The 288358-nt window shown below is 39.4% G+C and overlaps 4 protein-coding genes and 1 long non-coding RNA gene across 15 annotated transcripts; 2 read left to right on the top strand and 3 right to left on the bottom strand.

Annotated features, from left to right (window-relative positions):
• Nucleotides 1–13141: 13141 nt before the first annotated feature.
• On the bottom strand, nucleotides 13142–14092 carry LOC129770952 (uncharacterized). Its single transcript, XR_008742243.1, has 4 exons — nucleotides 13964–14092; nucleotides 13573–13905; nucleotides 13377–13438; nucleotides 13142–13312 (listed from the first exon to the last, which is right to left on the bottom strand). It is a non-coding gene; the product is annotated as an uncharacterized LOC129770952 (long non-coding RNA).
• A 4863-nt stretch (nucleotides 14093–18955) lies between these two features.
• Nucleotides 18956–47693, bottom strand: LOC129764908 (uncharacterized). Of its 2 annotated transcripts, none has more exons than XM_055764543.1 (7): nucleotides 47538–47693; nucleotides 20802–20854; nucleotides 20231–20719; nucleotides 20011–20166; nucleotides 19524–19950; nucleotides 19294–19449; nucleotides 18956–19234 (listed from the first exon to the last, which is right to left on the bottom strand). In XM_055764543.1, exons 2-7 carry the CDS (start codon nucleotides 20835–20837, stop codon nucleotides 19095–19097), a joined length of 1404 nt encoding a protein of 467 aa, XP_055620518.1. In that variant the 5' UTR covers nucleotides 20838–20854; nucleotides 47538–47693; the 3' UTR covers nucleotides 18956–19094. The 2 variants fall into 2 exon arrangements, with proteins under 2 accessions (XP_055620518.1, XP_055620517.1); XM_055764542.1 differs by lacking the exon at nucleotides 47538–47693 and adding an exon at nucleotides 46680–47077.
• A 15971-nt stretch (nucleotides 47694–63664) lies between these two features.
• LOC129765348 (protein prickle-like) lies at nucleotides 63665–238641 on the top strand. Of its 10 annotated transcripts, none has more exons than XM_055765549.1 (10): nucleotides 63665–63919; nucleotides 79515–79784; nucleotides 110784–110825; nucleotides 196796–197363; nucleotides 225787–225900; nucleotides 226048–226176; nucleotides 226266–226469; nucleotides 226535–226632; nucleotides 226697–227661; nucleotides 237753–238641. In XM_055765549.1, the coding sequence occupies exons 4-10, from the start codon at nucleotides 196818–196820 to the stop codon at nucleotides 238250–238252; spliced, it is 2556 nt and encodes an 851-aa protein (XP_055621524.1). In that variant the 5' UTR covers nucleotides 63665–63919; nucleotides 79515–79784; nucleotides 110784–110825; nucleotides 196796–196817; the 3' UTR covers nucleotides 238253–238641. The 10 variants fall into 10 exon arrangements, with proteins under 10 accessions (XP_055621524.1, XP_055621527.1, XP_055621525.1 ...); XM_055765550.1 differs by lacking the exon at nucleotides 63665–63919 and adding an exon at nucleotides 70316–70334; XM_055765552.1 differs by lacking the exon at nucleotides 79515–79784 and having other exon boundaries at nucleotides 63665–64286.
• Nucleotides 238642–250807: 12166 nt separating this feature from the next.
• On the bottom strand, nucleotides 250808–252747 carry LOC129770527 (growth arrest and DNA damage-inducible protein GADD45 alpha-like). Its single transcript, XM_055773425.1, has 2 exons — nucleotides 251588–252747; nucleotides 250808–251513 (listed from the first exon to the last, which is right to left on the bottom strand). The coding sequence occupies exons 1-2, from the start codon at nucleotides 251858–251860 to the stop codon at nucleotides 251325–251327; spliced, it is 462 nt and encodes a 153-aa protein (XP_055629400.1). The 5' UTR covers nucleotides 251861–252747; the 3' UTR covers nucleotides 250808–251324.
• Nucleotides 252748–280724: 27977 nt separating this feature from the next.
• On the top strand, nucleotides 280725–284858 carry LOC129766996 (uncharacterized). The gene is made up of 2 exons (XM_055767596.1): nucleotides 280725–283615; nucleotides 284396–284858. The coding sequence occupies exons 1-2, from the start codon at nucleotides 280725–280727 to the stop codon at nucleotides 284856–284858; spliced, it is 3354 nt and encodes a 1117-aa protein (XP_055623571.1).
• Nucleotides 284859–288358: the final 3500 nt, after the last annotated feature.

Below are 288358 nucleotides of genomic sequence, written 5' to 3'. Positions count from 1 at the left end.
TGGCGACATCCCGGACCGAACTTCTCGGAGAACGTCTAAACTGCTTAACTACGCGCTTGTGATCTTTTTCACTAACGGAGCATCCATTTTTGCCGTTCTTCACCTTCTGGTCGATGGTTAGGTTCTCGAAGTATCGTTTTAGTACTCTGCTGACCGTGGATTGGACGATTCCCAGCATCTTACCGATGTCCCGATGTGACAACTCCGGATTCTCGAAATGAGTGCACAGGATTAATTCACGACGCTCTTTTTCGTTCGACGACATTTTTCCAAATTTACGAAAAATTGACAGTGAAGCATGGCCAACGTGATCTATACACTCTTATCTGATTATAAGCGAAAGCTGAAGATATAATTCCTAAAAATTAAATTTCTACAGCGTTTTTTTCGTGATGCTATTTGATGTGACACACCCTTTATTAATTCTTCGCCTCAACGAAGTTATTGATGGAAGCTGGTTTTTGGGCATTACAGTCGAACGTGGCATGAAGATGAGAAACTATGGTGTTTTGTATCATGCTCTAAGCTCCAGCGACCAACGTTTTGTTGAAATTTTAGAAAATTGGCTATAAACATTTCTTGAATCCAGCATGATTCCATCACGAGACCTTAGTTGTCAATGTTGTAGATAATTTCGTTAATAACGATGAACGAAACTAAAGTGCTGAAGGAAATATTCGAAACATACCGTCTCGAATCTTGTGTTGAGAAGCCTGGATTTTCCATTCGGGACGAGTAATTTAGATAAATCAGCAGCTGTTCTAACAGATGTTATGAAAACGTGTACCAATCGACTAGCTACGCAATAGTTTGTATGTGTAAAAAACTCGCTCAGCTGGTACAATTTAACGTAAGAGAAACAGACGGTACAACGAATTTCATAGAACTAATAATGAAAATCATTGGAATATGTACACAAACGCGCGCATTAGATATTCACAATCTATTAACAAAACTCGTTGTGAATATATTCAGAGGAAGATTGATCAGCATCAAAGCAACAGACAATCTTTACTAACTGAGCATATACTTCAGGTATGGAAGGAATCCCTGATAGTCCCTATTCGAAAGGTTGCTGGAACGATTAAACCCGAAGAGTTTCGTCAACATGTTGCACACATTTGAAAAAATATTGGAATTAGTTGTTAAAGGCCAGCTGTTGGAATATTTAAATCATAACACTTCGTTTATACCAGAACAATCGGGATATTGGGAAGGTCATACCTGTGAAACCGCAACCAAACAAAATGGAAAGAGATTTTAGAATGTAAAGATACCATCATTGCTGTTCTTGGTTCATGTTCTTGGATCTTGAACGCGCTTTCGAGACAATTTCTAGGCCCTTGTTGTTGAGCACGATGAAGCGCTTTGGGATTACGAGCACTGCATATAGATGGTTTGAAAGCTATTTGTATGACAGACCTCAACGGACTAATTTTAACGATTTCATTTCCAGTCCCGTAGGGAATGATCTTGTGGCTCCCGTGGCCGAGTGGTTAGCATTCCACATTATCATGCCGGCGGTTCGGGTTCGATTTCCGTTCTCTTCCGGTCAAAGAAAATTCTTCCGGCTTGCACTGTGGTCACGCGTATTCTAGAGCTTGCCACTCCAGAGTATATTCAAGGCGTTTTATTCGGAATAGAAATCTCAACCAAGTACTACTAATAAAAATGACGCAAGTAATGCTACGTTGAGAAGGCAAAAGTTTCACTGGAACGTTAGTGTCATCCAAGAAGGGAAGGAAGTGTAGTAGGGCTCATTTTATTTATTATGTACATTTATGACATGCGAGAAGTTTTATGATTTATGATCTATCAATCTTTTTGCAGATGATACTGTGTTATTCATTGCAGGTAATGATTTATATCAGGTCGTGTCACATTTAAATAAAGATTTGCATTCTTTAAGTGGATGGTTATAAAATTGGTATTGAACATAAGTAAAATTGAATATATGGCAATCTCACGAAATCGTTCAAATGAAAACATCTCTATTGTTATTGATGATGAGACTATTGAATTTCAGAAATCAAATATCTTGGCGTGAATTTTGATGACAAACTAAAGTTCAACACTCACATGGACAATGTCATCAAGAAAATTGACAAGAAGTATGTAATTTTATGCCGATTGAAAAACAATTTGCAACAAAAAACATCTCTCCTTATTTAGACTTTTGCTCTTCCAAGGAAACACAAATAACGAGAATACAGCGTTATATTACAAAATAATGCGGTTGATACTAAAATGTAACAGATTATCTTCCTCATTTTTAATATTGGACGCTCTGCAACGGTTATTCGTCAAGCAAAGAATTGTTTATTTAACTATGGTGTTCATTTTCAAAGTAGTTAACGGTTTGCTGCCTCGATATTTGTGCGATCGAGTTGAAAGAGGAAGTGAATTTCACAGTTACAACACAAGAAACGCGAATGAACTGAAAACATTCCTTTTCTTGACATGTACTTCACAAAATTCGTTATATTTCGAAGGTGTAAATGCCAAAGGCTTGATGCCAAAACGTATTGAACGTGCAACAACACTTACAGAATTGAAGAGGCACTGTATTTCACACGTGGAAGCTGTGTATCATTATATTTATATATTTTTTTTAATATTTTATGACGAAGATTGTTACTGACGAAGTACGAACGGATAATTTAATGTGGACAATTTTTGCAGTTTGTTTCAATATTTTCAATTAACCTGACGAAGTTTTTTTGAACGGATTATATTATGTAAACTATTAAATTTTTTAAGTTATCTTTTTTTAAATTTGTATTTATCTCTATTATGTCGGTCATGAACTTGGTAAATAAAATCATTGCGTTGTTTTTTTTTTGTTTACCTCACAGATTTCAATTCTGAAAAAAATAATGAATTATCGTTTAGATAACTCGTCTTGCTCAAACCTCTGTAGGGGAAGGAGGCGGTACCATCCTCATAATCATCATCGTCCCGCCCAAAATTGATTCTTTGATATGGATACTTTAAAACATTCTTATTTACTTACTAAGCGAACGTTCGTGGGTCCAAACGCAGCACACTTCATTGATTGATTACCCTTTGACCCTTTACAATTTCCTTTTACTTTAAAATTCCTAGTTCTTCTACTAAAACTCGTCATCAGTGTTGCCACACGTACAGATTTATCTGGAAAGATACAGATTTTTTCGTTTTTTGTGGTACAAATTCTTTACGGTACAGAGCTCAGATTTTCGTCAAAAGGTACAGATTGGTACAGATTTTTTCCGCGGATGATTTTTTTTACATTTGATCAAATCATCATTGAAGTACATAATTACTTTTACGCCGCAGTATCGCTTGATGCGGCAGCTCGAAACTTTTAATAAATCATAGTATGCAATCTAGATTCAGAAAAACTATGTAGGGGAGCGGTTAAAATGAACCTAAGACCCTAAGAAATATGCCCATTTACTGCATCCACATACTGCTACAATTTCCGTTCTTCGGAGAATATATATAGCTTAACTAACTGTTGTTCAAGATATCAAACGGTTTTAATTATAAAAAATAAAAATAGTACATTTTTCATTAAAAGAAAATAAGATGTAAAATCGAGCATTTTTTATCGTGCGGTTAAAACGATCACATGGTGGTGGTAAAATGAACAATTACAAATATAATGCTAAATGGGATAGATTTATGCGTTGTTCCTTATCTAAATTTGTTTGACAAATTATTGAAATAGTAGGTACATGTATGAATCAAGCTGAGCTTATTCACCTGGAGTAGTAATTAGAATTTACTCATACGTGCGAAAAAATAGTAAGAAACACATAACGCTTCACATATTGAGGTTTGATTTTCGTCGAGAAGGCATATTTTTTCAGGGTTAAATACACAAAGAGAATCCCTTGAAAAGCAACATTTGATGAGGTAGATTAGCTTTGGAAAACATGACATCGTTAGTCGTTATCCAGTGGTGGCTCATTTTACCCCAAACAACAAAGTAATTTCGAATTCGAATTAATCACTGAAACAAAACAAAATATCTGTTTACCTCTCATTGAATATGTCAACAGTTGTCCAAACTGATGATTTGTCGAAGATATAAGGTCGTATAATTTAAATTTCACGGGAAATGCCTTAAATACGATGCGCACAAAATTACATCAAAATGGCTACCATGAGATAAATTTCTGTTTTATTTATTATTTTCTACATTTCACAGTTTCTTGCATAACAAGGTGTCATGAACAGCTTCAAATGTTCTAAGAGTAGGATAATGAAGAAGTATCAATTTGTTTATAGTTATATTATCGAAGCTTGAGCAGTGGTTCATTTTACCAACCCTGTTCATTTTAACCTCATTTCCCCTATAACACGAATTTGATGCCAACTCGTCTTAGGAGTTGGCAGCACCATCTCAAATAGTAGAGAAACGTAAACGTAAAGACATCATTTAAGCAACTTTGCATACTTGAAATATTCGAAAAAGAATAAGACTACTTTTTGGAAAAGACATTTTTTTTTCTTAATTTTTTACAAAAATTTATAATTTAAAAACTATGATATCAACAAAATTCTTGTCAAAGGATGAAATGTAGGAAATTGTTCAAATTTTCACAAAAAAGGTCACAGGAGGGTTGTGTCTGAGGCCGCATAGTTGACGTAGGATTCCGTTAGGCTATCTGTTGTTTTTGATATGTTTGAAGAATTAAACTCTTTGATAATTATTTGGTGGCCCTGAAAAGCGCCGTTTTGTTTGGTTGTTGGGTATTGTTTGGTCACTCCACCAGTGTTTACAACCGAATAATGATGACAGATAGATGGTAATTAGTCGTTAGATGGTCCGTATAAGATAGTAGATGCCGAAGTGGAATGAGATATGATGAAAACCGCCCTCTGTGACCCTAGACGAGATGCCTCCTGTGTTATGTATGGATGAAATAAAGAGAAAAAAAAACTCAAAACTCAAGATAATTATCAATACCGAACACAATTATCAATTTTTCTCATCAGTAAAAACATGTTACTTTAATATAGAGAAAACATATTTGAAATGGAAAAGGTAATTTTCTTATATAATTTTTACTTTCTGAGTGTTTATTCAACCCAATGCGAATTTCTATTGAACTAACAACACCTAATACTATATGTGAAGCATATGGGAAATCACTTTTTCAAATATTTCTTCACTTTTCCAACTTTTCTCGCCGTATGAACTTTCCTTGCGAACGACGGGAACACACCTTGGTTTTTATTCATGAAAATTGAAATAAACCGTTTCATATATCAAGTCATTTAAAAACAACTTCTACCATATACAATTTCACACTTACACTTGTACTAAATTTTTCACAATACACGATCGGCCATTGATATAAAATTTCTGGTAGCAACCAACATTGAAGTTCCAAATTTAAATTTAATTTGCTAGAATTAATCCTATCACTCACCTTAGACGGCTCGCACACCGGAGCAATAAGCAACTAGCAACTATCAACATGCAATAAGCAATATTATCGCCAATGGGGTTTTCCACGTTATTTTTGTTGAACTCGCACACTAACGCAATACGATATCACTATCGCCTTCATAGAGCAACTCCTATCGCAACATAACGTGTCGGTTGAAGGGCAACTTATCGCACATAATTTGGCAAGTTTCGGCAAGTGAGCAGATTGTTTGCATAATGTCAGGCGTTTTCATTGCTTTGGTATGCGGAGCACAATAAAATATGTTGTCTGTTGCATATTGCTTTTTGCGTATTGCAGCTTGCTAGTTGCTTATTGCACGGTGTCGAGCCGCCTTACTTGCAATATAAAAATGCCCCCTACTTTCATGTATTTGCAATGCTGATTCCCCATAGGGGCTTTGTTTTGATGTCTCTGTTAGGGAACCACCGCATGTGTCGTCAATTTCGACCAATCAGAAGTGGGTGTTTCCGTTAGGATAGGGGTTGAGATTTTCCAATTGTTCGATGGTTAGTTTTATGACATATATTATTTTATTAAACACTAGCTGACACGGCAAACTTCGTCCCACCCAAAATTTATTTTTCGTTATCACATCCACGTTTTCTTACTAAGCGCTGTTCATGGGTCCAATCGCAGAATTATTCATTGACTGATCATCTAATCTACCCTAGTTACCTTTAACTATAAAATTCCTAATACTTCTACCAAAACTCGACATTATAATATTAAATTATTTTCAGATACAATTTTCGTTCAAGATTTTTCAAACACTTGCAAATAACATGTTTCTCCGTTACGTTACGTTCCAAATTTGGTTTTATTTGCTTGATTATTTCTCGAGTAACGGGTGTTAAATAAAAAATGAGAATTTTTTCAATCAAATATAAAAAAATTTTTTTTTCATCGATTTCAGTATTTTTTATTAATAACATAATGTATTTACTTAAAAAAAAATACAGGAGGTTGTGTCTAAGATACGACCGCATTGTTGACGTAGAACTACGCTATTATTTTATATAAGTCGCTTGTTTATATCTTCGGATATCATTCTATAACACTTTGGCGCACAATCTTAACGTCTGCTTCGCCATAACGTCAGGTTAATGCATTGATGCATCCTCAAAGGCACCAACGAAGCCCTTATGATGACGGAAAACAAACAATGTTAACTGCTTGGAAAAAGAGTGAATTATGCCACACAGCTTGTACCCTGCTGTAACACCCTTCGATGCGAATTCGCTGATGAGTTTGTCAAGAGCGACCGCCTTCACCACCAGCGGGGAGAGCTTGATTTGGTTGCTGCCTGGGTAAGGGTGTTTACATGTTCGACCGACGCGCCGAAATCGCCTACTTCGCTGTTGTTCGATGCGGTGTCACACTTGCGAAGGCTCGTTCAGTGCGAGCGCTTTTCATTGCACCAACATCGCGTTCATCATTAGATGACGCTTACCTCGAAATTTTATTGCCCCTGGCAATGCGTTCGTTTTTTTGCAGGGCTCGAGCCTGCCTTCCTCTTCTTCTTGCTCATCACACACTACGCGAAGTGTCCAATTTATGACGCGGAAAGAAAAACACACGATACGAATAACGCCAAAAACGAACAGAAAAAACCACACGACGATATCCAAGTTGGATTACCACTGGTGGGGTCCAATCTTAGATCGAAGCGCAGCGAAAGCAAAGTGAACTGGATTGCTCAACAGTCCGATGCCGAATGAAAGTTTGCCTCAGCGAGATCCACTGTTCATACTCTAAGCAAAAATTCCCCTTCATTCTTCTACTTTTTCTTTGTTCATGGAAACTTGAAATCCTACGACTTCCTCTCCGTTGGTCGTCGATAAGTTGCTCGTTACTGACTGCTCTGTTCGGGAAAGCACACAAATGTACAGAACAAATATATGGAAAAATGAAAACGCTAAAAGTTTTCATGAGTTTTAACCATTTACAAACCAGGGAATTCTAATGTATAGCATATTAAACAAATCTTACGGAATTTCCGATTCGTTTAGTATGCAAATCCAAAATCCGTTCGCGGCAAAAATAGTTATTAACGTTAACTTTATTTCATAAAAACGTGACCTGTTTTCTGATTTGGCACCCTTAATGAAAGACGTAGTTCTACGTTAAAATGTCAGTGAATGTTTGAGTAAGGGCCGTGGTCTGCTGTTCGACGCAACTTTGTCGCGATGCTCTCACAAGAACGTTGTACGGCAAATACGTCCATTTTCCGGATACAATTCCAGATTCTTGTAGTCATTTGCTTCGTGTCCTTGGCCCTCCATTTGTTTTTATACACTAGGGCACTGAGTGAGCCAAAGAAATCCTCTATTGGGCGGCACTGGGACAAGTTTGTTGGGTTACGACCTTTCGGCACGAACGGTATCTTTTTCTCCTCAAGATACGCCAGCGTCTTCTTGGCGTAATGGGAAGACGCCTTGTCCGGCCAGAAGACGTACTTCCCATCCGCGTGATGCTCGTTCAGGAACGGCAGTAGGATTTTATCGAGGCACTCTTCTCGATAGATTTGTTGGTTGATTGCCAGACCGCTCGGCTTAAACCAAGGCTTTGAAATGCCCCGGTCGGAAATGGCGATGTGCAACATAACCTTTTTTTCAAACTTGAGCTTGAACTTGTATTTCACTTCAGGCGGTGTGGATGACTTGTCGCTGGAGTAGTAATTATCATTTCCTGGAATATGCGTTTTGGACAGCGGAAAATAGCTTTCGTCGTCCAGAACGAAAGACGTGATTTTCCAGATTTAACCGTCTCAATCTGCTCCTCCGTGTACTCCGGCGACCTCGTCTTCTTCCTGCAGACGATTCCTTCCATCCCGATGGATCAATACGTGGGAGCAGCCATATTTCCGACCGGCGTCACGCAGGCTGGTTGCGTCCTTGTTGTCAAACAGCTTCTTTAACGATGTCTTCCTCTGCTTCGTCATTATCGTCACCGGACGACCACTTCCGACCTTCCGCTCTACGTTCAGCGAACCCAGGATACGATATACCGTACTGACAGGGACATTTTCTTCCTTAAAATGTGCCACCGTGAACTTTTTTCCTTGCTGGAAATGCATTTCGGTGAACCGTACAATGCGTTCGCGGAGTACGTGCTGTTTCGAGGCCATCTTTGCTTTGACTAAATTCAAACTAGCAAAACCAAACACGCCTACTGTTTCTAGGGAGCCCAAAGAGCAATTTTCTTGGAGAAAGAAAATTTTACGCTCTTTATTTGAGTTACTGAAAGGTATTGAAAAAATTCTCATTTTTTATTTAACACCCGTTAATGCGGAAATTTGTGTTTCATTTGTGTTGACAATTTTTGCCTTACGACTATGTTAGCAATATGTAACCGATTACTCGCGGTTGACTCGAGGTTAGTATTAGAAAGGTTCTCATAATTGGGATGTTGCAATCTCCAGTACTCTGTATGTGTGGCCGAAACGGGATACTTCCTATTGGGGTGCAGCTGACCATTAATCAGTGACGCCCCCCTAGTCTGTACCTCATATCAATCGTGTTGCATCTCTCTTGACTCGAGGAATCCACAGTAGAATGGTCACTGGCCGGTACAATCTTCAGCTCGTATAGAGTTGCCATAAGCGGTACACCCTTTGGTTCTTGGTGAATGATAAGTGGCCTGCACAACCTTCGACCTGTGTATCTGTAAAGAGTATGTGTATGTAAAAAAGCCTATGAAATAAAAAAAATATGTGATCTTTTCTACAGTATAACTTTGATAAAAGAACATCAATTTTGTTATCTGGGACAAAACCATATATTCGAGCCCCCAAAACAGCCGGGGAAATTGAGTGTTCGAAAAATCGAACGATAGCGATAACGAACATTTTTTTCTGTTGAATACCAATACATCTGACGCCGCAGCGCATTCTAGTTGCATTTGTGTCCGTGATAACCTTAGGTGATGACGGTCCGTATAATTTCATATGTAGACGAATTAGAGGAAATCAGTACGTGGAAAAATGATTCTAATGAGATTGCTGGGTGCACGTTCTTCCGCCGGATTAGGTGGGCGATCTCATCGATGAATAAAACCTAAATGATCATTCTATTCTGCAGAATAATAACCTCCCAGCCATTAATTTTTCGCAGCGTATTTGTACTTTGCAGATTTTGGAAAATGTTCGATTTTTCGGGAAATGGACAATCGGAAACAAATATTTGTTAAGCATTGACATTTCTCCATGGCTAACAATGAAAATGAAAGCAATACTGCCCATGTTTGTATAGGAGACGTAAGCGACAAAATGAACAAAATCGACTTTTTCGCCATTCTACGCCATTCTACGCATTGTAATACGTTTGCTCAACATGCAAACAACCATTTTTTGTTCGAAAACATTTGAGCAATTTTGAAAAAACGTTTCCGAAAAATCACTGTTTGTCTGCATAACAGACGTAGTTCCACACATCTTTCATACATCGTTCGAAAATCAACAATTATAAGTATTATGTGCTATAAGCTATATGAATATATGAAACCATTGAAACACTCCTCATATAATTACTATTTTCTGTACACTGCGATGAACAAAGAGGAGCAATTGTGTTTTTTTATGTTTCAAAAAGATTCAAATGCAAAAATTTAGGTAATTATAAATTTTTGCATTTGAATTTTCAAGTAGATGATGAAACAATCAGATAAGTAGCAAAATTAAAATAATATTGGTTCTTATCATTATAATTCCTCGGATTAGACATCGAATTATTCCACACACTCAGCATTTACTCATATCGTTGGTGTAAGTCACTACACATTTGATTGAAAAACACGAACCTGCTGTTCTTATCATATCCCAGAGTATTCAGGAAAAAGGACTACCATAGACTCGCAACAAATCCAGAGCACTTTTTCCAGATTTTTTTTTATCCAAAATATATATTTTTATTAAGGCTCATATGGCGTCAGCCTAACGGGGCCGGGAGTTCAATATTTCGACAATGTTTGCTTACAACTATGTTAGTAATATGTAATCGATTACTCGCGGTTGGCTCGAGGTTAGTATTACAAGTGTTCTCATAATTGGTATGTTGCTGTCTTCGATGCTCTGTACGTGTGCCCGACACGGGATACCTGCAATTGGGATGCAGCTGACCATTAATCAGCAACGCCCCCCTAGTCTGTACCCCATATCTAGCGTGGTGCGTCTTTCTCGACTCGAGGAATCCAGGATAGAATGGTCACTAGCCGGCGCAATCATCAGCTCGTGTAGAGTTGTCATCCCGTGGCCGAGTGGTTAGCGTCATAACTAACATGCCGGGGGTTCGGGTTCAATTCCCGTTCTGGTCGGGGGAATTTTTCGTCAAAGAAATTTCCTCCGACTTGCACTGTGATCACGCGTATTCTAGAGCTTGCCACTCAGAATGCATTCAAGGCGTGTTATTTGGCATAGAAATCTCAACTAAGTACTAATAAAAATGACGCAAGTAATACTACGTTGAGACGGCGAAGTTCCTCTAGGAACGTTAGTGCCATTGAAGAAGAAGAAGAAGAGTTGTCATGAGCGGTACAACCTTTAGCTCTTGTTGAATGATCAGTGGACTGCACAACCTTCGGCCCGTGCATCTGTAAAGAGTGTGTGTATGTATTGCCGCGACTAAGTAAAAGTTTATCGATCGGATAGGAGGGATATGAAACGGGGACACAACGAAGGAAACATCATTAAACGTTGACATCGGCGTTTCTGAGGAACAGGTATAGATGAAGCAGAAGATCAGGATCCCGGCTACCTAAGATATCCCGGACGGGGATCTCCGATTGTCTGCCTTGTGCTCTCAGTGCTCTAGAGAGCTGAGAGCGAGCAGCATGGAACCGGATACACGACCAGACAACATGCTCGATGTCGTGGTAGCCATCGCCACAATCACAAAGATTGTTTGCTGCGAGCCCAATGCGATAGAGATGCGCGTTTAGGTTGTAGTGATTGGACATAAGCCGAGATATCACGCGAATGAAATCACGACCTACATTCAATCCCTTGAACCATGCACTCGTCGAGACCTTAGGGATAATCGTGTGTAACCAACGACCGAACTCATCTTCACTCCACATGCGCTGCCAACTTACGAGCGTATACTGACGAGGAATGTGGAAAAAATCATTATACGCAATTTGCCTTTCAAAAAGTGTGCCTTCTAAAGCGCCCACCTTAGCTAGCGAGTCCGCTTTCTCATTCCCCGGAATCGAGCAATGAGAGGGAACCCATGCTAAGGTAATCTTGAATAAATTTTCGACCAAAACACTCAATAGTTGTCTTATTCTTGTTAGGAAATAAGATGAGCATTTATCAACTTTCATTGAGCGGATTGCCTCTATTGAGCTGAGACTGTCTGAAAAAATAAAATAGTGGTCGAGGGGCAATGTTTCAATGATCCCTAATGCGTAATATATCGCACCCAGTTCAGCGACATACACGGAACAAGGATCTTTGAGTTTGAAAGAGGCACTGGAATTTTCATTGAAGATGCCAAAGCCAGTGGACCCGTTTATGAATGAACCGTCAGTAAAGAACATTTTATCAGATCTAACTTTCCCATATTCTGCCGAAAATATCGGCGGAATAGAATCGGAGCGTAGGTGATCTGGGATTCCATGGATTTTTTGTCGCATGGACAGATAAAAAATGACAGAGGAATATATATATCACTGTATCACTTTTTCCAGATATTTCACTAAATTTTCTCCAAACCTTTTTGATTTTATCCGATAACAACTGAAACTACCGACAGAGACGTTTTAACTATTACCGGAAGTGTAAATACTCAATGCTTTTGTTATTGTTTCAGTTGCACTTCGTTTTGTTTTGTTTTGTTTTTAATTTTGATTTTTTGGGTGTTTTTGAGTTTTTTAAAATCACCTTTTTGCGTTCTGTTGAGCATTTAACGTCCAATATACCCTTGCATCTTGGAGTTTTTGTGAATTTCTTTTTTGGAGAAGGGGAATCGGTGGTGCGAGATGGAGGAGCGTTGTCATGCTTGTGCTATCACTATCACCGACGAAAGCGATGTAGTCTCTTGCCAAGGATTCTGCAAGTCTGCGTTTCATCTAAAATGCTCGCATCTAAGCGCAGATCTGTGGGCCCAGATCAGATCCAGCTCAATGATCTATTGGATGTGCCCATCTTGTAGGAAGTTGATGAGTAACACTCGCTTTCGCAGTGCTCTAAGCTCTTCCAATGATCTGTTACAAGCGGTAGTCGGTCAACACAGTCAAATGCTTGAAAGCTTACGAGGTGAGATAAAAGGAAATACAGACAAAATAAATGAAATCGTTGGAAAACAACAGCAGCAAAGTCTTTCAAATCGCTCGCCTTGGCCGACAGTTCAACCAAGATCAACAAAGCGTCCCCGCATCCAAATCGACCCGCCACAGGTCGAAGAGGATGCCACTCGTACGCTTTGTGGTAGCAAAGAGCCGGATCCTGCTTTGTCTGTTCCAATCGTGCACACCGCTGCACGGGAGTCTAAATTTTGGTTGTTTTTGTCAAGATTTTCTCCACACGCCACTGTGGAGGAAATCTCGAGTCTGGTACAACGTGATCTGGAAATGAATGAACCGGTTGACGTTATAAAGTTGGTCCGAAGAGGAGTTGATCTCAATCAACTCTCTTTCATATCTTTCAAAATCGGAATGGCAATGAAGTGGAAGGAAAAAGCAATGCTGCCATCAAGCTGGCAAAAGGGAATTTATTTCCGTGAGTTTGTGGGTGTCGAACGGGGCAATACAATTTTTCGTGACGAGCGACAGCGTGATAGTCCCTCTCAGCAGCGGGACTGTTTCTCCACTCCGCTCGCTGCTCCCTTCCAGCCAACGGTTGCGATGCAGCAGTGACATTTTGTGTGAAGAATCTGAAATGGGATATGTAGCGAATGTTACTCGTACTGTAAGTAATGATTTTATAAGTTTACCTACCCTATCCGCTATTAGCGATGGAATCGAGTCTCATTCTGTTAATCCGTTAAACGTGGGAAACCCTGTGAAACAAAATACAGTAATTAGCATATATTATCAAAATATGAACAGCATCAAAGGAGTCGAAAGACAGAAGCATTTATATTTATCATCGCTAGAACTAGACTACGATGCTTATGCATTTGTGGAAACTTACTTGGAATCCTCTATACAAAATAGTGTACTGTTCCCTTCGTGTTTTTCGGTCTACCGCTGCGACAGAGACACACTTAACAGCGATAAACTGTCCGGCGGCGGGGCGCTTATTGCGGTTCATCGTCGTATCGTCAGCACAGAGTTTGCTCGAGCTGAAAACAATGAAGCGATCTGTGTTAAGATGAAAACAATGAATGGACACTTATTTTTGTGCTGTGGATATATTCCACCTATCTCGAATTTAGCTCGCTACCACTCGTTCGTCGCGTTTGTTGACTCCGTCATCGACATAGTTCAGCCGGGTGACATGGTGCTCGTGTCAGGTGATTTCAACCTACCGAATTTGAGATGGAATCAGTATATTGAAGAGGGAAATGATTCTTTTCTCTTACCTGAGCGAATCGTTTCGCAGAGTGAAGTAGTCATTGTTGATGGTTTTTCGTCGTCTGGATTGATGCAAGTGTGTGATACACCGAATCAAAACAATAAATATTTGGATCTGGTTTTCACCACGGACACCGAAACCTGTCATGTTACTGTGACGGATCCGATCATTAAACATGAAATTCACCACTTTGCTATGCAAATGGCGAAATAGAAATTGGGCGATCCAGAAGGCACTTAAATCTTAACTTAATGGACGTGGCGTTGGTGAAAGAAGCACTACGGAATGTTTCGTGGAACGATATATTCATATCTTCAGATGACTTCGAACGTGATGAGGAAGCACATAAGCAACATGCCGCATCAATGTTCGAATTTCTTAATTCACTGGATGTTTTTCAGTGCGGACTAGATTCTTCTACTACTGTATGCAACAGTACAGACTTCAACGTTATGTCGTTGTATTTCGTGGTTTTCACTGTTTTCGCAAGGTTTGCCCCTACCAACAGGAACCGCTCGAGATCGAAAAAATCGTATCCGGAATGGTTTTCAACGGCTCTCATCCATACTCTCAAAGAAAAACGCAAAGCGCTGAAAAAAATGCAAAAGAATCGTACTCCGGAAAACGTTGTCTCTTACAAACAACTACTGCGATTGTTTAAAGCGTTACACAGAGAAGCGTATCAAGTGTACATCACTGGGATCCAGAATGAGATAAAGGAAAATCCGAAATCCTTTTGGAAATTTGTGAATAGTAGACGAAAGAACAGTGGAATTCCGGAGATAATAACCTATGGTAACCGATCTTCGACTTGTGGACAGGAGACCGCCGAGCTCTTTGCAGAGTATTTTATGAGCGTTTATCAGAACGACCATCCGAATACCGTCGACTCTTCAATCTACAGAACCGCTGACTTGCTGGAGTTATCGTATCGTGAAGTGGAACAAGGTCTACTGGATCTAGACTCGGGTAAGTCAGCAGGACCAGATATACTCCCCACAAAATCATTGAAAGAATTTAAGGATGAACTTGTCGAACCACTGACTATGCTATTCAATGCTTCGCTTTCGTCCGGCTACTTTCCGCAACTGTGGAAAATCTCACATTTTATTCCAATCCATAAAAAGGGCTCTCGTTCAGATGCTGAAAACTACCGGGGCGTCGCAATTCAATCTGCGATACCGAAACTGTTCGAGCGACTCGTTTACTTCCACATTTACGAGCGCATTATTGACCGAGTTTCAGAAACACAGCATGGTTTCTTAAAAGGAAAGTATGTTGTGACGAACCTTTGTGAATTTTCCTCGACCGTCACTGATTAAATATCAAAAGGGTGTCAAGTGGACTGTATTTATACAGACATGAGTAAGGCTTTTGACGTGGTAGGAATAAGCAGTGTAATGCGCGCGGTTGCTGATTTCGGCATTCATGGAAAAATGTTCGAATGGATCAAAACGTACCTAGAGAGTAGAACACAACACGTAAAAGTGCATAACAACGCATCTAGGTCCTTTGGTGTCCATTCCGGAGTTCCGCAAGGTAGTCATTTGGGGCCTATTCTATTCGTCATGGTTATGGATGAATTACCATCTTTCTTGACTAACGCAAATGTCCTCATATACGCTGATGACGTGAAAATATTTCTTCCCGTGAAAGACATCTATGACTGCCATCTGCTTCAGCAGGATTTGCACAATTTTGGAAGGTTCGTCGAGAGCAACGGATTGAGTGTGAACCCCAACAAATGCTCCGTCATGATCTACACAAGGAGAGTTCAGCCGATAACATTCAACTATAGGCTAGGATGTTCGAACCTACAACATGTAGAGAATGTTCGCGATTTAGGTGTGACGATGGATCGATCCCTTTCTTTTAACTGTCACATAGAACGAATAGTAAAAGAAGCACTAAAATTATTTGCACTCACTCGTCGCTTCGGGCAAGAATTCTCCGATTCGTATGCTATTCTTAAAATTTACACCACTCTTGTACGGTCCAAACTCGACTTTGCGAGTGTGGTGTGGCGACCGCAATATGATTTGCACATCCAAAGACTTGAGAATGTCCAGAAAAGGTTCCTGAAGTTTGCGCTGAGAAATCTAGGATGGAGAGGAGAACACCTGCCAGCATATGAAGATCTCTGCTGTTTGGTAGACCTGGATACTGTCAGCAGCAGACATAAGATCGCGGATATAACATTCTTTTGCATATACTGAGCGGACGGATCAGAAGTCCGTATCTCTACGACCGGATCTGCTTTAATAGCAGCCCCATTGCACTTCGTCGCCGGAGGGTGTTTAATCCACCCCTAAGACACAGGAACTACACACAGCACGAACCGACAACTAGATTCATGCGTGAGTTTAACGTGCTACAAGATGTGGTTTCCGTGAGTATGACAACGGATGAGATTCGAAGGAAATTAAGATTATTTTTTAGAAACCAACTAAATGTAAATGTGTTTTAAATTTTATGTTTTCATGTTAATTTTAAGAAGGGTAACGGGCTTACAGCCTATAATCCAATAATAATAATAATACTAGCGCTACAAGATCAACCTGGTGATTACGTCTAGCTATGCCAACAAATATTAATTGAAACAATTGATAGTCCGCATAAATAGACGCAAGCGTTTTTCAAATGAAAAAAATATGTTCTAATCCGCAAAATATCATAGGCCCTCTTTTTGCTGATAATATCCTCTTCAACTGGACAGATTATTTCATTGGAAATTTGGATAGTAACACTTGTAGGCAAAAAAAACAACAAAACTGCGTTTTCCCAACATTAATGCTGTTGGTGATTACGTCTTCTATGCAAACATGGGCAGAATAGTTTTCGTTTGAAAGAAAAAGTCTGCCAGTAATATGAAAGGTCTCATCATAGGTTGATTATGCTTAGAGTCATTTACCTGTCATCTGTCATTTAACAATGTTAAAAAATTCGTTTCGTTTGAAAAACGAATATTGTCCATATAAAAATTTTGAAATCGCGTTTTTAACCCTAATCGTTATTTAATATATGGCAAACGGTATCCTAGCAGTATCGTAAATAGTTTACATCCTATTCTCATGCCTACCATGTTTTGACGTAGGACTACGTCTTTCATTTCTATACCGGGGTGTAAAATCAAAGTTTCGAAAACGAAAGCGTTACGCCGGAGACCGAGATTTTGAGCGTTAATAGCTCCTAAACAACTGAACGAAATGGTATGATAAACACTTCATTCGAAAGATAAAATGTCTACGCGTTATATACTTGTTACTTTTTGATCCAAAAACTTGTTTCAATAGTCTTAAAATTGCTTTCAAAACAGGCTGTTGAAATCACCAATCGGTATATAAGCGAGCGCCGCTCGGAAATCCACTCAGTTCTAATTGAACAGCGATTGGAGCATGTTGTCGCTGTTGCGGTGAAGCTCTTTATTTATCATGAAAGCGCGGATGAACGGTGTCACCAAGAGCCTGTTTGTGCACCCTAGGCCAGAAGGGAATCTATCAGGAGGAGAGTGATGCCACAAACGGTTCCCTGGGAAGACATCGCTACACACATACACACGCGGCTATTAACAGGTGGTTATCGAGTTGGCATTAACCACTGGTGGGCTTCCAGTATCGAGGAAAATGTGGAAATATCTAATCGTTACTGAAAATAATCTGCCAGTTCCTTTGGGAATTTTCAAAATATATTCATGTTAAAGAGTTTATTTGAATGTTTTCTTTCCATGTAACACTGTGATCAAATACATTTGGTTTTGTGGTTTTTCAATCAATCGCAATTAACAGGATAGCTTCAGAAGATTATTCTTCCCCATCAGTAGGATATTTCCGTATCCAATATTGTATGCGCCCGCAATCGATTATTGCTCAGTCGCCGAAAGTTCCGAGCTCAGAGAGTTCATTCCCCTCTAGTTTGCCTTCCAAATTGCCATCGTAAACCACACCTTCTCTCGATTCAATCACGCACAAAAAGCATACTTAAGCGATATTCTGGTGGTGAGACACATTCATTTTTCGTGAGGACATCGACAAGACAACATCGTTGCCTAACGTGCTGGAGGAGGTGGACGGCGAAGGATCGACACATACACGCGCAGATTTCTTTCCGTTTGGATGCCATTCAGCATCGAGATAGTTCCGGAAAGATCTAATCATTGCTGGAAAATAATCTGCCAGTTCCTCTGGGAATTTAAAAATACATTCATGTGAAAGAGTTTATTTGAATGTTTTCTATCCATGTAACACTGTGACCAAATATTTTTCAATCAAGTGCTATTAACAGATGGTTATCGAGTTAGTATTAACCACTGGTGGGCTTCCAGTATCGAGGAAAATGTGGAAATATCTAATCGTTGCTGGAAAATAACCTGCCAGTTCCCCTTGGAATTGAAAATTACATTCAAGCGAAAGAGTTTATTTTAATGTTTTCTATCCATAAAATATCCATATAATACATTTGGTTTTGTAATTTGTCAATCAAGTGCAGTTAGCAGAAAAGCTTCTGAAGATTATTCTTCAGAACAAGGTTTTTCGTATCCTATATTGGATGCATAAAACCTTGTGCCTCCAACGTAACGCTCTCGTTTTCGAAGTCCCCCAAATATTCATTTATTCATTCATTCAGAATGGATTTTGATTCAACTTCAAACAAATGATCTCTAAATCAACGATAGTCCTACGTCACCCTTGCGGTTATACCATAGATATAACCCACTTCCTGTTTTTTGCGAATAATTTCATCAAAATCGGTCGAGCCGTTTTGGAGGAGTTCGGTAACAAAAACCGTGACACGAGATTTTTATATATGTAGAATATATAATCTCAAATGAAGTGAAGAAGTGAAAATTGTATCAGAATGAAATGCGAATGTAACGCTGAAGGCGATGATCATTTGAATAACGATTTGACTTGATCCAGAGAAGGAGCTCGCCATCCATTACATTAAAATTATATTCATTTGCAGACGATATAGAGTTCTTTCTTGAATAAACGAATCGACCTTTGAGCAACAGTACACATATATTTTTTAAAACATTGTTGCGGCTTTGAATAATAATAAGTATTAGTAGATATCATATCGAAACGTTCAAACAACACAGTTTACCCGATACAGAAAACAAATCACACATTAAACAATAGTTAGTAATAGTTGTGGCTCGGTCTGTTCCTGTTCTTCTTTCCAACGTTTCCGTTCGCTTGCTGGGAGTGATGCTGCTTGGTCTTCTGCGGCATGTTCGTCTTGACGTCGGTCAACGACACGTGGGCCGATTTCAGGGATTCTAAATACAAGACAAAATACAAGAGAAATGAAACAGTCAAAACAACACGACAATCTTACTGGAATCATCCTCCTTAACGACATAATCTAACTGCTCCTTGGTAGGCAGGACGTTTGCATTCATCGGTCTGTTCTCATTGTTTTCGTTTTCGGGTGAAGATAAGATCGGAACACTTTTGGAAGAATTGCTCGAGCAGTTCAACGCTTGTTCTTTTTCTATGCGTTTAAGGGAGGAATATAGTCATCATGAAGTAAGCAGCGTCAATAACAATATCGATTGTCCCACTTACCTAGGTTTCCCGCGGATTTGGAACGACTGGATCCGTAAACGTTTTTAGCCTCCTCGTGCTTACTCACTTCGGTCGATCCGTTCTCGACGAATCCATCGGCTAGAGTTCCACTGGTAGCTTCGTTGCCATTTGTGAAAGTATCCTTCTCTACACGGTCTGATTTGTTTGACTTTTCTACTTTATTGTGCTTCTCAGTCTGGGTAGGATCTGTTGCCTTTTCGGAACCCACCGATTCTTTGGTATCTTGGGACTTCTTGTGCTCTCCAACCGATTGTTTGCTGACAGCGCCCATCTCTTTCAACTCTGAAGTATCATTCGTAATTTGCCTGTCAGGCTGCACCGGAAGAGGAGATTTCTCCGCAATTGTTGGTTCCTCATTTTCTGATATATAACTGTCGGATGATGATTCTTGGGATGCATCCTCGACCTGTCAAATATTTTTTCCTAGAAAACATTTTCAATTGAAATATTTTTTCAACAAATTTACGTTGAAACTAGAATCTCCCGCTTTATCCGCGTATTTATCCAACAATTCCAGTACGCTTCCTTCCTCCGACGAATCGTCACTGTCTTCCGCGTCACGTTCCGCGGCGTTTCGTTTCTTCGCTGGTTCGTGATGATGATGGTGTTGGTGATGATGAACCTATAAAACATACGGTTCGTTTCAACTCAAGACTTTGAATGGATGATGAACACTATTCGCTCACCTCGGCGGAAGGTACGGCCGTTCGGAGAGGTAAAATGATCCGACTGAGCCACGTGGTGCGCAGTTTTCCCTCCACCTGTCGCTCAATCGAACTGATGCGATCCAGCTTTTGACCACGATACTTGAGAGCTCGCAATTTTCTGCGTCTGGTCTGGAGGAAAGTGACAACCGTCGAAGGATAGACCGGTTGCCTTCCGACCATCAATGCCAGCAGAGAGAGTGCGACGCGGACCAGTCTCAATGCTATCAGTGCCGGTAGAAAGAGTATCCATGGTAGGGGACGCACCAGGGGTGGGGCGGAAATACTCAACTTCCCGCTGCCGTCATCGATGGCCGGCGTTTGTGGGACACTCCATCGGGCTGTTTTCTCCATCTTTGAAAGTAGATTATCTACCCGACGGTATACGAACTGGCCAGCACGGGTTGACATTCCCCGGGCCGCAAAATCGTACAATAGCTCAAACAGAGAGTTTTGAGCTTCGGCTATCTCCTGAATGGGGGGAAAAAAACAACAATAATAATTATCGCCATGCTTGGCTGCACCAAAAATACATGTGGGATCACATTCTTACCAGCTCATCGCTCGTTTGAATCGGAGGATTGCTCATATTGTTATCACGCCGGGCTGCGAAAATGCAAAAAAACAGAAGTGGAAATAATTACAATCAACAAACTGACGGATTACTAATCATCAGTCGGGCTCATGACAAATATAACCCGCTGCGGGTGAAGTGCACTTTGATACGAGCAATCAAATATTAATGACTGTTGGTTTATGAATACGACGTAACGTCTGGAGCCACTTCGAATCACCCACTTCTGAGCGGCGATACGAGACAAGGATGCTCCTCAGCGATAACACGAAAGGTGAAAGTTATGCACTGATTGAGTTAGAACGTTTATATAAGAGATCCGCGCGAGCAGCCAGAACTCGCGGGGTTTGTCGATGGCGGGAGCAGAACGTTATGGACGTAACGTGAAAATTTTATCGTGGTATCATATTTTTGTTATTCCATTTATTGTGATAATAACGAATGTGATTAGACTCATTTTTCGAGGATTTGGAACGCATCAGTACTTAGTGCTCATCTCGACCAGGCTGAGTGAAAGTGGCTCACTGAAGTTCTGTTGGGGGTCTTTCAAATTTTGCAACCCGCCACGCCTTCTAGGCGTGTGAGTCCTTCCTAACCGGGACTCTGCGCTGTCAAGCAGTTGGCTTAAGCGCCACTCCCGTAAGGGAGGCCAACCGCCGTGTTTTTGGTTGCCCGGCCAATGAGAATCGAACTCCCAGGGCGGGTTTTTCTTTCTTCCCCCAAAACCCGGGTTGTTTCTCAATTTGATCTGCGCTGTAAAGTGAACCCGAACACCGCTTGTCCAGAGCACAAGATTAAAGCCCAACAACAACAAAAATTTACATCAAAAAAACTTATTTATTCAAATACAGGGAAACGAACTGCAGCATAACAACAACGAAACTATTTTAAATTTATTTACACATAACAAAAGGTTTAATCTACTCCAGGCTCGAACATCAAATCATTGGATTTGCAGAAATAGCAATTAGCTCACTACACTAAAGGCACATTCTAAAAGATTTGATAATGGCGGTTGACTTTCTAGTCATACTGCTATGGCTTCTTCATTCACCTTTCAATGGCTATTGTGTGTGTACTTTTGTGTGGTGTTGCTTCTGTTCTTGCGCTCTATAGCGCACCTCTCATTTATTAGCGTGTTGTGTATTTTTTCCTAACATGCGCATGTTAAAAGGAAAATAAAAATGGGTACTCACTACCATGGATTTACGTGGTACGGCGGCGAAGAGCGATGAACTTCCGCTGATGACGAGCCGCCGGGAGCGCGAGAATTTTGCTGGGGCCCTCGTGTTGACGGAGAGGGCCAATTACAACGTAGCCGTGGGGTCAGAAGTGGTGCCATCTCCAATTGAATTTGAACTTTACGCACTGGAGGAGTAATTTTTAAATTTAAAATTGAGCTAACTGCGCTCACTTTTGAACTACTCGCGATTTCACAAACGGAACTGCACACTGCTGCCTCTTCCACGCGCCAAGTTGAAATGGAAGAATATTTCTTCTAAGTCCTCAGATCAGCGCAATGATCAAAAGGACCGGAACTACGCAATTATTAACGATATTAATAATAAAGGGTGTGTCACATCAAATTGCATCACGGAAAAAACGCTGTAGAAATTTTATTTTTAGGAATTATATCTTCAGTTTTCGCTTATAATCAGATAAGAGTGTATAGATCACGTTGACCATGCTTCACTGTCATTTTTTCGTAAATTTGGAAAAATGTCGTCGAACGAAAAAGAGCGTCGTGAATTAATCCTGTGCACTCATTTCGAGAATCCGGAGTTCTCACATCGGGACATCGGTGAGATGCTGGGAATCGTTCAATCCACGGTCAGCAGAGTACTAAAACGATACTTCGAGAACCTAACCATCGACCGGAAGGTGAAGAACGGCAAAAATGGATGCTCCGTCAGTGAAAAAGATCACAAGCGCGTAGTTAAGCAGTTTAGGCGTGATCCGAGAAGTTCGGTCCGGGATGTCGCCAATAAGCTGAATTTGTCAAGTTCATTCGTCCAGCGGACCAAGCAGCGGGAGGGCCTGCGTACATACAAGGTTCAGAAGGCTCCTAACCGCGACGAAAGGCAAAACATGGTGGGGAAGACGCGAGCCCGGAAGCTGTACACCGAAATGCTGACGAAGCCGCATTGCCTGGTAATGGACGACGAAACCTACGTCAAAGCGGACTTTCGTCAGCTGCCGGGCCTGTTGTTCTTCTCCGCAGAGGACAAATTCAGCGTTCCGGAGGAGATTCGCAAGCAGAAACTATCCAAGTTTGCCAAAAAGTACATGGTGTGGCAAGCGATCTGCTCTTGCGGAAAGCGGAGCGCCCCCTTCGTGATGACCGGCACGGTAAACGGGCAGGTTTACCTTAAGGAGTGCCTACAGAAGCGCTTACTACCACTATTGAAGCAGCACGAGGGCCCGACCATCTTCTGGCCGGATCTCGCTTCGTGCCACTATTCAAAGGACGTGTTAGAGTGGTACGAAGCCAACGGGGTCACCTTCGTGCCAAAGGAAATGAACCCGCCCAACGCGCTGGAGCTTCACCCAATAGAGAAATATTGGGCGATTATGAAGCAGGCCCTCCGGAAGAACCCAAAAGTTGTCAAATCGGAGGCGGACTTCAAGAGAAAATGGATTTCTGTTAAAAAAAAGACGGGTGGGTAATGTCAGTGACATAACCGGAGTGACGTAGGACTATACAAAGGGGACAGCTTTTGCTAAATATATATTTCAAATATATTGTTTTATTTTCTTCTCCTACGTGAATTCCTACCTATCTACCTGAAAAATGGATTAGTTTACTGTTTACTCTTTATGAACATGTTGGGGGTTCTGAAAAGAACCTTTGGTGTTGTGTTTTTGTGTTTTTTTTTTACAAACTTGATTCTTGATTTTTTTCCGAAGGCTTTGTACTTATGAAATGTTCAACGCTGAAACTAGTTGTTGCCTTGATGAGCGCCGAACCGAACTGTTCTTGATGCGTGTTTTGTGATTGTTGTGAGCAGCTTTGCAAGCCAACTCGAGCACTCCGACGGTCGAAACTCTATAATCGCTGTTAGGTATACTGGTGCTCCGGCACCAATCTGTTCGGCCTAGTTACCCTTGCGGAGCAATCAGTGAATGCGACCAACAGGGAACTGGAGACCTGCACGGTTCGAGTGAGACTTTGCCTTTCCCTTAACTTGTCCTCCTTTGTTACGTCCACACGTCCACGTTGCAGCTTGTTTTCTTATTATGATGTATTGCGATGCGATGTTAAACGATGCCGTACAACCACACTGGTTTACGGTTTGAAAGAAAATGAGATATTTTTTTGGGATCCGCGCGTTTTGTACTTTAGCGGTACACGCTCACAGGATAGAGACAAATCGGCAGACTCAGCCAAAGGGGCGAGTCCAACGAGACGAACGAATGAGCGTTAAAAGGCAGCGACTACCACCTCCACCTTCACTACCACATCCACCTTCTTGCCTTGAGAAAGGCACTCGATTCCTCGCCGTCCAGCTCGTCCAGCAACGATGTTGTCCAGTCGGTGTCCACACAAAGAATGATCGTTACGGCATCGGAGCGGGGATTTTAAAGCAGACTGGCTGGCTCGAGAATTACGCATGTGTGAGACTGCGACCAATGTTTCGTTCATTTTTGTTCTTTTTCCTTTCCAATCGTGCTTCATTCTATTTCGCTGCTGCTCTGGTTGCCCGTTTTGGTCGGTACGATTTGAGGAGCACAAAATGGACCAATCAAAAATGGGCACATAGTGCATTTGGACAATGCTTGATATTTCACAATTATTCAATTATTTATCTCAAGAAAAATGAAATGTTATTCGTTATGATAGATGCGTAGATATATTTCCTATCAATTGATGCAAAAACCTTTGCGATCTATTGAGAAATGCTCGAGTTATAAGCGTTCCAAATCTTGCATTTTTTCCTACTTGTTCAGTGCCTAGATTTCCATTTCACCCCCTATATCTTCCGGTTAAACGTAGTCCTACGTCAAAAAAACTACAACCTGATGTTGTACAGAACCTTATGGACGGGGTAAAGAGGAAGGTGCGAGCATACGGGCTTGGGCTCGAAGTATGAATAAAAAGAAAATGCCAAAAGTTGTTTAATAGTTTTTATTTTACTGTCTAAAATTTTCAAAAGGATCGGTCTACTGGGCGAATTTCTACAGCGTTTTTTCCGTGATGCAATTTGACACACCCTTTACGTAGTCTTCCCTCAAGCCCCTTGCCTACATCTGTCCTCTTTTCAAACATTTTCGGGCGATTATCTTTAATCTCCCGAGCGCAGCTTAAATCGAGTCGCTCGCCGGATTCCGAATTCAAATACCAAGAAAACCCGCCAAAAACTCTCCCGCTTAAGGAAACGTGAATTTCTTAGAAAAAACTCACACGGGTCTCTAAGACATTTTCTGAGACGTGTCTTGGCTAAATTGAGCCGTCGAGTTACATCTGGCACTCATTTATAGCTAGCAGTGAAATCGGAAAGGGGAAAAGCACTCGCTTTGCAGTTCATCCGAAACATATACATATGAAAAGACACTCAGATTCCACACACGGGAGTTGTGTTGAAACTGACGTTCATACTCATAGAAACGAGGGGCTCAACAATACTAAAATCAGTGCAGCGCTACAATTTATATAAGGCGAATGCCATTTGGAATTTTATAAGAGATCGGTTGAAATTATGTGGGTAATATAATAACTATCTTCGTTCATAAGACTAGCCTTTATTGTTGTTAGGCCCGGGAACATTAAAATATACCAAAATGCACTAGTTGTAAACTTGTTACTACTATATAAAATTAACATCAATTTTAAATGAACTACATCGACATTCTTTCTTCCAACTAAGCTTCGACATATTGAAATTAGTACCTCGTTGAAGTTCAGAAGAAACTTCTCGTTCAAGTTCTTCAAACTTTTTATACTGTTTATAGTCTGCAGATACTTCACGTACAATCAACCCCTATAAGATAAAAAAAATTGGTTAGTTGGTTCTCAAATGGGGATCAACACTAAGGTAGGAGCCTGCCTGTTGGTCTCAAATGTTCCTATCTCACGCCTCCACGAAGATCATATGACGACATTTTTAGATCGGGCGTGAACTGGAAACACACACCTGGTCTTGGCTCCGAAAACGGGTTTCGAAAGTGGCTTAGTGAGGGGGTGCGAGCGAGTCAGAGCGCTATATCTCTCCCAGGGAAGGCCTCCCGGGTCACTGGAGGCTTAGGGGTGCGTCTGTTTCCCATGTTAGGGGCGGCGCCCCGAAAAGGTTCCTCTGGCAAGATGGGACTCTAATATACATTGCCAAACCCGCTGTCTCCCGGGCAAAGGAGATACACCCAGAAAATGGAGTTACGTTCACGAAAAATAGTTAGAATGCGATCGCCCGAGGAGGGTCCCCGAACTGGAGCTGATCCTGGAACGGGCGTAAGAGCGAGCGGCCAGCGGCTGGAGGGCGAGGTGCAAGAGCGGGCCACCAGCCGGGTTTAACCCGAAGAGCTACCACCACACGGAAACAGCAGCCATCGACATCACCCAAGAAACGCTGCGCCTACGAGACGTGTTGCGACTGCCAGACGACAGTCGTCCACTTCTGTGGGTACCACTAGGCGACGGATCATGTGGACACACGAAATGAACGAATTCGTGATCCGCACCTATTACATCTGCACTGCTTTGGAGACGGATATAAGCGGTCGCCCTCGAATATTAACAATGTTCGAGGAAGCATATCCAGAGTTCGTCGGGAGGCTTGATCAGAACGCGATGAACGCGAGTACGCAACAACATGCTCTCCCAAACGCAAATCGACGAGATCAAGCAGCAGGTGCAGAGAGAACTAAGCTCCAGAACGAACAGAGCAAGCGATGTGTCAAGACGAAGTTCAGTACGGCTGAGCAATTCATTCGCGAGTGGGGCACGCGAATCAACACCAGTGGAGGCCATAGCACAACAACCCCCTGATCCGGAAGACCCACAGCCAGATCAACAACTACTACGCGATCTGGTCTTCCACTACGACGAGGCGATCTCACAGTTTCGCGACACAGACCCTTTGTCGCGCCCCAGGATCCCGAAGTTTCAGCATTCCCGCAGGCTGACAAGTGCAGTAAGGCTTATGAACGAGCACGTTCTTCCGCTGCACTCGGTTGATGCTGAGAACATGGAGGAGCTGCAACTGAAAGTTTACTATGCTGCTGTGGCGACCGCCTCCCATCCGAGCTCCCGGAGCTTCTGGCGCGTCACCAAAGAAGTGTGTGGCCTGGCGTTGTCCTGATGGAAGACAATGCGGCCTCTGTTTATCAAAGATGGCCTTTTCTTCATGAGTGCTACCTTCAAGCGGTCCAGTTGTTGGCAGTACAGGTCCGAGTTGAGCGTTTTGGATTATTCCTTGACAATCCCACCAAACACACAGCAGAACCTTCCTGGCCGTTAATGAGGGCTTGGCCACCGTCTGAGCCGCTTCAACGGGCTTCGACCACGACCGTTTGCGCTTCACGTTGTCGTAAGTGACCCACTTTTCATCACCAGTCACCATCCGCTTCAGAAACGGGTCAATTTTGTTGCGATTCAGCAGCGATTCACATACGTCGATACGGTCAAAGATGTTTTTTTGCGTCAACGTGTGTGGCACCCATATATCGAGCTTCTTTGTGAATCCAAGCTTCTTCAAATGGTTAATAACGGTTTGATGACTTATCCCCAGCTCTTGGCCGATGCTACGGCTGCTACTATGCCGGTCTTTCTCGGTTAATTCAGCGATTTTGTCGCAATTTTCGACGACAGGCCTTCCGGAGCGTGGCGCATCTTCGACGACCTCTACACCAGAACTAAAACGTTGAAACCATCGTTGTGCGGTGGAAATGGAAACTGTATCGGGTCCATAAACTGCACAAATGCTATTGGCAGCTTGAGATGCATTTTTGCCTTTGTCATAGTACTACTGTAAAATTATCGGATTTTCTCTTTATTTTGCTCCATATTTGCGACACTATAACTCACGAACGACTTAACCAAACAAAACACTGTCAAGGACTATATTATAGCGCGCAAAAATACCTTTCCATCAAGCTATAGTATGACTCGATACAATGAATACAACTAGAACTACGCGCTTACAACGACACCTCGCGGAAATACCGCAGGACTTTTTTGACAGCCTAATATAAAGCTTCAATCTACCAAATATATCATAAAATAAAAGAGATGATTTTTGGACATTAAAATTTGATGCGGGTTGATTTGGACCGTCTGTGGGGTGATTTGGTCCAGTGTGTGTTTCATCGAAAAAGACATACTTATGTTTACGTAAAGTATTTTGGGATAATGTTACAATCAGTAACAATGTTTTGGTATCGATACCAGGTGTCTTGGCCAGATTCCAGACCAGAAATGTTGGATTGACACCATCTCCAATTCTGCATGTTTCTTCTCACTGTTGGTTGAGCATTTTCTTACACTTTTGATGATTGGTCAAAGAAAATCCGTTCTCGATGGCCTGCGTTGCTCCTTCAAGCTCCTCCTTCTTCCAACGTTGTCTGTCCATCCTCTTCTCGTAATTCAGCGGCATCTGGAATCAATTAGACCAAAGAAAAGTCTCAAACCTGTAGGACCAATTCACCCCACAGAAACGTGTCCATGTCACCCCACACAACACGCAAAAATTAAAATGCAATTAATTTCATTTATTGTTATCAAACTTACAGTTTCGCTACATCAAATTGTTCCTCTTCTGTAGGCGAACAGAACTTTACTGCACAATACACGAAAAGTTTGTTTAATCAGCGGGAAAAACCTTAAAACCACGATCGGAAAACTCACATTTTTTGACGCTCGAAGTACTTGATGTATTTATGATACCGTTTCCCTCTACTTGTGAAGTTCTACCAAAGTTTTTTCACTTGAGGTACATACGGTTCAACAATAGAAGGAAAGGACATTATAGAAAATCCAAGTTGAGCCGTAATTTTTGAGAAAAAGGGGTGGTCCAAATCACCCCATATGACCAAATCACCCCGTATTACCCTACAGCAATTGAGCGTCCGTACAAAATGGCTGAAACGTAACTCTGACTCCGCAAAGCGCCAGGAACAAACCCGGATGTTCAGAGATAACGAGAAAGCGTTCTACGATTACGAAGCCCGACTACCGCGAAGGTTTTCCAGATATTAGCGATGTGACGAACTTCTGGGCTAGTATTTGGGAGACCCCAGTACAACATCGCGACGGGCAAATGTGGTTAAGACGGGAGGAGGAGAGTTGTGGTGAAATTGTTCCGGAGGAACTGGGCCCCGATGGTGTCCAGAACTTTTGGCACAAGAAGCTGACCGTCGCACATCCAAAAATAGCTGAGTGCTTCAACAAGGTGCTACGTGACCCACACAACCTCCTTGAATTCACCACCCGTGGCGTCACCTTCCTCCTCCCAAAAGACAGCAACACATTGAACCCATCAAAGTACAGACCGATAACGTGCCTATCGAGTCTGTACAAAATACTGAGCAGTATCATAACCGCCAAAATTTCTGCCCACTGCGAAAAATACCACATCATCGCAGACGAGCAGAAAGGATGCAAAAAAAATACGCATGGCTGCAAAGACCAGGCCTGCAAAGACAGAGCTGCGAGAACAAGGTACGCGCAATCAACACATTCGCGGTTCCCCTGCTGACCTTCAGTTTTGGTGTAGTCATATGGAGCAAAACTGACCTAGAGGACCTTGAGAGGAGGATGAGGAAAGCATTTAAAGAGGCCGGAATGCACCATCCTCAATCGGCACTGGAGAGAGTTTCACTGCCACGCAAAGAAAAGGGGCTTGGAATAGTCGACATATCTGCACTGTGTGTTGCCCAGGTACAACAACTGGCGCTCCTATGTGCTCTACTGGAAGACAACGTACCAAACTACCGGTATCTGCCTGCACCTGTCCTGGAAAATGACCGTTTCAAGCTGTAGTGCGATCCCACTGTTCTGACCGACCTCTCGATCCACCACAACCGCCCAGATATAATGGTTTACGACAAGAGCGACCGCAAAGTCACCATCACCGATGTCGCTATTCCACTGAACCAGAATCTGGAGGAGACCCGCAAAATCTGCAAGTGCCGACCATTGGCCGTGGAACTCAAGGAACTGTGAGGGCTAAGGGAGGTCCCAAGAATTATTCCAGTCGTTCTCTCTGGAACTGGCATTGTCCCGAAGACACTTCTGGAAGCGCTAGAGGTGTTGAACATCGAGGAGGAATGCCGACATCCAAAAGTCGGTCATCCTTAGCACCTGCACGATTGTCCGACAATTCCTCAGTCAGGACTAAAACAGCACGAGCACGCAGATACGAGCATTCCGCAGAGCCTAGTCTCTCTTTGGCATTCAGAAGCCCGGGGGCAGGTGAAAATTCTGGCTAGGTTCGCCTAGTTAAGAAGTGAGATAAGTCTGCCAAAAAAAAAAGTTCTTGGTTAGGTTTTGATCTGGTGAACATGCTGGCTAGCCCTAAAGTTTTATCCACTGACCACTGGCACCATGACGGCTGAAAAAGATTCTGAAGTACTTCGATGCACTTCACACTATTCATTTGTGTTGATGGAAAAACAATCTACACCATTCAATTTTGAGAGAATCCTTCCAAAGTCCCAATCCCATCCTACAAAGTTGCGAATCGTAAAATTACGTGGCTCGTTCCGAAAGTCCCTTCTACAGGAAGCAATAACATCCAGGCTGATTTTTTCTCATAATAAAACATCACCTAAGAAAATAAGCGTTTCAAATTAGATTTTTTTAAGAACTCGTCCCTAGGTCTTTTGTTCTATTTCGTCAATTTTAATGCTTTCGAGCAAAACCAAAAAACAAGAAGTGGGTTATATCTGTGATATAACCGCAAGGCAGACGTAGGACTACCGTTGGCTCGTTAATCATTTATTTGAAATTGCATCTGAATCAATCCTCAATGAATGAATGAATGAATATTTTGAAAGATTGCTGGAAGTTTTTCTTGTTAGTGTGTGGTTTTTTGAGTCTAAGTATGGAATTGTTTTCAACATAAAATTAAACTCTTTCGAACTTGTTGGTGGTCCCGAAACAAACCGATGGAATTTGAGTGACCTTGTAAAAGCAACTGAAGATGTTTGATTTATGATTCGTTTTTGTTTTCGTGAGAATAACACGATATTATTCATGATCACTCCATACGCAGAATAGAAACTGAGGGCGCCATTTCACGGTGAAAACGAAATAAAGTCTATATAACCTTGCATAAAATTGATTTCGTTTTTATCGTGATGTGGCAAGTTTTCATTACTGTTCCATGCGAAATCAGAACAGAAACTGATGCTATTGACGAATTTACGTTAGATTTGCAATCAGCGCAGCGCAGCGAGTAAAGTAAAGATGTTTTGTTTTGTTGGTCGTTCAAGTTTTTTAGAAAAATAAAAATTTATCTTCAAATTTACCGGTTTCACGTATTCTTTCTACGCTAAAAAGGTTAGAAAATCGCCATTTTCACGTGGGACTACGTCTGACCGGAATATATGGAGGGTAAAATGAAAACATAAACACTGAACATGCAGGAAAAAATGCAAGATTTCGAATGTTTATAACTCGAACATTTTCTACTGAATCGGAAAGATGTTTGCATCAATTGATAGGGAATATTTCAACGCATCTATCGCAATTAGTAAAGTGTTATTTTCCATTAGGTAAATAATTGAATAACTGTAAAATGTTAAGCGTTATCTAAACGCCCTTACTGCCTCGTTTTGATTGGCCCGCTTTACGGTTTCCCCAACACAGACTTCAAAACCAAGCAGCCTTGGGGAAATCGAAATTGCAAATACATGAAAGTAGGGGGACTTTTGTTCTCTCCGAAATGTGTTCCCTAACACAGACTTCAAAACCAAGCAGCATTGGCGAAACCGACATTGCAAATACATGAAAGTAGGGGGAGCTTTTTTTCCCACCGAAATATGTTTCCCTAACACAGATTTCAAATCCAAGGAGCGTGGGGAAGTTGGCATTGCAAATACATGCAAGTCGGGGGTATTTTTGTTCCAACTGAAATGTGTTTCCTTAACAGACTTCAAATCCAAGGAGCTTGGGAAAATTTGCATTGCGAATTCATGCATTCGGGGACATTTTTGTTCCGACTGAAATTTGTTTCCCTAACACAGACTTCAAATCCATGGAGCGAGGGGAAATTGGCATTGCAAATACATGCAAGTCGAGGGCATTTTTGTTCCGACTAAAATATGTTTCCTTAACACAGGCTTAAAAACCAAGGTGTCTAGGAAAATTGGGATTGCAAATTCATGTAGGTCGGGAGTATTTTTGTTCCGACTGAAATCTGATTACCTATAAAGACTTCTAAACCAAGGTGTCTGGGGAAATCGGTATTGAAAAAACATGCAAACTGCGAGTACTTTTGTACTCGCTCACCTTTGTACAGACTAGAATGCGTTTCCCTAACACGGCCTTCTAAACTTAGGTACCTGGTAAGATCGTGCAGACGACACTAGAGACATTGCATTTGTTCAAATTTTTTCTCACAACATTGTTTTATTCAATCAAAAATTTAATCAATACAAACAAATGATTACTAAGCTAAGGTAGTCCCACGTCAACCTTGCGGTAATATCATAGATATAACCCACCCATTTTTCAATGTGATATGTATATTTTGAAGAATGGCTTGATATAGGTGTTTTGATTTTTTTCAACTAGATAAACGCTTGTGTTGCGCTAAAAATACTGCAAATCCTTCTTGTATCGGCCCTTACATTATAAATGATACAATTCATCGTAAAAATCAATTCAATCAATTTATCGTAAATATTTTTTTTTTTATCTGTATTATAGTGATTTTCAACTCATTTGGCTGGTTCGTCACTTGTACTTCCATTTTTGGAAGAATGTCGAGAGTGAGAATTGAACTCGTGACCTTCAGCGTGAGAGGCATGGATGTTACCACTACGCCAGATCGCCTCCTTATCGTAAATATACAAAGCCCTAACTTTCTTACCATATACTGAAGACATTTGGTGGTTGAAATGAATCTAAATAGAAATAAAATGAATAATCACGACCGAATCTTGCTTGTCAGTGCGTAGAATAAACATCATCACTTTTGTGGTTCTGAACTCTAATATAGGTGTCGCATGAGCTGATTCAGCTTTGCTTAAATTCGTCAATTGGATTGCATCACGGGAACACCAAGTCGAATGCGTAAATGCGAATATTCCTTCGCTTGGGCGCATTTAACGCAAACAATTTTCCATGACTGTTCCATGCGAAAGTAGAACAGAAACTGATGCCAGTAAAAGTACTCACGCCTTGCATGTGTCCGCTATGGTTTCCCAAACACTAATGCAAGCGAGAGAAAGAAGTCGCAGCTTGCATGTATTCGCTATGACGGTTTCTTCAGGTGCCTAGATTTTGTGTCCGTGTTCGGGAATACATTGCGATCACCAATCATCATCAATGAGCAATGATGATTTCAACAGCTTGCTTTCAAAGCAATTTTTAAGCTATTGAAACGATTTTTTGGACCAATAAGTAACAATCATATAACTCGTTGACATTTTATCTTTCGGATGAAGTGGTTATTATACTGTTCCATTCAGCCGGTAAATAGTTATTAACGTGCAAAACCTTGCACTCCAGCGTCACTCTCTCGTTTTCGAAACTTTGAACTTATACCAAGTTGGATTGAAACTTCGAACCGAACGTGCTGAAAATAGACCGAAGCAAGTACCTCCTGGTTTACACGGTTCTTCTACTAACCAGGGGTCCTCAGCACGTTCCGGAACAACACCCAATACGTCTGTTCCTTTTTCGCGGTCAAAGCAACAGTCACAACCTGGCTTGTTTGCGCTTTCTGACCTGGTGGACAACATTTTGAATGCTTTGAATATTAATGACTCTCTTAAAAGCATAGTATTATGTTTGCTTCCGGTAGTGATAACATTCTTGAGAGAAAAATGTGCCTTTTTAGCAGCGTTCATTTCCCTCGATGCCTGATTCAGTGCAAGAGGTCAAGGAATTGACCACTGTAATACAGTGGAATTGCAGAAGCATCATTCCTAAACTAGATCAATTTAAATTTTTAGTTCATAACTCTAACTGTGATGTATTTTCCCTCTGTGAAACATGGCTTTCTTCAGCCGACGAGCTGAATTTCCACGATTTCAACATTATTCGCCTCGATCGAAATGACTCGTTTGGTGGCGTACTATTGGGGATTAAAAAGTCACAGGAGGGTTGTGTCCGAGACACGACCGCAGAGTTGACGTAGGATTCCGTTAGGCTATCTGTTGAATTTGGATTTGTTTGAAGAATTACATCGTTAAACTCTTTGACAATGATTTGGTGGCCCTAAAAAGAGCCGTTTTGTTTGGTTGTTGGGTATTGTTTGTTCATTCCACCGGTGTTTACCGAGTGATGACGACAGTAATGATGACAGAAGGGTGGTAAACAATCGTTGGATGGTGCGTATCAGATAGAAGATCCCGAAGTGGAATGAGATATGATTAAAACCGCCCTCTGAGATGCCTCCTGTGTTATGTATGGATGGAATATAGAAAATATTAAAATAACATTACTCGAAAGATCTAGTGATGTTTGTTTACTTATTGGCCTTAAAAACTTGTTTCAAAAGCGCAAAGCGAAAACAAACTATTTGAATCATTATAAAAAGCCATAGCTTCTTGATATTTCATTTTAGTCTCGATTGGTCTACGGTTGATGCATGATGCATGATAAGTCTGCTGGCCAACCTATGTCCGTTTCTCTACTCCTGTTGTGATAAACCGACATGCAAAATCGTTTTCTTGTGGATACACCCAAGGGGTAGAATATGGCACATTTCGCCAGTTAGAAAAGTGTTTCCGTGAATTTTTTTATATCACGGAAAAGATATTTCTGATGTACGGAAGATTGAATAAACACGTCTTGTTCATTTGAGTGTCGAACATCAAAAAAACACCACAAGCGAAAGAGTTTCATCTGCCGAAGTGGAATAAGATATGATTAAAACCGCCCTCTGTGACCCTAGACGAGATGCCTCATGTGTTATGTATGGATGAAATATAGAAAAAAAAACTCACAAATATAATATAAGATAATTTTCACTACCAAACACAATTATCAATTTTTCTCATCAGTAAAAACACGTTACTTTAATATAGAGAAAACATATTTGAAATGGAAAAGGTAAATTTCTTTTATAACAAAAACAAAACACCCCCTACTTTCATGTATTTGCAATGTTCTTCTTCTTCTTTTTCTATGTTCGCTTGCAATGTCGATTTCCCCCAGGCAGCTTGGTTTTGATGTCTCTGTTAGGGAACCACGGCATGTGTCGTCAATTTCGGCCAATCAGAAATGGGTATTTCCGTTAAGATAGGGGATGAGATTTTCCAATTGTTCGATATTTAGTTTTATGATATATATTATTTTCTTCAATATAAAAAATTGTTATGGCGTGTCGAAATCGATTGACGCAAACATTTCATCAATGCATCATGAAATGAATGATCAATAAGCGTTTGAAATTGGACAATTTTCACGATGTGCTCGATTTTCGATTTTCAATTTGTACCCCAATATGTTCCCGAAAGACGTAATCCTACGTCAAAAAACAGTACGTTTTCCAATAAGAATTATGTGAATTACGTTGGGAATGAGTTTATTTTTCTATCGCCGCATGAATCATGATTTGTCAATATATTGGATCAAACTGAAAAACGATTTCATTGAAAATATAGTATTTAGCACTTCGATGTTTATTTAAAATTATATTCGACGTAACTTTTGTCGATGTCTGGTCAACGAATATTCGCTCGATTAATCGAATACTTATAGACATTTCCTCGAATGAATCGGTTATTGCAATATGCCCCTACGAAAATTTTAGACATTTCTAGACGTGATATGATGGTTCCCTGTTAGTTGTTAGTAGAAAATGTAAAAATAAACAGTATTTTTGATCATAGTTTTATATAGTTTTTGTGGTAAGTGGAAAACAGTAAAATAAACTCTTTTGTTTCAAAACAAGTTGATAGTCCTAAGAAGGACTGGAATGGTTTAATGGGTTGTACGGAATCTGCTGCGTTTCAGTCGGATGTAGCAGTTCAGTTTTGGGAGCGGTAGCTTTTACGGATTCGCTGATGTTTTCCTTGACTTTGGCGCCATCGGCTTCTGTGCTTCGATTTGCGAGGGTTTGATTGGCATCACCACGACGAGCTAAACGACGGATAGCGAGTGTGATACCATGCACTTCGCTCCTCTGCCTCCTTTGCCGCATCCAATTGTTGATGTGAAGAGGAGCGCACCAGCAATGCACACTAGATTTAATTTGATGCTCTCCGCTGCTTCCTCTTCTTTGCTCCCTTTGCTGCATCGCATCGATCGTTGGTTGCCGATGGCTTCCTCTCCTTTGCCGCACCGTATGGTGTTGGTTGATTTGTAGAGCACTGCACACTAGAAGCCCAGATGTTTGCCGATCTGAGCGTTGAACGAGAATGAGAAATCCAAAAATGCTACCGTCCTTTTATATCAGTTGGTATGTGAGAAATAGGCGCCCCCCACTCGCTCGCCATGCAAATATTTGACGTCAATTTCGACCAATCAGTACCGTTTGGATAGGGGTTGAAATTTTTCAATTGTTCGATAGTTAATTACATGATATCAATTATTTTATTCAAGGTGAAAAATTGTTATAGAGTGCCGCAATGTTTTGATGTAAAAATCTCATCAATGGAATTGGAATTCTCAATTGCCCTTCTCTCATGTAACAATTCAGCTCCGGGGTCGGACAAGATTAAATTCAACTTGTTGAAGAATCTTCCCGACTTGGCAAAACAGCGTTTGCTGAACTTGTTCAACAAGTTTCTGGAGCTGAATATTGTCCCGCATGACTGGAGACAAGTGAGAGTGATAGCCATACGGAAACCCAACAAGCCGGCTAGCGATCACAACTCGTATAGGCCGATTTCAATGTTATCCTGTATTCGTAAATTGTTAGAGAAAATGATTCTACTTCGTTTAGACAAGTGGGTCGAAACGAACAATTTGCTGTCAAATACGCAGTTTGGCTTCCGCCGAAGTAAAGGGACAAATGATTGTCTCGCGCTGCTATCTTCTGAAATCCAAATCGCATTTGCTCGCAAAGAACAAATGGCTCCCGTTTTTCTCGATATCAAAGGGGCATTTGATTCAGTTTCCATGGAAATTCTCTCAGAGAAGCTTCATAATCGTGGACTTTCACCAATTCTCAACAATTTCCTGTACAATTTACTGTCAGAAAAGCACATGATTTTCTCTCATGGCAGCTCGAAATCTTCTCGTTACAGTTTTATGGGCCTACCACAAGACTCCTGCCTAAGCCCCCTCTTGTACAGTTTTTACGTCAATGATATGGATGATTGTCTAACTAGAGACTGCACGCTGAGACAACTTGCAGACGATGGAGTTATTTCCATCACGGGTACTAATCCCGTCGTTCTGCAAAAGTCGTTGCAAGATACCCTGAACAATCTGTTCACGTGGGCCCTCAAGCTGGGTATCGAATTCTCTACGGAGAAAACTGAAATGGTCGTTTTTTCTAGGAAGCACGAACCCGCCCAATTTCAGCTTCACATATCCGGCAAAACGAGACAACACTCTATGTTTTTCAAATACCTGGGTGTATATTTTGATTCTAAGTGTACCTGGGGGAGACACATTGCGTATTTGAAACAGAAATGCCAGCAAAGAATCAATTTTCTCCAAACAATTACCGGAACATGGTGGGGTGCCCATCCAGGAGACCTCATCCAGTTGTACAAAACAACGATATTATCAGTGTTAGAATATGGCAGTTTTTGCTTCCGATCAGCTGCCAGGATTCATATTCTCAAGCTGGAGAGAATACGATATCGTTGCCTGCGTATAGCCATGGGGTGTTTGCATTCGACACATACGATGAGTCTCGAAGTTTTGGCAGGAGTACCCCCGCTTACTCTTCGGTTCACAGAATTATCCTACAGATTTCTCATCCGTTGCAAGATCATGAATCCATCGGTGATTGATAACTTCGGAAATCTACTCCAACTGACTCCTCAGTCAAGTTTTATGGCTTTATACCATGAGTACCTTACACACGACGTGTACCCTTCACCAGGCATCTCCAACCAAGTTTGCTTCCCATACCTCTGCAATTCCTCTGTCATTTTTTATCTGTCCATGCGACAAAAAATCCATGGAATCCCAGATCATCTACGAATATGGGAAAGTTAGATCTGATAAAATGTTCTTTACTGACGGTTCATTCATAAACGGGTCCACTGGCTTCGGCATCTTCAATGAAAATTCCAGTGCCTCTTTCAAACTCAAAGATCCTTGTTCCGTGTATGTCGCTGAACTGGGTGCGATATATTACGCATTAGGGATCATTGAAACATTGCCCATCGACCACTATTTTATTTTTTCAGACAGTCTCAGCTCGATAGAGGCAATCCGCTCAATGAAAGTTGATAAACGCTCATCTTATTTCCTAACAAGAATAAGACAACTATTGAGTGTTTTGATCGAAAAATTATTCAAGATTACCTTAGCATGGGTTCCCTCTCATTGCTCGATTCCGGGGAATGAGAAAGCGAACTCGCTAGCTAAGGTGGGCGCTTTAGAAGGCACACTTTTTGAAAGGCAAATTGCTTATAATGAATTTTTCCACATTCCTCGTCAGTATACGCTCGTAAGTTGGCAGCGCATGTGGAGTGGTGATGAGTTCGGTCGTTGGTTACACACGATTATCCCTAAGGTCTCGACGAGTGCATGGTTCAAGGAATTGAATGTAGGTTGTGATTTCATCCGCGTGATATCTCGGCTTATGTCCAATCACTACAACCTAAACGCGCATTTCTATCGCATTGGGCTCGCAGCAAACAATCTTTGTGATTGTGGCGATGGCTACCACGACATCGAGCATGTTGTCTGGTCGTGTATCCGGTTCCATGCTGCTCGCTCTCAGCTCTCTAGAGCACTGAGAGCACAAGGCAGACAATCGGAGATCCCCGTCCGGGATATCTTAGGTAGCCGGGATCCTGATCTTCTGCTTCATCTATACCTGTTCCTCAGAAACGCCGATGTCAACGTTTAATGATATTTCCTTCGTTGTGTCCCCGTTTCATATCCCTCCTATCCGATCGATAAACTTTTACTTAGTCGCGGCAATACATACACACACTCTTTACAGATGCACGGGCCGAAGGTTGTGCAGTCCACTGATCATTCAACAAGAGCTAAAGGTTGTACCGCTCATGACAACTCTACACGAGCTGATGATTGCGCCGGCTAGTGACCATTCTATCCTGGATTCCTCGAGTCGAGAAAAACGCACCACGCTAGATATGGGGTACAGACTAGGGGGGCGTTGCTGATTAATGGTCAGCTGCATCCCAATAGGAAGTATCCCGTGTCGGGCACACGTACAGAGCATCGAAGACTGCAACATACCAATTATGAGAACACTTGTAATATTAACCTCGAGCCAACCGCGAGTAATCGGTTACATATTACTAACATAGTTTTTTTTTTTTTTTTTTTATCCCATCCGTTTATTAGGCTCATTTAGCAATTCAGCTGTCACAGAGCCGAATTTATTCGTATACATTTTTATGTTAAACTACTAACATAATTGTAAGACAAAAATTGTCAAAATATTGGAGTCCCGGCCCCGTCAGGCTAACGCCACATGTGCCTTAATAAAATATATATTTTGGGAAAAAAAAATTTGACGATTTAATTGGGTATATTTTCTTTCGATTGTACTATCCACTCGCTTCCACCCCGACGCAACGAGCAATCTTTTTGCCTAAATTCGTGCGTTAGCTCATAATGTGAGTTGATGCGATGCGATTTTGATGAAAAATACAGATTGTGAACAATGAAAAATTCAATTTAAATGCAATTACTACACATAATCACAGTCCTATGTCAAGATCCCGTCCGTGCCCCTAGGCCCAGACCCATCAACTTTTTGACGTAGGACTACGTCTTTCATTTCTATACCGGGGTGTAAAATCAAAGTTTCGAAAACGAAAGCGTTACGCCGGAGACCGAGATTTTGAGCGTTAATAGCTCCTAAACAGTTGAACGAAATGGTATGATTAACACTTCATTCGAAAGATAAAATGTCTACGCGTTATATACCTGTTACTTTTTGATCCAAAAACTTGTTTCAATAGTCTTAAAATTGCTTTCAAAACAGGCTATTGAAATCACCAATCGGTATATAAGCGAGCGCCGCTCGGAAATCCACTCACTTAGAGGCGAATGAACTGAAAAGTTTAAACCCTCTTAAAGCCAAAAAGAAGAAGAAGAAATCCACTCAGTTCTAATTGAACAGCGATTGGAGCATGTTGTCGCTGTTGTGGTGAAGTTCTTCGTTTATCATGAAAGCGCGGATGAACGGTGTCACCAAGAGCCTGTTTGTGCACCTTAGGCCGAAAGGGAATCCATCAGGAGGAGAGTGATGCCACAAACGGTTCCGCTTGAAACATGCGAGCAGCCAACACACACACACATACACGCGCGGAACTATTTTCGTTTGGGTGCCATTCAGCATCGAGAAATTTCCGGAAAGATTCAATCGTTGTTGAAAAATAATCTGCCAGTTCCCCTGAAAACTGAAAAATATATTCATGCGAAAGAGTTCATTTTAATGTTTTCTATCCATGTAACACTGTGACCAAATATTTTTCAATTAAGTGCTATTAACAGGTGGTTATCGAGTTAGCATTAACCACTGGTGGGCTTCGAGTATCGAGGAAAATCGGGAAAGAACTAATCGTTGCTGAAAAATACTCTGTCAGTTCCCCTGGGAATTGAAAAATACATTGATGGGAAAGAGTTTATTTGAATGTTTTCTATCCATATCACAATGCAACCAAATACATTTGGTTTTGTGATTTTTCAATCGATCGCAATTAACAGGAAAGCTTCTGAAAATTATTCTTTTTCGGCGAGGAATCAAGGGATCGAGCGATTCATTACCTAGCCTGACCTAACCTGAAAGACATGCAGTTTGTTTGGAACTGTGAGGTAGGGCAGAAAAGTCAGGAGGCAGGAGAAGGTGACCAAGAGAGTATCAGCATCGATAAACGGTTCCCCGGGAAGACATCGAAGCAGCCGCCACACACACACATACACGCACGGATTTGTTTTCGTTTGGATGCCATTCAGCATCGAGAAAATTCCGGAAAGATTCAATCGTTGCTGAAAAATAATCTGCCAGTTTCCCTGGGAATTGAAAAATACATTCACGTGAAAAAGTTTATTTTAATGTTTCCTATCCATGTAAAACTGCAACCAAATACAGTTGGTTTTGTGATTTTACATTCAAGTGCAATTAACAGGTGGTTATCAAGTTAGCATTAACCACTGGTGGTGGACTTCGAGAAGAATCCGGAATGATGTCATCGTTACTGCTAAATAATCTGCCAGTTCCCTTGGAATTGAAAATTATGTTCAAGCGGAAGAGTTTATTTTAATGTTTTCTATCCACATAGTACTGCTGCGATCGAATACATTTGGTTTTGTGATTTTTCAATCAAGTGCAACTAATTAGCAGGAAAGCATCTGAAGATTATTCTCCCCCATCAGTAGAATATTTTCGTATCGAATACAGTTCGAAAATGTTTCGCATCGCGAAAATCATATAATTTTCAATTATTGCTCAGTCGCCGAAAGTTTCAAACTCAAAGAGTTCATTCGCCTCTAGTTTGCCTTCCAAATTTCCATCGTAAACCACACCTTCTTTCGATTCAGTCACGGACAAAAAGCATACTTAAGCGATATTGTGGTGGTGAAACGTATTCATTTTTCGTGAGGACATCGACAAGACAACATCGTTACTGAACGAGTTGAACGAGCTGGACGAGCTGGACGGCGAGGGATCAAGGGATTCATTATCATTAAGAGAAGAGGAAACGACCGAGAGAATACCAGCATCGAAAATTGGTTCCGCTTGAGACATCGGAGCAACCGTCACACACACACACACATACACATACACGCGCGCAACTCTTTACATTTGCTGATTATCGAGAAGAATCCGGAAAGATATCGCTGCTGCAAAATAATCTGCCAGTTCCTCTTGGCAGATATAAAAACATGCAAGCGAAAGAGCTCTCGTTTTCGAAGTGCCTCAAATATTCATTTAGTCATTCATTCAGAATGGATTCAGATTCAACTTCAAACAAATGATCACTGAATCAACGATAGTCCTACTTCACCATTGCGGTTATACCATAGATATAACCCACTTCCTGTTTTTTAATGTTTTCTAACATATAACGCTGCGACCAAATACATTTGATTTTGTGATTTTTCAATCGAGTGCAATTAACAATTGGTTATCAAGTTAGCATTACCCACTGGTGGTGGACTTCGAGAAGAATCGAGAAGAATCCGGAAAAATGTCATCGTTACTGCGAAATAATCTGCCAGTTCCCTTGGAATTGAAAATTACATTCAAGCGGAAGAGTTTATTTCAATGTTTTCTATCCACATAGTACTGCTGCGATCGAATACATTTGGTTTTGTGATTTTTCAACCAAGTGCAATTAGCAGGAAGCTTCTGAAGATTATTCTTCCGCATCAGTAGGATATTTTCGTATCCAATATTGGATGCATGAAACCTTGTACCTCCAACGTAACGCTCTCGTTTTCGAAGCCCCCCAAATATTCATTTATTCATTCATTCAGAATGGATTCAGATTCAACCTCAAACAAATAATGACTGAATCAACGATAGTCCTACGTCACCATTGCGGTTATACCATAGATATAACCCACTTCCTGTTTTTAACTTGTTTTTTATTGTGCGCTCGAAATCCCTTTTTTCTTCAATTATTGCCAACATTTATGCATTTTTTACTACTGAAAGAGGTAAAAAATAACGTGTTATATAAGGCAAATGATCATGGTTTGTTCACTGTTTTGAATGCTCTAATTCAGCACACCTTTGTCAAATCAGGTATTCGAATGTTACAAAACATAAAAATAAAATAGTCTTTTTCATGACATATTTTAAAGGATGATAAAATACACTTTCTATTGATGTCAATGTGCCCCACATCTGAGATAACTTTTAATCAATCACCAGATGATTCTTTGGCACGTATTCAGACCTTTTCTGGATTATAATACCCACAAATATTATAACACCCACAAAAATTGTAAACATTGCTTGCATACCATTTGTATCAAATTTTCATGGCTAAACCATTAAATTAACGCATTTTTATGATCTCAAGTCTGATTATGAGTTGTCCAGTTAATCAATGTGGTTTTGCCCATATGATTTCTATGGCAACTACTTGGCACGCTGCAGTTTGTTTATTGTGTGCATCGCGCACGGCAGAAATATAGTCTCTCTGTGTTGAGAGTGTTGAGGTGAACACTTTTGGAATGCCCAAGAAAAGGCAATATTCTGAAGAAAGCATAAATTATGAATGGATCAATATCATGGCAGTAAACTCAAGCAATGATAAAGGCAACATCTGCTTGAAAATTCGATTTTTTTTCATTTAAAAATAGTGATTTCTAAAGCTGGACAAACCATGATCATTTTTTGGACAATCCATGACTCGTATCGATTATATGTGATTTTCATGAAGAAAAATCGATTTGCATTTACTAGTTGCGCGAAAACACCTTAAATTGGACAAACCAAGATCATTTACCCTATCAAATTACGCAGAATTAATTTTCTTCCAAACTTATCGCAATCAAATAATCTTTTATGACTATAACTTTGTAATTTATGGTAAGAACTACAAACCATCCATAAACTCACATAGCAAAATTTAAAACCATCATCACTTTCACCGCAGCGTCGCCTAAGTGTGATTTGTACGATGGATTATTATAAAGTTGGATAGATTTATAGAGTTTCAGAGGATTGAATAAAAAAAGAAATATGATATTCTATCGAGAAAAACGTAAGTGAAGATGAAACCAGAGCGAAAGAATTATTAGATTTTTCTAAATTGCAACAATTGCAAGAATAAAAGAGAACTTGTAAAGCGGAGAAAATAATTGCAAAAGGAGTACAAAATAAGAAACCATACATGTGAGCTTAGAAAATCGTTTCTTGTGCGAAAATCTCGTTTGTATTTTCTAAAGTTATGAAATCCCTGCGAACGAAATCAAGAGAATTCTAGAAATGTAGAAAGCTCTTCTGGTTACTGTTATGAGTCTGCATTTCACTAGTAAAATTTGAAGTAGAAAATCTTCAGATCTCACTGTATTATAGTAATTCTAATCCGTTCCTTTTAAATTATGTGCAGAGCAGAGTAATATGGTGGTTTTGACGTAGGACTACGTCTTTCATTTCTATACCGGGGTGTAAAATCAAAGTTTCGAAAACGAAAGCGTTACGCCGGAGACCGAGATTTTGAGCGTTAATAGCTCCTAAACAACTGAACGAAATGGTATGATAAACACTTCATTCGAAAGATAAAATGTCTACGCGTTCTATACTTGTTACTTTTTGATCCAAAAACTTGTTTCAATAGTCTTAAAATTGCTTTCAAAACAGGCTGTTGAAATCACCAATCGGTATATAAGCGAGCGCCGCTCGGAAATCCACTCAGTTCTAATTGAATAGCGATTGGAGCATGTTGTCGCTGTTGTGGTGAAGCTCTTCGTTTATCATGAAAGCGCGGATGAAGGGTGTCACCAAGAGCCTGTTTGTTCACCTTAGGCCATTAGGAGGAGAGTGATGCCACAAACGGTTCCCCGGGAAGACATCGCTACACACAAATACACGCGCGGAATTCTTTCCGTTTGGATGCCATTCAGCATCGAGAAAGTTCCGGAAAGATCTAATCATTTCTGGAAAATAATTCCAGTTCCTCTGGGAATTTAAAAATACATTCATGTGAAAGAGTTTATTTGAATGTTTTCTATCCATGTAACACTGTGACCAAATATTTTTCAATCAAGTACTATTAACAGGTGGTTATCGAGCTAGTATTAACCACGGGTGGGCTTCCAGTATCGAGGAAAATGTGGAAATATCTAATCGTTACTGAAAATAATCTGCCAGTTCCTCTGGGAATTTATATTTAAATTCATGTGAAAGAGTTTATTTTAATGTTTTCTATCCATGTAACACTGTGACCAAATACATTTGGTTTTGTGGTTTTTCAATCAATCGCAATTAACAGGATAGCTTCTGAAGATTATTCTTCCCCATCAGTAGGATATTTCCGTATCCAATATTGTATGCGCCCGCAATCGATTATTGCTCAGTCGCCGAAAGTTCCGAGCTCAGAGAGTTCATTCCCCTCTAGTTTGCCTTCCAAATTGCCATCGTAAACCACACCTTCTCTCGATTCAATCACGCACAAAAAGCATACTTAAGCGATATTCTGGTGGTGAGACACATTCATTTTTCGTGAGGACATCGACAAGACAACATCGTTGCCTAACGTGCTGGAGGGGGTTGGACGTCGAAGGATCGACACATACACGCGCAGATTTCTTTCCGTTTGGATGCCATTCAGCATCGAGAAAGTTCCGGAAAGATCTAATCATTGCTGGAAAATAATCTGCCAGTTGCTCTGGGAATTTAAAAATACATTCATGTGAAAGAGTTTATTTGAATGTTTTCTATCCATGTAACACTGTGACCAAATATTTTTCAATCAAGTGCTATTAACAGATGGTTATCGAGTTAGTATTAACCACTGGTGGGCTTCCAGTATCGAGGAAAATGTGGAAATATCTAATCGTTGCTGGAAAATAATCTGCCAGTTCCCCTTGGAATTGAAAATTACATTCAAGCGAAAGAGTTTATTTTAATGTTTTCTATCCATAAAATATCCATATAATACATTTGGGTTTGTGATTTGTCAATCAAGTACAGTTAGCAGGTTAGCTTCTGAAGATTATTCTTCAGAACAAGGTTTTTCGTATCCTATATTGGATGCATAAAACCTTGTGCCTCCAACGTAACGCTCTCGTTTTCGAAGTCCCCCAAATATTCATTTTTTTTATTCATTCAGAATGGATTTAGATTCAACTTCAAACAAATGATCTCTAAATCAACGATATTCCTACGTCACCCTTGCGGTTATACCATAGATATAACCCACTTCCTGTTTTTTATAGTAATTTTTGAAAGGATGAAATCAAGAAACGCTAATAGATGTACATCATTTTAAAGCTATATATTTTTTTATGCTGATAGGCAAAAATATCGTGGGAACAAAACAAGCTTTTGTAAAGTAATCGATCCAACGACAAATTAGTTTAGTCTAGTCATTTTGATTTCATTTCCAGTAAGTTCCAGTACTACGGAGATATCCTTGATTGACGAACACAACGTTTATCACGAAATAACAATCTTTCAAACGCTTCTAAACATATTGATGTTGCACCCTGCTCCTCTTTTGTATTTGTCGGGTACGATAACTACGAATTGTACACTATACCCACACTTTAGGCCTTATAAACAGTATGTTACTTCACTCCCTTCAGGTTCCTCAATATATCCAATTATTGGCAAACGATTCGTCATTCTGTCGATGTCTATCATTCATTACCGAACATAGGATATAGACGATGACGACTTTTATGCGCTTTAGCAATTGCAACGGTCCCCTCCTTGCTACATTATCAGAATTTATGCACACGCGAAAATATCTGTAAATGCACTTTCATTTCACATCACATCAATCACGAGCTATCACCGCGCCCAAAGTTCAAAGTGTATCGTTTACTGAGTGAGTGAAGCACAAAGCAAGTTACTTTCCAGTATTGTTGCACTCGAATGCATGGCATCAATTTCTGCAGCTTCTTACCTTTGAGGTTAGTAGATTTCTGGAACAATCAATGGTAAATCAGATCTTCGGAACGCAGGTTCGATCTTCACTCACGAAACCTTCATGATCGAAACCTACGGTACAGCCTACAACGAGCACAGGGATAAGTACGCACGAAATTTGGGACAGCCCTCAACAAGCCTCCAAATAGAACTGAGAGGTGGCGAGCACTCCTGATGATCGCGTCCTGATCCTACCCACGGAAGAGAGCTACCAGGTCAAAACGTATCTAAACGTGGGTCCTTAAATCACACTAAATGGAATGTTTAACTTTTTTTAAATGGCTCGTTTTTGTGGGTGCACGAACAAATTGTGTGCAATAAGCTCGACGGTGATCTTGACACTAATGCATCCCGGAGTGCATCGCAGTGTAATGTTGATGTTTTCGGAGTGGGAACGCTGATAATGGTTGTTACTTATAAATAATCTGTCGGCGTAAGAGTTATTTGTTTAAAATATTGCTGTGTATAGGAATGTAACTGTTCGGAATGTCGGTGTTATTTTGACAGCAAAGGGAATGAGCACCTAGCAGCGTTGGTTCCGTACAAGAATTACGGATCACGAATGGCGCGTCAGTCGCAAACCATGGCCAATTTAACCCTAAACCCAGACTTGTTTTCCAAGGCAGCGTAATTTTGATGCACTTAGCTCGTGCCGAAATCATAATAAAAAAGAACAATTGAAATGGATTTGCTATCAATTATATATTCCGAGCGCTATCGCATATGAACAGAGTTCAGAGAGTATCGATGAATGAGTGTGTGAAAATAAAACATGCCTTCCATGTTATCCTGTATATATAAATGTAAAATTGAAGCCACCATAACTTTATCCTACCTCACGCGTCTGGGAGCAGATAATTGGCATCAATCGATGGAGAAGCTGGAGTAAAAATATCACACACAAAAATTATTGCTAACACACTCAATGCTCGCCAGCGAACTGCATTGTCTTTTGCCTTCGGCGTGGTAACGATAACGGACGAATGGGCTTCCGATCTTCAACAATAGTCCTGTGACAACTGCAAAACAGTTCTCTATTGCCCAAAAAACTGTGGCCGTTTTTCGTTAATTGTGCTAAAAATGGATGCCAGAGAATCGAATGGATGAACCTATTCGAGGAAGGTTCTTGAAATGTGTCATTGCCATTGGTGCATTTTTTGAAATCCATCTATAGCTATTAAGTAACAGCAATAAATAAGATTACAGAGATAAATAAACCATATTATTGAAATCCTTAGTAGGAACAGTTCGATATCTGGAATTTTATAGCTTAAGGTGTTGTATGCAATTTGAGCGTATTGCTTACAATATTTTGAAGCGGCTTGAAATAATGATTCGAATTTAACGTTAGGAATGTAATGAAATATGGATGTACTAATTACATATGTTTCATACATTCGAACTACATACAAACTATTATTACTAGTAGTTGATTACAATATTCCACAAGCTAGCTCTCAATTGTATCAGTATTCCACAGCTCTTAATTATGTTATTGAACGGATAGAATGAATTATCATAGACCAAAAATGTTCGAGAACCGAAACTCCGACATTCTGATTGTCATCTCAATACATACATCTAGTGTCCACTAGATGGCAGCGTCTGCCAAAAACAAGTATAACACTGGAAGAAATACGCTAGTCGTTCAATAGGTAACATATTGAGTCATATGAAAAGTATTCACGGTTTTTGTTCAATTTTGACGTAGGATTAGGTCTTTCGGGAACATATTGGGGTACAAATTGGAACTTTTGTTCCCACCGAAATGTGTTCCCTAACAAAGACATCAAAACCATGGTGTTCGGGGGGAATCGGCATTGCAAATATATACATGTCGGGGGCATTTTTATATTGCAAGTAAGGTGAGTGATACGATTAATTCTAGCAAATAAAATTCAAATTTGGAACTTTAATGTTGGTTTCTTCGTGAAATTTCATATCAATGACCAATCGTGTATTGCAACTTTAGGAGGGGTAGGGGGTGATAAAATGTCCACGCTTGTCCACGGAGAGGGGGGAGGGTGTATACACTGAGTCCACGTGGACAGGAAGATTATTTTGTTTAAACACAATCATCTATACATTCAAAATTAAATTAAATAATACATGTTCAAGAATTTCAAAACTCGCCATATTTATCAGTAAATGAATTGAGCTGCCTAGTCAAAAGTTCATGTATTTTATCTCACGTAAACTGTGAATGACCAAGCTATTTCCTATGATCGAACTTTTTTATAGTAACGGAGTATGCTACAAAAATAAACGATTTCATAATTGTTGATGTTTTATGAAATGCGTAAATGGTTTTTTTCTATCTAATATAATTTCCTATACATTTTATTATATTTCAAGAACAGTTAGTCATAGGATACTAATGTCTGTATAGTTTTTCATACAGAATAGCGCGTAAAATCATTCTTCCAAAGTGTTTTAATTTCGTCAATTTCTAGGAAACAATATTTACATTCACGTGAGATTGTCCATGCACCACTAGTCGTCAAACTTAAAACAATTGAGCCAGTATTCTGATAAGAATATACATGGAATTAGGTAGCTGATTCGGAAAATTTCAGGAGGTGATAGAGGATCATATTTGATGAAAAAGATTCTTCTACGCATATGGTCAATTCTCAAGTAGGACACCGTTGTAGAACTTTTCTTGAGCCTAATTTCATGTCTTGAACTAACTCTAATTTAGAAAATATTCAATTTAATGTAATTAAGAAACCTTAACAAGTAAAAAAGAACTTTAAAATGTAGTGTCTTTTATGGGTTTTTATTATTTTCCAAAAATGCATGATAAATTGAATTGTTTTTATCAACCAAATTGAAGCTCTCCAACCACTCGACAATTCTTTCCTTGATGCCCCACTTTTTTTTGCTTCTTGTTATCTTCCCCTAATTTGAATGTTTCGCAACAGAATTTAATGTAAAATTTCCTCAAATGGAAGCAATTGAATCGTGCTAAGCAGCGTACTTTTTGAATCAAAATCAGTTTAAGGCAAAAAAAGAAATGTTCAATAATTCTTCCGTAGTTGAGATTTGACCATAAGTGTAGTGTTGTGACTAAACGAAGGCAATAGCAACTCAATTATAGTTTAATTGTACATTTATTGTATAACGGTAATACATGGATGTTTCCTCGTTACGATCTTATACTTGAATGGCTGAAAGCCTTTTTTCGCCTTTATTCTGTGCTTAGAGGTTGGTAGCTTGTCGGTAACAGTGTTGCTAAGCTGCTGGTCATACATATCTTACAATAAGTGTGGAAGATTTTTATCATCAAACATGATCCTCTATCACCTGAAATATTCCGGCTCGACTACCTAACAACCTGTATAAGAAAATTTATTTGAATTTTAATAGAAAGTTAATGTGCGATTCACATAGCACGTTACGGAGAAGAACGTCTACGTTCCGTAAACGTCTCCACCAATTCACACATGCAGTCAATGCTTCCACCAGCACCGTGACGTCAAATGCCAAACGAATGATTTATTTAATTTTATTCATGGTGTCGCCACCTACAACAATTTTAAATTGCAATGCCCTCTTTCAAATCAGCATGCCTAGAATCAGTTCTAAATTTTGAAAAATTCAATGAGAATCATTGAATTCAATTATTTAAATGCTTAAACCCCGTAGTCCGACCCTTATGCAACAATAATAATAAATAGAATAATTCTTTCAACTAGTCGCGAATGATTTTCACTCCGAAATTTGAAGCTAAAAGATATGTTACATAAGTACAGTAAGTTACTTATAAAGCGATATGCTGAGGCACCACTCAGTGTCGCATTGGAGTCGGTTTTGACCAGTAATTGGACATTTGCGACTGGTGGCGACTTTCAATGTGGGGCCATAATTTGGGTCCCGAACTCAATGTTTACAAAAATGCCCAACTAGAGGTAAAAATGTCCAACTAGAGGTAAAAATGTCTAATTAAACGTGTTGCATCACAGATCTGTTCAATTAGCCTAATGTCGATGTAGATGTAAATTACTGTACAACCAAATCAAAACAAAAGCCGAGACACAAAGCCCAGACAAAAACCAAACGAGCCGTCCGTCTCCGTCAATTGTTCTTTTCTACAAACCCTGCCGGTCGTTTTTGTGAACGTATGCTGACGAGTCGTTACGTTGCTGGTGTATGTGAATGTTTTCATGAGAATTGCATGGTAGAATCATTGACGTATCGTGACGTGACGGGACGTGAACGTGACGTGTATGTTGTATGTGAATCGCACTTAATTGATCTCTCAAAAACTTATTTCAATCGGGAAGAGTTCTATTTTTTTTTGAAAAAAATGAACAAATTTAAAATAATGGGTGAGGAGGGGCAGTGGCTGATTTATTTGGCGTCGAATTACTCTCTAGTAAACTGTTGGAATTTCATAAATGATTTTTTGATAAAGATTCAAGTGGAGGAAAATCAAAACAACATAAATGGGAAAAACTAAAGAGCAATACAAATAACTTTTGGGGCAAGGTTAGTAAAAAATCAATGAGTCGTGAGTTTTTTTATGTAAGTTTTCCCCACGAGCTCTTTGGAAGCCATCTAGACACTTAATGAAGAATGGTCAATAAGCAGATGAAAAATAAGAAAATATAAATTGAAAATATTTTGAATACGCTATTAGTGCCCTCTGAAAATTCCCCGAACTATTGCGGTAAAGGTTTCGTATTGTGTTGAGGACTAACTTAACTCTGTTATAAAATAATGCATTCGTCAAAGTAACAACTGGACCTTGTATAGAATATTGTCAAGTTTGCAGTGGGCAGTTTTGACCATCGATTTGCTGTGCGTTCATTATTTCATGAAATATTCTTAATTCAAAATTAAACCATAATTTTTCATAGAGAATACCTTTGTAGTAAATAGTCCTACTGAAACTTTCTATGGATCAAATGGATGCGAAATAATCAGGTTGATTAGATTGGTATTGGGAATATATTTTAGAAATCAATAGAAACTTCAAAAGCAAACCAAAAACACTTTATTTTTGTTGCAATGTCTTGTCTACAACGCATATACATATCAAACTAAAAATATATACGTACGATACCCCTAAACTAGAAATTTGTAGCTAGAAAATGCTGTATTTTTTTATTTTCATATAATCAATTATATCGAAGCTACAGGCGTTCCGAAATAGCTTTAAAGTTTCGACCCGTTACTCCTCAATCCTGAAGTGAAGTGAAGATCTATAAATATCAGTACATGCTTCCTACTTCATCTTTTCTTTTCCTGAAATTCTTTTTAATTGATAAAAAAAATCTATGCATATAAAATGTTCTGTTCGTTTTGGTGCGCTTCAAAAACTCGAAAAATTCGGCACTGATGAGGCTCATATTCAATATACAATCCACTTCAAGGATTGTTGTTGCTACTGCCAATACCTCAGGAAGCGTTAAGATTTCCAGATAGAAGAAACACACTTCTGAGATAAAGCTGTGAACGTAAATTAACTTTCTAATATTGAATATGTATCTTTGGAATTATGTGTTTTATATTCGGATGCGGATTATTCAACTATATATTACGCGTTTCCGTGTTGTTTTTTTTTTTCTTCTCTATTATCTCTATTACAATAACACATGCCAAAGTCATATTCTAGGGGTCTTGCAAAAAACTGCAGTACAAACCATCCGTACTATAAATTAATAAAAAGTATAGTATAAACAGTATAATATTATGGTTATGATTTTATTATTTTACATTCAACACATTTCGGCTGGTTCGTTTAGTTCCATTGGTAATTTTAGTTCCATTTTTGGAAGAATGTCGGGAGTGAGAATTGAACTCGTGATCTCTGCGTAAGAGATATGGATGTTACCACTACGCCAGATCGCCTCCCGTTTCCGTGTTGGGAAACCAGATAGTCTTTATATCTTCGCAGATAATAGAAAAACAAAGTATTACAAGTATTTCAAAATTAAACTCATATGAAACATATGTTTTGTTTTGCAATAAAGCCTCAATGTGTCACAGCAAAGTGTGACATGGTACAGCTAGTGAAACTTGAAACAACATAAACTCAAATGGACTCAAAATTTAACTTTTGCGCAATTCAGCTATTTCCTCAAATAAAAAAGGAGAAATGTCCACGTGGACAACTGGAGGAGGGGTATGAAAATGTCCACGCTTGTCCAAGGAGGGGGAGGGGGGAGTCCAAAATCGTGCTTTTTCTGTCCACGTGGTATGTGGACAGCCCCTGACTCGAAATATGAAACGTTTTATTTCAATTTTCAAAAATAAAAACCAAGGTGTGTTTAGATCGTTAGGTTTAGATTGTCTGTTTTGTTGTGCTCATTTTCTCCCAAGGAAAGTTCATACGGCGAGAAAAATTGGAAAAGTGATTTCCAATATGCTCTTCTTCTTCTTCTTCTTCTTCTTCTTCTTCTTCTTCTTCTTCTTCTTCTTCTTCTTCTTCTTCTTCTTCTTCTTCTTCTTCTTCAATGGCACTAACGTTCCTAGAGGAACTTCGCCGTCTCAACGTAGTATTACTTGCGTCAGTTTTATTAGTACTTAGTTGAGATTTCTATGCCAAATAACACCGCTTGAATGCATTCTGAGTGGCAAGCTCTAGAATACGCGTGATCACAGTGCAAGTCGGAGGAAATTTCTTTGACGAAAAATTCCCCCGACCAGAACGGGAATCGAACCCGAACACCCGGCATGTTAGTTATGACGCTAACCACTCGGCCACGGGAGCAAATGCTCCCATATGCTCTACATATCGTATTAGGTGCTGTTAGTTCAATTAAAATTCGCATTGGGTAGAATAAAAGGTTGAATAAAAATTATAAAAGAAAATTACCTTTTCCATTGCAAATATGTTTTCTCTATAATAATGTAACATATTTTTACTTATGAGAAAAACTTATAATTGTGTTCGGTATTGATAATTATTTTATATTACATTGCTGCGTTTTTTTTCTTTTTTTTTCATGCATACAGAACACAGGAGGCATCTCGTCTAGGGTCACAAAAGACGACCTTCATCATATCTCATTCTACTTCGGCATCTTCTATCGTGATACGTACCATCCAACGACTAATTACCATCCTTCTGTCATCATCACTCGGATGTAAACACTGGTAGATTGTACGAAAAATACCCAACAATCAAACAAAACGGCTCTTTCCAGGGCCACCAAATGATTATCAAAGAGTTTAACGATGTAATTCTTAAAACACATCCAAAATCAACATGTAACACATAGCCTAACGGAATCCTACGTCTACTATGCAGTCGTGTTTCGAACATAACCCTCCTGTGACCTTTTCTTAATGAAATTTATTTTCCTCTGCTTCTTCAAGCTTCAAGCGAGTATTCAATGGCAGTACGTCCTCCGAAATGCAAGTTGCTACTGCCGTTAGAGACACTCGACTCAACGCATTGAATTTCGACATCTTTCGAGTTAGCAGTGAGGTTGTGGAGGCAGCGATCCGTAAATTAAAGTATTCTACGACCCCCGGGCCGGACGGTATTCCTTCTTGTGTGCTGAAAAAATGCGCTTCGTGCCTTGCGTACCCTTTATCGGTCCTCTTCGACACCTCTCTACACAAGAGCACGTTTCCCTCGGTATGGAAGCAGTCAATAATGTTCCCAGTGCACAAGAAAGGAGATAAACGGAACATAGAAAACTACCGAGGAATCACATCACTTTGCGCCTGCTCGAAAGTTTTCGAAATCATCGTCAATGATGCTGTGTTTTCCTGTTGCAAGAACTATCTATCACAAGATCAGCATGGATTCTTCCCAAAAAGGTCAGTCGCTACCAATTTGGTCGACTTTGTTTCTTTCTGTCTGCGCAGCATTGAGCAAGGCACTCAGGTGGACGCAGTGTACACAGACCTTAAGGCTGCTTTCGACCGTGTCGATCACAAAATCCTGATAGCAAGACTGAACAAACTAGGCATTTCCTCGAGATTCACGATATGGTTGAACTCTTATCTAACAGATCGGTGGATGTGTGTCAAAATTGGATCTGCGCAATCTGCGAGTTTCTCCAATCTTTCGGGAGTGCCTTAAGGAAGCAACCTAGGCCCACTGTTGTTCTCATTGTTCATCAATGAAGTGTCCTTACTACTTCCATCTGGCTGCCGCTTATTTTACGCCGATGATGTGAAAATATATATGGTTATCAGGAACGCTCTTGATTACTTTAGACTTCAGAACATGGTCGACTGTTTTGAAGAATGGTGCTCAAGAAATATAATGTCGCTCAACATCACGAAATGCAGTACCATTTCGTTCCATCGTAAGCTAAAGCCAATTGTGTTTGGCTACTCCATCTGTGGCCAAGTTCTGTCGCGAGTAAGCCATATCCGAGACCTTGGAGTGACACTCGATAATGCACTCAGCTTTCGACTACACTTCAGTGAAATAATCGCTAAAGCCAACCGGCAGTTAGGATTCATCCTTAAAATTACAAGGGAATTCCGCGATCCACACTGTCTCCGATCTCTCTACTGCTCCCTAGTTCGATCCATACTGGAGTTTAGCGCAGTTGTATGGTGCCCATTTCAAGCAAATTGGATTTCAAGGATTGAGTCTGTTCAACGGAAATTCGTACAACATGCTCTCTGGAACCTTCCGTGGCGGGATCCTCTAAACTTGCCACCATACGAGGCGCGTTGTCAACTTTTGGGACTGGAGACGCTGGAAAGAAGGCGTTTCAACGCTCAAGCTATGTTTGCCACTAAACTTTTGACCGGATGAATCGACTGCCCTGCACTGTTGGCACAAATCAATATTTATGCGCCTGAACGTACTCTTCGTGTCAGAAACTTCCTGTATCTCGAAGGACGCAGTGTGAACTATGCGTTGCATAATCCTGTCCGTTTCATGTCAGTCTGTTTCAACGAAGTTTTCGACTTATTTGACTTCAATATCTCATCGGACACCTTTTATAGACGACTCATTCATAGATGACTTATTCTGTATTTTGTATCGTTTTTATTTCGTATGACCAAAGCATTGATGTAGTTGTGACGTTTAGTTTTAAATAATCATTTAGACCAAATGTGAGTCAGATGATTCAAAGAAATAAATAAATAAATAAAATACTGAGTGACCTTTTTTTAATGAAATTTATTTTCCTTTGCTTCTTGTTCCTACCGGATTCGATGCGAACATCATCTTTTCAGGGCTGCTGTCCGGCAATCTAGCAACATGCCCTACCCATCGCACTCGTCCAGCCTTCGCGACTTTCTGGATGCTGGGTTCGCCGTAGAGTTTCGCCAGTTCGTGGTTTATTCTTTTTCTCCATACTCCGTTTTCCTGCACACCACTACCGTATATTGTTCTGAACATTCAGCGTTCGAAAACACCAAGCGCTTGTAAGTCCTCTTCAAGCATCGTCCATGCTTCGTGCCCATAGAGAACAACCGGTCGACAACTATGCGTAGAACGGCAGAATACTAGTGGCAACTTTTCTTTGGTAAATATTGTTCCCCAAACTATCACGGCTGAAGCATTCCGGAATCGGTTTTCTTGCCAAAGAACGGCCATTCGCCGGATACGTTTCTTGACCGCTTTGACCACCGGTGCAGTCTGTTCACTTCGTTTGTTTCCCAGTTTCTTTTGGGAACATCTGTTCCAGTATTCTGGAGGAATATCAACAAGTTTTGAGCAATTGTAACGTAGCCATGTACGAACTTTATATGTCTTGAGCTCTGGGTCATTGTCTATGCAAAACTAGAATCCTCGATTCCGTCCCATTTTGTTGACACTTTGCTTCATATTTTCCTTCAGGATGTTCAAGTAAACATTCTGATATAAAACACCATCGATTAAAACCAAATTGCACATACATGCCCCCTCATACCATTCCTCCACCACCACCATGTTTAAACGTTGCTTTCAGATTTTTTTACATTTAATTCATCGTAGGCTTCCTCCATAGGAAACGATAACAATCGGAGCCAAAAATATCAAATTAGGACCCATCTACGGGAATAACATCTTACCAGTAAGACATTGATGTGTTTCATGCTTTTTTTTTTGCCGAGAAACGGTTTGTACCTCTGTGCTCGGGCATTCAAGTTGCACTTCTTAGGCACATTACAAACTTCTTGTTTGCTTAATTTGATTTTCTTCGATGGTGTAATGGATCAGAATGTTTACTTGAAAATCCTGAAGGAAAATATGAAGCAAAGTGTCAACAAAATGTGATGGAATCGAGAATTCAAGTTTTGTCAAGACAATGACCCAGAGCTCAAGACATATAAAGTTCGTACATGGTTACATTACATTTGCTTAAAAGTTATTGATATTCCTCCACTATCTTCTGACATCAATCCCAGTAAAAAAACTGAGGAAGTTATCTATGTAGGAATTTTAGAAACCATTAAATTTCTAAAAATAACGATTTTAAAAACAACTTGATGAAAAAAATGATAAATATTCCTTTCGAATACACCAAAAAACTCGTAGATAAGGCTAAAGACAGCTAAAGATAGTTGCAATGAACAAATCTATGCGGGAAAGGGAAAAGAGATCTGCATGGTGAAGTACGCTCACGGGTTTGAGTAACTGTATGTTTGCTGATGCTACATGAATACCATCAACATCGTCGAATGAATAATAGCTATGCCAAACAATAATAATAAAGCTAGCATTAAAATTATAAAAAATTATAGCTGAAAATTGAATTTATGAATTCAATACAGATATCAATAAAGATTTTATTGAAAAAGAACTAAGATAAAAATAAAATAGATAATACTGGAACAGATGTTCCCAAAAGAAACTGGGAAACAAACGAAGTGAACAGACTGCACCGGTGGTCAAAGCGGTCAAGAAACGTATCCGGCGAATGGCCGTTCTTTGGCAAGAAAACCGATTCCGGAATGCTTCAGCCGTGATAGTTTGGGGAACAATATTTACCAAAGAAAAGTTGCCACTAGTATTCTGCCGTTCTACGCATAGTTGTCGACCGGTTGTTCTCTATGGGCACGAAGCATGGACGATGCTTGAAGAGGACTTACAAGCGCTTGGTGTTTTCGAACGCTGAATGTTCAGAACAATATACGGTAGTGGTGTGCAGGAAAACGGAGTATGGAGAAAAAGAATAAACCACGAACTGGCGAAACTCTACGGCGAACCCAGCATCCAGAAAGTCGCGAAGGCTGGACGAGTGCGATGGGTAGGGCATGTTGCTAGATTGCCGGACAGCAGCCCTGAAAAGATGATGTTCGCATCGAATCCGGTAGGAACAAGAAGCAAAGGAAAATAAATTTCATTAAAAAAAGGTCACTCAGTATTTTATTTATTTATTTATTTCTTTGAATCATCTGACTCACATTTGGTCTAAATGATTATTTAAAACTAAACGTCACAACTACATCAATGCTTTGGTCATACGAAATAAAAACGATACAAAATACAGAATAAGTCATCTATGAATGAGTCGTCTATAAAAGGTGTCCGATGAGATATTGAAGTCAAATAAGTCGAAAACTTCGTTGAAACGGACTGACATGAAACGGACAGGATTATGCAACGCATAGTTCACACTGCGTCCTTCGAGATACAGGAAGTTTCTGACACGAAGAGTACGTTCAGGCGCATAAATATTGATTTGTGCCAACAGTGCAGGGCAGTCGATTCCTCCGGTCAAAAGTTTAGTGGCAAACATAGCTTGAGCGTTGAAACGCCTTCTTTCCAGCGTCTCCAGTCCCAAAAGTTGACAACGCGCCTCGTATGGTGGCAAGTTTAGAGGATCCCGCCACGGAAGGTTCCAGAGAGCATGTTGTACGAATTTCCGTTGAACAGACTCAATCCTTGAAATCCAATTTGCTTGAAATGGGCACCATACAACTGCGCTAAACTCCAGTATGGATCGAACTAGGGAGCAGTAGAGAGATCGGAGACAGTGTGGATCGCGGAATTCCCTTGTAATTTTAAGGATGAATCCTAACTGCCGGTTGGCTTTAGCGATTATTTCACTGAAGTGTAGTCGAAAGCTGAGTGCATTATCGAGTGTCACTCCAAGGTCTCGGATATGGCTTACTCGCGACAGAACTTGGCCACAGATGGAGTAGCCAAACACAATTGGCTTTAGCTTACGATGGAACGAAATGGTACTGCATTTCGTGATGTTGAGCGACATTATATTTCTTGAGCACCATTCTTCAAAACAGTCGACCATGTTCTGAAGTCTAAAGTAATCAAGAGCGTTCCTGATAACCATATATATTTTCACATCATCGGCGTAAAATAAGCGGCAGCCAGATGGAAGTAGTAAGGACACTTCATTGATGAACAATGAGAACAACAGTGGGCCTAGGTTGCTTCCTTAAGGCACTCCCGAAAGATTGGAGAAACTCGCAGATTGCGCAGATCCAATTTTGACACACATCCACCGATCTGTTAGATAAGAGTTCAACCATATCGTGAATCTCGAGGAAATGCCTAGTTTGTTCAGTCTTGCTATCAGGATTTTGTGATCGACACGGTCGAAAGCAGCCTTAAGGTCTGTGTACACTGCGTCCACCTGAGTGCCTTGCTCAATGCTGCGCAGACAGAAAGAAACAAAGTCGACCAAATTGGTAGCGACTGACCTTTTTGGGAAGAATCCATGCTGATCTTGTGATAGATAGTTCTTGCAACAGGAAAACACAGCATCATTGACGATGATTTCGAAAACTTTCGAGCAGGCGCAAAGTGATGTGATTCCTCGGTAGTTTTCTATGTTCCGTTTATCTCCTTTCTTGTGCACTGGGAACATTATTGACTGCTTCCATACCGAGGGAAACGTGCTCTTGTGTAGAGAGGTGTCGAAGAGGACCGATAAAGGGTACGCAAGGCACGAAGCGCATTTTTTCAGCACACAAGAAGGAATACCGTCCGGCCCGGGGGTCGTAGAATACTTTAATTTACGGATCGCTGCCTCCACAACCTCACTGCTAACTCGAAAGATGTCGAAATTCAATGCGTTGAGTCGAGTGTCTCTAACGGCAGTAGCAACTTGCATTTCGGAGGACGTACTGCCATTGAATACTCGCTTGAAGCTTGAAGAAGCAGAGGAAAATAAATTTCATTAAGAAAAGGTCACAGGAGGGTTATGTTCGAAACACGACTGCATAGTAGACGTAGGATTCCGTTAGGCTATGTGTTACATGTTGATTTTGGATGTGTTTTAAGAATTACATCGTTAAACTCTTTGATAATCATTTGGTGGCCCTGGAAAGAGCCGTTTTGTTTGATTGTTGGGTATTTTTCGTACAATCTACCAGTGTTTACATCCGAGTGATGATGACAGAAGGATGGTAATTAGTCGTTGGATGGTACGTATCACGATAGAAGATGCCGAAGTAGAATGAGATATGATGAAGGTCGTCTTTTGTGACCCTAGACGAGATGCCTCCTGTGTTCTGTATGCATGAAAAAAAAAAGAAAAAAAACACAGCAATGTAATATAAAATAATTATCAATACCGAACACAATTATAAGTTTTTCTCATAAGTAAAAATATGTTACATTATTATAGAGAAAACATATTTGCAATGGAAAAGGTAATTTTCTTTTATAATTTTTATTCAACCTTTTATTCTACCCAATGCGAATTTTAATTGAACTAACATCACCTAATACGATATGTAGAGCATATGGGAGCATTTGCTCCCGTGGCCGAGTGGTTAGCGTCATAACTAACATGCCGGGTGTTCGGGTTCGATTCCCGTTCTGGTCGGGGGAATTTTTCGTCAAAGAAATTTCCTCCGACTTGCACTGTGATCACGCGTATTCTAGAGCTTGCCACTCAGAATGCATTCAAGGCGTGTTATTTGGCATAGCAATCTCAACTAAGTACTAATAAAACTGACGCAAGTAATACTACGTTGAGACGGCGAAGTTCCTCTAGGAACGTTAGTGCCATTGAAGAAGAAGAAGAAGAAGAAGAAGAAGAGCATATTGGAAATCACTTTTCCAATTTTTCTCGCCGTATGAACTTTCCTTGGGAGAAAATGAGCACAACAAAACAGACAATCTAAACCTAACGATCTAAACACACCTTGGTTTTTATTTTTGAAAATTGAAATAAAACGTTTCATATTTCGAGTCAGGGGCTGTCCACATATATATATATATATATATATATATAGATATATATATATATATATATATATATATATATATATATATATATATATATATATATATATATATATATATATATATATATATATATATATATATATATATATATATATATATATATATATATATATATATATATATGGGAAAATGGGAATGCTTCCATTTTTCATTTATTTAAACCGTTTGGGGATTGGGAATTATATGCATATCAAATAAATCTTAGAGAATTTCCGAATTCCTTCACTGTGAAGATAGTCATTAACGTAAACTTTATTTCATAAAAACCTGACCTGTTTTCTGATTTGGCACCCTTCCTAATAGACGTGGTTCTACGTCAAAAAGAACAAATGGGTAGTTTTAAAGCTCATTCCTGGATGGATAGATATTCCAAATAGTGTTGGTATAAAAACTCCTGTTGGGATAGATGAAAACATATTGTTTGATTTGTTGACAATAATGGAAGGAATTATAATTAATGAGATAGAAAGTTGGAACAAAGCATCCGTGCTAGTTGCAAATGGTTGTGTGCAAATATTTTCTGAAATGGGAAAACATAGAGTGTAAGGAATTCTTGAAACTAATTAATTATATTATTGGACTAAATATGTTTTGTATCTGCCTAGTGGTGCAGGACCATTTGAAAGAATTTTTATGGGATGAACATTTTGTGGACTACGGACAAGTCGCTACTCAATGATTGTGAAACAATTCGATCTGAAATGTTACAACTTTCATGATACAATTTCCAGAAATCCTAATCTGCTTCGCAAAATCTATCCATCATATGGATACAAACGAATAAAATTCATTTTAGAGAACAAAGCAGTTGAATCTAAAAAATATTTGATTGTTTGGCTTTATTCTCGGTTTTATTCACTTATTCATAAAGGCGCGTCCACATTATGCCGAATGATGCCGATCGGTCAGTACCAGGCGACATATTCGGTTCGTTATGTAATGTGGACGCCTCATTGGGCGCACGAAGCCGAAGTCCCGTCGGATGCACGAAGCCGTCACGAACACACGGAGCATAATGTCGTCAACGCTAATTTACTTCGTTTTGTTTTGGTTCGACTTTCTCGAACCGGACCCACTTGTTTCGGGTTGGGTTCGGTTTGATTCGAGTCGGTTTTCGGCACATCGGCAAGCCCGAGCGGTACGCCACATTTAGTCGGCTTTACCGAGCGGCCAAGGCCGATTGGCGTAATGTAGTCGCGTCTTAAGGTTGCATGGTATTTTCTTTTTTCGGCTTACGTGTCCCGTTTTTATTCCTGAACTATTTAGTCAGCCTAACGATTGTCAATATCGTCGAGGACAAATTGCGTGACAAGGTTGCCACATTTTCACAAAATTGCGTTTGGTTCGGGTCGTTAAGCCAACTTATTCGGCAATATCATCCAGCGCCTCCTGAAAATCTCCGGGGAACGATAGCCAAAATATTTATTTTTGATTTATCGTCATTTGAACGTTGATTTCAACGGAGCTCATCGAGTTACTATTCAAAAGAAATTTGTCAAAGGCATTCTTTTTATTTGTGAGGTAAAAACAAATGAAGAACAATCTATGAAGCTATTTCTTCATAAACTTTCTTGAATATTGAAGCGAATATTGAATATTTTCCATGCGGGGAATTCCATAAAATATGGAATTGTTAGTTCAAATACCGAGCAGGAAGACTTATCGTCTTTGACATCTTTTGATCTTCTTAGTAGGAGTTTCCTCTCAAGTATGATGCGAACCATGCAATTTATTTCCGGATTCATAGTCCAGCTTGAAAAAAAAGTCCCATGTGATTATCAACGAAAATCTCATTTATAACTTCGCAATCTTTCGTTCGGTAGAACAAAGTGAATTTTCAATCCTGGAATAACTCCTAGCAATATGTAATCATCCAATGGAGCTGGTATTGACATATACGGATGGCATAAGGCATGTCAACCCATGAACACAATCGGAACGAAGCTATAAAACATTGTTTTGAATAAATTTCGGTCTAGATGAATGGATACCACAAATTTTACCAGTATGAACACACGAATGTTGTGTCACTCTCGCACGTGATCATACTACGCATTACCGCGCAGTCCTCCATTGAATATTCCTTCCATTGATTTATCAAAGCTCAGCAGTACCATACCATACATACTTCAATATGGCTAAATTCAGCAACAATAATGTATGTGTGTTCACTTCGTGCCGTTCGGTTAACTAGCTTGTCCCATTCCAGAGCCAATAAATGTCCAATCACTTGGGGTTGGCACAAGTTCCCTTTCTCGGCTCTGGTATTCGGGAGAAATGATATTTCTCACTTCACCTGGTGGCACCACGTAATGCCCATTCGGGATGCTGAGTAATTTATCTTCGACAGTAAGCGCGCAATAGACATTAATTAGAAACAACGAACCGGTCTCACCAAGTAGTGTTGGCGAAATAAGTATGAAATATCAAACAGCCGTTGTCGAATGTCAGCTCGAGTGACGTGAACACTTATCCTTGCGTTGTTGTGCAATCAACCAGAGCGCACCGAGACCAGAGACCCCACCAAATCAATGACTCCCAGTTAGTACGGGTACCTGCAACCTGCCTATGTTGGCTGTGTTGTTCTAATTACCGGTGCATGTATTGGTAATCGAATTTCTCATAAGGCACTGTTGGTCGCCCGTCCCGTTCGGTCGGTTCTCCTCGTGATGCATGATCTTTTTTCCTGGTTCGCTTGTACCCTCCTTCTTCGGGGTTTGTATACAAACACTTCATCATGCTGCCGATCGGAGGCCCCACGATTGGGGCTTCTGAGACTCCGAACATAGTTCGAGCTGAACGGCGAGCTCAGTTCGAGTCGTTGGCGCGCTTTGTGTAGTAGCATATACGCCGAGTTCGTCCGAAAGGAATACGCGTTTTCTCGGTCGAAACGTTTGGAGAGGAATTACAGCACGATCGAAGCAAAAAAAAAAGATCCGCGCGCGTACGTGTGTGACAGCACTGTGCAAGAAGACAACAGTGCTCTCGGACAGTTGGCTTCTTGGTCCGAGAGTGTGGGGAATAAACGGAATAAATAACAAAAACTGCAGGAACCACGTCGTCGTCGTCATCATCATCAACAACAGGTTTCTACGTGACAGTTTTTTTCTGTCTTCTGTATTTCAACTTTTTAATGGACCCTCCCGCCTGTGGTCGGTCAGGCCTGGCTCCATCGATCCGGTTGCAGCTTTCCTTCAGCGAGATGATTTAATACATTGCTAAAGATCGCTGATCTTTTGTTTGGCCCAATTGGTGGGGAGCCCGTATGCAGCTGCGATTAGGGCTGGGTGAAGTGATGTTGCAGAACGAAGTAAACGGAAGTTATTGATTGTTATTCAAAAGTGAAATAGAAAATATAGCGGCTAACCCTATGAGAATCATATGTTTGTGCGAATAATCAAAAATGATATGAAAAAATTGGTTGTTTTGTGTTGTTCGATAAGTGTTTCTAAGGTAATACTATACTCGCCGGTTACAACATCTGTCTTATATCTGAATTCATGAAAATTTATGTTTCGAAAGTGTTTTAGATGATGCTTTACAGTAAAATCAGCAAGAATATACGGAACGTTTTCATAAAATGTTTAGCCTTTAAGTATGTGACCCCTTGTGATTTCTTGCACAATTCTTACTTTTGAAATGGTACCTCTAAAATGCCCCTCATGATATTTCTGTGAAGTAAAAACACTGTGCAAACAAACCTTCATTGGCAATTGGACAATTGAAAATAAAATGGGCGAAATGGAGGTTTTAGCAAAAATTTGCCCCACAATTCATAAGCGTTTTACAGATGTCTATCCATCCTACTTTTCAAGCATGAAACAAAGATTGTGTCTTATATATAAAACAAGGTTTTTCCCATGTACGTATAACTCATCATCACAGGAGAATGGCTGATCTGATGAGTTTGTCTTCACCCAAATTAGAATGATAGAATACTGTGAAGAACATTTAACATAAATAAGAAAATTCGATAAAATCGACTACAAATAGACTTCGCAATTTAAATCATCAATTAGATCAATTTTACATATCTGAACGATTATATACAAACTCTTTCAAACTATATTCTTTTTTTTTTACCAACCAAACTATTCCCTAGAAATAATTCTCTGCTACAACGTTTTTCATGAAAAAACTAAAACAAATCATTCATATTTATTTCGAAGAAAATCTCTCACTTTACTGTTGATCTCGCTCATAAGTTGGCACACACCGTTCTCAATTACTCAGACTTAGCGAGCTTCTTCATCTGACCAATATCGCTGGTGACTACTTCCTGCAGCTTCCGCTTCATTATAGCCCTATACTTAATAAGACTTATTGAAGGGTGAAAATTCGTTCATTGAGCCATTGTATGATTACGAATACAAACTTAAATCTGCTAGGGACCTTGCCGCGAACAAGAGCCTTGCTTAATTCGACTTAATTCGGATTTGGTTGAACTAGGTATGATATGTAAATCGACCTCCCCAAGAAAATACAGTCGAAAACGAAATGTTCCAAACAGTCTTGTTAAATAGTAAATGAATATTCGGGTCGCTGATATGAGACATTTTTTCTATCATATCATATTGTGCTCCATAATTTTGAGATAGGCGTTCGTGTTTTGGTATAGTTTTACTATAGCAGCTATTGCCAAACATCGCAAGAAGAGCATACAAAGCTAGTTTTTGCTGAGAAAAGTAAATCACGGTTCGAACTAAATCAAAATTTCAAAATCAATATTTGATTTGAGATATTTTTCACAAAATTCGGAGAATAATTATTTGCTAATAAATAGCATTTTATGAATGAACAGAACAGTCTTACATAACATCCCACACTTTTTTATACTTGCTTTGACATATCCCTCTACTGTGCAAAAGAGTGAGTGAACTGCTCAAAAGAACTAATTCTCCTAAGTGAACGGTTGGTCAGTGAACGGTTCATTGAAGTGAACCGATTTGCCCACTTCTAATAATCAGAGACCGCCCGAAGCCGAACGATGACTGTCTGCTGATAAGATGGCGGAAGATGTGCCGGGTGCCCAGCCCACTTGATTGCTAAACTGACGATGCCCATGTTGCCAGAACTGGGCATGCCACACAGACTTCATGATGAAGGGCTTTGACAATTGTGAAACGAGTTCAAGTAATCCCTCTCTCAAAGTAACATTATCATGGGAGAGAGGGATATAAAGCGATTGGATGTGCGTTCTACAGGGATGTTAAATTAATCAGCAATAGCTTGCAAGCTAGTTGTGATGGGAATTCGCAAATTCGGGTGGTCTCGGATTATAGTAAGCATAATCAAATCAAATCATAATCTGGTAAGAAGGATATGCATCTCGATTGACAAAGAGCTTGTAGAGGACACATTTCGTCAGGCCGTTGAGATCTAGCCAGTATTTGTTCTTCCGAAAACCTGGCACGATACCCCCTCGATGATTTTATTTTGGTATTCTGCTGAGGATGGTTGATTCGTGAAAGTTGCAGTTATTTTGACCAACGCGATGTTCGAGCGATCGTGTGGCACAAATGTAGACTACTGAACCATCGAAGACGTTCATTGTTCTTTTCGATTATTGGAACATTGAGGTTTTTGACACTTTTTATAATTTTATATTCTCGTTCACGCCATTGACGGTTTCGTCTTCCGATTTGTGAGGTGAATATGAAGAAGGTTTTTCAGGTAGAATGAACACACTTTTAATCTAAAAAATGGAAGAAACTAAGTTTTCTATACCAAATATATAATATTATATGAGTTTTTTTGAAAATTTTGTCAAATAAAGAATTTAATTCAAAAGAATGGGTTCTTGTGGGTAAAATTAAGTAAGAGTCAGCAGTTACGTGTTTCAAGTAATCAAATAACATGACGTGCATTATGCTTTTTGAAACTGCCTCGGGCCTGCTTATCAGATAAAAATTAATTTGCCTCATAAAAGGAATACTGTTAACACTTTTTGTCGGGGGTCTCCGTAGCCACATCGGTTGCGCGTTCGCTTAGTAAGCGATCGATCGTGAGTTCAAAACTCAGGGCCCTCATTGACCATCTTTGTGTTGTTATGGAATAACTACGTCCACGCAACAATCATCAGCGATGGAGATCGATCCACGGTCGAAATAAGATCGATTCATCCATACAACTGCTCTGCTCTGCAAGAACCGTCGGGCTGCTGTTCTATAAATAACTCAACAATGATCAATCAACTGTTTCCGCTCTCCGGTCTAACTGGATAATAGAAGAACAGATAGAAAACTCTTACGCCTAAATGGCTACTGTGTAAATGTGTACAATATGCAATGGTATAGAAGGGAATACTCTAACGCCGAAAAATGGCAACTGTGTAAAGCGGGACCTTACACGGTCAACTTTATTGACAATAGGCCGTATGAATAAAAACAAAATTCACCTTTACTTTACTTCATTCGAGCAGTCGAGCAGTGAGATTAAGTTTTTACTACGTTTGGTATGAATAAAAGAAACAACAAAGTATTTACTTTTCGAAAATGGATGTTTAGCTGATTTCGTATGAATAAAACAGCATTCACCAAGTATTTACTTCGTTATTATCAAGTATGTTCATGAGCATACTTTGGATCTGAAAACACTTTTATTCGTTTTGATGTCATATCCGATTTATGTTTAATGCTGCTATCTTGCGCTTGAAGTTATACAAGTTAACGATCCGCATTGATGGCATTGAGCTTCGTTTACTAGTTTAGGGGAGCGTAAAAAAATTGATTGATTTTCAGGCGGAATGAACACGTTTTTAAAATTTCAATTATGAATGAAAAATAACCTTTCCGTACCAATTTGGCATTCTGTTTAAATGAAAAACACTTTTGTTTGCAGGTGGTGAAAAATTTTTGTACGAATATTGTTTTTGAAGACAACTTTATATTATAGTGAAAAGTTTCAGTAATGATGATGGATATGTATAGACAAAGGGTTAAATAAAAGTCGGAAAAAAGTGTTTTAAATGATTAAATAACATGATGTGAACATTTTCATTCAAATTTGAAAACTGGCTTCGTGTCTTCTAATATTATAGGTATTACACTAACGAGATAGGGACCCAAACTATGGTCCCTAATTGAAAGTCGCCACCAGACGTCGACATTATTCCTTTTTCATCGCGAATTCACGCTTTGTCCAAAAAAAAAAAACGTTTTGAAACGAAACCTAAACAATCAGTTGATAGATGTTTGACAAAGTAAAAACTATGTTCGAATTCGAAAATCAAATTAGTAAAGTAAACTTTTATTCATACGGATTCAAGTAAATACTAGGAAAGTTTACTTTACTTGGAAACGGGCAGAATAAGTAAATACTTTTTTTTATTCATACGACCTAATATGATGACATTTGAGAGCATAATGACAGCTGAACATGGCCGACAACGCAGAAATCCGGATTTTCTGATTTTCGGGCATCAATATCGTGACATTTCATATGGATGCATAATGTTGACGTTTTACCTCACGAACTTCCAAACTGAGTTGCCAGATTTGCAAGTGGACATTTAATTTTTGTTAGTCTTTTATGCGATTACAATTAAAATTTATAAACTTCTGAAATTGTAGGAATCATGAATGAAAGCATTACATGTCTGTCCAATTAGAAAAATGTTGTATTAAATGTAAATTACTTTACTTGAAATAGCAAAATACAGTACTTTTCACGATACAAATCGAAACCTCAAAGTAAACTGACAATGTGATGGTGAGAGAGTGAATGAAAACGTCTTAGGAATTTTTTAACGTTGAACTCGGTCATTCTTTGCGCTAGCGAATGCACTTTAGTCTAAGTTGTGTGTTTCTTCACACTCCGCTATAAAATTTGGAGAATGAGAAGATCACAGGTGAAAAAACATCACGTGTTAATTCAAGTTACAGTAGAATCCCGATTACCCGCCAATAGTCGGGATGATGTTTCAATATAAAAACTTTGTTTTATCAATACAGAAATCATTCAACTATCCATCTATAAGGTCGTGTATACTAGTGGCAAAATAATGTAACAACACAACAAAAGATCATGGGCCTACCACACACTAACAAATTCCGGAAAGGCCTATTGATTTACTCTGGAACTCGCAGTCGCGAATAATGCGCACGGCGGATCACCCGCTCGCGGATAATCGGGATTCTACTGTCATAGTCTTATTTATGGGATAAAAACATTTGCTTGCAGTTAATATAATATTATATTTTCGCAAACTAAGATAATCTGGCATCTCTGAAACTGAAAGGAACAGTCTGTAATTGTGGAGGAAAAACGAGTTTCAAAGTGTAAATTATGAATGAATATTAACTTTTCCGAATCAAATTAGTATTCTATGTGAATGCAATTACTTTTTTTCTGCAAGTGGTGAGAAAATCTCATACAAAAATTATGTGTGAAATTGACGTTATATTATAATAATAGTAAATTTCAGTAGGAAGATGTGAAAATTTAGAGGAAATAGGTTAGGTTAAGTTAGAGTTCTAATCTTCTAATCTGATAGAGAATAGTTTGGATCCCAAACTCGAATGTCGCCACTAGCCTTCGCAGATATTTTCGTTGTCTCGGGTTGAGGGCGATATTGACCGTGTAAGGTGGCAAAATATTGATTGAGGTTGGATCAGATGTCGAAAGCCTAGCTGTCACGATATTGAAGACACTTATTGTCAATCATTTTGATCATGTAAGGTGTCCATAATGTGCTAATTTTAGATATGATAAACATGTGATATGTTCACAATTAAAATTCGGCTCTGTTACAGCTAAAAAATGCTAATAAGCCTAAAATAAAAAAAAAATAAATAAAAAAACACTTTTTGTCATCGCGGATAGTCAGTTGCAAATGTTGTATCCAATACTGTATATTTAAATGTATCACACTCAAATTTTAAGTGTCATATTTTTTAAGGGTTTCTTGGAACTCATTGTTCAGCACTGCGGCATACGGGCCGCGCAAGCATGTATACCCTCTCAGTCCGAGGCTCGATGCTGCCACCTCGCACCGATGCATTCCAGCGGCTGGCAGTCCGCCTCGCTGTTCGCACAGTGAGGTGACATTACGTGTCCACTTGTTTTTTTTGTTGTTGTTGCTGTTGTATTTTTATTTTCATTACCAACTATCGTCAGTATGTGATAATAAGGCTCCTGTCATTACCGCTTTTTTGTGATAACCAATGCTGCTGCTGCTGCTGCTGCCAATGCAGGCGATGCTGCGCTGCAACAAAGTGGGGACAACGTGAAAAGTTGCTCTACGCGCACGACGACGCGACGTCAGAAGGAATGTGTAGTGCGCGACGACCGTTCTAGTTAAGCGTGATCAAATGATTATGAGTGGCCCTCAGTTTCCTCGCGGTTGAGCGGAGTAAGAGAAGAAAAAAAATCGGAATTCGCAGTGCTTTGATGAATTACGAGTGCTTCTCCAAACTTGCAGAGGTCAATGAAAGGAAGAAAAATAGTGTTACCCGCATTATCTGCGCCGTATTGTGCAAAGTGAAGAAATACATTATAAAGGTTATTAGATACGAATGCTTTGATTGATTTTGTGTAATTCGGCGAGGAAAGCCATAATGGTCGGTGAAAACAAGAAAATAAAGTTGAATGGATTTCGCGCAGTTTGTGGGTTGGGAAATATGTTGCCGGTTTGGTGGTGGGCTGAAGATTGTTGCTAAAAGCAGCGAGTGAGAGAGAGAGAGATGAAAAGAAGCTGGCAATCACTGGTCAATTATCAACGACGTTACGCTCCTCAAAGCCGGTGCCACGAAGTGAAGTGATCGATGGTTCAATCGGGTGGAACGAATGGTGGCTTTTGTACATACACACAGAGGGAGAGAGCTGCTGTTGATCGGAAGCCGTCGGAGTTCAAGAAATAGCCCATCTCGGCAATTATGGAAACTTTTCAGCAGTTCTCCAGGTCCAACAATCGTTTAATAACGTGTCTGACTAAACGATCTTGTTGGAGCCAGCAGAAACGGAGGAAAAAATATGTGTGCAGTGAGTGAATAATTGCAGTGCACGAATTCTTGGCCAGATGAGCGTCCAAAGAAATAAAAAAAGGGTTCAACGTTTGGATCCGCGCGTCGACTGGTTTGCCATTAATGTACATTTCCAGTCCAGAGCCTGTTCAATTGTATACACACTAATAATCTAATTATAGTTTATAAAGTCAACATACCACACTACATACGATCATGATTTATTTTTAAAAAATTACTCCAGCATACACACCAACACAGGAAAACGTGATGTGGCCATGTACGGAAGGTTCCGCTCGTTCGCGCTTCGCGCCTGCTACCCTTACACCTTGATGTCTACAAGTTTCGCCACCGATCCGTTGAGTTATGTTCACCAGCGTAATGCCGGCAGTTCTCAAGTAAAAATTTCAAAAAATAACTCCTAACCTAAACAAACCCCACTCTCTCTGTACACAGTTTGTCTGGCTGTGGAACGAACCCGTTAATCCCCGATTTAGTCCGTCAGTCAGTCAACACATGTTTACTTGCGCTTTGAAGCAGCAGCAGCAGCAGCAGCAACGCTGCTGTAAACAACCCAAGTTGATGATTGATACCTATCAAAACCGCTCCACTCTCCCCTACAGCGCGAATGGGCAACGGCTTGGACGACGTAAATTTCGATGTCGAAACGAGAAGTTGTACTGAAAACGGCGAAATTCTCTCCTCCGCGGGCTGATCGTTGCTGTATTACCTTTTGCGCTAAATCGACTGGAAAGGTATTCGGACCCGGGGGCGACAGTGTTGGAAGTAGTGCCCATTTTGATCTTCACTTCTTTCCAATGTGATAATTGCACTCACTGACACGGGTGCTCAATTGGCGTTCTTACTGTCAATGCAAATCTCACACGGTACTTCTCTCAAAACGAAACAAAACGAAAACAAAACATGAAACTGAATGTCATCCGAGCCGGAAATTGCGTTGTTCGCCGTTTGTTTTGTTCTTACCTCAATTAAGTTTGAAACAGCGACAACAACAAAAAAAAAACACTTCTAGCATTGGATCGGACAATTTGAATCTTGTTTTTATTGTATCCTTCATTGCTTGAATCAATCAATCGAACCGGAAAGTGTGAGAAAATGGTTAGGTTTGCAGTTTATTGGAATTTGGTTGATTGTTTTGCTCTTGGTTTCGTTTCTTTTTGTTGGATTTTACTGCACGAGGGTCCTTCATTGAGCGGTCAGTAAAAACCGTAAAAAGAATAAAAGTTTTTTTTATTACTCACTTATTTTTTATGGTTTTTTTTTTCGCAGTCAATTTCCCATTCTTTGACAGCAAGATTTGTTCAAAAAAAAAAAAAAAAAAAAAAAAAAAACTATGGATACATTTGTTTGCGTTCAGCAAACAAATCTCTGCCATCTACTGCTGACATGAATATGATTGCATGGCAAACATGTTAAAGCATAAACGTCCCATTTTCAATCATCATAGACAGTATTCGTCAATAGAATCGTCAAATTGGAATTCATTGTCATCGCTACAGCCTAGATCACACTAGTACACTTTGCGATCATACACACTGAAGACCAGCATTTTTCACTGATCCGTTCAGTCAGAGTGGACCAAGTTTATTTTTTAATATACTAAAAATGTACACATTTTACACTAACGGGTTCAAGCACATTTCGACAAGGTACCTATTAGCTTCAAGAAAATGTTTTGTGGTCAGTGGAGGGTTACTACTGACAATGTTCTGTTTTCAAAAGCTAATATACCTTATCACCTTCTGCTCCTAAAGGGGTCCCTTTTGTGGTTTTGACCCAGGAAAAATATGCCACCCCAACCAAACCCAAGCCTCATTTTGAAAAACGTTGTGTTTCCTACTACGTTTTAGTGCGTATGAGAAAATTTTAATTACGACTCTAGGTAAATAGGCCTAGCTCATTTCATACATGAACCTACTATTTTAATACTGATTTAAACAAATTTGGCCAAGAAAACACGCATAAGTCTATCTCTTCTAGCGTGATATGTGCGAGTGACCACTTTACATCCTCACTCACAAATGTTCGATTTTTCAACCTATTTTCTAATAATGAAACATGTACTATTTTCAATTTTCATAATAAAAACCGCTTACTATCTTGAACTACAATATGTTGAGCTACAATATTCTTCGAAGAACGGGAATTTTAGTGGTAATCTAACAAAAAACAAAACCTAATAAAATGCAAAAAAATGTATACTTTTCTAAAGTATTACTTTGATAAAAGAACGCACATTGTGATTCACTTTGATAGAAAGAACATACATTGTGATGTAGGTAAAAAAAAGCATTGTATTGAATCTCCTACAGGATGAAAAATGTAGGTTTAGGTCAATATTTTTTGTTTGGCGATTTTTCGATTTTTTTTGTCATTTTCCGGAAAACTGAAGAACGGAAAAAAAATTTCTAGAAGATTGGGGCTTCTGTGACGCCAATAATCAAAATTACACCAATGGCTTTCGTTAATGGAATAATTTTAACCGCTTGGTCGTTAATGGGTTAAGTTGAAAATTTATCTGCTAACCTGTGTACTAATTTTTGTTTTTTTTTCCAGATCAGTGAGGAAAATTTAAAAAAATGTTCATGAAAACAATAGTTGGCTCTTGTGCAGAATTTTACAAGTTTTCACCCTATCGATTTGCTATGTTTCATAAAATATAAATAAGCAAACATGAAGGACTATTTTTAATTCCAATCGACAGTATATATGTTGTGGATATTCAACATCACTGGAACACTGGAGCTAGTAGAACGTTCTAGGGATTAAATGAAATTTAATTAAGGTAAACTGGGGCAAGTGGAACTCGGGGGTATGTGGATCAAATGTAAAATATAGAAATAAAAATAAGTATTTTGCTTTGTTTTCACAGCTGTGTAACAACCAATTGGCTTCTACTGATAGTACTTTTTAGTCGTTGTGAACAACCAAACTCAACCATATGTCGCTTTGTTTACACCCGCATTTCCGCAGCTGCGACCAGAGTCGATTCCGCAGTCAGTGAAACTACATTTGCGACCTTCAGCAATCCCTAAAACTGTTTACATTTCACTACCAGGTAATTGAAACAACACTTATTTTTGTATTTATTGATACAAAATACGAAATATTGCCTTTATTCCTACAAAAATAGGCTTTTCCCACTTGCCCCACATATTTTAGTGGCTGGGTTAAGTGGTATACATAAAAGTAAAGTCGTGGAGGCGATCTGGCGTAGTGGTAACATCCATGCCTCTCACGCTGAAGGTCACGAGTTCAATTCTCACTCCCGACATTCTTCCAAAAATGGAAGTAAAAGTGACGAACCAACCAAATGAGTTGAAAATCACTATAATACAGATAAAAAAAAAAAATAAAATAAAAGTAAACATTGCTAATTAAATGTTTTTATCTCTAAAAATGATTCGCACGTAAATTCGTAAGCGTTCTCCTGTCAAATACAGTGGACATGACTTGACAGATGCTATGAATGCTGTAGAAAATGACAAGATAAGATTAAAAGCGGCAGCAAAGCACTTTCGGATCCTGCACGTAGCGCTCCTCAAGCAAGTGAAAAGATTGAGAAGAATTTAAAGTATCACGGGAGGCCGACCCGCTGCTTTGTCGTTGGAGGTTGAACGCAGATCGCCGATTGTATTAAAAAAATGGATAAGTTGGGCTTTGGACTATCCAGAGAGGAGACAATTTTAAGAAAAGTAGAGTACGTAAAAGTTAACAACCTTCAAACACCGTTTGTAAACGGTATTCCAGGAGCCGAATTTTGAAGTTGCACCGAAACGAGAAGTTGATCCTATCGAGATGACGGAATACTTCAAGCTCCTAAAACCAGAGATCGGAATCCTCGCTCGGATGCACGATAAATATTCAATCAATCAATCTAGTTTTCGATGAACCGTGTATTGTTGATATTTTCGTCTCTTCGTTTTCACCGAAAATTCTTTTTCAGAGAGAAAGAGATGTGGAAAATTTCAACGAGAATGGTTTTTCGTCTCTCATTTGGTATTGAAAATATGGAGCGAAAAATCATAGCTAACTTTACCAACGTTAATCTGTTAGGACAGCGTCCAAACGATCTGCATTTGGACAGCGTCTGAATTGTACAAATATTAATCCATCTCATGTTCACTTCACGATGAAACCCAATATTGCCGCATATTTTCATGCAATGTTTTCAGCTGTACTGAAGAAGTGAAAAACCATTATCGGCATCTAGGAGTCACTGAAAACGAAACCATTTTTCGGCAATCATAACTCACCGAAAAATAAAAATCGGCTTTGCGTTTCTCGCGAGAATCGAAGTGAGCGTATAACATTCTCTCGCCTCCTATATTCTCAGCTATTTTTCCCTGTGGGCAGGGTTGCCAATAATATTTTTGAAAAAACTGGAAGATTGTTCTTAAAAAAACTGGAAGAAAACTGGATCCTGTAAAACCTTTTTATTTTAAGAAGACCGGCTATGATTTATCTAAATTGATTTTTTACCAATTTCAATGCTTGATAAATAGAATGCTTCGTGTAGTATTTGTATGTAGTTCATAAAACTGTAACTGTAATTACTGTAAAATAATATATTAGGGATGGTTTTATTTGGGAAAAACTTGAAGAGTTTCGTATTTATCGCTTCATAAAATCCATGAAATCGCTGATAGAAGAGCGTAGCAAAACTGCGTATAGTTCGATACCTCAAAAAGATACGGATCAGCATGAGAATACCATAAACAACTTCTCATAGTGTTATTTCAATACTCAAATAACCACAAACAAAGTTGCTCAAGTATTACTTTGGTATTGACATTATCAAATTTTGGTATTGAGAAGCTGTTTCTCTCAATTTTTTTTGGTGTTATTCATTGCTAATTTACATCTTATATTAGGCTTGCACAAACCAAATTTCGGTATCAAGATCAAGATGAGGGACCCTTCAATATTTCCTCTAGCTCGAGAAAGTACTTTGAAAAAATATGCATAGTATGCTTTCTTGCAAAATATACACTATGGTTCACACACATTTTATGCAAAATATGCATTAGCTATCTAGGGGAGTTTGTTTGCATTAATTAAATTAATTATATTTAGAACTAAAATTCCTTTGAGTGACTATGAGAAACTAATATCCCTTTGTTGTAAACGGAGGCAAGGTTACTTGCGTTTTATACTCATATCAATTAAAGTCAATGGAAACCATTTACTCTATGACCTTCTGAACTTCAGAATGTTTTGGAGGATCTATAACATCTGATGCTTAATCTAGGCTGTTAAATAAAATTAACAATTGAGTGGTGCCCTGTTTTTAAAGTAGTTTGATAAGTTTCCACCATTCGGGAAAGCTCTTCGTTTTGGAATTTTCGACAAAACACCGACGGATTGAACAAAATGGAAAGAACCGAATTACAACCTCGCCAGAGATCGATCCAAGGTCGAATGATAAATGTCAGAAAATAAAATTACATAGGGAATAAGGAAGAGGGAGGGACAGATAATATTTATCATTGTAAATCTATTTTACATAAAATGGATAAAACTAGGGCACACATATGAAAAACTGGATAAAACTGGACGATATTCCAGAAAACTGGAAGATTTTAGGGTTCAACTGGATGACTGGATCGAGAAAAAAAACTGGAAGAATCCTGTTTAAACTGAAACATTGGCAACGCTGCCTGTGGGTGAAAACGGATGTTTTTCGTCTCAAATCGGCGAGCATTTCGATCTCTGCCTAAAACAGATGACCACGAATGTTTCTCTTATTCTCGCATCACAGCAAGCAACTCAAACGTCAGATGTCAATACTGTTGAGATTGTCGAAGGATCAAAGAAACCTTCAAGAGTAACAAACACAAGAGTAACTTGCACTTACATTGCCTCCTCAGGTGATAACCAACGCGTAAAAAAGAAAATGACAATCCACAGAATAGTTTTTTTGAAGCAATTCTTCTCGACCATGTAAAACAAATTCCTGTTTCCAAAGCGCCGAGGAAAAAAGTTTGTCCTGGAGCCGAAATTATAACATCGGCTGATGCCGTTGTGAAACTGGAAATTAAAATGGTTAAAGAGGCGACACAGGAAGCTAAACGCAAGAGAACTTCGAAGAAGTCATGGCTAAGCTTAGCGATGTAACTGCTATTTCTATTTTTTGATCTGATTTCGAAGATTTACGGAGTAGGACATATCGTTTCTATTTTTTTCTTTTTTCTTTCTTTTTTTAATTTATTTTGCTTTATCAAAGATTAAAATAAATGGAATACAAACAGTTTGTTTTACTTATTCCCAAACGCCTTTTTATAAGAGTTTTAACATGTTCAAAACAAAAATTTTAAGGTTTCCTCGTACTCCCGTACCAAGGGGTAAGTGGATTTTCGGGGTTCAAAAATAATTTTTGGTTAAGCCTAAAATCTAGTGGACGAATTCTTTCTTTGATTCAATATTTAGATTGCTAATTGATTTAAGTAGTGATGTGCGTAATTCGGTTTGAAAAATAATCAACAACAGGAAAAATAGGACACTTTATTTTCGAACTAATGGTTTTTGGGGTTCCACTTGTCCCAGTGTACCTTAATTAATTCAATTTGATTTTTACCTTTAACGATCATGGTCCAAGCATGATGAACCACCACAAACCATATCGAGATCTGATATTCGCCAAAAGAAGATGTTGCATTTAATTTGATAGGATTGGAAAGGGGTGGTATTTTTGAGCTGCTTCCAAGGAATCAAACGATAAATACAGAAGTCCACAACTGGACAAACTGAATGCAGCGATTATCGAAAAACGTCCAGGATTAGTCAATCGTAAGGGTGACAACGCCAGACCATACACATCTTTGGTCACCCGCCAAAAATTAATGGTTTCGAACTTTGCAGAACTAGTTGGATGGTAAAACTTTTGATGATGATGAAGCTGTGAAATCGCACTTGAATCAGTTTTTTACCGATGGAAACCAAAAGTTGTAGCGTGGAGCGTGGAATTTAGATTTTTTTCAATCGTGGAAAGATCGCAAAACGAACAAAATGGAAATTATATAATTGATTAAAGTTCATTCTATGTACAAACAAAAAAAATTTTTTTTGTAGCTAGCTGACCCGGCGAACTTCGTCCCATCCAAAATTTATTGATTGATATGAATGAACATTCACGTTTTCTTTCTAAGCGAACGTTTGTGGGTTCAATCGCAGGACTCGCCATTGATTGGTCTACTAATTGAACCATCACAATTTCCTGTTGTTATAATTTTCTTATTACTTTCACCAAATCTCGTCATTGTAATATAAATTTATTTTCAGACACAGTTTTCGCTTCTTCAACGATGCCATTGTAGAAAACATGGAGATAATTTTTTTTTCAGACATACTCTCAAAGCTTTTCAAAAACTTAAAAAAGCAGAGATGAGTACAACAGAAAAAAAGCCAGCTTGACCCATTCTTTCCTCGGGTTTTGCGCTTACCAAAATATTTGGTTTTTCATTTTTATTTATATAGATAGAAAATAGAGGAGTGTTATTTCGCCTGAGAATCCATTTTGATTCTGCTAGAGCGGAGTCCGGATAACGTTTGTCAATCCATGTTTTTGTTTGCACTGTATTTTTTTTCCATCAAAAAGCAATACTTTATCAATACACGAAATTCGGAGTTTTCCATTTTTTCACAATAACAAAAGTTGCTTCGCTCTCGATGCTGTAACTTTATGACACGTATCCATTGAAAGATGATGCTTTGTGATAGTCAAGTAGATTTTCACAAGAGGCGCCATCTAGACGTGAACCTCATGGACTTTTCAGCTGAACAGTTGAATCTTATGTTGCTTCATATAGACGCCCATATGATAAACAGGCGAGTGGCAAGACGCCAACGGTCGGCAGTTAGATCACTTCTGGTACAAACTGGTATAAACTTATATCACAGATGGGCACGCACCTTGGGGTTATTATTTCATCACATCGCATTAACGAATAAAGATCTAGAGATTTTTTTCTCACATTGTTCCACTAAACCAGAGAAAAAAAATTAATCCATCTGCTCGCACTGGACCAGGTCGAGCAAAAACCACCCGATCGACCACAAAATCCGGTGGATCGAGTCGAGTTCTTGATTACTTTTTTGCTTCGATGTGTGCTGTGTAGTGTTCCAAGCATCCCCCCGAAAGAGTGGTAATTGTGACTCACACTATACCAGATCTTCGAGCCAGGCACCAACGACGCAAACACTCAGACTCCCAAAGCACAGGTTGCGGGTGGTTGGTGTGGGACGGAGAGAACGTTTGCAGATCCCGTCATAAAGAGGCAAGCGAATAACGAAACACGCCGACCGAAGGGTAAATGAAGAAAGAAAAAAAAACAAGGAAAAGAATGACTGAACCAGCTATCCTCCTATTGATCACTTTTCGCAGGGCTGCTGGCAAGCGAGTGAGTGAGTGAAACGGAGCACCTAACCGATCGAAATACGATCGAACACATGGGAGTTTTGCGCGCCGCGGAGTTGATCGAAGCGGCGACCACATTGAAATTGAAGTGTGTACAGTGGAGTTACCTTTTCCAGGGAGTGTTGAACGTTTCCATAAGTGTTGTACCCTCCCTCCGAGCGCGGTGTGTTGTTTGTTACCAATGTTTGTTGCAGTGAAAAGTTAAAAAAAAACAGGAAGAGTGAAAGATAAAATAATAAATAAAACGTGTGGCCTTTGATTTATATATATTTGTGTTTATAGTGAGGCAGGCGAGAAGAAGCAATGGAAGAAAAATGATCAAACGGTTCGAAATGAAGACGGAATTATTATAAACAAAACCCGCGCGCGATCAGATTTACTACCGTCCGCGAAGTTTTGTTGTGCCTAATTAGCGGATCATTTGAGCGAAAATCTGAGCGGCAAAGACACATACATACCAGGTACCTAAGGTACGGTAGCGGCTGAACCCCGTATGTCGGAATACCTGAGGGAGATGGTCCATTCGGTTGGAATTTGATACTGTATTCGCAGGTACGTTCAATGATCTTTGCCCTTTCTTCGATTAAGATATTGGGTTGCGAGTGTCAGTTTCATGGTGGACTCATCAACATGACTCTTCAAAGTTCTCGGAAAAGATTTGAAGGCTGTACGCAACTCTGTGTGGGGCGAAATTTGGGAAAAACAGTTATCAATTGTGTAATAATGGGGTGGAGTGGAAACACGGAGGCTAGTAATTAATTAATATTAATTTTAAGCAGCAAAATTGATTCTACCGTTTCACTCCGAAGCCAAAGAGCTGTTCGAACACGCGCACACCCATACAAGCACCGAAACCCCAAGATCCCAAGCCAAGCGATGAAGTGATCGGATTTATTTCTTTTCATCGATCGCACGCTGATCGAATCGGATCTCGTTTGAAGCCTTTGACGGCAGTCTGGGTAATAGCCAGGGTAACCGAGCACTAAATTAGATCTGTATTCTGTATCCATATCACAGATGATTGAGTTTTATGTTTATTGACCAGCCAGCAGCAGCAGCAGCCGAGGGAGAGCTCGATTTGTGATTGTTGTGTTGAAATTTCGTTGAGTAAAACGACCCAGTAAAACGTGTAATCTAAGCATCTGCAAAGCGCTTACGGTAAAATGTGTTACAGTAATCAAGTTTCATGTCATTCAAGCTGAATGGATCGCAGCATGAGCTGCGCCGCGGCCGTCTGATTGCGGCTGATATTACGTGTTAATTTGGTGCGCTTTTACTATTCATTAATCAGATTAAGTGCCACTGAACTTTTTTTTTGTTGTGATGATGAGACCCAAACTTCATCTTTGTCTTGTGTTGTGCGGACCATGGATTCCAGGTGATTTTTGTAGATGTCTTCATATGGTACGAAAAAATGTCTTCGAATATCTTCACAATCGTTTTGAAGGAAACTAAAATTCATAACTTAATTTTGAGCAATGTTTGATAGATTATTCAATGTTTATTCTGATTGATATTATATGGCGCGTTTCATTGAACCTTGAGGTTTTGGAATTTATTTTAGTGAATGTGAACAAAGAATATATAGCGCAACTTCGAACCAAATTCTATGAATTGAAAAATGTACTTGAATGTTGATTGATTGAAAATTGCTCCGATTCTTCCACAAAAACGGAACAGTGAAAAGTATTCTATTGAGCACCGGACTGTACCAAGATTCAAATGCCAATAAATAGAATGGATGACTCACGTTTGTCAAACCTATAACCATGTTTATAGGTTTGACAAACGTGAGTCATCCATTCAGGTTTTTTTTACATAACTCAATTTGTTCATTACAGCTCTAATGTTTTGATTTTAACTCATACCACATCCATATAAGTAATTATTGAAACGGCATTTAACCGGAAAACCTACGATTTGTGAAGTGGCAACAAGTGATACTGATAAAAAATTCATCGAATTACACTTACACAGAAGCCTTTCCTCTTTTCACAATATTTTCGGCCAATAGTAGGAATTTTATGGAAATAATATCTCCCAAAAATCCACATACATTATCATACTGAAATATCTTCACACACTCCATAATGTCTTCAAAATATCTATCAAAATATCAAAATATCTACAATCGAATGTCTTCACAGTAAGTCAAATGTCTGCAAAAAGAAGACATGTCTTCAAATCTCTGCATCTGCAAAAATCTTGGCATCTCTGGTGAGGACTCAAGTCAGTGATACCAGATCTATGAAAATATCCATATATCTGTGGATTCGTTGGATATTTATGTAATTCCAAATACATATGGATGTATTGCATTATCTTACGATTTATACGAATTGTTGTTTTCAGTGTATTTTTTGTTTTGTTTTGTGTGTCGCAGAATCCTAACACCTGCTTTGTCATGGCGTCAGTGCGATGCAATGTCAGCAAATGAGATATTTAGTCATGTTCACAGCTCGAGGAGAAATGAAGCAGTTATGATGACGCAAAACAAGCGATTTTCTATGTATTGAGTATGAAAAGAGACTGGAAATTTGCCTCAGTTTGATTCACTATTTATGCTCTAACTCAAATTTTCCCTACTCGTTCTGTGCTATTCTTGTTTTTTAACACGTTAAGTCCCGTGTCAATCTCTAGGGACTGACGTTGAGCTTTGCGTTAGAAAAACGTTGATCACTGGGACTGACAGTTACAGAATTAGGAAACAAAATAAATTGTTTGTTTTCGGATTACTTTCTAGATGTGAATATTTTCTTTTTGTACAATAAATATCTTTAGGATCATGTACCGACACTGATATTGTACAAATCCTAATGCAGGTTGAATGGAAAGCGTAGCAAGAACAATTCAGGGCTCAACGTGTTAACGGACTTTAACCCGAAGGTCGTTCGTCCTTCCTTCTTGTTATCTCCCTTCCTTGTTTATATTATCGCGACTGCGTAAGTTGCCCCACCAAACAAGCATGCACACAGCCAATGGATTTGTGCTGTACACACACAAAGCCGTATATTGATGGCTTGAAGCGATCAAATATGTGTACATTTCTCACCATTATGTACTTTTCTCAAAAGTAACTCTTCCTGTTAACATTACTCGCCTCGATTAGCGTAGCTGTCAACTTTGATGAAGAAAGTTTTGCTGTTGGTTTGCAAATCTAAATCACATCCAAAATTCCAGAACATTTATTTTCGTGGTGAGCCGGAGATAGCCTAGGCTTGATGATTCCCTACTTGATGAATTGTGTACCTACTTTATGAATTGTGTAGCTCCACGCCATGGCTTCAATTTGATGCAATGATTGCAATGCCAGGGACATCAGCGAGTGAGTAAGTTGGTCGCGTCCAAAGCTCAAGAGGAACGAAGTGATGACGCAAACAAGCGATATTCGTTGCCTCGAGTGTAGAACGAGACTGAAAATTTTCCTAAGCAGAGAATCACTATTTATAACCTAGCAAATATTCATCTTCGTTGTTTATATTATCGCGACTACATAAATTTCTTGTAGGTAAGCACACAAATCAGCAGAACAAAATGAAAATAAAGGGGACCAGGGGATTATAATGCATAGCATATGAAACAAAACTTGAGGAGCTTCCGATTCGTTTGGTATGCAAATCATCAAAATCCGTTCACAGTAAAAATAATTATCAACGTTAACTTCATTTCATAAAAACGTGACATGTTTTCTGATTTGGCACCCTAAATGAAAGACGTAGTCCTACGTCAAAATAAAAATAATCGCCAATTATTCCATACCACATTTGGCAAGGCATAAAGACCAACAAAAAAGTGTGCATGTGACTGCTTGCTGGTAGGAGCAAAACTGGACAATAGAGATTCCAATAGCTCTGATTCAACAAGTTGTCTTCGGGCGGGACTTACATTACAATATTTTCTCTGCCCACAGTGTTCGTTCACAGTTGCAGTCGATGTTTTCACATGTTATCTGTACTGGAAGAGTTCAAAACTTTTTCATCTGTACTTTTTCTTTCTAAAATTTATACCGAAATCTGTACTATTCAAATATTTTGTGCATAGAACAATCTGTTTCGTAAGCATGAAACATATTACTCGCTCGACAACAAATATGTTCGTTCAACGGTTGCCGAGGAGTAAGTCTGTTAAAAACGAGACATCTAAGCGAAAAAAAAAATATTTTAAATTTAGATACACCAAAAATAGAATTATCTATCGGTTTTTATGATATCAGTTTTTCATATTTTGATTTCAATGTTTCTTCAATGTTTCAAAAGTTTCGCTTATCACTGGATCGATGTTGATAGTTACAATTTATGGTCTACATGAGTGCAAATTGTTTCGCAAGTGGGATACTGTTATAAATGGTTCTATTGCCCGGGACCAGAATTTGATCGTTCAAGCATGTCTTCAGCCACTTAATTGCGATTCAAATTTTTGAAGAAAATTGAGCTCATTCGGTACAAGTCTTTCCTCATGCACAAAACATCAAACAAAATGTTAATTTTGAAGCTAGCCCTTTCAAACTTAAATTTCGATTTTCGAGCACCGTTACTTTTTTTGTCGTTGTTTTAATCAGTTGAAAAGGTGGATGGTCGTCCTTGACGGTGCAAATAGTTCATCTCTGCTCGGCCGTCTTTGAATGCTTGATATGTAGTACCAACTTGAAAAAAATATGCGAATACGTACAGTGGGAAGATTTATACTTACAAAATCCCGATATATATTTGACAGAATGTATGCTACTTATTTCTAGCTAATTGCACACTTCTTAAATGGCACTAACGTTCCTAGAGGAACTTCGCCGTGTCAACGAAGCATTAATTGCGTCATTTTTATTAGTACTTAGTTGAGATTTCTATGCCAAATAACACGCCTTGAATGCATTCTGAGTGGCAAGCTCTAGCATACGCGTGAGCACAGTGCAATTCGGAGGAAATCTCTTGACGTAAAATTTTACCGACCAGAACGGGAATCGAACCCTAACCCCCGGCATATTAGGTGTGACGCTATACACTCGGCCATGGGAGCACATGCACACTATCAATGATAATAATAATGTTATTCGTTGCATTCATTCGCCTTTTTTAGGGCTTAAACATATTTTCGGCGCCAGCAAGGTATGTTTGATTGTGCTCCCGTGGCCGAGTGGTTAGCATCACACATAACATGGCAGGGGTTCGGGTTCGATTCCCGTTCTGGTCGAGGGAATTTTCCGTTAGTGGAGAGGCGATCTGGCGTAGTGGTAACATCCATACCTCTCACGCAGAGATCACGAGTTCAATTCTCACTCCCGACATTCTTCCAAAAATGGAAGTAAAAGTGACGAACCAGCTGAAATGTGTTGAAAGTCACTATAATAGAGAAAAAAAAAAAAAAAATTCCGTCAAAATTTTCTCCGACCTGTACTGTGGTCACTTGTATTCTAGAGCTTGCCACTAAGAATACATTCAGGGCGTGCTATTTGGCAACGAAATCTCAGCTAAGTATAAATGAAAATGACGCAAGAAACGTTAGTGCCATTTAAGAAGAAGAAGAAGGTATGATTGATTCCGCTCTGAACAGCACTGTGGAGGGGAAGGAGTCACATAGTAGGGAAAGGGAGTCCTCATCCGACCTGTGGCCCTGAGCCGACCTTTCCTTAGATCTCGGTAACGACGCTATCTACCAAATTGTCAGTAGTTCCAAATGGAAGATGAAACAATGCATACAATTTGGTTAAACGGTGACCTTTCACCTTCTCTCTTTATTCTAGAGTTTTCTTTTTGTGTTTTCAGTGCTTCAAAATAGACAAATATAGTACGGAAGATGTTGTTTTAGATGACTAAAAATTTCTAAAAAAAACTACTCAATTTCGATTGCTTATTGTCTACTAATCAAAACAAACTATATAAATTGAATGTACCTGTTGCCTGTGGTACATGTAGTATATGACTAACAAACAAATAAGGCAAGCCGTCATCTGAAAAAAGGTGGGGTGGCCCTGACCCGATTTTAACACGTTCACTCTGGTGCTTATCATCAATGACTCGCACAAGCTCGGCTCAATGGGCAGCGCTCTCTACCGGAGGAACACATTTGATTGAGCTAACAGACGCCTCTGATGAATACCCGTCCGCCGTGAACATGACAAAGCATGTATTTGCGTCTGTGTGTTTATATATATGTGCATGTGCGCGTGCTTGCGTGTGAGCGTTTGTGTTTGCGTGCTGACTGTTGACCATGTTGACCATTGACGACCATTGAGCGTTGATCGTTGATCATCGAGTGTTGTGCGTCGAGCGTTTCCGTTTCCGTTTCCGTCACTTATACCGACTTGACTCTCAGAATAACCCCCAATAACAGCACACTACAATTGTTTCATATTTTTGATTTTGAGTTTGTTTTCTATATAGGGGGGTCACTCTACGAAAAATGTAACGTTTATCAAGAGTTTTCAAATGCATATTACGCAGAATCGTTCATAAGATATATGTTATAATATATACCAGTAGATGGCAAATTTATCCAACATTTTTCTCGCCTGAGACATTAACAGTGGAAATAATAAAACAAGTGAGTAATTTAACAAATAAAAGAGGTATGTTTTGCGTATCATGTATTATGCATTCTTTCTTTCAACTTCGTCCCCATGAATGTTGTATACAACACAAAATTGTGTGCAAAAATTCGTTCTATCAAACAAATTAGCAAACACTTCTCGAATGTAAAAATTTTGAAGTAATCAGTGGCACGATTTCATGCATCACTCAAATTTCATGCAAGATTCCATCAAAGCAACGAGGAAAGTGTCACCCATAAGGTGATCGTTCATTAACACGTTGAGTGCCACGGTTTTAGAGCGACTCTATGGAAATTTTTAAACGTATTAGGGCCATCGTTTCTTATCGTAGTGGAAATTTTTTTTTGTTCGAAAGGGAATGCTTATTAGCTTATATGCTTATTTAGTTACCTTTATTATCATATGTTATACTGTCAGTCAACGTGTTAATTGGGCCGGAAATTCAATACAATTATCGATTTTTTCTCGCCAACTGAACTCAAAAAAATCAAAAGCATTATCTCAAATTGAAGAAGACATCTATTATTGATACATAACTGCTTTGCAGTCCCGTTAACGTACGCCCTGTTATAATTAAGTCCAGTTGAAGATAGTCCAGTTATCGAATGACTTCTGTATATGACGGGGTGACAAACCTCTAAAGCGAGTGTCTTCCGGGCTGCAGCAACATGGCGAAAAATGATATCAATACTAGGAGGGTGGCAGCGATTATCATGCGAGAACTTATTGAGATCGGCATTACATCACATCACAAAAATGAAACGAAATGAAATATTAACAATCTTCATAACTAATATTCATAATTCTCTATGACTCAATTCCTTCTATGATAGATTGAGCAGTAGAACCAATACGACTTGATTGTGATAGTCTGCAAACCGATGCCTTAGAATAAGCCTAATAATAAGAATAAGGCAATAGAAAGAATTTACAATCTATTATCCATTATCTATCCATTAATCCTTTGCGGTCGCATGTCAGCCACCACAGCAAGAAATCATACTGAATACTTTATCCAACCATATGTAATAGATTACACTTTTTCTAAACGAATTTTAATGTCTAGTGAACTTGTTTACGAATCATTACGCAGTTTCTGTGCCCAATACTTAACGGTACTCGGTGTAAATAAAAGATTATTAGCGTGGAAAGATAAGTGGATCTCTTTCCAAGGAAATTAATTCCGACCGCAAAGGGTTAAAAATAAAGCAACTTCATGAGTTAATCTGTGTTTTACCACAAAATATCCCGAAATCTTAAGTATTTTTAACTTTTTTTTGTTTCTTCTCCATTAACTTCATATTCATTGTAAAATATGACAATAACCAATACACATATACTTCATTTATCATTCCACCCTGTTATGTATCACACTGATATTCATTAATTATTTTCAGCAGACAGTTGAACTTCCTGCCAAAAGCTAATTTTCTTTTATTGTTCGTTACAAACCGTTTGACGGTTATGAGTACATATAACAAACGACCCTTTTCAGGGCTACTATTTGGAGTTTCAAAAGAGTTGAACTAACAGATTTCTGAACAATGAAAAGAATTACATTAAAAAAATATAACAGGTTGTGTCCAAGACACGACCACATTGTTGACGTAGAACTACGCTGTTTAATTCAAGTCGCTTGTTTATAACTGCGAATATTATTTAATAACGCCATGAAATTTTTTTTTCTTGTAGAATAATTTGAAGATTATTCATTCTTGTTCCCGCAGAACAATACATGCTCGAGATAAGCGCAGTTATCATCCTTAGTGGAGAATGTTTTGCTACTGGCAAGCGAAACCAAATCACTGACAAAATTCCAGAACATTTATTTTCTTGGTGAGCTGACGATAGCCTAGTTTGATGATTCCCCACACAATTGTGTAGCTCAGAACCTTAATGCAATGACGTCAGTTTGAGGCAATTATTGCAATGCTAGAGACATCAGCGAGTCAGTAGTTTGGTCGCGTCTACAGCTCAATCCGAAACTATGACATGTGAGACTTTGAATTCTTCAGTTCATTCGACTCTAACCTTCAAAAAGGCCCTTGGAAAGCTTTACTTTTTCCTCGTATTACTCCTCACCGTCCAGCTCGCCCAGCAACGATGTTGTTCAGTCGATGTCCTCACGAAGAATGAAAGTTTGCCTCAGCGAGATCCACTGTTTATACTCTAGGCAAATATTTCCCTTCCTTCCTCTACTTTTCCTTTGTTCACGGAGACTTTAAATCTAACGATTTCAACTTCGTTGCTCGTCCATAAGTTGTCCTTCATTGACAGCTCTGTTCGGGAAAGCACACATGGGAAAATGGAAACGCTTATAGTTTTCATGAATTTTAACCATTTACACACCATGGGATTGTAATGTATAGCATATCAGACAAATCTTAGAGAATTTCCGATTCGTTTGGTATGTAAATCGTCAAAATCCGTTCGCGGCAAAAATAGTTATTAACGTTATCTTTATTTCATAAAAACGTGACTTGTTTTCTGATTTGGCACCGTTAATGAAAGACGTAGTTCTACGTCAAAAAAACAACTGTTTTGAACAATCACAGTCCTACATCAAACTTCCGTCGGTGCCCCTATGCTAAGACCCTTCTACTTTTTTTCTTGTTTACCAACGAAAGTAGAAAGCCAGCAGTTAGCCAAACTCAACCATATTTTTAATCAAGATTTCGTTTAGGTTCATATCAAATATGAGCAGAACATGTTAGAGTTTTACTACGTATCATTATTTTGAACTGTATTTCACCAGGAAAACAACTCTATATTCAATCAGTCTCAAAAGAGAAGCTATCAGCCCTCATTGTAATTATAAGCTTTCCAGCAATTAGTCCTGCACACAATAGCATTTATTAAATCAAACACCACGCATTTAAAACCGTGTAGACTGATCAGTTAGTTTATTTTCTCGACATGTATCTTTTTCTCCGATGTTTTGAGAAAAAAATCAAAATTCCGTACATCCGAAAAGTCTACGGACTTGCAGGAACAAAAACCATGCATCTCTGGATAGGACCCCATTTTTTATTTTCATCTCACATTGTTGAGACCAAGAATGGGAGGACTTGGATCACCATGAGGGCTTTTCACAGAGCGAATTGTTGACTTACGAACCAGCACCAACTTTGCCCTTCTTTCGTCAAAGATCGTCTCACTCGTTTCTGTCAATCTTACCCAACCAGATACAAGTTCACAGAACGGAAATCGTGATTCCGCCGTCGCCGTTCCGAATCTTGCTATAATTGATTTTTATTTCGTGTGTTTGTGCTTTTCCTCCCTCTATTCTCATTTCTCAAAATGCAACAGGATGTGCAAGGGAATGTGACCAAAGTCAACCGACACTACGTTCTCTTCTCCCAGCTTGTCTCATCCTGACCTCTCTGGTTACGGTCAAATTGATTTTGATTTCCCAGGCGATTGTGGATACGTTGTGTCCTTGGGATGAATTAAGCAGAGTGCGTTTCAAGCCGGGTTTTTTCCCATTGATGTTTGGCACGTCCCGAGATGCATTAGTTCAGGAATGCTCTGAGGATAGTTTAGCCTATAGTATAATACTTTACGACGCTGTTCGTCGATGTTCGCTCGAAATGAGGTCGAGTTTAGACAGTGCTACCCGCGGAGCTTATGCTGGTGCGATTCCAGTACCTTTTGTCAATGTGAGCCTGATAGAAATATGTAAGGTAACAGCTGAACAATCGCTTTTCATTCTACTTATTTTTATTAACCAAAAAAAACTATACATTGGGGTATATTAGTAGATAGCTTTGCGAAATTTCTAACAATTACAGTTTTCATAATACTTGGGCAGAGAGGGGATGGTGAAAATTCAATTATCATCTACACGCCACAAAACATCATTTGTTTATTTCTTCAGAAGCCCTTCCTTTGCGGGTAATTCGTCCCCTTGCTATAAATAGTAGAATAAGTTGAAATGTAAATACACTATAGATATATGAATAGATATAAGAAATTAGTGTTCATCAACATTGTTACAATTTCCTTATATCCCATCCTTCTCCTAAAAATATGTCACCCTCCTAAACTCGAGTACACCGCGAGTAATCGGTTTTCCACCTTACTAACCATAGATGTAAGAAAATTGTTTATATATATAGTTTTAAAATTATATTTAAGAATTCGGCTCCTTTAAATTTAAGTAACTGAGCCTGTAAAAATAAACGAATTAATAAAAAAAAATCAGAAGAAATGGCGCCATAAAAAACTACCGATTGGGAGTTAAAGGTATAAGGAAAGGGGCAAATGCATCTTTCTCCTTTCTTTGATCAGAAGCAGAGTAGAGTCAAGAATTTGTCATTAGAAAAAATGCAGAGATGCCATCCTTCTCCCTTTTCTTCTATCATGTTCGTCCCTGTAAAAACATAGTTCGACAGTGCTAATTCTTGAATATTTCGTATAACGTTCGAATGTTATTTATATCTTCAGAAATCGAAAACCAGCAATTAAAAAATTCCGGAGAATATAAAATCTGATGTTATCAAATTGGGTAAAATTCCAACGACACAAAGGAATCTGAAGGCTGCAGTTGAGCGGCCACCATGAAACTGTCTGCTTCCACAGTCCCTACCTAAGGGGATCTGAAAAAACAAGCTTCGTAGTATTATTTTACATGCTCACTTGCGTGACACTGCTTCAGAATGGTTTGTGTTACACTGCAATAACAAAATTGGTCAATACAGACGATGTTAGTTGTTTTTTATTCAGCTTGGAACCTTCTTGTTTGTAATTGGTATAACCCGCATATCTAATACAACAATTTGATCGAATCTTATCTCCTGATCGCAACACCCTCCACCGGAAGTGAATTGTCACACTTATCTGATCCGCCGATCGAGTTCGCTTCCCATCGACAGAAAACACGAAACATCGTAATAACACCCTCGAAAAAAAAAACACTCTCAACGGACAGATTAGTGGATAATCGTCTGTACAATTTTAACCACGCAAGACCGTCGAAACTATCGATGTTCTGGGCGCGAAGGCGATGCAAGTCGTGGGATTTCGTAAACTGCGGTCGTATTTTGTTTTCTGTGGCTGGTGTTCGCCCAAAAATCTCAGGAAGGAATAGAGGTTAACGCAATTACAATCATTATTATTTTCTCTTACGTGATGGAACTCGACGCGCATAAGTCTTTTAGTTGCTGCTGCTCCCTTGGATTTGTTTGTAATTTGGGGAGAGTAGTCGCTGCAGTGAGCCAAGTGAGCGATGGCCAAAAAGGATGGTGCTTTAATGCAATTTCATGGTCTCTCCTGCGTGGGGACTCACATCTTTCGATTTCAAGCATCGTCGTCGTTGGAGCATTCAGGTGTAAAGGCTCAATCCGCTAGTGGCATTGGATGAGATGTTACTGAAAGATTTAAATCGGCAATTACTTTTTAATTTTTTTTTTTTTTTGGAGATTGTCATGAATGTGTCGTTCATACATTAATCCAGTGAAAGTCATTCCGGTGGGTAACAATCTACAAGAATTCGCTCTGACAGTGATTCAATGTGGTGTTACTCGGGTATATCTGCGGCATTTTGAATGCGATGTTCAACGTTACAATTATGCGTATTTACGCCCTTACATGGGTAAAAAAATGTATAAAATTGTTAAATATCACAAAGAATCAAAACCCAAAAAATCTCAACAGTTCAACATATTAAATTCAAAACTTGTCTATTAGTAGGTCACTTGTTTTTGAGAGAATGTTTTCCATGTTTATTCAAAATGAGTGTTTGTTTAACAGAGTAACTGGCTGATTCTAATATTCTCGCACATTCATGCATGTTCCCGATTTCTTTTGACTCCATTTGAATTTCATTTTCAATTGAATGGAATGAAACATTTCTCGAATTCAATTGAATTCAATGCAAGTCATCACATATTATGCAGGGAATCACATATTATGTCAATTCATTGATTTGTGATAAATTTCGATATTCGTTTTGTTCTCCAGTCTGAAAATAAACAATGGTGGAAACTTTTCAATAAACGAACATGCGGTGTGGATTTTTTTGCGAACGCGAGTTACATTGATAAAGAAACCAATTCGATTGTAAGCGCCAACAACAAGAAAAGTACAATAGGCCCTGTGACGCGAATATTGGATTTTTTTATAAGTTGCATTAGGGTCACCCTTAAAAAAAATAGTTTTTTGCTCTAACTTTCATATTTCAAATTTTACATGAAAACTGTATGCATAAAACTTTTAGAGCTTTCTAAGACAAACTTTTTGCGAAGCAAAATTTGTCAATATCTAACTCTACTCAAAGTTAGCTGCCATACAAATGAAACACAAATTTCTGCAAAATTAATCAAGCATATGAAACCAAATTAGGCATGTGGAGGTTTTAGGGCGCAATAAATGTTTCTATGGTGGTTAGACACTCCACCCCTCTCTATGAGGGGGGCTGCCACACAAATGAAACACAACTTTCTGCATTACTCGAGAATTAATCAAGCAAATGGAACCAAATTTGGCATGTGGCGGTTTTAGGGTGCAATAAATGATTCTATGGTGGTTAGATACTCCTCCCTCCTATCTTAGGTGGGCTGCTATAAAAATGAAACACAAATTTCTGCACAACCCGAGAATTAATCAAGCAAATGAAACCAAATTTGGTATGTGGAGGTTTTAGGATGCAATAAATGATTTTATGGTGATGAGACACTCCACCTCCCTCTCTAAGGGGGAACTACCATACAAATGAAAGACAAATTTCTGCATAATTCGAAAACTACTCAAGCAAATGGAGCCAAATTTGTCATGCGAATGTTTTTGGGGACACGAAACGTTTCCATGGTGAATAGACACTCCTCCCCTCTCTCTGAGGGGGAGAGGGAGTTTACTACCATACGAATGAAGCATACATTTCTGCATAATTCAAGAACTAATCAAGAAAATGAAACCAAATTAGGCATGTGGAGGTTTTAGGGTGCAATAAATGTTTCTATGATGGTTAGACACTCCTCCCATTCTCTAAGGATGTGCTGTCATACAAATGAAACTCAAATTTCTGCATTACTCGAGAATTAATCAAGCGAATGGAACCAAATTTGGCATGTGAAGGTTTTAGGGTGCAATAAATGATTCTATGGTGGTTAGATACTCCTCCCTCCTCTCTTAGGTGGGCTGCTATAAAAATGAAACACAAATTTCTGCATAACTCGAGAAATAATCAAGCAAATGGAGCCAAATTTGGCATGTGAAGGTTTTACGGGTCACGAAACGTTTCTATGGTGAATACACTCCTCCCCCTTCTCTGAGGGGGGCTGCCATACAAACGAAACACAAACTTCTGCATAACTCGAGAACAAATCAAGCACAATTTGGGATGTGAGGGTTTTTGGGTAACAGAAATGTTTCTATGATTGTATGACACCCCTCCAAACATGACACTTGAAAATTTTCGGAAAACTCTGAAGGAAAAAGGGAAAATTCTTAAAATTGAACTCCCATATGTTCTACAATTACATAGTGACAAGTGCTGTTAGTCCATTTCATGGCGACCCTATTTCAAGATATAGTACAAAACATTGTTCAACAAAGATGTCTTAAGGGGGTATTCTAGTGTAGAGACACGAAATTCGGGAGTTTTTCGAGCTTCGTAAAAACAAAACAAATAATATTTTTACTATCCATTGTATCATTATTTGTTCATCTATCTTTCAACAACAAAACAAAAATTGAATGGGGAAAAATATACATAACTAGAATAGTTAAGAGCTGATGAAGTGAGATGGTTAAAAATAAAGTTGTGCCATGGCGTATACGATTCCAGCCCTTCTGGTTATCTGAAACAAAAAACGAACAGATTTTGAATCAGTAAAAATGCCGCTATCGCATGAACCTCGGACAAGCCAATTTTCCCGGTTTTTTAAAAATAGTGAAATTGAAAAAATATCACTTTTTGAAGGTTCATTCGATAGAGAGATGCCTGCAGATTGTATCCATACAAATTCGACCCGAATCGGTTCAGTAGAACTTGAGATATCGTGTACGCCAGTTTGAAAAAAACTAGTTTCGAGAAAAACGCATTTGAAGTTCATTGTTATGGCCGTAGCAGGTTAGCAGGTTGTAGATAGATACAGGGCGAGATTATAAAAGTTTTCATTTGCAGTATCTTTTATACAGTCTCGCTCCAGCCAGCTAGAAAACAATAGCCTTTCTTGAGGCTAAGTGAGACCCTCTCCAAATTGTTGCGCGTTCGCATAATAAATGAGCAATCGTAAGTTTAATCCCAATACACTGGAATCGCTTTTTACGCGGGAGATACGTGCCGCGTAAAAAAACAACGTATAATAAAACCGCGTATATTCCAAATTCCGCATAAAAACAGGGTAAATTACAAAACTCGCTTAAAAATAAACCGCGAAAATTTCAAAATCCGTGTAAAAATCTAACAAACAGTGAAGTATTAGTTTAGAAAGCAACCTATATTCCAACATTTGATTAACTGATTGTTTTGCATGCTACAATCATGATATCTGTTTCTCCTCTTATTTGTCAGGTACTAATCAGTGATACAATACAATCTTATTTCGTGAAAAGTCACATCAATTAACACACTAACACTGGAGTCTCTTTTTACGCGGTTGATACGTGCTGCGTAGAAAAACCGCGAAAATTTTTAAATTCACGTAAATTCCAAAATCTGCGGAAAATAAACTGCGTAAATTTTTTAAACCACGTAAAAAAAACCGCGTGAAAAACGATTTCTGTGTACCCTCAACTGACATTCTAGTGAATGACATATGGAAATCTGGAAATTTGGAACATAGAAGTGAATGAACAGGAACGTTTGAAGCCGCTATAAATTTCAAAATCGGCTGTTTTTTCGCCATGCAAGATCTGGCGAAAAAACAGCCGATTTTGAAATGATCTTCTTGGATTTTTTTTAACATTTTTCAGGTGGCAGCTGTCCAAAATTACAATTTTCATTACCAATTACCAATTTCATTATCAATGACCAATTTCAAATCCGACTTTTTTATAAGAGCGTATTTGACTAAATTTCGAACCACCCGTTAACTTTGAAAAATTATATCTCAAAAACGACACAAATAGCATTTCAGATTTTAAAATTTAATTTTTTGGACCACCCTGAAATGGATATGGGCACCCTAACGAAAAAATAAATGTCTGTCTGTCTGATTCTTATGGATTCGGAAACTAATGAACCGATCGACGTAAAAATTTGTATGTAGGTGTTTTTGAGGCCGGGGAAGGTTTTTACAATCTCTAAGGAGGGGGAGGGGGGGGGGGCGGTTTCTGACATACAAATGAAACACAAATTTCTTTATATCTCGAGAATTAATCAAGCAAACGAACCCAAATTCGGCATGTGGAGGTTTTAGGGAGCAATAAATGTTTTTATGGTGGTTTGACACTCCTTCTTTCCCCTCTCTAAAGATGAGGAGAGGGTGCTGAACAACTTGAGAAGCAATCAAACAAATGGAATCAAACTTAGCGTATAGAGGTCCTAGGGATCGATAAACGTTTCTATGATAGTTCGACACTCCTCTCCCCTCTCTACAAATAAAACACAAATTTCTGCATAACTCGAGAACTAATCAAGCAAATGGAATCAAACTTGGCATATAGAGGTTTAAGGGATCGATAAACGTTTCTATGGTGGTTTGACACTCTTCCCCTCTCTCTAAGGGGAGGCTGCCATACAAATGAAACACAAATGTCGGCACAACTCGAGAACTCATAAAGCAAATGGAGCCAAATTTGGGATGTGAGGGTTTTTGGGTACGAAAAATGTTTCTATGACGGTATGACCCCTCCCTTCTCTGGAATAGAGAGGGGATTCCATAAAAATAATACACATATTCCAACCAAACATGACAATTGAAAATTTTCTGAAAACTCTGAAGAAAAATGGGAAAATTCGAAACATTTAATTCGCATGTGTTCCACAATTATATATTGACAAGCGTTGTTAGGCCATTTGATGTTTGCAGTAACGAAATTGATATTCGTTCCAAAGTGGAATTGGATTTAAATGTGATAAAACACACTCCTATATCGTCCTCTATCTATATAGATAAAAATGGTTCGACGAATGTGTTGATAAAAGCAAAACTCGAGAAAGGAATTGTCCGATTTAGGGCTGTCTTCATTCTATCATATTTTCAGTATCAAAAAGGTATTGCATGTAACGGAGAAACATATTATTTGCAAGTGGATGAAAAATCTTGCACGAGAATTGTGTTCGAAAATAATCTGATATTATAATGTCGAGTTTTGGTAGAAGAACTGAAATTATATAGTAAAAAATAATTTTAAAGGTTAGATTAGAAGATCAATTAATGAACAGCTCTGCGATTGGACCCATGAACGTGCGCTTAGTAAGAAAACGTGATAACGAAAAATGAATTTTGGGCGAGACGAAGTTTGCCGGGTCAGCTAATGGGAAAATAAAAATATACATGGGTTGTTTTCGGATGTTTTACAAAATGTGAATACTTTCTAGTGAAATCCCTGACTATTCTCTATTTATACAATAAGTATCTTTGGGAGCTGAAACCGACACTGTTATTGTTCAAACGCTCTTGATGCGGGCTGAACGGAAAACGCACCAAGAAAAATTCGGGGCTCAACGTGTTAACCAACCGCAATGTTTTTTAAGTTGTTAGTACTTTGTATGAATAGCATAAAGATAATTTTTTAAAGAACTGTGGCTATAGTTGTCAAAAGTAGATGTCGATAGTATCACTTCATGCTGGGGAAGGGGTTTCTTGCCCAAAATAGTTCAAAGGGAAACACCAGAGAGCAAACTGAAGAACCACGGATACTTTTAGAGAGTAAAACAAGAACGCGTCTTTACTGAATGATATAATTGTGGGATGAATATAAATGTGACAGAGTATTGAATACAGTGTAGCCAAATTATGAATTATTATTCTCTCTTCAGTCAAGGTATCATCATTAAGGTGCTCATCCATTCCCAACAAGTTCTAATTTTTGCAGGCAAATTTTTAGCCGAGTGTATCCTCTAAAACCCTGTGAACGTTTCCTATTGATACGTTCACCAGTTTTTTTTTCTAGCCGATCGATCAAAGTTGGGGGTTAATTAGGGGAGCACTTCATTGCAAAATGTACCAGAAATACGAAATGCTATGCCTACCCTCGGATTGAACGTTTCGCAACTTTCATTTTATACAAACATCAATTTCAGCATGTTCAGATCTTTCGTGAGCTTAGCGATCAGCTGTCCCGCTGTTTGACCACAAAATGATTAGAGTAGATCCTCCGTTTGTGGTTTGCACAGCAATTTTCTATCGGTCACAACTGGGGGACTTTGAGCGGCAAACTTGGCAAACTTCGGTACAACGTCTATCTTCAGCCGCTCTCTCTGAGTGATTGCCTATTGCTCAGACACGGCTAGCCTGTACTAACCTCCGCATAAAAATGGCCATTCTAGCCATGTCACAGTTTGGCTGATTGCTCCGACTTCCCGGCCCAAGACGCGAGACGATGAGGCTCTCGGAATTATATTTTGTGGTTTTTTTTATCACTTACCGAAATTAGTACCTTTTATAATGCAGTGCTCTAGAGAGCTGAGATTGTGTCTATATTCGATTTTAATTTAGTCTTTTTTGTGTTTTTATGATGATAAAAAAAACAAGAAAAAACAATTGAAGAAAAAAAATATGTCCTTTGTTTTGGTTTTCTTTCGCATTGAAAATTTGTTTTAATAACGAATTCCTAGCGACCATTCTGCATTGAATATCCATATTTCTCTGGGAGTGCTCGTGCGGTACAATTACACTAGGCAATTCTTGACTCAGGCAGCGCAACTTTCTTTCGATGCAACGCAAACTGCTTCACTTCCGGAGCCTGCAACATTGAAATCGTTCTATTCGGATCATAATCCTAAATCCTATTTCCAAAAGAAAAAAAAAATGCGAATAGTTGCGGTTGTTTTCTATTCTTTGATTGGTTGCACCTCTTCCAACCAATATATCGTAGAGTTTGAAAATATGTGAAATCGTTGACTGCAGGAAAAGCTCGGTAATGGCAACTGTATGAAATGGTGGGTTCAAGTTGCTAAAACAAAATTCGTTCTTTTCCATCTCATTTGTTCTAATGCGTATGGAAATCTATTTAATCATTTATGTAATAATTCCAACATGATAACTGGTATTATGCCCAAAATATTACTCCTTCAAAATCGCTATTCGAGTACATTCGAGAAAACCAACGACAAATGCATATCTGCTTTTCTAATGGTTAAAACGGTACGGCAGTAGAACTGCACAGTCTAGCAAAAAAAAATTTCGTAATCGTAAAATCACAGCTGAATCAAATAACTATAATCAAATGACGCATGAAATAACATCTAAAGAAACTTATTTGGCAATAGAATCATTCGCCTGCAGAAAATCTTCGAGAAACAAGTGTCTATCGAACATAGTTTTTCTGAAGACTTCTGAAATGATTTAGCACAATTGAATGTTGTTTTGAATGAAGCTAATCAAGATACTATTAAGAGAAATGTGTCGAATGCATTCCAATTGAGAAACAACCAATGGATTTCGGCATACTTCTTTACTGAATTTTGACAGCGAGATACAAATTCAGATAATGAAGCGAAAATTAGAACAAATAAAGGGTGTGTCACATCAAATTGCATCACGAAAAAAACGATGTAGAAATTCGCCCAGTAGACCGATCCTTTCGAAAATTTTAGACAGTAAAATAAAAACTATTAAACAACTTTTGGCATTTTCTATTTATTCATACTTCGAGCCCAAGCCCGTATGCTCGCACCTTCCTCTTTACCCCGTCCATAAGGTTCTGTACAACGTCAGGTTGTAGTTTTTTTTGAACAGAAATCATTTTCTCTTGAGGTCCGCCTCCGATTTGACAACTTTTGGGTTCTTCCGGAGGGCCTGCTTCATAATCGCCCAATATTTCTCTATTGGGCGAAGCTCCGGCGCGTTGGGCGGGTTCATTTCTTTTGGCACGAAGGGGACCCCGTTGGCTTCGTACCACTCCAACACGTCCTTTGAATAGTGGCACGAAGCGAGATCCGGCCAGAAGATGGTCGGTCCCTCGTGCTGCTTCAATAGTGGTAGTAAGCGCTTCTGTAGGCACTCCTTAAGGTAAACCTGACCGTTTACCGTGCCGGTCATCACGAAGGGGGCGCTCCGCTTTCCGCAAGAGCAGATCGCTTGCCACACCATGTACTTTTTGGCAAACTTGGATAGTTTCTGCTTGCGAATCTCCTCCGGAACGCTGAATTTGTCCTCTGCGGAGAAGAACAACAGGCCCGGCAGCTGACAAAAGTCCGCTTTGACGTAGGTTTGGTCGTCCATTACCAGGCAATGCGGCTTCGTCAGCATTTCGGTGTACAGCTTCCGGGGTCGCGTCTTCCCCACCATGTTTTGCCTTTCGTCGCGGTTAGGAGCCTTCTGAACCTTGTATGTACACAGGCCCTCCCGCTGCTTGGTCCGCTGGACGAATGAACTTGACAAATTCAGCTTATTGGCGACATCCCGAACCGAACTTCTCGGATCACGTCTAAACTGCTTAACTACGCGCTTGTGATCTTTTTCACTGACGGAGCATCCATTTTTGCCGTTCTTCACCTTCCGGTCGATGGTTAGGTTCTCGAAGTATCGTTTTAGTAGTCTGCTGACCGTGGATTGGACGATTCCCAGCATCTTACCGATGTCCCGATGTGACAACTCCGGATTCTCGAAATGAGTGCACAGGATTAATTCACGACGCTCTTTTTCGTTCGACGACATTTTTCCAAATTTACGAAAAATTAACAGTGAAGCATGGCCAACGTGATCTATACACTCTTATCTGAATATAAGCGAAAGCTGAAGATATAATTCCTAAAAATTAAATTTCTACAGTGTTTTTTTCGTGATGCAATTTGATGTGACACACCCTTTAAAACAATAAACTAAAATGCTCCAATTAAAAAAAATATTTTCGATGCGGTCAATTCTATAAAACGTGGAATTGTCAAGTTCAATTTCAAATATAGGAAGACTTATCGCTTGTGATTTCCACTATGCCATTGATCTAATTGATAGCAGTTTCCTGTAGGCTGTTGTAACCCGACACGCCTTCTAGGCGTGTGAGTCCTTCCTAACCGGGGCTCTGCGCAGTCAAGCAGTTGGCTTAAGCGCCACTCCCGTAAGGGAGGCAAACCGCCGTGTTTTTGGTTGCCCGGCCAATGAGAATCGAACTCCCAGGGCGGGTTTTTCTTTCTTCCCCCAAAACCCGGTTTGTTTCTCAATTTGAGCTGCGCTGTAAAGTGAACCCGAACACCGCTTGTCCAGAGGACAAGATTAAAGCCCGAGAGTGCGTGGGCCGATCCCCAGACCACAAATTTCAGCAAATTTTCCTCACTGGACCAATTAGCGAAAATATTGTCCACAACGAAGCTCGCTTCGGAGCGTAGGAGTTCAACTAACTGCAACAAAAAGGAGTCTCTTTGCAGACTCAAGACCTTTACAACAACAAAAAAATCAGTTGCCGGTACTTAGGCCACACCGCTAGCCAGTAAATAACTCAGACTATAAAATATTCAACTCAACATTTATTACAGGAAAACAGCGTGACGACAAAAAACTAATTCAACTCATTTATAACATAACAGAAAATTTTTATCTAACTCCAGACTCGAACATCAAATCATTGGATTTGCAGAAATAGCAATTAGCTCACTACACTAAAGGCACATTCTAAAAGATTTGATAATGGCGGTTGACTTTCTAGTCATACTGCTATGGCTTCTTCATTCACCTTTCAATGGCTATTGTGTGTGTACTTTTGTGTGGTGTTGCTTCTGTTCTTGCGCTCTATAGCGCACCTCTCATTATTAGCGTGTTGAGTATTATTTCCCTACATGCGCATGTTAAAAGGAAAATAAAAATGGGTACTCACTACCATGGATTTACGTGGTACAGCGGCGAAGAGCGATGAACTTCCGCTGATGACGAGCCGCCGGGAGCGCGAGAATTTTGCTGGGGCCCTCGTGTTGACGGAGAGGGCCAATTCCAACGTAGCCGTGGGGTCAGAAGTGGTGCCACCTAGAAACAACACATAAAAAAGCGCACACACAAGCCATTTACCATAAAGCCACATTTTGCAAAAAAAAGCCAATGCTTACCTCCAATTGAATTTGAACTTTTACGCACTGGAGGAGTAAATTTTAAATTTAAAATTGAGCTAACTGCGCTCACTAAAAAACAAAAGAAAAAGAACAAACAAAGGAAAAAAAAACACAAATGAACTACACTAACTATGGCGTGAAAAGTACCAACTACCTTTTGAACTACTCGCGATTTCACAAACGGAACTACACACTGCTGCCTCTTCCACGGGCCAAGTTGAAATGGAAGAATATTTCTTCGAAGTCCTCAGATCAGCGCAATGATCAAAAGGACCGGAACTACGCAATTATTAACGATACTAATAATACGTAGTCTTACCCTCAACCCCCTTGCCTACATCTGTCCACTTTTCAAACATTTTCGGGCGATTATCTTTAATCTCCCGAGCGCAGCTTAAATCGAGTCGCTCGCCGGATTCCGAATTCAAATACCAAGAAAACCCGCCAAAAACTCTCCCGCTTAAGGAAACGTGAATTTCTTAGAAAAAACTCACACGAGTGTCTAAGACATTTTCTGAGACGTGTCTTGGCTAAATTGAGCCGTCGAATTACATCTGGCACTCAATTATAGCTAGCAGTGAAATCGGAAAGGGGAAAAGCATTCGCTTTGCAGTTCATCCGAAACATACACATATGAAAAGACACTCAGATTCTACACACGGGAGTTGTGTTGAAACTGACGTTCATACTCATAGAAACGAGGGGCTCAACAATACTAAAATCAGTGCAGCGCTACACTGTGGTGCAAAATATGTACCATGTGTCTCTTGAAAAAAAAAACATGAATGTTGTAATAACATGTACTTGTTAACGGAAAACTCACTTGTAACATCCCAATCTTTCGTTCGGTAAAACAAAGTGAACCGCTCTCCGGTGCTGAGCATGCTTAACTCAGCTGTATTAAAGATAACGTCGCAAATCATGCGTAATATTCGGGAACGAGGGTACTCAGAAAAGGTGGACTGAATCTGGTTCTTCTATTACACAAGTGCAGGTATAGAGATTTGGATAGCACTTGAGTTCAGTTTATGCCTAAATGACGTAGCTTAGAAGTTGAAAACAATGATCCTCTACTTCCAATGGAAACTTGATCGCTCACCGTTTATGTGAGTTTCATTTAGAATACATAGTTGAGCGGAGAAGTTCGTTAATATGGAAAAATATTCGAAATAACCATTTCATGGATAAATATGGAGTACTCTAAATGGGCGAACACTTTAAACATTCATAAAACTGCAGAACAGATTTCATTTATTTTTGAAAACAGATCTGCATGTGCTTTTAAAAAACTTTTGTTTAACGTGTCCACGTGGACATTATCTGAACTCCTACCCTCCTCACCGTGGACTGGACAAACATTGGACATTTTCGTACCTCCTACCCCCCCTATAATTGTCCACATGGTATGTGGACAGCCCCTTATTAGATAAAATTATGATTTGTTATATCGTTCACGGGGCACATTCGGACACTGTTTAATACCTCATAAAATTTGTGTCTGATTGTTGTTTACTAACAAACATCAATTTAGTCTGATTCTCAGACTCGAAGATGAGTTAGAAAGATTAATTGGACTAGTTTCGAATAGAACGTTTTCATGATTCTAGCTCACAGGTGATCACACTGGGTCCATTGTCTTTGCTAATTTCCCAACTAACGGTCGCATAATGGGAAAACTGTTTCTCAATGTTCTGGAACATTTGAAAAGGGTAGCAAAAAGCAACGTAAACAAATCAATTTCAAAAAATCAAAAAGTCATTGCCCTTTGGAAACAATTAAATAGAGCCGAGAAAATTGCACAATTCATGTATCTTTACCACCTTATGTCACAAATCGCTTACAACTGCTGGTTGTTTCAGTTATGAGCCCTTTCAAGCAAAAGCTCTCAGTTTCCCAGAACGATTGGTTACTCACCCGTCATGGGAAAAACTATTTCTATACACGACCTTTCAGGTATAGTTGCATCGGCCTATAATGCTTCTTTCAATTTGAGTAATACCCTAGCTGGATTCAAAGTGACAGGTTGCTATCCATTCTCAATAAAGGTTTTTTCGGACAAGGATTTTGAATGCTCAAATGATTTTACCTACTGGAGCGGAGGTAGCAACTGACTCATCGGGTAATACAACAATGCTGCAAAACATTGCGTCTACAGCACAGATATATTTTACTTTGGCAACTTTGTCCCCAGAAAATGTTGAACGTTTTCCATAAACTTCACCGCTGAAAACCACCACTCCAAAACGGAATAAAGCAAAATCACGAATTTTCAATGACTCTCATAGCAACCAGTTTCCTTTCAGACAAATACTGATAAACAGAAAAATGTAGAATGTGCTGGAAATAAGAGGAAAATGGAAGTAATTGTCGACAAACATAATTTTTTTTTTCGTGGTCCGAAAGTGCCCCAGGACTGTACGAAACTGCCCCACACATGGGGCACTTTCGGACAAAAAGACAATATTCAAAATTTCCAATAAACCATTCGTAATCACATCAACGCACACTTCTAACTTGCTCATATGTTACATTGATGTCCAAATGACAACCAGGATGAATTCAGGATTTTTTTTAAAGTTTATAAAAAATATTAAAAATCAAGAAAAAAAAGTCACAGGAGGGTTGTGTCCAAGACACAACCGCATAGTTAACGTAGGATTCCGTTAGGCTATCTGCTGCATGCTGACTTTGGATATGTTTGAAGAATTACATTGTTAAACTCTTCGATAATGATCTGGTTATTAGGTTTTGTTTGTTCACTCCACCAGTGTCCATAACCGAGTGATAATGATAGAAGGATGGTGTTTAGTCATTAGATGGTGCGTATCACGTACCAAAGCCGCCCTCTGTGGTCCTGGACGAGGTGGCTCCTGTGTTATGTGTGTTATGTGTCATCAATGTAAAATAAGATAATTATCATTATCGAACACAAGTTTTCTCACCAGAAATAAATGTTACTTTAGTATACAGAAAATATATTTGAAATGGAAAAGGTAATTTTATTTATAATTTTTTATATTCAGAGTGTTCATTCGACCCATTTCCTTTTCGCTTTAAACCCTACGGAAAACGATGCTTCAATGCGAATTTCAATTGGGCTAACAGCACCCAATATGATATGTAGAGCATAGGTAAAATGAACTTTCCTTGGGAGAAAAAAAAACATTCATATTTCATGTCATTTTAACACAATAGCTACCATGTACAATTTTACACTTACAGTTGTGCTAAAAGTTTTACAATACATGATCATTGAAACATCATACTTCAATCAACCCATCGAAAGATTCTTATTGGAACGAAAAAACACTCGTTCATCGCTCCCAACTTATTCGCCAGCACGTATGTAATCAGCAATGCCCACGCTAGTTACAATGAGCACTATCCATTTGTGCGCGTCGTTAGTTAAACTATCGACCACAAGGGTACTTACATGCTGATTTCCCCTAGACACCTTGGATTTGAAATCTCTGTTAGGGAATCCACCTACTTTCATGTATCTGCAATGCCAATTTCCCCCAGGCAGCTTGGTTTTGATGTCTCTGTTAGAGAACACATGGAACGATGGAACAAAAGCTCCCCCTACTTTCATGTGTTTGTAATGCCGATTTCCCCCAAGCAGCTTGGTTCTGATGTCTCTGTTAGGGACCCGCCGCATGTGTCTTCAGTTTCGACCAATCAGAAATGGGTATTTCAGTTAGGATAAGGGTTGAGATTTTTCATTTGTTTGATAGTTAGTTTCATGACGTATATTATTTTATTCAATGTAAAAAATTGTTATGGAGTGCCGAAATTTATTGACGCAAAAATCTCATCAATCCATCATTAAATCCATCTGAGCAATAAGCATTTGAAATTGGACAATTTTCACGGTGCGCTCGATTTTCGATTTTCAATTTGTACCCCAATATGTTCCCGAAAGACGTAATCCTACGTGTCCGAATGTGCTCCCCTCTCCCCTACATACATCAATTCTAGAGATGGTTCAATTCATCTAACAGATCTACACAATGGCACAAAACCTTAATCTTTCGCACATCCCTACACCGTACAAATGCTCCCTCTCGTAAAACGTGACCATTTGGCGGACTACAGACCACTCTATGCCTCAATCTGGAACTGATCCGTTCAGCACGACTCACCCAAATTGTTTCCCACTACTAATATCGGACACAAGTGATGGAAGAATTGCAACGGAGGAACCGATGAGTGACGGTAACGATTCCTCACCGCGTGGAGAATACCAGCAAACGGAAGGCGGCCCCCTTTTCTTCTCGCAGGAATGTTAAATGCATACCCGTGTGGTATACATTCACGCGCGTTCACACACAGAACAACAAAAACAAAATTGAAACAGCATAAACGAAATAATAACCTCCTCGGTGGAAAACATAATTTATTCGCCGGAAAGTCACGCGGAGGGATGCGAACCGAGACGACGATCGCGCTCCGTCCAGAAGTTTTCCCACAGTGCACAACATCCCACCATCCCGCGCGTTTATACAGCGTGCAAGGAACATTCGGCCAGGGAGGGGCTCCGAACTGAGTGAGTTCTCCCGTTGGAAGCGCAAAAGCGCGTGGTCACAACCTGTGCGCTCGTGGAAGCGTTGCATACTGCGCATGTTTGTGCCGAGGGTGGATGGAAAAGGGAAACATACCTTACCTTCCAGGAAAACATAATCGCAAACTCTCGTCGGAGGAGCATCAACGGAATCAGTGCACCATCGGAGTATTATCGTTCGGATCGTACGGAGCGAGGCTCCTGCGAACTTTGTGCCAGTTCAGTAGCCCCGGTAACCCGCTCGGGAGGCTCGATTCACGCGTTCGTTCCGCACATGTTGCGTCAAATTCAGATTTTTTCATTTACCGCTTCGGTTTATTCGATTCACCCGTTTGGAGCTGTTTCTATTTTTCGGGGAAAGATATTCCAATGTCCGTCGGGTTGATGTGTGATGCTTCAGTGCCGTGCCGTAGCAATCGGAAGTGAGGAAAGTGAAAATGACTTGAATGTGGAAATCGTCAGGACGGACGAAAGCGTTTGTGTTTGTTGGCATCACCAAATCACCACTTCCACCTAAATCCCGTCGATTTGTGTAATTCGATTTAATTTAGGGTGCGTATCTGAACGACCTTTGTGTCGCACAATAACCCACGGAGGAGCGTTTGTGGGTGTCGCGGGGCAGGGGAGGATACCAAAGCTGCCGCCGTAAATTGTAAGTATCGGAAAAAAAGTGTGAACGGAACACGGAGACCCCAGCAATACGCACCCCATCAAGTGCGATGACTCAACTGTTATTTAAATGTTTAGTCAGCTCCACTTGTAAACTTTGACCAGATTCCGTTACGAACGTGCCTCTCGGTTCCAGAAGTGAATGAGGCTCTATCGAAGGGGTGTTTGTGTATTCATATGTTCCATTCCACTTGTAGTTTTGAAGTGTGGGTTGGGTCGTTTGTTGTTTTTTGTGTGAGGTCGGGATCGGGTGTTTCGGTTTGAAAAACCCAGAGTAGGAAACTTTGGGACCGTTTACATTCAACGGAATGGAACAGTAATCAGTGAAGCTACTTAACTTCATCAAATGTCAACACCTATCAAGAATCGACGAAACATTATTTGAAAGGGTTCAACAGCGTTTTACGTGACACGAATGTGTTCCTCTCATTGATGCTGACGCCTTGTTGAGTGAGGTTCGACCTTAATCCGGTAAAAGTTAGCAAAGTTAGCGACGAACGGAAAGCGCTTCCATCGTTTCCGAATCATACCTCAGACTCTCAGATGAACCGAGAATAGAGTATTATTGTCTAAATCTTCGGCACAAATACTGACACCAAGCTTCTTGCGAAAAGCGTGAAAGGAAATGGACGAAAAACATTCTTGCAATAACACCGGGTGCGATGCGGTGCGGTGTGGTGATAAGCGGTGCTGCGCTCCCCCTTTTACGGAGTGCTAGGAAAAGTGTGTGTTGTAAAAATACACCGCATGCCATAGGATTGTGTATTACGCAATAAAAAATCGCAGGAAATGGGCTGCCTTCAATTTTTGTTTATACTAATGGCGTGATGTAATACAAATAATGAGAGTTACTTACTCGGTTTTGCGCAAGCGAATGAAGTTATGTTTTTGACGTAGAACTACGTCTTTCAGGAAGGGTGCCAAATCAGAAAACAGGTCACGTTTTTATGAAATAAAGTTAACGTTAATAACTATTTTTGCCGCGAACAGACTTTGGCGATTTACATACCAAACGAATCAGAAATTCCCTAAGATTTGTTTGATATGCTATACATTACAATCCATAGTCTGTATATGGTTTATTTTTGATAAAAATTGGAAGCATTCTCATTTCCCCATACATTTGTTCTGTCCATTTGTGTGCTTTCGCGAACAGAGCTGTCAATAACGAGCAACTTATCGAGCCTCAAGCAAGGAAGGAAGGCAAAGTTTCAGTATCTTTCTGTGTTCAAAGCAATTAATATCGCTTGTTCTTCCTTGTTTTGTGTCATCACACGTCTCTGCACCGGATTGAGCTGTGGACGCGACCAAATTTCTCACTCGCTGGTGTCTCTGACATTGCAATCATTACATCAAATCATCAAATTTCATCAAAAATGGAATGGCGTCAGCCATTAAGGTTCAGAACTACATTATTGAGTGGGAAATCATTAAACTAGGCTATCACCGGCTCACCAAGAAAATAATTGTTCTGGAATTTTGTGTGTCATTTGGTTTCGCATGACAGTAGCAAAACTATCTCCACCAAGGATGAAGGCTAAGCTAATCGAGACCGGAAATATTAATAGAAAGGGCTTCTGTTGAGAAGAGCGCAAAGCGGAGATAAGTGTGTGTATTTTTAGTTGCTTTAACCCATCGATATATGGATATTTGTGTGCATACTTGCGTGCTTCATAATCCGTACGCAAGAATAGTACATCTTCGCTAAAACCCCATTTGTATCTGCTCCCGTGTGCATTGGCCCTGTCGCGATGCAACAATCGCCTATTTTTTCATGCTATGATTGACGATTGGTTGCCGTTGCAATTTATGCAGTCTTAATGATACATATAAACAAGGAGGGGAGAAAGCGAGAGAGAAGTATTTACGCTAGGGTATTAGTAATGAATCTCTACTGAGGAAAATATTCAGCCTTTTTTCCAAGCAGTTAACATTGTTTGTTTTCTGTCATCAATGTATTGAACTGACGCAATGGTGAAGCAGGTGTCAAGGTTGTGCACCAAATTTTTTTTTGGGAATACCAAGTTGTTTAATAAGTTTTATTAAGTTATTAATTTATTTGGGCTCGCGTGCCGGTCGCAAAACTGCTTTCAACTAGGGTTGTAATCTAATCTAGATCATTATGAAGCAGTGTTACTCTTTTCGAGGTTATGGAGATTAACAGATAGAGTTTATTTCGTTTATTTAGTCACCAAGAAAGTAAATGTCGTTCTAGAATTTTGTGTGTGATTTGGTTTCGCTTGCCAGTAGCAAAACTTTCTCCACTAAGGATGACAGCGGCGCTTACCTCGATCATGTATTGTTCTGCGAGCACAAGAATGAATCATCAAACAATTATCGTCAAATGATTCTACAATAAAAAAAAACATTTCAGGGCGACCAAACTGGTAGAATGGTTATTTCAAAATTTTCGTAGCAATATAAAATAATATCTGCAATTATAAACAAGAGACTTGAATTAAACCACAGCGTAGTTCTACGTCAACAATGCGGTCGTGTCTTGAACACAACCTGCTATAATTATTTTTCTTTGCGCCGATGTGTACGTTCGCCGTTGTTCTTTCTTCATCTCAATGTTGATGTTCCAAATAATTAAAAAAAATGTGAAAATTGTAAATTCATGAGGAATTAGTTTGTTTCGCAACGTGTAGTGGATCAGTGTTAGCTGATCGATGTGCCAGCCAAGACTCATTATTAGACTTTCCGAGATCTCGCACAGCACGCAAAAGAGACAATGTGCTTTGCGTTATCCAGTCTCGCATCTCACAAAGTCATTGGGAGCTGTTTGCAACAAATGAGCGAGGTAGAAGGCAGCCGAGCGAGCAGACTTCCTGTGCGCGCTGAAATTCCGAGCGACGAGTATCGATTTTCTCTTCCTCACAACCCTTCCATGTGCAAGCGATGAGACCGGGCTTTAGCACGCGAGCTTGGGATTGGCTCTTTCTCTTCTCTTACGTAAAATTTTGTGATGTGTTCAGGAAATGCCTCATCGCGTTTCGACACGAACGGTGCACATGTGATGTGTACACGAAGAGATGCTCGTGCATTAGTGCTCGCGAGACTTTCTCGTGAACCTGTCTCAAAGTGACATTTGGTTAGGCCTTCTGAGATCTCGCACAGCACGTAGAAGAGACAATGTGCTTTGCCCTATTCAGCCTCATATCTCACACAATCATTACGAGCTGTGTGCAATAAAGAAATGAATTGGTTTGATGACTTTAGCAGCGATATCTATGTGAAACAGTTCTTCATCATTAGTTGTTCTACGTGTCATATTACGAAGATTAAAATTTCAACATCAGAAGCACAACTTCCCTCAACAGCACCAAATGTCACTTTGAGGCAAGCACACGAGAAAGTCTCGCGAGCACCAACACATGTGCACCACTCGTCGCTCAGGCTCAGGCCCGGTCTCATCGCTTGCACATGAAGGAGTTGTGAGGAGGAGAAAACCAATATTCGTCTCTCGAAATTTAGCCGCGCGCGCACAGGAAGTCTGAAAACCTCTCAATATTTTACGAAAGAAAAGAGAAAGAGTCAATCCCAAGCTCGCGTGCTAAAGCCCGATCTCATCGCTTGCACATGGAAGAGTTGTGAGGAAGAGAAAATCGATACTCCTGAAAATCAATAATTATCTTTGACGTTCTCCTAAACTACTAAAAGAAGTTCAATGCCGTCGATGCGAGATGAGCTTCGTTTACGAGTTTAGGGGAGCGTAAAAGATAATAATTGATTTTCAGGCGTAATGAACACTTTTTTGATTCCAGATGGCTTTCTAACAAATGAGAAATATTAGTCTAACTAATTATTTCTCTCAGTGTGACGATTAATCGATTAATCGATTATTTGGATCGATTAATCGTATCGAATAAGAAACTGCTTAAAAGTATTCGATTAGTGGATGAACGATTAATTTCAAAAATCGGGGATCACTAATTGCACCCTTAAACCTCAATATGCCTAATTTGTGTAATGCAGAAATTTGTGCTTCATTTGTATGGCAAAGAGTCTTACCACCATAGAATGATTCATGGCACCCTAAAACCTCCATATGCCAAATTTCGTTTCATTTGCTCGATTAATTCCCGGGTAATGTAGAAATTAGTGTATAATTTGTATGGCAGCCCCCCCTTTAGAGAGGAAGGAGGGGTCTCAAACTATCACGAAAACCTTCCCCGGCCCCAAAAACCCCTACATAGCAATTTTCATGTTGATCGGTTCAGTAGTTTCCGAATCCATAAGAATCAGACCGACAGAGAGACAGACAGACAGACAGAAATCCATTTTTATATATATAGATCTCTTAAAATGATGGGATCAGAAAATACTTTTTTTTTGTGTATTACAGTGACTTTCAGTCTTTGGCTGGTTCTCGTCACTTGAACCAACGGATTCATTCCGTTGGAAGAATGTTGAGAGTGAGCATTAGCGTGAGAGGTGCGGATGTTAACATTACGTCAGATCACCTCCACAATTCAGAACATACATTCGCGATCTGTCACATAATTCCTTCTATACCTTGAAATGATTTATTTTATATAAATGTCATCAGAATATTATAAACTAATATTTCACATGTATTGTATTCATGCGAACTAATTTCCATCTATCTTCTGGTTTCCTCAACAGGTGTCATAAATGATCGGACTTCCTATTTTGGCTTGATGAAAGGTATGTACTATTCCACGTCATCGATAAATGAATCACATGTTTATATTTTTAATGTTCGTGACATCCATGTTTCATGACAAAATTAAATCGTGAAAGATCCAATAATAATTCAAATAACCATCAGAAATTATTAATATTTGAAAAATATTTCAAATAAATCATATTTTTTTAATGCTATACATCACATTATCCTAAAGCTTTCACCTTTCGGTGTCACCATCGAACCGCCCTAGCCTGCACCGGTGCCTGGTGCCAGTGGCCCTGGCTTTAAGAACAAAGAACCGATCACATAAAATGTGATACGATACGACGATTCACCTTCTTTTCCTTCTGTTGTTGTTTGTATCGCCGTTTCGCCGCCGCACAGAGCTTCTTCCCTCGCACCGGTTTTTGATTCTGCGCGCATTTTTTCTTTCATTTTCTTCTCCAATGCCACTCTCATCTTTATGCTGCAAACCACCTTCACCGCGCGCCTTGCCACCGATTCCTTTTTATGATGCTCTTCATGCTGTCGTGGTGTGGTGTTACGCTGCTGCGCCCAACTGTATTTATTGGGCTTCCCCCTTCGTGCAATCGTCGTCCCATTCATCCTTTCCTTTCCCAGCGCAGCACCGGCTGATGATGGGATGCTTCGGTCGGGGGGTTTCTACGTCATTAAATTTTGCTCATTTCGATTCACGGCGGCGTTTCGATGTGAGAGTAATCTCCCACACGGGGAAAGCCTTGGTGGTATCTTTCGAAGTTTCCAACGGCGGCATTTTCCGGAGAGTGAGGATGCAATCCGCACTGGAATCGATTGTGGTATTGGTGACGAACGACGGGATTCCGGGTCGCGTGTTTGTGTACGAATCGTCGTTTGTAATTTACAAACATTAAAGCCAACGACCAAAGAGTGAGAGACACACACGCGCGAGCTCGTTGGAAGTCTTTAAAGAGCCCTTTGATAAATTATCCCTCCGTTTTCCGGTCTGCTCAAATAGAAATTGCTTTGCACTTGTTATGTGTTCCCCCTTTTTGATGCTTCGGAATTGTGTACGCGAGGGGGTGTTTGTACGTGGATTATGAGTTTGTTGAATCCCAGAGCACACATATTACTTGTTTTAACGATCACATGGTGAGCGCTGTTCACGCATATGGGCGGCTTTAAAAATAATTAAAAAACAATGCCGGGGGACGTTGAGGTTTGACCGAGAGAAGCCCACATTTTAATGGTTACGATTCCTTGTTACCGCTTTGTTTTATGACTCGCACTACTGGAACTCTGTGTTTGGGCTACCGAATGTTGTGCGGATGCCTTAACCACGGAGGGACTCTGTCCAACAATGGCATCTTGTTGAAAATTAAAATCAAACAAGAAGATACTACAAATCGTTTCGTATTGAAATGGGCTTTTTTTGGCGTCCGTAAGTGGGCTTTTGGCTGTGTAAATAAGCAGAGCTCAAGTGCTTTACGGTTATGACTTTCAACGAACGTTTCGGTTTATTTTCTCGTTTTGATGGCCCGATTGCTTTCCTGTTACGCTAATTTGAAGCGCATTGTTCAAATTTAAGCATTACATTTTTGCTGTCATCTGACCACTATCCGTATCTGATTCGGCCTGAGGGAGGAAAATAATTTAGAGAGTGATCGAACAACAGTTCTTTCTATTAATGAATCATACAATGAACGGTTTGTTTGTATTAAACAATGCTTGATTTTGTATACGTTTCATGTTTCCAAATGTCCAACAAATTATCGGGAAAACTAGCCTCATCCAATAAATCTAGCTCATTCACTTTTTTTCAGTCCAGAGCATTTCGAACGAGGCTAGGCTTGATAAGAGCTTCTCCGATTATGTGAAGCGTTTATGGATGCTGCCAGTAACTCGGAGTCTGGCGGTTGTGAACAACTTCGTGACGTCGAGAAAAGACTTGCAGTTTAATGATTATTAGGCGTTACTCGTTCGTGTACTTCACCATGATGAAAATGTTGCTTTTGACTAACATTGAAAGATCATTAAAATGTTTTAAGGGTTCGTTTACATGAAGACGCAAAACTGTCATGTCGCTAATGGATGGTCCCTTAGTTAGGGAAACTTCGCAAACAGAAGCAGAAGACAGAAGCAAAAACAAAAAGAACAGTTAAATGTAAAGTACGAGTGGTAGGAAAATCAATTCAATTTTTCGGATCTAAAACCAGCAACAGCAATGAATTAATAAAAAAAAACTAAATATTTATCTGATATACAGTAACGTCTCGATTATAACACGCGCAAAAATAAAAAACGCGTGATATAATGGAAACGTTATATATTCGAAAACGATAATTTTCCAATGTAAAACCTGTTTTTTTTCCTCCAACATGTATCATTTTAACTCTATTATTCATGCGATAAACACATAACGATAAACATTTTATAATATGAATTCATAAAATTTCGTGAACATGACGGTATAACACGACAAACATATTAAAAGAGCATATTTAGTATAAAAAGACAATAAATTAAAAAAAAACAAATTAATAAATATTTTTTTAAATATATCGAGAATAGCTGCATTTAGAAGGAGATTGAAAAAGATCCCTTTTGTTTCAAATCACATCAGGATTCATAGTTTTTGGCTGAAAATGATTGTGAGTCAATTCTTTGTACAGTTTTGCTCATAAAAGACGATTATCGTTTATTTTCATCGAATTCATTCTAAAAAAAAGTATAAATTCACTTTTTGTTTTCTAAGTAATTCAAATATGTGGAATCAGGGTGGACATTCGCTTAGCCGCATCTTAGAATTTCAATAGAAGAAAATTTGTGCGGCAAATTTCGAGTCCAATCGGTAGCTAATATTTAGTATGTCCACCTCCATTTCGGATCACTTTGAAAACTCGAGTCAGACAGCTTTTAAAGTGTTGCCATATTCATTATAGCCCATCATTCCTGAATTACTGCCTTGTCATCCGTATGCATAGACCATCTCGGCCAAGATTCTCCATAGGTTCTCTATGGGATTGCAATCGACTGCAAGCAGGTCATTCAAGAAGCGGAATGTCCTTCTCGGCAAACCATGCCTTCGATTGCTTGGAAACGTGGATCTATGCATAATCCTCCTGAAAAACCGACGTCCTCGGTAGCGTTATTCTCAATATGGCCAATCAGAACGTCCTCCAGTAATTGAAGATACATTTCGGAGTTCATTCGGGTGAAAATGAAACAAATGGGAAGCTTGCTGTGAAAGGAAACGGCTCCCCACACTGTCAAACTTCCGCCCCCAAAGTTTCGCTTCGATCTCACGACATGCCGTTGACTTAAATTGTTCCATCAGCAACTGTAACAGTCCGGACCATCCAAATTGAACTTTTTTCGCCGGAAACATTTCTCCATTCTAGTTTCCATTCCATGTATTGCCGGGCGAAAATGAGGTGATTCAGCTTATGGGTGGCGGTCAGTTTCGGCTTCCCTTGAGGTTTCTTCCACATGATGTTTGGTGACTCATTAAAGATGCGCGCAATATGCCTCTTCTTTACTAGAACAACCGATTCTGCCTTAATGTATGAGCAGGAAATCGTTTCCTGATTGCTTCGTGTCTTATTCGACCTTTAAGACGCAAAGTAACTTTGGTGTTCCCATTTGTTGGTCGTTATATCCCATATTTCTGGCACTATTTAAAGAAATTCCGTACCACTTTCTCAGATCGATCAATTTTTGTTACGATCGAGCGATTAGAAAACTTTTGTTCACTGAATATCTTTATTATTTTCCGCCCCTTTTCCGTCAATAGAATACCTTTCGCCATTCCTTCAAATTCTACGTAAACCCTTAATCTGACCAACTTCTTACGTTGCACATCTAATATTTATTATGTAAATTGAACATTCCCAAGTAGTTTTTCAAAAAACACAGATAAAGGCTTGGTGATTATGCGAAAACTCGATTGAAACTCGAAAACCCTGCGCTAAACGTATGTCTCGGGAAAAAACGACGTTTGAATGTTTATATCCACCGATGCCGCCTTGTGTGTGTGTGATTGTGACGCACCTCCTTTCAATAAAAGTGACTTAAATATACTATCACTACAGCAAATAAGTATCTCGATAAAAAGAACATTCCTAGTTGTTTTGTATTTATGAAAACTGGAAGAACTTCCTTTTTTCCCATACATTTGTTCTGCCGATTTGTATGCTGACTCTAACTGTGCTACTCTATTTCTACGCGTCTATCACAATTGAGGGGCTTAGAATGAAAGGGGTGTAAGTGATTTGATCGATTTCTCTACATCGACTCTCTCTTTTGGTCATAACTTAGCTGCAAATACATTCACAGCTGTATTTGACAATGTGGAAGATAGATCAGAACCCCAACTATCGGATTATATTACAAACTAAATTTGGAACATTTTTGCAGTTGATTTATTAACTGAAGAAAAAGTTGATGAAGAGAAATCGATCAAGTCACTTACACCCCTTGCATTCTAAGCCCCTCAATAATTAAAATGTTATTCTTCATGAGATGAACAATTGAATAACTATAAATGTCAAGCGTTATCTAAACACCCTAACCGCCAAGTCTTGATTGGCCCGATTTACGGTTTCCCAAACACAGACTTCGAAAACGATGTACCTGTGGAAATCCGCTTTACAAATACACATGCAAGTCGGTATAGGAACATAGGAAAACTATATGTGGAACGGCAGAATGACAATACTTTCCAAAACCATTTCACATTACTTATAAAATTTAAAAAAAAAGTTGATGAATAGGAATATTGAGGATTCTAAAATTAAATATTAGTAGCAGGCTTCAATCTTCACAATTTAACATATTCAATCGTGTGTTAGTGACAACGCATACTTATTCGAATGTATTTCTACACTATATCCTGGAGTATATTTAAATTTATAATAGTAAATCTCGACATTTCATGCAATTCTCAGACATTTGTCATCTTGAGCCTTGGGCCATTTTTCGATCTTCAGAAAACTTAATTTTTGAGATCTGCGACAATAGTAAATGAAATCCGAATGAGCTAATATTTTGAATAGGATATTTTATCGTGCAAATCAACATTTCGCAGGGAGTCCCTTAAGAGAAATCGATATGACGATTTCCATTGACATCCTAAACCTTACATTTTGCCTCGTATTCCGGAAAAACGATTCCCTGAGTATCGATTATTGATAAAAAAAACTTTGACGGCTGTGCGACACTAGTAAATGAAGTCCGATTGGGCTGATATCACGGCTATGGAACTCCGTACAAATTTTCCACTATGTTTCGTAGGAGAGTGTATGCATACTGACAAATTTCTACTACGAGGTGTTTAATAAAGGTTGAAAGATGGGAATGTTTATGTTCATATAGGTATGTATTATCGTACGATTCAATTGTATGCATCTTTAACACTCCTATACTCGCGCATTGGTCTGTCAGACCGAGAAATCAATAATTCGTTCATTTCTCAGAAAATATCAACACTACGACTTTGCGATTCCCTCTAGCTTCGTTATGCGTCGTTCGTCATCGTTTAACACCATTCATAAGAGTTGGGGCTTAACGTATTAAAATCTAAATACTAAAAATTTTAAAAAAACCAAAAAATAAAATAATCAAAATTCTAAAAATCTAAGAATCAAAAAATTAAAATCTTCAAATCTGAAAACTTCAAAATTTAAATATTTTGAATCAAAAATTTAAAAAAGTTGAAAAATTTAAAAAATTCAAAATTCAAAATTCAAAATTCAAAATTCAAAATTCAAAATTCAAAATTTAAAAATCTTAAAAATTTTAAATTTATGATTTTAGAATCATATCACTTACCACAGTGAATCCTGATTTTTTCTAACCCTTCCCACTAACAATTATCCCTCCCATGATAAACGCTAGGGAACCACGCTATAGAGGCGACGATTCGCCTTCGGGCGGCGAATATCATACTAACATTCCTTCCCTTCCCCTGGTGACTGTAAGGACGTGGCCGGCGTCGTTATTGACCATTCATAGCTCGAATCACCGAAAATTACACCAAAAATTACAAAATGTACAACGAGAATGATTTGCTAGTCCCAAGCGTCATTCTGTGTGTTCTTTGTGCAATTTGGTTGGTTCAGGTCAATCACCATGTTTTGTACAGTCTACCAAAGCTCAAGCTCAAGTTCAAAACAACGAATAACCTTTACAGTATATGCTATTTGGGCGCATCATATACCACCCAAAATATCGGATATTCGATGCTCTATATACGATAGTTATACGATTTAATGTTTGCTGGGTTGGCATTGCTTAGCAGTTTGGTTTGTCAAGTTCATAATCTTATGTTTACAGTCTTGAGTTAAGTGCAAGTCGTAGAACGTGACGAAGTTGAACTAATTTATTTTTGTCACTATCTATATTAAATCACAAAAGACACAGATAATGATTCGTTCTTAAAAGTTAAAAATAAAAAAAACAACTTTAATTTTCAATTTTCTTGAAACCTGAAATATTCGGACTTAAAAATAATTTTTTACGTAATATTCCAAACATACATGCATTTACAACAATCTATAATAATTATTATAATTATCACGAACATTGTTCGCCATACGTTTTCTTGGTTGTCTGTAGTGAATCTTATATTAGGCTGTCAAAAAAGTCCTGCGATATTTTTTTTTGAATTTTCATTTGTTCATAAAATTAGTTACAATCATCTGTTTTAAGTCAAATATGCGCCGTATTGTTCGATGACTAGTTCCCAACGAGATGCCAACTACATAATACCCCTGTTATAGAAGCTCGCTTCCTTATTGGCAAAAAACTCGGATAGCTAATTTTCACAGGCCTCTTTTGTGGCTAACTTCTGACTACCAAGCTCGTTCGCCATGGACAAAAACAGGTGGTAGTCACTTGGTGCAAGGTCCGGACTATACGGCGGATGCAAAAGAACCTCCCATCCGAGCTCCCGAAGCTTCTGGCGCCAAAGAAGTGTGTGGCCTGGCGTTGTCCTGATGGAAGACAATGCGGCCTCTGTTTATCAAAGGTGGCCTCTTCTTCATGAGTGCTACCTTCAAGCGGTCCAGTTGTTGGCAGTACAGGTCCGAATTGAGCGTTTGGCCATAGGGAAGCAGCTCATAATAGATTATTCCTTGACAATCCCACCAAACACACAGCAGAACCTTCCTGGCCGTTAATGAGAGCTTGGCCACCGTCTGAGCCGCTTCAGCGGGCTTCGACCACGACCGTTTGCGCTTCACGTTGTCGTAAGTGACACACTTTTCATCGCCAGTCACCATCCGCTTCAGAAACGGGTCGATTTTGTTGCGATTCAGCAGCGATTCACATGCGTCGATACGGTCAAAGATGTTTTTTTGCGTCAACGTGTGTGGCACCCATATATCGAGCTTCTTTGTGAATCCAAGCTTCTTCAAATGGTTAATAACGGTTTGATGACTTATCCCCAGCTCTTGGCCGATGCTACGGCTGCTACTATGCCGGTCTTTCTCGGCTAATTCAGCGATTTTGTCGCAATTTTCGACGACAGGCCTTCCGGAGCGTGGCGCATCTTCAACGACCTCTACACCAGAACGAAAACGTTGAAACCATCGTTGTGCGGTGGAAATGGAAACTGTATCGGGTCCATAAACTGCACAAATTTTATTGGCAGCTTGAGATGCATTTTTGTCATAGTAGTACTGTAAAATATGTTGGATTTTCTCTTTATTTTGCTCCATATTTGCGACACTATAACTCACGAACGACTTAACCAAACAAAACACTGTCAAGGACTATTATATTATAGCGCGCCTTTCCAACAAGCTATAGTATGACTCGATACAATGAATACAACTAGAACTTCGCGCTTACAACGACACCTCGCGGAAATACCGCAGGACTTTTTTGACAGCCTAATATATCAATTCGCAAGCAGATATCAGGTATGTATATCACCTCAACCTTTGCATGTATAAGTCAGTTAGGCGCATCATATACCACCCAAATATGAGATATATAATGCTGTATATACGCAGGTTATACGATTTAATGTTCGCTAGGCAGTAATGCCGTGAATACTGTTGCAAGTGGACAATAAATGTGTGTTCGTTGCTTATGATGGGAACACAAATAACTAAATTTCTCATTAAATGTAACTTACTGTATATATAAACAATATTTATTCCCAGCTGTTTTGAGGCATCTCGCACAAATTTCAATTTTTAGAGTGTAAAAAAAGTTTACTGTTTACATGAAAAGCAATCTCGAATCGGTCCCCATTTTTTACTTGAAGTTACTATCCCCTGCTGATATTGAGCATAGCCGATAATATACTTCAAGCGGACAGATCACGCAACAACTGCATGAAATGTAAAAAATATGTTTGTTCCGGGCATGTAGTTATGCTATGTTCTGATTCTTACTCCAATGAAACCACCATCGATTAATACGTTTTTATGTTATTTTATAGCTCTTTATACTTCCATGAATTATATTCAGTTGCTTACATTTAATTAATAACAGTGAAAAATTCGAATTTCGTTATTTGTGTTGAGGTATCAAAAATTACTCTATTTTGAAGAGGCTGAATTAGATGACTATTAAAACATAATAAAGTCGAAGAAAATATATTTTTTGGGGTTTTTTCCATTCAATCATACCTTCTTTTTAGAAAAAATGCCAATAAAGCCTGAAAAATACACATTGGCAACTTTACAGAGAAGTTAAATTGCAATTGCAATTGATTTTGCACGCGAGTACAGGAGGGTTAAATTTGAACAAATATTGATAAGAGATTTCCAGCAATTCTTGATGTTTATTGCGCGATTTGGTTACTGTATAATTTGTTTGAAACGTAGGTTTAGTGTAATGATTTTATTTTGAGGTTTATATTCACAAACATACAAGTATGACTAAGATGAATTGCATGTATATGATGCGCCTAGCCAGCTCATACATGCAAACGTGGAGGCGATATACATACATCCCAGCAAAAATTAAATCGTATAATTATAGTTTATATAACATCATATACCCCATATACATGTATATGGCCTCCAATTTCGTATGCATTTGCCAGTTATACACAACATACATTACTTAAATGTATATCGCCTCCAATTTTAGATTTTTTTACGATTTAATGTTTGCTGGGCAAGCATGAAGACAGTTTTGAATTGTTGAAATATGAATGTAATTTTTTACTTCATGTTATTTGATTACTTGAAACATGTAGTACTGAACTTTATTTAACCATTTCTATATAAATTTCGCGATAAATGTCCCCTGCTGATATTTAGCATAGCCGATAACATAATTCAAGTGGACAGATCATTTCATTGGAAATTGGCATGGTTATGCTTGTAGGTCAAAACTACAAAAATGCGTTCTCCCAACACTAATGGTGTTGGTGATTACGTTTCCTACGCAAACATGGGCAGGACATATAGAAAGCAGTTCCACGCCGAATCCGACGAAATTGATTATACCTCTTTCATTATAAGAAATTCCTCATATCTCGAGAACGGTTGATCCTAGGATGGAACGTTATATATATAGTTTTTCATGTAGAATAGCATGTAGATTCCATGTTTCATGCCCTCTAACGATCACAATTTCACAAAGTATTGAACTTTAATGATTTTACAAAAATTCATATCTCCATTTTAGTGAATTTACAACGGCACCACTGTATGTCAAAGTATGTTAAATTTGAAGGGTTTTACTATAAAAATACACAAACAAAATTGAAGGGGGTGTGTTTGGAGATATAAAAGTTTTCAAAATCAAATAAAATTTTTAAGTAAGATTTTTAAACACGTTGAATACCACGGTTTTATAGTGATTCTATGGAACCGGTGACTGACGTGGCAGTCATCGTGTTAACAGTACATTTGAAAGATTGTTTTTGCTAAATAGTTCATAACTTTTCCAAAAACTTTGTCACACATCGTATTATAATCAGACATCTGGATATTGAGTTACAATTTGTTGAAAAAGAGACGAATGATTTTGGATGCACCCTTTTAAAAAAATCAGTTGTAATTTAAATTGGTCATATGGTCGAGGTTCTGCCAAAACGAACCAAGCGCCATTTTTTTTTTCAAAATTGAGTTACGTACACCATTGGATGCAGAACATAATAATCTATCGACTGTAAACTGACCATGTCATTCGGATAATTGACAAGAGCTCCAAAACAAAAATTCTGTGTAGCAGACTGTAAAAAAACGAAATTGCATTCAACCAAAGCGAACCATAAGCCCACAATATGGCATCGGACGATAGTGAACGTTTTCTCCAAAAAGGCAGATCAGAATCTTCAACAGATTTTTGTGCTTCGGATAGCTCCTGGAATCAAATGTCGTCGGGATCTGATAAGTAAGTCAGTCTACGGGCTGCAATGAAGTGTAGAAGCGCTGATCTGCATTTTCAAAATTCTGTTCATCCACAGCGAACAAAGTGTAATGCATTCTAAAATCAATTTATTATCATTTATTGAGATATTATTTTGCCATAAACAGCAAAAGTGAGTCAATATATATATATATATATACCATTCATGAAATTAGTCAATAGCCATTACAAAATACTAATGTGTTATGTAATGATATTATGTTAATATCTAGCATGGGCTTGATTCGCTCTGGCTGCAATGAAAACGAAGTTTTCCGTGTCTAGCAGAAACAGAAACAATTTTTTTCATATTTCTAATGGTTCTGAATCAGAAATTGACGAAGATGTGTGCTTACAGCTGCTAACAGTATTATGTTTGACATCCTGTTTGTAACACGTGAACGATAAAATGATAGATTTAATCCGACACATCAATTAGTGGGAGCCCAAACCTCAAATTGAAATATCTCAAAATAATGTTTTTGGCGCTTGGTTCGTTTCGGCAGAACCCCGACCATATGATAATGGAAATTATAATTTTAGATAGCTTCCATCATATGTACAGTCGATCGCAAAATTGAGTATACAACTCAATTTTGAGTTTGGTTTGTTATTGTTGAGATTTTCGGGGTTAAAAAATAAATAAATAAATGCGACTTATATTCATCATAAAATCGATCCATTTTACTCTCATGTTGTGATAAGACAAAAATTAAATGGTCACATTTCTACTTCATATTTAAAATACAAACAAAAAATCTCCAATTAAGACGTTGCAAAATTAATTGTACAGTTCAAGCTTTTCTTTAAACGAAAATTGAAATCACTTCAGAAATGTTAACAGACAACAAAAATCAATCCCCTAGTATTTGGTAAGCCTCCCTTTGGCGTCCAACACTTCCTGCAAGCACCAAGACGTGATTTTTGGTCACTGTAGACGGAAGTACCTCCCAGATCTCCGGATTCGTCGTTTTGAGTTCCGCTTCGTTCCCTGGATTTTGATGGATAGATGGTTCTTGATTTCCCACCAGATATACTCAATAGTGTTCAAGTTCGGTGATTCCGGAGGTGTTTTGAGTTGATTGAGACATAATAGAACAGGCATTCCAGCACCACGAAGTCAGTTTGCTTCGGGTCATTATTCTGTTGAAAGTAGTAATCACGATGGAGACCGAATTTCTGAACGGGAGACTGCAGGTTAAGTTTCAGGAAGATCAATTAAGCCATCTTGTCCATCGCCTAATCGATAAACACCATGGTTCTGGTTCCAGAAACCGCTAATGTACCATGCCTCATCAGACTACCGCCGCCGTGTTTTACTGTTATAACCAAATGCTGAATCTGAAGCACCGATCCTGGTTTCCTCCAAAGATATCAAAGATATTGATTTTCGGCTCATCCTTATAAAAGACCTTGTTCCAGAACTCCTTAGGTCTGTTTACATATACCTTTGCAAACTGTAGTCATTTTTTTCATATTCACCTTTGAGATGTAATACTTTTCACGGCCAACACGACCTCTCAGATTGTTCCTGTATGCTGTTCTCCGGACAGTGTCTGCGCAGACAGGTCTCCCAATGATGCCGGTCATTTCGGTAGTGAAATTAGGAATGTTTGTTTTAGGATTCTTTCGCAATGTTCGACCAATAACCCGTTCATCATCAGAAGATAGGGTCCGCTTGCGTTCTCTACTTGGAGATTTTCAATGGTTCCTTCGTATTTCACTTGTTTATGATTTTCTTTACTGTAGAGTGGGTTCTTCCGACAGCAGCTGCTATTTCCTGCAATGTCTTTCCACGACAATTCATACTTATTATCATTGTACGTGTAACAATATCTATTTCTTTCCTCTAACTTGCCATTATGATAAAACATCAATAAAAAAAAACAAAAACCAACACTGCCCAAGCAATGGCTAAGTGTTGACACCAATCACTGATGAGAAAAAGTACGTTTATTCGCAAAAAAAACTCACCTACAAGACTAATTTGTTTGGAGAAATTTATGGTTTTTCAATTTTCAATTTTTAGGAACAAGCAATTAGCAGATAATTTTTCTCGGAATTTTATTGCACCTACAGCTAATCAAATGTGTTGGTAATAAATATGCACCAAAAGAATCAATGCATTCAAAATATTTTATACCAAATAAATGGAAAGTCAAGTAGCATTTGTACACTCAATTTTGCGATAGACTGTATCAAGTTTCAATAAAATCGCGTCAAAATTTACTGTTTTTTCAGCTGATTTGGGGTGGAATCTATATATTTGAAAATTCGTCATTATAGGAAATAGTATGTAATCAAATTGGTCATATGAAAAAGGAAGAGTATTATTTTAGACAGCAAACGAAACCGTGGAAGCAGCCAAAAAAACAATAAAACTACTCATAATGCACTGCGAACAAAACAGGAGAAATGTTTTCTCCAATGAATATTATTTTGCTTTTGCCGCAAAACAAAACGAAACTCTAATAGGTGTTATATTGCCCAAAACTCATTTATTTTCCATAAACGCCTATTATCGCTTTCGTTGGCGGCATTCAATTTGTCGTTCCGGTACCGGCTGGCAGCCAGCCACATATAAATATATCAAAGCCACGCAGCTTGGAACAACTTTATCGCCTGTTGATGGGACAACTCGAAGATGGATAGCGCCGCTAACGGCTGCTGATGCTGCTGCTGCTGCTAGCGAAGAGCAGCCGCCCGCCAAGATAATGAGAAGATTTATAATTTCTCGAGAAGACAGCGAACCATCCGCTGCCACAGAAATATGATGTCGATCCAGCATGGCAATTCAAATTCCGACTAATTTGAAATTTAAAATGCTCAATTCGGAACGACCGAATGGGTAGAAATAATATGGCTATAAAACCTGTTGCGATAAAAGTGGAATTAGCGTTTTCTTCTCCTTCTGCACGGTTTACCGCCATCGCAGCAGCAGCCTCTCGAAAACAATACTTTGGTCGATGAGGCAGAGGGCCCGAATCTCACTCTCTCACAAACAACGGCTCAGCGTCTGCCACAACTGATCGAATGAGACCACAAGACGATTTACACTCGCTGGAAGAAAACCCTCCGAACGTAGGCAATCGTTGGAGCATTTACCGACTCGCCTCCGTCTCACGATCTGCCAGTGCTGCCATTCATAATGAGTAATCATAGCGCCAATTATCCCGACCCCAACTGCGTCAGTTGAAGTCAGCGTCTATTATTATGATTGTACAATGAATGGCGAGTCATTTATTCATTAAAGTCACTCGACCATGCGGAGAAGAGAACATCATCCCTTCGGTTTAAGGTTTCCCTTGTTTTGTTTTACTCTTGTTTGTATTGCCCTTTTATCCACCTTGCGCTTTTTTCTCCTGTGCACACAACACACACCGCAAGGAGCATCCGCATTCGTATGAAGAAGGTGCATAATTACCCGAACGTTAACAGTTCCGTCCGAAAAGGGGGAATCGAAACGTGTCATAAGTGGAGTGGTGCAAAACAAGGCGACATGTGCAACAGAGGCGCATACACACATGGGACAAGGTAAAGAAGTCAGTGGTGCCAAATCAGTTGATTGTATGGGCCTGATTCTCGAATACACTTCGAATACACTTCACGGTGGAAACGGAATGAAACGTATCCGCGATGACAAACTTATCATTATAATATCAATTTATCTTCAGATGAAATTTTTGTATGAGATTATTATATCACATGAAGAAAACAAAGTTTTACACTCACATTAAATACCAGTTTGATACGGAGAAGTGCTCACTCTGCCTGAAAACTCATTATTATCTTCGACACTTCACTAACTCGTAAAACGTAGTTCAATGGCGTGCCGTTTATTTCGTTTCCACCGTGAAGTGTATTCGAGAATCAGGCCCGATGAGTTTTCGCTTGGGACGTGAACATCATATCACGGTTGATGATCAGGGAGGAAGCGTTGATACGGTAATAGCATTTCCCCCAAATTAAGGAAGGTAAATAAGGTATTCTAATTTCGTTGCTCAATCTTTTTTTCACACGGTCACACACTAGTGTGGAGTTGTTTGATTACGATTAATGGTAATTTGTTGTGTTCTTTCGAATGCGACAACACACAGGTGGAATTAACACACTTTGAAAATAAAAAAAATTGAATGAAAATTTACTTTTCCGTACCGAATAGCAACACGCAAGCTGTGCCTGATGATGATTTTAGTGAATGTATAGCGAAATAGTTGGTAAGGAGCCAGGATGACAAATAATTTCATAGAAAACAATCCGTTTCATCGCACTGGAGCATATGTGATTTGTTTGTTGAACGTCGAGAAACGGATTGAATTTCCAAACGAACCATCTTTGAAGCGTCACTGTCACTAACGACAATAAAAGTGTTATCTACAATAATGCCAAAAGCGTTTCAGCTATGTTTCGATGGATTCAAAGGGAATAGCTCTATTTAATATCTTAGTTTTTGAGCTTCGAATAATACTACAATCACTAATGAAATTTATGATCATCCACTGGACAGTTTGATTAAATCGTTGAAACAGAGAGGGGCAGAATTTATCTTTTTTTTTTAGTTTATCAACAAGACAATACAGTGTGGATTTATCCATGTGTTGTAACGCGCTAGATCATTTCGCAGCTTAGATTTACAGATCTTTTACTTATGATTATGACATATCCGCGTTCCGTTTTCACATAAGTAACAGAAAAAAAGTGCAAAATTGTCTGTTAAAAATGTTTTGGCTCAGTAAACTATTTTCATCTGTGTAAGTAATTTTCGTGTGAGATACAAAAAATGATAGTACACCCGGAGTTGCACACGGTTACAATGAACGGTTACAATGATCACTCCATTCGCTATCCAACTCTTGACGAGTAAAGTTCAGTGTCGGTATTGTGCGTTGCCACTTTTGCTATTGTGCTATTGGTACGAGTGAAGGTCATTGCTGTCCGCTTTCGACCTGACCTTTTGTGAAGTGGAACGAAGGAACAAAGGAAGCAGCGCTCTTGCAGCGAGCCGGATTGCGGCTGTTGAACTGATTCGGCATAACGGGATCGCCATCGCGTGACTGTCGCAAACGGGATTCATCATCACGTGGCTGCGTAAGCTATTCTTGCGCTATTGTGTTGTCTCCGTAGCGCGTAGCCTCTGTCTCTCCCTGATTAGGGCAGTAGAGCGCATTATTGAAACAACTTATATATTAAGGTACACATATTTATTATTAATATTATTATTCAATTCATTTGTTCATTGTTTGATATTATTATCATAATTTTTTTTTTTTGCTATTTTTTTTTAAGATTATTGTTAAAATCAATAATAATTTAGAAATAAGACAGAAATTTTTGTAAAATGGAGAATAGTGGAGGATCTCCAGAGATGGAGATCTCCGATAATGAATCTCATATAAGATCTGGGAAAAAACATAAACGAGTCCCTCATAAGGAAGATAATTCTTCTGGGGACGAATCCGCTCATCCTACCAAGCCCCCCTCTAAGAAAATTGCAAGCCTCCCTTCTCAACCCACTGTTACTTCCACTCCCCCTCTCCCATCATCGATTTCGCTTCCCCCTTCTGATGCTTCCGATCCAACCCAATCCTCGTCCTCGTCCTCATCCTCATCCTCGTCCTCGTCCTCGTCTTCCCCCTCTGTTGTCTCCGCTCCACGTGTCAGAGTTTATCCAGAAGATGCACCTGGAACTGGCCCTTGGGTTGTTTTCCTTCGGCCAAAACCGAAAGGAAAAAACCTTAACGTGATTCAGATCATGAAAGATCTGGCCAGATACACTTCTGTATCCGAAGTTCGCAGGGTTAGACCGAACAAATTGCGAGTTGTCGTGAATGAACGGAAACACGCAAACGAGATTGTTGCTGATCAACATTTCACTCTCGAATATCGAACATTTATACCCTCCCATAACGTAGAAATTGAGGGGGTGATAACTGAAACGGGTCTGACGAGCGAACAAATAAAAGCAGAAGGAAAAGGCAAGTTCAAGAAGCTCCCCTCAATGGAAGTGAAAATCTTGGACTGTCGCCAACTCGGGAAACTTTCCCATGATGGGGACCAAACTAAATTTACGCCGTCCGACTCGTTTCGAGTCACCTTTGCTGGTGCCGCCCTCCCTGACTACGTTATGGTGGACAAATTGAGACTACCTGTGCGACTCTTCATGCCAAAGCCCATGACTTGCAACAAATGCAAGTCAGTTGGTCACACTTCGGATTATTGTGCCAACAAGGAGCGCTGTGCCACTTGCGGAGAGCAACATGAGGGGAAATCCTGCAGTGCGACTGAGCATAAATGTCCATATTGCGGGGGATCCCCACACGAGCTCTCAGTTTGTGAAAATTACAAGAGTCGCTGGGAGAAACAGAAGCGCTCTTTGAAGGAACGCTCGAAACGCACTTTTGCGGATATTTTAAAGGGCGCTTCTCCACTGGCCCAACAACAACAACCAATCAACACACAAAATGTCTTCGCCACGTTGCCCGTTGACGAAATAGAAGCGGACACAGCTAACGGGGGCACACCGTTCATTTTCCAAGGGAATCCCCGGCGCAAAAATGTGACCACTCCCAAAGTTCAAGGACAAGCCCCTCCGGTGATACCCCCTGTTAGCATGCCTAAAAAATCGAGTGCAGCGGACAAGCAAAATCAGGTTCCTCCTGGTTTCCGTGGGAATAATTCACCTTCGAATGGCCCAGCACTCGAGGGGACATCAAAAACCCCAACTGTCCCTGTTATTCCGTCCAGTTCAACTTCCCAATCGGGATTTATAAAGTTGTCTGACCTTTTGGACCAAATCTTCAAGTGTTTTAATGTTTCTGACTCCATCAGAACCCTTGTCAACTCAATGCTTCCAGTATTAAAGACAATTTTGCAACAATTGATGCAAACATGGCCCCTCCTTGCAATGATTATCTCTCTTGATGTCTAATTCAAATAGAGAGGTCGGAGATATCACTGTTTTACAGTGGAATTGTCGTAGTCTTATCCCTAAATTGGATACATTCAAAATTTTAATTCATAACTACAATTGTGATGTTTTTGCTCTGTCCGAAACTTGGCTTTCTTCGCGAGATGATATCTCTTTCCACGATTTTAATATTATACGCTTGGACCGTGATGATAGATACGGAGGGGTGCTTTTGGGGATCAATAAGTGCCACTCATTTTTTAGAATTGACCTTCCACCTATTGGAGGGATCGAAGCTGTTGCTTGTCATGCAAACATCAGAGGCAAAGACCTCTGTATTGTCAGCTTGTATTGGCCTCCGAGAGCTGCGGTTAGCCGCAAACAACTTGATGACATGTGCTCACTCCTTCCTGAGCCACGATTGATCTTGGGAGACTTCAACTCTCACGGAACTGCCTGGGGGGAACAGTACGACGACAATCGTTCATCGTTGATATATGACCTTTGTAACAGCTTCAATATGACCGTTTTGAACACTGGGGAAACAACACGTGTACCTAAACCTCCTGCTAACCCAAGTGCTCTTGACCTCTCGCTTTGCTCGAATTCACTATCGTTAGATTGCAAGTGGAATGTAATCCAGAACCCCAACGGTAGTGATCACTTGCCAATCAAAATTTCCATCACCATTGGGTTGAATTCTTCTGAATCTATAAACATGGCATATGACCTCACAAGACACATTGACTGGAAAAAATATGCGGACACGATTGCTCTAGCCATCAATACCAGAGATGGTTTACCTCCATTGGAGGAGTATAACTTCCTTTCTCGTTTGATCTATGACAGCGCGGTTCGCGCTCAAACGAAACCCATCCCAGGTTCCACCATTTCCCGAAGGCCTCCCAATCTATGGTGGGATAGCCAATGTTCCAAGCTTTATGTAGAAAAATCGAATGCATTTAAAGCTTTTCGGAAACGTGGAACCCCTGAAAATTTTCAAACGTATTTAGCCCTTGAAGATCAATTTAAAAACTTAATCAAAGGGAAAAAACGTGCTTATTGGCGAAATTTCGTGGGAGGTTTGTCACGAGAAACGTCAATGAAAAAATTATGGAAAGTGGCTCGAAACATGAGAAATCGCTCTTCAACGAATGAAAGCGAAGAATATTCACATCGATGGATTTTTAATTTTGCACGGAAGGTTTGTCCTAATTCCGCTCCTGTGCAAAAAATTGTTCGAGATATACCACAAGGTAGGTGCGATCTTGATTCTGAGTTTTCGATGGTAGAATTCTCTCTTGCTCTGCTCTCATGTAACAATTCTGCTCCGGGATCGGATAGAATTAAGTTCAACTTGCTGAAAAACCTCCCTGATGTGGCGAAACATCGCTTGTTGAATTTATTCAATCGGTTTCTGGAGAATAATATTGTTCCAGATGATTGGAGACAAGTACGAGTTATAGCTATTTAAAAACCTGGAAAACCCGCGTCCGACTTTAATTCGTACCGCCCAATAGCAATGCTGTCTTGTATACGGAAATTGTTGGAGAAAATGATCTTGTTTCGCCTTGATCGATGGGTTGAAACGAATGGCCTACTCTCAGATACACAATATGGGTTCCGCAGGGGCAAGGGGACGAATGATTGTCTTGCGTTGCTTTCTTCAGAAATTCAAATGGCTTATGCCGAAAAAAAACAAATGGCTTCAGTATTCTTGGACATAAAGGGGGCCTTCGATTCTGTTTCAATAGAGGTTTTGTCGGACAAATTACACTCTCGGGGTCTGCCGCCTCTATTGAATAATATGTTATATAACTTGCTTTGTGAGAAACATTTGAACTTTTCTCACGGAGATTCGGCAGTAAGTCGGGTCTCTTACATGGGCCTCCCCCAGGGCTCATGTTTAAGCCCCCTTTTGTACAACTTCTATGTAAGCGACATCGACAATTGCCTTACACAAAATTGCAGCCTAAGACAACTTGCAGATGATGGAGTGGTGTCTGTCGTAGGACCAAACGAATCCGACCTGCAAGGACCCTTACAAGATACTTTGAACAATTTTTCAACCTGGGCCATTGGGCTAGGGATCGAATTCTCCACGGAGAAAACAGAGATGGTGGTTTTTTCTAGGAAGCATAGACCAGCAAAACCAAAGCTTCAACTTTTGGGTAAACCGATCACTCATGCTATGTCATTCAAGTATCTTGGGGTCTGGTTCGACTCCAAATGTACTTGGGGGCCCATATTAGGTATCTGAGTAAAAAATGCCAACAAAGAATAAACTTTCTCCGTACAATTACCGGCACCTGGTGGGGAGCCCACCCAGAAGATCTTATAATGTTGTATCGAACAACTATTCTCTCAGTGATGGAGTATGGCAGTTTCTGTTTTCAATCAGCTGCCAAAACACACCTCATTAAACTCGAGCGAATTCAGTATCTTTGTCTCCGTATCGCGTTGGGATGTATGCCCTCAACGCATACCATGAGTCTCGAGGTTTTAGCAGGCCTACTCCCACTAAAAGATCGCTTCAATTTATTATCTCTTCGGTTCTTCATCCGGTGTAAGGTCATGAACCCATTGGTGATCGGAAATTTTGAGCAGCTGATCGAGCTAAATTTTCACTCCGGATTCATGAGTTCATATCATGAATTCATCTCCATGCAGGTTGATCCTTCTTCGTATATTCCCAACCGTGTTTGTTTCCCTGACTACATCAATTCCTCTGTGCATTTTGATCTGTCCATGAAGCAAGATATCCATGGATATTCAGATTACCAACGATCGAGGATCGCTCCAACGATCTTCGATGAAAAGTATGGGGGTATCAATTGTGATAATATGTACTTTACTGATGGGTCCACTATAAACGAGTCCACAGGATTTGGAGTGTTCAACGAATTTTTTAGCACCTCCCACAGTCTTCAGAATCCTTGCTCAGTGTATATTGCTGAATTGGCAGCAATTCATTGGGCGCTGGACAGCGTCGCCTCACGACCTGTTGAACACTATTACATTGTAACGGATAGTCTTAGCTCTGTCGAAGCTATCCGTTCAGTGAGGCCGGAAAAGCACTCGCCGTACTTCCTTGAGAGAATACGAGAAATTTTGAGTGCTTTATCCAGACGCTGTTATGTCATTACCTTTGTCTGGGTCCCTTCACATTGCTCAATTCCGGGTAATGAGAGGGCTGACTCATTGGCAAAGGTAGGTGCAATTGAAGGCGATATTTATCAGCGTCAAATCGCCTTCAATGAATTTTATTCTTTAGTCCGCAAAAATACCATCGCTAACTGGCAACGCAAGTGGAATGAAGATGAATTGGGCCGGTGGTTTCACTCGATTATCCCTAAGGTTAGCCTCAAACCGTGGTTCAAAAGTCTGGACTTGAGTCGGGACTTTATTCGCACCTTCTCCCGACTCATGTCCAATCACTGTTCGTTAGATGCACTACTCTTCCGTTTCAATCTTGCCAGCAGCAATCTCTGCGTTTGTGGCCAAGGTTATCACGACATCGAGCACATTGTTTGGTCGTGCGAGGTGTATCTGGTCGCCAGATCGAATTTAAAAAACTCCCTTCGGGCTCGAGGAAGACAGCCCAATGTGCCGGTGAGAGATGTGTTGACTCGGTTAGACCTTGATTACATGTCCCATATATATGTTTTCCTTAAAGCTATAGATCTTCGTGTGTGATTGCCCCTACATCCTTATACCCTCCTTTCCTTCCTTTGCGGGTAATTCGTCCCCTTGCTATAAATAGTAGAATAAGTTGAAATGTAAATACACTATAGATATACGAATAGATTTATAAATTGAGTGTTCATCAACATTGTTACAATTTCCTTATATCCCATCCTTCTCCTAAAAATATGTCACCCTCCTAAACTCGAGTACACCGCGAGTAATCGGTTTTCCACCTTACTAACCATAGATGTAAGAAAATTGTTTATATATATAGTTTTAAAATTATATTTAAGAATTCGGCTCCTTTAAACTTAAGTAACTGAGCCTGTAAAAATAAACGAATTAAAAAAAAAAAAAAAAATGATCACTCCCCTATGAATTGTTTGCACTATTCAATCTCGGATAAAAGGCGAGTAAACGATCGGATCCGAAATGTTGAACTTAGGTGCTGTCCACACACCAAGTGGACAGAAAAAGTACGATTTTAGACTTCTCCTTTCCCCCTCCGTGGACAAGCGTGGACAATTGCTATACCGCTGCCCCAGTTAACCACGTGGACATTCTTAATTTTTTTTGCATCCCAAATCAAGGAGATAGAAGTAATGCGCCTATATTGCATTTTAGATTTCTTTCATTTAAATTTCATGTTTTTTTTTTTATATAATAAAAATGATTAATAAAGTAAATAAAGTAATTAGAGGCGTATGAGATGCAAAGTTTAAAGTCTCTCCAATACAAACAAGGAAGGAATTCAAGTAAACAAATTGTAACTTTAGGAAATAAAGACTCAATGGAGCCATCGTTCTTTTGAAGTAACGCAATATTGCTTTACTTTTGGAGCCTGCAACGTAAATCTCGTTCAATTATAATCTTGAATCTTGAATCAAACTGGATTTAGCTGGAATTTGATTTTCCAAGAAGTGTTTTGTATTGCTCTCCATTTTTTTCCTAATTCACTTTGTGTTATTTTGGTTTTCTACCGCGAACACTTGCATTTTAACATCACATCATTTTAACATCACATCATTTTAACAATTTCACGCTAAATCAACTGGTCGCCACCTCGGTCCATTCTGATGTTTTGCTTCAAATTTCGTGCAAATTTTTTTTTCACTGCAATTTTTTTAAGGGCGTATATACTATACTTGACCTTTTTTTTATAAAACCGAAAGCCAGCTGTCTGTTCAAAATATGTTGATTGACGATGTTTTCCTTTGCAAAATAAATCAACTTTTTGAAAAACAAAAAAATACAAAATATTGGCTTATTTATTCAACTCAAAATTGAATTTTACTGCTAGTGTTGCATGGAAAATCTCAGGAGAACATGGATATCATTTTTTAGAAATTTATTAAATGTAAATACTATGCAAAACGGTAACTTTGCAAGGAGAGTAATACAAGCAACCGACTCTATATGCAAAACTGTGTAAAGATAATTATCTTAAGACTAGCTATTCTCGAGATATTCTATAAGTCATGTTTTAGGCATTTTTACACAATTTCAACAACTTAGTCCAGCTGCACTTTGTATTTTAGATTATTTATTTGTATATAACAAATAAATCATCTTCAGACACCAAAGCTGTCAGACATATCCATTCAGATTAACATGCAACTAAATTTGCGTAAGTCGATATTCTAAAAAAAATAATTAATTCCTATGGTATCATAGATCGTGTGTTGAGAATCTTTTAGTGAAAGATCATTGATTATCAAATCGAGCTAAACTGGTGGTTGATCTTTTATGAAGCTGTTTATTTTTAGCCATAGTCACTTTTATTGTCACCGAACTTTCATAGTTTTTGGCTATTTATGTCTAAAATACGTTCGGAATCAAAATGTATGTTTACCTCACATATTCGTAATAGGAGTACCGGTAAGTTTCTTCTTTTTTTCAAAAATTAATGCTTTATTCTGCAAAAATGCTTACAAATTTAATATTCAAAGTATTGCCCATCGCTAGTCACAACTTTTTTCCATCTTTCTGGCAATTCATGGATCCCTTTGCGGAAATAATCGGCCGGTTTGTCGTCTAACCACGAATCGATCCAATTCTTGACTTCATCAAAATTGGAGAAGTGTTGGTCAACCAGGCCATGTTGCATCGATCGAAAAAGGTAGTAATCGAACGGAGCAATGTCTGGAGAATACGGCGGGTGGGTTAGAACCTCCCATTTCAGTGTTTCCAAGTGTGTTTTGACCGGTTTCGCGGCATGCGGCCGAGCATTGTCGTGCTGCAAAATAACTTTATCGTGTCTTTGCTCGAATTGTGGCCGTTTTTCCGTCAATGCACGGCTCAAACGCATCTATTGTCGTCGGTTGAGGTTCCCCGTAATGGTTTCATTCGGTTTTAGCAACTCATATTACACCACACCCAGTTGGCCCCACCAAATAGGAAGCATAACCTTCTGGCCGTGAATATTTCGCGCGGCCGAACGGCGTTCGACGTCTCGTGGCTTCCATTCATACGGCACCCAATGTCCTATCTCTCAGATCATTCCCATTGCTTTTAATTGTATTTTTCAAAATGGGTCACATTCAAACACCCTAACCGATGTTCGATCTTTTTTACATCAGAAGAACACGGGAGAATTTTAAACTGCTTCCGAAATGATTTTTGGAAAGATGAGACAAAAAACTCTATAAACACATTCACCTCAGAGTTTGAAGTCACACCTGAAAAAAGGACGATTATTATATTATATACACATATACGCATGCTTACTTACCTTTTACCTTACCTTTTAGTCACAGCCTGAAAAGAGCATTTTTTACACATAATTGGACAACACATAATACACACCTTTGAGGACAACACAACAATCATAACAGTCATATAAACAATAACAACCCAATTGTCATAGAATAGGAACGGATGGAAACTAATCCGCTATACAACTCGTAATTATTTATAGCGAACATTTGAGAAAGAACCCGACAAAAGAAACAATTACTGTAGACTATTCAAATGACTATGGGACTAATCTATAAATATGGCAGGAAATGATCAGAACAGATATGGAGGCGAATGAACTGAAAAGTTTAAAACTTCTTTAACACATTAAGGACCGCACGTTTTAGGGCAAACTTGTACGCTTTATTTGTTCGGATTCCACGAATGAGATCGTTTCCTTCGATCTGGCGAGAGACGAAGCCGAGCCACTGGTAGGCCTTGTTAGACTCTTGGCAGACCAAGGATCTAACTATCAAGTGTAGAAAACACGGGTTATTTCGTGATCCATCTGTAATAGAAGGAACACGAAACACGAGGAAACTCTGCATCCTTATATCTCTACTCATCATCTTGGAACACCGCTCAGATACCTTTCTGGGCGGAGACGCCTAAAAAATAGAAATATATATTGGAAAAAAAAAAACTCCTTTCGATGTATCCATTCAGGGATATGTTATCCACAACAATCCAAACGAAATGGGGCACTCTAAATAGCTCAACGAGGAATGAAAAACTACTCATAATAAGGCTTTAATGTGTTTTGTTAACATCCAGAATGTACTCAGTGAATAAGTTACTGATTTTATCGTAGGTAAAAACAAACAATAAAATCAGTAACATACTAACTAAGCCTGACTTTCAGGTGCATTTTTATTAGAAAATCATTTTGTTTGTATCTGGCAAGTCTTAATAAATTATTTCGGGGCCTGACTTTATATTATTTTCGACTATAGTATTATATTCTTTATAACACTTTCTGTTTTAATATTCAATTGCTCAAAAAAAAACAAATAAAACGAAATATTGTTACGGTTTATATTTCTTTTGTAAAGGTTATTAGATTTCTGTTTTGTGTTTTCATAATGTTTATCATAAATGTTTATCATAATTCTGATGGAAAATTTTGACGTAGAACTACGCCTTTCATTTCTATGCTGGAGTGTAAGTTCAAAATTTCGAAAACGAGAACACCTGAACAACAAGATTTTGAGCGTTAATTCTTTCTAGCCAACGGAAATAAACGGTATGATAACCACTTCATTCGAAAGATAAACTGTCTACGCGTTATATACTTGTTACTTATTGACCCGAAAATTTGTTTCAGTAGCTTAAAAATTGCTTTGAAAACAGTCTATTGAAATCACACAAATCTGTATATAATCTGGCGCCCGCTCTTAAATCCATTTTGTTGTAATTGCGATATGACATGGGGATGGCCTCGCTCACACTCCTATGTATTATGCTCTTCTCTCCCAATCACATTTCTTTACTGCCGCCGGACTGAACTAAAATCGAAGTGCCTAGGGAAATCGTAATAGAAGATACATGCATGTTGTGAGTATTTTTTTTAATTTTTTGCATTTTTGGTGAACGGAATATGTGTTCCCGAACACGGGCGCATAATCAAGGCGCCTCGGTTCCACTCAGGACCACCAACAAGTTCAAAAGAGCAGAATTTCATGTGTTGATTCATGTCATAATCATTCACTTCCCCACTAACAGAAAAAAAAACTTTTAATGTTCTTCAAAATGTTCATTCATTAATTGAGAATTAAGGGACGAATGACCTTCGGGTTATAGTCACATAAGCACAAGAACAGAACATCATTGAGAATTGATTGAAAAATCTTCCAAAAACTGAAATTAATTTTTCTCAAAGAAGTTTTCTCTAATTCCTTAAACAATAAAAGAATACCCTTAACAATTTCCAACAAGTCACCAAAACATCGAAAGATGGGCGCTTTTACATGAAAACAGTTTTTCTCACAACAACTCTTTCGTTTATTCTATGAAAAAATTACAACTGAACTTTTCTTTGTTTAAACTCAAAATAGCGATATAGTTTATTTGACAAAATTGTAGATCTTTTTAAAATATGAACTTTTATCGACGACGTCAGCTCTCTGTTTTTTATAGTTTCTGGATAAAGGGTGTGTCACATCAAATTGCATCACGGAAGAAACGCTGTAGAAATTGAATTTTTAGGAATTATATCTTCAGCTTTCGCTTATAATCAGATAAGAGTGTATAGATCACGTTGGCCATGCTTCACTGTCAATTTTTCGTAAATTTGGAAAAATTTCGTCGAACGAAAAAGAGCGTCGTGAATTAATCCTGTGCACTCATTTCGAGAATCCGGAGTTGTCACATCGGGACATCGGTAAGATGCTGGGAATCGTCCAATCCATGGTCAGCAGAGTACTAAAACGATACTTCGAGAACCTAACCATCGACCGGAAGGTGAAGAACGGCAAAAATGGATGGTCCGTCAGTGAAAAAGATCACAAGCGCATAGTTAAGCAGTTTAGACGTGATCCGAGAAGTTCGGCCCGGGATGTCGCCAATAAGCTGAATTTGTCAAGTTCATTCGTCCAGCGGACCAAGCAGCGGGAGGGCCTGCGTACATACAAGGTTCAGAAGGCTCCTAACCGCGACGAAAGGCAAAACATGGTGGGGAAGACGCGAGCCCGGAAGCTGTACACCGAAATGCTGACGAAGCCGCATTGCCTGGTAATGGACGACGAAACCTACGTCAAAGCGGACTTTCGTCAGCTGCCGGGCCTGTTGTTCTTCTCCGCAGAGGACAAATTCAGCGTTCCGGAGGAGATTCGCAAGCAGAAACTATCCAAGTTTGCCAAAAAGTACATGGTGTGGCAAGCGATCTGCTCTTGCGAAAAGCGGAGCGCCCCCTTCGTGATGACCGGCACGGTAAACGGGCAGGTTTACCTTAAGGAGTGCCTACAGAAGCGCTTACTACCACTATTGAAGCAGCACGAGGGTCCGACCATCTTCTGGCCGGATCTCGCTTCGTGCCACTATTCAAAGGACGTGTTGGAGTGGTACGAAGCCAACGGGGTCACCTTCGTGCCAAAGGAAATGAACCCGCCCAACGCGCCAGAGCTTCGCCCAATAGAGAAATATTGGGCGATTATGAAGCAGGCCCTCCGGAAGAACCCAAAAGTTGTGAAATCGGAGGCGGACTTCAAGAGAAAATGGATTTCTGTTCGAAAAAAACTACAACCTGACGTTGTACAGAACCTTATGGACGGGGTAAAGAGGAAGGTGCGAGCATACGGGCTTGGGCTCGAAGTATGAATAAAAAGAAAATGCCAAAAGTTGTTTAATAGTTTTTATTTTACTGTCTAAAATTTTCAAAAGGATCGGTCTACTGGGCGAATTTCTACAGCGTTTTTTCCGTGATGCGATTTGATGTGACACACCCTTTATATGGCATTCTTGTATGGAGACTCCTGCAAAAATAATGGTTTTACTCGTAACATTTTTGTGTTCGAATTCACCCGTTTGACATGTTCTAACCATGTTTCTAAATTTAAAAAAAAAAAACAGAAAAATCGTTATAATTCATACATACACGAGTAAAACATATACACTGCTAATTGTGCTAATTGATGTAACTTTTCACGAAATAAGTTTGTGTTGTGTCACTGATTGGTAGCTAAGAAATAAAAGGAGAAACAGATATCATGATTAGAGCATGCAAAAAAAAATTCAGTTATTTAATTGTTAGGATATGGGTTGCATTTTAACTTAATAATTCACTGTTTGTTAGATTTTGGGATTTACGCGGATTTTTTTCGCACCACGTTTCCTCCTCGTAAAAAACGACTCCAGTGTACAATTAATAAAAGAAAACATAAAAAAATTTGTTACAAAAACTCTGTGCTCATTTTCCGATGTGACTTGCTGGAAATTGTAAGAGCTATTCATATCTATTTTTTCAGAATAAAAAAAACATATTTTTTTCAATGCAATTTTTCTTTAAATTTTTTTTTGTTGTTTTTTTATAATTGCTCACATTTCATTATTTAATTCATTTTTTGTAGGTCTGTCGGTGGATAGTTGGCATGAAATTCGTCGATTGTCTTACCGAGGTTCGAAACATTTCAATTTGGTTCTAAAAGTTTTACAAAATATGGTCTTCCTAAATGAGTCGTCGTTGTTTTCAGCGGATTTTTCGCAGTGGTTCCAGATAATCCGAGATTTTTTTTCCGAACAAACCCGCACTAGGATAAATTACTAATAAGAATGATAAATGTGGATAGATGAGGATAAATTAATTCTAATATAGTTTTTAATCTTTTTTATGCAATTATACAGAATCGAAAAAAGTTTCATCGAAAAAGCTCATTTGGGAGTAGACAATTCGATGGTATTGTGTTAATGACTGAACTTATATTTGTAATTCATCTTTGCAGTAAGTCTACTCCTTACTCTACTATAGGTCGAACTCGATTATCCGGGTATTGATTTTTTTTTCACTCCGGATAATCGAATCCTCCGGATAATCGAGTCATAAAAAAACAATTTCCTCTCGGTTAACGTATTGTAATCATGATTTGCACTTATTTATTAAACGGTTTTATCTATGTTGGCCCGTTTGTATGTTTGTGATTTTGTAACTTTGTAACTTTGTATGAAGCGCTGGACCAAAATTATAGAAATTTAACCACCTTCCTGTTGACCGATTGATCTAAAATTTGGAACACATCTTTATCTCTGTTGTCATTATAAAACTGCGTATTCCATGGTCTTGAAAATCCAAGATGTTGGCCGCTACAAAATGACGGATTACATATGAGGGGCTCAGAATGCAAGGGGTGTAAGTGACTTGATCGATTTCTCTTCATCAACTTTTTATTTAGTTAATAACTCAACTGCAAAAACGTTCCAATTTAAGTTTGCTATACAATCTGATAGATGAGGTTCTGACCTATCTTCCACATTGTCAAATACAGCTGGGAATGTATTTGCAGCTAAGTTATGACCAAAAGAGAGAGTCGATGTAGAGAAATCGATCAAATCACTTACACCCCTTTCATTCTAAGCCCCTCATATGTTCTTAAAACACCATCAATATGGGTTTTCCCAAAGCCCCATCCATATGGGTATCGAATGAAAGGGTTTGACCAGTTATTTATGTAAATGAAAGGGTTTGAATAGTTATTTATGAAAAATGTAAATCCAAGATGGCGGCCGCTACAAAATGGCAGATTGCACATTTTCTCAGAACCGCTTCATCATGGGTATCAAATGAAAGGGCTTGACTAGTAGAACACAGTTATTTATGAAAAATGTAAATCCAAGATGGCGGCCATTACAATTACAAGATGGCGGATATCACATTTCCTCAGAACCCTATCAATATGTATATCAAATGGAAGGGATTGACTAGTAGAATACAGTAAATTATGGAAAATGCAAATCCAAAATGGCGTCACCACATTTTTTTTTCAAACCCTCTTCAATATGGGTATCAATAGGAAGTTCTCGACTAGTAGTACATAGCAGATCATGAGAAATCCAATTCCAAGATGGCCGCAGTCCCCAAACAACTAATTACATTCTAAATGGTTTCATCCAGCTTGACCTGTTTGTATGTATGTTTGAATGTTTGTAGGGTTGTCCCACATTAATAGAACATTGAACGTTCCTGTTGACTGATTGATCTGAAATTTTAAAGACAACTTTAAATCTACTGTCATTACCAAACTACGTATTCCATGATCTTGAAAATTCAATTTGGCCATCGGTAAAAATGGCTGAATGACTTGACATGGAGAACACGAAACATAATAAGCAACATAAATTCAAAAAGGTCGCCGCCGATAAATGGTCGATAATGCATTTTTTGCAATTTCCTCAATATCGGTATCAAATGAAATGATTTGACTAATAGGATACAATACATCATGAAAATATTCCGAAGAAAATTAGGTATGAAATAAACGTTGGATTTCCATTATCCACAGTTAGTTGTTCCATCATATACCCGACGATTTTATTGTAGTCTCATCATTGCTCTAGATCAATGAAGGAACGGATGTGATAACTACTAACTGCTACTTGCCAAATTATTTTCTGGCTCTTAGTACATTAAACCGTTTAACCTAAAAAGTTTTTTCACTTATTTTGTTTTCTAGTTTTTTAGTAAATTATTGAAGCGGCAAAAGGATAGAAACTGTTCTGTGTGCACTTCTCAAATGGTTTGAAAAAATATATTTATTTCTTTGATAGTTTATAGCAAAATTGTTTCCATTTTCAACAACCGTTGCAATAATTCTTACCAAGGTTGAATTTATGCTAGATTACGCTAGATGCTGATAGCGTTCAGTTTACGCAACAACTCCAAACTGAATTATTAATTAAGATCCGTATTCTTGTTAAGCAGTATCCTCAACATAGCTTTGATGTTGTACACTTGATATCGAATAGATTATGTGATTGTATTATGAAGCGCCGCCAGTATAATAATGTACTTCTCTACATGAAAACCATTCAGAAAATTCATGTTTTCTCAATTTTTTGTTTCTTCCATAACTTTCTTCGGAATATTTCGATGATGTACTGTATTCCATTAGTCAAATCATTTCATTTGATACCAATATTGAGGGGATTGCAAAAAATACATAATCGACCATTTTATGGTGGCGACCTTTTCGAATTTATGTTGTCCATAGTGTAGTGTATTCTCCAAGACAAGCCATTTAGCCATTTTTTATCCCGGATAATCGAGTCTCCGAATAATCGGGTCTGATCTGTACTTACTGAACCAATTTGAGCATGGTACAATTGGTCCTTTGAGGATGTCCATTAGGATGGCAGCGAAAATGGTCATGTCAAATTTCAAAAACCGACCATGTACATTTTGTTTATTGGCCCAAGAAAATGATCTGTGCAAAGTTTCAGCTCGATCGGTCATGCTTTAGGGGTGCCTCAAAGCACCCAAAATTTTGATTTTTTTGGCCCAAAGCGGACCAAAAAGTCCCAAAAAGACGTTTCATGCATTTTTATGTCATGTGGCATCGAAAAAAAATTCGATTTTCCAAATTTCCCTTACTTTGAGCGCTTTGAGACACCCCTAAATCATGTCCGATCGAGCTGAAACTTTGCACAGATAATTTTTTTGGCCAATAAACAAAATGTACACTGTCGGTTTTTGAAATTCGATGATGAATTTTTTCCCATACATCCATTGTCACCCCAATGTCCATAGATGCATTTGTCGTCCTATCTCACAATTGATAGCTCGAAAGCCAGCTATCTTATTGAAATTTCATGTTCGACAACAAGGTAACAATCAGGACCCTCATTGACCATCTTTGTGTTGAATAGCTACGTCCACGCAACAGTCATCAGCGATGGAGATCGATCCACGGACGAAATAAGATCGATTCATCCATACAACTGCTCTGCTCTGCAAGGCACATCGGGCTGCTGTTCTATAAATAACTCAACAATGATCAATCAACTGTCTCCGCTGTTCGGTGGTCCAACTGGATAATGGAAGAACAGAAAGAATACTCTTACTCCTAAATGGCTACTGTGTGAATGTACCATATGTAATGGTATAGAAGGAATACTGGCGAATGGCAACTGTGTAATGTGCTAATTATAGATATATGATAACCATGTGACATGTACACGATTAAAATTCGGCTCTGTTACAGCTAAAATGCTAATGAGCCTTAAAATGGGATAAACAAAAAAAAACAAGGTAACAAAAATATAACAGATAACTGAGTGCCCGTACGAATAATAAAATTGCTATCTATTGTATTTCAACTCGGGTGGCGTTAATACGTAAGTACCGAAAAAACATTAACCCATTAACGACCAAGCTGTAAAAATTATTTTTTTGACGAAAGCCATTGTTGTATTTTCGATTATTAACGCTAAAGGAACTCAAGAATTATTTTCCGGGAAATGACTGTTCGAAAAATCGAACATTGGCCGAAGCCCACACTTTTTTTTTGCAAGTACAAACATACTGCGAACTAAAAGTCACTTCAACTAGCAAATATACGGTATTCATAAATGCATCAATTTTGGATTCCCGGAAGAACAAGAACAGGAGAATGGAGGTCTCTCAGTATAAATCCAAATTAATCCACCTAAGGTGAGATGTAGCATTTCTTATTTCATGTAATTTTAACTTATTACTGACAGGTTTTTTCTTTCAAACGAAAGCATATGCTGTTATTTTTATTGTTAACTGTGGAGAAATGTCAATGCTTAAAAACTAGTCTCTCCAATTATCCATTTCCCGAAAAAATCGAACATTTTCCAAAACCTGCAAAGCACTAGAGTACTGCAAAAAACAATGGCATAGAGGGTTGGGAGATTATTATTCGGTCCGGCGGAAGAATATTCACACAAACAATCTAATTAGAATCCTCGTTACACGTATTGATCATTTCCTCCAGCTCCTCCACAAAAGAAATTCTACGGGACGCCATCACCTAAGGTTGTTTCGGACAAAAAAATCATACAGATTTTCGATAATATTTGCTAAATTAATCGATATTTGCAAACATTCCTTCCGTCTTCTAAAGTAAACAAATCAAAATGCGCTGCGGAAGTTAGATGTGTTGGTGTTGATTCAGCCGAAAAAAAAATGTTCGTTATGGCCAACGTTCGATTTTCGAACACTCAATTTCCCCGGCTGTTATTTTCCTGTATGCGGCTCAATCAACTGATTTTCGCTCTATATCACAATGTATGTTCTTTTATCACAGTAATACTGTAGAAAGCATCACATATTTTTGTATTTTATTGGGGTTTTTAATTGAAATTTAAAACACCTTCCAAACATACTTGCTTTAAATCGAATTTATTATCCAGTAAAGTTACTCAAAATTGAATGAAATCGATATAAGTGGTAGCTAATAAATTAAGCTATCTTTTGGTGCAAAAACATTACCATATGGTTCCTGTCCAAAGACATGAAAAATTATCAAAGTTGCTGTTCGATATTTCGAACGCTTGGCCTAAAATGGGTTAATCTTGATCAGAAAGTCAGCAATTATGGTTCTTTGGAGCAAGGTCAATAATTATGGGTACACTCTTATAAAAAAATAGTCGCAAATGAAATATTTAAAGTAAACATAATGATAATTGTAATTTTTGGATGCTGTATATGAAACGGTTAAAAAATGGGAGAGGTAGCGGGCGATTAATTTGACGTAGAATTGATTCATAATATCATTAAAATTTAAAATTTATTCCAAAAGTGGCTAGACAATTTTTATAGGAGAATATTCTCAGCTAAACGAAATCTCCGACCGACATTAAATAAAACTTCAACTTCTCCTTGCGTCTAATTGAATGGCATCAATCACCCTTGAGGATACATCCCTTAGCATAAGTTTTCGTTCCCCGCACACAACGCCACGAACAGGTGAGAAAGTGTGTGATTACGGAGCGCAAAGCCAAAAGACAAAACACCGACGAAAGACACAGAAACGTAAACGCGCTGTTTGTCTGAATCAGACGGCATCGTGTCATCGTCTTCGTGGTTGTGACCGTTTGCCGTGTGTTTTCGGATCGGATCTCCTGGCCTGGCCTGGGTCTGGTCTGGCGCTTTGGAATCTCTCTCGTGCGCTCGCGGGGACCAGTTGCACAGGTACCGCGAGTGCGAACGGTTGCGTTTCGTTCTCTGTTTTCTTGATTAGTACTCCGGTCGGTGTGGCAAGGTACGGGTCTCAGGTGCAACCTCAACACCGAGTAGCTCAACGATCGAAGCGCGATCCGCGAACCAAACATCAGTGTGTTGTGTCGTTATCGCCGTGACTGCGCCGAGAGAAAGAGCATAACATAATATTACTACTATTCATATGGTGAAGAGCTCTTGTTGTTCGTTAAAGCGATGCTTTTTTGTGTATGAATTCGAAAAATTCCAATCGAAAACTCGTTTTGCGTTTTCTTTTTTTTTATGGTTCAAGATAGTGGCTGGAACGAAGGGAAATTATCCGACGGTTGTGTTGGTGTCGTTGTGTTGGTTGATTATGATTAATAGTTGTAACTAAGTTTCGTTGAAGGGAAAAGGTTTTTACCTTTTTGCATTTGCGCGAAACGAGCGCAAGTAGAAAAGCAAGAAAAAAAACGCATGCGTGGTTGGTTTCATCAATGGAGAGAGCCTCGACTGGCGGCGGTGGCGGCGGCTGCAAAAGAGATGCGCTGCTGTCTGTGCTGAAGAAAATCTTAATCCGCTGCTAAACGAGATAGAAAAAAAACTAGTGCCTGTTAAAACCATCAAGAATAGTTTAAAATGTCGTAGAAACTGTTTCCCAGAAACGATCATTGACGCAAGAGTGACCAGAGATGGGATGAGTGTGCCATTATGTGAATAGTGTAATTGCAAAGTGGACGTGGAAAGAGATAAACCAGAGAAGAAAATTATGCGGAAACTAGTGCTTCCCTCTGTCTTGCATTTGTCTCGTTGGTGCAGCGCGCCACAAAATTGCATCTGGAACGGAGCAGTGGATTGGTTATGTTGTTTTTTTTTCTCGCCGCGCTTTCGAGAAAACGAGTGTGGTGTGGTGTTTATTGTGAATGCACTTGGTTGGTTATGCGCCGAGTGCAGTGGCCCTCCTCGGAAAGAGGGGGCTTAAGCCACCTTTCCGAGAGCTCATCGTCCAGACACTACATAAAACCGTTTTGTATATCTCTGTGTATTCATGTTCATCGGGCGCTCGATTCGACGAGAATTACATGCGGACACAAACGGCAGCAGTCTCAACAGCCCTAGGCGATTCTTGAGAATCCATAAGAAAAACAGCGACTTCTTCAGTTGGTACCTTTCAAAACTTATAATTCACTCGGCAGCACAGAGTTATTTCGTGCCTTCCAGCTGAATGCGGCGGCAGAACAACAGCAGGAACAGAGAAAAAAACATCAGCTCCCTTCGATCATCTCCTTGCTAAGCAGAGAATGGATTGGTCGGGATTGTATCACCGAACGATGTGCTTCGTTTTTCAGAAGCCTTTCACGCAAATTTGAATTGTGCGCAGAAAAAAATGATCATTCATGCCACTGGCGGGCATTTTTTGGCTCGATCTGCAAAACAACGATAAGTGGATCGAAAATTTGCTCAAATGAAGAGCGAAGCATTGCTCGAATAGAACGCATATCTATTTATGAAACCGAAATCGTGATTGAATTTCGGTTGCACGCTTTAACAACTTTCCAGTCTATTTGGTGGCGATTGGCAATAAGCGTTACTCACGAGCCAACAGCGCGCATGAAATCGTTTTTAAATATGCTAATGATTAATGATTGTGCGTATCTTTTTGTGCTTAGCTGGAACCGTTGCGCGATCGTTGGATGTCGCGTTCCGTTCGATGGGTTTGAAGTGGTGAAGGGTTTTGCTTCAGTTCGTGAATTTTTGAAAGTTTCGTGTTAGCTTGGTCGAAAGGATCGGGGAGCGGTTGGAAGGCGTGTCTCGGTTGAATTAGTTGACTCTTCGGAGTTCCCGGCTCTCAGGGTCACTCGGGCTTCAGCTTGCGGTTACTTCAAATGTGATAGGTATATTATATATATATATATATATATATACATATATATGTTCATATATATATATATATATATATATATATGTTCATTCTTCCACTACTACAAAAACCGAATACCATTCACCAAAAACACATTCACATAGAGTAATTCCAAATGAAATCGACAAATGACAAAACATGAGTATTTTTGATTCGAATGAAAGTGTGTATTCCGTTTGGGTTAGAGGAAATATGAGTTTTCCACAGCAATTGGGAATTTTTTGACTCAAGCGTAACTTTTGAAAAGGGCGTATCCATTTGAGTTATAGAGTATTGATGGTTGAATATGAAAAAAATGTACACTGAGAAAAAAATTAGTACTCTTTTTTTTATTTACAAAATTAAAATTCAATTTGCAATATACAAAATACATATTTTTTATTTTTATTTTTTATTTTTTCATACCAAATAGAAATCATGCAGAAAATTTAAAAAATTAGCCCAATATGGTAAAACTATTTTTGACGAACTTTCTGGAACATCGATTTTTTAGGAGTTTTCGAAACTTCGATATCTTGTATGTTAACAATCATTTTTAGCCACAAATTATGAATCCTGATGTGATTTAAAACAAAAAATGTTATTATCAATCTCCTTCTAAATGTAGCCATTCTCGAAATACAGTCAACTCTCCCTAACTCGATATCCAAAGGGACCATCGAGTTAGGGAGGTATCGAAATACAGAACATTTTTTCCTAATTTTTTTTATGTCTTAAATTGTCATATATTAGGGTAAGTGTCCCAATTATGGTATTAATTTGAATTTTTGATTCATTCCCTTCAAGTGAAAAAACACCTTTCTCATATAAAAAAAATTTTTTCCAGAATCCTTCAGGAGGTGATAGACGGTTATATTTCACCAAAAAAATCCTTCTACGCATATGTTAGAATTTCAACGATGACCGACTTATAGAACTTTTTCTTTGTTTCGGATTCTGTTGGCTCAAACTGACTGTACATTGAAAAGTTTGCTACGTAATCCGATTTTGTTGCTTTCATTTGAAAGATGAGAAAATTTAGTACAGGATATAGTAGTGGATTAAAATAACATTTTTGAAGTGGAAAATTTAAAATTTTTTTTTATTTGTAATTATTAATTTTATCCTAAAAATTCATACTAAACTTGATTGTTTCTATCAATTAAATTAAAGCTCTCTAACCTCTCTACAATTTGTTCTTTGACGCCCAACTTCTATCTCTCTTAATTTCGCTGCAATATCGATATAAACAATTCCTGTTGAAGAATCAATCAAAATCTTCAAAAATCGCGATTTTTAATCCACTGTACTTATAAAAGCCACTTAAATTTCACCTTAATGCTGAAAGGTTAATTTTTTTTCTTGAAATTATTCATATTTGATTCATAAAAAAAACTTTTTTTTCAAACTGTATACAATCGAGTCCTAAATTTTACATAATCGAATCATATATAATCGAGTTTGTATATAATCGAGTCCGACTTGCATGAGGCACTAGGTTAACAAAGAAAATATTGATTAAGTATGTTAATCAAACTGAATTGTAACGATCACGCAGGAACTGTTCAATCACAAAGAAATGTTCGAATAGTTTCACAGGAACATTTTCAGTTGATTTCAATATTCCGGACATATTCTTCAGGTTTGATTTAACGTTCGAATTAACATCTCAATAGAACTACTATCTTCAGCGTTTTTCTCAGGTTTTTCAACACTTTCTAGTATATCGGTATCTGGTATCAGATCACAGCAAATCACGTTTTGGTCCTTTTTGCACTAATTAATAAAAGACATTGAGCAATCGAACGGTATTGTACCGTCGACATCGCTCACGACACATTAATTATGCCAGCGGAATATCACTCCCGTCCATGTTGGTTGTGCTTTAAAGTTAGGATTTCCCAGTTTCTGGACATATTCTCAAGCCATATCCCGAAGAATAGAAGAGGGGTAAATTATTTTGTCTAGCTTGTCAAGACAAAAATTCATTGACCGCTCCAGCTTCTCGATTCTGACCAACCTTATATGCTTTTGGTTTAGATACAATTTTCCATTCCGATTCCATTTTTACTTTAGTTTGAGTAGTGTTGATACCGCACTTTGTGCAATACTGAAATTATTTGCAGCTTCAGACCCCTTCCGTCCATATTTTTCGACCTGCTCGATGATGCTCAAACCTTGCGCAATGGTTAGCGTTTTGATTGTTCGCTTGAAAGGTTTCTCGTGGTTTTCAATATTTGAAAAGAAATTGTTTGATGACACGAACACTCCGTCTTCACTTTCAAGGGCAATTGAAATCTGAGGTAATAACGCACAAAAACATGTACGCGAAAATCAATCGAGTTAGGGAGGTGGAAAAATACGCTTGAGTCAAAAAATTCCCAATTGCTGTGAAAAACTCATATTTTCTCCAACCCAAACGGAATACACACTTTCATGGGAATCAAAAATACAAGTTTTTAAAATCTGAATTTTTAGGACGATTTCATTTGGAATTGCTGCATATCAAAACCCCGAATCATTGATATATAAATCTTAAATCTTATTAAAATCGTATGAATCTCAGGAATTGTATAACATTTTTCTTCCTTTTATACGAATAAATAGCTCAATGTTATTGTGCAATTACTAATTTTTGCAGTTTCAAGGTTTTTTTTTTTTTTTTTATCTTCGCTTATTTTTCGTCGGCCTATTTCCGCCACTTTAGTGCCAATCACCGACATCAGGGAGGCGACTCCACCTGTTCCTACCTATCAGACTCAACAACTCATGAGCCGGGCCAACTTCTTTTACTTCCGCTCCGAAGGAAGACGTAACCAGAGATTTTTCGCCTCAGAAAATCCCAACGACGCCAGCTGGGATTGAACCCAGGCCGATCGGATTGTGAGGCTGTTACGCTAACCATACAACCACTGGCGCCGTCTGTTTCAAGGTTTGTTTTATTAGTTTCATCAGTTGGATATTAAACCAATCTCTTCAGTCTACAGAAAATATTGATTTTATTCAATTTCGAAAAAGTGAGTGAGGGGAAGAGTCTGGCTGGGTATGGAAATAAAATTTGTCTCGATTTCAAATCACCGCCACCACGGAAAATAACCAAATAAGAAATTTTGGCAATTTTTGTAAGACTCTACACGATCCACCATGGGATCGATCCATGGCGGAAAACGTATTTTTAACCTTTTTTTTCACGCCATTCTCGTTTCAAACTACAAAAAAAAAGATTTTCGATGAAAATTGTTTTGACGATATTCTCGATACGGCATGGAAAGTTGTACTTTCAGTACTTAGTAACGTGTAGCGTGAAAATAACGAATGAGCGCGTTTTCCGCAATACATCCTATGGTAGACAATACAGGGAAACTTCGATATAACGTACACATTTCCAAAGAGCAGAGGAAAATTTTATTGATTTTTTTTTAAAGAACAATGAACTATCTGTATTGTGATGCTAAACATGTCTTGTACCTTTAATCAATCCCGAAACACAGCTGGTTTTGTGATTGTTATAAATTTCCTCGAACAATGCAGATACATTTTTAAAAATGGATTGGAGCACTGGATTGGATTATCATTTCTCAAAGTTTTGTCACTTTCTTTTTTTGCTTTAGCAGTGATCTTAATGTTTTATCAGACACTGTACACTATTCCCACATTCTATAAACGCACCCCCACTTTACGCAAATAACAATGTTTACGCTTTAATCAGCATGTGTACCATATGCCACCGTGTAAGTATTAGTGAATCATATATATTCCACATTGAATAGTGATAGTGTGTTCGTTGCATCTGTCAGAAACACGATATATCTGTTCTCGAAGCTCCCATTTTTATAAACGCAGTGAGCAAATGCAGGCAATCTTTTGAATTTGAATAAATTTTCTCGATCGTATTGCTTGAAAATGCCAAAAGGAAGTGTTCTAAGTGGAAGAGAAAGGGGAATGGTCGAAGCCTACCGACGAGAAAAGGTGCCTCTTCGTGAAATTGCTCGTAGACTCAGTAGATCAGATTCGGTGATAACAAAACTTCTTGAAGAATCCGAGAAAGTATACAACAACCAAACGAAAGGCTAAACAAATAAAGCTGTCGGCGCGGGGTGAACGCAGAATTGTGAAATTGGCGTCGAATTCAACAATATCGGTGACGAAGATCAAATCTGAGCTGGATCTACCTGTTGCGGATGAGACTATTCGTAAGGTTTTGCACTCCAGACGAACAATAATTCAATCTAAAATGCACAATCCGAATCTAATACCAGATTACAAGCAAAAACGTTTGGATTTCGCAAAAGTGAACATGGCTCGTCAGTGGGACACGGTAAAGTCTTCGTTATTTCCTGTATTTTTCTCAGATAAATGTTACAATGCGATTACAAGAGCTCAAGAGATTACTATTAGAGCTTATGATTTTTATTTATTCATCTTCAGGTTATTTTTTCTGATGAGAAAAAATTCAATCTGGATGGCCCCGATGGATTTACGGGATATTGGAGAGATTTGCGGAAGGAACCAATGTACTTCTCAACACGAACACAAACTTTGGTGGAGGATCTTTGATGGTTTGGATCGGATTTTGCACAAAAGGAAAGCTCAACCTAGCATTCACATCTTGCAAAATGAGTTCGCCAGACTACATAGTGGTCTTGGAACAGCTTGATTCCATTCAAAGCGAAGTATCATCGCCAAAAATTCGTGTTTCAGCAAGATAATGCTAGTATTCACACGAGTTCAGTGACAAAATCCTGGTTTGAGTCCCGAAAAATTGAACTGATGTGGTGGCCAGCCCGCAACCCGGATCTGATTCCCGTAGAAAACATCTGGGGAATAATCGTGCGACGAATCTACGCCAACGGAGAGCAGTATAACAGCATTGCTGAACTAAAACTGGCAATTTCGGCGACCTGGGAAAATTTTGAGATGGAAACTATAAAGAACTTGGTCAAAAGCATGCCCAACCGGATTTTCCAGGTGATAGAGCGTGGCCGAAGACCAACTGACTACTAAAATGCAGAAATTTGTCAACCCATTGAGTAATACAACGTTCCACACCTTAAAACAGCCGGTGCGTTTATAGAAAGTCTTTTTTTAAAGATGGACAGATGGACATCCATAATCACATCCAATGCATGATGGAACGTGAAGGGAAGAATATTGAACTCTTTTTTATATTGCTTTCTCTTTTTGTACTATTTCAGTTGCACTGAGTTACACAAACACTGAGAGAGAGTGAAATTATTCCTCTCGCGAGCGATAATATTATTCGTATATTATGAACACTGTCCATATCCCCCCACTACATGTCCATTATACCCGCACCGAGAAAAATGTTCTACTTTTCGGCTTGCTTTATTTTCGGTAAAAAATATGGAAAAACACATTTTTATAAAACATTTGGCCAGTTATTTCGAAAACCAGTATATTGAACTGTAAGAAACTGCTTTTAAATTTTTAAAAACATGAGTTTCCAAAGATACAATTGAAGTTTTCCTTAACATGTCCGTCTTACCCCCATCTCCCCTACAGATTATGGGATTGTAAAGTATAGTATAACAAGCAAATCTTAGAAAATTTCCGATTCGATTGGTATGCAAATCATTAAAACCCGTTCGCAGCAAGAATCGTTATTAACGTTAACTTTATTTCATAAAAACGTGATCGGTTTTCTGATTTGACACCCTCAATGTAAGACGTAGTCCTACGTCAAAAATATATATTAAACACTCCTCGTACGTGACTATAACCTTGCGGCAGAACATTTTTTTCATCCGATGACGAAAATTCTACAAAGCAGAGACTTGAGTTTTCTTATACTCTATTGAAGTAAAACACACGTATACGATATTGGTCGATTCTTTTATAATATTGATCGAAACTTTTAGTATACAAATCCGTCGGAACTTAAATTTCCACAGTCCTTCACATTCACAACCACCATCACGTCCGGCGACAGAACAAATCGGGCAGGCATGTCGTTTATCTGATTTTTGGGCAGGTGTTCACGTTCGAATGGTTTTCGACGGGATTTGAAATCGTTTACTGTATAATCAATTTCCGTACACCATTCCTTTTTTTGCCCCATTAATTAAACTTTTAGATACGTACGATGAACAACTCATAGGTGACAAATATATGCGACAGCGATTTCGTTTCCATTAAACACTCGACGAAGGAATATTACAGGTGGACATTGCTGAACTTTATATTTTTTAGGGATATTTCAACCTACAAAATTTTATTTTTGTCCACTACACACGTAGCAAACATGTGCAAGTAGGAGGTTCCAGAACTAAAAACATTAAGATAGCTTTAAGATAAGGTCTATTCTATCCCGGATTGTAATTTATCTCACGATATTACAACTTTTCTAAAATCCCAAAAAATTTCCAATGCGCCTTGCTCCTTTTTTTTCATTGTCGAGTTGACATATAAAAAATATTGTAACTCGCGTACAAAACCTATGAAATCACTTCAGTTTGACACAACCCAAATGTAATTTCAGACCCAATAATTTAAGTAAAGGCGATAGGTGCATATCTAATATGTCATCTCAAGAAAAGATTAGACATCGAACCGACACCAGCACCTCTCTACATTAGCCGCACAGTCACCTATCACAACCGCTTCAGGACCGAGGACAGCGGCGATTCGACGATTAAACACGCCTATCACAACGATCAGCTTACGACGAAATCCCCGCTCAATTGCTCCCTCCCGAAATCCGATTCGCGGATTACGGTTTGGTGACTTTCGCTTTTGCGCTACCTGTTCCCAAAATCGGGTCCGATAATCCACCCAGTCCAGTTTTTGGCGCTATAAAATAATCTCCTCTCTCTCTTCCCTCCATACTGTTTTTTTTCTGCACACCGCCATCGACTCACGATGCGACGTAATTTATTATTTCATACTGCCAGCGGAGAAATATAAGCCCTCAAATTAGAGAGACGATCGCAGGCACGCAGGTGAGAGATGCGCTCATAAACTGTGTGCAACCCATCCCTCGGCGGCGGCGGCTCTCATTGCGCGAGGGACAGGTGCCTGGCAGCAGTTCCTTCCCGCCATCATCGCCATCGCCGTTTGCAACTGACTTCGTTTTACGCTTAACGAAAGCTGTGCATTGCGCACACGGAACGTCACGGAAAATAGAGATCTGTTTTTTTTGCTGCTGCTGCTGCTGCTGCTTCATCTCATGACCGTCATTAAGACATATAATTTCATCTCCGACCGAGACGAGGGTGCCCCACGCTGGAAGTGCTGCTCTTTCTCCAGAGCCAAGCGAATTGTTCCGCCCCAATCGAACTGCACCGAATCTATGTTAATTACTCACTGTTGGGAAAATTGGCTTTCTATGCATTTGCTTGCGCGGTAGGAGCTCACCTTTTTTTTTCATCAACCCCCTTGAAAAAAGAAAGGGTACGCATGTGGGGTCGTGTGTGTAATTGGGGAGTTTTAACAAAGTGTGCAAATTGGAGGATCTGTTTTTTTTCTGGTGGCGCTGCGGCGATAATTTAGATGAATTATTTTTACACCTTTTTCAATAACGGTGATTTCACACTGGATCGGTTCGAATGTATGCTCTCTTAATTTAGAGATCGAAGCAGAGCAATTGTTCGGGTTTTCTATATTCGTGTTAAGACGTGTGTTTTTAAAGTAATGTGTATCATTAAATCAGCATGTTCGAAAATGAATGGTAGCGAAACAACGGTAATGGAGAGTAGTAATACGATCCAGCAATTATAAAAATAAATTGAGAGGAACAACTATAGTTGCTAAAAGACAAATCAATTGAATTAGATTTTCGATCAATTGCACTCATTTGTTCATTTTGCACATTCGATCAATTGCACTCATTGCAGAAGCTGAGCACATAATTATAATTTTACACTAGGGAAAAATCAATAAAAAAAACTACAGGAAATAAATAATACTATATCAACAACAATGGAGATAAATATGTGAACATTGTACATCAACATAAAAATTGTGATCTTCGTTTTTTTTTCAAATGAGGTATGAACAAAAACATAACCAGTAAATAGGAAAATTGAGCTAAAAAGATAAGATTAAAAATATTGATTCTCCAGGTGTCTTGTAATTCTTCTAGGTGATAATTCTAGAAGTTCTTTTTTCAAACATTTATTTCTGATGGCCTATGTCTGATTCGTAGCAACTACATCGATTTCGATGATCGAGATATCAAATTAAGGGCAATGAACCTATATTTTTGATAAAATATTATCCTCGCAAAAAAAAGCAATTGGTTTTCATAATTATTGATTGTATTTGGCGCAATATTTTTTTATATATTTTCATGAAAGCTGAGGATTTCTTACATAATATATCCAGAAATCAAATAGGTGTTTTTTCCGTTTTTCAGTTACGATGAAGAACAAAATGACCGCTTTTTATGAAAATCTGAATTCAATTATTCGAATGTACGCAAGTCAGCCCTTTTTTTATTTAAATCGTTTATTTTTACAGGCTCAGTTACATAGGTTTAAAGGAGCCGAACTCCTTACTGTATTGTTACTAGTATATATACATTTTTCCTTAATTCTAATGTTAATAATATAGGAAACCGATTACTCGCGGTCGACTCGAGTTTAGAAGGGTGACATATTTTCTTCAGGAAAAGAAGGGGATATGAGGATATGTTGACAAAGATCACACTCACACTCTCAATCACACTTATCACACTCAATTCTTAAACCTATCTTGTATCTAATATGTATTTACATTTCATCTTATTCTTAAGAAGGGATCCGATCTCTCACAAAGGAAAAGGAAAAGGAAAAACTAAGGGTATAAGGACAATCACACACGAAGATCGATAGTTTTAAGGAATACATATATTTGGGACATGTAATCAAGGTCTAACCGAGCCAACACGTCTCTCACCGGCACCATGGGCTGCCTTCCTCGGGCCGAAGGGTGACTACTAAATTCGATCTGGCGACAAGATACAGCTTGCACGACCAAACAACGTGCTCGATGTCGTGGTAACCTTGGCCACAAACACAAAGATTGTTGTCGGCAAGATTAATACGAAAGAGTAGCGCATCTAACGAACAGTGATTGGACATGAGTCGAGAGAAGGTGCGAATAAAGTACCGACTCAAGTCCAGACTTTTGAACCATGGTTTGAGGCTTACCTTAGGGATAATCGAGTGGAGCCACCGGCCCAATTCATCTTCGTTCCATTTGCGTTGCCAGTTAACTATGGTATTTTTGCGGACTAAAGAATAAAATTCATTGAAGGCGATTTGACGCTGATAAATATCGCCTTCAATTGCACCTACCTTTGCTAATGAGTCAGCCCTCTCATTACCCGGAATTGAGCAATGTGAAGGGACCCAGACAAAGGTAATGACATAACAGCGTCTGGATAAAGCACTCAAAATTTCTCGTATTCTCTCAAGGAAGTACGGCGAGTGCTTTTCCGGATAGCTTCGACCGAGCTAAGGATAGCTTCGACCGAGCTAAGACTATCCGTTACAATGTAATAGTGTGCAATAGGTCGTGAGGCGACGCTGTCTAGTGCCCAGTGTATTGCTGCCAATTCAGCAATATACACTGAGCAGGGATTCTGAAGACTGTGAGAGGTGCTAAAAAATTCGTTGAACACTCCAAATCCTGTGGACTCATTCATAGAGGACCCATCAGTAAAGTACATATTATCACAATTGATATCCCCATACTTTGCATCGAAGATCGTTGGAGAAGTCAGCCCTTGTGTGCAACAATTTTATTGAAGTACGTTTACTATGGTGTTATTGAGAAAGAATTCTTCACTTCACTTGGAAACTACTTTCAATCCTAACGATGACATTGCTAAATTATTTACATATACACATTTTTACACACGATTAAACGTGTGACTCAACGTCGAAAAAAAAAGATCAATGGGAATGTTCATTCTATAGATGAATCATCAATATATACTGGCCAGTAAGACCTATTAAGGAAAATATTTCATTTGATCATTGGAATAATCCTATATCTATACACTATGAAACCGGTTTTTTTTTCATTGAAAATACACGTTTGTTGTTCTCGAATGGTAGAAAATATTTTATTTATTCAGTAAAGACCATTAGAAGTTGCACACAGTGTTGCCTCATTTTAACCTGTACCAGAGGGGTTAAAAATCTTTCTCATCGATACTTTTCTTTCTAAAAATCTGTACCAAAAATTGGTATCATCGAATATATTCGTTGTAGAGAAAAAACTATTTGATTAGCATGAAATCTAAAAAAAAAACTCATTTATTTACTACAAATACTACATTTACATTTGCTAGTCATTCGTGTGTTTGATGATGTTTGACGATGCGAATTCATTCAGACGATCGTTGTAAGGAATGCCGTCCTTATGAAACTAATCAATTATTGTTAATTATTTTATTAACAGCAGCACCAAGCGATACTACGGCGTAAAGGTCGTCATGTGTCTTAATGTTGCTTTGTTCAAATGTAAGAAATTACACACGTGTAAAAAATCTGTTGCCATACAAATGAAACACAAATTTCTGCATTACTCGAGAATTAATCAAGCAAATGAAACCAAATTTGGCATGTGGAGGTTTCAGGGTGCAATAAAGGTTTTTATGGTGGTTGGATACTCCTCCCCTTCTCTTAGGAGGGGCTGCCATACAAATGAAACACAAATTTCTGCACTACACGAAAATTAATCAAGCAAATGAAACCAAATTAGGCATATTGAGGTTTTAGGGTGCCATAAATGTTTCTATGATGGTTAGACTCTTTACCCCCTTCTCCAAGGGGGGGGGGAGGACTGCCATACAAATGAAGCATACATTTCTGCATAATTTAATATGGTGGTTAGACACTCCAGCCCCCTATCTAAGGGGGGCTGCCATACAAACGAAACACAAACTTCTGCATAACTCGAGAACTAATCAAGCACAATTTGGGATGTGAGGGTTTTTGGGTATGAGAAATGTTTCTATGATGATATGATACCCTCCGTTCTCTGGAATGGAGAGGGGGTCCCATAAAAATATTACAAATATTTGAACCAAAAATATTCCAACCAAACATGACAATTGAAAATTTTCGGAAAACTCTGAAGGAAAAAGGGAAAATTCGGAAAATTAAATTCCCTTATGTTCTGCAATTACATAGTGACAAGTGCTGTTAGTTCATTTGATGTTTGAACTAGCGAAATTGATCTTTGTTCGAAACTGGAAATGGATTTTAATGTGATGAAGCGCACTCCTATATCTTCTTCTATCGATACCAATAAAAAAGTTTCGCCGAATGTGTTGATAAGAGCAGAACTTGAGGAAGGAATTGCCCGAAATTAGGGTTTTTTTTATTCTTTCATATTTTCTGTATAAAACATTTATTCCATGTAACGAAGGAACATGTTATTTACAAGTGGTTGAAAAATCTTGAACGAGAACTGTGTCTGAAAATAATCTGATATTATAATGATGAGTTTGTTAGAAATACTAGGAATTTTACAGTAAAAGGTAAATTCAGTGGGGTCGATTAGAAGATCAATCAATGAACAGTTCTACGACTGGACCCATGAAATTGTTCATAGTAAGAAAACGTGAATGTTTGAAGGTATTGATAACAAAAAACAAATTTCGGGCGGGACGAAGTTTGCCGGGTCAGCTAGCTCCAGATAAATCTGTACGTGTGGCAACACTGGTTGCACATATTTTATATATTTTATTAGAATTGAAGAGGTACGGAATAGTAAACGAAAGGAGCCAAGACTTGTGAATAAGCCGTATGTGGTAGTTTATCCCAATTAGGTAGCTAAACCGTTCCCCTGACCGGACTTCCTCGTTGTGACCGGGCATTGTCATCAAGAAACATAACTCTGTGTTGTCTTTTTTGACATTCCAGCCTTTTTTTTTTGGAGCAGGTCACGGTTCAATTCGTTCAATTCTTTATGGTAACGTTCATTTTTATCAGATTCAGCGGCTTCCGGCATATTCAAATATTTTCTGTGGCTTTCCACGTTTTTCGTTCCTCACATCAATCTTCCCACTTTAAAACTTTGTGAACCACACTTAAATTGTGATTCGCTGAGAACATGTTCGTCGTAAGCTTCCACCTTACACCTTCCAACATGCTATGCGAATCGTTTTCGGATTTTTTTTGTAGATTATAGCAAAAATCAACGATGTTCGCACCACCATTTTTGAGTTAAAAAAATGAAACTTCTGATATTTTGATGTCATAAAACTAAAATATGACGACTGATATTATTTTGAAACTTTGAAATCAGCATTCATAACTGGTAATGTGTGAATTCCTTTTTCATGTTTTTACACATGGTACATCAATTCAGGAGCTCTGAATACACGTGTATTTTTTTTTCTACTAAACCCTCCACTTCTATTCACACGTAAGGTGAGCAGTGAGCTCCTTGCCAGGGGACTCCCTGAACACAACCGATAACAAAATTATAACAAATTAAGAAAATTGGAACTAAATGGATGAGCATAATTTACGAAACTCTAAACAATGGAGGAAACCTGAGTAGGGGACCCGTGGGTAGTACGGACAGTGGGGGTAATATGGACAGGAGGTTGATTTGTATAGTTACATTTTGAATTTCAGATTCCTGTTAATGAGAACACCTTCTACATGTTATTCTATAACATTAAAGCCATCCTATGGCACTGAATACTGATCAAAAGTGGAAAAGGGAAACAAAAATCGAAAATCATGCATGATTCCGCATGTGGATGTAATTTTAGCTGCTTCGATATTAAGTATTTTGAGTGGTTTAATATCAAAATTCAATTCGCTGATGGTTATATTTCGGATTGTAAGTTAACAAAGAAGCGATATTAGGCATGTATGGAAAAGTAAACTTATTTTTGAGTGGAAAATTTAAATTATTGAAATAATTGTACTGGTGGAGTAAAACGGCCAGTTGCCAGTTAGAGAGAGATGGACTGTGGAAAGTCTGTTTAATCTATACCTAAGGAATGTCCTGCGTCTTAAATGGAAATCAAATCGCCAAATGTGGACTGTTTAGAAGCTGACTGGAACCAAACGCAAAATAGTTGAGAGTCTGTCCGTTTATACTGCTGAAAAGCACGATATCACTTCTAGGTGGATTAATTTGATTTTTCCATCATTTAACGGACATTCGGGATGAGTTCAGTTGAATAACATTATTCCTCTCGCGATCGATAAACCTCTACGCTTCATATATTACAAAACTGTCCATATTACCCCCACTATATGTCCATATTACCCGCATCGAAAGAAAAGTTGTACTTTTCGGTTCTGTTTTAATTTCAGTGAAAAACATTGAAAAACACTTCCTTTTAAAATATGTGGCCAATTAGGTAGAAAAACAGTATATTGAATTGCAAGAAACTGCATCAAAGCTGCATATAATTGAAGTTCTTCTTAACATGTACTTATAGAGTGGATCAAGATGCTTTGAAAGAAGCACAGTTGAAAATAACGAAAATAAAATTGAATGCTAGATTACGGTTTTCACTTAACAATCTATAACAAACACAACATAAAAGGTAATAAAATTGAAAATGAAAAAATATAATGTTATGATTAATTAATAACTGCGTGATTTGCTCTTTTAGAAAACAATTGATATAAATTCATTTTAAAATAATAATTTAAAATAGTTTATAAGGTCAAGTTAACTCGTTAAATGTCGCGTGGTAGCTTATTATATTTAGTAAAAACCAAATTAGAATGCGTACGGGATCTTGAAAAGATGAATGGCTTGTCTGGTGGCGTGAGTCCGATGAGACGTATCCTTATCTAAGTTATGTAGCATTCCTGGGTTGTATAGAACATGTGAAAACACACTCGCCGGTTTCTCCGCGCGGTTTTCGCAATGACAATTTGCTGCGGGAGATTGGTGTAAACATACAAAGTGGTCTTTCGATGATTTCAATAGCTGTCATCATTATGCTATATTTTGTGGAGCTGATGAATTGCTATCGGGTTTTTCGAAATCTAATGTAAAAGTTTTATTTTTTAAATAAAACAAAAACGGTTTTGGATATCATCAATCGTTGTTGGCATAGACTTGACGTAGCCCCACAGGAAATAGTCTAACGGCGTCAAATCGCATGACCGAGGCGGCCGATTGACTGGGTCATTTCGTGAGATAACACGCTCACCAAACTTGGTTTTCAATAAATCGATTGTTAAATTCGTTGTGTGGCTTGTGGCGCCGTCCTGTTGAAACCACATGTTGTCCAAGTCCATATTATCTAATTCGGGCCAGAAATATACGGTTATCATTGGGCGGTAGCGATTCCCATTCACAGTAACCTTGATCATCACGGAGGAAGTACGGCCCAATGACGCCGCCGGACCATAAACCGCACCATACCGTATTTTTTCCGGGATACAATGGTGACTCATGAGCAGAGCTTGGAAATATTGAGCTTGTTAAGCAACATTGAAAATATATTTTTATCAGTGTAACGCGCTAATTTTGCTTGTCGATGCTACTGTCATTCATTCGACGGCAAACAAATTTACAACTGTGTTCATTCATATTCATTCTGTGCTCTCTGAGCTTTCCTTAAAGCTCGAGTCATGAGAATTCATTCACATTCATTCATTGCCATTGAATTGTCAGGAATGTTCTGACTGTTCATTTTCAATATCCCGATATGTGTGTGATTTTCTCATTAAGTCAGTGCCTTGCTTATTCAGTTGTTTTTGAAGTTACTCCGAGAGGGCAACGCAGATCGGTGGCGCAAGCGGAAATGCCAACAAAAGAGCAAGATCTGCATGCACACTCACAGCTAAGGATTGCTTAGGCTTGGACGGCGAGGGGGCATTCTGCAGAATCGATCCAAGCAGCGAATGCAAACTATGTCAGCCAAAGCTAGATGTTGGCAATTTCATCCGCTAATCCTATAGCATAGTTTGATCCGTTTGCAAAAGGAAGCTCGAAATATTCCCATTGCGGTCGTGTCTTGGACACCACCATTTTATGTTCGTGTGTTCAGAATAAAAAAAAAATTAAATGTTTGAAATTTGAGTCAAGACGGTATTTTTTGCATCGCAATTCTTCTTTTGAAGCATTTCTGACAAGTGGATTTGGAACTGCATATTCACTATGTAAAATGAAAGCAATTTAACTGAGACGGAAACCTTGCATGCTTGAACAATTTAATTTATTGTCACTATTATGAGCATTCTGTGCTTTCTTATCTTCCTCAACGAATTTCTCCGTTTCGTCAGTGTCCGAGAACGATGCTGATAGTGAATTAACTAGTATGTTAATGTCAATGAATGACAAAACTAGGGATATTTTGTTTTGCTCACATTCCGTGAACGCAGAACGGAACGAAAAACAGAATGAAAAAAAATGGATGAATCAACTGTGAGTGGCTTGCTGTGATCGTGAGGTCTGGCGTTGGTTCATTTTCGGTTTCCTGAATGCAATGGTATATTGATCGAATGTGGCCGGAAATTCAGCTGAAAAGATTGATGTGATACAGATATTTCCAAGCACTGCTCATGAGACTGATTTGGGTCTTCCTCAATTGATGCGCCAGCGGCAGCAATATCCTCGACACTACGGGCATTTCTTTGTCTCACTGGCACGGGAACATTTTGTACTGTGCCTGTGGATTCAAATTTTTCCACTAGACGCTCAATTGTTGATCTGGCAGGACGATTATGACGACCATAAATTGGACGTAGCGCTCTTAAAGTTGAGGCCATTTACTCCGAATTTCGGTAGAAAAATTTTAATAATCTCAGCTCGTTGTTGGATCGTATATCTTTCCATTATGAAATGGCAAACCTTTCTGAAGAGAAATGTCAAGAGAGCGGGAAAAATATGACGTCGTTTGCTGTCCCTGTACTCATGAGGTCCTCGGCCAGTGAGTACCCCATCAATGAAAACAAATTGTAAACGGAAGGAGCCAAGTCTTGTGAATAAACCGCATGTGGTAGTTAATCCCAATAAGGTAGCTAAGTCGTTTCCCTGGCCGATTTTGCTCAGTGTGAGGGGTCATCGTCATCAAGAAAAATCACTTTATGTTATCTTTTTGACATAGGACTACGTCTTACATTGAGGGTGTCAAATCAGAAAACAGGTCATGTTTTTATAAAATAAAGTTAAAGTTAATAATTATTTTCGCTGCGAACGGATTTTAACGATTTGCATCGAATCGGAATTTTCTAAGATTTGTTTGATATGCTATACATCACAATCCCATAGTCTGTATATGGTTTAAATTAATGAAAATTGGAAGCATTCCCATTTCCCCATACATTTGTTATGTCCATTTGTGGGCTTTCCCGAACAGAGCTGTCAATAATGAGCAACTCATAAATATTTGCGAAATAAAATCCACGCTTGCATAGTATGAAAGCAGTCGCTAGCGTATAAGTATTGTATCTCCTCTGAGGAAAATTCTCAGAATCTTTCTGTGCCCGAAACAAAAAAGGTCGCTTGTTCTGCTCGTTTTGTGTTTTATGTTTCCCCTCGAGGTGTGAACGCTAGCGAACATTTCACATGAAGTGTGTTTCGATGTTTCATTTTTGTCGCTGCAACATCTGATAGACGCGTGTTTGATGCTTGTTGAATGTCGATGAACGAAGATACATCTCATTAAATATTCAGTGCAATGCGTGCATTGATATGAAGAAACAAATTGCGACATATGACCAATTAGTGTATTGTTCTCGCAATGGCAAGAAAGAATCGTTGCTTCCTCGAAATGATTCTACAAAACCACGCAAACCATTGAAGCTTTTCAAGGTCCCGTAGCTTTTTACTGAAGAGTTATTTATGAAATTTCGACGTATTCGCAAATAATATCCGAAATGATAAACCAACAAATTAAAAAAAAAGATTGCGTAGTCCTACTTCCTAAGCGGTCGTGTCTCGGATACAACCCCTTGATTTTTTTTTCATATTCCGGTCGTTTTTTGGAGCAGATCACGATTGTTTCCGGTAACGTTCATTTCAAACAGATTCAGAGGTTTTCGGCATCTCCAAACACTTTCGGTGGTATCCACTTTGAACCACCCATAACATTGCGATTCGCTGAGAACTTCCACCAACATTCTGTGCGAATCGGTTGCGGATTTTTAATTTATAGCAGAGAGTTGAGCTTAAAAATAACAAAAAAAAAGTGCTACTCTCCCATACTGGTAAAGCATTTGTATAATACATGGCAACATAAGAGCAATATGAGAGAGCGAAACAAGAGAAACATTGCAAATTAGCTTGCACTAACCATTTCCGCATGCTTTGCAACATACATGGTCCACGTTTGAAAAAGATACAGATTCACGTTTATTCTTTCCTTTTTTACTCTTAGAAAATACTTTCCATGCATACTTTTAAGATCCAACTTCATTTTATACTGTGGTGTAATATTCTCACTTATTTGCACAACAGCACCAGTGTTTATGTGGATAGCGTAGTCGTGTAAAACAGCCTTATATTCCAACCGGCCTTGATTCAATCCCTGCTAGGGACCGCTTGGATTTTTGACGTGGGACTACGTCCAACCGGAATATATGGGGGGTTAATTGAAAACCTAAATGAAAATCAGAACATGTAAAACGTCAAGCGCTATCTAAACACCCTAACTGTCCGGTTTTGATTAGCCCGATTCACGGTTTCCCCAACACAGACTTCAAAACAAACTAGCCTGGGGAAATCTGCATTGCAAATACATGAAAGTTGGGGGAATTAGAGATGGGCAAATCAGCTCATCATGGTGAGCGGCTCAGAGCCGTCCAGCTCATACAAGTGAGCTGCTCATTCGGAACAGCTCTTCAGCTCAATTGAATTTTGCGGCTGTCCACACAACTGCATAACTACCATGGGACATTTTATAGTGTTCATTTTCTTAATAGACGGAAATCAAAAAAATAAACGAATTTAATTTGTAATTGTACACAAACTAAATTTAATATGGATTCTAGTAATATAATATACAACAAATATTGAATGCTGAAATCCAACATAGAAGATGCTTAGGATATGCTGAACTTAAACAACAGATGAACCAGCAGTAGCCAAATAAAATGCCTTCAGAAATATAGGCTGACACAACGTTTTTTGATAAAACTACCGAGATATTTTTTTTTGCATCCAAGTATATAAAAATAAATCCATTAATAGGCGCAACGAGAAACAATTCTTCGCCATGACAAAGGTAACAAAAGGACCATTATCAATCACCAGCATTTATGGCGGGTAGTTTTCTGAATTGTTTTGATTCAGCACGCGGAAATAAATTTATGTGTTTTAACATTCATGTTTAAATAACAATATAATATAGTAATTCCATTTACAAGTATATAATAATTTTTATTATTTTGTTTGGCGATGTAAGAAAAAATTTAATGGAACGATTGAATATCTTCAAAACAAAAACCTTTTTCCTCTCTGGCATCTCTGCTAAAGCTAAATAACGAAGAGGGACACACGAAAACAAACTGACGTCATATCATAAAGCGCGGGAGACGAAAAATTCTTCCGCGTCTCAAAATTCACACTCTCTGCTGCTTTTGTGCTCCACAGCTATGCAGCTCCTCAGCTCAACAGCTCAGTAGCTCATTAGCTCAACAGCTCAGCAGCTCATCAGCTCAACAGCTCAGCAGCTCATCAGCTCAACAGCTCAACAGTTCATCAGCTCTCCGGCTCCGTAATGAGCTGATGAGCTGCGTTGTTTTGATTGCGAGCCGATCGAATCCGCTCACTACGATGAAGCGATTCGAATGAACAGCTCATGAGCGGATGGCACATCTCTAGGGGGAATGTTTGTTCCCACCGAAATGTGTTCCCTGACACAGACTTCAATGCCAAGGTGCCTGAGGAAATCTACATTGCAAATAGATGCAAGTTAGGAGTATTTTTTTTTGTTGTTCAAAGTCTTTACTTACAAAGCAAATATGTTGAATTCAATTGAATTCGAAAATTGTTTCATTCAATCAATAATTTAGTCAATACAAACAAATGATTACTAAGCCAACGTCAACCTTGCGTTTATATCATAGATACGAGGTCTGTTTAAAAAGTATATCGACTTTTGAATTACGTTACGTATATTCGATTTTAGATTTTTTTTGTGGCGTTATGTTGGTACTCATGTCTCTTACTTAAGCTGACAAGAGAGGCGAATGAACTGAAAAGTTTAAAACCTCTATAATTCATCACGTTCGTTCGTTATGCTGACAAGTTCAGCCATTTCGAATGATCAGTTATTTTTTGAAAGTCGTTTCGTGCACGTTTTTTGGCTCGTCTTCTATTTTTGCTTATTCAAATTCAGCAGCTGCAATTGGGATGATTGAGCTTTGGTTTCACGTCATAACCATGAACCCACGGTTCGTCACCTGTTATGACCGTCTGGAGCAAATTTGGGTCGTCGCGACCGGAGTCCAACAGCTCATTAGCAATGTTCATGCGCTGCTGTTTTTGATCGAATTCGAATGGTACGAGCCAATCGATATGTCTAGGTTCTCAGCAACTTCTCTAACGGTGATTCGACGGTTGGCCAATACCATTTTCTTCACTTCATCAATTTTTTCGTCTGTTGTTGAAGTGCTCGGGCGTCACGCGCATCGTCGTTCACATCTTCTCGGTCTTCTGAGAACATTTCGTACCACCGATAAACATTGCTTCGGTCCAAGGTAGCTTCTCCGTATGCCTCAGTCAACATTCGGAATGCATCCGCGCAATTAATTTTGTTTTTCACACAAAATTTGATACAGGTTCTTTGATCCTTTTTTTTATGAAAAGGTAAAAATCGAAGACGAGCCAAAACATGTGCAAGCAAAGCAGCTGTCAACAATTAACTGAACATTCAAAATGGCCGAACTTGTCGGCTTAAATGAGAAACATGAGTACCAACATAATGCCACTAAATAATCGAAATTCGAATATACGTAACCTACGAAAATTCAAAATTCGCGATACTTTTTGAACATATCTCGTATAACCCACCCATTTTTGTTCAAAGAATCCAATTTATATTCAAGCGCCAAAACTAAAGGGTGTGTCACATCAAATTGCATCACGGAATAAACGCTGTAGAAATTCGCCCAGTAGACCGATCCTTTTGAAAATTTTAGACAGTAAAATAAAAACTATTAAACAACTTTTGGCATTTTCTTTTTATTCATACTTCGAGCCCAAGCCCAATATGCTCACACCTTCCTCTTTACCCCGTCCATAAGGTTCTGTACAACGTCAGGTTGTAGTTTCTTTGAACAGAAATCCATTTTCTCTTGAAGTCCGCCTCCGATTTGACAACTTTTGGGTTCTTCCGGAGGGCCTGCTTCATAATCGCCTAATATTTCTCTATTGGGCGAAGCTCCGGCGCGTTGGGCGGGTTCATTTCCTTTGCACGAAGGTGACCCCGTTGGCTTCGTACCACTCCAACACGTCCTTTGAATAGTGGCACGTAGCGAGATCCGGCCAGAAGATGGTCGGGCCCTCGTGCTGCTTCAATAGTGGTAGTAAGCGCTTCTGTAGGCACTCCTTAAGGTAAACCTGCCCGTTTACCGTGCCGGTCATCACGAAGGGGGCGCTCCGCTTTGCGCAAGAGCAGATCGTTTACCACACCATGTACTTTTTGGCAAACTTGGATAGTTTCTGCTTGCGAATCTCCTCCGGAACGCTGAATTTGTCCTCTGCGGAGAAGAACAACAGGCCCGGCAGCTGACGAAAGTCCGCTTTGACGTAGGTTTCGTCGTCCATTACCGGGCAATGCGGCTTCGTCAGCATTTCGGTGTACAGCTTCCGGGCTCGCGTCTTCCCCACCATGTTTTGCCTTTCGTCGCGGTTAGTAGCCTTCTGAACCTTGTATGTACGCAGGCCCTCCCGCTACTTGGTCCGCTGGACGAATGAACTTGACAAATTCAGCTTATTGGCGACATCCCGGACCGAACTTCTCGGATCACGTCTAAACTGCTTAACTACGCGCTTGTGTTCTTTTTCACTGACGGAGCATCCATTTTTGCCGTTCTTCACCTTCCGGTCGATGGTTAGGTTCTCGAAGTATCGTTTTAGTACTCTGCTGACCGTGTGGATTGAACGATTCCCAGCATCTTACCGATGTCCCGATGTGACAACTCCGGATTCTCGAAATGAGTGCACAGGATTAATTTACGACGCTCTTTTTCGTTCGACGACATTTTTCCAAATTTACGAAAAATTGACAGTGAAGCATGGCCAACGTGATCTATACACTCTTATCTGATTATAAGCGAAAGCTGAAGATATAATTCCTAAAAATTAAATTTCTACAGTGTTTTTTCCGTGATGCAATTTGATGTGACCCACCCTTTACACTAGAGGAAACCAATTTTGGAACACAACACTGCGGGCGACCAAAGCGGACATCCACAGAGAGATGATTGATCCCTTGTGAGTGACAACACAAAACGGCTTCCACTAGCCTACAACGGATAACACCTGATCAGCTTTCCCTGCCACTCAACCCCCAGTCCTCGGTTTGCCGGATGCCACTCCGGTACCAATCGATTATCGATTCCATATCAGATGCCACTACAATCTGCCCGATCTCAATAATTTCGACTTGAACATCTATTCAACGTCAATCAATCCGCTCGGGATTCTCTCGAAAGTGGCTTAGTCATCGTCCCCACTCACGCTCGTGGAAATATGCGCGTCGCGGATAATCGGGACCCTTCATACAGATTCCATTTCTTCGATGACTAGTTTCCCCCGCCTCGGCAGCAGCAATCGAAGTTTAGAAGAAAAGCAACAAACAACTCAAAATGCCAAACTCTTAAAATTGATTACTTCTACGACGCCAGTCGGGAGTTTGTCGGAAAGGAATCAAAATTAGCCGCCCGGGGGCTAATTCTTTAGCCGAAAACTACGGGAAGAAAGAACAAAAAAAAACGACTCCTCTAAATATTTTTCATTATCTGGTTGCTGTCTTTCCTCATCACGATGTATGCTCAGAAATGCCACTTCATAAATAACTCCTCCCATGCGCGGCGGTCTGCCACTTGAGGTGCGTGTGTTCTTGAACGGAACTCAGCTCTTGAAAGGGGGTCAGAAACGCAAATTTGTTGACATGATTTTTAGCGATTTGAGACATTGGGAAGCGACGAACTGGTTTTTGAATTTTACGAAACACGATCAGTGGATTGTTATTACATTCTAAACGCTGTAATTGGGCGGCGCTGTTTGGACCTGAAAACAAACAAGTTTGGAACGGTTTGAGTGTAATAAAGTTTGCGTTGCGTGAGTTTGCTTATATAAAGTGGGTTGTATGAACACAGAAAAAAAAGTTCAATTTTTATTTCCATGTAGCGCGAGTACCGTTGAACGGGACAATGTAAAAAATTATCTTCGCACTCTTGACCGATGATTCATTTGACCATAAAAATCTTAATGTCAGCAAGACGGCGCGTAGTCATTCATCTTTAGGCAATGACACCATAAACTTAGACTTTCGACAACAACACAAAACAACCCTCTCCTCTCACACTAAACACATCATTCGGCCTCGACTTTCGGAAAAAGGGTTCCATTGCGTGGTTAATTTGGGGAGCACCAAAACCCCGCAAACACAGGCTGTGAAACAGAGAGAGATCATTAAAGAAGTACGCCGTGAGAAATTCTCCGACCGCTTCGGATTGCGATTGTGCCCTTTTCTCGGAGAAAGACACGCATTCAAACCCAAACACGCAGTTCTTCGGATGCCGCGGCGCATTGATTGGTGCCAATCGTACGCAACTAATTGGAATACAAAACATTCAATCGCATTGCAGCACTGCTAATTTAACAAGACAACACAACAGAGGATTTTTTTTTCCAGAAAGTAGCAATAAAAAGGTAATTTGGGATCTCGCGCGAAATCCCGGATGAGGATCGGAGACCAGCAGTACACGAATGATGAAACAAATGCAAGAAATCGGCTGTTAATTTTATGGCCCCTGAGGGGGGGATAGAGTGAGTGCGAGATGTGTCGACGGAATCGTCTCAGCAACACGTATTCATATACATACTGCACAACATTGGCGTCAACCGCCAAACGTCTCGCCGTGTGATCTGTTGCATTTCGTTTTGTTAATCAACAGAGGAGGGAGGTTTATAACGCTAACGAAACTACCCAACCTAACGGTGCCTTGTGGACACCGTCGCACCGGATCGGGTCTAGAAATGAAAGTTTTTCGGTCCCCCGCTCGCTCGGGGGCCCAGCTGAAAAGAATTGGAGCTTTAAAAAAATATTTTCGTGATCGTAAACCCCTTAAATCGAAACCAGGCGCCTTTCGCTAGCTGGGGCCTCCCGCGGAAATGGATCACCAAGCTGGATGTGCGTTGCGTTGTTAGCGGCGTCGAAGGCAAACGATGATGAATTGCTGATATTTGGACGGTCCATAAGGGACTGCTGTATATCCTTGACTATGTTATATTGTTCCGACAATCCGCAGAGTAGGAGTGAAGTATTTCCGCTGGTAGCCAACCTATCCAAGAGACGTGAATTGTGGTATATCTTCTGGAATGGAATCTCACCTTGAATATTGCGCCTAAACGAAAAACTTGATGTTGCTTTGGGCGCTCTAAAATTGGCCATGGGCTATAAAATATCCAATTAAACTTGTTGATATCCGGGACCGGATTCCGAAAAAATGGGATCATTTAAATCCATATCATTTGCACCATGCTTAGCACTAAACCTACCACGAGGGGTCCAATGACCCATTTTAAACTTTTTGTCAAAACTTTCTTGCAAATTACATTGTCACAACATCATTTGTCTACACTACTTTTCTTAAACCATACATAGAATGTATTTTTCGGTTTTTACTCCTCTCTTGTTATTTTTTTTACTGAGAAATATATGTAATCTATACTAACTACCGCAACGGATCATTTGACCCCTGCAATCAATCAAACGGTATCAGAAAGATTTGCATGTGTGGTCGTGATACAAAACCATTGCATTACCCATTTTGGCTATTGCTTTGCATATTTTGTTGTGGCCATTTCGTCTCTAGAGAAAAACAGTGGTCAAATTGGGAAGTAGATTCAATATATCAATATATGTTTATTACCCAAAATTTAGCATAAAATAACAATAAAAGTAAAAAGGGTATCCCAAGGTAACACTTCATTTGACATATGTTCATGACAACAGGATTTTTTTTATTAAATCGTTTATTTTTACAGGCTCAGTTACATAAGTTTAAAGGAGCCAAACTCTGAACTATATTTGAACTAGAATATATTAACATGTTTCCTTAATTCTATGGTTAATAAAATAGGAAACCGATTACTCGCGGTCGAGTCGAGTTTAGAAGGGTGACACATTTTTGTTAGGAAAAGAATGGGATGTAAGGAGATTGTAACAATGTTCACACTCATACTCACATTCTCATTCATACTCACATTTCACACTCAATTCTTAAAAATTATCCTTACATCTAATATGTATTACAATTCACCTTATTCTAATGGAAGTGAACCGATAACTCGCAAAGGACGAAAAGGAGGGGAAAAGATGTAAGAACAATCACACTCGAAGATCGATAGTTCTAAGGAAAACATATATTTGGGACATGTAATCAAGATCTAACCGAGCCAACACATCTCTCACCGGTACATTGGGCTGCCTTCCTCTGGCCCGAAGAGAGTTTTCTAAATTCGATCTGGCAACAATATATCCCTCGCACGACCAAACAACGTGCTCGATGTCGTGGTAACTTTGGCCACAAACACAGATATTGCTGTCGGCAAGATTAATACGAAAGAGTAGCGCATCTAACGAACAGTTATTGGACATGAGCCGAGAGAAGGTGCGAATAAAGTCCCGACTCAAATCTAGACTTTTGAACCATGGTTTAAGGCTAACCTTAGGGATAATCGAGTGGAACCACCGGCCCAATTCATCTTCGTTCCATTTGCGTTGCCAGTTAGCGATTGTATTTTTACGAACTAAAGAATAAAATTCATTGAAGGCGATTTGACGCTGATAAATGTCGACCTCAATCGCACCTACCTTTGCTAATGAGTCAGCCCTCTCATTACCCGGAATGGAGCAATGTGAAGGGACCCAGACAAAGGTAATGACATAACAGCGTCTGCATAAAGCACTCAAAATTTCTCGTATTCTCTCAAGGAAGTACGGCGAGTGCTTTTCCGGCCTCACTGAACGGATAGCTTCGACCGAGCTAAGACTATCCGTTACAATGTAATAGTGTTCAACAGGTCGCGAGGCGGCGCTGTCCAGCGCCCAATGTATTGCTGCCAATTCAGCAATATACACTGAGCAGGGATTCTGAAGACTGTGAGAGGTGCTAAAAAATTCGTTGAGCACTCCATATCCTGTGGACTCATTCATAGAGGACCCATCAGTAAAGTACATATTATCAGAATTGACACGCCCATAGTTTGCTTCGAAGATCGTTGGAATGAACTCCGATCGGTGATAATCTGGAATTCCATGGATATCCTGCTTCATGGACAGATCAAAATGCACAGAGGAATTGATGTAGTCAGGGAAACAAACACGGTTGGGAATATACGAAGAAGGATCAACCTGCATGGAGATGAATTCATGATATGAACTCATGAATCCAGAGTGAAAATTTAGCTCGATCAGGACAACAGGATGGAAATCAAGACTTTTTTGTGACCTTTCTTTGTATATATCACTGCTTGTAGTCTCCGTGACATGAAGCTGATCAAGTTGGCAGAGATGAAGAAGTTTGTCCCATTCGTCTTCCAAATATTGTTTCATTTCATTCATCATCTTCTGCTTCTTTGTTTTAAAGTTTATTCGCCTCTATATTTCATTCATGTTGGAAACGTGCTTTTAGACGTAGAACTGCGTCTTTCAGGAAGGGTGCCAAATCAGAAAACTGGTCACGTTTTTATGAAATAAAGTTAACGTTAATAACTATTTTCACTGTAAATGAATTCTCATGATTTGCATACCAATCGAATAGGAAATTCTCTAAGATTTGTTTGATGTGCTACACATTTCAATTCGCTAATCTCTAAATGGTTTAAATTCATGAAAACTGGAAGATCTTCCCTTTTCCCATACATTTGTTCTGCCGATTTGTGTGCTATCCCTACCCGTATTTCGAATGTTTATAACTCGAACATTTCTCAACAGATCGGAAAGATGTTTGCATCAATTGATAGGAAATATTTCTACGCGGCTATCACAATTAATAAAATATTATTTTTCATGGGATGAACAATTGAATAACTGTAAAATGTCAAGCGTTATTTAAACGCCATAACTACCAAGTTTTGATTGGTCCGATTTACGGTTTCCCTTACACAGACTTCAAAATCGATGTACCTGTGGAAATCCGCTCTGCAAATATACATGCAAGTCGGGGGTATTTTTGTTTCTACCGAGCTGTGTTTCCCTAACACGGGCTTCAAAATCAATGTGCCTGGGGGAATCCGCTTTGTCAAAACATGCAAGTCGGGGGTATTTTATGGTGTTGAGTACTTTTGTACTCGCTTGTCGTAGTGCAGATCGGAATATGTTTCCCTACAACGTACTTTTAAACTGAGAAGCCTGGCTAAATCGTCATTTCAGATACTAGAGGTGGTGAATGAACTTTCGTGGTTCGAGAACTACGTAAACATGAGATGTGCAATAATTTCAGAGGGAAATGTAAAATACAATGATCGTTTGACAATTCTTTCGTTCAGATATTGTGGTAATCCTAGGCATCATACCAAACGTAAAAGGACGTTCATCAAATTTATTTGTAACGAAGAATATAATCTATTACAAAAATTTCGATGCATTCTAAACTAATATAGGTGGTGAACAAGGGGATTTCATAATATAATTGCGTAGTTCTTCGTCGAAAATATGCGGTCGTGTCCTAGATACCACCCCCTGACAAATTTTCCTAATAGACGATTTTTTGATCCCATTTGTTTGTTTATTTAGGCTCATTAACATTTTAGCTGTAACAGAGCCGGGTTTTAATCGTGTACATGTACATGTTTACGGTTCTCTAAATTTCAATTACACAGTAATAAAAGCCATTTAGGCGTTAAGTTTTTCAAATTTTTACCTTGATGCTTGTCGATTTAGCGGACAAAATATCTGAAACAAATAAAAAATCGATTTCATACTGTTTTTTTCAAAGATTCAGAACCCAACACATTTTTTTCCAACTAATTCGATACCAGCTCTATTAGTCTTATCAACCAGCTTTCATTTGATTCCTACAACGTTTCTGTAGGACCTTTCAATACAGAGATATTTTTGTTTGAATGAAAAATTTCCCCTTCGTCTTTGATGTTCAATTGCTCAATAAATAATGATCACAACGCAAATCGAAGGATCGAAGGCTGTGTGTAATACCAAATAACTAACCTTCGATTCAATGCTATTGTACCACGATCTGAAGAAATTTCATTTCATTTGGACATTTTGCTATTTTTGGAAATGTTAGGTCAATAAAAACATTGCGCTTTTTTCCGCGTACCCATGAGCAGTGTTGCCACCAGAGATGCCATGGGTACGCGGTATATTATTAACCTGTCCATATCCTCCCCACTACATGTCCATTATACCTGCATCGATTAAAATGTTCTACCTTTCGGCTTGTTTTAATTTCAGTAAAAACATGGAAAAACAATTTTTTATAAAACTTGTGGCCAATTATTTCGAGAACCAGTATATTGAACCGTAAGAAACTGCTTTTGGTTTTGGAAAACATAAGTTTCCAAAGATATAATTGAAGTTCTTCTTAACATGTCCATCTTACCCCCATTTCCCCTACCGATTCCCATGACAAAGTTTTCTTAGTTGGAAATGAGAACTACCATAATAGTTTACCGGTCCGCACTTGTATATATCTTACATTAAGTTAAATTCTCTTGATGCAAAGCTGTACTTAACTTTTTTATTTCCACACTCAAATCTTTTTTTTGTTTTTGTACTGTTTTTCGAAACAGTGCTGGAAAATTTGATGAAACCAGATTGGCTAACGAATTTGTGAAATTGTAACGAGATTACGTTTGAGGAACAACATTGCTTTATTGAGCATAATGTGTATGTAGATGTAGCCCCAGAGTGATTAATGTAGGAATACGTTCCGGAGTGTAAAATTACTCAAGAGAAAATTTTTGAATCCACAGTCAATATAAAAAGATTTCATATATCTTTTGCTCGTCCGATTCAAAGTAGACTCCACTTTAATGATACGATGAAAAGATGGAAGGAGTATTAGCTGCTGTGAATTATGTAGAGCTAAACAAAGCAAATACAGGTTCCTTTATATTTTCGCAGCAAATAACATCCAAATGCATCTTCATCTGAGAATCGTTTCATAAACGTAACAAAGATGACGGTTTGGAGAAAATCGTGACTTGTGATGAAAATACGTCATTTATGACAATGATGAGCGGCAAAAAACGAACCCCAAAAATCGACATTAACTTTCCGGACAGCCCAATATGAACTGTTTTAATTCGTCCTGATTTTTTAAAAAAATTATAGTTGGCAACCCTGGTTGCCACACGTACAGATTTATCTGGAAAGGTACCGATTTTTTCGTTATTTTTGGTACAGATTCTGTACGGTACAGGGTACAGATTTTCGTCAAAAAGTACAGTTTGGTAAAAAAATTTCCGAGTGTGAAATTTCTAACATTTGAATAAAGCAACATTAAGATACATGACGACTTTTACGCCGCAACTGCTTTTTTGGAGTATGTTTTGCCCCAGATCAACAAATGGAATCGTTTGTTCCAGGCTGTAAAACCTAAATTCATGATGCAACATGAAGAGCTGAAAGATTTCCATTTGATCATTCTCACTAATATCTGTGAGGAATCTTACGTTGTTTCAATGTCCAATGTTATTAAATTTAAAGATCATTTGAAAAGTGGCAAGAATTTTTAGGTTGGAATGGTAGCAGAAGAAACTATCAATGCAATAGACAGCAAAAGGCAGATCATTTTTAGTGATATTTGTCGCAGATTTTTCGTGGAGCTGATCATACAAATGAGAAAAAGATTCGATTTTTATGATCCGACGCTCAAGGCTGCGACAGTGTAAAATCCCAGAAACTTTTCCAATTTGACAAGCATTAACGCTGCGATAGAGGCGTTTCCGTACCCTGAAGATAAGATTACTCCGTAACAGTTTCAGAAAACGAGCATGTGCAGGATTGGGGGGAAATATTGATGCCTAAAAAGAATTGGAGCTTTGCTCGCATTTTCGGCGCTTCGATGGCTTGTTTGTAACATTTTCACTATGGCTCACTCTCGGCAACTGTCGAGCGATTTTTTCTGAGTATAATCAGAACAAACATAAGTTTCGAATACGGTTCAGCAACGATACGATGAACGCTATTTTGAGATAAAAATTTTTTGATTAAGCATCGTGGCGACAGCTCGAAAATTTTAATAAATGATACGCAATCTAGATTCATAAAAACTATGTATAAACATCACACTTACAAACGACTTGCAAATGTAAATGTAGTATTTTTAGTAAATAAGAGCTAGGGTAATTAGTAATGAATCTCTGCTAAGGCAAATATTCAATCTTTTTCCAAGCAGTTAACATTGTGCCTAAAAGTGCGATTCCACTGGCAATACTAAATAATATTGAAAAAAACATTTCAGGGCGATCATACCATTCTACTTAACAGTTATTTATAAAATTTCACAACATTATAAATAATATCCGAAGTTATAAACAAGCGACTTATATAAAATAACAGCTTAGTTCTACGTCAACAATGCGATCGTATCTTGGACACAACCTCCTATAATTTTTTTTCTATCTTTTAATATAATCGATTTAGCGCTTTTTTTCCTAAGTTGCATTAGGGTGACCATGGAAAAAGCGGGTTTTGTTGCTCTAACTTTTATATTTCAAATGCTACATCAAAAGTGTCTTCATACGACTTTTAGAGCTTATCAAGACCAACATTTTGCGATGCAGAGCTTGTTAATATCTTAATCCTACTCAAATTTATTGATGGTTTTTTATCCAAAAATTCATGATTTCAATTTTAATTTACTCAAACACGAAAAATAACATAGTTTTCCAAATCAAACATCATGTAGAGTGAAATATGTTCTTTCAAATGCCGCCAATAAACTTTGTTTATGTTTGCCCCAGAAAGAATGACAAACAATTTAAGAGAGCGTATTTTTTGAGAAGAAATATCAATAACTTTGAGTGAAGTCGAGATATTGACATGTACTGCAGCGCAAAACGTTTGTATTAGTAAGCTCTAAAAGTCTTTCGAAGACAGTTTGTATGTAGAATTTGAAATATAAAAGCTAGACTATATAAAAACCGTTTTTTTCCTGGTAACCTTAACGCAAGTTAGGAAAAGGCGCTATGTTGGTTATTTCAAGAGATGGAGAAAAAAAATTTGTTCTACAAAGATGTCTCAAATAACTGGGACTACAACATTGTCGAAGTATGTTTACCTCTATCTATACAGATAAGAAAGTTATATTTTTTATTTCATCGACCATTTTGGTCACCCTATTTTTGATAGCATGAAAATAAGCGATCTATCATATGTAACAACTTTGTCGAAGACAGTTTTTGTCTGGAGAATAACCGTCGAGCTCTAAATGATAATTTCCACTTAAATGCATCCCCTGGACCATTGTGCAGTGAGGAATAAACATCCATCATCCAAAACGGCATTGCGATTTCACCGTTGATGTTCATTCCTCTGCGAATTCGGTGTTCTTGATTATGAAATATAATGTTGTGAAGAGAAATGATTGACATAGTATTGTTTTCCTTTGGGGTTTGATATGAGACGGTCAAAGCCATTCTCAGTATTAGGGCAAACTCATTATAGGGGTGAAGGTATTGCTAACTACAATTACTCATATTTCGTTGAAAAATAAATTTTCTCCAAAGTATTCAATTAAATCATCTTTCATTTATGGAGTGTACCATATTTTGGTCGAATTATATGTTATTTTGACACAATCAATATTTTTCTGCAATTCCTTGAAGATGAGCTCTTTTGAAAAGGGTAAACCGTCCGATTAATTATGTAATGTACAAGACAGCTTAACAAGGAAGTGCTAACGTAATCATGTAATCATGATTTTTCGTTCATCTCGAGACACCGTATTATAAACTATTTGTAGAACACTTTGTAGGAGACTAGGTTTGGTCTACCATCTAGCTACTGCTTGAGCGTGTCGATCTCTAGAAAGCTCTTTTAAAATTGAATAAGAGTACACCTAATTTCATGTTTAATATTCGAACGAGAGGAGTAAATAATTGAACAAGTAGCAGCACATCCAGATGTGTATGTGACTCGAGCAAAACGCATTTAACTACGAGTTATCTCGTAGTTGGCAGTCAATGGGATAATCATACTCCGTTGCACTCATTATCCTGGCGCACGGTGGAATTTATAAAAGCAACTAAAGTTCAAGAGCTTCTACACAGGATGGACGGTTAATGGCTAGTCAGCAGAGTTCACTGTCGCTGCAAGTAAAACACTTCGAGCTACGATTAACACTCACAATTATCGTTGTTTTGTCACTTCTGTCACTACTGAAGTTGAGGATACCGTTTAGTTGTTCCTACTTTCCTATTGGTGATGGATCAATATTGGCCCAAGTTTAGCTCGAATCAGTACTGTCACTTGGAGAGTAGTCGGTACTCAGATCAGGGTGAATACTTCGTTAGGAAGGGTTACCCATTTAGGGGATCGGGAAATAGGTGAACCACCTTTCAGAACACCAACGAGGCTTTTTCATGCTTGAAATAAATTTGAAATATGAACGAATAAAAACATTAAAACGACGAAGATGTTTTGAAAATTTTAATCAATTACTGTTCATATTTTCTCCGTGGGCGTGGTTTTCCTAAATTTTTCTTCTGTACACAAAGAAAAGCGATGAAACACATTTTTTATTGCGTCTTTATTCGCTCGCATCCATAGTTCGATGAGAAACGAGTGCATGAACTGATAGGTCCCGGAAGCCTTTTTCTTGTAGACTTTGTCTGTTAATTGCAATTTATAGAGTCCCATTGTCGATATCACCTGTCCCTTTTAATTTATTAACGTTCCTTAAGGCATCCAAAGGGGTAGCCAAAATGTTCATCGCAATTCCAGGGCGAAAACGCGACGCAAATAGTAAATGCAAATCAATTTCTTTTTCACAAAAATCATATGTAATCAAGACTAGTCAATCAAGAGAAGTTTGGGTTTGTTCGATAGCCCCAAGTCTCTAGTTGCTAATAGTACCATAGGGCGTTCAAATTATTCAATTTTATATGTTTTTTAACGATTATCTTCAAAGAGAAATTATGATCATGCTCAGTTCACCTCTGATTGTGGTGTGTGCGGTTTCAGCAATAACCATTTTTGAATGAAGAGATTCGAATTTTCGAGTAGATGTTGCATTTCTCATTGCTTAAGTTTACTGTCATTACATTGATCCATTCATAATTTAGGCTTTCTTAAAAATATTGTCTTTTCTTGAGCATTTTAGAGGTGAACAGCTCTCAACACAGGATACTGCAACCATAAACCATAAATACCATAAACAAACTGCAACATGCCAAGCGGCTGCCATAGTAAACATGTGGACAAACCAACATAAGTGCATCGGACAAATCATGCTCAGATTGAGGCCATCGAAATGCATTAATTACATCATTTAGATATAAATCTGATACAAATGGTATGCAAACATGATGTTTAAAATTTTTGTAAGTGTTATAAACCAGAAAAAAAGTCTGAATACGTACCAAATAATCATCTGGTGATTGATTAAAAGTTAGCTAAATGGGGGGCGCATTGAATAGAAGGTGGACTTTATATATCTTTGAAACATGAGAATCCGTGAAAATATCCTAAAAAACTACTGTAAATCATGAAAAAGACAATTTTATTTCTATGATTTGAAGCATTTGAATGCCTGATTTGACACAAGCGCCCTCAACCAGAGCATTCAAAAAAGTGGATAAACCAAGATCATATTTTTGACTGAACAAACCAACATTATTTACCTTATACGAATAGCAATTCGTGAGGTTATAATTACATTTGACGTAAAAATTTTCCGCCAGTTGCAGTTTGCAGCAGTCTGTAGTGAATCGTATATACGAGTACATCTGACAATAGTCGTATAAGGATCATATATCAATCTATTATATATCCAAATTTATTCTCAAGCCTATGCCATGTTTGTATACACTGCGTTTCACAACTATAAAACCAGTAATTTTTTCTGAGTTTTCAGAGATATGTAAGAAGTCAGTTTAATTGAAGTATATAATGTAGGATATAATAACTATCTTCATTTAAAAGACTGGCCATTTGAACTTGATTGTTCTGCTAAGGCGCGAAACATTCAAAAAACTAAAATTCCAGTGTATCATAACTATAGAACCAAATGGAAAAACTCTCACTTCTATACAAAATTAACGTAAATTTTACATGAGTTATTATAAGTTTCTCGGAATACATTCAAGGCGTGTTATTTGGCTTGACGCTAGTTAATGCATACGTTGAGACGGCAAAAGTTCCACAGGAACGTTAACGCCATTCAAGAATTCGTAGGTCATCTTTAGTTCTAAATCAGTTCAAATAATCCATTCGGGGTGCTTTTGATCAAGCTGCGCCATGTTGTAGTGTATATCTCGTTCTACGCATAGGATACTGCCCTTTTAAGCTCTTCAAATCATTCATACTGCTTGTAAGCTGCTTCTACTATTCGTACGATCACTCCTCATATGTTCTTGATAGGGTTTTGATCTGCTAAACAAGCTGACCAGTCTATAATTATATCAAAAAATTTAATCAATTCTATATTCGCCGTTGTTGTTTAAACTACTTCCCACCTCTCGACCAATTTGATGATGCCGTTCCGACCAAAAATCACCTAGTCTGGTGTCAAAGAAGTTGTTGAGCCAGTTTTGAAGGACCTGTTTGTCAACGAAGGTAACGCGCTCCATATGGTTTGACTAGGAACGGCAGAAATGGTAATCGATCGGTGCAAGATCCGGAGAATACGGCGGATGATAAAGGATCTCCCATTCGAGCTCTTGGAGTGCGACATTGAAGACTTGTGCAGCATGAGGTCTGGCCTTGTCATGAAGGAGTATGGTCATGGTCAAAGATCAGGTCTTTTAAGTCGAATGAGTGATTGAGAATCGTTTTATGATCGCAGTTAATTTTGTCCGCCAATTGACGACTGGTTTGGCGACCATTCCCCTTCAAAAGTGATTTAAGACGTTTTTCATCGAATTCAAAAGGCCTTCCACTGTGGGGCGTGTCATCGACGTCAAAGTCGCCATTTTTTTAACATTGCAAACCACTAGACCTTCTCCAGAAACGTCGTAAATGTCCCGAGTTGCTTCGGCAGCTTTTTGACCTCGATGAAAAGCAAAGAAGAGCAGGTGTCGAAAATGCTTATTTGGTATTATTTGGTATTCTATTTCCAAGCCCCAAAACTAATAAAAAAAAAAAATAACTCAAAAATACAGTAAACGTAGTTTTGTAGAGCAGAAAGAGTGCTATCGAATTAACGGGTGTTAAATAAAAAATGAGAATTTTTTCAAAACCTTTGCGTAACTCAAATAAAGAGCGTAAAATTTTCTTTCTCCAAGAAAATTGCTCTTTGGGCTTCCTAGAAACAGTAGGCGTGTTTGGTTTTGCTAGTTTGAATTTTGTCAAAGCAAAGATGGCGTCGAAACAGCACGTGCTCCGCGAACGCATTGTACGGTTCTACGAAACGCATTTCCAGCATGGAAAAAAGTTCACGGTGGCACATTTTAAGGAAGAAAATGTACCTGTCAATACGGTATATCGTATCCTGGGTTCCCTGAACGTAGAGCGGAAGGTCGGAAGTGGTCGTCCGGTGACGATAATGACGAAAATGACGAAACAGAGGAAGACATCGTTAAAGAAGCTGTTTGACAACAAGGACGCAACCAGCCTGCGTGACGCCGGTCGGAAATATGGCTGCTCCCACGTATTGATCCATCGGACCCTCAAGATGGAAGGAATCGTCTGCAGGAAGAAGACGAGGTCGCCGGAGTACACGGAGGAGCAGATTGAGACGGTTAAATCACAGTGTCGGTGGATGACCAAAAAATACCGCGGGACGTCTTTCGTTCTGGACGACGAAAGCTATTTTCCGCTGTCCAAAACGCATATTCCAGGAAATGATAATTACTGCTCCAGCGACAAATCATCCACACCGCCTGAAGTGAAATACAAGTTAAAGCACAAGTTTGGAAAAAAAGGTTATGATGTACATCGCCATTTCCGACCGGGGCATTTCAAAGCCTTGGTTTAAGCCGAGCGGTCTGGCAATCAACCAACAAATCTATCGAGAAGAGTGCCTCGATAAAATCCTGCTGCCGTTCCTGAACGAGCATCACGCGGATGGGAAGTACGTCTTCTGGCCGGACAAGGCGTCTTCCCATTACGCCAAGAAGACGTGGGCGTATCTTGAGGAGAAAAAGATACCGTTCGTGGCGAAAGGTCGTAACCCAACAAACTTGTCCCAGTGCCGCCCAATAGAGGATTTATTTGGCTCACTCAGTGCCCTAGTGTATAAAAACAATTGGAGGGCCAAGGACACGAAGCAACTGACTACAAGAATCCGGAATTGTATCCAGAAAATGGACGTAAGTGCCGTACACCGTTCTTGTGAGAGCATCGCGACAAAGTTGCGTCGAACAGCAGACCACGGCCCTTACTCAAACATTCACTGACATTTTTTTGAAGAAAATACATTATGTTATTAATAAAAAATACTGAAATCGATGAAAAAAAAAAATTTTTTTACATGTGATTGAAAAAATTCTCATTTTTTATTTAACACCCGTTGATATCTACCCTTTGGCAAACAGCAAACAAGTCGTTGCAAAATAAAAGAAACAACGATATGAATGCTATGAACTTATTCCCCAACCCAATAGAATTTAAATAGTTACGCATAAGCCCATGTTTGATATTCGAACGAAAGATTTAAATAATTCAGTAAAAAAATACCACATCCAGATGTGTATGTAACTTGAGCAGAAAGTATTTAACTACGAGTTATCTTGTAGTTTGCAGTCAATGGGATAATCATCACTCGTTGCACTCATTATCTCGGCGCTCGGTGGAATCTATAACAGCAACAAAAGTTCAAGACCTCCTGGACAGGTTGAACTGAGAAGAGCTAATTGACAGTGTTCACAGTCGCTGTGAATAAAACTCTTTGGGTTAACGACAACACTGACAATTATCGTTCGCACTACTGCAGTCGAGAACATCGTTTAGTTGTTCCCAAGATGTGTAGAATAAAGGTGTGACCGTGTCGTCAATAAGTGCGCGAGGGGAAACGGTATGAACATACAGAGGACTGTGGAAAGGGATTTGACTGCAAAACGCAAATACTCTGGCTCTGACTAGAAGCGCAGCGCAGGAAATTGAATCGAAATTAAGCGAACATTCACATCGCAACGATGCGAAGTCATTTATGACGAAATTCCATGTCGATCGGTAAATCATTAGCATCATAATATAAAATCGAGTTTTGTTTGATTCAAATTTACTTTACAGTTTGTTTCGCACTTTCCATCTAAGCTCTGAATGGTTGTTTTCTCCTGGTAAACGATCTTTGAACCGTTTCCATTTTTTTTATCTGCATGATACAGTGCAACAGGGACATTTTTCCGACAACCCATCGCGCTTGTGCTTGTCCCTGTGAACAAAGTCGTTAATATTGTCAATCCAATGTGTTTGGTCGATTACTTACACATTTTATTCGGAGTAGATTCCTATTCCTTCGAAAGTAAAATCCCGCGTTCATGCTGATTTTCCTTATCGGCACTGCTCCCCCGTGGCTGCTCAGTTTTCGCCTCATTGTCTGGTTCCGATCCTATTTCCGATGGAGCAGCGGAAGGTGCCTTTGCAATACCTTCCTTCGCGTGCTTCGCATAATAGCTAACGGTAGTGAGAGTGTGCAATTGCTGGAATGTGTTCATTGAATGCGCCACTTGTATCAGCGCTTGAGCTGAAACATAAGATAAGAGTATATTACAAACTTAGTTTTAACCGTAAAATACTTACCTTTCAACTTTTTAATGTTCTTATTGCCACAGTACCAGTCATTTTAACATCACAACTTTGCCCGTATCCATCAACACTCTCTCCCTGCAGAAATTCAGAATAACCAAAACAATTCTACACACAGAGAGCAAAAAAAATATTGCAAAATATTGCAGATTGTTTACAAACACTGCAGAAAAAATCCAAGATGGCTGATAGGCCTTTTTCATAAGTCGCGCTACCGTATTGTATTTATCGTGGTTGTTCCTATGTCCCTGTTGGTAATGGGTAAATATTGCCTCAAGCTTCGCTCCGATTAGAACTGTCACTTGAGGAACAGCCAATGGTAAATTGTTTGGGAAGGGTTAGGTGGAAACGGTTGGAAACGGCTAGAAAATGAAATAAGCTTCAACGAAACCTTATATGGTATACAGAAACATAGTTGTGTGATGTAGTATTTGAAATGAAAACTTAAAGTGAGAGCAGAAATTTTCATCGAATTTCTAGGTTGAAAAAACTTAAAATTACTGTTGAGTCAAAAAAATCTTTCCTATCGTGGAAATGACCCAAATGCAAAATTTCATTCAAATTGGAGCTACTCGAATGTGATCAATCCGTCGTTTGGCGGGACAATACTTTTTACTAATTCACTAGCACTCCCACTGCACTTAGGAAATGATTTTCCATAATCACTTGTCTTGTCAAACAGATAAATCGATGGTGTCAAGTGAGTCTGTGAATCATCTCTTTAACGCTACCATCAGTGTGAAAGGGGGTTCTCATCGGTGGTTCGATCGAAAGTGGTCATCAAAAGAGGGTCAGCATGAATACACCATTCGCTTGGAGCTGGTGTTCATTATCGCTGCTCCATTCGCGCGATCGATGTAACCGAGCTACCCACTCGAACGCTTCGACCAGGGATGCCGCAGATCATCTACATGCTCATGCGCGCGACGTCAGCGCTCTTTACATAAATATATGTGCACTTTTATCTGTGCAATCGAGAGGACAGACGCCGCCACTTAGCATGTGTCATTGGATTTCTCCATTTCGGCTGAGCCCCTATATCTATCCCGTGCGAGGATCGTTCGAAATATACGCGAAAAAAAGTGTATCCAAGACGAGAAACGTGAAACAGGTTTTATTTTCGCTCCCCCCCTCGGTTTCGGTCTCAGTTAGCTTATCTCTCATTAGAGTTTTGTTTCGACCACTGAAGAAGTTGATTAAAAATTCCTTTTGTTTAGTTTTGTTTTTATCTTACATAATTAAAGGCGGAGGTAGTTGCGTTTGCGTGTTGTGTTTGCATTCGATCGGCATCGAGTGACGATGAGCTGCGCGTGAGGATTAACTCCTGCATTCCTACGAATGTCGTTAGAAACGTTTGCAACGAACAAATTAAGACAGAGTGAAGCTCGTAGTTTAATTGTATATCGCATGGCTTCATTAAAAATAACCATCGGTCTGTTTGTTGTCGCTTTAGCGGATCTTGGAGTCTGAGTGCGAGATACATCATTTGTGCGATAACGAGTAGGTGGGCGGCGTGTGCGTTTTAAATTGCTCACCGGATGGTGGCAGCCCAGTGTTAAGCGGGCGTGAAAACAAGACTGCTTCGGCCGGAGGAAATTAATCCCAGAGGTGCGTCGGTGCGGGAAGAGCCGAGTGAGTGTGTAAAGTGTGTGTGAAATGAGTACAAATGAGACGGCGGTGGCAAAATCTGCTTCCAGCAATCTGCAGGTGGGCAAGCAGTGGTGGAAGGTTTGCTTCCTATACGGGAATCAGGAAAAATACTATCGACAGATTTATGCGAAGGCTGCCTCGGAAAGGATAGCTCACGCTACCCAGAGTAGCAATGGGCCGGCTGGAAAATCCGCCATCATTTTCCCAACCAAACAACATCGCCCGATTCTGATGAATGGACAGAAAAAGGTATCCGACCTCAACAATCCGGCCCCCGTCAGCAAGAAACGTGTGACCGTTTTGGACGATTCGTTTCTCCTGGGGGTCAGCGAAGACGAGCAACGGTCAGACAGCGGGATCAACATCGACGCCTCGAATCAACCGGACGAGCCGCCGAGCCGTGGGATGCGTCGCAATTTCCACCTGAGCAGTGAAGAACTGAGTCTGTTGAACTCCGACAAACCGCTCGGCGGGGAACTTTCGGCTCAATCCGCTTCACCATTGGATGGGAGCTCACAAATTGCACCCAATTCATCATCATCAGCCTCACCGTCGGTGGCATTTCCCAATGGCCCATTGCTGGCGGCCAGCGATGGGAGCAGCAGTGTCGGCAGTCCAGTACCTCCCACTGTCAGTCCCTGCCCGGATGTGTTGGTCACCAGCAGCAACAATGCGTGAGTAAATATTTGCAATTATCTTATTCCCCCGGAATACGTCTCAATAAACGAAACAAACTGAGAGCCCGAAATGGACAAACTTTAATTTCACCCAACAACCCAAAAAAGGGTGGTAAGCTGTAAACGCGGTCATTCTCCTCCGACCCCGTTAATTTCGCCTCGTTCCGCAGTCAAACATGGAAATGAGGTTGACTTTCTTAGCCACAATATGCACGATACCCTGCTACAATATAATACACTACTAGCAAGAAGCCTGGGAATCGAGTGCATGCAAACAAATCATTCCGGGGGCACCAAAGTGTACCACCCCTCCCTGCCGGTCTTGTGAAAGAGCACATAGCCAAAGTGGTTATTAACCTTCTTCTGTCGAGGATTCTCGTCGTAGTCATCGTTTTGAAAAATGAGCTGCGCTAAGCGGCACTAATCGGATGATTAGCGGCAGGTACTAATGATGCGCTGTGCCGATGGTTCAAAAGCGATTAGCTAGCTTGGCGAATCGAGCGAAACCTTTTAGTAGGGCGGAGGGTTGTTTAGTTGCCGTCTAATTGATAAACTACTCACGTGGCAGAAAATGATCAGCTCGGACTCGATAAGTCACCGTCTTTTGCGGGTACTAATTGCAAGCTATTGGATGCTCTCCGGCATCGATAAATTGCTAGTTCTAGTGTGGGCTAGCGATCGACCGAATGCAGTTGCGAGCCCATCGAAGGTTGGAGGTAAAGTAGAGCACGCGAGAGTCGTGAGTAGTGTACAACGATCTTTACGCCTATTAACTATGGATAAATTTTAAGAACCTTGCCTACGAAGGCGAATCTCTCATTGATAAAATTTCAGCCCCATTTCATTAAATCTATCTATATACAGTGGAACCTAGATTATCCGCGAGCGGATGATCCGCCGTGCGAATAGAGGATCAATCAATGAACAGTTCTGCGATTGCATTCATGAACTTGCGCTTAGTAAGAAAACGTGAATGTTTGATGATATTGATAACAAAAAACAAATTTTGGGCGGGACGAAGTTTGTCGGGTCAGCTAGTCATGAATAATTACTTTTAGTTTACCCAGTTACGTTGAGGTTCATTTCCAAGATTTCAATTCACTCACTCAACCAACCGTAAAGATAAGATAAAGTGAAAAAGAAAACAATTTTTTTAAGGAAACATGGGGGTTATAGGGGTCAATGGTATCACTACATTCTGGAAAAGGTGTCTCTTGCCCAAAATAGTTTGAGGCTCCCTGATGTAGCGCTTTGGAAAATCGAATGCCTGAGTGGCAATGAAGGTATAAAGAAAAAAAATCATCGAACTTAAAGAACCGAAGATGTAAATTTTGTTTAATGGTCAAAAAAATGACCTCTGCAAAAATTTCAACTCAATCGGACATGATTTAGGGGTGTCTCAAAGCACTCAAAGTTTTGATTTTTTCACTGTGGTCACGCGTATTCTAGAGCTTGCCATTCAGAGTACATTCAAGGCGTGTTATCCGGCATAGAAATATCAACTAAGTACTATTAATTAAAAAAAATGACGCAAGAGATACCTACCTATTCAACAAGCACAATGAATTATTTAAATTCTTCATATCACACATGGTCCGGTTAAAATACGACAATCATGCAACAGTCATCAATCCTGGTAAAACCCCAGCTGGAGACCACGTCGCCCTATGGTAGGCAACTGCATGGCGTCGGATGAAATTATGATTCGAAGAAGAAACGATAATCTGGAGTTCATCGTCGACACACACCGTTCAAAAGACGCTCTCCATCTTTATCTTCAATGGCATTAACGTTTTAAACGTTCTCCTCTCAACGTTATCCAGTTTGCGCCATTTTTATCAGTACTTAGTCACTATTATTCCAATCAATACACCTTGAATGTATTCTGAGTGACAAGTTCTAGAACAGGTGGTTCCATATCAGAAGAAATTCTTTAACGAAAAAACCTCCGGTCGTTCTGAAGAGACAAAGGATATTATACAAACATCAAGCAATCAATTCGAGTTAATATGTATGAACATGTGGTTCGAGGAGACGAAACAGACAAGAGAGTGCGCTCGATGGATTTTTGTGTGTATCGCATGATGATTCGACGCGGTAAGGACAACGTCGTTGTCGTAATCTATGTCAACAACTCATAATCGACATTAACACACAGGTAGCGAGCAAACGATTGCGATTCCTATGACACAATTAACAGAAGCGGTGTGAGGAAGAACACATTCACTTGCGAGACGCTATCATGAGCAAAGCCGACACAGCCTTTGCCATTGCTAGGTCAAAACGCATGCATTGTCACGGCATTACAGCATGTATGTTTAAACAAAAAATATCAAGTCATTGATGAGCTTCATTGCAATATTACACGTATCCGGTCCTACACGTTGCTGAATGTATTCGGTTGGATGGCAAAAGCGAGGATTACTTCACATGCTCATTAGTTTGGTTAGTCGACCAAATACACCATTAGGAAATCGATATATACCCAGGTTTCTTACGCGGTTTTTTACGAGGTGGTGGCCTGTTTTTTTTACGCGGATTTTACAACCAATGCGGTTTTTTTCACGCGGATTTTCCAATTAACGCGATTTTTTTACGAGGTACGTATCCCCCGCGTAAAAAAAAACCTTGATGTATATAATATCTGTCCTCAAAAGTTCCAAATCCGTCTAATGATCAACTGCTCCACCGGTTTTTTGAAATCTGATAGAGCTAAAATTACTCACAAATCTAGTCGAATCGTGCAAATTTGATAAACTTGCCGCGCAACTCGACAAAGACAACATTGAGCTTAGTGTTCGTGTAGTAAAATAAGAATCTGGACTATGTTCTCTATGTATCCGAATAACATCAAGTAATAATTATTATTCAAATTTTAACTATTAAAATTGCTTTCGGTTCTGCTCATCTGATAGAGAATCATTTGTTTCGCATATACGGATGAATTATTTTGACGTTTGTTTTGTGTCAGGGCAAGATTGCCACATTTTCATTGGACGATTGAATGGAATTCAATAGTGAATTTCGATTGAATCGTGAAATCCGCTCGAATTTCGAACCACCCGGATTCCAGAATACGAGTATCCAAGCGTCCCAACGAGATACGGCATGAAATGCTTGATTACACTGATATCTCAGATTTGCTCCGCACCGAGTTGTTTATCGAATGGAAATGAGCACCGTCATTTTCGGCAGCATAAACATTAAACACAATTTCGGTCAAATCGTTTCATTTGTGGAGCGCAAATTTGGTCAATCAAAATGTGGCATTTAGCACACCAAAAAACTATGCTTCCTAGAAAAGGCGGCTATCTCTGTTTTCTCCGTGTACTTTGTAAGGTTCCTTGCAGGTCGGATTCTTTTGATACTACGCCAGACTCCACTCCAACATCTGCAAGTTGTCCTGGGTTGCAATTTCCTGTAAGGCAACTGTCAATATCGCTTATGTGGAAGTTTTTGTGGACATTTTTTCACAAAAGGATGTTTTGATGATTTTTGTGGCGGCGACAATTTTTGGCAAACGTCGAATGGGAGTACCGATTCGGAGCAGTCCTTGTAGTCCTGTTCACTGAGATTAAACTGAATGTGGATGCGTGCTATCTATCCATCAACGAGGCCTTTATCACAAAACTTCAGTAAATAAAAAAGCGCCTTCTTTCGTCGCCACTCTTAAATCTCGCAGTTCTGAACTCACTTTAGTTTTCATAGATGTAATATTACAGTACTAAGGATTCGTTGTTCGTTACCCCGTGTACTCTCAAACTGCTCATATAGAAGCATATAGAAGCAACATATTATAGATGTTTGAAAATGCGTGCCCTTTCTTCTGGGAAACGACGCACAGTGCATTGAATATATGGGGATGCGGGACAAAAATCAAAACAACCCTTATAGTCATTTTTTCGAATAGGTATAATGGAAAAAATGTTAGTTATGATAAAATCTACTATTTGCATTAAAGACTTATGTATTATACCTAACCGCAAAAGTGTCTTAAGCGCCAAATTAATAGTGTATAGTATATTAATAGTGACATAAAATTAAATTGTTCTCTGGAATACTTCTCCTGTTTAGATAAAAGGCTAATAACACACAATCTTTTATATCTCATCCGACGACACAGTAACCTAAACGCCACCGTGGTGATTTTTAATTTTTTTATACATTTTTTCGTGTAAGTTGCTAATGCTTCATTTTTAACAATTAAATGCATTTTACTCTAGGGCAATGTTTGATTTATATATTCTTACTCTTTGCATAAAAGATTAATGCTTTACACGATTTTGTTTGCATAAAAGACTAACGTTTTGTACATAATCGCAAAAGTATCTTAAACGCCAAATTAATAATGTTATGAAGAAATAAAATGCTTTCCGGAATATTTCTCCTGTTTGGATAATACACAAATAATATAATCTTTTATTTTTCATCCGATGGCAAAGTTACGTAAACGCCACTGTGGTGATTTTTCAATTTTTAAATGTTTTCTATTCTAGGGTCACATTTAATTTTTACATTCCATACACTATGCCCTGAATTGCCGTCAAAACCCCATTTACAGACGAGATTGACTGAAGTTGAAGTCATTAGCGAAATTTCTTTGACGATGCTAGCGGAGGTGCAATTCATAAGATCTTGTAAATCTACTTCAGCAGACGTCTCGGTCGCAGAGATCAATTTAGGAGTTATTTTTGCTTTTTCTTGTTTCAATGCATAAAGACTTGGTAGCAAATTTGGATGTATTTCATTCAAAGTACTTCGAAGTACATTGTACTTTCTTTCAGAGAGGCCAGTGCTTGTGCCGCCGTCAGTGTTTTCTCCTGATTTCCACTCGAACAGTTTGATACATTGGCAGCGAATGCAAGCTCTTCAGGTGCATTGTTGTTACCAAGATCTTCAACACGTCGCCTTTTTGTCTTTTTCGATCATTCGTTAAACGATTTCTGAGGTCTTCATTTACCAATTTGAGGAACAGACTGCAAATCGTCTTTAGTTTTACCTTTCTGATATGCCGGAAGCTTAACTGGTTTTGACAACTAGTCAGAATTTTGCTTTACGAATTTTGAATATGATCTGCAGCATTTCGACCATCTCTGGTTAATTTTGTAGCAATAAACTTTGCAAAATTTCAAAAGCTCTTCTTTAAATTCTTTAGAGAAATCATCCGTATCATAAAAACTCAACAAAAAGGTGAACAAACGATTGTAGAAACTTGAGCAACAAGAATCACTTGCAGAACATCAAGGGTATAATGACTGAAAAGTTGAGGGGTGTTTTGAAGCGGAACTCCGCGGACCTTTTTGACGTGGGACTACGTCTAACCGGAATATATGGAGGGTAAAATGAAAACCTAAACACAGAACATGCAGGAAAAAATGAAAGATTTCGAATGCTTATAGCTCGAACATTTCGTACTGGATAGGAGAGATGTTTGCATCACTTGATAGGGAATATTTCTACGCATCTATCGCAACTAACAAAATGTTGTTTTTCATTAGATAAACAATTGAATAACTGTAAAATATTAGGCGTTATCTAAACGCCCTAACAGCATCGTTTTGATTGGCCCGATTTACGGTTTCCCTAACACAGCCATCAAAACCAAGCAGCCTTGGGGAAATCGGCATTGCAAATACATGAAAGTAGGGGGACTTTTGTTCTCATCGAAAAATGTTCCCTAACAAAGACTTTAAAACCAAGCAGCGAAATCGGCATTGCAAGCACACGAAAGAGCCTAGAGGCGAGTGAACTGAAAAGTTTAAACCCTCTTAAAGCCAAAAAGAAGAAAAAGAACACACGAAAGTAGGGGGAGCTTTTGTTCCCACCGAAATGTGTTCCCTAATAGAGATTTCTAAACCAAGGTGCCTGGAGAAATCGGTATTTCAAATTCATGCAAGTCGGGGGTATTTTTGTTCCGACTGGAATGTGTTTCCCTAACACAGACTTCAAATCCATGAAGCGTGGGGAAATCGGCATTGCGAATTCATACAAATCGGGGGTATTTTTGTTCCGATTGAAATGTGTTTCCCTAACACAGACTTCAAAACCGTGGTTTCTGGGGAAATCGGCTCTGCAAATAAATGCAAACTGCGAGTACTTTTGTCCTCGCTTGCCTTTGTGCAGAGTGGAATATGTCTGTCCTAACATGATCTTCTAAACTTAGGAACCTGGGAAAATCGTGCAGCCACTAGAAGCGAATGAACTTCCCAGTTTCAAGCAAATTCGAGATTCGAGATTCGAGAAGTATGTACACTTTTGGGATGTAAACTTCAGAGGGAAATGTAAAATAAAATAATCGTTTGATAATTTTTTTTTGTCTTTATTGGAAAGATTTTCAGCCTTAGGCTGGTTCATCAAACGTTTGATAATTCTTCCGTACATATATTTTGTTCTAGTCATCATACCAAACGTAAAAGGTCCGTCATTAAATTTACTTGTAACGAAGAACAATCAATCACAATAAATGAATTGACTTTACACGGCATTTGTTCATTTTTTTCACTCACAGAGCAAATATATTGAACTCAATTGAATTTGGAAACTGTTTCATTCAATCAAGAATTTAATCAATACAAACGAATGATTGCTCAGCTAAGGTAGTTCCACGTGAACCTTGTGGTTATATCATATATATAACCCACTAATTTTTTTGCCGAAGAATTTGAAATTTTAGTATCTTTTTTTTATTAAGGAACAAAACTACCTTAACAAAGAAGCGTTTATTTTCACAGTGATTGCGGCATGTCCCAATAATAGTTAAGGAAACGGATTATACTTACGTGTTGCTACCGTCGCCATTTGGGGTTTCACTTTAACAGGTATCGAACGTAAACGAAAACTCAATGTAAAACTGGGAAGAATCACTGAAAATCAATTTTTTTCTGTATTATAGTGACTTTCAACACTTTTGTCTGGTTCGTCACTTTTTACTTCCATTTTTGGAAGGATGTCGGGAGTGAGAATTGAACTCGTGATCTTCATCGTGAGTGGTATGGATGTTACCACTACGCCAGATCGCCTCCTCACCAACTGAAAATTAATTTGCCACGTGCTTAGAAGAAACTTCTTGACTGCACATGCTTGTTCTGACAAATTGGATGGGCTAACAAGGCTACTGAGATCGTTTCAGCATGCCTGAAACATGTATAAAACACACCGCCTACTTAGTTTGAGTGAATATCAAAGTGAATTTTTTGACTTTTGTCTATGGGACGCCGCATTGTGCGACGCCTGTATAAAACTCGATTATGAAATCTGCCGGAACCACAGTTATCCATCGTACCGAAGGATAAGGATGTTCAGTAAAAGCCGTTTACACCGATCTAAATATTCGACAAGAAGGTTGTCGTTTGGCAGGCCATATACGAATGTGGAAAACTATCTCGCTCAGTTGTATTGTCAGTGTTGAAAAATTCAATAAAAATTGACCAAAAGTGATAAAAATTGTTAGAAATCTCGCCTTTTGCACGAAAAGGAACGCAACTTGAATTAGAATTAGAAAGAGATTGTGATTATGAAGAATGTTTGAGATTAAAATACCCAAACAAATCTAATGTGGTTTATTTCATTAAATAAAAAAGAGCATTTATAATTCTCGGAGCAGTCTTTATCACGTCTTCCCTAGACGCCCGGAACATATTTCTAGCCAAAGGCTCTGATCCGGTTCGATGATATGGCTTGAACTAGAAGATTCGTTTAACACTTAATAACTCTTCTTCGAACTTGCGAATTCGGAATCAATAGGTAAATTTGAGTTAAGCCTTGGAAAAGGCTGTGTTGAATGATCCCAAAACCACAAAACAGATCTTTTGAAGGCTTAACTTGAATCTATTAATTACTAAGTAATTTTCCAAAGCATTCTATTGAGCGGAAATTCTGATAGTAAGGAAGGTTCTTTTTATTTTTTGATGATTTGGACTCCGTTATTCTCGTATCATCGATGAGCTGCCTAGCCTTGCTATAATGGCAGCCAGCTCTGGTCGAAACGTCACCAGATCATCATGGGATTTGATGAAGGATAAAATCCGGTTCTGGTACACTTAGGTTTCTATAATTCCGAATTCATAGACTTATACAACACAGATTCTCTTCCTCTTAATGCAGATCCCTTACTAAATCTTATTTATCGCAAACTGCTTTGCTAATACAATTTTAATTTTGACAGAAGCCTTTACCGAGCAGAAGCTATACAATCTTTCTGTCCCAGGAACAGTTTGAAGTCCACTTCGTTATACAGGGTTTTCCATTTCGGGCTTCCGAAAGTATACAGCCCTGCGCTGCGCAACCTTTTGACATAGCTGTCAACCAAAGCGTCATATCGTTAGTTGAATGTCTGCCATTTTACAATATGGATCGTTTTAGCATCGCACAACGTGTTAGTTTTGTTAAATTATACTATAAAAATGATGAAAAACCGGCAAATGTTTTTCGAGCATTACGGACGGATTTTGGTCGTCATGGACGGCCTACAGAGCACACAATCGCTAATGTAGTGCGTAAATTCGAACAAACTGGATCCGTAGCTGATATTGTGAAACCTGTGCATCATCGTAATGTGCGTTCGGCCGAAAATATTGCTGCCAGTGTGGAGGATGACCCGAATGTTTCGATTCCACGGCGTGCTCAGCAATTGGGCTTGTCAAACACATCATTGTGGCGAATTTTGCATTTGGACTTGCACCTACATCCATATAAAGTCCAGCTGGTACAAAAATTAGAGCGTGGTGACCATGGAATGCGTCGGGCATACGTCGATTGGGTGAACGAACAACAGCAGCAAAATGCTGAATTTTCGCATCAAATTTTCTTCAGCGATGAGGCACATTTCGAGCTCGGTGGCTATGAGAACACCCAAAATTTCCGTATATGGGGCTCAGAAAATCCACACGTGATTGTTGAGAGGCCATTGCATCCGCCAAAAGTCACTGTTTGGTGCGCATTATGGTCTGGTGGAGTCATCGGGCCGTATTTCTTTGAAAATGGGGACGACGAGACGGTAAAAGTGAATGGTGAGCGCTATGGTCGCATGTTAACCAATTTTTTTGCCACAAATTGAAGATATGGATACGGATGACATGTGGTTTCAGCAGGACGGTGCCACGTGCCACACAATACGACCGAACATGGCCATATTGCGAACGAAATTTGATGGACGCATAATTTCGCGTTTTGGTGATGCCAATTGGCCGTCCAGATCATGCGATTTGAACCCGCTAGACTTTTTTTTGTGAGGTTATGTGAAAGATCGTGTCTATGCCAACTCTCCGCAAACTCTTGAACATTTGAAAGACAACATTCGTGAAGTTATGACCGATATACCGCCCAATATGTGCCGAAAAGTCATCGAAAATTACCTGTTCCGGATCAAGGTATGCGAGGAAGCCCTAGATGGACATTTTAATGATGTTGTATTTCACATATAATGGCATAAACCAAACTTTAATTCGAAATAAAAGTTTCATCGAAATTCGAATTCTAAGTGTGTTTTATTTCAATTTACTTTCGGAATTTTAAGTTGGAAAACACTGTATAACGTGGAAAGATTGACAATGATAAATGAAACGTTTGAACATTTCTGTGTCTTTGATACTTCTTTGCCTCATGAGAGTTTTGAGTTATGATTCCGGTTTATCATGAAAGAAAGGCATAACCAAATAATAAACATTCACATTTCGACATCGAGGCCGTCGAAAAGGTATAAAAATTCAATATTTCCCAAATCATTAACAAGTTGCTATGAAAAGCTCATTATCGTAACTTTTACGACCTCCAGCATTGATCGATCCGCTGTGACCTTTGACTAATTTGTACCGCTGAGCCGGAACGAATCGATCCCCCAAAACCGTCACTCCAGTGTGAACACACAAATAATAACGCATTTCTTCCCGAGCCGAGCCAAGCGAGCAGATGGGACAAAAAACGCAGCGGTGGTAATGCTGAGGGAGCCATAAAAATTTGTTCGTTAATTAACAGGTAAATTACACGCTTTTATAGATGGACGTTTGGTTGTCTGATTGTTTTACTGCTGTGATATGCAAATCGGTGTGCAATAATCAACTCGACGCATTCACCACTAATTAAATAAACAAAATTGCCTAGGTGTCTTCTCAATCATTGGATTCCTGTTTGAGAAGGACAGAAGGACCCGTGTGTGCAGTCCTTAGGTCTCACAAAGCTGTACTCTGACGAGGAATCCAGACCTTTCACAAGATCGCAAAGCGACCATCTCACGCTCTGCTCCATCTGTTAAGCTTTATATTGCCATTTATGCATTAAAACAGATGGGAAAAATATGTACGTTCCCGATATTATCTGACCTATTCCGCAATAAAGAAACGAATAATAAAAAAAAAACAGAATCATCTCGCTGAGCCGGATCGCTGGATTCCTACTAACGACGAACGCCGCCTCAATCAGTCTGATCTGCTTAATTTTATGACCCTTTTGGAGTTTCCATTTAATCACAATGGCCCGTGGAACCAGTTCTATTATCGCTTCACTTCGAATCAAGTTTTTCGTTCCTTACATGCAAAAATAGCACAGTGCTGCGACGGCGCGCCGAATTCCTAAATCGTCGAAAAACCAAAAATGTACAGAAGAAATATAGGTCATCTAATTGGAAACGTTTTCGGGCACTACAGGTCGCAGCCCAAAGCCCATCGGCATGTTGTAATGTGTATCCGAGCCGGTGGATCATAAAAGCCTGGGAAAATGGCCCACCGACGAGTCGTAATTAAAAGAACAAAGACGCATGTTTTTTTTTTTTTGTTGATGTTATTTCGGTGATTTACAAGATGTTGCGACATCCGTCATTTGGATAGTGTCCACTTTCCGTCCATAAACGCCACCCTGTGTCTGTGACTGAAACCGCAAACCGCAATTGCGTAATCTCGCGAAATAAATGCGCGGCGGCTTCGGCCTAAAGGAAAATGCGTGATTCGTAGGAGGAAATAGTGCCCATTGCAAGTTTTTTCACTATAGAAATGTAATATTCTCGGTGAATTCGATATGGTTTGGTTTTTCTGTTTTCTCATTGCCTCTCTTCGGAGTGGTCGTCGGAGATCATGTTTTACCTAATAATGGCACTGATTATAGGCTTTGTGTTTAGATTATTTGTGCCTTACACAATTCGCCTTCGTCATGTACGTGCATCGCGTGCTGATTTGCAGTTTTCTTCACCCATAGTGAAAAGAACGATGTTGTGCGATGATACCGGTACTTTGTGTAGTATCAATTCGACCTGGAAGATCCTCCACTTCTTTTCGCAACTCATCGCAACCATTCTTTTCCAATTAGTTCCACGCGTTGGTATCTTGCCAATTATCTACCTCTGTTGATAATTTTTTCTAACCCAATTCTCTTTCATCTCCCTTTGCAGGATCCTGCCGCAGTCAGTACAAATGTCGTATCCATACCAAAAACCTCCCTTCGAGTACGACGTCAATCGGGTCCCGCTGAGTCCCCAGTCGGCGTACTCCAAATCGTTGCAAAACCATCCCCCGATCCAGTCGCCCTCGATGGGCGACTTCCTGCCACCGCTCCAACCGGCCAGCCAGGATGCGGGTGGATCACGATCAATTTACAGTGCCCACGCCCTTTCGCAAGCCAACAACCTGCATCCCCAGCACCTGCAGCATCTTCAAGGATCACCCTATCAGCAGGCATCTATCGTATCGCCTGCACCTGCACTCTATCATCACTCACCGCGAAGTCACCAACATCATCATCACCATCAAGCACCGCCGCCGCCGCCACCTCCCCCAACACAGCAGCAGCAGACATATCCTCCCAACTTCCCACCAAACAACCTCCAACCGTCCGGTGGAGGTCGGCCGGGCGATGGTGGCGGCGGTGGCGGTGGCCACAACTACTCGCAGTCGGACGACGACAGCGGCTGTGCGCTGGAGGAGTACACCTGGGTTCCGCCCGGTCTACGACCGGATCAGGTAAGTGCTTTCGCCCCCCCCCACCTCCTTTGGAACGGATGTGTTTTCTGTGTTGTACGCTGGTAAGCTTTCGCGTTCGCAAAACCGATCATTTTTACTCTCTATAGATGCTGCGCGTACAATCCGGTGACAATTAACCGTCAGAAAAATTCCTATTTAATTATACAACACGCTTCCGACGGCGGCAGCAGCAACAGTCAGGGCAGTGGCATTCCTGCCCACAAGAACATGTTTATGGTCGAGGGTAAAACATGATTTAATGATTGGGGCGGCGACAGACCGAAGTTATGTTGCTCGTGGGAATGAGGAAAATGTTGTACTCGCGACGGAACTTATTAGAACTCTTGGGTGTTTTTCTGCGTACATTGATTTTTTTTTCTATTCAACTCAATTACCAAACCTACGTCATAAATTCATTTAAAGTTGTTATACCATATGAATCTGCCGCACTTCGACATGAACACGAAATTTGGTCCTTCTAAAAAAAGGTCGAGTATCACAGTTCTAGAAAAATATTACTGAATTAAGTAACAAAAATAGTTAATAATAGAAAACAATCAAGAATTTCTCTGCCTACATTCTACTTTTATCAGATCACATAAAGGGCCTGGCTGGATGAGGAAGTAAAAAGTGCCCCCAAACCAAATTTCCAGCTCTATGGAAAATATTGTATAGGGTACCAAATAAGAAACTATAATTACCTTTTGAACCCCTATGTGGTTAATCATAGGATCCATGGTGAAAAAGTTTTTTAATTTTTTGCACGGCATTCTCAATAGCTTTGAGACAAAAATTTGAAAAAAATATTAAAAATGCATCTTACTATGGACGAATTTCATGCCAACTCGTCTTGGGAGTTGGCAGCACCATCGCAGATAGTATTGAAACGTTGTAGGTGTAACGACATGGGTCATTTAAGGAACTTTGCATACTTGAAATATTCGAAAATGAATTACACTACTGTTGCATATCGACCTCATGTGCGGTGTAACCAAGTATGGAAAAGTTCATTCGCTCATTTCTCCACACCTGATTATAAATCACTCTTGTATCTGCTTGGAATAATCATGGCGAAAAGAATGCAGCAACAGTCGTGAGATTGCACGATGAATCATTTTACACTCCCCGACCATCTTCATTCGGGACTGATATTTAGAAAACATAACAAAACATAGAGTGGAAAACAACATTCAATGAATGAATATTCCTTTGGAAGGATCGCACGAAACAGAATAACAAGTGAGTCAAAATAGATTGAATCTGCGTGTATGTATGATTTTATTTTCCCTTGTACTTTTTTCCTTGTCAGCATTCAAGTGCACATGAAATCCACCTTTCCGCTCATCAATAACTTGCTAATATGGTCTTTCGCGTTGGCTTAGATCGTTTCATACTAGAAACAAAAAAAAAAATCATTGCACTAGTGCACAGGAAACAACTCGATTACAACTATCTACCTATATTTTACTGCCGCGATCGAGGCTCAATGATTGCTACTTGAGTGAAAAACGAATGATTTTAAAGAGATACTCGCTGGCTCAAGCAAATGAGGAAATGCAAAAAATTCTGAGAATATAAGAGCGGAATCGAGACAGTATTTTTCCATTCTAATCGAGAATAAACTTTGCGAAGAGGATAGGTGAATGTTTTCTGTTTCAAATAAAGTGAGGCATAAACGGAGAATAGAAGGGTGAGTTTTATCTGTGAATGAGTGTTGTTGAACGAATTTCGATGCGATTTTGCCCATACCTGGGTGTAACGACATTGTCGAATCATTACAACCTAATCCAGCGCAGAACATCTCACAGATACAACCATCAACAATTGTCTTTTTTCCCTACTATGATGTGAAATTAAAATATAGTAATTTAGTTCTTACTTCCATGTTCGACCTCAGAATTGTGCAGACGTGTTTTCAATAAAAATTTATTCCTTTTGACTGTTACCATATTTATTGCGAAATTAAATAAATCAGTTTTTGGTTCAAGAAATTGGTGCCGTGACCAGGATTATTCCTGATAGGCGATTAAAGACGATCGAGATTCCGCTAGAACAATTACCAATTGTGTGGCATTGTAGCAAATCAGCCGTTGAGAGTCGTTTGAAGGACCACGAGAACGTTGGTGGGCAGCAACTCTTCTGACTCTGAAATTTTATTACAAGGTCTTGGGATAGCTTTGGACAGGTTAGTAATAGTCCAAGCTCATCCTGCTCCTCGCTGGGGTCCTTGAAATTCTGTTCTTCCATCCCACATGATATCGGTACCTACCATCATCGATTTCAATCACTCGTTGTAACCATCATCATCCGGCAATATCGGCGCGTTCATCGAACCCTCGTTGGAAGTCTAACCCCGAGGAACATCCTATCCGCATACAAGGATTCTGTTCGTTCTGGAAATTTTATAACAAGGTCTTAAGACAGCCTTGGACAGGTTAGTAATAGTCCAATCTCATCCTGCTTCTCGCTGGTGCCCTCTAGATTCTGTTTTCTATCCATCCCAAATGACATCACCGCGTTAACTCCTGTGCACTTCTTGATCGGTGATTCTTTGCAATCGCTCTCGGGACAAAACTTGCATAGAACACCACTAAATCGCCTCGTTGAACGTTATCAACAACTCCAGGGAATCTATCAACAGTTCTGGCATCAATGGAAGAAAGAGTATCTTCAGGAGCTTCAACGGGATACGAAAACCTGTCACCCCAATACGGTTATCCAACTAGGAAGACTAGTTGTACTGATGGATGAGTTTGAAATGCCAGTTAAATGGCCACTAGCTCGAATAATAGCTGTTCATCCTGGAAAGAGAAAATTAGTACGCGTTAGTTCATTACGCACCGGACGAGGAGTGTTCGTGCGACCAATTACAAAAATTTGTTTGCTGCCGATGGGAGGAACCAAGGACAATCAGGGATCAACGGAATATGAGCAAGCGGCGATGCTAACGAACACACTTTCAGAGAGTTGACCGGTCAGTTCAGGATGTAATATAATTGAAAACAATGTTTTCAAGGTGGCGGCGATGTTGCATATCGACCTCACGTGCGGTGTAACGACGTTGTCGAATCATTACATCCTAATCCAGCGCAGAACAGCTCACAGATACAACCATCAACAATTGTCTGATGTCCTTCTATGATGTGAAATTAAAATATAGTAATTTAGGTCACACTTCCATGTTCGACCTCAGAATAGTGCAGACGTGTATTCAATAAAAATTTATTCCTTTTCACTGTTACCATATTTAATGCGAGATTAAATAAATCAGTTCAAAAAACCAAATTGTCTTTTTTAAAAAAAGACATTTTTTTTTATTATTTTTTTTTAAATTTATAATTTGAAAACTATGTTACCTACAAAATTCTTGTCAAAGGATGAAATGTAGGAAATTGTTTAAATTTTCACAAAAAAAACCAGAAGTTTTTTGGAAAAAAAATTCTGTGACAAAAAAGTTATTTAAAAAATTAAAATTCCCAAATATATATATATATATATATATATATATATATATATATATGAATAGCCCTCACAATTTCCAACAAGTCGTCCATACCTTGGAAGATGGGCACTTTAACAGGGAAACAGTTTTTCGAACAACTTTTTCATGTTTTCTTTGAAAACAATACAACTAGCCCTAATTTTGTTTAAAGTCGAGATAGCGATATAATATATTCGACAAAGTTTTAGATCTTGTTAAAATATAAACTTTTGTTGAAAACATCAACTTTCTATCTTTTGTTGTTTTTGGAATATAAGTCATTTTTGTATGAAGACTCCTGCAAAAAATAATGTTTTGCTCGTAACATTTTTGTGTGTGAATTCTCACGTTTGACATGTTCTTGACATGTTTCTAAATAGAGAAATGTTAGCAGAGCATGTAAATTGCGATAATTTATACATAAAAATGTTACTAATTAAACATTAAAAGTATTTTTTCAAAGAAAAATGAAACAGCTGTTGTTCGAAAAACTTTTTCCATGTAAATTCGTCCATCGTCCAATGTATGGCAAACTTGTTGGAAATTTTAAGGGCTATTAATATCTTTTTTTTTTCCTAATTTTAAAAGCATATGTTTTCGAGAAAAAGGAATTTTAATTTTCAAAATATTTTTTTTCAATAAGCTTTTTTCCAAAAAAAATTTTTAACAATTTTTCATGAAACCAAAATAATTTCCTACATTTCATTCTTTGGCTAAAATTCTGTAGGTGTGATAGATTTTTTTGTAGGTTTTTTTAAATTTTGAGTTTTTTCAACTTTTTCGGAAAATTTTAACTTAAAAACTATAAGATCTACAAAAAGTTGGTTAGAAAATGAAATATAGGAAATTATTTAGGTTTTCATTAAAAATTATCAAAGAATTTTTTGGAAAAAATTTAATTGAAAAAAAAAATTGGAAATTAAAATTCATTTTTCTTGAAAACATATGCCCTTAAAATTTCCAACAAGTTTTTCATATATCGGACGATGGGCACATTTACGTGGAAAGAGTTGTTCGAACAACAACTTTTTCATGTTTTTTTCTTTGAAAAAATTCTATTAATGTTTAATTCGTAACATTTTTATGTAACAATTACACCCATACCTTGCTATACGGCCGATCTGTATACGGCATTTCGCAATAACGGCCTTCTTCAATTCAGGCACGTTTTCGATTTATAATGTTAAGCTCCGATTTTTTCTCGCTCCGCTTTTCATTCAGCGCGCATCAAGAGCATTTGCACAATGTAGTCAAATTTTGTAAAACATCTGAAAACAAACCAAATATATTTTTATTTTATCATTTTATAACTATCAGTCGCAGTCAGTAAGCACTTTCCTACCAAAAAGCTCAACGTTGGCCCCTAGGGACTGACGCTGGGCTCAACGTGTTAAATAACAAAAAAATACATACGCATATTCCATGTAACATGAAGTTGTTTCATTTTTGTTTATAGATTATTGTTGGTTTTTATGTATGTATGTTGTATGTATTGATTTAAATGAAATAAATTTAATTTTTGATTCGAATGAAATAAAAAGATAAAATGCATTTTGAATGATAAACCATGTTACATTGGAACCATTAACAAAATTGGAACCGATCTGATTGAATTTGTATGAATTTGTATTAGAATAATTGATTCTTTATACGGCTTTTCGCTTTGCGGCCAAATTTCGTGGAACGTATCTAGGCCGTAAAGCGAGGTATGGACGTATCTCAATTTACATGCTCTGCTAACTTTTCTCTATTTAGAAACATGTCAAACGTGAGAATTTACACACAAAAATGTTACGAGCAGAACATTATTTTTTTCAGAAGTCTTCATACAAAAATGACTCATAATCCAAAAACTATAAAAGATAGAAAATTGATGTCTTCAACAAAAGTTTATATTTTAAAAAGATCTAAAACTTTGTCGAATATACTATATCGCTATCTTGACTTTAAACAAAATTAGGGATGGTTGTATTTTTTCTCGAAGAAAACATGAAAAAGTTGTTGTTCGAAAAACATTATTCCTGTAAAAGTGCCCATCTTCCGATGTATGGACGACTTGTAGGAAATTGTAAGGGCTATTCATATATATATATATATATATATATATATATATATATATATATATATATATATATATATATATATATATATATATATATATATATATATATATATATATATATATATATAATATGTATATTTTCGGGAATTTTGAAAAAAAAATTGAGAAAAATGAATTTTAATTCTTAAAATAACTTTGTTGTCAACGAAAATTTTTTCCAAAAATTTTTTTGTGAAAATTTAGACAATTTCCTACATTTCATCCTTTGATAATAATTTTGTAGGTATCATAGTTTTTAAATTATCAATTTTTGGAAAAAATTAAGAAAAAAAATTTGTCTTTTTCCAAAAAGTTGTCTAATTCTTTTTCGAATATTTCAAGTATGCAAAGTTGCTTAAATGACTCATGTCTTTACACCCACAACGTTTCACTGCTATCTGAGATGGTGCTGCCAACTCCTAACACGAGTTTGCATGAAATTCGTCATGGAAAATTTGTTGTTGGAAAAAGCTTTTTTCCTAAAATTTAAGGACCTACAAAATGTTGGTTAAGGAATGAAATGTCGGAAATTATTTAAGTTTTCATTAAAAAATATCAAACAATTTAAAAAAAAATCATTGTTTGATGAAAAACATTTTGAAAATCAACCCTTTGCGGTCGTTTGTTTGCTCTCAGCCACCACAGCAAGGAATCATAATAAATACTTCATTCAAGGATGTAATAGATTACATTTTCTACAAACGTAATTCAATGTCTAGTGAATGTGTACGGAGTTTCTGTGAATAATAGGTAACGGTACTCGGTATGAACAAAATATTAATGACGTGGAAAGATAAGAGGATCTTTTTCAAGGGAAATTATTTCCGACCGCAATGGGTTAAAATCCATTTTTCTCAATTTTTGTTGTAATTCCGAATAGAATATACATCAATAGCCCATACAATTTTCGAATTCTTGCAACGGTATACATTGGCAGATATAAACCAACTAACGAACTGTGAAAGTATCGATGTGTTCAATGGAGCGAAAATAAAACACCCGAAGTAATCAAACGGATTAAAGGCAATTAGGAATGGTTTGTCCAAAGTGCTGATTTCACAGGAATAGGCGTGTAAAAAAACAAATTGATTGCAAAAAATCTGTTTTCGGATTGAGGAGGAAGAAGCGAGAGAAAAAAACAGTAGCCATGTAAACGTTTGGCCCACAAAATAATGTGAATAATTTGTTAATTAGTATTCTCTGATCGTCATCACGTCCTTCTCAAAACATGATTTCGATTTCGATATAGTCACGGATGTGAGCCAATTCAGCCGTGAGAGTGGAATTCATGTGGTTTTTTTGCCGAACACAGCTATCATAGGTGCTATACCTGACTCTCAATCTAGTTTGTCATCTCGTTTTTCTCTCATGCTCAGATTACCACCTGGGCTTATCAGTTCGGGTCCAATGATGGGACAAAAGACAGCCATTAAAATATTCCCATGGGTTTCGCCGCAAATTGCTAAACCTCCGGCTCGAAATTAGATTACCATTTTTATGATGGACTGGGTGTGTAACACGCTGCTATCGGTCCCAAGATTCAAAGACAACCCGCTGATCCAGTTCCCCAGCGGTAGCGCTCCACGCGACATTGTACAGTGTGAGACCCGTCTCATCAACTATTCATCGGGTATGAAAATAATCCCCGCCATAACCAAGTCTCCTGCCCCCATATCATACCAAATTTGCATATGAATGATGATACAGTTGTACAAGTGGTAATTAAAATTCCTCAGGCTTATTTTTGCGCTCCGATGTCGCCAGACCCGGGGAGGATGCGGACAATCTGCCTTTTGTTGTTGCCAACGCCTAGCTGTAGCAGCAGCAGCAGCAAGGTCCGTTCATCACCGATCATAACTGCAGGCCTCTCTTGCAAGTCAAGGGACTTGCAACGAGTCATTAGCGGTCATTCCGTTCCGAACTGGAATTATAATTTACGTGCCGTTGGACGGATGGCCAGAGCGCGAGCGTGCGCGCACTCTCCCAGCAGCTGGAGACCACGTGAAACGTGTGTTTACTGACCACGGAGCTCACTATGGGAGGGAAATTGATCGAGGGTTGGTTTGTTGGTTGGTTGGAGGGCGTCTTGGGAAAGGGGGTCTCTCGGACAGGCGGAGCGCACGTAATATTCAGTTACCGTCATGTTGCAGTTTTATTTTTCATTCTCTACAACCGAGTGCTATTATACAGACGGTAAAGGGCATCAGGTATGGACTTCTACAGCCGCCAAATAGTGGACAATATTGTTGGAGAGCATGTAGCTCTCCTAGCAGTGAGGTGACTTCTTTAGCTATTGAACAGTTTAGATGAAATTTATTGTGACTGTGTGGGATTATGACAAACCAATGTGGGGGCTTTATAATGCATCTTTAGATGCTACATTGGACAAGTAACTAACAAAATCAGGGGGTGGAGGACCAATAATAATCAATAACGTACCAGAACCGATGTGCGAATGACTTCTTCTGTCAATTGCCAATATTCAGTTTCTTGTAAACAAGACTCTAACTGCTGCTCAAGCAGTTGGTTCGTATATCTCAAGCTCTCAAACAAGAGGAATTGCAGATGAGGAATAAATTGGTTTGTGGTCAAATACGTTAGTGTAATGGGCGGTCGATGTAAAATTGAAACAGGACATTAACCAATTTAAACATCTGTCATCATGTTAATGTCTTACAAGATTACCTATCAGGTGTAAAATTATTTCGTTAAAAAACACGATTATTGTTCTCGAATGGTTTGAAATATTATATCCAAAGTTGTGGTCGTTGAAAGCTGTATATTTTTCTTTTTGTCCGGATATTCATGAATGCCTCATCTCAAAAAAAATGGTTTTGACGTAGGACTACGTCTAACCAGAGTATATGGGAGGGTAAAATGAGAACATAAACACAGAACATGCAAGAAAAAATGAAAGATTCCGAATGCTTATAACTCGAACATTTCTTACTGTATCGGAAAGATGTTTGCAGCAATTGATAGGGATTATTTCTACGCATCTATCGCAGTAATACAATATTATTTTTCCTTAGATAAACAATTGAACAACTGTAAAATGTTAAGCCTTATCTAAACGCCCTAACTACCTCGTTTTGATCGGCCCGATTTACGGTTTCCCCAACACAGCCATCATAATCAAGCAGCCTTGAGGAAATCGGCATTGCAAATACATGAAGTACGGGGATTTTTGACGTAGGATTACGTCTTTCGGGAACATATTGGGGTACTTGATTGAAAAACGAATATCGATCGCATCGTGAAAAATGTCCAATTTCAAACGCTTATTGCTCAGTCATTTCATGACGGATTGATGAGATTTTTACATCAAAACATTGCGACACTCTATAACAATTTTTCACCTTGACTAAAATAATTTATATCATGTAATTAACTATCGAACAATTGAAAAATCTCAACTCCAAACGGTACTGATTGGTCGAAATTTACGTCATTTCTTTTTCGCCTGCTTCGCTTCTTTCGTTCCTCGATAAGTCAAATATTTGCATGTCGAGCGAGTGGGGGCGCCTATTTCTCACATACCAACTGATATAAAAGGACGGTAGCATTTTTGGATTTTTTTTTTTTTTTTTTTTTGCAGACTTATCTCACTTCTTAACTAGGCGAACCTAGCCAGAATTTTCACCTGCCCCCGGGCTTCTGAATGCCAAAGGGGGACTAGGCTCTGCGGAATGCACGTATCTGCATGCTCGTGCTGTTTCAGTCCTGACCGAGAAATTGTCGGACAATCGCGCAGGTGCTAAGGATGACCGACTTTTGGATGCCGGCCAATTCCTTCTCCATATTCAACACCTTTAGCGCTTCCAGAAGTGTCTTCGGGACAATTCCAGTTCCAGAGAGAACGACTGGAACAATTCTTGGGACCTCCCTTAGCCCCCACAGTTCCTTGAGCTCCACGGCCAATGGTCGGTACTTGCAGATTTTGCGACCGTGGGTCTCCTCCAGATTCTGGTTCAGTGGAATAGCGACATCGATGATGGTGACTTTGCGGTCGCTCTTGTCGTAAACCATTATATCTGGACGGTTGTGGTGGATCGAGAGGTCGGTCAGAACAGTGCGATCCCAGTACAGCTTGAAACGGTCATTTTCCAGGACAGGTGCAGGCAGGTACCGGTAGTTTGGTACGTTGTCTTCCAGTAGAGCACATTGGAGCGCCAGTTGTCGATGAACAATACGGGCCACGTTGTTGTGGCGCTCGGTGTAGGCTGCGTTGGCCAAAACGGGACAGCCTCCCATAATGTGCTCTATGTTTTCACCTAGTTGATGGCACATCCGGCAAATGTCATCAACGTCTTGATGCCAGACGTACCGCCTGCAGTTTCTCGTCGGCATTATCCTGTCCTGGATGGCTATCATGTCGGCTTCTACTACTGAAGAGAGTTCACCACGCGTTAGCCACAGATTAGATGCGGCCTTGTCGACGTGTGGCCGATCCAGTTGATGGGGGTGGGCACCATGCACTGCCTTCTGCTTCCAAGCTGCAATCTTCTCCTCCACTGTCTGCAGATTGCAGTTGAGTTGGTACTCCGCTTGCGCCAAGTGCAGAGCGCTGTATCCTCTGTCGGCGGCGCAGACAGCCCGGTATAGCGCGTTTTGGTTGGCGCGTTCTGCGAAGTACTCGCGCAGTTGTCGTACCTGGGCAACACACAGTGCAGATATGTCGACTATTCCAAGTCCCCCTTCTTTGCGTGGCAGTGAAACTCTCTCCAGTGCCGATTGAGGATGGTGCATTCCGGCCTCTTTAAATGCTTTCCTCATCCTCCTCTCAAGGTCCTCTAGGTCAGTTTTGCCCCATTTGACTACACCAAAACTGAAGGTCAGCAGGGGAACCGCGAATGTGTTGATCGCGCGTACCTTGTTCCCCGCGTTGAGGAAAGTCCTCAGGACACAGTTCACTCGACTCAAGAACTTGTCTCGCAGCTCCGTCTTGATGTCGGAGTGGCGAATCCCGGTGAGCTGTCGGAATCCAAGATATTTATAGGATTCGCCACGAACCATGTCTCTTATGAACTCGCCGTCATAGACCTCGTAGCCTCCGGATTCGGTAAGCTGCCCTTTCAGCATATGGACACAGCGGCACTTGTCAAGGCCGAACTCCATGCAGATGTCCCTGCTTATGTCTTCGACAACCCGGATAGCTACACCTAGACGCTGACGTGAATCAGCGTAGACCTTGAGATCATCCATGTAGAAGGTATGGGTCACTTCTTCGTGGGCGCCGTCGCCATACCTTATTTTATAGCCATGACCGTTTCTATTGAGCGTCCTACTGAGGGGGTTCAGTGCCAGACAAAACCAAAGCGGGCTGAAAGAGTCGCCTTGGAATATCCCCCTCTTTATCTGCAGCGTTCTAGACTGCAACACATTTTCCCCATCACTGAGGTGCAGAGACGTACTCCACTGCCTCATCGCATGCTGCAGGAACCTAACGACGACGGGATCAATTTTGTAGAGCTCCAATACCCGGACGAGAAACGAGTGAGGTATGGAGTCATAAGCCTTCCTGTAATCGATGTAGGCCATACTTAGGTTCCGCTGGTTATATACCGCCTGGCCGACTATGGCTGCGTCGATGATGGCCTGGTCTTTGCAGCCATGCGTATTTTTCCTGCATCCTTTCTGCTCTTCTGCGATGATGTGATGCTGTTCGCAGTGAGCAGAAACTTTGGCGGTAATTATGCAGCTCAGTATTTTGTACAGACTCGATAGGCACGTTATCGGTCTGTACTTTGATGGGTTCAATGTGTTGCTGTCTTTCGGGAGGAGGAAGGTGACGCCACGGGTGGCGAATTGAGGAAGGTTGTGTGGGTCACGTAGCACCTTGTTGAAGCACTCAGCTATCTTTGGATGTGCGACGGTCAGCTTCTTGTGCCAAAAGTTCTGGACACCATCGGGGCCCGGTGCTGCCCAGTTCCTCAGGTACCGCGAGGCTTCGCGGACATCGTTCTCTCCGACGATGATAGCTGGCATCTCTCCAATTTCACCACAACTCTCCTCCTCCCGTCTTAACCACATTTGCCCGTCGCGATGTTCTACTGGGGTCTCCCAAATACCAGCCCAGAAGTTCGTCACATCGCTAATATCTGGCAAACCTTCGCGGTAGTCGGGCTTCTCGTCGCTAATGTGGTCGTAGAACGCTTTCTCGTTATCTCTGAACATCCGATTTTGTTCCTGGCGCTTTGCAGAGTCAGAGTAACGTTTCAGCCGTTTTGTAAGGACGCTCAATTGCTGTACCAGTGTGTCGAGTTTTTCCGTCAGCTGGTGAGCTCCCAGCTGGCGAAGTTCAGTAGGCCGCACGATCACAGCAACTTGGCGACATAATTTCACCGATCTGCTGCCTCTTTTGTACGCCATCAGTCTTCCAATTGCGGCGCGCTTGTTTAGGATCCGTTGCTCCAATCTCCTTCGCCATGGAGGCTCACGCCTTTCACGGAGATGTTGGAGCAGTCCGCCTCTTGGCCTAATACGGTATCCTAAACTTTTGGCGGTCGCCACAGCAGCACAGTAAACTTTCAGTTGCAGCTCCTCCATGTTCTCAGCATCAACCAAGTGCAGCGGAAGAACGTGCTCGTTCATGAGCTTTACTGCACTTGTCAGCCTGCGGGAATGCTGCATCTTCGGGATCCTGGGGCGCGACAAAGGGTCCGTGTCGCGGAACTGTGAGATCGCCTCGTCGTAATGGAAGACCAGATCGCGTAGTAGTTGTTGATCTGGCTGTGGATCTTCCGGCTCAGAGGGTTGTTGTACTGTGGCCTCCACTGGTGCTGATTCGCGTGCCCCACTCGCGAATGAATTGCTCAGCCGTACTGAACTTCGTCTCGACACATCGCTTGCTCTGCTTGTTCTGGAGCTTAGTTCTCTCTGCACCTGCTGCTTGATCTCGTCGACTTGCGTTTGGGAGAGCATATTGTTGCGTACAATCGCTCTACGCCTCGCGTTCATCGCGTTTTGGTCAAGCCTCCCGACGAACTCTGGATACGCTTCCTCGAACATTGCGAGTATTCGAGGGCGACCGCTCATGTCCGTCTCCAAAGCAGTGCAGATGTAATAGGCGCGGATCACGAATTCGTTCATTTCGTGTGTCCACATGATCCGTCGCCTAGTAGTACCCACAAGTGTGGACGACTGTCGTCTGACAGTCGCAACACGCCTCGTAGGCGCAGCGTTTCGTTGGTGATGTCGATGGCTGCTGTTTCCGTGTGGCGGTAGCTCTTCGGGTTGAACCCGGCTGGTGGCCCGCTCTTGCACATCGCCCTCCAGCCGCTGGCCGCTCGCTCTTACGCCCGTTCCAGGACCAGCTCCAGTTCGGGGACCCTCCTCGGGTGATCGCATTCGTAGTATTCGTCTTGACCTTAGCTCCATTGTCTGGGTGTATCTCCTTTGCCCGGGAGACAGCGGGTTGGCAAGGCCTCCATGACCCGGGAGGCCTTCTCCGGGAGAGATATAGCGCTCTGACTCGCTCGCACCCCCTCACTTAGCCACTTTCGACACCCGTTCTCGGAGCCAAGACCAGGTGGGTGTTTCCAGTTCACGCCCGATCTAAAAATGTCGTCATATGATCTTCGTGGAGGCGTGAGATAGGAACATTTGAGACCAACGGGCAGGCTCCTACCCTAGTGTTGATCCCCATTTGATTTTATGGCAGACTTATCTCACTTCTTAACTAGGGGAACCTAGCCAGAATTTTCACCTGCCCCCGGGCTTCTGAATGCCAAAGGGGGACTAGGCTCTGCGGAATGCACGTATCTGCATGCTCGTGCTGTTTCAGTCCTGACCGAGAAATTGTCGGACAATCGCGCAGGTGCTAAGGATGACCGACTTTTGGATGCCGGCCAATTCCTTCTCCATGTTCAACACCTTTAGCGCTTCCAGAAGTGTCTTCGGGACAATTCCAGTTCCAGAGAGAACGACTGGAACAATTCTTGGGACCTCCCTTAGCCCCCACAGTTCCTTGAGCTCCACGGCCAATGGTCGGTACTTTCAGATTTTGCGACCGTGGGTCTCCTCCAGATTCTGGTTCAGTGGAATAGCGACATCGATGATGGTGACTTTGCGGTCGCTCTTGTCGTAAACCATTATATCTGGACGGTTGTGGTGGATCGAGAGGTCGGTCAGAACAGTGCGATCCCAGTACAGCTTGAAACGGTCATTTTCCAGGACAGGTGCAGGCAGGTACCGGTAGTTTGGTACGTTGTCTTCCAGTAGAGCACATTGGAGCGCCAGTTGTCGATGAACAATACGGGCCACGTTGTTGTGGCGCTCGGTGTAGGCTGCGTTGGCCAAAACGGGACAGCCTCCCATAATGTGCTCTATGTTTTCACCTGGTTGATGGCACATCCGGCAAATGTCATCAACGTCTTGATGCCAGACGTACCGCCTGCAGTTTCTCGTCGGCATTATCTTGTCCTGGATGGCTATCATGTCGGCTTCTACTACTGAAGAGAGTTCACCACGCGTTAGCCACAGATTAGATGCGGCCTTGTCGACGTGTGGCCGATCCAGTTGATGGGGGTGGGCACCATGCACTGCCTTCTGCTTCCAAGCTGCAATCTTCTCCTCCACTGTCTGCAGATTGCAGTTGAGTTGGTACTCCGCTTGCGCCAAGTGCAGAGCGCTGTATCCTCTGTCGGCGGCGCAGACAGCCCGGTATAGCGCGTTTTGGTTGGCGCGTTCTGCGAAGTACTCGCGCAGTTGTCGTACCTGGGCAACACACAGTGCAGATATGTCGACTATTCCAAGTCCCCCTTCTTTGCGTGGCAGTGAAACTCTCTCCAGTGCCGATTGAGGATGGTGCATTCCGGCCTCTTTAAATGCTTTCCTCATCCTCCTCTCAAGGTCCTCTAGGTCAGTTTTGCCCCATTTGACTACACCAAAACTGAAGGTCAGCAGGGGAACCGCGAATGTGTTGATCGCGCGTACCTTGTTCCCCGCGTTGAGGAAAGTCCTCAGGACACAGTTCACTCGACTCAAGAACTTGTCTCGCAGCTCCGTCTTGATGTCGGAGTGGCGAATCCCGGTGAGCTGTCGGAATCCAAGATATTTATAGGATTCGCCACGAACCATGTCTCTTATGAACTCGCCGTCATAGACCTCGTAACCTCCGGATTCGGTAAGCTGCCCTTTCAGCAGATGGACACAGCGGCACTTGTCAAGGCCGAACTCCATGCAGATGTCCCTGCTTATGTCTTCGACAACCCGGATAGCTACACCTAGACGCTGACGTGAATCAGCGTAGACCTTGAGATCATCCATGTAGAAGGTATGGGTCACTTCTTCGTGGGCGCCGTCGCCATACCTTATTTTATAGCCATGACCGTTTCTATTGAGCGTCCTACTGAGGGGGTTCAGTGCCAGACAAAACCAAAGCGGGCTGAAAGAGTCGCCTTGGAATATCCCCCTCTTTATCTGCAGCGTTCTAGACTGCAACACATTTTCCCCATCACTGAGGTGCAGAGACGTACTCCACTGCCTCATCGCATGCTGCAGGAACCTAACGACGACGGGATCAATTTTGTAGAGCTCCAATACCCGGACGAGAAACGAGTGAGGTATGGAGTCATAAGCCTTCCTGTAATCGATGTAGGCCATACTTAGGTTCCGCTGGTTATATACCGCCTGGCCGACTATGGCTGCGTCGATGATGGCCTGGTCTTTGCAGCCATGCGTATTTTTCCTGCATCCTTTCTGCTCTTCTGCGATGATGTGATGCTGTTCGCAGTGAGCAGAAACTTTGGCGGTAATTATGCAGCTCAGTATTTTGTACAGACTCGATAGGCACGTTATCGGTCTGTACTTTGATGGGTTCAATGTGTTGCTGTCTTTCGGGAGGAGGAAGGTGACGCCACGGGTGGCGAATTCAGGAAGGTTATGTGGGTCACGTAGCACCTTGTTGAAGCACTCAGCTATCTTTGGATGTGCGACGGCCAGCTTCTTGTGCCAAAAGTTCTGGACACCATCGGGGCCCGGTGCTGCCCAGTTCCTCAGGTACCGCGAGGCTTCGCGGACATCGTTCTCTCCGACGATGATAGCTGGCATCTCTCCAATTTCACCACAACTCTCCTCCTCCCGTCTTAACCACATTTGCCCTTCGCGATGTTGTACTGGGGTTTCCCAAATACCAGCCCAGAAGTTCGTCACATCGCTAATATCTGGCAAACCTTCGCGGTAGTCGGGCTTCTCGTCGCTAATGTGGTCGTAGAACGCTTTTTCGTTATCTCTGAACATCCGATTTTGTTCCTGGCGCTTTGCAGAGTCAGAGTAACGTTTCAGCCGTTTAGTTAGGACGCTCAATTGCTGTACCAGTGTGTCGAGTTTTTCCGTCAGCTGGTGAGCTCCCAGCTGGCGAAGTTCAGTAGGCCGCACGATCACAGCAACTTGGCGACATAATTTCACCGATCTGCTGCCTCTTTTGTACGCCATCAGTCTTCCAATTGCGGCGCGCTTGTTTAGGATCCGTTGCTCCAATCTCCTTCGCCATGGAGGCTCACGCCTTTCACGGAGATGTTGGAGCAGTCCGCCTCTTGGCCTAATACGGTATCCTAAACTTTTGGCGGTCGCCACAGCAGCACAGTAAACTTTCAGTTGCAGCTCCTCCATGTTCTCAGCATCAACCAAGTGCAGCGGAAGAACGTGCTCGTTCATGAGCTTTACTGCACTTGTCAGCCTGCGGGAATGCTGCAACTTCGGGATCCTGGGGCGCGACAATGGGTCTGTGTCGCGGAACTGTGAGATCGCCTCGTCGTAGTGGAAGACCAGATCGCGTAGTAGTTGTTGATCTGGCTGTGGGTCTTCCGGCTCAGGGGGTTGTTGTACTGTGGCCTCCACTGGTGCTGATTCGCGTGCCCCACTCGCGAATGAATTGCTCAGCCGTACTGAACTTCGTCTCGACACATCGCTTGCTCTGTTGTTCCTGGAGTTTATTTCTCTCTGCACCTGCTGCTTGATCTCGTCGATTTGCGTTTGGGAGAGCATGTTGTTGCGTACTATCGCTCTACGCCTCGCGTTCATCGCGTTCTGATCAAGCCTCCCGACGAACTCTGGATACGCTTCCTCGAACATTGTTAGTATTCGAGGGCGACCGCTCATGTCCGTCTCCAAAGCAGTGCAGATGTAATAGGCGCGGATCACGAATTCATTCATTTCGTGTGTCCACATGATCCGGCGCCTAGTGGTACCCACAAGTGTGGACGACTGTCGTCTGGCAGTCGCAACACGTCTCGTAGGCGCAGCGTTTCTTGGGTGATGTCGATGGCTGCTGTTTCCGTGTGGCGGTAGCTCTTCGGGTTGAACCCGGCTGGTGGCCCGCTCTTGCACATCGCCCTCCAGCCGCTGGCCGCTCGCTCTTACGGCCGTTCCAGGACCAGCTCCAGTTCGGGGACCCTCCTCGGGTGATCGCATTCTAATTATTCTTCGTGATCGTAGCTCCATTTTATTGGGTGTATCTCCTTTGCCCGGGAGACAGCGGGTTGGCAAGGCCTCCATGACCCGGGAGGCCTTCCCCGGGAGAGATATAGCGCTCTGACTCGCTCGCACCCCCTCACTTAGCCACTTTCGACACCCGTTCTCGGAGCCAAGACCAGGTGTGTGTTTCCAGTTCACGCCCGATCTAAAAATGTCGTCATATGATCTTCGTGGAGGCGTGAGATAGGAACATTTGAGACCAACAGGCAGGCTCCTACCCTATGTTGATCCCCATTTGAGAACCCTTTTTTTTTTTTTTTTTTTTTTTTTTTTGAGAGACGAATGAACTCTCAGAGTTTAAAGTCTCTCTAATTCAATACCTTCCTTCCTTGGATTTTTCATTCGCGTTCAACGCTCAGATCGGGAAACATCTGGGCTTCTAGTGTGCAGTGCTCTACAAATCAACCAACACCATACGGTGCGGCAAAAGAGAGGAAGCCATCGGCAACCAACGATGGATGCGGTGCGGCAATGGGAGCAAAGAAGAGGAAGCAGCGGAGAGCATCGAATTAAATCTAGTGTGCATTGCTGGTGCGCTCCTCTTCACATCAACAATTGGATGCGGCAAAAAAGGCAGAGGAGCGAAGTGCATTGCATCGCATCGTATCACACCCGCTATCCGTCGTTTAGCTCGTCGTGGTGATGCCAATCAAACCCTCGCAAATCGAAGCACAGAAGCCGATGGCGCCAAAGTCAAGGAAAACATCAGCGAATCCGTAAAAGCTACCGCTCCCAAAACTGAACTGCTACATCCGACTGAAACGCAGCAGATTCCGTACAACCCATTAAACCATTCCAGTCCTTCTCAGGACTATCAATTTGTTTTGAAACAAAAAAGTTTATTTTACTGTTTTCCACTTACCACAAAAACTATATAAAACCGATGAAAAATACTGTTTATTTTTACATTTTCTACTACCAACTAACATGGAACGTATCACGTCAAAAACATACGTTTCATCAACCACCTTTTACTGGATTTGGCAAAGAAGCGAAGGACATATGCATGCATGTATATAACGGAACGCTCCAGTCATACACAGCCCGTTAGGGACGAACGACCTTTGGGTTAAAGTCCCTTCAAAAACAAGAACGAACGATATATTTGGCATGAAGGAATTCTATAAAATAAAAATAATATTTTTGCGGTGCCTTTGCGCCAACTACACGGGCGAGTAGCACCATAGTAGCAAAAAATGTTGAAGTTCGTGACATCTGGTAGCAATATTTTTCTTCTTTTGAATTATAGAGACTTTAAACTTTACGTTCATTCGTCTCTAGCCCTGAGAAGGGCCCTTGCGAAGAAAACTAGTTCATACTCTTTCTCGACCTACCTTTAGAAAGACAGTTTCATTGTCGCTCAGCACTCCTCAGCAAACGAGTCTGCTTTCGGCGGCACCAAGCGACGCCATGAGCAATATTCATTTAGGGGGGCAGATCAATCCCCCATCGAACTAGCAGGCCCGAAGGCAGTTTTGAATTGATAAAATTTAAATGTATTTATTTTATTACGTCTTTCGGGAACATGTTGGAGTATAAATTGAAAATCTAAAATCGAGCACATCGTGAAAATTGTCCAATTTCAAACACATCTTGCTCAGTCATTTCATGATGGATTGATGGAATTTTTGCGTCAATCGATTTCGCCACTCCAAAACAATTTTTTATATTGAAGATATATCATGAAACTAACTATCGAACTATTGAAAAATTTCAACCCCTATCCTAACGGAAATAACCACATCTGATTGGTCGAAATTTACGACACGTGTGGCGGGTCCCTAACAGAGACATCAAAACCAAGCTGCCTGGGGGAAATCGGCTTTGCAAATACATGATAGTAGGGGGAGCTTTTGCTCCCACCGAAATGTTGCGAAATGTTTGACTGATCGTGTATTGTGAAAAATTTATCACAAGTGTAAGTGTAAAATATATGGTAGCAGTTTTGTTGAAAATTACTTGATATATGAAATGATTTATTTCAATTTTCATAAATAAAAACCAAGGTGTGTTCCCGCTCGAGAACGGGTCGTTTGGTCACCAAATCATTATCAAAGAGTTTAACGATGTAATTCTTCAAACATATCCAAAATCAACAGATAGACTAACGGAATCCTACGTCAACCATGCGGTCGTGTCTCGGACACAACCCTCCTGTGACTTTTGTTCTCACCGAAATGTGTTCCCTAACACAGACTTCAAAACCAAACAGTGTTGGAGAAATCGGCATTGGAAACACATGAAAGTCGGGGGTATTTTTGTTCCGACTGAAATGTATTTCCCTAACACAGACTTTAAATCCAAGGAGCGTGGGGAAATCGGTTTTGCAAATAAATGTAAACTGCGAGTACTTTTGTACTCGCTTGCCTTTGTGCAGACTAGAATATGTTTCCTTAACATGGTCTTCTAAACTTAGGAACCTGGGAAAATCTAGTAGACTTTAGAGGCGAATAAACTGAAAAGTTCAAAATCTCTCTAACTAAAAATTAATCTATAATTTAAAAAGAATAAGTTGAAGTTGTTGATTTATGCAAGCAGGGGGTACTTTCTTCACCCGCATGTTTTTTTGCACTCCGAAATGTGTTTTCCTATCACGGATTACAAAAACGGGTAAGAACACAACGCTTTGGCTTGGTTATTCAAGATTGCATTGAAGGGTATGCCTTCATATCTTCTGCTCACTGAATTTCTGGCAATGAGTGCCTGAAGTTCATCAAATCAAGCAAATTCGCGGTTCGAGAAGTACGTGCACTTGAGAGATGCAAACTTCAAAGGGAAATGTAAAATAAAATAATCGTTTGATAATTCTTCCGTTCACATATTTTGTCCTAGGCATCACACCAAACGTGTAAAGACTGTCATTAACTTTACTTGTAAGGAAGAACACAATCTATCACAATGCATGAATTGACCTTACATGGCATTTATTCAACCTCTTTACTCACAAAGCAAATATATTAAATTCCACTGAATTCGGAAATTGTTTAATTCAATCAAAATTTTAATCAATACAAACAAATGATTGCTAAGCTAGTCCCACGTCAACTTTGCGGTTATATCATAGCTATAACCCACCCATTTTGTTAGTCAAACCAGTCATCGAGTCATTTCCGTATAGTTTTATAAAATATGAAATCACTGCGAGTCTCATTGATGAAAACAAATGGTGATCGGAAGAAACCAAATTTGGTGAATAAGCAGTATGCGGCAGATAACCCCAATTGAGTAGCCAAACCGTTTCCTTGACTGGTCTTGCTCAGTGTGAACATACTTTCAAATCTCAGGGAGAGGCATTACTGTTGCATGTACTGAGGATCGATCCCACCTCAAGCGGAATATAAGACCAGAAATATTTATGGTTTGTGGTGGATATGGTAGTGGGAGATGTTATGTTATCAAGAAATACTGAGAAACTATTCGGTTATTCAATAAGTTCATGTTAATGCTAAAAGTTAATTTGACAATTCTTTCAAATCGGCTTTTTTATTACTTTGCCAATCGATCTCACTTTTGACGTAGGACTAAATTTAGCACATGTATAGGGAAAAAGACGAACTCTGATCGCTAACAGCTCAACCATTCATCGATTGGTTAACTAAATAAAAATTCACGTTCTGACACGTTCATTATTGTATTACACTGACCACTCTTCTTCCGGTCTTAGCGTTTCGGTTTTCTCTTGATCCTAGCTTCTCACACCCAAACCAGCATTGGTAGAGAAATATCAGCCTTGGCAGAAAAGATGCTTTTCATTGTGTTACAGGGACCAATGCACAAAAAAATCATTTGTTTTGAAAAGTGCTAAAATGTTTATATATATATATATATATATATATATATATATATATATATATATATATATATATATATATATATATATATATATATATATATATATATATATATATATATATATATATATATATATATATATATATATATATATATATATATATATATATATATATATATATATATTTTTTTTTTTTTTTTTTTTTTTACGCGGGGGATACGTACCTCGTAAAAAAAACCGCGTTTATTGGAAAATCCGCGTAAAAAAAACCGCGTTAATTCGAAAATCCGCGTAAAAAAACCGTGTTAATTGGATGCATGAATTTCATTGTGTGTGGCTCTCGACGAGCGGACTTAAATACATGTACATGAATCTTTCTTCCCCCAGCCGTTATGTGGGGTTGGATGAAACTTCGTTGCACACGAAGGTCGTACGGAGGATTTCTGCTTCGCAGTGGTGTGCTCATCAACCCATTCTTGCACAAGCTTTATGCTATCTCGAGATACTTCTTCTTGCACTTGCAAATTCATCAGCTAGCGACCCAGTTTGTATTTCTCCTGGAAATGCTTTCTCTGCAGCGCTAATTGCCTCTGTTCCAACTCTTACTGCTTCTGGTCTAATTCTTTCTGTTCTGTCAGGCATTTGCGTTGCAAAATCTGTCCTCCGACTTGACGTGGTCGTTCCCATCGAAACTGGCATAGGCGGTGGTGAACAACGCGGGCAAATTGAATCTGTGTTCGCTACAGATGCATCGAACCTGGCACATAGGTGCGGCACTAATATCCGTCAATAGCACTAAGTTTCGTCATATGGTCTCAGGAAGCATGAGGGACAGATTTGATATTGCTCAGTTTTTTTACGCGGTGACCGCGTTAAAAAAACCGCGTTAATTGGAAAATCCGCGTAAAAAAAACCTGGGTATATATATATATATATATATATATATATATATATATATATATATATATATATATATATATATATATATATATATATATATATATATATATATATATATATATATATATATATATATATATATATATATATAAGATTAATTTTGCTGATCCCAAATTGACAAAAAAAAAATTTCAACATTCTTGGTTCTGACGCATTCTTCAGCAAGCGTTGAGGGAGTGTTTTCAGTGTACAATTTGAACAAATATAGAACTTGAAAGTAAAACAGGAAGAAAAAACAATGCGAGGAATTCTAGCTTTCAAAAATGATGTAAAATCAAAGAATAATGAAGCAAAGTCAGGATTAGTTGCAATGACACCGAATGTAGAACAGAAATATAGACGAATTTCATGCCAACTCGTCTTAGGAGTTGGCAGCACCATCTCAGATAGCAGTAAAACGTTGTGTTTTTTCCTACAAGTCGTCCATACATCGGAAGATGGGCCCATCAAATGGATAACGGAAAATAAATTCAAAATTCTGAAAAAAAATAGATATAAATAGCCCATTACAATTTTCAACAAGTTTCCCATAAATCGGACGATGGGCACATTTACATGGAAAAAGTTTTTCAAACAAAAACTTTTTCATTTTTCTCTTTGAAAAAAAATACTATTAATGTTCTATTCGTTAAATTCTTATGTATAAATTATCGCGATTTGCATGATCTGCTAACTTTTCTCTGTTTAGAAACATGTCGAGAACATGTCAAACGTGAGAATTTACACACAAAAATGTTACGAGCAAAACATTTTTTTTTCAGGAGTCTTCATACAAAAATGACTTATATTCCTGAAACTATAACAGATAGAATGTTGACGTCTTCGACAAAAGTTCATATTTTAATAAGACCTAAAACATTGTTGAATACACTATATCGCTAACTTAACTTTAAACAAAATTAGGATTGGCTGTATTTTTTTCAAAGAAAACATGAAGAAGTTGATCGAAAAACTTTTTCCCTGTAAAAATGCCCATCTTCCGATGGAAACGACTTCCGAACGACTTGTTGGAAATTTTAAGGGCTATTCATATATATATATTTTTGGGAATTTTAAAAAAATACGTTTTTGAGAAAAATGAATTTTATTTTTTAAAATAACTTTTTTGTCCGCGAAATTTTTTTCTATCTAAAATGGTGCTGCCAACGGCCATTCGAGTTGGCATGGAATTCGTCTATAGTGTTAAAATTTATGAACACAAACAGTAAAATCGAAACTGTAGAACGTAATTTTTATTACTAATATAAAAAAATGACAACAAAATTTATTCTTCCAGCTTTTGCGGTTTTTATTTCGAATTTTTCCAGCTTTTCAAAATTGGTTGGCATTTCTGGTACCAGTGTTCACGGACGTGTATAAACATATTATATGTTTTCACCAGTTTCACATTTGACGAAACGAGTATCAGCCAGCGAGCGAGAAACAACCAACACCTCAATAAGAGCGACGCTAACTGGTCTGTAATTTTATGCGCGGGCATAAAAAGGACGCACAGTTAAGCTTGCATATATACATTCCGATAAAATTTAATTACAATTAAGTGAGTGATCCAATGCAGTTCATATTTTAGTTTATTTTTTTCCTTTGTGATAAATAAAATAGCTGAAGCGATCTTTGGGGCTTACTCCACCCAGTCTGTTTCAAGACTTGTTTGTATTGTATAGCATGTATATCATACAAACGATGTAATATACCTGTTATTTAATTTTCTTTGGCAGTGAAGCATTGAACAATGACGCCAATGTTTCCGATGTCTCAGGATTATCCAGACTTTTTGGCATGCTCCCTATTTTACAGAGAAGCACTCTTTTTTGTCTGATTTGCTGGAACGATTCTGATTTTATTTTTTACATTGACCATGAAAAATCGTTTCTACCACTCATCATCAACATTTTCCATTGTTTACCGGTTAAAAAAATTACTAAGTCTAAAATAAGGTTGGCAGTATGATATTCATTTTCACATCGATAAAACATCTACACTATTGCTTACGAAACTGTAACTCGACTCCTGAATTATCATCCGCTGTTTATGAAGATTTTACAGGATGCAAGTGAAACATGTACCTTTCCAACCGAATTGACCATCAATAAATGGAACTTCTAAAATGCGATGTGTGATACCTTCTTGTAAATTGCGAGACAAAGATTTGTCCATATATGTTTTCAAATCAAAAGAAACATCATCGGATACTAAAGAGTTGTACACCCAACCCCTCCAGTAAACAGATTATCACTGTTTTGAGGTGCTCTCGTGTACTATTTACGTCAGAAGCACAACACGTCACGAAATGGGCTCCCTCGGCATCATTGGCGTTACGTACCGAGATAATTATGGACGCCGTCGGTCGACACGCATGTACAAAAACACGAATGCACTGATCTGTGTTGCAACGATTAAGGTTCTTTCGTATGTAACACCGAAAGAAGTTATCTTCGTTAGTTTATAATCGTGTTCCACCTCCTTGGCGTATGAAAGGAATAATTAGCAACAACAATTTCTTATTGAAATAGATTTGTTCTGTTCGAATATTATTCATTTCCCGCGCTGAAATCTTACGGATTAAACATAAAGATATGGAGGTTATCATTCGATACTTATTGTTCCATCTTATATTTCAAAAATGACGTATTCTGTAGTCATGTCATATTCCTTAGTAAATTCATCGAATTCGTACTTTGAAGCTCACAGACATGCCCTAAACGGATTATTAGGCTCGTGAGAAGCTCGATATGTCGACAAATGGATGAACCTTTAGAACGCTTTTCATTATGGGATATTCGAAAATGACTGGAAAAAATAATCAAATAGCCGAAAAAAAATCTCAATCTTTACATATTCTTCAATCTACATCATCTGCGATTATCCTCGGCTCTTCTTCGTGCATACCACTGCGATCCTGTCCAAACTTAAGGATTCTGACGGTATAATCTTTCTTGGCTGGTACCAGCCTTCCGTGTTTCACATAAAACACTGCGTACGAGATGAACAATGTTCACGCTGTTCTCGCAGTTTTGTGTTTGCACACAAACTTATTTTTTTCGTACCTGTGTTTGAAAATGTAACATGTTTGTATTCGTAGAATGTTTGGTTATACATTGTTCAATCCCAATGTTTCACATGATGTTCGAACATGGTGTACAGTTTCTCTTGCGTTTTCACCTCAAGCAACGGCAGCGTGTGGAGTAGACGAAGCGAATTGAACTCCACAACACCAACACTCAATATACGGTGTGTTGGTGTGTTGACATGGAAAAATGCTTCCCTATCATGATAATGGCTGTTTCGTCTAAAATTTTGGGCGAATAAAGTACGCCTCTTTATCTGTTCTGAACAAAATAAGTGTCAATTGATATCAACGTGTTTTACAATTGATATCCTTATTTATAAATTGAATTTATGCAATATCCGCTATTATTAGCTATTTGAACAAATACTAAGATTGAATAGAGCGTGGCGGAGATGTTTAGTTACCCGGATCAAAATATGAAGAATAGGTGTAAACTTTCCTGAAAACATGCATCTAAAATTAATTTTGGATGTTCACTTATTTATTTGCACGACGTCGCCCTGTTGTGCACTCGGTTCCCCGGACTTTAATTGGCAACATGCACGGAGAAAAAAAATCTCATTAAAAGCTTCTTTCTATTCAAAGAATGTTTTCTTTTCTAGGGAAAAAGCTACGGAGTATTTAATCACACTTGCAAAATGTGTATGAACTCATAGCCTCTGAGTTCAAGCAATTTTGCAATACGAACTCAATTTCTAGTTCGTTTCTGTGAAAAAGTATTCTGCAAAGAAATATTTGAGGAGGAATCATTTCTTTCTGTGCACGAAAACAAACGAAGAGCAATGACTGCGACAAAGGGTATGTGTGCATAAAACGTTTGAATTATGAACACCCTGTTTGTTTATGATGTGAGAAACGCGTGTGATTCAAACAGGTTTGTGTTTGTGCATCATTGGTCGTGTCTCTGTATCGTCGGGATTGGTACTTGCAGTAGAAACACGATTACCATCATTCGCAGAATAATCGAAACACACCCAGCGCTCACAACTATGCCTGTGCAATTTCTGAATGTCGTCAAGATCCGGTCTGTCGCAGCTTCCGCAGTTGAACGCCATCTTCTTTCGATCAATATTAGAGCTAACTATATTCATTTTTGAGTTATGTTGGCGTGATTTTCAGGAGTTAGGGTCGATTCCAAACTACTGTGAGTTACTTCAAAGTTTTTTGATTTTACTTGCCCTCGCATCCCTCAAAACGTCAAAAACAGAATTTAGCGCTCGAATCAGGGTTGCCAAATGTAAAGAAATGTCTCTATTTTTAAGATATTTAAAAATATGCGATTTAAAAATATGCGAAGAGACTTTTTGGAAAGAAATTTATTGGAAAAACAAATAAAACCATCATAGTTTTTAAACAAAATCGTTGTTTCTTTTTTTTTTTGCACGCTGGCGCGGCACGTTTTCTTTTTGGGATAGTTTCCTTCAGAATCTCTAATATAGAATTATTATCAGGCACAATTTTCATTCAAAATTCACTCACAACTTGCAAAAAAAGTATTGTTCTAAAAAAAACAGAATACATATTCGATTTAAAAAAGCACATTTTCATTCGATATTTCAGTTTTTGACGTGTATTTATTCCTCCTGCAAATCTACTATCATTTTCATTCAAATTGGTACACGAAGCTGCTGACAAGGCGAAATAAATAAAAAAAATATTTTAGACTGTTATTTATAGCATCACATACTTCCGGAATTATCTTAGCTATGAATGCTTTCGAGATTCCAAAAAACTATGGATGGGTTATACCTATGATATAACCGCAAGGTTGACGTAGGACTGCCGGTGGCTTAGTAATCATTTGTGTTTCTTCAATTAGTAATAATCGCACCCCGGATGTTCCTAATTGGGTACGATGTCGTCGTTGCACAGATCTATCTTTTATGTGTATTGATTAAATTAGTGAACGAATGAAGTTTTGGAAGCAATTTTAGGGCTATTGAAACAAGTTTTTTGATCAAAAAGAAACAAGCATATAACGCGTAGACATTTTATCCTTCGAATGAAGTGCTTATCATACCATTTCGTTTAGTTGTTTAGGAGCTATTGACGCTCAAAATCTCGTTCTCCGGCGTAACGCTTTCGTTTTCGAAACTTCGAACTTACACTCCAGTATAGAAATGAAAGACGTAGTCCTACGTCAAAATATCGACAACAATCTGAACGATATTCCAACAGAAATGCACATCAATGTCGTTTTTTAATTTTACTCTTGCAGGTATAGCATCCCTCATGAGTGTATCTTGGCGTTGTATTTTTGGACCAATGAAATTCAACAGTGTTTCCACTCATTCAAGGGTTTTTCTCAACACTGCTCTGTACTCTAGAGCAGGGATTTTCGATTGGTGCTCCGCGGGAAATTTGTGCTCCACAAAGTTATAGCAAATGCTCCCACTTGAAAAGCCACCTTGAAAAAACAATCTTTAATTTAATTTCACTGGGCATATGGTGATCTATCTTGTTTATTCCAGGTCAGATATCATGTAACTGCGACGTGCAACCGAGACAGAATTGTTTTCAGCTGGGTAATGTCAATGCAAATAAGATTTGTTTTATCGATTAAAAAATGCAGGCACTCCATCAAATATTTTTGCTGTAAAAAGTGATCTGCTATAAAAGAATCTAAAAACCCCTGCTATAGAGGATCATCATCATAGAGTTCCTCCAATATTGTATTTGTTGCTTCTTTTCCTTGCATCCAATACCTGGCCCAAATCCTTTTGCCTTTCTGCTTTTTCGGATAGTATTTTCAGTTCGAAGAAATTCAACACAAAGTATTTTTATACACGGTTAGTGTGTATTTCACGATAAAATTGTCTAATGATAAATGCAACTGAAAACCTGAAATGAAAACTGCCAATGGGGAAGTCGATTTCGGATGAATCATCTGTTAAATTCGGAACTGATTGCTGTTTCTGATTATTTGCTGTAGTATCTAGTTTCTCGTCAGCAGCTCACACTGTGTGAACGGACAAGGAGAGTCAACCAATTTTCAAGCGAGTTCACCGGCCCAGTAGCTGCTCACTGTCGAGTCAACTACTAGCAACGTATAAATGGGCATTGACAGTGCCTTGTAACCCGCTGCATTGTCGTTCAGAAGAACTCAACCTTCTGGATTCTGATATTCTGGTCGAACTCAACGAATTCTTGTCATCAAAAACTCTCAGGTGTTACTCAGTTTAGTGCAAACTCCTGACACACTATGTGGAACATTTTAATTGAAAAAAAAATGTAGTCTTACGTACATTCGCAGCAACAGGTTCAAGATAACTTGATTTAATTAATGAATCGATGTCGGGTCGATCATGCTCATCATCATTCTTCCCAACAACACGCCGTTGAGCGTCTTCCCGACCCACATAATTTGCATAACAAATATACACACTTCGGCTAGCAATGGCCCTGAATGATCGGTTTGCGTGTGTCAATCGAGTTCGCCAAACCGGCCACAGACACCATTCGTCCATGGGAAACCCAATTAAAGCAAAAGATCCTCGTTCTCTAATCAGCGCTTTACGTTACTTTACATTTCTGAAACAGGTTCATCTCTACTTCTCGGCCATCCCGGAAGATAAGGTTCCATATGTCAACAGCATCGGCGAGCGGCACCGTGTCCGTCAACTGCTCCAGCAGCTTCCTCCCCACGATAACGAGGTGAGTGAAATAATCCGCCTCAGAAGGAATAAAAAACCATATTTCCAACGTTTATTGCTCTCGCCTTAAGGGGCTCGGAAACAAATAACGCGCGAAGCAGCAAATATTTGTTAATCAGCTTTTGTTGTTTATTTGGTTTCGTTCCAGGTGCGATATTGCCATGCACTGACCGATGAAGAGCGCAAGGAGTTGAAGCTGTTCTCGGCTCAGCGAAAGCGTGAAGCCCTCGGCAGGGGCACTGTGAAGCAGATCGCCACGAACCAGATTTGTGATGGGGTATGTGTGTGTGTGTGTGTGTTATCTTGTCATGTCATCCTTCCCATCGAACACATTACATATAATTAAATCATGCTGTCTTTCCACAGTGCGGTGAGTGTGTTTCGTCTGGTGACATGGGGGTCTACGCGTCGCGCTTCGATCCCGGTACCTGTTGGCATCCGGCTTGCTTCGTCTGCTCGGTCTGCAAGGAGCTACTGGTCGATCTGATCTATTTTCATCGAGAGGCCAAGCTGTACTGCGGAAGGCACCATGCGGAGACGTTGAAGCCCAGATGCTCGGCCTGTGATGAGGTAAATTAGTCCATTTTTGTGACACAGTTGTCCCAACCGCTGACGATGGGTTCTTTCTGTATCAGATAATTCTCGCTGATGAGTGCACGGAAGCTGAGGGACGAGCGTGGCATATCAAACACTTTGCCTGCTTTGAATGTGACAAACAGCTCGGTGGTCAACGGTAAGATTCGATACGATAATGATGCGGTGGTACGATGGTTGAATTCATTGCTAATTCATTTCAGGTACATAATGCGAGATGGAAAACCATATTGTCTGCACTGTTTCGACGCCATGTTTGCCGAGTACTGTGATTTCTGCAGCGAGCCGATCGGTGTTGACCAGGGTCAAATGAGCCATGATGGCCAGCATTGGCACGCGACGGATAACTGCTTCGCATGCAGTACCTGTCGGTGTTCTCTGCTTGGCCGACCATTCTTGCCTAGGCGGGGAGAAATTTATTGCTCAATAGCGTGCAGTAAAGGCGAACCACCCACGCCATCCGATGGATCCGTGCCGACTGTTTTACCCTCGCGAAATCGGCTCCGAGCGAGCCAACGTTCGACAGACGATACCTCCGGGTATCCCCCACATTTGCCAAAGTCACCAGAACCCCTGCAGAGTCCAATCAGTGAGCAGAGTACCCCCCACTCCAGCCCCGCCAAACACTTGCACGCGGAACTATCCACTAACATGTCTAGCCCTGTTCCAGCCGCCGAACTGAACGAACAATTTTTCTCCGTTTCGGTCGACAATGACAACATACAAACGTACACCGGCAGTGGAGCAACCTCGCCAATTTCCTCCCGAACATATCCTTGCACCGAACCGAGTGATCACGTCGATCATCAATCGCAACAGCACGAGTCTCTTCCCCCGTTGAATTCCAGCCACCGGAGAATACCCCAATGCTCGCCCGAACTCAACCGGCTACTGCACAAAGATCGCAGCCGGCAGCCGCTGGATCTCACGGATTTGAGCCTCAGCTTAGACAACTGGCAGGCGGAGCACCAATCAACAGCAGCGCCCAGTATAGCCAAGATGAATCCCACGGTGACCTCTTCCATGCCGGAGTTGCCCCAAACTCAGCCACCCTTTGACGATATTAGCCCGTTGGACAAAGCAAGTGCAATAGACCCGGACGATGCCATCCACAATGCCTCCGATGCGTCACACTCCATTGTCGAACTCCCAACCCCGCCGCCAATAGGTGAGTATCCATTGCTTGTGTAAAGCAGTTAGAATTTGGTCGCATAAAGTAGGACAGTTCTCAGCACAGAAATAACGTCCATAAAAGGGAAGGTTGTCATTTTGTAGGTACTTTAAGGAAAAAATGAATTTTGGATCTTTTCGTATTTTGCACAGTACTGCTGGTAATCGTATTTGGAACGTTGTTCCTTCACTTTTCGTTTTAAGCAGGTTTTTTATGGTTCTACCACATTTCTTCAGTTTGTCTTTGTGATAATTGCATAATATCTCTACATGGGACGAAGATCCGGAAAATTTGGTGGATTGATAGTTTTTTCAATGAAATTGATCTTGTTCTCCGTTCTCCGTGTTGACGACATCCAGGCTATAATGGCTGTAATTGCCAAGTCAGGCCAGAACTTCACCGGACCTTTGTGGGGGTAGAATGAAGTGCAAAGTCCTGTTCTGAAGACACTCCTCTTTGTAAACTTTTCATTCATTGTTGGCCCAGTGATGAAAACCTTTTTCTTTTCTCCACAACTACAGATCCCCTGCCAAATCATCAACTTACAGGCAAACTATCTGCGGAAACAAATTTGAACCTACCCGCAACACCCTCTTTACGCTTAGCAAGGTAATACTTGTTACCGGATATTTGTCCGAAATCCATTTTTACGTTACGTTAATTGCACTGCACGGATTTTAGCAACCAACGTCCAGTTGCAAGCCTTCTCGCATACATATTGGTCGAACTGTACTGTGGCTTCCCGTGAACTTTTCCACCAAATCCCGCAATGAAAGCCCACGGTTGTTGTAGACTGCTCGAAACGATTTTACTCATAGAGATCGGTCAAATGTTCCACCTCTACGCCTGATTGGGTTCGCCCGATCCAACGTAAGGGTCTCCCGGTAACGTTTGAGTACGGTATTTACAGTTGATTTTGAAAATTTCATTCATCGATTACCTTTGAATGTGTCCTTCAATCTTGATAAAATTCTCACTACTGAATAAACAAACCATCCGGATCCAAACGCTGGCAATAGTTTCTCAACTACTAGGGGCGCCGCAGTGAGTAAAAATAAGCGACCGAATTCTACCTGAAACACACTTTAGGTATGTGTTCGCGATTCGATTCGATTCTTTATTTTTAAGAGGCTTTAAACTTTGCAGTTCGTTCGCCTCTAAAGTGTGTTCGCGATTTCATCCGCTCTGTACTTCACTTACGAAGGCAACAGCTAAACTGATTTCAGATATTACGAATATTCAGTTTGTAGCATGTGACGAATGTTTATCGTTTAAATGTGGCGTGCGAGATGATGTTTTAGATGTTCTGGGACTGAAAAAAGAGATGGAAAAACTTCCTCTCACTACCAGGTTGACCAAACGTGCCGTTTTTTGACTATTTTTCATTGTCTCGTCTTTTCATCAATTTGTACCGTATTTAGATTATTAGAAAAAAATATTTTTTGAACTGCCTTTTAAAAACAAAGAAGCAAAGCAAGCGTTCCACACCGATTGGAAGGATTTTTTTCCACGAAGGTCAATATGCGGTCTACGGAAAAGCCGTAAGTTAATTTTCAAATAGAACTTTGATCTGAAATATGACAAATTTTATATTAAAATTCTCAAAATTGTAACTTCCTTCGTAAAGTCTCTTGATCTTCTAAATATTCCTTACCATTAAGAACAAAGCAGCATATTTAATTGTTTGGTTTCATTCACTTAATATGTCTTGAAAAAGCATGTCTTTTTGTTTATATTAGGTTGTCCAATAAGTTTCTTCCGCGCCACTCACAGCTACTAACCACTATCCATGCCGAACAGATGTAGTGGTTTTCAGATTTTCGTCAGAGGTGGTAATTTTGTTCTTTATCGCAAAGCATTAGACCTTTTTTTTATTATTAGGGTGCCCATTTCCATTTTAAGTGGTCCGAAAAATCTTTTTTTTTCCATTTTTTCCCAAAAATGACTTTTTTCAAAAACTAATAACTTTTGAACCACTGAATCGATTTAGATGATTAACATATCAAATTGAAGCCAATGAGCTAGCATTTTATTAAAAGTGCTTTCTCATCAGCTTTCCATAGTTATTTAGCGCCCTTTGGTTCAAACCCATGAAAACAATAAAAAACAACTACAATCAATGATTACGAAAATAAAATCCATTGCTTTTGCAAGTTCAATATTTTTAACTTTTCCTCAAAAATGACTTTTTTCAAAAATTCATAACTTTTGAACCACTGAACCGATTTAGATGATCGGCATATCGAATTAAAGCCAATGAGCCGTTCATACTTATATACCGCAAATCCCAAATACGCATTTTCGTAGCACTAAAAAATAACAAAACAGTGCAAATAAAAATACAAAAGACAACTGAGTGTCCGTGTGAACAATAAAATTGCTATCTATCGAATTTTGGGTCTGGTGACGCTAATATGTGAGTACCCACCGATTCGGATGATCACCATGTCAAATTAAAGCTAATTACCCAGTCCTTTTTAAAAAAAATACATTTGCAAAAAATTCTGTTTTCTGTTTATTGAATGAATTTGTTTTTTATGGTTTACAGGGTCTCGGGAACAAAGATGCTATATTTTTTTTCTGGAAAGCTGATTTTGTTTACATAATATATCCTAAAATAAGATATATGATTTTTTTCGCTTTGAGTTATAATTTTTCAAAATTGACCGATGGTACGAAAAATGTTGTTTTCCTCTTTTTTTTTCCAAAAATGGCCTTCTTTTAAAAATTCATAAATTTTGAAATACTGAACCGATTTAGATTTGAAGTCAATGAAGTTAATGAGCTAGTCTTCTTTGAAAAAATACATCACACTTGCGGAGAAAGTAGATTTTGTTTTTGTAATTATTAACTGTTTTTGTTGTTTATAGTTTACATGGTAAAAGATAGAGTGCGCTATACTTTTTATATTTTTTCTTGGAAGCAGAGATTTCACGAACTTCTGAGAACCACTATATCGGTTTGGCATGGAATGGCTGTATAAAGCTTATTCTCTAAAAAAACCTATTTAGACACAGCTGTTATGAACAGGATGCGACATGTTAGCCCAAGCACAATCAATGCCAATTTGGACACTCCGAGTTATAAAAATTATACCGATGAATAACAATAATGAATTGATGCAAAAAAGAACTTTGAAAGAAAAGGTGTTTCTGAATAATATTAATAACATTGAAAGTTGTGCCAATGTCGTTGCTCGTAAGGCTCGTTCAGTGATTATGGTAAACCAGTTGAGTCTAACAAAAAAGAGTGAAGAAACTAGAAAAATTGTACAGACTAAATTAAATCAAAAAATATACAAAATAGTCAATTTCAGAAACGTGAAACGAGGAATTAAAAGCATTCTCTTTGAGGCGCCAAAATCCAGGAATTTTGAATATCATTTTTTCCTACAATTATATTTCATAATTATTATATTTCATCTGTCCGTCCATTAATAAAACCAATAACCTCTCTCTTATTTTCGCAAAATTGAAACACCCAACACATTACATCAATACCCTTTTGATTATTCGCTACGCATACCTGGGCGCCTCTCCATACAATGCAAAACAGATGTATGGAGCCAATACAGAGGGGCGGAATGACGCTGAAATAGGCCGCGAATAGCCGTGCGATGTTTCACAGTTAAAGCCTGTTTCAGTTAGAATTTGGTCGCATAAAGTGGGACATTTCTCAGCATAGGAAACAGGTTTATCAACTTTAAGTTAAAAGAACATGAAAATTATTCGTCATCTGTTCGGATGACTTTTGGAACATTTCGTGTGATACCACCCATCATTTTCTGCACAGTACTGCTGGTAACTGTTTTTGCTATCTTCTTGGGAAAGTAGTGCATTTGAATTGTTTTTTTGATAGTTCTGCCTTCAATTTGCCTTTGATATTGTCCAGTATCTCTCGAAAATTCGAACAATTTGGTGGATTGATTTGGTTTTTTCAATGAAGTCGATTTTGTTCTCCATATACCACTTGATGCCATCCCGGCTGTAATGGCAGCTTGTCAAGTCAGGCCAGAACTTCACTGGACCTTCGTGTGATAGAATGAATGGCAAAATCCTGTTCTGAAGACACTGCTCCTAGTAATTGTTGCCCCAGTGATGACAACCATTGTCTTCGTTCCACAACTACAGATCCCTTGCCAAATCATCAACTTATGGGCAAATTTATCTGCCTAAACAAATTTGAACCTACCCTACGCTTGACAAGGTAAAATTTGTTACCGACTATTTGTCTAAAAATCAATTTTTACATACCCTATGATCGCAAAGTACCGGGATTTTTGAATAAAACAAAATAGAGTTAAATTTCAGGCAAATTTATTTTATCTCTTTCAAAATACGATTCATCACATGTGTCAACGCTTGACCCAGTCCTCCATGCATCCCTGGTAGACCAACGAAGGGATGGCCTTTAGTTCCCTCGTCGCATTCTCTTTGATCTCATCGATCGACTGAAATCTTTTTCCACGAAGTGGCAACTTCAACTGGGGAAACAAAATAAAAGTCGTACGGGACCATCAGGTGAATACGGTGCTTACTCGGTGGTTTTTACTTAATGTTTGGTCAAATAATTCAGTACAATTCTGGCTCAGTGCGATGGCGCGTTATCATCATGGAAAATCCAAGAATTGTCGACCCACATTTCTGGTCGTTTGCAACTTACATCATCTCTCAAACGCTTCAAAATGGATAAATAATATTCTTTGTTCACTGTCTAGCCCGGAGGAAGGTACTCATGTGCCGTTCCATATGCAATGCCAATTTCATTAGACATCTCTCTTAAGTTGGTATGACGATTTTCAAGCACAATCACTTTCACTTTCTTCAAGTTTTCATCGGTGTTCGACGTAATCCCGGTAACGTTTGAATACGTTATAGTAATGCTTCGAAATCCGGACACTTAAGCGCTTACGAATATAACTTCAACTACTGAAAAATATTGACATATCATAGCATGAAAAATTAGCGTTCCTATAGTATTAGAAGGCCTTCATCTAAGTTATGAATCACAGAGTTCCACTAAATCATGTTATATTTGTTCAAAATTTGAAGTTTCTTTCATCGTGTCATGATTTTAAATCCGGACACTTTTTTGATCATGCTTGCAATTCTTTGTGAGAAATTATTAATTCAATTATTTATTGTATTTTTACAAGATTACCACTACAAGATGGCGCCATATATATACATATATATATATATATATATATATATATATATATATATATATATATATATATATATATATATATATATTTATATAATATATATATATATATATATATATATATATATATATATATATATATATATATATATATATATATATATATATAATATATATATATATATATATATATATATATAATATATATATATATATATATATATATATATATATATATATATCAAATGAAAGGGCTTGATTAGTAGAATACAATTATTGATGAAAAATGTAAATCAAAGATGGCGGCCACTACAAAATAGCTGGTTACATATTCTCTCAGAACCACCATCAATATGGGTATCAATCGAATGAGATCGACTAGTAGAACACGGTTATTTATGAAAAATGCAAATCCAAAATTTTAAAGAAATTGTTTTAAAGAAATTGTAGAAAAATATACTTATGGTATAGATAATGTACTAAGAACTAAAAATATAAATAAGTAAGAAACACTTCTCAAGTTCAACGGTCTCATTGTGATTAAACATAATAATAATACAGATGATGTACTAAAAGCTAGAAAATAATAAGGCAGGTAGCAGTTAGTAGTTACCACACCCCTTTCTTCATCAATATAGGGCATCGATGATACTAGAATAAAATCGAGGGACATGTAACGAAACATCTAACTGTAGAAAATGAAAATCTGCGTGGCTCATTTTGAATTTGTGTTCAAATAGTCAACCCCATCATTTGATACACATATTGATGCAGTTTTGGAAAAAAATAATGGGCCTGATCACGAACATCACTTCACGGTGAAAACGGAATGAAATGCATACAAATCGCATACAATTCTTTTCGTTTTCACCGTGAAGTGACGTTCGTGATCAGACCCAATAATTTTTTTGAACATTTTGTGGTGGCGGCCATTTTGGATTTGCATTTTTCATGAACAACCGTGTTCAACTAGTCAATCTCTTTCGTTTGATAGCCGTATTGATGGGGTTACAGACAAAGTTACGAAGTTACCCACGTACATACAAACGGGTCGTTGATCGACCCCGTGCTGTATACCGAAGAGTTTTGCGGTTTCCCGGGTCGAAAATATTTACTCCACACTCCATTCTCCATGCTAAGTCTTCTAACATACCCTTATGCAACTCCTTCAATGAGAAATTTAATCGTCAACTTTTGATTTAAAAGCATTTTCTGAATGTGCTTTTTATTCCGGACATGGGTTTGTGAAATTCACATTGATTTTTGATTTTTTACCTTTTGTTTGTTAACAGCTAGGCACTATGTTTGATACTAAACTAAATTGACACAATAGTAACTATCAGTCACATTAATTCAACATGCAAAAAATGTCATGGTTTAGGAATGATATTGAATGTAATGAAAAAGTGTCAGGATTAAAAAGCGTCCGGATTCAGAAGCATCACTCACATTCACAGTCGATTTTGGAAATTTGAAGAATTTTGCAATCTTTCCTCCCGACCACGTCAGGTTCTCAATGTGATTGTGCGATTTTTTTCGCCTTTCGCGTTCCATCGTCGATAGCTTTTGGGTGTATCCTTCAACCTTGACGAATTCTGTACTACTAAATAAACAAACCACCCGGATCAAAACGCTGTCAATAGTTTCTCGATGTGACAACTAGGGGCGCTGAAACGAATAAAAATAACCGACCAAATTCTAACTGAAACACACTCTAATTCTTAAGCTGCATTATAAGAACGCATACTTCTAAATAATGTTTGTGTTATTGAAAGGCAATTTTTGTGTTGGAATGAAAGAGCTTGCTAGTCTGGTTTATACTAAAGTAAAAATGGCACAAACCCGCGCATCGTGCGAACACAGTTTCAGCAATCGTAAATTGATTGAAAATTATCTGCGTTCTAAAATGAACCAAGACCGACTCAATGGCTTGGCAATTTTTTCGATCGAAAATGAATCGCTGGCAGATCTTGATTCAAATGCAATTGAGAACCATTTTGCTTCAGTTAAAGCATGCAAGGCAGAGATTTGACTAGCGAATAAGCGAAGCTGGTAATGATTTTTCCTAACCTTCTAAATACGGATAAACTACTCAAAGTGAACTTTGGTATAAGGGAGCAGCTTTCTCAAAATATCAGAAACTCAAAGTTAGGGAAAAATCGAATAAAGTGGTATTTTTTGGGGCGCCATTTTCATAGTTTGCTGGGGACGCTGTCTACCCTCACTACGTCGCTGCTTATGAGACTGTGCTCCGCCTTGCGTTCCACCATTCGGTGAGCGCATCGCATGCAGCCTTTATGCACGTTATCGTATGCCCTTCTTACGCCGGCTGCAGGACTATACTACGCCTTGCTTCCAACATCCGTAACCACATTTGATACAACCATCATGCTCTCTTTCGTACGGGACCAACGCACAGATGGGTAAAAACTTTTGCAACGCTTATTAAAGTTGATCATACCACTAATGGCCACCTAATAACTGGGTGAGATAAATGAGATGCGAGAGGCAATGAAGGTATGGAAAAAAATTATTATCGAATTTATAGGACCGACCATGTACATTTTGTTTATTGGTTCAAAAAAAATGACCTGTGCAAAATTTCAGCTCAATCGGACATAATTTAGGGGTGCCTCAAAGCACTCAATGTTTTGATTTGTTGGCCACCCAGGCTAAGTCCCGAAAAGTCGATTTGCGGCCAAACATTTATTTTCGTGATAACTCCATATCTCGACGTTTTATGCATTTTTCTAAATTTCCTTTACTCCCCTCTTGGAAGATTTTCGAGGATGAAAAAATCAAAACTTTGAGTGCTTTGAGGTACCCCTAAATCATGTGCGATTGAGCTGAAACTTTGCACAGATCATTTTTTGGACCAATAAACAAAATGTAAATGGTCGGTTTTTGAAATTTGACGTGACCATTTTCGCTGCCACCCTACTGGGCATCTAAATCAGGGGTTCTCAAAATGGTCGATATCGATCCCTTGGGGTCAATATCGGTTTCCCAGGGGTCGATGAGATCTAAAGATCGATCCCTATTAATTAACACAAGTTCATATTTGAAACTTTCAAGATACTGCATAAGTTGTGTTAAGTGAACCAACTTGTTATAAAAATGACTTATATAATAGTAGAGAGTATTATTTTTGTAATTTGTATTAATAATTATAAATTACACCTGATATTTACTGAATTTTGTACTTCCGTGGCCGAGTGGTTAGCGTCATAACCAACATGCCGGGTGTTCGGGTTCGATTCCCGTTCTGGTCGGGGGAATTTTTCGTCAAAGAAATTTCCTCCGACTTGCACTGTGATCACGCGTATTCTAGAGCTTGCCACTCAGAATGCATTCAAGGCGTGTTATTTGGCATAGAAATCTCAACTAAGTACTAATAAAAATGACGCAAGTAATACTACGTTGAGACGGCGAAGTTCCTCTAGGAACGTTAGTGCCATTGAAGAAGAAGAAGAAGAATTTACTGAATTTTACTTCTATTTCTTGATGAGAAGATTACGTCGAGTGGCTATAGGGGTCGATGGTATCACTTCAACCTGTAAAAGGGGTCTCCGGCCAAAATAGTTTGAGAATACTTGATCTAAATGATATAGTAGCTGTTCTAATATTTTGAGAGAGGGTGTACGAATACATTATTAGCTGGAAACTATATTGATTTGTACAACTCGAACAGCTGGTATTCTTTGAATCTGCTGCCCCTCCGTCGCAAACGAGACAAAAAGTACAGAAAGTTTTCAAGAACTAATTTAGAAAACGATTGGAATATGTACACCTTGGCGCGGAACATATATTCATAGGCCTTGGAAAAGGCCAGAAGTGAATACATACAGAGGAATATCGATGAACATCATGATAATAGCAAAGGACCATGGAAGATATTGAAAACATTATTAAATTCTAAAAATACTATACCGCGATCCATAGTTTTCGCAGGGTCACAAAAACTGCCAGACCAAATTATTGCAGATAAATTTAACAGTAATTTCGTTAACCCCTTCCCGTATTATTTAATACGTTACACATCAAGTGATTTCACTATTCCGCTGAGCGTTCTAGCGCTCGATGTTGTACGGGAAAGGGGTAATAGTGTTCTGCTGATCAACCAAAGTATTGAGTTGATCAGTGAACCTGACGAAAAAAGACAGTCGATTATTATCAATTGCAGTAATCGGCAATTAATAGTAATTTTTTTTTGTCAATATATATATTGTAAAAAAAATAATGAGCGTTGTGCAATGCAATTTTTATGTGGGGTCCGAATTGGAAACTGGAATGGGGATATCTCATTCAGAATTGTCGTAAACTATCCTTTTGTCGTATGGTTATATCGAGTGTTGCTGAATTGTGACAATTCTCTGTCATGTTCTAAGTAGACACTTCTAGATATTGGGTTCAATTCCCAATATTTATTTACTATGACTCTACATTCCATTGAGATTAGATCTGATTCACTACTCTTCTCCAATAAACCCGATCCATGGCTGCAGTTCTCCAACTCCCGGCTGCACCGATTCTTGCCAAGTCCTGCTCCACCTGGTCCAACCCAATATCCGGGTTGGAAATTTTCTTGACATGCCTTGAAAAAACATTGGGCCTGAATTAGAGAATATGATTATGTCAATGTCAATACGGCGGATAGGACCATTGTTTTTCTTTTGCAGTTTTTTGCCTATTTGGAATATTCGATAAAAAGGAATTCATGTCTGCAACAGAGCTAGTTCGCTTTGATTTTTGTTTTATAATACTGGTCCCTTAATTTGGTTAAACATAAATATCATCTGTTAGATGAATCGGTCTGTTCAAACCTTTGTAGGGGTATGAGGTGAGTCATCCTCATCATCATCCTCTTTATCACATCGATTCATTCTTGAAATCATCTGAAATCATCTCTATCCAATTTTCAGTTATTAAGAAAGAAGTCCGCTTCGAGGGTGACTTCCAGGACTCGTTGCCCCGATCGAAGAGCTACTGCAGTCGGGCGGGTGGCAGCTCCCGGTCACGTTCCTCCAAGTCGTCGTCCAAGCGCCGCTCGGGCAGCCATCACCACCGTTCGTCGGATTATGCCTACGAGCGGCATCAGCAGGAGCGACCCTCCTCGACCCGCAAATCGCCCCGCCGACGATCGCGTGCTCACCACCACCACCAGCATGAGGTGGAAGCGGAACACCACCAATCCCATCCGGAGGAGGAGGATGATTCGGATGCGCGAAGCGTGTGCTCCACCTGTTCGTCCAGTTCCTCCAGTGCGGACGATACCGTGTACGAGCTTCCCATGCGGAGAACCTACGGCGGAACCCGGATCCACTATATGCCAAACAACTCGCTCGCGTGCGCCCGCAAACGGAAGCAGCTGCAAAGTAGCCATCCTTATGAGAAAGACAATAAAAACTGTATCATATCGTGAAAACAAAACAAAAAGCCAGGTAAGATAGGAAGGTGAACGATTGCATCGTTACAGATGAGAATGCGTTCAGACGGAGTGACCAAATTTAAACGAAAAAATCAAATTGCATTTTAACGAAAAGTGGTAACATTTTCGAGTAGAGTTTATCGAATGTATTGAATGTTTGGATGTATTTTCTTTGTTTGGATTGAAATTATGAAAATACGAGATATTTTAACTGAAAGCAATACTCAAGAGATTGTGTGAGATTTTTTGTATTTGTCGCGACACATACAGTTCACCGCCACACCAATACAAAGCAGAATGTATTCAATGCTCATATCTTAAGTGTAAGGTTTTTTATACATACAGTTTGATAAGAGATAATTTTTATACTGAAAAGTTGAAAACTTGCGAGTGTTTCAGTAGCTTCCGTTGAATATCACTGCCTTTGTTGGGTTCCTACAACGCCAGCTATAACTTCATAACTGATGGATCTGCTCCAACGTGATACGTAATTTTTTCATCTATAGTCTGAAGGTAGCGCATCTGATTATTGGAATATACGGTAAACAACTGTACCTCCGCCGTTTCCCAATAGTGAACTTTGGCGATGAGTGGAGATCGGAATAAATAGATTAACACTCTTTTACTCGCGTGAAAAACTCGTGTACTCACAGACTGTGCGCGTCTCTGTGTATTTGTATTTTTGTGTATTTTTTTTGGTATTATTCAAAGAAAAAGATATAATTGAATGAAAAAACTCCTGAAAATATGTTTTACTTAACTTCATTCAGTTTTGATTGTCATTTTATTCAGCCACCTCATTCATTCTCGGTCTGTCATACCTATGCGCGAGTATAGGAAGGATAAAGAGAGGCATAAACTAACATAATCCTACGGATTCACGGATGATTTTAATTTTCTGCTTATCTTGTAACCTTTGTCTATTATATTGTTATTTGCATATTTATTAAGCTATGTTTATTTATTTTGGAATCTATTTTTTTATTGGTTAGTATTGTTAGCAGTCATTAATAAGATCACCAATAAATATGCAAATTCAATATTCACACTGAAGCATTTACAGTGTACCTCCACTAAGCCATAAAGATAATCCAGAAAGTATACGCTTAAGGTGAAGGTGGAAGCTAGCCATTGTAGTAGTATAGATAAACCCACGTGTAAAAATGGGGTAATAGTGTTTGTGAGAGAAGATCAAAGCACACGTAAATAGATTAATTCAATACTAAACTAAAATCTGTGAACGATATGTTAACAATTGCAAATATAAATATATATAGAAGGTGCATTTGCATATGAAGTTAAATTCTGATTATACGCGATCGTAACATGAGCAAATTTATAACACATGCGAGTTGGGGCTCTTTTGGTAATAACAAGTTCTTCTGCATAGTAACTCGATGTTGATAATTTCTTAATATTTTCCTTCGTTGATCGTATTGTTTTCACATATTCACGTTAGAGAGCCTTAACCCTTCTCTTCGTTGGCCGAGGCATTTTGATTGAATGTAATACTTTTCCGTTTACTGTTTTTGAAAGCATGGCTCTGCAATACATTTTTCTTACTTAATGTTAAAGTTGCTAAAATTTCTCATTATAGACTCATTAAACGTAAAAATAATAGTTGTTTTGATATCAACACAATTTTATTCTATTGATTTTCATGACATGAAACGCTATGACTCAGGAATAACATTTTATTGAGTGGTTTTTATAGCTGTTTCCATGATGTTGTCTGGCATCAGTGTCGAAAAAATAGCGATCCTTTTACCAATACAAACAAAACCATTGCCGAAAATTGAAAAATTAAAATTTAACTTTCAAAGCACTAGCTCGAATTTTCCAACGTTTTTCACTATACAGTGCGACAACAGATGAAAATTCATTATCTTTTGAGTAATCGATTAGAGTTTGGTTGATATTACTTGATGGAAAGTGTGCGAAAACGATCATTTTCTTCACACTGTTTCCCAATATTATTGATTTTCTGGCGAGGGGTGAGGGAGGGAGATGAAAGAAATGAGCGCCATTGTGGCAGCTATTTGTGGCTAGCTTGCATCTTCACCTTAAGCACTTGAATATTATAGCAAGAAAAAAAAATATTACGAAACTGAGGCAATTTTCATTTTTTGCTCGATGGCCAGCGATTCCCCACTGTGCCACGGTAGTCCCACGTCAACATTGCGGTTATATCATAGATATAACCCACCCATTTCTTTCAATTTGAAGATGAACTGACAACAATAACACATCCCAAGGTCCTATAATATGGGTCTCGTATGAAATAGTAGTACAAACTACCCGTAATGTAAATTAACACTAGAACTACCAACCGGTCAAAATGACCGGTTTTATCATTTGTTCACAAGAATTTAGCTTGAAATTCAGTATTTTCTAATAATGTTATGACTTCTTATAAATAAAGTTTATTTCCTTTGAAAAATTTATATTCTGACATCTAAATATAAAAAAAAGGTATATGAGGGGCTTAGAATGCAAGGGGTGTAAGTGACTTGCTCGATTTTCTTCATCAACTTTTTCTTTAGTTAATAACTCAACTGCAAAAACGTTCCAATTTAAATTTGCTATAGTATCCGATAGATGAGGTTCTGACCTATCTTCCACATTGTCAAATACAGCTGGGAATGTATTTGCAGCTAAGTTATGACCAAAAGAGAGAGTCGATGTAGAGAAATCGATCAAATCACTTACACCCCTTTCATTCTAGGCCCCTCATATAAAAACTGTCGGTAGTTCTAACAGTTCGGCTGAAAAGTTTATTAGGTTTTTTTTATATCTGTATTATAGTGACTTTCAACACCTTTGGCTGGTCCGTCACTTTACTTCCATTTTTTTGTAAGAATGTCGGAAGTGAGAATTGAACTCGTGATCTTCAGCGTGAGTGGCATGGATGTTACCACTTCGCCAGATCGCCTCCAGGTAACACAGTAAAATTTTGTTTTTGCAGAATTCAATTTTATCATTCAACATAATTGCCTTCGAGGGCGATACAGCGATTATAGCGATCTTGCAAATTGATACCATTTTTATAGTACTCTTTCGGGTTTTCCTCAAAATAGGCCTCAATTTCGGTAATCATCGGTCTTAGATTTCTTGCCAGCGACCATTCTTTTCAGGTCTGCGAACAGAAACCAGATCTGGAGAATACGGTGGATGCGGAAGCAATTGGATCATGCAATTTTGCCATCGTTTTCATTGAATTGTAATTTTTCCATTTTTTTCACAATAACAAAAATTGCTTTACTCTCAATGCTGTAATTCACGAACGAATCGACTATGTCTGTCAAATTTTGACACGTATCCATTGAAAGATGATGTTTTGTGATAGTCAAGTAGATTCTTGCAAGAGGCGCCATCTAGACGTCAACCTTATGAACTCTTCAGCCGAACTGTTAGTGTTTATAAAAAGTATAGATGAAATTATATATTTTTATAATTTTGTTTCAGTCAGCTCGCGCAGTCCGAAGCCGCCGGACGCAAAGTTGTTCGTGTCCGTTATTGTGTTGGAACAATACCGTTATCGGTTTCGCTGAAGTGATTGTGTCGCTCTAACGGTGTTTTCTTTATTGCGAGAGTGAAGTGATAAGTAATCACAACCAGCGGGAGGGAGAAGTCCTCCACTGCGGGCGCTGTGAGCGTGTGCCGTTCCTCGTCATCGTATTGTGGTGCGATACACCATTGCTGTTGTGCCAAGCGATCATCACGTGGTTCGATTGGAGCACCATTACAAATCATCCGCACCGTGCGCTTCAAGGTTTTTAGTTTATATATATATATTAGGTTAAGGATTTAAAAAAAAAAAAGAAAAAGTATAATTGTATATCTGCCATAATGGCAGAGTGCGATCCTCTTGATATGGACATTGAATCTGATGTTTCCTCCTCACTAACTACTGGGAAGTCGCTTAAACGCGTTCCCCCCTCAGACGATGTCTTTTCAGAGGAAGAGTTAATCAACCTCAACAAGCCCCCTTCAAGAAAATTGGCAAACTTTTCCACTTCGCCCCCTCAATCTCCCGCTCCCGCTTCCGATTATCTCCCGAACTTGCCTCCCAGCCCAACTGTTCCCGCTCCCGCTCAACAATCGACCTCGTCCTCCCCCGCAGTTGTCCCCTCTCCGCGTGTCAAGGTCTATCCAGAAGATGCATCTGGATCTGGCCCATGGGTTGTTTTCTTCCGGCCAAAACCCAACGGGAAATCGCTCAACGTCATTCAGATCATGAAAGATCTGACAAAAAATTATTCCTCCGTGGTCGAAATTAGAAAGGTTCGACCGAACAAACTGCGTGTTGTCGTGGCTGATCGGAAGCAAGCTAACGAGATTGTTGTCGACAATAGGTTCGTACTAGAATATCGCGTCTATGTGCCCTGCCATAACGTAGAAATTTCGGGGGTGATCACAGAAACGGGTCTGACGAGCTCATTAATAAAAGAGGGAGATGGCAGATTTAAAAAGCTCCCTTTGACGAAAGTTAAAATTTTGGACTGCCATCAATTAGGAAAAGTGTCCCAGGAAGAGGGAAAAACAAAATTCACGCCGTCCGACTCGTTTCGAGTAACTTTTGCTGGTTCCGCCCTCCCTGACTACGTTATGGTGGACAAATTGAGGCTTCCGCTGCGTCTCTTCGTGCCAAAGCCCATGACTTGCAACAAATGCAAGTCAGTTGGTCATACAGCAGACTACTGCGCCAACAAGGAGCGCTGTGCCACTTGCGGAGAGCAACATGTGGGCAAATCCTGCAGTGCGACTGAGCATAAGTGTCCATATTGCGGGGGGACCCCACATGAGCTCTCAGCTTGTGAAAATTACAAGAGTCGCTGGGAGAAACAGAAGCGCTCTTTAAAGGAACGCTCGAAACGCACTTTTGCGGAAATTTTAAAGGGCGCTTCTCCACAGGCCCAACAACAACAACATCCAATCTCCTCACACAATATCTTTTCCACGTTGCCAGTTGACGAAATGGAAGCGGACACAGCTCACGGGGGTACACCGTTTATTTCCCAAGGGAATCCCCGGCGCAAAAATGTGACCACTCCCAAAATTCAATCACAAGTCCCTCCGGTGATATCCCCTGTTAGCTTGCCTAAAAAAACGAGTGCAGCGGACAAGCAAAATCAGGTTCCTCCTGGCTTCCGTGGGAATAGTTCACCTTCGAACGACCCAGCACTCGAGGGGACATCAAAAACCCCAACTGTCCCTATTTTTCCGTCCAGCTCAACTTCCCAATCGGGATTTATAAAGTTGTCTGACCTTTTGGATCAAATCTTCAAGTGTTTTAACGTTTCCGACTCCATCAGAACCATTGTCATTTCAATGCTTCCAGTATTAAAGACAATTTTGCAACAATTGATGCAAACATGGCCCCTCCTTGCAATGATTATCTCTCTTGATGTCTAATTCAAATAGAGAGGTCGGAGATATCACTGTTTTACAGTGGAATTGTCGTAGTCTTATCCCTAAATTGGATACATTCAAAATTTTAATTCATAACTACAATTGTGATGTTTTTGCTCTGTCCGAAACTTGGCTTTCTTCGCGAGATGATCTCTCTTTCCATGATTTCAATATTGTACGCTTGGACCGTGATGACAGATACGGAGGGGTGCTATTGGGGATCAATAAGTGCCACTCATTTTTTCGAATTGACCTTCCACCTATTGGAGGGATTGAAGCTGTTGCTTGTCATGCAAACATCAGAGGCAAAGACCTCTGTATTGTCAGCTTGTATTGGCCTCCGAGAGCTGCGGTTAGCCGCAAGCAACTTGTTGACATGTGCTCACTCCTTCCTGAGCCACGATTGATCTTGGGAGACTTCAACTCTCACGGAACTGCCTGGGGGGAACAGTACGACGACAATCGTTCACTGTTGATATATGACCTTTGTAACAGCTTCAATATGACCGTTTTGAACACTGGGGAAACAACACGTGTACCTAAACCTCCTGCTAACCCAAGTGCTCTTGACCTCTCGCTTTGCTCGAATTCACTATCGTTAGATTGCAAGTGGGATGTAATCCAGGACCCCAACGGTAGTGATCACTTGCCAATCAAAATTTCCATCACCATTGGGTCGAATTCTTCTGAATCTATAAACATGGCATATGACCTTACAAGACACATTGACTGGAAAAAATATGCGGACGCGATTACTCTAGCCATCAATTCCAGAGATGGTTTACCTCCATTGGAGGAGTATAACTTCCTTTCTCGTTTGATCTATGACAGCGCAGTTCGCGCTCAAACGAAACCCAATCCAGGTTCCACCATTTTCCGAAGGCCTCCCAATCTATGGTGGGATAGCCAATGTTCCAAGCTTTATGTAGAAAAATCGAATGCATTTAAAGCTTTTCGGAAACGTGGTACTCCTGAAAATTTTCAAACGTATTTAGCCCTTGAGAATCAGTTCAAAAATTTGATCAAAGGGAAAAAACGTGCTTATTGGCGAAATTTCGTGGGAGGTTTGTCACGAGAAACGTCAATGAAAAAATTATGGAAAGTGGCTCGAAACATGAGAAATCGCTCTTCATCCAATGAAAGCGAGGAATATTCACATCGATGGATCTTTAATTTTGCACGAAAGGTTTGTCCTGATTCAGCTCCTGTGCAAAAATTTGTTCGAGATATACCACAAGATAGGTGCGATCTTGATTCCGCGTTTTCGATGGTAGAATTCTCTCTTGCTCTCCTTTCATGTAACAATTCTGCTCCGGGATCGGATAGAATTAAGTTCAACTTGCTGAAAAATCTCCCTGATGTGGCGAAACATCGCTTGTTGAACTTATTCAATCGGTTTCTGGAGCATAATATTGTTCCAGATGATTGGAGACAAGTACGAGTTATAGCTATTCAAAAACCCGGAAAACCCGCGTCCGACTTCAATTCGTACCGCCCAATAGCAATGCTGTCTTGTATACGGAAATTGTTGGAGAAAATGATCTTGTTTCGCCTTGATCGATGGGTTGAAACGAATGGCCTACTCTCAGATACACAATATGGGTTCCGCAGGGGCAAGGGGACGAATGATTGTCTTGCGTTGCTTTCTTCAGAAATTCAATTGGCTTACGCCGAAAAAAAACAAATGGCTTCAGTATTCTTGGACATAAAGGGGGCCTTTGATTCTGTTTCAATAGAGGTCCTGTCAGACAAATTACACTCTCGGGGTCTGCCGCCTCTATTGAATAATATGTTATATAACTTGCTTTGTGAGAAACATTTGAACTTTTCTCACGGAGATTCGGCAGTAAGTCGGGTCTCCTACATGGGACTCCCCCAGGGCTCATGTTTAAGCCCCCTTTTGTACAACTTCTATGTAAGCGACATCGACAATTGCCTTATACAAAATTGCAACCTAAGACAACTTGCAGATGATGGAGTGGTGTCTGTCGTAGGATCAAACGAATCCGACCTGCAAGAACCCTTACAAGATACTTTGAACAATTTTTCAACCTGGGTCATTGGGCTAGGGATCGAATTCTCCACGGAGAAAACAGAGATGGTGGTTTTTTCTAGGAAGCATAGACCAGCAAAACCAAAGCTTCAACTTTTGGGTAAACCGATCACTCATGCTATGTCTTTCAAGTATCTTGGGGTCTGGTTCGACTCCAAATGTACTTGGGGGGCCCATATTAGGTATCTGAGTAAAAAATGCCAACAAAGAATAAACTTTCTCCGTACAATTACCGGCACCTGGTGGGGAGCCCATCCCGAAGATCTTCTAATGTTGTATCGAACAACTATTCTCTCAGTGATGGAGTATGGCAGTTTCTGTTTTCAATCAGCTGCCAAAACACACCTCATTAAACTCGAGCGAATTCAGTATCTTTGTCTCCGTATTGCGTTGGGATGTATGCCCTCAACGCATACCATGAGTCTCGAGGTTTTGGCAGGCGTACTCCCACTAAAAGATCGCTTCAATTTATTATCTCTTCGGTTCTTCATTCGGTGTAAGGTTATGAACCCATTGGTGATCGGAAATTTTGAGCAGCTGATCGAGCTAAATTTTCATTCTGGATTCATGAGCTCATATCATGAATTCGTCTCCATGCAGGTTGATCCTTCTTCGTATATTCCCAACCGTGTTTGTTTTCCTGACTACATCAATTCCTCTGTGCATTTTGATCTGTCCATGATGCAGGATATCCATGGAATTCCAGATTATCATCGATCGGGGATCGTTCCTACGATTTTCGAAGCAAAGTATGGGCGTGTCAATTGTGATAATATGTACTTTACTGATGGGTCCTCTATGAATGAGTCCACAGGATTTGGAGTGTTCAACAAATTTTTTAGCACCTCACACAGTCTTCAGTATCCTTGCTCAGTGTATATTGCTGAATTGGCAGCAATACACTGGGCGCTGGACAGCGTCGCCTCACGACCTGTTGAACACTATCACATTGTAACGGATAGTCTTAGCTCTGTCGAAGCTATCCGTTCAGTGAGGCCGGAAAAGCACTCGCCGTACTTCCTTGAGAGAATACGAGAAATTTTGAGTGCTTTATCCAGACGCTGTTATGTCATTACCTTTGTCTGGGTCCCTTCACATTGCTCAATTCCGGGTAATGAGAGGGCTGACTCATTAGCAAAGGTAGGTGCAATTGAAGGCGAAATTTATCAGCGTCAAATCGCCTTCAATGAATTTTATTCTTTAGTTCGTAAAAATACCATCGTTAACTGGCAACGCAAATGGAACGAAGATGAATTGGGCCGGTGGCTCCACTCAATTATCCCTAAGGTTAGCCTCAATCCGTGGTTCAAAAGTCTGGAATTGAGTCGGGACTTTATTCGCACCTTCTCCCGACTCATGTTCAATCACTGTTCGTTAGACGCGCTGCTTTTTCGTTTTAATCTTGCCGACAGCAATCTCTGCGGTTGTGGCCATGGTTACCACGATATCGAACACGTTGTTTGGTCGTGCGAGTTGTATCTTGTCGCCAGATCGAATTTAGAAAACTCCCTTCGGGCTGGAGGAAAGCAATCCAATGTGCCGGTGAGAGATGTGTTGGCTCGGTTAGACCTTGATTACATGTCCCAAATATATGTTTTCCTTAAAGCTATCGATCTTCGAGTGTGATTGTTTATACATCCTTTTCCCCTCCTTTTCGTCCTTCGCGAGCTATCGGTTTCCTTCCTACTAACATTAGAATAAGTTAAATTGTAAATACATATTAGATGTAAGGATAGTTTTAAGAATTGAGTGTGAAGTGTCAGTGTGAATGAGAATGTGAATGTGAATGTGAGTGCGAGTGTAAACACACATCTCCTTACATCCCATCCTTTTCCTAATGAAAATGTGTCACCCTTCTAAACTCGAGTCGACCGCGAGTAATCGGTTTCCTATTTCATTAACCATAGAATTAAGGAAACAACATGTTGATATATGCTAGTTGAAATATAGTTAAGAGTTTGGCTCCATTAAACTTATGTAACTGAGCCTGTAAAAATAAACGGATTAATAAAAAAAAAAAAAAAATAATTTTGTTTCTATGATTTTTCTACAAATCTTTAATTTCTTTTTTGGTGCTGATTCGATCCAATTGGGCTTGAAAAATCTAATCAATTTGAACGAGGAAAGTGTAATCCATAACTGAGTGACGAAGCGATGAACAGCATCGCGAATATCGTGTTAATCTACCGGATCATGATTTTGTCATGGCTGCTGAACATAAGCTTATTCCGCTTGTTATCGCAGGATGCAGAATACAGGTCGGACTCGATTATATAGAGACTCGATTTTCACTTCCAAAATGATATTAAAATCCACTAATTTAGTTGTTCCACTACTAAATCCTGTACTAAATTTTCTCATCTTCCAAATGAAAGCATCAGAATCGTCTTCTGTAGCGTACTTTTTAATGTAGAGCCAGTTTGAGGCAACGGAGTCCGAAAAAAAAGGTCTATAACTCTGTCATTGTGCTCCCTTGGCCGAGTGGTTAGCGTCATAACTATCATGCCGGGTGTTCGGGTTCGATTCCCGTTCTGGTTGGGGGAATTTTTCGTCAAAGAAATTTCCTCCGACTTGCACTGTGATCACGCGTATTCTAGAGCTTGCCACTCAGAATGCATTCAAGGCGTGTTATTTGGCATAGAAATCTCAACTAAGTACTAATAAAAATGACGCAAGTAACGTTGAAACGGCGAAGTTCCTCTAGGAACGTTAGTGCCATTGAAAAAAAAAAACTCTGTCATTGTTGAAATTTGAGCATATGCGTAGGAGGATTTTTTTCATCAAATATGATCGTCTATTACCTCCTGAGAGAATCTGGATAAATTAATTTTTTTCATGTGGGAAAGGTGTTTTCTGACTTTAAGGGGATGAATTAAAAATAAAAAAAAAATTCCTCTTTTATTTTCAGAAAGCGAAAAATACATTAAAAAACAAATGGAGAAAAAATTTTTTTTTGGCTCGATTATATACAGGATTCGATTATATACAGGGAAAAGAAATCAAAAACTGTATATAATAGAGTCCGCGCTGTAAAGATAGGGCACCTTGATCATGCTGAAGCAGCTGAATACAGTGCACAGTGGGGCTGTTCTGAAAAAAGACGGTCAAAAATCTTTTCTCGTCTTACCTCACATTTTAGAGGTTGGGTGTCTTGAGAAAAGTTGTTCAGAATGTTGATTCGGATAATTTGACGGTTTCATTTAAACTCTTACTAAGTTATAGTACAAATTTAAAAAACAAACATTTTATATTTTCGAGATAGTTAATTATGTCTTCAGCAACATTGTAAAACTATAAATTTCATGAAACTTTGCTGAAGATACATAATATCTATCTATCAGTCCTTCAGAGATATAGCTGTTTTTCTGGAGAGACTATCTCAAAACTAGTTTTTTAACTTAAGTTATGCCTAAAATACATTATATAAACTCAACATGTTCCACAAAGTTTTAGATAACATGAAAATACATAACTTTGCTGGAGACACTTTTAGTGTTAAATGACACCATTGCGATGTACATTGGTTACAAAGCAAAAATATGTCACTTTTATTCATTATATTATTCAAAAAAGTGCACGTCTGTGCATCAATACTCAACGCCATTTTGTTCGTCAGGGCTTGCAGTATGCGGCAAACTACTATTCGAACTCGGGAACTCTCGGGAACATCACTTTTTTATACCAATTATTACAGCGTAATTTACTCAATTTTGCTCTGTTTTCTTCATAATTTATCTACTTTTGATGTTTATTTGTATTATAATAATTAATAAATCAATTTCTAGCAATTGGACCTTTTTCGGTTTCCGTTTTCGCAAGCTGCTTATCAGAGGGTCGGATGTCATAAGCAATCTTACAAGCACATCCTGATTACTGGCCTCTCTGCAAGTTGATTTTTGAAGGTTTAGAATGTGTTCATATGCCTTTTCTTGATATGTGTGATTTTTTTCAGAATTTTAGCAGTGTTCCGCCGTACAAAAATATATATGTTTATTAAATTTTGATATTTTTTTAGAACTTTGAGACTCAGTATACTGTTTCAATTTATATTTAAATATGTGCGTATGTGCTTCTGATATTTGTGAATTGAACCATCTCACATTATCATGCCGGGTGTTCGGGTTCAATTTCCGTTCTGGCCAGGGGATTTTTCGTCAAAGAAATATCCTTCGACTTGCACTGTGGTCACGCGTATTCTAGAGCTTGCTCCTAGGAATACATTCTAGGCGTGTTATTTGGCCTCAGAAATCCCAACTAAGTATTAATAAATGACGCTAATTAATGCATACGTTGAGACGGCAAAAGTTCAAGAAGAAGGAAGGAGTTAAGGAATAAACAAACCAGATCATAACTCATAATTGATGTGGATGAAGAACCAGACAAGAACTCTCGTCACAAAAAGATCATGGATATTTTCGATTGAATCTCGATGCAATATTCGTTGCTACAAGTACTTCAGGACGCAGTGCAGTGCAACTGCGTTGAATGTCGGATGGCTTCTGTTCGTCGCGAGTTAGCTTCAATTTATATCAGCTCAACGCCAGATGGTTTGAAAGCACCATATGACCAGTAATATTCCGTCTCTGTTAGTCCGAAATTCTATGAACTTGTCGAGAGTTCTTTCGGAGTCCCTTCCGTATGATCATTTGATTCCGACTTGGGTAGATGTTTGGTTTTTTACGTTGATATTTTCATAACTTAATAATAGCTATGATATTATGATTTTTTTCTCAAACGATTTAGATTTTTTCTCAGATTATATTAGCGTTACGTAACTTGACGGAGAGAAGGTTTGTCTTGCGTTATTTATTTTTACATAAGAGGGAGGGGTTCAAAAACCGCATTTTTAGTGTTACGTAATTTATGTACTACGCCTCACTATTATAGCTCCACACCAACTTAACGAGAAGCTCAATGCCTTCAACGCGAACTGTCAGAGATTGTCTTGACTAGCTAGTACTAAAATTATTATAGCGATAAGCTAGAGCTCACACCTTATTTTAGTACGAATATTTAATGAAAAATAAGTGCTGCAGCCTGCAGGGCAATGTTCTTTCGTTTAATGACAATTGCAGTGTGTGTAATTCAATGTCAATTTGTATTTATTCCTTTCCTTTGTTAATTGGATTATAGTATAACTAAGGTAATGTAATTGAAACATACAATATTAGTTACCAGTATGCCTATAACACCATTTTTCAATGTAAAGTACATAACATAATCCATATCCGAAACCATACGAGTGTCCATGCTTATTGAGAGTACTCGTGGCTCTCCGAACGAATCGTTGTTAAAGATAATACTATCTTTTATCCATAGAGTTGTAATAACGCACAGCTAGTGCCTAAATATTGTCCATTCTACGTTAAAATACCGTCTTCGTTAATCGGATGCTTCTGCTTGAGTATCTCTTCACAACACTTCGGCACTTCAATCAGTATCGCGCACTTTATCTAGTCTCACTATAACGTGAGCTTCGTTTGCGCGACAAAAAAGAGCAAGCTTTATCAGCCCTTTTTGTTTTTTCACGCTCAGTTATGAACTTATCGTTGTTCAAATAGACCACAGACGACATTTGCCGTCAAGCACCGGCTACCGTGTTCACTTATCAGGTAATTTAATCACCGGTTTGGTGGGTTCGTCCCAATAGAACTCGCAGTGATCGATCAAAATGTTCTCGCTTCGGGTGTACTTATCCTCTCCACTGGAGCAGGGACATTTTCGCACCAGAGCACATGAGGCTAGCGACGAGGAGCCCAGCAGTCGACCCAATTTTTCCGCGCTGTCGACCTGTGAGATGGAAATAAAAGGGAGATTTATTAATGAAATGTTTGAGGGAAAAATTTAGTGTGAAGTTAACTTACTTTTATGATATAAATATCGTTCTCGAAACAGAATGCCTCCAGCAACACTTGCTGCATGTGGGTCCCGCTGTCGGGAAACTTTGTTGGGGCCATAAAACAGAACAGGAATTTCTGTGGTTCCTCCGTAAGGCTACGAATGGCATTGGACATTCCCACCACAACTCGATGCTGAGCCAATGCCGCCACCAGGGTTGTTCGAACGTTTAGGCTTATTCCTACAGTTTTGAAGCCAACCTTAGAATAGGTGGGAATGGATTCTTTTACGACAACCATGTTTAATTTTCCGTTTGTGCTGTTGCACTTATGAGCCAGTTTTAACTTTTCCTCCAAAGGTAGTCCCCAAACAGATGTTGGTTCGATTTTTCTTCTTCTAGTTTGCACTCAAAACGATTAAGCGATGTTGTGAAATTGTACACAACGCTGAATTAACGTTTCCACTTGCTGTAACGCTTTGTACACTGTTTGCTTCTCTACGGTTTTCCACCGAATGCCACAGTGAGGTTCATCCGACAATTACTTATATTTATAGCAACAGTCGCTCTCACACCCCCTCAACGCACACAAACACACCCCTCGCAAACACAAGCACACAAAGCGTCATATGGCGGCGAGGCCACAAAACTTCGGCCACACAAATACGGGACGGTACAGGTTCGAACATGGCGTAGACGGTTTTTACGCCGAACTGTGGCCGCGTGGCATGAGGCGCGCTAAGTGAAGCGGAATTCACTCAAGCGTTTATTCGCGCCAACGATTCTCGTGACAACAAAACAGAGATGAGGTTGCAAAATCGCGGTGGCGATGAGATTGCGCGAAAAAGTACGCTGATTGCAGAGGCAGGTGATCCTTCTGATAAGTGGTGTGGCATATGTCACTGCGTGCTGAAGGCAAATTAGACCGCTTTCTTGGGGGTGGTAGTTGTTGTTTATTGTTGGGGTCGACACGCTTTGCTGCAACGCAAGCCAACTGGCGCTTGGCGAACCACATGATGCAACATGGAATCATCTATTTCGTATTGGCGACACATTCTTTGAGTGTCTCCCCCTTTTACGGCGCGATTTGGAGCTCAAGCAAATGACCCCATCCGGCCAAATTCTTTGGCTGAGGTCGAGCAACACAGCGAGCGACACGTGAGGGTCGTCACGCGTCGCACATGGGAGAAACTAGCGCGCTTTCGATGCATGAATTTAAGAATGAACTTTGAAAAAAAAATCCGGCACATTCGACGGTCAAAAAATGGAGCCACGCGCTTGATGACAAATGTTTGTTTGATCTTGCGAGCGGTGGGCAGGTAAGTCTGACCATAAATAGTAGGATGAATCAGCGCGAGTGGTGAGCAGCTCTGCTTCGCTCTCAGAGTTCCACGGTTGGTTGATAAGACGGATGTATGTTATTCGAAAAAATGCAAGCCGAGGGGGATTCCCAGCGCAAATGCAGCTGCTTCGATGTGGGTAAACCGCTTTTGCAATTTCTAGAGAACGTGTGATTGTTTTGATTCTTCACTAGACCAGCACTTTTGGTTCAGTTATTATTTCAAAATAAATGTTGTTTTCATTATAACAAACTTTGTCTTGTGTAAGAAATTCATGAGAAATAATTCAACTCACTATGACTCAGATGTACAGAAATTTATGCTATCAATTTTAATGGTTTTATAGCAAGAATTATCAAATTTAGTACGGTGAGTCAGTATGAAAAATGAGAATCACTTGAATTTCGGAATGAAATTTTTAACACGTTGAGCCCTGTGTTATATCTCTGGGGACAGACAAAATATTTTCCATCTTTCTCGCATCGAACCGGCTGTGAACTTGTAGTTTGGAGAGTATCGCCACTTGGAACGACAACATCGAAGTTTCGAAATGATTTTCATAAATATCTACTATCGTCAGGCAAGGCCAGACGAAAAGTCCGTTTTCGGTCCCGGGGCTCAACGTGTTTATTTAGTTCAGTTGATCAAAATATGACCAAAATAAAATATTCGTTGTATGAAAGATTATACATTCCAAAATTAACTAATTTTGCCTTCAAAATAAGCGTGAGCAGTTGATATGTAGACGAATCTGGAATTTCCGAAGATATTACACCATCGATTTCCTTAGGGAAACTTGACGATTAACCAAACTAAAATGATTGCTCCATTCAATTTCAAGAAACCTTCATTCAATCGTGTAATACACTCCGTCTCATAACTATAGAACCACTCCATTTTTCTGTGTTTCCAGAGATATGTAAGAAGTCGGTTGGATTGATGTATAGCGCGGACTCGATCATATACAGTCTCCGATATCTTTTCACTGTATATAATCAAATCCTGTATATAATCGAGTCAAAAAAAATTTTTTGATTCGTTTTTTATGCACTTTTTTCGACAGTTGAAAATTAAGTCAGAAAGTCAGAAAAACACCTTTCTCACATGAAAAAAATATTTTTTTCCAGAATCTCTCAGAAGATGACAAATGATCATATAGGCAAACCTATTCTTGTGTGGGGGATAGGGACCGCACAAAAAATCGCATAAAAAATCGTACAAAACTTCACCAGAAGCTTTGAAAAATCGTGTTCGGTAAAGATTTTGAAAAAAACTTTTTTTTTGTGTGGTAGATAGGGACCGTATAAAAAAAGTTTCCCCCAAGAAAATAACTCAAATCCACGCCATTCACCGCTCAATTCCCTTTTGTTTCCCTGCTTTGCGATGGGACACTTTGCCTTTTCGGTTGCGCGTGGCTGTTTTGTGCTTTTAGTTGCATGTCGAAACGTGTTGCTGTTAGAAATCATGTCATGCAAAAACTTAGAAAAACTTAGAGCATTTAATGAGAGGAGGGGAATGATTTCAGAAGTGGATAATTGAGACGCAAATATGCTTTTTTCGCACTGAAATGCATATAAACCATCGAGAAAAAAAATGGGTAATAACTTCGTCAAATATGCTTCTTTTCATACACCGCACAAAAAAAATCGCACAAAAAAAACCGCACAAGAACAGAAAATCGCACAAGAAAAAAATTCGCACAAAAAAGACCGCACAAAAACAGGTTTTACTGTATTTGATAAAAAAAATTCTTCTACGCATATGTTCAAATTTCAAGAACGACAGATTTATAGATTTTTTTTTTGTTTCGGACTCTATTGCCTCAAACGTCATTGCGTAAGCCAATTCTGTTGCCTTCATTTGAAAGATGAGAAAATTTAGTATAGGATATAGTAGTGGAACATCTTAGTGTATTTAAATAACTGTTTTGAGAGGAAAATTTCAAAGTTAGTAATTTTTAATGTGTGATTTAATAAAATTCTCCCCAAACCATGAAAATCTCCAAAGCTGCGGGTCAAAAAACTAAAGTGGAAGCTAATCCCATTGGTTTCACTATTTCAGGAGTACTTCTCAGATGAAAAGAAATCTTGAATAGAATTTCTTCACACTGGAAGAACTTACGGAACGTGTCATGTAATTCTTCAACTCGTAACTTTACTGAAGGCAGTTTGATGTTTTGAAGAAAATATTCTCAAAAAGGCCTGGTTCACGAACACGAATGCACAGTCAGAAGTGCAATGAAGTATAGTAATGCATCGAAATCCGGACGCTTAAGCGCTTACGAATATAACTTCAACTACTAAAAAATGTTGATATATCAGAGCATGAAAAATTTTGCGTTCCTATAGAATTAGAAGGACTTCATCTAAGTTATGAATCACAGAATTCCACAAATTTATGTTATATTTGTTCAAAATTTGAAATTTCTTTCATCGTGTCGTGATTTTAAATCCGGACATTTTTTTTTATTCATGCTTTGAAAACCGGACACTTGTTTTCTTTGCAATTATTTGAGAGAAATGATTCATTAATTCTTGTAGAATTTATTAACGGTTGCGTCATAAGGAGCGGAACTAAATGGAAACACGTTTGGTACAATTTTTTTGATAATTCAATTATTTATTGTATTTTCACAAGATGACCACTACAAGATAGCGCCATATATAGATATTTTCAAAATCCTATCAATCCTATTATCCTATCAATGAGTATCAAATGAAAGGGCTTGACTAGTAGAACACAGTTGTTGATGAAAAATGTAAATCCAAGATGGCGGCTGCTACAAAACAGCGGATTACATATTTTCTCAAAATCTATATCAATATAAGTATCAAACGAAATGGCTTGACTAGCAGAACACAGTCATTGATGAAAAATGTAAATCCAAGATGGCGGCCGCTACAAAAAGGTGGATTACATATTTTCTCTAAACCCCATCAATATGAGTATCAAATGAAAGGGATTGACTAATAGACAGTTCTTCATGAAAAAAGACCGCCACTACCAGATGTTTTGAAAAATATTTTTTTTGTAGTGGCGGCCATTTTAGATTTACAGCCCTTTCGTTTGATGATGTTTAGAGATGGGGTTTAGAGAAAATATGAAATCCGCCATTTTATAGCGGTCGCCATTTTCAATTTTCAAGATCATGAAATACGCAGTTTTATAATGACTGCAGAGAATAAGGTTTGTGCCAAATTTCAGAACAATCGATCTACAGGAAGGGGGTTTAATAACTATTAATGTAGGACAGCGCTACAGACTAAATTACCCACGTACAAACAAACGGGTCATATAATTGACCCCGTCCTGTATACCGAAGAGTTTTGTGGTTTCCCGGATCGAAAATCTTTGCTCCACACTCCATACTCCATACTAAGGCTTCTAACATACCCTCATGAAACTCCTTCAATGAGAAATTTTATCGTCAACTTTTGACCGTCCGGATTTAAAATCATTTTCTGAATGTGCTTCTTATTTCGGTAATGGGTTTGTGAAATTCACATTGATTTGCTAACCAACTCAACAGCAAATCCAACGTTCCTGTAGGACCTTTCCATACAGAGATATTTCTTTTCCAAAGAAAAATTATCCCTTCGTATTTGATGATGAATAATTCAATAAATAATGATCTCACCGCGAACCGAAAGGTTGTTTTGAGAACTCCAATAAATTCTGTACAACGCTAATTTGTTGTTTGTAGTGTTTTAGAAAGACTTCTGTAAGTTTCAAATACAGAGTAGATTCGTTTATATTCAATCTCCAATTTCTTTTCACTGTATACAATCTAATCCTTTTAATAATCGAGTCAGAAGAAAGTTATTTATTAGTTTTTTTTTATACATTTTTTTTCGTTTCTTGAGTATAAAAGAAGAATTTTATTTCTAATTCATCCCCTTAAAATCAGTAAACACCTTTCTCACATAAAAAAAAACTAATCCAGAATTTCTCAGTAAATGATAGACGATTATATTTGATGAAAAACTACTTCTACGAATTTCAAAAATGACCCCTATGTTATCCTATGATCAGAATGTACCGGGAACTTTTGCTTAAAACAAAATAAAGTTGAATTTCAGGTAAATTTTTTCTATCTCCTTCAAAATATGATCCATCTGACGCAACACACATGTGCCAACGCTTGACCCAGTCCTCCATGCATCCCTGGTAGGCCGACGGAGGGATGGCCTTTAGTTCCCTCGTCGCATTCTCTTCGATCTCCTCGATCGAGTGAAATCTCTGGCAACTTCAACTTGAGGAACAAAGAAAAAGACGCCATATCCGGTGAATACGGTGCTTGCTCGAAGGTAGTTACTTGATGTTTGGTCGAATAATTCAGTACAATTCGGGCGCAGTGCGATGGCGCGTTATCATTATGAAAAATCCAAGAATTGTCGGCCTGTCCGGTCTTTTGCGACGTACAGCCTGACAGATGTGCGTCTTAAGGTCGTACCAACATAATAAAAAATAAATAAACCGGTTGCCCCATGCACGGTATGTTTGAATTAAAAATTCCCGGTACTTTCTGATCATAGTGTATTGAATTTCGTTATTGCTCCAGGCTCTGTTTGCCTTAAACTGGCTCTACTTCAAAACTTTGCTACTCAGGACGATCTTGTTGCTTCCATTTGAAAATTTAGAAAAAATTAGTAAAGGATATAGTTGTGCATCACCTGGATTAGTGGATTTAAATAACATTTTGGAAATTAAAAACTTCAAAGATAGTGGTTCTGGAGATTTTTTTTATCCCTTTTTGTTTATTTTAGACTCATTAGCTTTTCAGCTGTAACAGAGCCGAATTCTTATCGTGTACATGTCACATGTTTATCATATCTATAATTAGCACATTACACAGTAGCCATTTTTCGGTGTTAGAGTATTTCCTTCTATGCCATTGCATATGATACATTACACAGTATCCGTTTAGGCGTAAGAGTATTCCTTCTGTTCTTCCTTTGTTCAGTTAGACCACCGGACAGCGGAGACAGTTGATTGATCATTGTTGAGTTATTTATAGAACAGCAGCCCGATGTGTCTTGCAGAGCAGAGCAGTTGTATGGATGAATCGATCTTATTTCGACCGTGGATCGATCTCCATCACTGATAATTGTAGTGTGGACATAGTTATTCTGTAACAACACAAAGATGGTCAATGAGGGCCCTGAGTTTTGAACTCACGATCGATCGCTTACTAAGCGAACGCGCAACCAATGTGGGTACGAAGACGGGGGTCTGGTTCTGGAGATATTATTATTAATTTTATCCCAAAAAATTATAATAAACTTGATCATTTCTATCAACCAAATTGAAGTTGTGTAACCGCTCTACAATCTGTTGACACCCAACTTTTATCTTTCTTAATTTCGCTGCAATAAACAATTATAAACAATCTTCAAAATGTTTATAATCGAGTCCAAAATAGTTTTTTTTCTATGCGATCGATCAAAGTTTGAAGTAAATTAGAGGAACACTTCAGCACAATCTGTACCAAAACCATAAAATGCTATGCGTACCCTCGAAATGAATGTTTCGTAGCTTTCGGAACATCTCGTGTTGATATTGCAATATTTACAGTTGACCTTGGCTTCCGATGAATCTCAAGCAACAAAACCACACAAACCATCTGGCATATCTTGTACGAAATCGAATTCAACAAGGTTTTGCTTACCATCCTCATTCGAAATTTCTACTTCCGCTAGTATCATTTTTCGGAGTCAGCAGTCAGCTATTATTCTCAAATTTCGTTTTATTCCGAAATAATATCCGAAGTATTAAATAAACTAGTTTGAAGACATAATTTCACAGTCTTAAGTCAACAATGCGACTGCGTCATGGACGTCATTCTACTAATCTTACACAGTTAAAATTATTCCCACCCTTTCCATTGGATTTATTATGATCACAACATCGAATGGTTTTAGGCATAGGATTGTAGCATTCTGATCATTATGCACACATTTGAGTGATTCTAGTAGCACTTTATTGTATTGAAAATCTACAACTGATTTCTTCAATTACATGGAAGAAGCATTCGTTAACATTGATATGTAGGGGAGAAGGGGGCACATTCGGTCAGTTTTTTCCTTGATTTTTAATATTTTTTGTGAACTTAAAAAAATGCTGAATTCATCCTGGTAGTCATTTGGACATCAATGTATCATATGAGCGTGTTAGAGCTGTGCGTTGATGCGATTACGAATGGTTAATTCGAATGTTTGAAAATTGCCTTTTTGTCTGAATGTGTCTCATTTTATGTTTATCAACAATTACTTCCGTTTCCTCTTATTTCCAGCATATGCTGCATTTTTCTGTTTATCAGTATTTGTCTGAAAGGAACCTGCTTGCTATGATTCAGTGAAAATTCGTGATTTTGCTTTCTTCCGTTTTCGAGTGATGGTTTTCCGCGGTGAAGTTTTTGGAAAAGGTTCAATATTTTCCATGGACAAAGTTGCCAAAGTAAAATCTATCTGTGCTGTAGACGCAATGTTTTGCAGCATTGTTATATTACCCGATGAGTCAGTTGCTACCTCCGCCTCAGTAGGTGAAATCATTTGAGCGTTCAAAATCCTTGTCCGAAAAAAACTTTCTTGAGAATGGATAGCAACCTGTCATTCTGATCCAGCTAAGATATTACTCAGATTGAAAGAAGCATTAAAAGCCGATGCACCTATACCTGAAAGGTCGTGTATAGAAATAGTTTTTCCAGGATGGCTGAGTAGCCAATCGTTCTGGGAAACTGCTTTTCCTTGAAAGGGCCCATAACTGAAACATCCAACGGTTGTAAGCGATTTGTGACATAAGATACATGAATTGTGCAATTTTCTCAGAAATATTTAATTGTTTCCAAAGTGCAATAACTTTTTGATTTTTTTGAAATTGATTCGTTTACGTTGCTTTTCGATACTTTTTTCAAATGTTCCTGAACATTGAGAAACAGTTTTCCCGATATGTAACCGTTAGTTGGGAAATTAGCAAAACAATGAACTTATTTGGACCACCTGTGAGCTAGAATCATGAAAACGTTCTATTCGAAACTAGTTCGATAGCTGTTTCCATCTCATCTTCGTTGATGCTGGTACTATCGGTTTTCTTTTTTAGTTTCGAACCATCATTAGGTCTGAGAATCAGACTAAATTGATGTTTGTTAGTAAACAACAATCAGACACAATTTTTATTAGGAATTAAACAGTGTCCGAATGTGCCCCGTGAACGATGTCCGAATGTGCCCCACCACCATCCGAAGACAAATCATAATTTTATCTAATAAATAGACCTTTATTTCCCCGTTGTATGCACGTTTTTTGGCGTAGAGCTAAGTCTTTCACGAAGGGTGCCGAAACAGAAAACAGGTCACGTTTTGACGTGGAACTATGTCTTTCATTAAGGGTGCCAAATCAGAAAATAGGTCACGTTTTTATGAAATAAAATTAACGCTAATAACTATTTTTGCCGCGAACGGATTTTGACGATTTACATACCAAACGAATCGGAAATTCCATAAGATTGGTTTAATATTCTATACATCACAATCCCCTGGTGTGTAAATGGTTAACATTCATGAAAACTATAAGCGTTTGCATTTTCCCATACATTTGTTCTGCTGATTTATGTGCTTTCCCGAACAGAGCTGTCAATAACGAGCAACTTATCGACGAACAACGAAGAGGAAATCGTAAGATTTGAAATCTCCGTGAACAAAGGAAAGGACGAAGAACGAAGGAGAATATTTGCGTAGAGTATAAACAGTGGATCTCGGTAAGGCAAACTTTCAGTCTCGTTCTGTTTTCAAAGCAATGAACATCGTTTGTTCTTCCTTGTTTTGCGTCATTACATGCCTTCGTTTCGGGTTGAGCTGTGGACGCACCCAGTTATTCATTCGCTGATGTCTCTGGCATTGCAATTATTGCATCAAACTAACGCCATTACATTAAGGTTCTAAGCTAAACAATTGTGTGGGGAATCATCAAGCTAGGCTATCGTCGGCTCACCAAGAAAATAAATGTTCTGGAATTTGGTCTGTGATTTAGTTTCGCATGGCGGTAGCAAAACTCTCTCCACCAAGGATGGCAGCTTAGCTAATCTAGATCGACAAAATTAACAGAAAGGGCTTTTGTCGAAAAGAGCGCAAAACGGAGATAAGTGTGTGTATATTTAGTTCTTCAAGCCATCGAAATATGGATATTGATGTGCGTATGTGCGTGTTTCATAACCCGTACGTAAAAATAGTGCGGGAGGGAAATATTTGTGATAGGGTATTAGTAATGAATCTCTGCTGAGGCAAATATTCAGTCTTTTTCCAAGCAGTCAACATTGTTCGTTTTCCGTCATCATATAGGCTTCGTTGGCTCCTTTGACATTACATTCGATGAATTGGAATGACGGTATGGTTAAACAGGCGTTAAGGTTGTGCTCCAAAAAATTATTATTAAATTATTATCTTGAATGTCGTGCTGGAATGTTATGAGTTATTTGGGTTCGCGTGTCAGTCGCAAAACTACTTTCAACTATGATTGCGTCTGCTCTAATCTTGATCATAATGAAGCAATGCTACTCTTTTCAAGGTTGTTGAGATTAACAGAAAAAGTTTATTTCATTTATTTAGTCACCAAGAAAATAAATGCCGTTCTGAAAATCTGTATGTGACTTGGTTTCGCTTGCCAGTAGCAAAACTTTCTCCACTAAGGATGACAGCTGCGCTTATCTTGAACATGGAAAAGTAATGGGATGTGTAATAATGGTGCTGGTACAACAAGTATATAATCGACTGTAGCTGACTCTATGTAAATTGCGAAAAAGGCCACCGGAATAGCATTCGAGGTAAATTTTAAATGCATTGACATGAAACAAATTACAGCATACGATCGGCTAGTGTATTGTTCTGCGAGGGCAAGAATGAATCATCAATCAATTATCGTCAACTGATTCTACAATAAAAAAAACCATTTCAGGGTGATCAAACCATTCTTCTAAACAGTTTTTTCTAAAATTTCGCAACATCATAAAATAATAGCCGAAGTTATTAACAAGCGACTTACATAAAATAACAGTGTAGTACTACGTCAACAATGCGGTCGTATCTTTGACATAACCTCCTATATTTTTTCATTTCATATTAGTTACTAAGTGATGTAGTGTACTTAAATTTCTAAATCGTTCACAAAGGAGTTAGGGAAATATTTACACTTCAAGCTCAATAGTTTCGAAACGTGTATGGAAAAGGGCACTGTGTTGCTTTCGTAAGCAATAAACGACCAGGAGATGTCAAACCATATAACAGCTGTTGGTGGAAGGGATGTTAACTCACTTATATTTTTAATTTGGTTGAAAATTGTACCACTTAATTTTTACAAGCGTTGTCCGGAACTGCCCCCGTCCGAAACTGCCCCCTTTTCCCCTACACTAAGCCCTCTTCATTGACTATTTTAACGCTCCGTTTAGTTGTTTTATCCAACAACACCTGCAATTTTACTCTTAGGCGCATGCTTCATTTGAATTGAAACTTCCTTACTCCAAATTGATCAGTAAGCTAGGCCTTTGTAGAATTTTCTTGATTCACTGAAAAGTGCCCGATCAATTTAACCAGATTCATAATATAATAATTTAATTTTTAATAACAATTTGTGTTAAAAAAATTGCATTTTTTTGGCTTACCTTTACATTTGATTTGATTGGCACTGTATTATCGCTTAAAGTCTGGCAAGTGCAATAATTGAATGCTTGCTTGTTTTATCTGAATAACAATGAAGGAAAATTCAAGTTTGTGTTTAAAAATACCTCTGATGGCTGCATGTTGAAAACTTCGTTTATATCAATTTCGTAGCTTATCAATTCATGAATCAAACAATCTAAACTCTTTTACTACTATCGATTAATATCACATCTTGCTAGTTTCGTGAAATGTTGAGGTATAATTGGCTTATCAACGACGTCACTACAACATTGGAGGCTGGAGCGTTCGAATCAGCTATTTATAGACCAGCTGATTTCGAACTCAATCAATACGAGGCACAGATGTATCAATGAAATACCATATTGACCCCCTCTATCCCGAGTCGTAGAAGGGTGCATGTCAACAAATTGAATTCAATTCACGCCACCACTATTCGCCGCGATCCCATAAACATATTTTTGCTTTTGTTTGTTATTGTTTTTGCCCCTTTATTCTGTGACGCCACGAAAGTGGAAGCGTGTTCGCCATTTGCGATAGCTTTTGTTGCGAATACGCAAAACAAATGAGCATTTGCGCATTCACTCGTTGGTTGGTTGGCATTTTGATGAGGGTATTTTTAGAGTTCGACAGTAAAGAGTGAAGAACTTCTTACGTGATTACTAACTGGGTCGTTCGGCGCTATTTTTCATTCCGCCAAATCATCAGATTTCCACAGCAAATGAATCAACACGAGACGATGGGGCTTTCCTCGTTAAAGTGCCGGCTGAGATAGGGCCGACACAATTGGACAGCTGATATGACCACCATATCTTGCAACGCCCATTGTTTTGTACTATCGATGCACGCCTTCAAAGATGGAAAGCACGAAGTGAACCCCCAAAAGCTGTGTGACCATTACTCATTCTACAACCAGAAAAAAATATCAAAATGTATCAAAGAATTCCTCGAATTTATTATTTTTTTGTTTGTTTAAAATTCATATTTCTTATCAATTTTTTATATTATGTTGAATTAACGCGAAATTTGTATCTCCCCAAGTCAGATCAATTTTGTTATTGGATTATACATTTTCGTTATGAATGAAAATTTTCTTTATTTCGTCAAACTATAGTAGACAACAATTACATAAATTACATTACAATTACAATATACTTAATGAATAATTAATAGCTATATTTATGAAAATCAATTATTAGAGGTATCATGTATTTTGTATTAATAATGAATTACGAAATGCAACGCAGCAAACATATACGACAAAACTGTAATTCACGAATACAATGATCTTTCAGTCAATGACTTTTTCAATAATTTCTTCGTCATTGTCACATCAATTACATTACTGTACTTATTGTACGTTCTCATCATTCTATTAAGTGGACCATTCATAGCATATAAAGTTCGAAATGAAGTTGGTTTGAACAAATTCCGTGCTCGCAAGGCTCGGTGCATAAAAATTTAGATTTTCAAGTAAGTTTTCAAAACTAATCCTGTGTGAAACTAAGTCAATTAAACATGAAATTGTGGCATTTTCTCTGCGTTTCTCAAGTGTTTCAATATTTATTAACATACAACGGGCTTCATATGGGGGAAGGGGATATGTTGTCCAGCCTAGCTTTCTCAGGGCAAATAATAAAAATGGTTTTTGTACTGATTCTATTCGATTGGAGTGCAGTTCTTGATAGGGTGCCCATAGAACACTGCAATATTCTAAAATAGATCTTACAAAACTTATATACAATGTTTTTATTGGCAAAGCTGCTCGCGACGATAAAAAAACCGCATTCAGAACAGAACACATCAAGACAACAACAGGCAGTTGCAGCGAGTGGCGAGTGGCAAACGCAATCGCAAAACGGCAGCAGGTAGCAGAAGAAAAAAGTTTGTTCTTTTTACAATCTGCTTTGGTGGCAAATCCAGAACAAGGCGGCATCGAGGGCGTTCGAAATGTTTTTGACGTGGGACTACGTCTAACCGGAGTATATGGGGGGTAAAATGAAAACCCAAACACAGAACATGCAGGAAAAAATGAAAGATTCCGATTGCTTATAACTCGAACATTTCTTACTGGATCGGAAAGTTGTTTGCATCAATTGATAGAGAATATTTCTACGCTTCTAACGCAATTAATAAAATGTTATTTTTCATTAGATAAATAATTGAATAATTGTAAAATGTTAAGCGTTATCTAAACGCCCTAACTGCCTCGTTTTGATTGGCCAGATTTACGATTTCCCTAACACAGCCATCAAAACCAAGCAGCCTTGGGGATATCGGCATTGCAAACACATGAAAGTTGGGGGTATTATTGTTCTGACTGAGTGTGTTTCCCTAACACAGACTTCAAATCCATGGAGCGTAGGGAAATTGGCATTGCTAATACATGCAGGTCGGGGGTAATTTTGTTCCGATTGAAATATGTTTCCCCAACACAGACTTCAGAACCAAGATGTCTGGGGAAATGGGCTTTGCAAACAAATGCAAATTGCGAGTACTTTTGTACTCGCTTGCCTTTGTGCAAACTAGGAAATGTTTCCTCAAGACGGTCTCCTAAACTTAGGAACCTGGGAAAATCGTGCAGACACTAGAGGCGAATGAACTTTCAAGTATAAATCCTCTATAGTATAAAAAAAAGAAGTTGAAGTTGTTGATTCATGCAAGCCGGGGTACTTTTTTGCTCTCCGAAAAGTGTTTTCCAAACATGGATTACAAAAGCGGGTACGAACACAACACTTTGACTCGGTTATTCAAGATTGCATTGAAGGATATGCCTTCATATCTTCTGCTCACTGAATTTCTACGCATACCATTTGATGATTAGGAAAAATGTTGATAACTATTTGGTTGATTAAACAATATGTGTTCGACGCACATGTCAAAATTGAAACTGAGTGCCTGAAGTCTATTAAATCAAGCAAATTCGCTGTTCGAGAAGTACATACACTTTTTTTTATTAAATCGTTTATTTTTACAGGCTCAGTTACATAAGTTTAAAGGAGCCAAACTCCTATCTGTATTGTTACAAGTATGTATAAACATTTTTCATTAATTCTAATGTTAATGAAGTAGAGAACCGATTACTCGCGGTTTGCTCGAATTTAGAAGGGTGACATTTTTTTCCAGGAAAAAGATGGGATATAAGGATATGTTGACAATGTTCACATTCACATTCGCACTCACATTCATCAAACTCGATTCTTAAGCCTATCTTATATCTAATATGTATTTACATTTCACCTCATTCTATTTTTAGTAAGAAGGGATTTGATTTCTCGCGAAAGAAAAGGAAAAGGAAAATATAAGGATATAAGGACAACTAGTACATACACTTGAGAGATGCAAATTTCAGAAGGAAACGTAAAATAATCGTTTGATAATTCTTCCGTTCACATATTTTGTCCTAGGCATCATACCGAACGTAAAAGGACTGTCATTAAATTTACTTGTAACGAAGAACATAATATATCACAATGTATGAATTGACCTTACATGGCATTATACAATCTTTTTACTCACAAAACCAATATATTGACGTCAATTGAATTCAGAAATTGTTTCATTCAATCAAAAATTAAACCAATCCCAACAAATGATTGCTAAGCTAAGGTAGTCCCACGTCAACCTTGCGGTTATGTAATAGATATAACCCACCCATTTATTTATTTTTCAAAACCACGAGTACTAAGTTTTCTAAATTGGAACCATTCCATAAAACAAGGCGCTTTTCAGGGCCATTAAACCTTCCAAAAAAGAGTTTAGGAAATAAAGTTCAATGCGTTCTAAAGAATTATCCAAAATAATAATAAAACACAAATTGATGTTTTCATAATTTGTTTGCCAGGATCTGATGAGTATGTGAATTTGGCAGTAGTTCTGAGCTTATTGATAGTTGGGGACTTTCAAGATTATTCAATTTTCACCAACTCTTAAATTGTTTCCAGATTGAAAGTATAGTAATTTACAATTAGTTCGACATTTAGCTAATTGGACGGACATGTAATGCGACTTATTTAGTTAGACATTTTTGTACACATAGAGATCCAAATTATGACCGCACATTGAAAGTCGACACTGTACCACTGTCATCGCAAATGTTCAATTACAGGTTCAAATCGCCTCCAATGCGACACTGAGTGGCGCTTCGGTACGTTGCATTGAATGTAATTTTCTGTAAAATATGTCACAAGCTGGATGGGAAGAAATTTTCCAACTGTGAAAGCTGAGGCGAGTGGCAAATGCAATCGCTAAACAGAAAGGTTTAGCCGAACAAGATGGGGATATCGAGTGACAACAAAACAATAAACTCTTTAGATTGAAGATAATTTTGTGATCCTGAAAAGGACCCTTTTTAGCCTGCATGTGAATCCAACGAGCGAACAAATCGTAATGAATGTATTTTTTTGCCATCGCTCCCTTTTAACGCTCATTCGTTCGTCTCGTTGGACTCGCCCCTCTGGCTGAGTCTGCCGATTTGTCTCTATCCTTTGAGTGTGTACCGCTAGAGTATAAAACACGCGGACCCCAAAAAATATCTTATTTTCTTTCAAACCGTAAACCCGTGTGGTTGTACGGCATCGGCATCGTGGACGTAACAAAGGAGGACAAGTTAAGAGAAAGGCAAAGTCTCACTCGAACCGTGCAGGTCTCCAGTTCCCTGTTGGTCGCATTCACTGATTGCTCCGCTAGGGTAACTAGGCCGAACGGATTGGTGCCGGAGCACCAGTATACCTAACAGCGATTATAGAGTTTCGGTCGTCGGAGTGCTCGAGTTGGCTTGCAAAGCATCTCACGACAATCAGAAAATCCGCATCAAGAACAGAGCAGCTTCGGTTCGGCGCTCATCAAGGCAACAATTAGTTTCAGTGAGTGGCAAAGTGTTTCTCCGGCACGTCGCATTAAATGTAATTTACTGAACAACATGTCACAAGCTGGATGGGAAGAAATTTTCCAACTGTGAAAGCTGTGGCGAGTGGCAAACGCAATAGCTAAACAGGAAGGTTTAACCGAACAAGATGGGAATATCGAGTGATAACAAAAACACAACACCAAAGGTTCTTTTCAGAACCATCAACATATTCATAAAGAGTAACCAGTAAACTAATCCATTTTTCAGGTAGATAGGTAGGTATTCACGTAGGAGAAGAAAATAAAACAATATATTTAAAATATATATTTAACAAAAGCTGTTCCCTTTGTATAGTCCTACGTCACTCCGGTTATGTCCCCGACATTACCCACCCGTCTTTTTATGAAACCGAGCATACTATTTGCTTTATTGATCATTGTATTGTAATGTTCGTCAAAAGTGAGTTTCGAATCATGAATCCAAATCTCTAATATTGACGCATCTCTCTACAGTTTCAAATCCTAGAGAACATATGAAGTCATAAGTTTCATGTTTTCGAGTATAATATAATATTACATTTTTTCACATTAATATCTAAAAGACTCTTCACGCACAATTCGAAGAAAACATCTGCTTCTTGTTGGAAAATCACAAGATCACTACATTTGGTTGCTTCCATGTACAATTTCTTATCATCAGCATATATCAGAACGTTGAGGTTAGTTAATACTAGTGGCACATCATTTACGAATAGGATGAAAAGTAAAGGGCCTAAGTGAGAACCTTGTGAAACTCCGGATGAGATTTTTCCTCTAAAGCGAACAAACTGTGTTCTATTAGTGAGGTAAGATTCTACCCACTTCAATAGAGTTCCAGTTACTCCCATACGTTGGAGCTTGAAAATAAGCATTGGAATATCTACTCTGTCGAAAGCCTTGCTGAAGTCTGTATAAAACGTTGCCTTTATCTATTACCGCAAGAGAATAGGATACAAATTCAAACAGATTTGTGGCAGTGGATCTTCCTTTATAAAAACCATGTTGATTCGGTGAAATATAATGTTTTAACTGATTGAACATTTTAGTATTGACAATGGATCCAAATAATTTGGGAATACAAGATAATATGGCGATGCCACGATAATTATTTATGTCAGAACGGTTACCTGATTTGAATGAGGGTAGTAGGAATGATTTTTTCCAGACAGAAGGAAATATTGCGAATTTTAGCGATAAATTGAAAAGCAAGGACAAAGGATGAACGAAAGCCGATGCCAACTTTTTCAACAACATTTGAGGGATACCATCCGGCCCGGGACCTTTAAATGAATCTAGATCCTCCAGCCCGATAAGAAGTTCGTTAGCGGTAATATTATCAAATATTAAATGAATCTAGATCCTCCAGCGCGATAAGAAGTTCGTTAGCGGTAATATTATCAATTGAAACCGGGTTTGCACATTTGGGTAAAAACGAAAAATAATCGTAATCTCGAACCACGTTATTTGTTGTGTAGTTACCTTGGAAAAAACGGGCGAATTGATTACTAATATCACTATCATTTGATCCAACGTATTCTCCAAATTTCATACTTGATGGGAAATTATTAGATTTCATCTTATCGCTGGCAAAACTGAAAAATTCCTTAGTATCGGATTTAATATTATTTTCTATCCTTGTAATATACAGGGTTTTCCATTTCGGGCTTCCGAAAGTATACAGCCCTGCGCTGACAACCGTTTGACATAGCTGTCAACCAAAGCGTCATATCGTTAGTTGAATGTCTGCCATTTTACAATATAGATCGTTTTAGCATCGCACAACGTGTTAATTTTGTTAAATTATACTATAAAAATGATGAAAACCCGGCAAATGTTTTTCGAACATTACGGACGGATTTTGGTCGTCATGGACGGCCTACAGAGCACACAATCGCTAATGTAGTGCGTAAATTCTAACAAACTGGATCCGTAGCGGATATTGTGAAACCTGTGCATCATCGTAATGTGCGTTCGGCCGAAAATATTGCTGCTGTTGCTGCCAGTGTGGAGGATGACCCGAATGTTTCGATTCCACGGCGTGCTCAGCAATTGGGCTTGTCAAACACATCATTGTGGCGAATTTTGCATTTGGACTTGCACCTACATCCATATAAAGTCCAACTGGTACAAAAATTAGAGCGTGGTGACCATGGAATGCGTCGGGCATACGTCGATTGGGTAAACGAACAACAGCAGCAAAATGCTGAATTTTCGCATCAAATTTTCTTCAACGATGAGGCACATTTCGAGCTCGGTGGCTATGTGAACACCCAAAATTTCCGTATATGGGGCTCAGAAAATCCACACGCGATTGTTGAGAGGCCATTGCATCCGCCAAAAGTCACTGTTTGGTGCGCACTATGGTCTGGTGGAGTCATCAGGCCGTATTTCTTTGAAAATGAGGACGGCGAGACGGTAACTGTGAATGGTGAGCGCTATGGCCGCATGTTAACCGATTTTTTTTGCCACAAATTGAAGATATGAATACGGATGACATGTGGTTTCAGCAGGACGGCGCCACGTGCCACACAACACGACCGAACATGGCCATATTGCGAACGAAATTTGAGGGACGCATAATTTCGCGTTTTGGTGATGCCAATTGGCCGTCCAGATCATGCGATTTGAATCCGCTAAACTTTTTTTTGTGGGGTTATGCGAAAAACCGTGTCTATGCCAACTCTCCGCAAACTCTTGAACATTTGAAAGACAACATTCGTGAAGTTATGACCGAGATACCGCCTCATATGTGTCGAAAAGTCATCGAAAATTACCTGTTCCGGATCAAGGTGTGCGAGGAAGCCCTAGGTGGACATTTGAATGATGTGGTATTTCACACATAATGGCATAAACCAAACATTAATTTGAAATAAAAGTTTCATCGAAATTCGAATTCTACGTGTGTTTCATTTCAATTTACTTTCGGAATTTAAAGTTGGAAAACCCTGTGGCTTTCACATTGTTGTGATATTTTCGTGTCAAGGTTTTTACAAATATCTTTGTATATGGTTAAATTATCCAAAGTTTGGTTTGCTTTGTATCTTTTATGAGCTTTTTGTTTTTTTGTTTTTGAGATTTTTAATATCACGGGTGAACCATACTGGTGTTTTTGAATTTGTACTAAGTTTTTTCTTTCTTGTTGGAACATGTTCGCTTATGATTCTATACAGATTATCATCAAAAATTTCAACAGCTTTGTCTATGTTCCTTTCATCTTTAAGTAGAAATGACCAATTTATATCCTTAAGCTTACGATTAATTTGCTCGTAGTCTGCCTTTTTGAAATCAAAATTTATCTCAAAATCGCAATCGGCGGGGCGTGTACTTGTGCTATCGATAAATAAAGAGTATTCTATAGCGGTGTGGAATTTTTCATTTTTCCAAAGAGGACATTCAGCTTTCGAGACATGGAAATCTTCTGTGCAATTAGTAAACAACAAGTCTAGGAAACAATTTAGTTCATTTGATATAGGATTGATTTGACATAGACCTAGTTGGCTTGTTTTATCGAAAATAAGTTGCTATGTCTCACTTTCGCCTACAATCGGGAGTAAGATTGATTCGTTCTCCTCGTCTACAATGAAATCAATTGTATTTTGATTGAAGTCCCCGTAAATATGGATTTTAATTTTAGGGTCGAGTTCATCAACAAATGACTCTACAATATTTAAAAATTTCTCATAAGAATGGTTTTTGGCAAAATAAGGAGGGAAATAGATAGATACAAAAACATGTGTTTGGCCATTAATACATTTTTTAACAGCGTTTAACAGGGCATCAACAGCAATGAGTACACCGCCCCCCGATTTTTTATCACACAATGACAAATCTCGATCACATCTAAACACGTTAAAATTGCTATCAAATAATTCTTCACTTTTCACTGTGCCGTTCCAACTGGTTTCAGTGGCCAATATTACATTGTACCGGCAAGCATTAACTGTTTTATACATTTGTTTCATTTTTGACACACTACGCATTCTATTGAAATTTTGACAATAAATAATTATTTCAAGTTGACCAGTATGAACTAAATCTAAAATAATACTTCATTTAGTTATTTCTTTGTTTATTTATTCATTTTTTTATTTATTTTGTATCAATATCAATCCTTTTTTCGTCTGTCCCTGAAAGTTTGCACCACTTTCGTTTTGGCACCCATCGTAATCAGGCTATACTTAGACTATCAATAGATAAATTTCAGTTATTGAAACGTTTCATGCTTTCAGAACTTGAATCAATGATTCTCAATGGTTCTAGATTTGAATTACGAAGAATTAAAGTTATTTAAAATTACCCACACACTTATATCTTCTGTGGCTCCAGAATTGCATCGGCAATAAATAAAATTACGCTCAACCGAAATGATTATTTCGCAAGAAGTATATGGTATTAATGCATGTGGGGAGTAAAGTTGATTTATGACTGCGCATTTTTGGATGAGATATCCCCCAAAACAAACACAGAAAAAGAAATCCTACTCCCGCTCATCAACGCAATGTAGCCCCCCAGCTACCGACGATATCTCGGCTAACGGAAACACAATGAGCACATGCCACGAAAAATCGCTTTCGTGTTCAGATGTCACGTCATCTTTGAACTTTGGACTTGCGAAAAAATACGCAAAACTTGGCCAACATTGCACAGTCCTGTTGCAACACGAGATTATTACTCGAAAAGAAAGTGTATACAATGCTTCGAAGCGTTGCTACGGTTCCCTATAGGGAACTTTATATCCACTATTATGGTTTTTGTTACCTTTTATCCTGTCGTTGACATTTTTTTCAGTTGCTGAACGCAAAGTTTAACCATCCGGTGCTCATTTACATTACACACCGAACCAGAAACTTCGCCGGCAGGTGTCGGATTTCGTATTCAATACTTTCACCACGCTTAGTTTCGTTTGAAAGATGAAAACAAGTTTTATTTCAACAAACAATGCTGATACTTGTTCGTCTTCATCTCGCTTTTCGGAACATTTTTATTCTTGACACCAGAACCCTCAACTTTTTTCATGTAATCGCAATGGATTGACGCTCGGTAAACCAGACAACTTTTCTGTCAAAAGTTCCCTTCTCACGCGACAAATGTAATAGCCAATTTACATGTCAATTATTCTTTTTTTATGATGATGGTCCCGTCTCCTTCCTCTACAGATTTTTGAGCAAGACGAGTTATCTAAATAAAAAACATATCTCAGCACTTGAAAGTTTAGCAAAAAAAACGAACTGATTTTATTTGCAGATATAAGTTTTAAAAAAATCAATGTCAGAAGACAAGCCAATACTCAGTGTTGTCCGCCACAAAGCCGATACGGCCCCGACAAGGCTCTTGCAGCCAAATGGTCCACCAAGACACAAGTCCAAACGCCAGAATAGTCCAAGCCCAAATACCGGCTCTTACAAAACTTTCAAATTCTGTACCAAGTGCTCAAACTCTAGTGAACTACTTTTATTATTTTTTTAACTAATAAAAATTAAACTAATTTCTGTCCGTCTTTCTGTCTGATTCTTAAGGGTTCTTCTGTTTTATGTGCGCATCGCCGACGGCAATTCAAATTTGTGGTGGGAATAGGACTTTCCCAAGCAGTGTTGGTGTCAGGAAAATTGATCTGTCGAATGGGCCAGACACCCAACATAAATAATGTTTAAAAAGTTCGGAAAAGATTGAGGACAATTTTAGACACCCTTTCGACATAGTTCCCTATAGACCATTCTGCCTCGTATTCCTCAAAAGTAACTGAGTACCAGAAAGTCAATTTTCGACAGTAAAAATATTCGACATAACAGTAGATTAGAAAGCCCGAAAGCAGTTTTGAATGGTTGAATTTTCAGTGAACATTTTTATGTACTTGGTGTTATCTAATCACCTGAAGCACGCAGTCCTGACCCTAACCTATTTTCTCTTAATTTTATGTTAATTTCACTGAAATTTATCATTATATTATGAAATAATCCATTCTGTTAACTACTGTAATTCGTAAACATCACTTCAGAGAATAGATGGATCTCCCGGGGATTAATTCGCGTATTCTATACTATAGAGTAGTGCAAGGCAAAGGTGCGCACCTAACTGTTGTCGTCCAATAACTCTTTAAATTAAAACAAATAAAATTCAGTTTGCTGACCAAATTGTAACTATATTTATATATTACCTTCGAAACAACAGACGATGGTTCCTCATGAAGCTAGAAGCTTAATCCTTCCTTGCAAGTTTTGCAACTTGGTTGAATTCCTGCTGGAAGTTGTGGCTTCCGCAAAATCAAACTACAGGTGCCTCAAGTTTTTGAGAGTCATACCATAGAAAGCTTTGCCCAGTGCTCTGCAATGGTTCGCCAGATCCTCAGGCTGCCCTAGGTGCTCGCTGGCACATCCCAGCAGTAGTAGAAATGTCAATAAAAGAAGATTCAAATCATAAATCACTTACTGGTATGAGCCTCTTCCTCAGAGCTGATTCAGAAATACCGAGGTCTGCCGCAACCCGACGCTTCGAGACTCTATCCCGAAGCCTCTGTCGGCCCGACAGCATTTCTGGAGTGCATTCCTTCAAATTATTTTTCTTCTTGTAGATCCCGTTAAAAATTTGGTTGAAAACATTTTATAATTTTTTGAGAGCAAAATGCTAGTGCGAACTTTTGCCCCACAAGCAATTTTTGAAAAAATCGTATCTTTAAAAAAAGCTCTTGAACTTTTTCACGAAAACGAACACGCACTATAATCTACTATAGGATGAAGGTTTCCTTGACGGTGTAATTTAGAACTTTTCAGTTAATTTAGGTAAGTAAATCGTCATCCCCAAAATTGAAAAAAATAGATCAATACATCGCAAAACTCTTGTTACCTCATAACTTTTTGCCATTTCATGAAATGTATTATGTTTATATGTGTGGGCTGCAGGTATAAAAAGTGTATCAAACAAATGCACTGTTGTCGAATTGTTATGCTCGTTTGCTTCAAAAAGGCCAATGCGCACTTTTTCCCCGTCCGCAGCTTTGCCCCGCACTACTCTACATATTAGGGCGCCCACGATTTTTTATTAGACGGAAATACCACCAGTGCCAAAAAGTCAGTTTCTGACCAAAAAAAATCGAGATAACAATAGATTTCGACGTAACAATTCTTTTTGGAGATCCCGAAGCCCCAATGGATGAGGGTGATTCTTCGGTTTTCAAAAAACTCAAATTTTGACGACTGCGACACTAGAAAATGCAGTCTGATTGAGCTAACATTTTTCATGGAATATTTCTGACAGAAAAAATTCTCGAGATAACAGAAGACCTGGACGTTTTCTTTCAATTTGGAGACATTTGGCACTAAAATATTTTCCCCCGATTTCATGTAACCCCCCTTGAAAGATTTTGGAGGGTCAAAAACAAAACTTTAAGCGCTTTGAGGCACTCCTAAATCATGTCCGATTGAACTAAAATTTTGCACAGGCCAATTAACAAAATATACATGGTCGCTTCTTTAGATTCGACAATTTTTCTCCATACATTCATTGGAAGTTACTGAACCAATCGGCGTGAAAATTTGCATGTAGGGATTTTTTGGGCCGGAGAAGGTATGTATAACTCGAGAACTAATCAATCAAATGAAACCAAATTAGGCATGTGGATGTTTTTAAGGAGGCAATGAATGTTTCGGGTTCGAAACTTGGATTGGAATAACTCCCTCCTCCTAAAGGGGAAGAGGAGGACGGGGGTGGTTCCCATACAAACAAAACACAAATTTCTGCATAACTCGGGAATTATTAGAGCAAATTGAAATTCTACCAACCAGCTTCCAACTAAACATGACAATTGAAATTTTTTGGAAAACTCTGAAGTGGAATGGATAAATTCGGAAAATTTAATTCTCATATGTTCTACAACTACATCGTGTTGAGCGTTGTTTCCAAAGTGGAAATGGATTTTCAGATAAAAAAAATGCATTCCTATATCTTAGAACTACATAAACAAAAACGGATCGCCAAATGTATTGGTAAGCGTTAAACTCGTGGAAGGGATCGTCTGATTTGAGGTGTCTTCATTTTATTATATTTTCTGTATCAAACATGTATTCCATGTAACGGAGGAACATGTTATTTGCAAATTATTAAAAAATCGAGAATTGTGTCTGAAAATAATTTGATATTATCATGACGAGTTTTGGTAGAAGTACTAGGAAGTTTATAGTAAAAGAAAATTGTGAAGGGTTAGAAAATCGATCAATGAACAGTTCTGCGATTGGACCCAAGAACGCTTGCTTTGTAAGAAATGGGGAATATTTGAAGGTTTTGATAATAAAAAAAATTATAGGATGTTGTGTCCAAGATACAACCGCATTGTTGACGTAGAACTACGCTGTTATTTTATATAAGTCGCTTGTTTATACCTTGGGATATTATTCTATAATGCTGTGAAATTTTAGAAACAACTGCTTAGTAGACTAATCTCTGAAGTGGTTTTTTCATTGTAGAATCTGTTGACGATAATTGATTGATGATTCATTCTTGCCCTCGCAAAACAATACACTAGCTGATCGTACGTCGCAATTCATTTCATGTCAATGCATTGAAAATTTACCTCGAACGCTATTCCGGTGGCCTTTTTTGCAATTGACATAGACTCGGCTACAGTCGATTATATACATGTTGCACCAGCACCATTATTCCACATCTCATAACTACATCAATATATCTTTGGCACCGCATGGAAACAACAACAATGACAACACTTGCAAGTATCAAATATCATCCTACATGTTAATTAGTATTGACTCAAAGGAATCTCACCTCTCACCTCGTTCGTACAACGTAAACCAAGCGCCAAACAAGCGTTCGCCATAGCATGCATACAGAGACATACATTGGTGGCTTGAAACTACTAGGAATATAAACACTTCTCATCATTTTGCGCTATTCTCAAAAGAAACGCTTCTGTTAATATTACTGGCCTCGAGAAAGAGTTGCATTACTTTCTCATGCTCGAGAGAAGCGCAGCTGTCACCCTAAGCGGAGGAAGTTTTGTTACTGGCAAGTGAAACCTAATCACATACAAAATTCCAGAACGACATTTACTTTCTTGGTGACTAAACAAGCGAAATAAACTCTTTTTGTAATAACAAACTCGAAAACAGTAGCATTGCTTCTTTATGATCAATATTAGAGCAAATGCAATCCTAGTTGAAGGCAGTTTTGCGACTGGCACGCGAACCCAAATAACTTATGACATTCCAGTAAGACATTCAAGATGCTTGGTATTCCCCAAATAATTTTTTGGCGTACCAAAGGCACCAACGAAGCCCTTATGATGACGGAAAACTGAATTATGCCAAACAGCTTGTACTCTGCTGTAACACCCATCGATGTGAATTCGCTGATGAGTTTGTCAAGAGCGGCCGCCTTCACCACCAGCGTTTACATTCTCGACCGACGCGCCGAAATCGCCTACTTCGCTGTTGTTCGATGCGGTGTCACACTCGCGAAGGCTCGGTTCAGTGCGAGCGCTATTCACTGCACCAACATCGCGTGCATCATTAGATGACGCTTGCCTCGAAATTTCATTGCCCCTGGCAATGCGTTCGTTTTCTGCAGGGCTCGAGTCTGCCTTCCTCTTTTTCTTGGTCAAACACATTACGAGAAGTGTCTAATTTATGACGCGGAAAGAAAAACACACGATACAAATAACGGGAAAAACGAACTGGAAAATACCACACGACGATATCCAAGTTGGATATGGTGGGGTCCAATCTTAGATCGAAGCGCAGCGAAAGCAAAGTGAACTGGATTGCTCAACAGTCCGATGCCGAATGAAAGTTTGCCTCACCGAGATCCACTGTTTATACTCTAGGCAAGTATTCCCCTTAATTCTTCTATTTTCCTTTTTTTTTCCCAAAATATATATTTTATTAAGGCACATGTGGCGTTAGCCTGACGGGGCCGGGAGTCCAATATTTTGACAATTTTTGTTTTACAACTATGTTAGTAATATGTAACCGATTACTCGCGGTTGGCTCGAGGTTAGTATTACAAGTGTTCTCATAATTGGTATGTTGCAGTCTTCGATGCTCTGTACGTGTGCCCGACACGGGATACTTCCTATTGGGATGCAGCTGACCATTAATCAGCAACGCCCCCCTAGTCTGTACCCCATATCTAGCGTGGTGCGTTTTTCTCGACTCGAGGAATCCAGGATAGAATGGTCACTAACCGGCGCAATCATCAGCTCGTGTAGAGTTGTCATGAGCGGTACAACCTTTGGCTCTTGTTGAATGATCAGTGGACTGCACAACCTTCGGCCCGTGCATCTGTAAAGAGTGTGTGTATGTATTGCCGCGACTAAGTAAAAGTTTATCGATCGGATAGGAGGGATATGAAACGGGGACACAACGAAGGAAACATCATTAAACGTTGACATCGGCGTTTCTGAGGAACAGGTATAGATGAAGCAGAAGATCAGGATCACGGCTACCTAAGATATCCCGGACGGGGATATCCGATTGTCTGCCTTGTGCTCTCAGTGCTCTAGAGAGCTGAGAGCGAGCAGCATGGAACCGGATACACGACCAGACATCATGCTCGATGTCGTGGTAGCCATCGCCACAATCCCAAAGATTGTTTGCTGCGAGCCCAATGCGATAGAGATGCGCGTTTAGGTTGTAGTGATTGGACATAAACCGAGATATCACGCGAATGAAATCACGACCTACATTCAATCCCTTGAACCATGCACTCGTCGAGACCTTAGGGATAATCGTGTGTAACCAACGACCGAACTCATCACCACTCCACATGCGCTGCCAACTTACGAGCGTATACTGACGAGGAATGTGGAAAAATTCATTATAAGCAATTTGCCTTTCAAAAAAGCGCCCACCTTAGCTAGCGAGTCCGCTTTCTCATTCCCCGGAATCGAGCAATGAGAGGGAACCCATGCTAAGGTAATCTTTTTAATTTTTTTTGAACGGAGCAAGTCTGGTTTAAACTAGAATAATCTGGTCGAATCGGAATAAGATAGCTATCGTCGGGTCACCTCACCTTACAGTAAATCAGAAGACGATGGATGACAAATTCTTAAGCTGGGGAAAAATGTAACCTGCGGCATTTTCGTACGCTAAACATAGTCATTCCATCTAAGCAAAAAGATGCAACAATATTTGACGTGTCGAAAAGTGTCGTCTGACAGCCACCGTATCGGAAATGTTCGAAAAATGAGAGACCATCTATTTTGAACATTAGAGGCATTTATTCATACGATGCGTGTTCATTTTTATGATGAACTGACATACTGAAAATTTCATTGTTTTGTATTTCACAGGTGTTTCACTCAAGATACTCTCTTGTAGGTCAGTACAGCACTAGAATTTTTGGTTGAATGTTTCGAAGCACTCGGAACACCGATGGATAATCCAAAATCGCATTGAAGCTTTTCTTTTGTTATCAGAAGTTGAAGCTTATGATAGAATTTATTCTAATGACGTTATTTCCTCTACTATACGAAGAGGAAAGCAGGGTCCGCAAAAAGCCTGCCACCTGATCGATCCATCCTGTACATTGCACACCTCTTCGTCTTATTTCTGTCGAATAACTGTGGTCGTAAAGAACTACCGATCCAATCAACATTTTTTAGATTGTCAACGGTGATAAGCATACTGTTGCGGATTCCAATTGATCGGTCCTCCAGAGACCAAGCTAGGCACGCTCGTCTTCTGTGCCTTCTCTTAAGTCTGTTGTCATATTGCCTTCGATCTCTGGTACATCGCTGCTGAGGTGCTCGTCACGTTCGTTTGTGAGTCAGATGGTGCAAAACAGGCAAACAGTAGAATACCGTGTATAACAGTTCGGCTGAAAAGTTCATAAGGTTGACGTTTAGATGGCGCCTCTTGCAAAAATCTACTTGACTATCACAAAGAACCATCTTTAAATGGATACGTGTCAAAATTTGACAGCAATCGGTCGATTGGTTCGTGAGTTACAGCATTTAGAGTGAAGCAATTTTTGTTATTGTGAGAAAAATGGAAAAATCACAAATCAATGAAAACGATGGCAAAATTACATGAATTGGGCTCGGAATTGCTTCCGCATCCACCGTATTCTCCAGACCTGGCCCCCAACGACTATTTTCTGTTCGCAAACCTGAAGAGAATGCTCGCTGGCAAGGAATTTAAGACCGATGATGAAGTGATTACCGAAACTGAGGCCTATTTTGAGGAAAAACCGAAAGAGTGCTATAACAACGATATCGAAAAGTTGCAAGATCGCTATAATCGCTGTATCGCCCTCGAAGGTAATTATGTTGAATAATAAAATTGAATTTTGCAAAACAAAATAGTTTTACTGTGTTACCGTAAAAACTTTTCAGCCGAATTGTTATAAGGTACTATAATCGTAAGTCGACCCAACCTACTACGAATTGGTTTAAAAAAAGATTGTAAGTCGATTGTAAAATAACATTCGAGCTACGACAAGTTCGGACGAATTACGGGGCTATTGCAGAAACATGAAATTCCATGACGACTTAGGATGAACAGGATGGCGAACACACGACTAAAAACAACGTGACACGGTTAAATATGGTGGTAGCCGTCAATACTAATTTACCAAAGGGTCGAACAGTTTGATGTTACGCCCGCTGACTCCTGAAAATTAACGGTGTACATATAAACAGTTTCAGAACCACTTTAAGGCTTCCACGCATGGATAATCATGGTGTTGGATTTGGGATTTCTTTCCAAAAATACTCGCAGTCACCGTTCTCAATCAGCACCAGCAAAATATTAATTTTTTAAAAAAACTGGATTATTGCGCCTAAAAAACTGGAAGGAAACTGGATCGTTTCATTTGAAGAAAATCGGCTTTGATTTATCTAAAACGATTTGTTAACCATTCCAATACTTGAGGGATAGAAACTCTTCCGAAACTTCGTGTAGTATTTATATAAAATGGAGAAATAAACCATAAAGAAAACATATCATTTGAGCAGAAAATGCTGAGAAAGTTGGAGAAAGTTAGTAGGAAATTTAAGAAAGCTTGAAAGATCGTGTAATTGTGGAAGAAAGGTGTTTGCAAAGTTTACTGGGCTGAAATTCAAATTTGAATTAGCGGTAGAACGGCAGATCACTAATACGAATCTACGACATTGAACTGAAATTCACCAAACAGTAGGGAAACGTTTTTGTTCAGAAGGCGAAGGAAACTAAAATTTTTGATCTGCTGCATCAAAACAGATTGCCAAAAAGAACGTTTTCTTAACACTCGTCCGAACAAAATCAAAAATTTTATTTTCGAACAAAATGAATTCTCCCTCTGCGAAGGATGAAAAATGCCTGTTTTGTGGCAAAACGGAGAATGAGTCTGTGGACATCAATTGGGTCCAGTGTCATGAGTGCAAGCGCTGGGCTCACTTCTCCTGCGCTGGTGTTGATCAGAATGTCAACAAAATCGACTGGTATTGCCCACAGTGCGCGCGGCATGACGTTCAAAAATTGAAGGTTCCGGAGCCCGTTACGAAGAAGAAGCCTGCGAAGAAGTCCGGCTCGAAAAGCGAAGCAGGGTCTGATCAAGGAGCTGGTTCCGTCATGGATTTGACTGAGCAGCAGTCTGGAGAGGAACAGCTGTTGAAGGAGACCTTTGCGAAGCAGATGGAGGCGCGGAAGATACAACTCGCTAGGAAGAAAGCTTTGTTCGAGCAGCAGATGAAGCAGGAACGGGAAATGCGCGAGCTTGAGCTGCAGTTCCAGCGTGAAGTCGAGAGACAGCAGCTAGAGTTCGAGCAGAAAATGCTAGATGATCAACTCGTGGCGGAACGCGATTTTTTGAAGAAACGGGATGCTATTCGTAGACAAATGGAGAATAGTATCCATCGAGTCAGCGTGCTGAAAGAGCAAGAAGGCGCAGTTGGGGGCAAAATCGATGATGCTCCAGAGGACAAACCGAAGCAAAAGGTTAAGCAGTGGCTGCAGCAGCAAGAACAAGGCGATTCAGGGTCCACAACCAAGGATCCCCGAGGTGCTTTCCCGAAAGGAGGACCACAGCGCGACGATAGAGATGATAGGCTTCCGGTCCTGCCAAAGAAACAAGAAGTTCACGGTAAGATCGAGGATACTGAGAACGAAGAGGGAGATAGCGATAGCGAAGATAATGAGAAACCGATTAAAAATGCTAGGGAAGAAGAAGATAGGCTTGGGCGCAGGGTTAACCGGATTTCAAGGGATCAGTTGGCAGCCCGGAAAGCGGTGTCACACAGTCTTCCAAAGTTTAGGGGGGAACCTGAAGTATGGCCACTGTTTATTAGTAGTTTTGAGTACACGACAGAGGCCTGTGGGTTTTCTAATTTGGAAAATCTGAAACGGTTACAGGACTGCTTGATTGGTGACGCGCTGGAGACGGTGAGAAGTCGGCTCGTGATGCCGGATTCTGTTCCGGACGTGATTCGAGATCTTCGGAACCTGTTTGGTAAACCGGATAAGCTGCTCAAGACCCTCTTGGTGAAGGTGAGGAATGCACCAGCTCCGAGAGTGGATCGGCTGGAAAGTTTTATCCATTTTGGGATTACGGCCAAGCAGTTGTGTGACCATCTCGAGACTGCTCGTCTCCACGAACACCTTAATAACCCGATGCTTGTGCAGGAGTTGGTCGATAAACTGCCCCCAAGCTACAAATTGGATTGGGTCCGGTTTAAACGCAACAAGGTGGAGAGTCCACTGCGAATGTTCACGAACTTTACGAACGATATCGTCTCCGACCTGTCTGAAGTTACGGAGTTTACTACGTTGTCAGTGCACGAACACCTGCAGTCCGGGAAAGGAAATCCCAAGAAGAAAGAATTCGTACATGTGCATGAATTAGAGCAGAACCGAAATGAAGCATTTCGAAGCGCAGTCAGCAAGGCTTGCTGGATTTGTAAACGGTCGGACCATCTCATCAAGTTCTGCGAGGAGTTCAGACGAATGAATATTGCGCAGCGATTGAGGGAAGTCGAGAGGCAGAAATTGTGTGGACTCTGCCTGAACAGACATGGTAATGGGCGATGCTTTTCGAAGATCCGATGCACGATTCGAAACTGCCAGGGGAACCATCATCCTCTGCTACACCGTGTTGAGGAATCTGTACAGTTGCAGAAAGCGGAGTGCAACGCGCTTAAGGACACGGAGTGTTCAGTAATTTTCCGCCAGATACAGGTAACGCTATATGTTGGGAATCGGCAGTTCGACACTGTGGCGTTTTTGGATGAAGGGTCATCTGCTACGTTGGTGGATGCTGCGGTAGCCAAGCTGCTGAGGGCGCAGGGCGCAGTGGAGCCTCTGATTGTAACTTGGACTGGCAATATTAATCGCTTTGAGAATGGCTCAAGAAAGGTTGAACTGATGATATCAACGAAGGGTTCACGAGAAAGGTTTCCACTATTCAACACTAGAACGGTGTCGGAACTACAGTTGCCAAAGCAGAATGTACGAATTGCGGAAGTGGCAAAACAGTATCAGCATCTGGCTGGCGTACCGGTAAATAACTATTCATCAGCCACGCCTACGATTCTGATTGGGTTAGACAACCTGTACTTGTTCGCACCCTTAGATTCACGGGTTGGAAAGCCTAGCGAACCGATAGCAGTTCGGTCAAAACTCGGATGGACGATTTATGGTTTGGAGAAGCGGAAACCCAGTATTCACACGTATTTGAATCTGCATTCCGTCACAACAGTGAGCAACCAAGAACTACACGACGCTATTCGAGAGCAGTATGCGATGGAAGAAGCAGCGGTTACATTGTACGCCATGCCAGAGCCAGCTGACGAGAAACGCGCTCGAGAAATCCTAGAAGCTACCACGAAACGGGTAGGCGATCGTTTCGAAACGGGGCTGATATGGCGAAGAGATGAGCGGAAGTTTCCCGACAGCTACCCAATGGCTGTTCGGAGGATGAAGTCCCTCGATCGGAAATTAGAAAGAGATCCAGAACTAAAGCGAAACGTGTGCCAGCAGATCGAGGATTATCAAGTTAAGGGTTATGCTCACAAAATAACAGCGGCAGAAATGAAAGATACTTCTTGTTCGGCGGTGTGGTATCTGCCGATGAACGCGGTGGTCAATCCGAGGAAACCCGGCAAAGTGCGTCTGGTTTGGGACGCGGCTGCGTCTGTCGGAGGTGTGTCACTGAACTCCGAATTACTGAAGGGGCCGGACTTGTTAGTGTCCCTACCGAAAGTGTTATGTTGTTTTCGAGAAGGCCCGGTTGCTTTCGGGGGAGACATCCAAGAAATGTTCCACCAAATGAAAATTCGAGCTATGGATAAACAAGCGCTTCGATTTCTGTTTGGAACCGACGATTCAGGGCAGTGTTGTAAACGGTCGACATTTCTCTCAACCATCACATACCGCCCTTGCTCAAGAGTTACGGCTCAATGTGTATTGCGAATGTAACCAAGAATGCATTGCTCGGTTCTAACAGTCACATCAGAAATAAACACACAGCCGTAAACACGACTATCAATTGAACGTTTATATGTTTTCTCTTTCTGTCGACCGTACCCAGAAGAGCGATGAAAATATGCTATTTCCATTCTAGCATTCGTGCTCATAACCATCCCTCAATTCCGGCTAATATGACTGTAGTTTTAATGTCATTTGACATTAAAACTGCAGTGGTGTGCATTCTTTTTCTCCCTTTATTCTGCATTCAAGCGTAGCTGCACATATACATCCACCTGCTCACTCACACATCCATACACGATGGATGGTATTCAGACGGATTGCTATATCAAAGCAACCGTCGAACTCTCCCCTATCAATTGCGAATGTGTTGAATGAACGTTTTCAGCGGTGAGCGTTCCCCGTGAACACTGTTGTTTAATTACGGGGCGATGGATATCTAATGTATAGGACGAAAAAAAGCCGAAATGTCATATGACATTTTTAGTTCGACGGTTGTTTGACTGTTCATTTTATGATGTTCATTAATGACACAGCACATACGTCTCCATGAACAGTCATACGATGGTGACCATTAGCAACACTGATTCAGGGGCACCACAAGTGTACGTTATGGACGTAGCAACCTTTGGCGCCACGTGCTCCCCCTGTTCGGCGCAGTTTGTGAAGAACCTAAATGCAGAACAATTTGCTGAGCAGTTCCCGGAGGCAGCGGCAGCAATTACAAAAAAGCACTATGTGGATGACTATTACGACAGCGCAGACACCATCGAGGAGGCGATCCAAAGAGCCGAAGAAGTGAAATACATCCATTCACGGGCAGGTTTCCACATACGAAACTGGGTGTCAAACTCGGAGAAGTTCTTAGAGGCCCTCGGCGAGCGTAGCGCAAACGAATCAGTACATTTTTCCAGAGACAAAGGCACGGAGTACGAACGTGTGCTGGGCATCATTTTGGGAGCCGGTGGAAGACATTTTCTGTTTTGCCACCGTATCTAAGTCAGAGTTTCTGAAAGTTATTTGTGGAGAAGAACATCCGACGAAGCGGACTGTCCTCAGTTTCGTGATGGCGCAATTCGATCCTATAGGATTTCTCACTCCGATCACCGTGTGCGGGAAGATGCTGGTTCAAGATCTTTGGCGGACAGGTTGTGACTGGGATGATAAAATCGACGAGGTATCTTTCACGAAGTGGCAATGTTGGATACAGATGATGCGAGATATTGGATCGTTCAGACTGCCTCGGAGTTACTTTGGGAATGCCAAGTCAGGCGAAATAACGGACTTGCAACTTCACGTATTTGCTGATGCGAGTGAGACAGCGTACGGATGCGTGGCGTATTTTCGCGCTATTGTACGTGGAGAGGTGAGGTGTGCCCTGGTTATGAGTCGGTCCAAGGTGGCCCCACTGAAGCAAATCTCAATCCCTCGCCTAGAACTTCTTGCGGCTGTCCTTGGAGCTCGGTTGTCACGGTACTGTTTTACCAACCTCGAACCCAGCGGTGGCGCTTCGAGACGCTTTCCAGCGTTCGCAGCAGCTAGCTAACATTATGTGGGAACGCTGGCTTAAGGAGTACGTTCCATCGCTGAATACGCGGACTAAGTGGTTTGGTGAGACAAGACCGTTACGAGCTGGAGACTTAGTATATGTCGTCGAAGGAAATAACCGGAAGTGCTGGATTCGTGGAGTAGTGGAGGAACCCATCGTTTCTGGAGATGGAAGAATCCGACAGGCTTGGATTCGAACAAAGAGCGGACGGTTCAAGCGAGCGACAGCGAAACTGGCAGTGATGGAAATCGGTGAGGAAGGTAACTCTGATCGGGATTTGACTCCCGGGACAGGGTTACGGGCCGGGGAATGTTCTGGCCACACTGGTGTTGTTCCTGCCGCATCGCTGTAGACTTTGGCCGATGGGGAAAAGAACGGAGCGAGAAACGTCAAAGACAGATAGAGGAGACAAAAAACAAACATTCGCTATTTGGAAGAAAAGCTGAGAGTTGCAAAAAAGAGCCATTGGGAAATTGTGAAAAGGAAATTGTGTAAAGTTTTAAGAGAGAAAGTTGGAGAAAGTTAGTAGGAAATTTAAGAAAGCTTGAAAGATCGTGTAATTGAGGAAGAAAGGTGTTTGCAAAGTTTACTGGGCTGAAATTCAAATTTGAATTAGCGGTAGAACGGCAGATCACTAATACGAATCCACGACATTGAACTGAAATTCACCAAACAGTAGGGAAACGTTTTTGTTCAGAAGGCGAAGGAAACTAAAATTTTTGATCTGTTGCATCAAAACAGATTGCCAAAAAGAACGTTTTCTTAACACTCGTCCGAACATATTTATTGTGACGAATATAAACATTACATGTTCTCCTTGTTCACTTGTTTTTCTTCTCCTTTCAACCTGTTCGTACATTACGTGGCTATTATTCGACTTTATATTCTTGCTTATTTTAATCCCTCTTGATTGCTCCCCGTATAAAGAAATGTAGTTTCTTTTCCCCATAATGTTCCCCTGCCTGTTTATACTTTTCGCTAAAAAATTCTATCCCAGATTCTCTTTTGTCGTCTGTCGCCAATAGTAAACAAATTTGTTGGAAGTTATTAGTCCCGGTTGGCCGGCGACGGACCAGATTTTTACACTGCGGCAGATCCTCCAAAATTGCCGCGAAAACCAAGCCCTTACTCATCACATCTTAGTCCACTTCGTATATGATACAATCGACCGACGACAGCTATGGAGAATTATGGACGGACACGGTTTCCCCCGAATGCTGACAAGCTTGATTCAGACAACGATGATAGGAGTGCAGATCTCAGGCTGTCGGAATCGTTTGAGATTCACAGGAGACTTCGACAAGAGGATGGACTCTCCTATCTGCTCTTCAACGTGTCGCTTGAAGGTGTTATATGGAAAGCAACTCGTGACTCGTTGATAGCAACCAACCACCATTGCAGGATAGTTTCCGCATTGAATCCGGTGGGGTCAAGAAGAAGAGGAACCCAGCGAGCGAGGTGGTTGGATCAGGTGGAGCATGGAGCACGGAGCACGGCAGCAATGGACTAGGTTTACTGACGTTGTGAAGAAGATGTAATCCCAATGGGAGTTAGAATTAATGTGAATAAAAAAAAGTGAAAGATTTTGAATGTTAATATCTCGTTAATTAATGAATGGATTTTTCCGATTTTACTCGCTCATATTCTCTCTCAATGTAAAGAGTGACATTCTCCCATGAAATTCGCGAGTTAGCTAACATAATATGGTTTCTGTCTTCGATGTCAAATTGCATCGAGAAACAAAAAGAGAGAGAGAGGTATGAGTTGGCTGGTCTATCAATCCGGAGATAATTGAACTCTAGATAGCTGCATAAAACTTCTGTTCCGGAATCTGTTTAAAGTCTAAGTTAACATATTAGGCTGTCAAAAAAGTCCTGCGGTATTTCCGCGAAGTGTCGTTGTAAGCGCGTAATTCTAGTTGTATTCATTGTATCGAGTCATACTATAGCTTGTTGGAAAGGTATTTTTGCGCGCTATAATATAGTCCTTGACAGTGTTTTGTTTGGTTAAGTCGTTCGTGAGTTATAGTGTCGCAAATATGGAGCAAAATAAAGAGAAAATCCGACATATTTTACAGTACTACTATGACAAAGGCAAAAATGCATCTCAAGCTACCAATAAAATTTGTGCAGTTTATGGACCCGATACAGTTTCCATTTCCACTGCACAACGATGGTTTCAACGTTTTCATTCTGGTGTAGAGGTCGTCGAAGATGCGCCACGCTCCGGAAGGCCTGTCGTCGAAAATTGCGACAAAATCGCTGAATTAACCGAAAAAGACCGGCATAGTAGCAGCCGTAGCATCGGCCAAGAGCAGGGCATAAGTCATCAAACCGTTATTAACCATTTGAAGAAGCTTGGATTCACAAAGAAGCTCGATGTATGGGTGCCACACACGTTGACGCAAAAAAAACATCTTTGACCGTATCGACGCATGTGAATCGCTGCTGAATCGCAACAAAATCGACCCGTTTCTGAAGCGGATGGTGACTGGCGATGAAAAGTGGGTCACTTACGACAACGTGAAGCGCAAACGGTCGTGGTCGAAGCCCGCTGAAGCGGCTCAGACGGTGGCCAAGCCCTCATTAACGACCAGGAAGGTTCTGCTGTGTGTTTGGTGGGATTGTCAAGGAATAATCTATTATGAGCTGCTTCCCTATGGCCAAACGCTCAATTCGGATCTGTACTGCCAACAACTGGACCGCTTGAAGGTAGCACCCATGAAGAAGAGGCCATCTTTGATAAACAGAGGCCGCATTGTCTTCCATCAGGACAACGCCAGGCCACACACTTCTTTGGTGACGTGCCAGAAGCTCCGGGAACTCGGATGGGAGGTTCTTTTGCATCCGCCGTATAGTCCGGACCTTGCACCAAGTGACTACCACCTGTTTTTGTCCATGGCGAACGAGCTAGGTAGTCAGAAGTTAGCCACAAAAGAGGCCTGTGAAAA

Source organism: Toxorhynchites rutilus, chromosome 2 (assembly GCF_029784135.1).
Source record: "Toxorhynchites rutilus septentrionalis strain SRP chromosome 2, ASM2978413v1, whole genome shotgun sequence".
Classification (NCBI taxonomy): domain Eukaryota; kingdom Metazoa; phylum Arthropoda; class Insecta; order Diptera; family Culicidae; genus Toxorhynchites; species Toxorhynchites rutilus.
The sequence above is the reverse complement of the archived record's forward strand: the minus strand, read 5'-3'. Positions and strand labels throughout refer to the sequence as shown.

Bases quoted from the DNA above. Each gene is read 5' to 3' on its own strand.
- LOC129764908 (XM_055764543.1), bottom strand. From the start codon at position 20,837: ATGAGCAATCCTCCGATTCAAACGAGCGATGAGCTG. The intron at 20,720-20,801 runs GTAAGAATGTGA...CCCCCCATTCAG, and splicing joins TTCAAACGAGCGATGAGCTG to GAGATAGCCGAAGCTCAAAA. The intron at 19,951-20,010 runs GTAAATTTGTTG...AATATTTGACAG, and splicing joins CGGGAGATTCTAGTTTCAAC to GTCGAGGATGCATCCCAAGA.
- LOC129765348 (XM_055765545.1), top strand. From the start codon at position 184,748: ATGAGTACAAATGAGACGGCGGTGGCAAAATCTGCTTCCAGCAATCTG. The intron at 226,470-226,534 runs GTAAATTAGTCC...TTTCTGTATCAG, and splicing joins GATGCTCGGCCTGTGATGAG to ATAATTCTCGCTGATGAGTG. The intron at 227,662-237,752 runs GTGAGTATCCAT...TCCAATTTTCAG, and splicing joins CCCAACCCCGCCGCCAATAG to TTATTAAGAAAGAAGTCCGC.
- LOC129770527 (XM_055773425.1), bottom strand. From the start codon at position 251,860: ATGGTTGTCGTAAAAGAATCCATTCCCACCTATTCTAAGGTTGGCTTC. The intron at 251,514-251,587 runs GTAAGTTAACTT...TCCATCTCACAG, and splicing joins ACGATATTTATATCATAAAA to GTCGACAGCGCGGAAAAATT.
- LOC129766996 (XM_055767596.1), top strand. From the start codon at position 280,725: ATGAATTCTCCCTCTGCGAAGGATGAAAAATGCCTGTTTTGTGGCAAA. The intron at 283,616-284,395 runs GTTAGTGTCCCT...TTAATGACACAG, and splicing joins TTACTGAAGGGGCCGGACTT to CACATACGTCTCCATGAACA.